General features: G+C 51.6%; 3 protein-coding genes across 12 annotated transcripts; 1 reads left to right on the top strand and 2 right to left on the bottom strand.

The window, feature by feature from the left end:
• Positions 1 to 2,088: 2,088 nt before the first annotated feature.
• On the bottom strand, positions 2,089 to 36,983 carry WARS1 (tryptophanyl-tRNA synthetase 1). Of its 2 annotated transcripts, none has more exons than XM_082853001.1 (11): positions 36,931 to 36,983; positions 31,025 to 31,203; positions 25,042 to 25,255; positions 23,955 to 24,063; positions 15,812 to 15,931; positions 14,924 to 15,106; positions 9,905 to 10,005; positions 7,882 to 7,994; positions 7,496 to 7,669; positions 4,626 to 4,766; positions 2,089 to 3,457 (listed from the first exon to the last, which is right to left on the bottom strand). In XM_082853001.1, the coding sequence occupies exons 2-11, from the start codon at positions 31,136 to 31,138 to the stop codon at positions 3,296 to 3,298; spliced, it is 1,431 nt and encodes a 476-aa protein (XP_082709127.1). In that variant the 5' UTR covers positions 31,139 to 31,203; positions 36,931 to 36,983; the 3' UTR covers positions 2,089 to 3,295. The 2 variants fall into 2 exon arrangements, with proteins under 2 accessions (XP_082709127.1, XP_082709128.1); XM_082853002.1 differs by lacking the exon at positions 36,931 to 36,983 and adding an exon at positions 35,904 to 36,154.
• WDR25 (WD repeat domain 25) lies at positions 23,325 to 179,200 on the top strand. The gene is made up of 7 exons (XM_082852987.1): positions 23,325 to 23,407; positions 40,153 to 40,999; positions 119,709 to 119,856; positions 132,752 to 132,882; positions 175,448 to 175,618; positions 178,045 to 178,185; positions 178,776 to 179,200. The coding sequence occupies exons 2-7, from the start codon at positions 40,193 to 40,195 to the stop codon at positions 178,995 to 178,997; spliced, it is 1,620 nt and encodes a 539-aa protein (XP_082709113.1). The 5' UTR covers positions 23,325 to 23,407; positions 40,153 to 40,192; the 3' UTR covers positions 178,998 to 179,200.
• Positions 179,201 to 185,277: 6,077 nt separating this feature from the next.
• On the bottom strand, positions 185,278 to 228,556 carry BEGAIN (brain enriched guanylate kinase associated; the record flags this gene model as incomplete). Of its 9 annotated transcripts, none has more annotated exons than XM_082843045.1 (8): positions 185,278 to 186,639; positions 187,588 to 187,671; positions 190,059 to 190,166; positions 190,622 to 190,688; positions 191,915 to 192,076; positions 196,210 to 196,299; positions 211,747 to 211,775; positions 228,515 to 228,556. In XM_082843045.1, 8 exons carry the CDS (start codon positions 228,554 to 228,556, stop codon positions 185,278 to 185,280), a joined length of 1,944 nt encoding a protein of 647 aa, XP_082699171.1. The 9 variants fall into 9 exon arrangements, with proteins under 9 accessions (XP_082699171.1, XP_082699170.1, XP_082699172.1 ...); XM_082843044.1 differs by lacking the exon at positions 228,515 to 228,556 and adding an exon at positions 213,018 to 213,077; XM_082843046.1 differs by lacking the exon at positions 228,515 to 228,556 and adding an exon at positions 212,770 to 212,793.
• Between the last annotated feature and the right edge of the window lie 14,762 nt (positions 228,557 to 243,318).

The following is a 243,318-nucleotide window of genomic DNA, read 5'->3' as shown; positions in this document are numbered from 1 at the left end:
TGGACTGAAGTCCAGTGTTCACTGGTCCACCTCCAGTGTTCTGGCCGAACACAACTCGTTCCTGTTCCCAGAACACGTGGGTGGACCCTCTCCTCTGGCCTCTGCTGTCGTACGGACCCAAGCATTTGCTTACACCCTGCGCTCCCTGCCAGGGACGCCCTTCCCTCCGCTCTGCCTGGCTAACTCCACGCATCACTAATCCCTGACATCACTTCCCCCAGGAAGCTCAGCTGCTTTGAGGTGTCTCCTGCTCTGCTCCGTGGGGCCTGGTTTGTGGTCTGGTCACTTACCCACCTCCTGCCCCACCCCCCGCCCCCGCCGCCCCGAGACGATAAGCCACACACGGGCTGCACATGCCTGATGTCAGGGCCCGGCACGCAGCAGGTGCTCAGGGAGTGTGGAGTGCATGAATGCATGAGTGAGCGAACGAAGGCCCGCAGTGGATTCCTGGAAGTTCATCAGGCTGCGGTTAAAGATGCTGGGATGCTTTGGCCAGGTGCTGGGAAAAGGGCGTCTCCTAACAAAAGGTTTCAATATTCGTCAAGCCCTGTGTCCACTTTTGGCAAGAAGACGACTAGTGTGTCCTCCTGCTTTGGCCCTGGAAGGAGAGTTACTCCTTCCTCATGGGGAGGGTGGGGACCGTCGGTCACGGAGCACCAGCTCTGCTGTGCTGGGGAAGCGGCTCTGCAGGAAGGCCCGGGCCTTGCTCCGGCTGCATCCTCTGGGAAGCAGGGCCCTTCGGAGGGCGGATGTGAAGGGACAGGGAAGAGAAGGGCTGGGCCCAGTGTCAGCGGGCCAGAGCTGGGCTCTCCTACTGAACGGGGCCACCCTAACCACGTCCGGGCTGCACCTGAAGTTTCAAATGGGAGATAAAGGGTGGTCACCCAAGGGCTCCCAGAGCCTGTGCTGACTGGGGGTCATGGGGCCTCCGAGCCGCATCTGCCGCAGTCCGCGCAGGGCCTGGCCCAGCTCTCCACTGCCGTCAGCGGGCTCCTCAGTGCCCCTCAGATGCAGCTCCACTGGGCTCCCCCAGACTGGGGGCAGAGGCGGAGCAAGGTCTGAGGGGGACATTAACAGTCACGGGGGCTGGGGACCGACCTCCCACTTCAGCCCCCAGACACCGCCGGGCCGCACACCTGCCCATCCTCATCCAGGGCATCTCTCGGGGAACTTTAAGAATCTACTGGTTTGCAGCAAAATGTGGCGGGTGGGAGGGTCTGTGGCCCTTACCAGCAGTGACCTTGGGCAAGTCACCTGACCTCTGGCCCAGGGCCCGGCTGACCCAAACATGAGGTGTCAGTGCTCTTGTTTTACGGGGAACGGGGGGTCCCGCCCAAAGTCACTGGCCTGTGTGGGGCCTCAGCCCTGCCCTTCTGTGGCCCCAGGATGACACCCACTCCTTCTGGAGGCTCTGGCTGGTGAAGGGGCGGCTCTGCCACCCCGGGGACTCTGTTGTGGTCCCTCCTGTGACGTGGACACAATGGAGCAGAGAGAGGTTGTCTCAGCTGCCCAGGCCACACAGCCTCGCCATCTTCTGGGCTCACCTCCACGGGCCACATCCGGTCCAGCGGGAGCTGAGGTCGGGAGAGGAGACGGGATGAGCTCGTGCCGCACACGGCACCCAGCCACCCAGGTGGAAACCTCAGGGCCCTCACGTGTAGAACAGCCTGTGCGAGGAGACGGCACACGAGACAGGATGGGCACGTTTGGTCACAACTCACTGTGTGGCCTCGGACAAGTCACATTCCTCTCCTGAGCCTCAGTTTGCCCACATGCAGTACAGGGTGGGCGGGCAGAGCGAGCCCAGGGCTCCATTCCGGCTGGGCCCCTGGCCTGGGCCCTGTCACTACATGGCGCTGCTCTGACGCCCCCGTGCTGTCCGCGAAACAAGGACATCTGCTTGCATTCTCCAGCAGCTGCTGGGAACCTCCAGGAGGGTGGAAACCAGCACGGGGAGACCGCTGAGCGCCAGGAAGGCGCCGCTTCCAGCCTATTCCCGAAGCCTGCACCTCCACACTGTGGGGCTCCTGGGACCACGCTTCCATCCCACACCATCCCGGTATGACCCGTGCAGGAGCTAGGGCATCCACGGAGGGTCAGGCGCAGCACGGCCCTGGGCTGGAGCGAGGCCTCTGCTCACCCCTCAAACCCCAGACAGAGCACAGTGACACAGGTGGGACCAAAGGAAGTTTATCTGTCACGAGTGAGACCAGAGCGGGGCACCCAGGAGTGGACCCTGCACCTCCAGCCAGGGCAGGCTCTCGGACCCAGGGCTTCCCCGAGACAGGCCATTGCTTTTCCGAAACTACACAGGGCGCTTGGTTAAACAGGCCTCCCATAGACACACAGCCGAGGGCCTCGAGGGCTGCTGCACGCTGCCTAGCTGTGCCCACCCGTCTGGGGCACAGGCAGGGCACTGCTCTGTGCAGACAGACTTCCACGCCAGTCAAGTGTCAAAACAAAAGCACCTGCAAAGGCAACAGACTCCCCCCAGCGTCTGGCACCATCAGAGTAAAGCAGCCATCAGTTCTCAGGATGGAGTGTCTAGGATTACTTGGTGCAAACAAAGTATTAGTACGTTCGGGGAAAACAGCATGATTTCTGGAGTACAGTACATGCACGGTCTGGAGTCTGGCACGCAAACTGGGAAGTTTCACCCACAGAAGACTCAATTTAGTAAAAACCGGCCCACTCTGGCCAATATTCAGAAACGTTCAAGGCCGCTTCCAAGCCGAGAGGTCTCTTGGTCAAATGCTTAGCAAAGCTCTTGGCCAGCACTTCTTTTTTGATTTTGGGGGCATTGCTGAAATGCCTCTTGTGCCCATTAAGCTTCCCCACAACAATTTTTCGAAGCACTTCTTTTTGGTTTTATGATAATAACATCTTGATTCCAGGTATGCATACACAGACTACATATTCTTTGATAGAGCACGTTTAAGAGTATGTTTGGATGTAGGATGCTTTCCAACAGGAGCTGTCCTGTGGACCAGAACAGGCTGGCCAGTGGACATCCAGCCCAAGGCTGCACATCCTTGGGGCTGCTTTGTGGGAGAGACTCCAGCTGGACTTGTCTGTGTGACCACTCAGTGTTACCCGGCACCCAATCACCCCACAGGGTTATGCTCACAGGAGACAGGGAATGACATTCAGCAGAAGAAACAGCATTGATACACACAGAGGGCTTATAGACACCAGGCCAGTAATTACCGTGTGACACAGCCTAAGGGAAGTGGTGATTCGACTGGGCTGGGATTCTTGGTAAATTACATCTCAGTAAATGTAAAGAAAGTGAGCGTTACTCAAAGTCGTAGGACAGCTTCCGGGGAGTCATGAACTCTTTCACTATCTCGTCTGTGACCTCCTTGCGCCGGGCCTGGTGCTCGGCGATCAACGGCTGCAGAACTTCTATGAGCTCCTTCTTGAGCTCGCCGGTGAGCATGGCCCCGCTGGTATAATCCTGCCCGGGAGGAGACAGGCCATGTGAGAAACGGCTGCGCACGCCCTGGGTACCTCCCTTGCCCGGGCACCACCCATGCAGAGCCTGGCACACGGGCGGCATAGAAAAACGAGAACCTTAAACCATGCCTTTCATAAAGTGACTCTGGGCCCTGGTGAGCAGCCGCGACTCAGGCTGGCACAGCGAGGGCAACAACGGGGTCCGCCCCCCCACCTCGCCCACCCTCCTGCGGGGTCGGGGGACTCCACGCCCTGAGCCCGTGGCTGCCCCCTTCAGCCTTACTGGCTTCTCTAAAATCTCTGCCGAATCTTTTTTCATTTGCTGATCGTGATGGTAACATGTACTTACTGAACAAACTTAACAAGGTACCGGAACCACAAAGCAGCAGCAAAGTAAAGAAAAAACCCCCTGCGAAGCCAGTGCCCAGAGGCTAAGGGCCACTGCTACTATCCTGGCACGTCTCCTTTTAGACTTTTTCTGGTGCGTTGTATTTAAACATAGTGGATCTCACTGCACGTCCAATTTGGGGTCCTTTTATCACTATCACTGGCGTACTCTCCCATGTGATCATAAACCTCACACCTGCGTGATAATCCCTCCTGACGATTCTCAGTTAAGGTTTCCTCTGTTGTACAGAGTCTCTCCTGAACTTTTTGCTACTATCATTTTTACCGTCTTTGCATAGAGAGCTCTTTCTTATTCAGGATTAGTTTCTTGGAAAAGATGCCAAGAATTGGAAAACCTGAAGCAGGAGCTATGACCATTCTTCGGGCTCTCTGGCTCGCTGAGAGGCACGCAGGGAACGCTCGACTCACCCGGGTGAGCCCCAAAGCGTCTGGATTACAATCAGTGCAAATACGGCACAAACCCGCTAAATTGGTAGTGGAATTGTTTCAACATTGAAGGCGTCCTGATTTCACTTCTATTTCTCGATGACTCGTGGGATTAAACCTCTCTGTGTGGCTACTCACTAGCGGCTTGTATTTTCTCTTTTGGGAACTATCTGTTCATGAGGTTTCTGGGCACGTGGTCAGAACACGACCGACCTACTCAACTCTACTCTGGTCTCAGCTGAGTGCCTGCCCCTCAGGCACCAGGGACACTGGCTGCCCCCAGCGTGGCTGCCAGGCCTTCCAGGTCCCGTGTGGGCACTGGGCCCCCGCCTCACCTTCCTGATCTGCTCCAGCCTGTCGTCATCCTCCAGGAAGAAGGTCAGGTACATGAAGGACACGTCCACGTCGCAGTTGCCCCCAAACTGCCGGTGCTCCTCCGTGGTGTCTCTGCCTCCGGAGAACGCATGCTTGTTGACCTGCGCCAACGAGAGGACACACATGCTCGTCGGGCCGCCGCCCTGCGCATGCAAGCTGGCCCGAGCAGTGGGGGGAGGCCTCGGGCTGCTCCTTCCCACCGAGCCCGGGACGGGCCACCGCGGGGCTCGCTGCGGAGAAGGGGGGACCGGAGGGGGGATGAGCTCTGACCCCCCCACTCCCCAGAGACACAGAATAGAATCGGGAAAGCCAAAGCACCACCTGTGCTGAAATTTGGGGAAAATGTCCTAAAGTGTCCTCGGATTCAGTAAGAGGACAGATACGAGCCATCTTCAGAGCAAAAGGGACGAGCAGGGAAGGGCGGCTGCTGCCTGCGAGGGCGCGCTCTTGGCGGAGGACAGGAGAGCAGAGCACCCCCCCCAGCCCCCCACCGTGGACGGGAGGACGCGAGGCACAGGACCCGTGAGGAGCGCCAAGGTGGTCAGGGCCCACAGGCGGTGCCCACCTAAAGACAGGCACTTCGAGAAGCTGAAGAAAGAAAGACTCAGAAACTAACAAAATGGTTTGTAGGATTGAAGATAATCTTAGAGAAATCAGGGTCAAGAGGTAAGAGAAGAAAAGCCAAAAAGGGGAGACAAAGTTCCTTCAGTGTTCTTTCAACGACTATTTGAGAAACCTATCACGTACAAACGTCACCCTCATTTTCTTCCGGAAAAGGGTGTGTCAGCAGTCTCAGTGGAGACGTTTGGTAAGCCTCCCAGCAGGACTCCAGAGCAGATTCCTAACCGGATCATCCAGAATCGCAGACTAACGTCGGGGGGCAGAAGCTGGCGGCCGCGAGTGAGGCCAGAGAAAGCTGGACTTTCTGGTGGGAGTGCCAGCGGCTCTGAGGGACAGCAGAAGCTCCGACCTGTCCCTGGGCGTGATGTCCCAGGGAGGCGGGAGGCACGTTTTGGCCCGCATGACAAAGGAGCGGTCCAACGATCCACATTTGAACTGAAATCTTAAATTTGGGTGGTACTCTACAGTTTGCAACCACTTTATATGTGATCTCATGGAAGCCTTGCCCCTAGTCTGCAGTTTTGTACAGCTGCTCCCACTTGACAGTGACACCTGGACAGCCATGGTCACCCACCAATGGCAGGTAAGTGGCGGGGCCCAGACAACCCAGGGCTCCTGCCTCCAGGCCACCCGAGGGCCCAAGCCGTGCGGGACCCGGGTTATGGCCCTGCCCCACTGCTTCCCAGCTGTGTGAAAGTAGGGAAGCTGCCGGACCCCTCTGAGCCCTACGTCCTTGCTTCTGAAATGGACGCAGCCCCCAGGGTGGCTGTCAGGACTCAGTGAGCTCGCACAGGTGAGCACATGGCAGGTGATCACGCAGCCAAGCTGCCGTGTCCCCAGCACTCTACTGTTGTTATTCGTGGGAGGGGCCTGGAGCAGATGCCCCCTCTCCTGGCTGGCGTGGAGATTCTGCTTCTGGAGTTGAAGGTGGGCTTGGGGATTGGGAACAAGGGCCTGGCCTGACCCTGTCCTGCCCCACAGGGTGCTCGTGACCCTGGCAGCCTGGGTGGCTCCCGACCCTCCAGTCACTGCTCACCCAGCCCTCGGGTCTTTGCTCGTCCTGAGTGAATGAAAAATGTCCCAGAGCCAAAATGACTTCTTTAAAACAACTTCCAAAAACAAAACAAAATGACTTCTCTGCTAGAGGGAACAGGAGCTTCCCGTCCCCTCTAATGCACTCCGTGCTCTGGAATTTTCAGCCAGAAGTGAAAGAGAAAGGAAAGCCCTGCCGAGGCTGGGAAAGCTGGTGGCTACCACTTCCTGGAAGACAGTTCTGATACTAAGGTTCCCCATTGTCAACCAGAATCTGGGACTTTCCAGAAGGCGTAGGGGCCCGGTGGTCACTCAGATGGGTGCACTACATGCCTCAAATCCAGTTTCTGTCACTCCTGTTGTGATCGTCCAACCCGCAAACGTGCACGTGGTTCCAAATGAAATGTCAACAGCTTTGTGGAACAGAGAGGGGACTGAACACATACTGGCAGTTCAGAACTGAGCAACAGAAGTGCGGCCCTGAAAAGTAAGGAAGTTCAAACTAATTCTGATTTCCAGTTTCTCTGGTGACCCGGAAAATATTTACTGAGCTCCTGCTGCATGCCGGGCCAGGCATAGCACTCCCAGGCGGGACCCGACTGTGGAAGGAGGCTTATCAGTCCTGAGTCTCAGTGAGAATGCTCTGGAGAAAACCAGCCCCTACCAGCTTGGTAACGGCAGCTCGTGGGCCGTGGGCCAGGAGGGCATCTCCTGGTTTCCGGTGGAAACCTGGTCAAGCTGGTCATCCTCTCTGGGCCTCATCCTTCTTGTCTTTAAAGGGAACACACCACTATCTCCCAGTGAGAATTAAAACCTAGAAACATAAAGAAAGCACCTGGCCCAGCTCCTGGAATACGGCTGATGCCCAGAAATACACTACCTTTTTTCTATTGTTTAACTGTAACTAAAGAAAATTGCCGTGATTTTGCTTCCTGCACAGTGTTGGTGAGGAAATCAGAGAAGAAAAAAAAAGAAAAAAATTCCAAAGCCTTGCCCACATGAAAAGACACAAATAAGAAAATCCCCCTGTTATCTGGGAACGGGGACAGGCTGCCTGGACCCTGGAATTCAGGGCCCCCGTGGCAGCGGAGGCCGAAGGACAGAGCAGCACCACGCGTGCGTGTCTCCCCGTGGTGTGGCCCTGCGCAGAGGCCGCCCGCCCCCCGGTGCCGCTCACCTTGGTCTTGATCTGCTTGGCCGTGTCTGTGAGGAAGATGGAGGAGTTCGGGTCGCTGGCGCTCATCTTGGTCTGGGCCCCCTGCAGGGCGGGGAAGAAGGTCGAGTGCAGCAGGGCTGGCTTAGGGTAGCCGATCCTGGGGGCCACGTCTCTGGTCATCCTGAAGTATGGGTCCTGTGGGGAGGGAGGGGACGGTGGGAGAAGTGGGCCAGCTGCTAGCCCGTGAGCAACCCCTGAGCGGGCCTCACAGCAACCCCCAAGCTTCCGGTGAGTTCAAAGAATCAGCTCCGCCCCGCAACACCTTTTAGACCCTCCTTTCCCACCGAAGAGGGCAAAGAGCCTCCTGCAACACCCAGGATGACACAACCCTGGCCCTGCCTCCTGACCTGGTCAATGGCACACGGGATGAGGCACTGGACATCTGTCCGGTCTCGGAAGATCTGGGGGAACGAGTTGCTGAAGGAGGGAGCGGCCTGGATGGCAGGAAAACTGATCTTCCCTGGAAAGGAGGACAAAACATCTTTATACACGAGACCGCTTCCTGCTGGAACTGTAAAAGGGGTGAACAAAAATCGGCTTTCTCCCCACTGGAAAAGTAACAGTCATTAAAGAAAACCTGAAAACTACAGAAGAGCAGAAGGAAGAAAAAAACCCCTATAGTCCCAGTTTGTGTCTCTTTTCACCCATTTCCTCTCCCTTTCACACTCTGCCTTTCAGTTGTGGTTCTCCTCTGGCCTGTTCTTTACAGGTTCCACTTTGTACCCACACGCTATCCCATCCACGTGCCCTGGAGAGGCAGCGGTTCTCCACCCCCTGGGCGTCTGGGTTGTTCCTCGGCTTTAATTATGATACATTATGACCTCCTGGTGCATAAAACGTTCTCAATATTTTGGATGCTGCTGTTGTTAACACTGCTACTGCTATTTGCTTAGACCTGCAGAAGTGGAACTCTGGGGTCAAAGGGCATGGATCTCGGTGTGACCCTTGATAAGTGGAGCTGGGCCAGTCTACCCCTCTGCGCTGCTCAGGCATTTCCCAGGTAGCCCACGTGGCTCCAGCCCTGAAACGCTGTCTCTGTGGTGCTCTTTCCCGGCAGCTGTTCTCTCCCCTCTGCAGAAAGACACGCCTCATTTCTGGGCTCCTTTCTGCCTCTGGGTGTCCACGTGGCAGCTGCCACTGGCACCAGCACCCCCTTTACAGCACTGAGCAGCCCCGGCTCTGGCTCAGGGCCTTCCCTGGGCTCGTCTACGCCCCACGACTCTATGGAGAAGGTGTCACTGTCGTCCCCATTTTATGCACGTGGACACCAGGCTCAGACTGCCTCTGTGGTTTCCCGGGACTAGTGTGCAGTCAGTGAGTGGCTGAGCCAGGGTTCGAGCCCAGGTCCCCTGGCAGCAAAGTGTGTGCAGCTCCTCATCGCGCCTGCTGTCTCCCTACTCACTTGGGCAGCCTTCAGGGAGACACCTCTCCACTCCATGCCGGGATTCCCAGGGTTAAAAAACCCTTTCAAAAGCACCGGGTTTATGCCCCAGTTGTCAGGAATGATCTGACCGAAACATCGAAGGGTTCTGCTTATGTGAAAAGCCTCCCAATAAGGCCTCTGCGCATTTCTCTCTGCACTCTTCCTTACAGGGCCCTCACGGTGGGCCCTGGAATGTGCTCCGTCCCAGCAGGCACACCCGGCACAGAGCGCCTGCAGGCACATCCTGGGAGCTGCCTGGGGCCGTGCACCCAAAATAAAGGGGAGAGGGTCCAGAGACCCAGCCGCTAGTCTCAGGATTGATTCTCTGCCCAAGGAGCTAAGGGTCTCAAAGGAGAGAAAGCCAATGCATCTGAAGGGGCCGTGGAGGGAGACACAGGGAGAGGGGCGTAAACGTGGGCAAAGGGGCCTATCTGCTGCGGAAAAGCCTGGAAGGAGAGCGAGGGAGGGCAGGCAGGGTGGGCTTCCCTGGGCCTCCAGTCAGGACCCTCCTTTTGCAGGTGGGGAAGCTGAGGTCCAGGGAGACAAAGACGGCAGGTTCCGGCCATAGAGCAGGCCCTCCTGCAGCCCCTGGGCCCCCACCAAGGCCTCCCACACGGACTGGCGTCCCAGAAGCAGGCGGAGGACAGAAGTCATCCGTACCCTTCTCTTCCTTCTAAACCTTAAAACGAACGGATAACTAAGGAGAGGGACAGAGGGTGTCCAGAGGGATAGCTCCATATGGCCCAGAAAAGGGGCCAAAGGCATCACACCAGCTCTTGATGTTCCAGGGAAAACCCACCTATTTAAAGAGACAAACTGCAAATGCTACCACCTCAGAGAGAGCTCAGCCCCGGGCAGGCACCAAGCGCGTCAACCTGCCTCCTGCTGAGCTCGGCTCCTGTCTGAGGGCAGCTGGGCGGGGACCGCGGGCAGCAGCGGCTCCTTACCGATGCAGTCACTGTCAGTGAAGCCGAAAATGCCTTTCACCTGGTTGAAGGTGACGTGCTTCTGTATCTTCACCACGTTCTTGTAGAAGCCTGGGCTCATCCTGCAAAGACAGTCAGAATCAAACCCCGGACCCAGAGGGTGGCGTCCACTGAGGGCAAAGCAGCAGATGGTACAACATGGCAGGCCAGACACAGGCCGGAACACACTGGGGAGGAAGGCGCTGTGACGCCCCCTGTACGCAAAGATGCCTGCGGCAGGCGAGGCGAACACACCTGTACCTGTGGAAGGAAATCAACATGAAGCTGATAAGCAACTAAGGCAAGAACACACCGGACTCAGTGGTTGACTCAGCGGCTAACATGAGATATTGAGATTCTGCCAGGGTCACTGCTGAGCATATGGGGCTGTAAGTTTGGGGGCCCCAGTGCAGCTTTTCTGTTGAGACGGACTGCGTGCTTTCTCGTGGGAGATTACCGTTGACCCTGGAACAACGCGGGTCCACTTACACGTGGTACTTTTCAATAGTTAACACTGCAGTGCTACATGGTCCTGGCTTGTTGAATCCACGGAGGTGGGGAACTTAGGCTGTGGGGGGCCGACTGTGAGTTATACGTGGATTAACCTCCTCATTGTTCAAGGGTATTTGCAACCTGTTGCTGGATGTAGTGTCCGGATAGCAACTGACGGGCCCAGGAAGGAGGGTCTGTCTCAGTGCAGCTGGTTCTCCCTGCATCCGGCCACCACTGTCCCCTCCACCGTGGGGCAGCCAGGCTGTCTGGACAGGGCGAACTCTCCTGGGTGGTGAGGGGTGTGAATACAAGGCCTGGATCTGTGGCAGCCATTCTGCTATTAGAAGGAACTAGGCTGAAGGGGCAAAACCCAGAGGGGCTTCTTACACTGCATCTTTTGACTGACATATTCAGTAGCTTTTCCTCCAGGCCCTATTATGTGTCAGGCACCATAAAGATAAAAAGGGAAAAGGCGGGAAAGCTGCCGTTTACTATCAGGGGCAGGAGCTGTGCTGAGTGCGGGAGATACACTGCCACTGCCCCGCTCCCCTGTGAGGCGGCAGCTTTGCCTCCACTTTCACAGAGGCTCAGAGAGGTTATGGTCATGGACCTAGTGAATCTAGGACCTGGGATCCAAACCTAGGCTCGTCTGGCCCCAAGGCCTGTGCTTTTCTCACCACATCTCACGGCGTTTGAAGAGTTTAAGGCTTCTGGCCTGACAGAGGGCCACCAAATGCCTCTGGGCAGGCACGGGGTGCGCGTCAGAAGCGCAGGGATGCCGGCTGCCTGGGTTAGGGCAGCCACAAGGCAGGGAGGCCGGTAAAGGCCAAGGCCACCGCGGCAGGGTCTGCTTGAGCTGAGCAGAGTCCCACTCAGACAGGGAGCAAGGGCAGGGGAGGGATGGTGGCTTCCACTCAGCCCTGGGGGCACCGGCCAGGGTGGGAACAGTGCTGCGAGGACGCGCCAGGAGCAATGGCAGCAAAGCGCTCCCAGCACAGGTCACCCCCCCGCCCCGACACCCCCCGACGTACAGTGAACACCCAGAGAGCAGAGCGGGATAGCCACCTGCAGAGATGCCCGCTCGTTCATCCTGCCGGAACAGGAGCGACCTCCGTGCCAGGGGCCTCCTGGGGGGAAGCAGCAGGCCTCGTGCTGCCTACGCCTGGCGAGGACCAGCGCTGTCCGCCACCAGGGGGGGATGGGCAAGAACTCCGTGCATCCTGGGGTTGAGGCGACCGTCAATGCTAGTCCCCTGGGCAGATCAGCCGGTAGGCCCATCCTCTTGTGTCTGGGGTCGTGCTGCATAAGATGGCCTCCAAGCACCACAAGGAGGGAAAGTCTACAGCAGCCCTAGTATCAGAAGCAGTGCTTCTGAAGAAGACCACCTTGACCGTTCTTGGAGGCCGGGTCGCTCTCTGGCTGCACCGAGAGCATGGTCACCCCCCGCCACCCCCCCAGGGATGTCTGTCCCCCGGGCTCGCCCCTGTGCCGATGCAGCGTGACGTACCCCGAAGCTTCGCCTTGGGGACCAGGAACAGACCCAGCTGCATCCTGTAAATGAGGGCTGGGTACCAGTTTGTCCCCCGAGAACACCTGCCCCTCACACTCACACAGCTTGGAGAACATGGCCTGGATTTCCTCACACAGGCAGGCAAATGAGTGACAGGGTTCTAAGTTGGAAGAGATTTTCAAGAGTGACACTGGGCACTCACCAGGGCCAGGCTCTGCTGGAAGCGCTCCACATGCAGCAGTTCAGTGGTCAGTCCTCATGAAGCTGCAGCGTAGGTGCTCCCGTCCACTGAGCTAACCACCCTGTCCTTTCTGTTCTTCCTTTGTCCTCACAACACTCATTCTCACCTGGTTTACTACCTGTTAACTCCCGTTAGAGAGAACCTGACGGAGTGGCTGGATAACTGTCTTGGCTGCTGACCCCCAGCATCAGTCTGACATGTAGCAGATGCTCAATAAACACCTGTCCAACACTCACTGCCCGAGTCACACAGGAGGTGGCGGTCAGGATGCGAGCCCAGGCGGGCACTCTGAACCCCTCGGCTAGACCACCTCTAACTAGTAGTAACCCCCCACTGCATAGGAAAACGGGAGCTCAGAGAACTGAAGGACTTGCCCACAGGATCCAAACCAAGCCCGGCACAGAGCTGGGTCTGGACCACTAGCTTTCAGCGTCCCGGAGCAGTGTGCTTCCACCCCTCGGGGGTCCTGTCAGGAAGGCCCCTCTGGGCCCAAACGTGTGGGGGGACAGGGTGGCGGGAAGCCTCAGCCCCAGCACCGACTCCTTCCCCCATGGAGCCCCCCGAGGGGGTGGAGGAGGCTTTGTTGTGTTTCTTGTTCGTAAGGAAGACTGGCTTGGGAAGGAGCTTTATGAAGTCAGAGGTTTAGATTTTGAGTTAAACTTCAAGAAAAAAAGTAAAATGCTTGAGTGTTTAGAAGAAACTCTTAAAGGGAAAAAGACACTTGAAAACAGACTTTAACATTTAAATGTCCCTCCTAACTTTAGGTTCAACATAAAATACCTAAGAAGAGCTAGGACAGGCCCTTTGTCTGGGCTTTCATCTTTACCCCACGTTCATAAAGAAAAAGGGAGTTCTTAGGGAGCAAAGGTGGCAGAATTGAAGCTGCAGGTACCAAAAGACAGGGTGGAAACCAGTCGCCACAGACGCCACATTCTCTCAGAACGAGCTGAAAGCACGGCGGGCCGTGGTGGTCTTCTCACGCGGACTGTTCAGAAGTTCACGCCCCCGCCCCGACATTCTCACAGACTCGTCAGAGGCGTTTGTTTCTGTCCCATCAACATCTCAGCACCACAACAGGGGACTTTGTTTTGCTCAGTGCTGTGTTCTCGGGGCCTCGGGGGGCACCTGCCACAGCGAGCACCCCGTGACGGCTGCTTTACTGGTCTAGTGTGAGAGGACAACCCCTCACACTGCACCAGAGGGGGGGCCCGGGGCGCAGGGGGACCAGAGAGGGGCACCTAAATCTGGCTGCAGGAGGGACAGCTCCCAGGAGAAGGCGGTGCTTGACCACGTGTTTGGAAGGCAGCATAGGAATCCGCGGAGCTGGGAGTCCTGGGGTCAGGGCAGAGAAGAGCAGGGACAAAGGTGAGGGTGTGGAACAGCTAATTGTTCTGTATAGCTGCAGGAGGCGGTGATCAGAGAGGAACACAGGTCAAATCACAAGGGGCTGGTGTGCAAAGGAGAAAGCGAGAACTTTATCCTGATGATGATGGAGAACCAGGAAAGCTGTGAGCAGGGGACTGAGCCACACCTGCCTTTTAGAAAGATCGCTGGCTGGTGGGGGACCAGAGGCTGAGAGGGGCCACGGTGGGTGGGAAGAGGCTGCACAAAAGGATGCCAGTGACTGTGTGATGCCAGCACTGCCTTGTCCTAAAAAGAGCAGCAGAACCCATGGTGTGTCTATGGGTTCAAGCAGTTGAATCAGGTCCTTTTAAGGAATAGGGCGAGAGAAATAAAACTAAGTGTCATGAAAATGATAATAACGGTGACAGCTAAGGTCTCATCTAACCCTGTTTCATGGACCAGACTTGCTGACTCACAGACCCTGAACAGAGGAGACCTGGGACTTGAACCCAGGTCTGTTTTCCTCCCTTGGAAGGTCATGTTTCTTCATGGACCCCACAATGCCTCTGTGCCCACAAGAGAGTGGTTAAAAAAAATGTAATAGGTAATATTAGAAAATTCATTCATTTACTGGCTGCTAGAAAGGTCAGATTTCATACCAAGGCGTGTATTCCTCTCAACGGCTATAAAGCTTCCCCTCAGATTTCAGTAGTTACAGAAGGGACCCTTCCGGGGCAGTGTTAACCAGCAAGCTCCTCTGCACCTACTGCTCACGCAGCCTTTGGTGTTTCCGCTACACCCTGTCTGGGCCTCTAACGAATCTCCTAACAGGGGCCACACTCCACCAGCAAGGTGGGCCCTCAAGCACTGTCCCCCACGGGCGGCCAGACCCGTGCAGGGAGCGCCATATCTTAGGGGCTCATGCAATACTTGGTGACCTGAAGAGCATTCTTCTTGGGACGGTGGACAGAGTCTTACTTTTCTAACACACTTCTTGGTAGTCGTCTGGAATGAAGTTCAAAACCGCAGAAGTTACAGTTTGAGGACTTCCAGAAGGAAATCTTTTGGACTATTAAGTGTCTGGTTTAACTAGACTGTGAGGGAACTGTGTTACCAGTGAGTCTTTTCTCTGTAGGGAAAAAGGTACACTGAGAAAGAGCAAGACACCCAAATTGGCACAACTGACCATCCGTGGAGAGAAACTACGACACAGATGCACATCTGTCACAAGCTGAGGATGGAAATCGTATTTGTCAATAAACCAATAAACCAGACCATAACATTTAATAAGGGAAGAAAAACATCTTCCAGACCTCGAGATGCTTCAGGTGTTTCAGCTGCAGCCGTGGCCACGATGACTTGTCTACAATCTGCATCTACTTATTTAAAAGGCAGGCAGGCGTTCTCTCCTTACCCCATGTAGTCAAGGTCAGAGAAGATGAAAGTCTTCTTGATGTCAAAGCCGCAGGCGATGATGTCCTTGGCGTTCTCCACAGCGTAGCCATAGGCCTGGTCCAGGGTCAGGTCCTTCCACAGGTACTTCTCGTCATCGGTCATCTGGATGACCAAGGGCACATTGAACACATCCTGCAGCCACCTAAGAGAGGGGGGGAAGAAGGCCGTCATCTCATTTCCCTGCAGAAAAACGCCACTGTGCCTCTGAAAACACGGTTCCTGCTAACAATGTATGTCAAAACGTCCCTGCCCACAAAATCACACGCTCTGATCACACTGTGAATTTGACTCCCGTTAATAAGGGCTACAACTGTTTATTATCATGTCAGCTCTGTGCTGGTTTCCCTGCACACTTTATTTTGAAGCCTTACGAGAACTGTAGGTGGTAGGTATTATTACTCCCTCTGGCAGATGTGGAAACTAAGGCCCAGAGAAGTAACTCTTCTATGGTCACATGGACAGGGGAAGAGGAGGACGCAGGTCCACTGACTCCAAAGCAGTGCTCTCTCTACCACCCACATCCCGCTAAAGCGACACCAGGAACAGGGTGAAGAGAAGCCACAAAGGCAGCAACTCCCCAAGACCTTGGTTGTTCAAGCAGATGTGAACTAGTACTGTCTTGTCAGTTCTAGACAAGGTTTGTGACTAACATTTCTTTTTTTTTTTTTGGCAAAATAATACATATATTATCTATGATTGGCAGATATACTGCTGATTTAGTCTCTCCATGGTTCAAAAGAATTTCAAAATAACAAAATAATTTTATACACCATACTCGATCAGTAATGTGACTAACATTTCTGATTCACTAATACAAGCGAGAACAGTCATACGACGCAATACTTACTTTGTGAAGATAAACGGGATGAGATGACCTACGTGCATTGCTTCAGAAGAGGGGCCCCTGCCCGTATACAGGTAAAATGGTTTCTTATTTTCATAGGCATCAAGAATTTGATGCATGTCTCTAAAGGAAAAAGGAGAAAAGAAAATAGTGTGATGTTCTGAGAAAAAAATCGCGGTGTGAATGCTCATTTGGAAATGATAAACAGACAAAACAACCCGGATAATCACTAGAGCTTGTTATCCTTGGCGCTTATGCTGTAAAAACAACAGGAAACTTCTTCTGAACTGGTTCTCCTGTGATTGTTTTAAAAGTGGAAGACATGCAGATTGGGAATAATATATTTAAATGTTGGTCAGACACTGGATCTCTCTTGGAATTTCTCCAAGTATCGATGTTGACATACTGCCTGCTTCACACACTTTCCTGGGAGTGACACCAGGCCAACACCACCCAGTCCTTGTTGAGAACAACACAGAGCCGACACTCTGCTGGCCCAGACGGGGGAAATCACAGGGCTCCCACAGTCCTGACTTAGGGAGGGAAGTGAGGGATGCCCCCAGGTGGAGATCTGCTTTGGGCTCCCTCAGCTACACTGGGACCAGGTGTCTTCATCTGGGACTTATTCTGGAATCATCCACCCTGCCCAAGGACTGGGGTCCACTAACAGCGCACACGAAGAGGCCTTCTCCCTGGCGGTGCATCAGAATCACCTGGCCAGCTGTTTCCACACCACATCTGCCTGAGCTGTGCCTCCACAGACTCTGGTCCAGTGGGTCTGGGGTGACGCCTGGGAATCTGTATTTTTAAAACCCCTGCCGGTTCAGAATGGCCATCATCAAAAAATCTACAAACAATAAATGCTGGAGAGGGTGTGGAGAAAAGGGAACCCTCTTGCACTGTTGGTGGGAATATAAATTGATACAGCCACTATGGAGAACAGTATGGAGGTTCCTCAAAAAACTAAAAACAGAACTACCATGTGACCCAGCAATCCCACTACTGGGCATATACCCTGAGAAAACCATAATTCAAAAAGGGTCATGTACCACAATGTTCACTGCAGCTCTGTTTACAATAGCCAGGACATGGAAGCAACCTAAGTGTCCATCAACAGGTGAATGGATAAAGAAGATGTGGCACATATGTACAATGGAATATTACTCAGCCATAAAAAAAAACGAAATTGAGTTATTTGTAGTGAGGTGGATGGACCTAGAGACTGTCATACAGAGTGAAGTAAGTCAGAGAAAAACAAATACCGCATGCTAACACATATATATGGAATCTGAAATGAAAAAAAAAATGGTTCTGAAGAACCCAGGGGTAGGACAGGAATAAAGACGCAGATGTAGAGAATGGACTTGAGGACACGGGGAGGGGGAAGGGTAAGCTGGGACGAAGTGAGAGAGTGGCATGGACATGTATACACTACCAAATGTAAAACAGATAGCTAGTGGGAAGCAGCCACATGGCACAGGGAGATCAGCTCAGTGCTTGGTGACCACCTAGAGGGGTGGGATAGGGAGGGTGGGAGGGAGACGCAAGAGGGAGGGGATATGGGGATATATGTATATATGTAGCTGATTCACTTTGTTATACAGCAGAAACTAACACACCATTGTAAAGCAATTATACTCCAATCAAGATGTTAAAAAAAACCCCACAAAACAAAACAAAACAAAACAAACCCTGCCAGTGACTGCAACGTTTGGCAGGGTATGAAACCACCCTTCCAGGGTGTGAATGTTCTTTGTTTCTGGGCAAAGTATGCCCAAATAAAAGAGGAATAGCTGCCCTTTCCAGAGGTCTGGGTAGGAGAACCCAGACAAGAGTATTCTGCAAGTGACTTCTCCTTTTGCCCCAGACCAGGGGCTGACAGTGCTTATCTCTGGGCTGATAGGATTAGGGGGATTCTGGTTTTCCTGCATAGTTTTGATTTTTCCCCAAGGAATGATCACCCAGTGCTTCTGAGATAAGGAAAGAATGAAACACTTGATTTTGGAAGAAAAAGAGTCCTTCTTTGGTTCTCACGAGTAACCAAATCAAACTTTTATCGGCTTATAGAAAAGAAAAAGAGCACAGCCGTCCCATGAGCTGCTCTTTTTATTTTTTGCCGCACCGTGTGGCATGTGGGATCTTAGCTCCCTGACCAGGGACTGAACCTGTGCCACCTGCAGTGGGAGCACGGAGACCAGGTCCCGCCTGCGCTGCTCCAGATGGCTTTGCAGGAAGTCTCTGAGCACTCAGGACGTGCTGTCCCGAGGGGTGCTGTCCCGAGGGCAGGGCGCCGACGAGGCTCCCGTGCTGGGCTCAGCTTTGTGAGGATGGCTTCCCGCAGGGCCCCCTGGGCTGCAGAGGGAGACAGCGCGTGGCAGATCTCATCAAATGCCTACTTCACAGATCTGAGAGGCGTTCTTAAATCTGAGCATGGCCAAAGCTTCAAGTCCTATGCCTCCCTAAACCAAGAGCCTACAGCATTATTATACTGAAGTAAATACGTCACAGGGCAGTGAGAACTGTAAAATGCTAAGATAAAAAATTTGATTTAAGATCAACAAAATTGATAAAGCTTGAGCTAAAAAAACAAAAGACTCAAATTACCAAAATCAACAGTACTAAACACTTTATAGGAGTAAAAAGGATTATAAGGGAATAATACTAGGAACAGCTGTATGCCAGCAAGTTAGACAACCTTGATGTAATAGACAAATTTACCAAAACTGACTCAAGAAGAAATAGAAAATCTGAACAGATCTATAGCAAGCAAAGAAATTGAACTAGGAATAAAAAAAAGTCACACAAAGAAAAGCCTCGGGCCAGATGGCTTCACTAGTGAATTCTCTCAAATTTTCAAAAGAGAATTAACAACAATCCTTCACAAACTTCCAGAAAAATGGAAGAGGGAATACGTCTCAACTCATGCTATGAAGCCAGTATTATTCTGATACCCAAAGCAAAGACATCAAAAGAAAACTACAGACCAATGTCCCTCATGAATACAGATGAAAAAATCTTCAGCAACTCACAAACCAAATCCAGCAACATATAAAAAGGATTACACACCATAATCAACTGGAATTTGTTCCAGGAATGCAAACTTGGTTCAACATACAAAAATCCATCAATGTGATACACGGTATTAATAGAAAACATGACAAAAGCCACATGATCATCTCAACAGAGGAAGAAAAAGGATTTGATAAAACACAACATTCTTTCATGATAAAAATACTCAACAAACTCAGAATAGAAGGGAACTTCCTTAAAATGAAGGGCATTTATGGAAAACTCACAGCTACTCATGGTGAAAGACTGAAAGATTTCCCCCTAAGATCAGGAATCAGACAAGGATACTCACTTTCACAAGGACTGTACTAGAATTTCTAGCCAGAGCAATTAGGCAAGAAAAAGAAATCCAAATTGGAAAGGAAGAAGTAAAATTATCCTTACTCGCAGGTGAAATAATGCTATATAACAAAAATGCTCCAGAATCCACAAAAAAAGAAAAAAAAAAAAAGAGAATGTTAAAAAGAAAACCACAGGCCCAAAATGGTATCATGTTAAAGCCCATGATACTAAACCTAGACTTAATATCTGATTTAACTGCACTTTCCACCTTCCCCAGAAATGTAATCTTAATCAACCAGTCTGGAATTTTCTGCTCAGCACCTATGAGGTAAACTGTCTCCTGCCCTACACCTTCGATCCCTCGAGAATCAATCTGCGTGGCAAAACCCTTGCCATTCCCTTCCACGAAAAGATGTCCTGGCCCAAAAATAATCCTGTTTTCCTTTTGCTAACTCCTCCCTTGCCCCACCCTTCTCCCTGTAAAAAGCTTCCATTTTGTAAAACCCCTTGGAGCGCCTTTCTAGTTGCTAGATGGGATGCTGCCTGATTTATGAATCACTGAATAAAGATAATTAGATCTTCAAATGTATGTGGCTGAATTTTGTTTTTTTTAGTAAGAACTAATAAATGAACTCAGCAAAGTTGCAGCACGTAAGATCAACAAACGAAAATCAGTTGTGGTATTTCTATACAGTAGTGCAATATTGTGATTGATTATAAGAAATGTACATTTGGTCTTCGTTCTATCCTGTTTCAAGCACAGAGCTCCTTTAACCATTGTGGGAATTTCCTAAGTGAAAAGAATGATAAAGATAGGAGTGTTATTCATATAATAACCACACCAAACCACACCAAAATTTATGTTACTTAAGTGACTTTTGGAAAGCCCGTAGATAACCTAAGGAGGCGGGCTGGTTCCCAGGGGAGCTAACTCTGATTAGAGGATTGGAACTTTCAGTCCCCCCTGCCTTCGCCCCACTTTCTGGGGAGGGCGGAGGGGCTGGATATTGAGTTTAATTACCAGTGGCCAGTGATTTAAATAATCACGTCTATGTAGTGAAGGCTCTATAAAAACCCAAATGACAGCTTCAGAGAGCTTCCGGGTTGGTGAACACATGGAGAAGTGGGGAGAGAGGTGCCCAGGGAGACCACGGAAGCGCTGTGCTCCCACACACCCTGCCTTGTGCACCTCTTCCATCTGGCTGTTCTTGAATTATACCCTTTTATAATAAACTGGTAATCTAGTAAGTAAAATGTTTTCCTGACTTATGTGAGATGCTCTGGCAAATTCACTCCACGAAGCAGTCATGGGACCCTCTGATTTATGGCACGGGTAACAGTCCAGACCCGTGATTCCTGTCTGAAGTAGGGAGGTGGGGGGCAGTCTTCTGGGACTGAGCCCTTAACCTGTGGGATCAGACGCTATCTCCAGGTAGACAGTGTCAGAATTGGGTTAAATTGTAAGACATCAACTTGTGCTGCAGAACCTCCTGATGTGTGGAAACCCCACACATCCGGTATCAGAAGTGAAGCAGAGCTGCAGTGAGCACTGAGCTAGAGGAAACACACAGGAGTGTGCTTTCCCTTCAGAAACAGCAATGAACAATCCAAAAACGAAATGAAGAAAACGTTATCTTCAACAGCATCAAAACAAACAAAACCTTAGGAATAAATCTAACAAAAGAAGTGCAAGGCTTGGGGCTTCCCTGGTGGCACAGTGGTTAAGAATCTGCCTGCCAATGTCGGGGACACGGGTTTGAGCCCTGGTCTGGGAAGGTCCCACATGCCACGGAGCAACTAAGCCCGTGCGCCACAACTACTGAGGCTGCGCTCTAGAGCCCACGTGGCACAACTACTGAAGCCCACGCACCTAGAGCCCATGCTCCACAACAAGAGAAGCCACCGCAGTGAGAAGCCCGCGCGCAGCAACAAAGACCCAATGCAGCCAAAAATAAATACATAAATAAATAAATTTATTAAAAAAAAGGAAGTGCAAGACTTGTACACTGAAAACTATAAAACACTGCTGGAAGAAACTAAAGACCTGGTGAATGGAAAGACGTCTATGTGCATGGATAGGAAGACTTGATATTTTAAGATGGCAACACTCCCCAAATTGATCTATAGATTCAGTGCAAAATCTCTACCAAAATCCTAGCTGCCTTTTTTTACAGAAATTAGCAAGTTGATCCTAAAATTCACTTGGAAATGCAAGGGACCCAGAACAGCCAAAATAATCTTGAGAAGAACAACGTTGGAGGACTCACACTTTCCAGTGTCAAAACTTACTACAAAGCTACAGTAATCAAGACTATGTAGTATATTTAATAAACCCTTAAATATATGGTCAATTGATTTTCAACAAGAGTGTCAAGAAAATTCAACAACAGTCTTCAAAAATTGGCGCTGGGACAACTGGATATTCACATGCAAAAGAATGAAGTTGAATCCTCCCTCACATATATACAAAAATTAACTCAAAATGGATCAGAGACCTAAATGTAAGGGCTAAAAGAATAAAACTCTTAGAAGAAAAAACAGGTGTAAATATTCATGACCTTGAATTAGGCAATGGTTTCTTAGATATGACACCAAGCAACGAAAAACAAACAGAAGAAAACTGGATTTCATCAAAATTAAAAACTTGTGCTTCTAAGGACACTGTAAATTAAGAGCTAATATTTGAAAATCAAGTATTTGATAAGAAACTAGCATCCAGAATATATAAAGAACTATTATAACTCAATAATGAAAAGATAAATAACCCAATTAAAAAGTTGGCAAAGGATCAGAGGAGACAGTTCTCTAAAGAATACATAAAAACAGTCAATAAGCGTATGAAAAGGTGCTCAACATCATTAGTCATTATGGAAATACAAATCAAAATCACAGTGAAATACCACCTCACACTTACTAGTATGGTTATGGAAAAACACAAAATGGAAAATAATAAATGTTGGCGAGGATGTGGAGAAACTGGGACCTTTGTTTGCACTTTGCTGGTGGGAATGCAAAATGATGCAGTCACTGTGGAAAACAGTTTGGAAGTTCCTCAAAAAGTTAAATGGTTAACTTATGACCCAGCAGTTCCACTCCCACGTACACACTCAAGAGAACTTAAAATATATGTCCACATAAAAGCCTGTATACAGGACGTCCCTGGTGGCGCAGTGGTTAAGAATCCTCCTGCCAATGCAGGGGACACGGGTTCGAGCCCTGGTCTGGGAAGATCCCACATGCCGTGGAGCAACTAAGCCCGTGCACCACAACTACTGAGCCCGCGCGCCACAACTACTGAAGCCCGAGCGCCTAGAGCCTGTGCTCCGCAACAAGAGAAGCCACTGCAGTGAGAAGTCCGCCCACCGCAACGAAGAGAAGCCCCCACTTGCCGCAACTAGAGAAAGCCCACAGACAGCAATGAAGACCCAACACAGCCAAAAATAAATAAATAAAATAAATAAATTTATTTTTTTAAAAAAAAGCCTGTATGCAAGTGTTCAGAGCAGCATTATTGATAACCCAAAAGTGAAAATACCCCAAATGTCCATCAACTGTTGAATTGGGGGGGGGGGTATGTCCGTTCAATAAAATATTTTTCAGGTATGAAAAGGAATGAAGTGCTGACATATGATACATCATGGAGGAACTTTGAAAACATGATGCTAAGTGAATGAAGCCAGACACAAAAGGCCACATGTGGTATGATTCTATTTATATGAAATGTTCAGAACAGGCAAATCCACGGACACAGGAAGTAGGTTAGTGGTTGCCAGTGGTGCTGGTGGGGAGGGAGGAATGGGGAGTGACTGCTAATGGGTAGAGGGTTATTTTTTGGGGTGAGGAAAATGTTCTGGAATTAGACAGTGGTGATGGTTGCACAACCTTGTGAATACACCAAAAAAACCACTGAATTATGTACTTTCAGAAGGTGAATTTTATGTCATGTGAATTAAACCTCAATTAAGGAAAAAGCTTTGATTGCATTCTGCCCAGAAAGAGGGCTGAGCGGGGCTTGGAGTTCTCTGCCTGTAGAATTTAAAGTGTTCGGCAGACTGCCGAGTTCTGTCCTGCACGTGCTCTCCGTAACCCTGATGTGCGGGCAGAACAGAACAACCCTACCTTGGACTATAAACTCCACGAACATGGCCTTGAACCCAACCCGAGGCGATGTGTGGGGTGGGAGAGGCAAGACCTCACTCAGAAGCTGCCTGTTCTCTGATGTTATCTGCATGGAATTTATGATCTCAGGTAGGGATATTCTGTGCATGTTCGCTCTATTAGTTTCTCTCTCTTCTTTTAAATTTTTTTTAACTTTTAATTTTGCATTGGTGTATAGCTGATGAACAATGCTGTGATAGTTTCAGGTGCACAGCAAAGCGACTCTTTGGCTATTATTCATGAGTAGGCCAGAACAATAGGAGGAAGAAGTATGTAATTTCAGGAAGCCTCCTGCTTATCTCATGGGAAATGCTGCACTTGGACACGTTAATCTCCTTTGTTTTGTGACATTTTATAGTTTATAGCACGTAACCTGGCATGAATCTCATCTGCTGTGTACTTGACCTTCACCTTGTGAGGTGGGCAGTTTACAGGTGAATAAACTAAGGGCCAGAGGTGAAGGGACGGGCACCATCCCACGGCCAGTCACTGCCAGCACAGGAGGTGGAACCGGCCTTCTGCCAACTGGCAACCACTCGCCGCAAGGGCCTGGAGGTCTGAGGGAACAGCACCCTGATAGTTTTCTTCATTAGAAGAAGAGGAGGGGTGGGAGGCCCTGCAGTGAGAAGACCCTGACCTGTGTGAGAAGAAGATTCCCCTGCGCAGGAAGCGGTGCGGCCTCTGACCCGTGGCTCTCTCTATTCGGTTTATCAGCTCCTTGTCAATTTTACTGCTTCCGAACCGAACTGGAAAAAAAAAGAAGAGATGCCGATCTCAGGTGGTGGGAGGTTTGGTGATATTGCTGAAACAAGAGGGAAAGCCTTGTAATCCACGCACAGTCTCAACAGACCCAGGCCTCTTCAGGCCTGAGGCTCTGGTCCCTTCCACCAGCCCAGAGTGGAGGTCACAGCCAGCAGAACAGAAAATAAATTACAGAACAAAATGCTCTTTTGTCTGGGATGGGATTCTGACAGGAAACAGATCCAGAATGCAGTTTAGCTAGCAACTCCAGGCAACCACACACACACACACACACGCCCCCGCTGCTTACTGCTCATTAAGCTATCATTTATATTCACTCACAACCATAAATTTAAATAGTCTTTAACGGAATTAACGGCTGTCTTCAAGAGAATTTTCCCTCATTGATAGTCTATACATAAATCATGGAAAATGGCTTAGACTTAGGTAAGAACATTCTAGTTCTGTTTCTTTTTTGACAGCCATCAATGTTCTCAGAGTAAGGGTTTTCCTGAGCAGGAAGCCCTCCAGTGAAGGGCTTGGCAGTGAGGACCTGCCCCCTGTGAGGAGTCATCTTTCTTAAGCTGACTTCCAGCTGTTTAGCTCCACACTCAGTATCACACTGGAGGAGAAACCTTAAGTAATCTATGACTGACTTGTACCCACTAAGTTAGAGACAACTTAAGTGACTGTAAAGATGCCCAGTTCCATGGACCTTCCCCAAGTTCTGAATTGCTCGAAAAAAGGAAAAAGCTTCTACTAAGCTATCTACTATAAATCATTATTTTGAGATTTATTTTATATTGTTATGTTAATCAACAATAATCCTCTGGGAATATAATGCACCACAAAAGATTTTAGGATCTATTTTCTCCTTGGCATTGAAGCTTGACTGGATGTATGATTAATTCAGATTAGAAAACATCAGTGGAATCAACTCAATGGAATCACTCCTAAAAGCTGGGGCTTTTCCCATAACCTACCGATGAGCTTGTCATAGTCAATGCCTTTCGCACTGCTTGTCTGTACTGTCCATGGGTCCACAAAATCCTCGCCTGCTTCTGTGGCATCCAGGCCACTATCACTCCCAGGTGCCGCGTCCCTTGGAGGGTAGTCAGCCTTGTAATCCTCCCCCGTGGCAGCTTTGTAGCTCATTTTCAAGGATAACAACATCTCCACTGCGGAATCAATTTCACTCTGCACAAAGGAGCAAGGGTGAAGGCTGAGTGTATTAACAACGACTAACATTTGCCGAATGTTACTGCTGTGTGGCAGGTGTTGTGCTAACTGCTTTCACACACATTACCTTCTTTAGCCTTACAATGACCCTACGAGGAAGGCATCATTGTCACTGTCCTTTTCCAGTTGAAGAACGTGAGACTCAGAGAGGTGAAGGAGCTTGCCCATGGACACACAGCAAGTCATGGGCCTGAACTTATTTTAATTTATGATTTAAAAAAAATCTATTTATTTAATTTATTTATTTGTGGCTGCGTTGGGTCTTCGTTGCTGCACGTGGGCTCTCTCTAGTTGCGGAGCACGGGCTGCTCATTGCGGTGGCTTCTCTTGTTGCGGAGCACAGGCTCTAGGCGTGCGAGTCTCAGTAGTTGTGGCTCATGGGCTCTAGAGCGCAGGCTCAGTAGTTGTGGTGCACAGGCTTAGTTGCTCCACGGCATATGGGATATTCCCGGACCAGGGCTCGAACCCGTGTCCCCTGCAATGGCAGGCGGATTCTTAACCACTGCACCACCAGGGAAGCCCCTTTGTTTTTTTTATCTGTTGGTCTAGTGCTACGGATTACTACCACAAACACTATAGGATACGTGTAGCGACACAATTTACACCATTGTTTATGACAGAGTTAATGTGCTAAATGTTACTTAAACACCACCAATGCCAGCGAACATATGGGACAAGCTCCACTAATCAATTACACTGAGCTCTGCACTGGAACTTGTTTTTACAATCCACACAGGTTGAGATGAATATTTATGGAAACTTAAACAACGATGCCACCAAGGACAGCAACAGCAACTCAAGTAGACATTGTGAAAACAGATAAAGGCAAGGAAAAAATACAGACTTTCAGGTCATAAATTAAGGAGGGATTCACTGGGAAACAGTTATACTACAGCATTTTGGAGTCTTATCAAGCTGTCCAAAGTGTTTGCACATTTAGTGTTTTAAAATAAGCATAAGAAAAACAAATGTAAAATATATCCTTGGGTAAGCTGGAAACCTATTAAAGACCTCCTCTCTTCCAGGAGCCCACACAAGCCACCCCTGGAAGCCTGGCATTTAAAAAAGCAAACCTAATTAAGCAGATCAGTCATGCTATGCCCTAAAGCTCTACTCCCACAATTGGCCTTGCTGGATTAGATCACAAAGAATATACACAGTCCAATTTGCTTGCCAAGGGAAATACAAACACTTCCATTTAGAGTATATACATAATGTGCTATAAACTGGGCTTCCCAGTGGAGAAACATCACAGCACCAAACTCCATTCAGAGAGAGCTCCTCTGTCAGGTACGGCACCTGGCCCACAGAGGACTGTTACTGTAGGGTGATTTCGCAAGCACAGATTTGTGTTTCAAACTCCGAAACCATCTGGAATTCATTGTTTAAACGAGCCAGAGTTGTGGCATCAATAGCCCCATGGATAGACCTCATGCAAGAGACAGGATGTTGGCCTACCTTAGACAGGCAAGCATGTTTTCCTCACCTCATTACGGTAGTGCCTAGGCTGTACTTGCAGCAGAATAAAGGCTTAGCAAGCATGATCTATCAAGTTATCTATGCGAGAATTACCTTGCTTTGAAGTGCCCTGAAGTCACTACCCTTTAATCACCAGCTGTGTGACATTCATACTCTATGTGGCCTAACTCAGCTTCCAACCAGGTGGCTCTTTGAAAGTCAAACATCTAACCAGGGTCCCAGTTCAAGGACCACCTGTTAACTGGAATGGGACCGAAACAGACAAGCAGGCTCGTCTTGTCCGTTTTCTTGTTCTCAATCTAACATGGACCAGGACATTGAAACAGATTTTAAAAGCTGATGTTCTGAAAAAAGCCAGACATGAAAGACTCTATATACACTACCTGATTAAATAAAGTTCCAACACAGAAGGAACTATCCACGGTGGGGGAGGCAGGGTGGAGGCCTCTCTTGGGAGAGTAGAGGCAGGGCCTGAAGCGGCCCGAGGGTGGCTTCTGTGCCATTTCTCCAACTGGATGCTGGTTACACAGGTTTGGTCATTTTGTGAAAATTCAGTGAGCTGCCTGTTTGTAATCTCCATATTTTTCTGAACGAATGATGTGTTTCAATTTAAAAAGTTTACTTAAACTAAAAGAAGAAGAAAAAAGGCTCTGTTCTCTACCTTAACCCCTACGATCCAGTGTCATTTCTTGAATCCCGCTCTAACTGTCTCCCGTTACAGCCCCCAGATTCCGACCTACCCGCCAGGAGAAGCTTTGTGAGCTACTGTTTCTGAAAGCAGTGGGTGTTATTCTCTTGGTACACGAAGGAGAAAGAACGCCGAGGGCCGTGACCTGGACAGACGGCAGAGAGAGTGGAGGAAGAGCCTGCGGCACCCTCACTGGACCAGAGATCCCCGAGTGGCTCAGCTATTTCACTTAAAGTGAATTTCCAAAACATCAGGTGCTTCTAGTATGATACATTTCAGGGTCAGATACAAACTTACTCCATTTAACTCTGGTTTCATCATGTAACCTCTGATCTCTCTTGTTGTGTCAGCTGACTATGCATTAGTCAAAGACCACCCTCGAAAGAGTTATTCTAAACTGTGTTAACAATGTTCATTGCAGCACTACTTACAATAGCCAGGACATGGAAGCAACCTAAGTGTCCACTGACAGATGAATGGATAAAGAAGATGTGGTGCATACACACAAGGGAATATTACTCAGACACAAAAAGGAACGAAACTGAGTTATTTGTGATGAGGTGGATGGACCTAGAGACTGTCATACAGAGTGAAGTAAGTCAGAAAGAGAAAAACAAATACCGTATGCTAAAGCACATGTATGGAATCTAAAGAAATGGTACTGATGAACCTAGTGGCAGGGCAGGAATAAAGATGCAGATGTAGAGAATGGACTTGAGGACACGGGGAGGGGGCAGGGTAAGCTGGGACGAAGTGAAAGAGAGGCATGGACTTATATATACTACCAAATGTAAAACAGCTAGCTAGTGGGAAGCAGCAGCATAGCACAGGGAGATCAGCTCGGTGCTTCGTGACCACCTAGAGGGGTGGGATAGGGAGGGTGGGAGGGAGATGCAAGAGGGAGGAGATATGGGGATATATGTATATGTATAGCTGATTCACTTTGTTATACAGCAGAAACTAACACCATTGTAAAGCAATTATACTCCAATCAAGATGTTAAAAAAAAAAACATGTTAAGTATTGTTTGCTAAAATGCTGAACATAACTGGAGTCACTAAGAGTTACTAACTAAAAGCATTTATTAACATTATTCGAATTTAACGTTAAATGACAAAAATATCACCGTCAGGTTCCTAAAATGGGTTTATAGAGTAAATGATCAACATTTCGGTCCTTTATTTATTTTAGGTTTTCAGATTTTTTTTTTTTAAAACAACTTAGCCTCATCTATTGAGCCCTGCCTGGTGTTGTAAACCCCTTTCTGTGAATAATCAACTCCTTTTTTTGGATATCACTGTTTTTTTCTTTTAAAATGTAATGGATTATTTAGGGTCCAAATAGTCAAAGTAAACTACTGGAGTGACTGTGATATGGTTGATACCATCTGGTGAGAACCTAGGAAGAGATTTTTGAAAAGACGACGACAGGGATTGGAAGTGACAGACGAGGAAGTCATGGACATGAAGAAGCTGGGTGACCGAGAGTGAAAGAAAGTGCTTAGGTGATGGTTACAGACGCAGACTGAATAGGTTACACTTCTAAAACCCACTGCAGCAACAGCAAAGAGATCTTTAAAAAAGGCATAACCCACGAGGACCAAGGGAACAGGAAGAGGATGACAGCAACAAGGTTCAGAAGCTGGAAAGTGGAGGGATGAGTGGTACCTGACCGAACACGGGAGAAGAACAAATGCTAAGACAACACGGGGAACCTGGGCAGCGACTGGACTTACATTGCTGTGGAATCCCTGAGAGGTCTGGGCATTGGCGGCCCTAGATACTCAAAGAAGTGAGGGTGAAAGTGGGCTATAAAACTAGGAGCACTTTGAAAGTCTGTCTAAGAAGCAGTTATTGAGATCTCCCCCCTACCCGGTACATTCCCCCTCCCCCATCCAGAGGTTTAGTGTCTCATCAAGGAGAGTAAAAAGTGTCCAGACTGGAGGCGCTTTGCCCAGCGGGGGCGGGGGCAGCGCACAGAGAACGGGGGCTTCAGCGAGCGCTCACACAGCCCAGCTCCTCTGCCCCACTCAGCTCACAAGGCTGGCGGCCGGACCCGTACCCTCTGGACAGCAGACTGGAGGAGTCCTCTCTGGGGACTCTACAAGCCTCAAAGAAGAGCTCTAAAGACCCTGACACTGAAGCCTTCCCAAGGCCAGAGAGCAGCGTGGCTGCGTCCAGGGAAGGGAAAGCCACAGGACAAGCCCCTCCCAGCCCTGAGCGCTCCCGCTAAAGTGCCGCTACACGGCTGAGTGTCACCAAACACCAGACGACGGCATCTAATACAAAAGGCAGAAGGAACAAAAAGCTAACTTGGAAGAAACCGAGTTTATAGAGTGGGTAGAGAACACTGGAAAAACTATCACCAAGATCTCAGAGACAGAAGGACAGTGCACCCGTGAAATAAGAGCAGAGAGCTATGAGGAAAGGCACGTTCAGAGGTCAAACGGCTCTTGGAAGTCAAAAATGACAGAATAAGTGAAAAACCATAGGAGGGTTAGAAGTTGACGAAACATACCTAAAAGAAGAACAAAAAGAAAAATACATGAGGAGAATAAGTCAAAAAATAAAAAATTCAGAGGACCAGTCTTTGAATTAAAAAAATACACAAAGAAACAGAAACCAAAACAAAAAACCCAGGATAAATCAAAGAAATAATATAATTTCTGAGAATTAAAGGTCATGAATTTCTAGTTTGAAAGGAACAAACTAAAAGATCCTGTACGCTGCAACTAGATCCCACGTGCTGTGACTAAGAGCTGGCGGGCGCAGCCGAATTAAAAAGGAAAAGAAAAGCCAAGCAGGGGAGTTCCCAAGCGGCCTCGTGTTTAGGATTCTGGGCTTTCGCTGCCGCGGCCTGGGTTCAGTCCCTGGTTGGGGAACTGAGATCCTGCAGGCCGCAAGGTGCGGCCAAAAACCCCCAAAATGAAACAAAGACAAGCCAAGCAAAAAGCAATTAAGACAACTATCAACTCTGGAGAAAACAAAAGTTGGGCAGGAAAGGAGAAGCACTTATGCTATACCCAGTGGGTCAGCAGCGTTTACATGGAGACTGGGGGGATGGGAAGTGCTTATGAAAGTGCTAATTCCTTGTCGTCCACAGCGAAAGCCCCAAACCCGAACATCTATCAGAAGCAATATAATGTGTGTTTTTTTTTTTTTTTTTTTAATGTGTGGTTTTGAGAGACGTAGGGGTTACATAGCCAAAGAATCAGCTAAAAGAATTGAAAATCGTTGTTTCTGGGAGCAGGAAACAGAGAGAGGCGGGGTGGACGGCTGCTGTGTTTCCCAGCGGCTTCCCTTTAGACTACACGCATCGACGCTGATAAAGGAGAAAATACATTTAAATTGAGAGCCAAAACACCTCAGGTGGTGAGGGAACGGAATCCTGGTAACATGACCCTACAGACGTGGCGTGTGTGTGTGTGTGTGTGTGTGTGTGTGTGTGTGTGTGTGTGTGTGTGTGTGTGTGTGTGTGTGTGTGTGTGTGTGTGTGTGTGTGTGTGTGTGTGTGTGTGTGTGTGTGTGTGTGTGTGTGTAGGACCCAGCTAAATGACATACCTTCGCCGCGTTTCTGGCTTTGAGGGCCCTCACGAGCTCCCCTTGAGCAGCAATGTTCTTGAACAGCTCCAGTGGAGACCCACAGCCCTGCTCACCGTTGGGCACATCTGCCATTTTCCAGGACCTGCGTTCACAGCCGGCTAGGGTGTTGGCAGATTTGCTCAGTGGTCCAGACAAGACTGTGGGGGGAGGAGAGAGATTAACAAACCATCGCAGCTGTTTTTCCTTTACCGTAGCTAGTTCTTCTTTCCAAAAAGGTTGGAGATGAGTTATAATAAAGGGCAGAGATAATATAACATTAATACAAATATAAGCAGAAATTTGGAGCCATGAAACAGGGGAAAAGAGGAAGAACAAATGCTAATGATGAGGTCGAAAGGAATCGCTGTGATATACAGACTCAGGGCAAAGAAAGACCGCTCCTAACCGAGGGCAAGTGTGCATCTGCTGAGGTGCCCCTGTGCCTCGGCCAGTGCCCAGGACACAGGAAGGACTCGTGTCTGCTCAGGCAGCAAACACCAAAGTGCTTTAGTAACCCTAAGTTCACCACAGCTAGAAACATTTGGCAAATGGCTATTTACTCTTTATCTTAATTGCTTTCGGGATGAATTCCCAGGCCTTTGCAGTCATAACCAACGTACTGCTGAACAAATGGCTTCCTTTGCTGGCCAGCTGTTCCGTTCTCAGACGAAGGGAAGTCTGGGTAGAGGCAGGACCTTATCCCTTTCGGGTTCCAAATGAGGTAAGAATCATATACAGCCTGTCCACTCCACATGCTGCCTTATTTAACCGCAAACCTCTGAAGAAGGTGTCCCTGCACCTCCTATTGGTCATTGTTTACTATTAACCTTAAAAAAGGTGGGGCACACGGCAGGCTACCTGAGGCCGCCTTGGGGCCCCTTTTGGGTTGGTCACTTCCCTTTTCTGAGTGTCAGCTTCCTCAGCTATAAAGCAGCAGCATCGGGAACTCTGTCACCTACCCCAAGGGCTGTTATGAGAAGAAGTGAGAAAAAACGACATGGCGGCATTTTACAAAATGTAAAGCAAGGCACAAACCCATTGCAAGTATTATTTGTTAGGGCTCCAGAGCTTGGCTGAGCTCCAGCTCCATCTGTAACTTGCTGTTACACCTTGGACGAGGAGGATGACCGTGACAGTGCGGCTACACCAGAGCAGCTAACCTCCAGCTCTTAAGTGCCTGGTATTCTTTTAAGCACCTTATACACAGTAATTCACTTAAACCTACAGCAATCCTATGGGACAGATTTGTTATCTCTGTTTCGTAGATGAGCAAACTGAGAGGCTATAACACTTGCCCAAGATAACGCAGTTCGTGAGTGGTCGAGATGAGATACAAACTCAAACAGTTTGACCCCAGAACCTATGCTCTCAAACATTATCCTATGGGCTACTTAACTGTCATACGCCTCAGTTTCTCAACTGTAAAATGGGAATAACAATAACAACACTAACTTGCAGGACTGGTCACGGAATAAGTGTGATAATGTGGGTAAGTAAATAGTCTAGCACGGCATCAGCCACAGAGGAGAGGTTTAACGAATGACTATTTTGTGTCTTTAATCATTAAAATTTTTTTTTCTAGCAGCTCTATGAACAAAACACAAATTTGAGGGGGTAATTTATTTTTATTCATCCATTTGTTAAATATCTGTTTAAAAAATACGTAAAATTTAAACCAATCTTTATATAAGTCAATGAAACCGTAATACTGAAACCAGGATGGGACAGCAGCCAGTTTCTTTCCCCTCCTTGCTGAGAATTGCCTCAATTCCTGGAAAGGGAGGCCCGTAAAAAAGAGAAGGAATGTGGAAGAAGCTTCTGACTAGCGCTGGAGAGGAGAAACACTCAGGCCCATATCGAATAACCACCAAAGTGATGAAAATTACTTCTAGCCACAAATGCTCAAACATCACGCCCAGATGCTTTACACATGATCCCCAATTCTCCCAACTTTCAAAGCTGGGTGGTACAGTATCTGCTCTGCATTAGCGACCAGAGGCTGACGGCTCAGGGAAGTTAGAACCGTCCTCTGAGGTTCCATGCCAGAGTAGCCGAACCGGGATCCGATGCCAAAGCCCCCCTCGAGCATGTGCTCTCTCAAATTCCAGCTGCTCCCCCTGCCCGGAATGTCTCATACCCTCCTCTGCCCGCTGTCTTACTAATTCAAACCTCGGCTCCTCTTTGCGGCCTTTCCTGACCCCTGCACCCACGGGGCCAAGTTGGTTGCTCTGTCCTTGGTGATCCCTGAGCACTCGTGAGTGAGGTTATTAGAGCACTCACACTGCATGTAGTTATTTATGAAAATCCGTCACACAGAGAATGCAAGTACTGGGTTTTATTCTTTCATGTGCTTCTAGCACCTGGTGCAGAGTAGCTCATCAACAGACGTTTACTGAATGAATGAGTCTCACAAATCATCTAGTTTAATTTTCCCCTTCTGGCTTATATCCTCTTATAATACCTCTGCAGTATTCCAGTTTAAGGTAGATTTCTCCTACCTGGACTTTAGAAGTCCTCTTAGAACGTCCTGACACTGCACTGAGCCTTCCGAGACTTGGGAAGAGCCAGGTTAATCCCACGTACCCAGTCTTGTTTCCTCACCCATTGCGAACATCTGCCCACTATCCTGGTCACTCTTTTTGGTATTCCCTTTGGTTTACCCTTGTCCTTCCAAAAATGTGGTGTCCTGCACGGAAGGCAACAAGTGGCTTTTGAAGTCTGCGAGTAGGACCCAAATCAAGCACAGATTAAAATTACCCTTAAAAATTCCTAGGGAGGGGCTTCCCTGGTGGCGCAGCGGTTAAGAATCCGCCTGCCAAGGCAGGGGACACGGGTTCGAGCCCTGGTCTGGGAAGATCCCACATGCCGCGGAGCAACTAAGCCCATGAGCCACAACTACTGAGCCTGTGCGTTGCAACTACTGAAGCCCGCACGCCTAGAGCTCATGCTCCGCAACAAGAGAAGCCACCGCAACGAGAAGCCCGCGCACCGCAGCGAAGAGCAGCCCCCGCTCGCCGCAACTAGAGAAAGCCCGTGCGCAGCAATGGAGACCCAACGCAGCCAAAAATAAATAAATAAAATAAATTTATAAAAAAAAAAAAATTCCTAGGGAAAGCGCCAGGTAGAATGACTCGGTGAGCCCCAGACGGCGAATCTACCCCTGCGAAGGAGCAGATAACTGCAGAGGATCAGCTAGATGAACTGAGCCTGCATTTAGGGTCCCTGTTGTAGGGAAAAACATGTATCTTTAACTATCAGAATCCCATTTAAGGAAGAAGAGGCACACGGGAATGAAACTTGACTGAGGAAACAGCAGGTGAGGTCTCCCTGCTCTGAGGATCATGAGGCATGTACTCACTGTGTGGGAATCACCCACACTGTAATCTCGTGTGTGTGCGCATGATGCAACTTCCTGAGTGATTACAGTGCTTCGGCAGTGATCAGAGACAAAGAGAACAGAACTATCACTTCCCTCATTTCAGGCATCCTTTCATTAGCCCATTTATGGGCACATATTCTCCTTTTGTCCTCCTATCTAGTCAACGTTCTCCTTTATTTCTCTGTTAACTAACTTTTAGAATTTAATTTAGCTTCAGAGGTTTTTAACCCAGAGTTCAGAACCTCTGAAATGACATCAACGGTTTGCCCGCACGTTTGCGGTTCTAAGCAGAGCATCCAGGTTTTACTGCTTTCTCAAAGTGGTCCGAGATGCCAAGAGACTAAGGACCACTGCCTTCAGTGTTTACTGTGTAAACTGCAAATAGGGCTTTGAATTTTTGTCAAGGAAAACTGCTTTATCTATTTCACAAATACTACAATCTAAAACAAAGAAATGAAGCTGTATCTGTGAAGTAATGTATCATCTCCTCTAAAAAAGGACTGGGAGTGAAAAGAGCAAAACTGCAGAGTCCACAGCAGGTCAGCACACAGCTAAGGAGGAAACTACAAGACTCTTCAAAATGAACTCTCCGTCCCTCTTTTTAAGGAACTTGAAACTTGTGCTCATTTTGAAAGGTTCCACTGTTCCCAAGGAGCATAACAGGCACCTGAAGAAACTGGGCACAGTTTTGGGATGAGGAATGGAAAGAGGAATTACAGAACTGTTTAACAGAACGGCAGGACAATCTCTCGGGCCACAATGAAACCATCTCACAGATAAGATCAGAATACACTGATTCTGCAATTTGGGCGAAGGGTGGCATTATGCACTACAGCCAATTCTGGAGCAGCTGAGCAGGGTACCCAGAAGTTCCTGGATGCCTGGAATACTACCAGGAGGTGGGAGACCATCTTCCACATCCTGACCCCTGAGTGTGGATGACAATGGTCTTGGACTGTCAAGTTTCCAGAGTACAAGAAAATGATGTCTTACCAGCTAGGAGTCCTTTAACGCTTCAAACCTTGGAACAGATTGAGGTCACTTTTTCTTTTTTAAACACTGAGAGGAGAGCTTACTTTCCCCTCCAAATAATAAAATGAACATCATCTTAAAAGGCAAAGAGGACATTAATTTATATGAAGCCAGGCATAAGCTACTTATGAGTATCACAATGAGATACCGTGGATGGATATCGACTATTTAAGGAGGTCTCATCAGTGAAAAATAGGATAGCCAACATCAAAGTGCTGAAAGTCAAGCTACGAATCCAAATAGGCAGCTACTCTTCCAGTATCTCCATTCCCTACAGAAGCTGTGAGCCACCTGAACTTTGGGACAATGAGATGAAATAAAATGCACAACACCCTGGTCCTAAGAGATGCTACTCCTCATGCCCTAAGCCAAGGTTTCCAGTACTTTGGGAAAAGGCTGGTAGAAATACTAATAAACTCTAAGCCTAGCAAAGACGGCAATACATACCCAGGTTGCAGGAGGTGCTGCAGAGGTGGCCACTGGTCACGCTGGGCAGTTGAGAAGCTGAGACTGCCCAGTGCAGCTCGAGCTCGTCTTTAATAGTCTTTCCCTTTTTCTTTCAGTTTCCTTTCTAGAAAAGACTCTTCTCTCTCTTTTTTTTTCCTGTTTACCCCACCCTTTACTACTTGCATGTAGGAGCTTCTCGTAAATCACCCAATTTCTCAGAAACACTTGAGCCTCTCGACCAACCTCTTCGATGAGACTGTCCAATCAGGGGTGGGCGGGGCGGGGGGGGATGCGGGTGGGGACCAGGGAAACTCTCTTGGGAAGCAAGACATTAGCTGGTCATTGCATCAGCCACCCCGTATCCCAGGTTGGCCTCCATATAACCTCCCCACCCTCTTCCCGTTCCCTATTCTCAGGATCAGTATGAATAACTGTGTTTGTGTATAGTCTTGGGGCGGGGAGGGAGGGGGTTGGGGGGGAAGGCGGATGGTAAATTCCTCGCCGCTGCTGTTCACGGAGGCGGCACAGGGCAGTGGAGAGATCATGAGTTCTGGGGTCAGACCCGGATTTCAAACCCAGTTTGGGAGTCTTCTTGTTACAAGACCTTGCGCAAGTCACATTCCCTCTCCGCTTCATCCTGCGTTTCCTCATTTGTGAAATGGGCATAAAGAAGCCTCGTAACTTTATCGTGGAGGGGACTAAGTGCGATACTACCGGCAAAGCCCCTGTCACATGGCAGGCACTCGTTAAAAGTGAGGGCCTCTCCCCTCGGCGAACGAGAAGAGGAGGGAGACGATGAAAGGTCGGTGCCGGTGGCAGTGGGCGACAGGCCAGGTCGGCGGCGCTGGGAGGACGGGGGCGATGGGCGCCGTGGCAGCCTCCGCGCACCCCGTGGTGCCAGAACCCGGCGAGCAGCGAGCCGGGCTCTGAGGAGGATACTCCGGGCCTTGGCGTGCAGGCGGCTCCGGGAGGGCCAGGTCATCTGGCGCCGCCCCGGCCTCCCTCCCTCTTTCATCCCCTCACTTACCCGCCCAGCCGGGGCCGTCAGCGCTGCCGGCTCAGCCACGGGTGGCCTCCTGGGCGTCCGTGGAAACGCCTTCCGGCCGGAACAACTTCCGGCCTGGCTGCGCCATCATTGGCTGTTCGCGTCGCGGGGCCGGACGGAGGCCGCCGCTGATTGGCTGGCGGCCCCGGCGCCGGCAGAACGCGACTGGGTTGCGGGGTACAGGCAGGACAGCCTCCGGGAGGACCGAGAGCTTCCGGTGCGTGTGGTGAGCGGAGGGCCGGGGGCGGTAGGGGACTGGGATCTGGCGGTGGGCCGAGCGCTCCACGCCACTCCGCGCGGGCAGTTCACTGCCGCTCGCCTGTCCTGTGTCTCCGGTTACTTCCGAACGCGCAGTGCTCTGGACGATCCTCACCTCTCACTCTTGACAGCCCGGCTAACTCCTTTGCATTCTTCAAAACCCATCTCTGGTCGTATCTTGTTTGTTGCCTTCATCAGTCTGTGGCCTCCGGCGCAGGATCCGTGTTTTGTGCTTAATCTCTGTCCATAAGACCTAACACAAGGCTTGGCACAGAGTAGGTAATCAGGAAATATTTGTTGAATGAGAATATCCTATTCCTTTTACTTTCTCTGTGCCCCCCTACCCCCCAGGTTGCACTTCACAAATATTTCTAGATGCTGGCGATCAAACAGCGAACAGAACACAAAAAGTCCTGCCCTGGTGGAGCAGACATGCTGATGACTGCCGATGCCACTCCCCCCTTTTGTAGCCTTATTTCTCCAAAGATGACTTTTTCTTCTGGCTGTTCTTCTTCTTGGTTTAATCGCTCCCTCTTTCCATGAAAAAGTTTCCTTTTCTTCCCCCTTTGCCTTAGAAACATAAAAGGCAGCAAACACTTTCCCCCTAAAGTTTACATTGTCCCCAGTGGCTCACAATCTTCTCCGTTTTTGCCTGTTTTTCTTGAGTCATCCTTGCCTCCTTCTCTCTCACCCCATTTGATCAGTTTTGTTGGTCCGGTCTTCAGTGTTTTTTTTATCACCTCTGCTCCCTCACCTGCAGAGCATCACCTTCTGCCTTAGGCCTGCCTCGGCCTCCCAATGTTAAACTGCATCCCAGGCCCACTACCACGCCTCCTTTTCTTTTCTGTTTTACTTTTCTCCTTAGGATTTCTCACCTCCGGACATGCTCTGTTTCGCTTGGTTCTGGTCTGTCTCTCCCCACTGGCATGTGAGCATGGCGAGCACAGGGCATCGTCGACCGTCTCATTTGCCCTGGTGTTCCTGGTGCCTCGTGTGGGGCTTGGCTAGTAGCCCATGTTCCGTCAGTGTTTGTTGAATGACTGAATGAAATGTACATGAAGCAGATAGGGAGCCCGTCAGTGTTTGTTGAATGACTGAATGAAATGTACATGAAGCAGATGGGGAGCCCTATCATCCACCTGCCTGCATTCATTCAGTCCTTGCTGCCTTGCCTTGTAGGAAGTGGGGCTCATGGGCCCCAAGCCCACTACTCTCTGATCTTTTGCTGTAGACTTCATCTTTAGTTCTGGTCATTGGCGTCTCCTGTGATTCGACAACTGTGGACAACTGGGTGGGTAGGAATCCATCCCAGTGGCTGCAGACAGGAGCCTTTGTGGTGGGAACCTGGTGGGTTCCCTCTGGCAGGACGGAATGCTGTGGTGGGCGGTCCTGTGCATAGGAATTGAGACAGATGAAGTGTCTGATCAGGATGCAGGACCAGACTAAGTAGTGAGAGAAAAGAAATGCCAAATCCTTCACAGTGCACGCTTCCCTTTGTTTATAATTCGTCCATTATATTATATTAGTTCCATCTGAGATGGGCTGGCTTGTTGTGGAAGTTTTATTTAGATAACGGCTCTGTGTGTGGAAGGTGTTACCTGCCTGGATTGGGCTACAGGTGGGGGTGGGATTTTTGGAGGAGGCAGGCAACAGACATTTTTTGAATGATGACATAACTTGTTTGGTACCCTTTATGGGAAAGGCATGGAAGGGGTGGGATGGTTGATTCCAGGGGACATGAAACCCACTGCCCAGGGGAAGACGTGGGTGATAGACAGGCTGTCTGGAATGGCGTAACCGAGGACCCCCAGAGAGTCTTCAGGCCTCACCTGACCCCACGTGTGGGAAGAGGAGCTCAGGATGGTTGATTAGGTAGGGGATGCAGGCTTTCCCGGAAGTGGCCTGTTGCCTGAGCTTTCAGGGCTGCTCCACCACGCCCTCTGCTGTCCTGGATGTGTGCAGCAGCGTTGTTTTCCTCTTGATTACTTGCTTCATGTTAACTGCACAGAATTGAATTCCAGGAGGAAGTACTTCTTTTAGAAACTAGTTGGCTACAACTGATTCTGTAGGATGTTTCAGAATTCCAGGAAGAGTTTTTTAGAAAGGAGAAGTTGTTGTGTGAGCCTGTGTTTGGAGTGAAACTGGTAGATTTGGATCACACCCTTGGAATGGGGTGGACCCATGCCTCAGGCACCTCTCCGCCCCGTGTTGCCGGTCTATCTCTCCGACTGGCTTGTAGTTGAGATGGGATATCTGGGGAAGAGCGTTCTAGGCAGAGAGAATAAAAGGAAGGACTGGAGCACAAAGGGAGGACAAAGGTGAGGGCAGCGTTAGCACACGGTGGGTCCTGGTCATCTTTGCATTCAGTATTTTCAGAACTAACCTCAGTTGCGTTGATGAGTGTGTGCTCTTCTTGTTTGTTGCTTGTAAACAGCGCTGCAGGCTCTCTGTACACCTATCTGCAAACACGTGCTAGTATTTGTGTAGGACAGAGTTCCAAAGTGGGTTGTGGCAGTAAAAGCTATGTGTGTTTAAATTTACAATAGGTCCTGCCCAAAGCGCCCTTCCAAAAAGCCTCTTTAAAACCGTGAGTCTTTCTGTCCAGGCACCCTGTCTCCATTTAGTCAGGTCCTCTTTTATATCTTTCAGTACATTTTTAGTTTTCTTTGTGTAGGTCTTACTATTTTCTTGTTGTTAAATTTTTTTTGTTTGTTTTTGGCCGTGCGGCACAGCATGTGGGGGGATCCCCGACCAGGGATCGAACCCGCGCGTGGAAGCACAGAGTCTTAACCACTGGACCCCCAGGGAAGTCCCAAGGCCTCATTTTTAATGTGTTTATTCTTATGGGTTTTTCACTCTTGGATTTGCTCTGTGGCACGTTTGCTTTCGGCACGTGGTAGGAAACATTCTGCCATGCACATCTTCTGACACTTTGTTTGGCCTTAGGTAGTTTGCCCTTGACGGACAAGGAGAAACTGTGTCTTCAATGGCTTCGCTGGTGGCTTATGACGACTCGGACTCAGAGGCTGAGACTGAGCCTGCGGGCAGTTTTAATCCTGCCGGCCAGAGGAAAGACGCTTCAGATGCCGTCAGACCTCCTGGGCGGGACTTTGCCTCGGAAGTCCTGGATGCGAAGGACGGGGGCGCACTGCCCACAAAGCATGGTTCTTGTGAAGATGCAGCCAGCTGTCATCTCCCTCTGGCTCGGCTCTGGAGCAGTGACTCAGGATCTTGCCCCAACCAGAGGCTGCAGTGGCCCAGGACAGAGCCTGAGGTCACCTTGCCCACCAGCCAGCCTGCTCGTCCTTCCCTGTGGACCAGCCATGCTCCAGCTGGCCACGTGCCCCTGGCAGCTGCCCGCTTAAAGCAGGTGAAACTCTCCTGGGGAACTTCTGGCTCCCCTGAGCCATCTTTCTGTGCCCGAACTGGATCTGAAACCCCAGGCAAAAATGGCAGCTCTCTTCAGAGGCAGTGGTGTGAGGACTGTGTTGTACCCTATACCCCGAAAAGACTAAGACAGGTGCAAGCATTAAGCACGGAAACAGGCAAGAGTAAAGACATGGAGCCCCAGGGTCCCTGTGCAGGGCGTGCCCCAGCCCCTCTCTGTGTGGCGCCCCAAGTGTCCGAGTTTATTCAGCCGTATTTGGACAGTCAGTATAAGGAAACCAAGATTCCCAGGAAGGTACTCTTCCATCTGAGAGGCCACCGGGGCCCAGTCAACAACATTCAGTGGTGTCCAGTCTCTTCCAAGAGCCACATGCTTCTCTCAACTTCTATGGATAAAACCTTCAAGGTAAGACTTGAGTGAAATTGCTCTTTTCAGCTGCTCTTAGGAATAAACTGCTGGGCTGTTTTGTTCTTCAAAACGGTGAGGTGGGGCCTGGTTCCAGGTTTCTTTTTGGGCATTTCTGGAGTTCTCTTTGTTGCCTTTGGGAGAGGGTTTTCAATGGCCCACCTGGATGGCTGGTGCGTCCTGCCCATCGCCGCCCCCCTCCCCCGAGGCGGCCTTGCCCAGGCCACCAGAGGATGCTAGCCCTGCCCCTTGCTGGGGGCGCCAGGGACGCCCAGACACACTCACGCCCCCGGAGGATGAGGTCGCTGAGTGAGAGGGAGCAGAGGGGGAAGAAAGGCCCAGGCCAGGCCCCAGGACCTTGGGGACATCCACTGCGACCCCCACTGAGTGCCGAACAACAGTTAGCTCTGTACCAGGTGCTGTGCCGGATGGAGGGGGTGTAAAGGTCGCTGAGCTGACCCTGGCTTCCAGGCCGGCACAGTGGACTAGGGGCCACGGACTAGCGGAGAGGCACTCACAAGCCTGCGTCGGGGCCGTGAGGATGAGGCCCCAGGGGTTTCCACGGGGGCTGAGGGCACCCGGGGGAGGGCAGCAGCTCAGCTGGAAAGGGCTTGGTGAAGGCTTCCAGGAGGGAAGTTTCGCTTGGTGAAGGGGGTGGGCTTGGCTCTAAGCATGGGCGGCTATGAGGCCCATGATGGGGTGAGGGGCCCGAGGCTGGGGAAGAGGGCAGGGTCAGAGCAGGGAGGGCTCTGGATGCCCTGCTGGGGACTTCCGGTTTACGCAGAAACTCTTTTTTGGTTGTTATTTATTTATTTTAAAAGCTCCCGAGGTAAGGCAGACTTGCAGTAAGCAGTGCCCATGTGGACAGGTAGGTAGTGTGACAGGTGTGTCACACCTGCCTGGAACCTGCCCTCCAGGTCCCTCGCCTGCCCCCCCCCGCCCCAGACTGTCCTCTGTCCCCCTCCTCACTTTCCTCGGCCCCTAGCAAAGCCCAGTACATAGTTGGTGGCAAATACACGTGAGCCAAGCAAAAGCTTCCTGGAAAGAAAGTAGCTTTGGAGTTGCAGGGACGTGGCTTCGGGTGCAGCTTTGCTGTGAGTGGCTGGCCAGCTGCCCAAGCCGCCCCCTCTGAGTCTGGAGGCTCATCTGTGAAGGGCCTGGTTGTACCTGGGTCATGGGACTGTGTGACGAAAACGCTTCCAAAGCCTCTGGCGCAGAGGCAGGAGCCCCATAGGTGCTCAATAGATGTCAGCTTCCCCGCCTGTTTTCCTCACGGTTCTGGATCCTGCCTGCCGAGGACAGTGTATTTGCACGTTTCATTTTGAGCTTTTTTTCCCAGGAGGCATTTTTGGAAGCTAAGAAAGGAAGCCCAAGTACAGTGAAGTCTTGGAAACGACCTCTGTCGATGAGTGTCATTTTAGGTGGCACGTTTGAGTCCTGGAATGACGTGTCTGTGCTCTTGTCTGCGAGGCTGATGGAGTTCTGTGGGGACAGTGTCGTGTCCCGTCTGCAGCCTGGAGCCCCAGGGTTTACATGCATATCTTTGTTGCTTTTTCTGCGAGTTCGGGGCCCTGTGGTCCGCTCAGGAGGCTCCTCACGTCCCTGGTGTGCGTTGTCACGTGCTTGGACCCATCCCCCAGTCCTGGGGCTTCTTGGCCCTTCCTCCCGCGAGCCTGCACCTGTCCCTCTGGTCAGGAGCCTGTCTGGAGGGTTCCTGGTGGGCAGTGTCTGGCTGGCCCCAGGAGTTAGAATGATCTGGGCTCAAGGGCTGGCTCCATCCCCAAAGCTTCGTGATCTTGGGCAAGGCACTTGACCTCTCTGAGCCTCTTGCCTCTCGATGAGACAAGCTTGTGAGACCTACGGCTGGGGCTTCTCAGGTGGGACACACGCCCAGGTGCTGTGTCGAAAGCCCCCAGTCTGATGCCGGGCCCGTGGTGTGGTGGAGTTCTGTGGAGAGTGGCATGGTTACAGGTGGGCCACCTGAAGGGCGTGGGCAGCCCCTTCCTAGGACCCCAGGGGGCAGGGCCCGTCTGCCAGACATGGGCAGCCCAGGCTTTTGTGTGTGTGTGTGTGTGTGTATGTGTGTATGTGTGTATAGTATGTGGCGTGATGTGTGTGTGTGCACGAACATGCAGGTATTTAAATTTTTTCCTTTTTTCTTCCTATTTTTTAAATTTTTTTATTTTTTTTTTTATACAGCAGGTTCTTATTAGTCATCCATTTTATACACATCCGTGTGTACATGTCAATCCCAATTTCCCAATTCATCACCCCACCCCTACCCCGCTGCTTTCCCCCCTTGGTGTCCATACGTTTGTTCTCTGCATCTGTGTCTCCATTTCTGCCCTGCAGGCCGGTTCACCTGTACCATTTTTCTAGGCTCCACATACATGCGTTAATATATGACATTTGTTGAGGAGGCGGCAAGCTTGCCGGGGGCCTCAGAGGACAGGCTGGGTCGCTGTGGGCAGAGCTGGGTGGAGGGATGTGTCTGCTGCCCACCCGCCCTCGGGGCTGTGTCTCCTGGTGGGGAAGGGCAGGCCTGGAGCCCTGTGGGGACCGGTCTGCACCCGGCCTCAGTGAGGTGCTCTGCGGGCCCTGCTCCGGTCACTTTTGCCCAGAAAGTTTAGATTTCCTGAGCAGGGGCATCCCATGATAGTTTTGGAACAGAGAGCGTCTGAGTGACGCCGCTGACTCGGGGCGTGCTGTTTGTTCGGCCGTGTAGCGGGTGTTCGCGCAGAGATGAGCCTGCGGGCTGTGCGCTGGGGCGGCGGGGAGGCCCCGCGGAGGGGACCTGGGAGCAGCCAACCCGCTGTGACAGCTCATGACCAGAAGAGGGCGCAGTTGGTCCACCTTGGGACGGCTGCTCAGGCAGAGGGACTATCTGTTACAGGAAAGCAAGCCCTGCTTGGGGCAATTCCCTGAGGCCTCCCCTGGCCGTGGGGCTGCCCTGGGCGGGGCCTGGCACGGCTGCGTCGCCCATCTGTCCCGAGGACGGTGGTGTGTGCTGCAGGCAATGACGCGGGCACTGGCTCCTTGCTTGGCCTGGCACCCTCCAGGGAGCCCTGCCCCCGGCGCTGTCCGTCTCTCATGGTGGGGCTGCAGAGTGGCGTTGGGGGTGGCCCCAGGGGCAGAGTGTGGCTGCCGTCATGGCTGCTGCGGTCCGCATCTCCTGACCATCTTCTTACTGTGGGTGTCTCAAAAATCAGGGCCTTTACAAGCCATAGATGCAAATAGTCTGGCCAGGGTCCTCTCTGCTTTATGATGTTTGACAGTTTTCAGTGACAGAATTATTTGGCAAATCGACCTTAAGCAACTTTTCAGTGTGAAGACCTTGAGGCAGGGCTGGAGGAGCCAGGATGGGAAGATGGATGGAGAGCAGCTGGGGGCGGGGGGCTGGAAGCCGGGGAGGGAAGTCCCAGCTGGGGCCTTGGAAGTGCTGGGCCCTCAGGGTTGTGTGTGTACCGGTGGGCAGCTGGCAGCTTTTCCCTCCCCGGTGTCGGAAGGTGGGCCGCGTGGGGGTCCTTGTGGTCGGGTAGGAGCTGGAGGGGTGCTTGGGGGGCACTGCGTGGATGCTTCATCTGAGGTGGGGACAGGATCGTGGGCGCAGGCAGGAGTCCTGGCTTGCTGCAGCCCAGTGCTGGGCGGAGAGCAGATGCTGGGTGAGTAGGGAATGAGCTAGAAGAGGTGGGTGCGACAGGGCACGCCCCCCTCCCCCCTTTGCCCCTCTGCGCTCCCTTTGGAGGGTGCCTTCCCCTTGTCTTTCAGTTAAAGTCTACCAGAGTGCCTTCTTACCGGCCCCCCGCCTTGGTCAGGAAGGAGGGGAGAGCTTGGGGGCTGGGGTCCTAGGACTTCAATTTGAATCCTCCCTCTGCTGCTGACTGGCTGTGTGATATCAGGCAAGTCACTTCACTTCTCTGAGCCTCAACCTGTGTTATGTAAAGTAGAGGTAGTTATGCATAGCTTGCTGGGTTTTCATGAAAAATAAATGCTATTAGTTATGAATTACCTGGTGTGGCTCCTGGCACATAGGAGGCACTTACTGCGTGCTCCCTCTCTTGCTTTCCCTGGGAATTTTCACCCTTCCTTCACCATGGGGTGGTATCTCTTTCTACCTGCATTGCCATGGTACCGTGTCTGCTTGCAGATTTTAAACTTCTTGAGCATGGGAACTGTACCAACTCCACTTTTATATTCCCCAGAGCACCTGGCACAAAGTTTTGTACATGTTAAGTGATCAGTAAAGATTAAAAAATTATTTTGGATTTTACTTCCAGCCTTTGGGAAAGGATTCTCTTTGACGTGCATAAATGCTCTTTGCCACTAGGGGGCACAGTAAGACAGTATAAGCTGCTCACCCAAGCTTCTAGAACGTGGAAGAATCCTTGATTCAAGGTAACATTTACAGAAATACGATTTCTTTTCTGATCAGGAGAAAAACAGCAGAATCCATGTGATTGATCTAAAGAACGTGGCGCGCCAGTTCCTTCATTGCCTTAAAATGCAGCTTTGGAATTCATAAAGTTCAACTGGGCACATTACAGCAGAAAGATACTTATTTTAATATGTTCTAAATGTTCTGTGAGCGGTAAATTATGGTTATATTAGTTTTGAAAAATTTACAGCTGGAGAAATTAAGTAAAACAAAACAATGACTCATAATTCCTCATCGATGCTCTGTTTTCTTTCCTGCCCGTCCCTCCCTGGCCCTGTCGGTACTGTGCATCTGTTCCCGTAGTTGTAATCCCAGCACGAATACCCTGCTGTACACTTTTCATTTCCCCCCTGTCTTCACTTGGCTCAACATGCTTGAATACCCATTCCACGTAAAGGTAGAATTCAGACTTTGAGGCCCTTTTTGAAGGAAAAAGCACAAACGGAATGTATCCTGCTTGGGCCAAACACGGGCAGCCCTGATTGTCAGCCCCGTGTGCAGAGCCCTCTGCCAGGCATCGAGAAGACTCCCAGAGGCATACGGCATGTTTCTTGCTGCCAGGGACCGACTTTGAAAATGCAGAAAACTCGAAGAATGAAGGAGAAAACAGAAATCACTGACAATCCTCACCCAAGCCAGCAGCTCATTAACACAGGGAGCTCCCCTGGTCAGGACAGCGCATCCCTCTGCGTTTACAGAATCGGTCTGGCGCTGCAGAGCGTGTGTGGTTTTGACTGTGCGCTTCCCCACCCGCATCTTTTTTTTTTTTTTTTTTTGCGGTACACGGGCCTCTCACTGTTGTGGCCTCTCCCGTTGCGGAGCACAGGCTCCGGACGCGCAGGCTCAGCGGCCATGGCTCACGGGCCTACCCGCTCCGCAGCATGTGGGATCTTCCCGGACCGGGGCACGAACCCATGTCCCCTGCATTGGCAGGCGGACTCTCAACCACTGCGCCACCAGGGAAGCCCCCCACCTGCATCTTTTGTACTGTTTGTAAGGGGCATTTTCTACCTCATTCAAAACTTTCCCCAAACATATTTTTCTCACTCTCTCAGATTCCAAACTTTGCTTGGTCATTTCCATGTTGTGTCCTATTGTTTCCTGCTTTTGTTTTTCAAATAGTCAGTACGGCAGTGAACATGGCTATACATAAATGTCTTTTTGCTGCTTTAATGCAGTTAAGGAGGGCTTTGATTTGAACGCAAGCTTTAGCTGAAACCTTTGTGTGTGGTGAGTAGAACCTGATTAGATTGGCCAACCTCCATCAGTGCCATTGTTATTCGAGACTCCTGGGTTGCCATTTCGTATCTGCTGCTTGGTAGCTTTGTGACTTTGGGAAAATCACCTAGCCTCTCTGATCCCACATTTTTCTTACAGGTAAAATGGGGATAATGGCTACCTGTTAGGGTTGTTGCTGTGGAAAAGAAATGAGAAGATGCAGCCCAGTGCCTAGCAGTGGGAGGGGCTGAAGAAACAGGTTCCCGACTCCCCTGCATCTGGATCTATTAATTAAAAACAACTGGATGAGAGACAAGTCACCCAGAATCCTCCGACTTCATGTAACTCTTGTTCTTGTGAATCTCTTCATAATCTGTCTATAGCTATATAGTTTTCAAGAGTTTCAATATTACTTCCTGAGATGGCTACTTTTAAAATTTAGAAAGTTTTTGAGATTGTCTGTAGCAAGCCATTTACCCGCTCCGTTTTCATGCACCGTGCGCTTGGAAGTTTATATTGGAGGGCTGGGTCCACGTCTCCAAACTGATCGCGTTCAAGTGTGATGGAGGAGCATGGACCCAGCAACATTTGCCAGTTTGCAGAGTGTTTCTGTGTCTGGGCCTCTGGCACTGCTGGGGGCAGTGATTTCCCACCCGAAGAGACCCAGGAGAGTGAGTGCCCGGTAGGGTAGGTGTGCCACCAGGTGGGCCTCGGGTCCCCTTCTTATGTACGTTGTCCTGGAGGCTGCGACCTCTGCCTGTGATACAGATGAGAGGATGGGGAGAGCCAACCATCCTGGAGCGCCCACCACCTGCTAGGCACACCCCTAAAACACCCCATCTCGTCTTCATAACAGGCGTACAAGGCAAGCGCTGTTATTATTCCCATTTTACAGGTGAGGAAGTCGAGGCACAGAGGGTTAAGGGATTTGTCCACGGTGACACAGCTGGTAAACGGTAGAGGCAACTGGCTGTCAGGCTCCAGAGCCTGAGCAACAAAAGCTAGAAGACCCATTCTGCTCCTCTGCCTCTGAGAATAAAGGATGGAAAAGCGTATCCCCTCGCCTCGGGGGTGCCCAAGCACCGCCCAGCTTCAAAGCCTTGTGGTTCTTGTCAGGGGCATCAGGAGACGAGGTGATTTCCGTGGGGGTTTGGATTTGCATTTTTATGTATTACAGGATCCCGTTGACTTGTCATTGTTAGCGTATCAGATTATGTTAGGGTATCTTAGATGTGCTTTGTAGAAAGTAGTATATCTCAGATTCAAAGACAAGGAATTTATGGATTCAAGTGCCAGAGTGAGGGTTTATTTCAGTTTTGAAAGCATTATTCTTGACGGATTTTACAAAATGAGATTGAGAAAGGACGTGGTGTGTACAGTGAGGAGTCGTGGAACATTATGCAGATGACCGGCAATGTATTCCAAGCACGAGGCAGATCTATTGGAAATGAGAGCCACACAGCTGGGGAGGAGGGCTGGGTTGTGGTGGTGGGCGTTTGGTATTTGGGGAGTGAATGATTAACAGTGCATCGAGGGTAATTAGGTGAAGGCGAGGAGAGAATGGGTGGTGTGTGCGCGCGCGTGTGTGTGCACGCAGAGATCATCTGGTTCCATCTGCATTTGACAGAAGCCCAGAGAGGGGAAGACACTTGCCCGAGGGCACGCAGGGAGGTCAGGTGTAGGAAGTGTTCGGCTGCTTCCCTCTCTGTACCCTATGTTTGCTCCTCTCTGTTCCCATCCTTTAAGGGTTTTCCTTCCGGGGAAAGTTCACGACCATCTGAATTGTAACAGACCGGGGAGTGAGGGCTTTAGGCTGGTCGACAGCAGGGCTGCCGAGCCTCCGGGAGGAGCTGTGAGATCCTGGGTTGGAACCTTCTCCTCGTGGGAAGTGAAGTTTTGACACTCCTCTCCCCCATATGAAAGCTGCGACGTTTCTGAGGCCAACAAATGAGATGTTTCCCACTTCTCCCTCGCCTGCCAGAAGGGCCTTGTAAGCTTGTGACTTGCAGGAAAAACCCTGGGTTGAAAGAGGGATAAGAGAGGAAAGTGTGGCAGAACCCAAGCTGTGTTTTCTTTATGTCTTTTGAAAACTTCATTCGGTTTAACTTAAACAGTTCAGTGTCCCCAGTGCCAGAGGCTGATGGGGAGAAAACAGTGCCGTGTGAAGGTGCAGACTCTGTTCTCCGGGAACCGGCCTCATCCAGTCTCATCCTGTGTCATTAAGGGAAGAATAGAGCAATTTGGGAAAATGCTTTTAATGTAATTGAAAAATGCTGATTGCAAAATTGGCACACTTAGGAGTTGAGACAATCTAGCAAATTATTTCTTGCTGCTTTTAAAACTTGGACACCGAAGACTCTTAAAGGCCCCTATCTAGTGCCCAGTGATGGCTTTGTCCTTCTCCTTTTTTTAAAAAAAAAAAGGCAGAAAATTAAAGATGTAACCGTAGACCCTCCACTCAAACATATGGACTATGAACATTGGGCAGGGAGTATTTCCCTCCAGTCTTTTTCCCCATGTGCATCAGCTGATTTTAATCATAGCCTAGGTACTTTATTTGTGTAACCAGCATTAAAAACTGTCATGGTGGTCATTTCCTCTCCCAACTGCTAGGATTTTTATCCCTTAAAAGAAGGAGTGGGTGAGTCTCTCCAACTTCTCAGCCTTTTCTCCCGGCTTCCGCAGTTTGTAGTTTCGCGTCTCTCCCAGATGGACACGGCTCTAGCAAAGACCCCACGAACTGGGGGAGTAGAGCGGGTTGCAGGGGCCAGAGCCCTTGAGTGAGGCCGCGCTGTCAGCCCAGCATCCCTGGAAGCCTGCCTTCACATAGCTTCCCTTTGGCAAGCTTCCTGAAGTTTCTTTACTCGACAAGAAAAAAGAGAGCATGCTTCAGCCCCCCTCACAAGATACTGTGACCCAGCATGAAACGGAGGAGGGGCAGGAGGGCTTGGAAACCTAGCACCGGGGAGGGTGTAGCTCTGCTTTGCCAGGGGTCTTGGAGCTGGTCCAGGGCTGTCTTTCCTCACGAGGAGTGAGGTGTGGGGACCTCAGGCCCTCGCAGGGAAGGGGGGCCACGGGGAGATGGGCGACACCCCCCGTCTATTGCCGGTCAAGGGCGTTGACTCTGGGACTCTGATTAGTTAGATGATCTGCGTGTCCCTGGATTGAGCTTCTAATTTTTCTTATCTAGTTCTCTGTTGCTTTGCCTTTCTGTTTTATTTTTCTGGGGAATTTCCTCCTTTATCTTTCAATCCTTTTTTTCCTGGGATTTTGTTATTTCTGATATCCTATGCTTAAACTTTTCTACTGAAGTATAACATATATTCAGAGAAGTATTTGGTTCTATCATATTTTTACATTCCAAGAGCTGTTTATTTTCTGAATGTTCCTTTTAAAAGATATTTATAGGGTATTATTTTTTATTGCATGTTTACAAGGTCTTTTCTTAGCTCTCTGAGTTCTTTGAAAGTTTTCCCATGTTTTCTGAAATGTTTCTGTCTTTTTTCAGCTCCTTTTGTCTTTTTTTTTTTTTTTTTTTTTGCGGTACGCGGGCCTCTCACTGCTGTGGCCTCTCCCGTTGCGGAGCACAGGCTCTGGACGCGCAGGCTCAGCGGCCATGGCTCACGGGCCCAGCCGCTCCGCGGCATGTGGGATCTTCCCAGACCGGGGCACGAACCCGTGTTCCCTGCATCGGCAGGCGGACCCCCAACCACTGCACCACCAGGGAAGCCCTGTCTTTTTGTTTTGGTGTCTGTGTTTCACATTAGAGATTTTCTGCTGCTCATTCTGATTCAGGAGGGAGACCCAAAAAAGCTGATGTGACCATAGGCTCTGTGTGTGCGTGTGTGTGTGTGTGTGTGTGTGTGTGTGTGGCTTGTCCACAGTGACGTTGTTACAGAGTGATGAGGTAAGCTGGACCCCCAAATGTGAACATCTCGATGATTTTCTCTCAGCCTAGTCAGTTTCCCAGAGAGGAACCTTCCACTCCCTGGGGTGCGCTCAGCCCTGCTACCTGCCTTCTGGCATCTGAGTGGGAAAGAGGACTGGGGTCTTTGTTTAGCATGCAAACTTCACTCTCTGTGCTGTCCTCCAGCTGGATTTTTCACTCACGTGTGGTGCACATCTTTCCCTCTCAGTGCCCAGATCTACTTCCTTCTTTCTTTTTTTTTTTCTTTTAAGTGGCGTATAGTTGCTTTACAATATTGTATTAGTTTCTGCTGCACAATGAAGTGAATCAGCTATATGTATACATATATCCCCTCCCTCTTGGACCTCCCTCCCCCCGCCCCCAATCCCACCCATCTAGGTGCCCGCAGAGCTGAGCTCCCTGCGCTATGCAGCAGGTTCCCACTAGCTATCTGTTTTACGCATGGTAGCGTATATATGTCATTCCCAATCTCCCAATTCTGTTTATGGCACACAGCATCATTTACGAATGTGATCATGTCTCCTCATCCGCGACAGCGCTAGAATTATTACATTTTTAAACGCTTGCTAATCTAGTGGTATCTTGTTTGAGAACCAAATGAGTTCATTTATGTGCAGCTCCTTTAGAACTGAGCCTGGCACCTCGTTAAGGCTGAAGGAGTGTTTGTGGTGGTGGTTCTTGCCCATTAATCTCCTGTAGTCTTGGTGTTTCTCTTACCAGAGCAATTTACATACTAATGCTATTGACCTGTCAAAATAATCGCCCCTCCCCACCCCCTGCCATGTGGTGTTTGACTTTGGTATTTCATCGTTTTATTTTATTTTTTGCAGAGAAAACCTAACATTTTTTGTGGTCAAGTCTGTGGACCTTCCCCTTTGTAACTGTCCTCTGGCTTTAGAGCATGTCCTCTCCCATCCGGGTGCTGATAAATAGTCACCTATATTTGACCTTCATCTAGAAGTGATTGGCTGGGGCCCGCTTCAATTCTCGTCATCTCTCCCCGGCTCTCCGTGGGTCTGGACAGGCCGTGTGTGCTGTGATGGATGTGGTCCGGGTACCAGCGATCGATGGGTATACCAGGAGCAGCCGCGCTTGGTGACGCTCCCCACACGGATGCTGGCTACCAATGATTTAAAATGACCTTCTTCCCATCGGCTGCTTCCATACGGCACGGATACACCGCGGCTACCCAAGCCATTCCTCCAAAAAGAAATGTTGTTTTGACCATAAAAGAAATACACATACACTATGGAAAAAACAGGAAGGCATAAAGAAAGAAATTGCCCAGCGTCCTTCCACCCAGAGGCAATGACTGCAGACTTTTTAGTGTATTTCCATCCACTCTTCAAAAAAATTCCACGTTGTTGAGTTCCAGCTATACATATAATTTTAGATCGCCCCTCCCCATTACAGCAGCAGTTTTTAATGCTATAGTTTATTGCAGTGGTTTTCAGTGTGTCTGCAAACCCCTAGGGGTCCTCGAGACCCTCTCATGGGGGTCTGTGGGGTGAAAATTATTTTCATAATAACACCTAGAAGTTCCTTGCCTTTTCACTCTCATTCTCTCATGAGTGTACGTGGAGTTTTCCAGAGGCTATGGGATGTGTGCTGTTGCCATTGATTAAATGCAGAAGCAGCTATGAGAACGCAGCTGTCTTGTATTAAGCCAGCCATTAAAGAGATGGCAAAAATGTAAACAGTGCTGTCTCTTTTTTTTTTGCCTTGGAAAACAGTTATTTTCATAAGAGATACGTTATTTATGTTAACGTGTAATGAGTTTATTATTGTTACTTTTACATAAATTAGTAAATATTTTAAAATGTCCTCGGTTTTAATTTTTAATATGCTAAATGTGGAGGGATTAAAACTCACATAAACAGCAGCTCTTTGGAGTCCTCCCTCGCTTTAGAGAGTGTCAAAGGGACCCAAGGGTTTGAGAACTGCGGTTTTATCCTCATCTGTAATTCCATCTGGGGGCATGTTTGTAGTGTTCACAGCGGTGTCACATTCCCGCTCCGGCGCGTGTGTGCAGGTCAGCCCCAGCTCTGCCACTGCCGCCTCCTGTTTGGTTGGATTTCCAAACTGTGTGACCGAAACACGATCCTGCAGGGTCCAAGCCTCCCTCGGTCCCCCTGCCTCTCCTCCCTGCCCTCCATTTTGCCCTTTACGAAGATGATTTAACAGCATTACAAAATGATGGGGGAAGATTGCCCAATTCCAACGTACACTAAAATTATGATTATCCTTTTAACACCCTCCCATCAATTTCTGGTCCATATGGGCTTGTGTTTCTCACAGGGTGCACGCACAATTTTGCAGCCTGCTTTTCCCACTTAACATTCTCTCCCAGCCTCTCCTGCCACAGCGCTACCGGCTGCCTCTGAGTCGTTGGAGGGCCGTCAATTTCCACTGGTTCCATGATACTCTATCGAGTTGATTAACTGTAATTTACTTAGCTGTCCTTGGACACTTAGGTGGTTGCTAATTTTTGCTATTATAGATAATGCTGAAGTGGTTATCTTCATGCATGAAACCTTTTCTGTTGGATTATTTCTTTCAGATTGATTCCCAGAAGTGGGACTGCTGGGTCAAAGGGTTGTACATTTTCATGGGTCCAGATACATCTCCTGTCAGATTGCTTTCCAAAAGGATTATACCAATTTGCACTGCCACCACAAAGCCTGAGTAATAACCAACTATTTTGCTTAACTATCATGCCTAGAATTTTCCCTTGGAGCCCCGAGGGGGCAAAGGCTCTTATCTAAGTGAATGTGACCTATAATTATTTAGACTAACACCCAAATTGCTTTCAGAACATTTTTAACCTGCTGAGTTTAGGATTCTAATTCACATACGTGCCAGCATTAAAAGTTTCACAAGTAGCAATTTCTCTCTCTCCGCTCACAGTGTGTTTACACAAGCCCTGGCAACTGGAGGAAAACTCAAGGGCTTTTATAAACAGAAGTGGTTTCTTTCTAAACTAGCTGAAGTGTTATTTTGAAAGGTACAAAAACACAAATTAAAACTCATTTTCATTGTAACCTTTGGTTAGAGAAGTTGTTTGTTCTCATCCTGGTTTCTTTTCATGTTCTTTTGCTCTCACCCAAGTGTGTTCTGAAATGTCCTGGCTCCTCAGGGTCTCGTTGTGATGCTCTTAGCCAGGTGGTGGGGGGGACGAGTGGGGAGCACGTGGCTGTCCCCAGGTGCTGGCAGGGCCTTGGTGGGGAAGAGGAACGAGACGCACTCTGATTTGCTCCTAGGGCAGGAGCAGGACTAAAGGTGGAAATTGCAGGGGGCAGAGTCAGCACAGGGGAGGGAGAACCTTCCAGCACTCAAGAACTGGTCACCATGGCGAGCGGATTCCTCTCAAAAGGGCTGAGGATGGAAGGGTTCAGGGCAGGCTGGAGCCCACGTTGCCAGTGGGCAGGGAGGTGGGTGCGGGTGTGTGTCGAGGCTCCAAGGCCCCTTCTGGAACAGTGGCTCTGCTGCCCACGGCCAGCCACAAGCTTGGTCTTGACACGCGGCAGCCCTGGCCTGCACGTGTTCAGAATAAGGTCGCGAGTCCTCCCCTGATTTGTCTGGGCTTCCGTGTTCTCATCTGTGAAATAATTACCTCGCAGGGCTGTAAGGATCAGATGAGGTTAGATGTGTGAAACCACTTTGTAAACTCTAAACCCTTACAAATGGAAGGTGTTATCAAGAAACTTCAAGCCAGGGTTTCTTCTGTAATTGCCTACTAAGCCTCGTTCCTAAGCACACGGGGCTGGCGGTCCAGTTTGCCTCCAGTTGCCTCGATTTGTTGAACGAATAACCTGGCGGGCGCCCACTGACGCCAGCCGCCTCTCCAGGCACCTGGGCTGCGCTGCCTATTTTCCGGCTCAGCAGCATGACGTCGGCCGCTGGTCATTGGGGTGTAGGCTTGGGACGTGCAAGCCAGGCCTTCTGGACTCTCTGTTGTACGGCCAGTGAGTTGCTTGGACCTTGTTTTAGGCTCTGTCTGTGGTGTGAGCGGCGAGGGCCCCAGAGGGGCACCAGGTGCCAGAGTGCATGAGTTGCCCCTCCGAGTCTGTATCAGGAGACCTGCTTCCCCTAGCACTTCCTTTGATTGAGCATCCGTTGGTCCAGCCATTGATTAAATGCTGGCTCTGGACAGGCTCGGAGGGGATCAGACACCCTTGCTGGCACGAAAGCTAATGGGGGACAGGCATCAAAACAGACTGACAGTGTGACAGGCCCTCCAGGGGCCCCCTGTGCTGGGGACGGGAAGACAAGGGCAGTGGGGTGGCTCTCTTGGGGACAGGGGCTGAGGACCAGCCAGACTTCAGGGAAGGGGAAGGTTGAGCCGGGCCTTAGAGGACGAGGCGGTGGGCAGCTGGCTGGGTGACAGGGATGGCCCTGCGCTGTGCTGACTGCCACGCTGTAGGGGGGCCAGGGAGGGTGGGCCTAGGCAGTGCTGGGGCCCACCGAGGGGAGCCAGGTGGGGGTTCTTGTGGGCTCTAGGCCTGGACAGTCGGTGGCATGAGGCCAGCGGCTGTTTCCTGTGTTGGGTCAGCCTCCATACGGGCTTTTGCATCTCATTTACCCCCAGCTGCGGCACAGGGCAGTCAGCAGAGCTGGAGTCTCACTGTGGTGGGTGAGGGTGTGTGCTCAACCCTGGCCCCCGCACTTTCTAACTGTGTAGCTTTGAGTAAGTTACATAACTCTTGGGACCTCAGCTTCTCCATCAGTACAGCAGGGGTAATCACAGCATCCATCTCAGTCATCTGACAATTAAGCAAGAAAACTCGTGGAAAACTCTTTGGCGAGCGTACAGCAGGCGCTCCCTAATGTAAGCTGGCACCGCCATTAGCAGCATCCTTATGTCCATTTTACAGATGAGGAAACTGAGGAGCAGAGAGGGGCAAGCACAGAGCTGGTATGTGATCTCCCCTCTCTCTGCTCTTGCCTTCTGGGGTTGTTCCCTGTGCCCTTCCTGCTTGGGAACTCCAGAAGGCAGTCACGTGTGTGTTGGCAGGGCCCTTAATCTTCGTGAGTCTTAACTAGTTCATCTGTGAAATGAGAAGAACTCTAATAACAATTCCATGATGGCAGGGAGTTTATTTTCTTCCTTTGTTGTATCTCCCCTTCTGGGAGGTGAGCTGAGCACATAGTAGGTGCTGAAGAAACATTTGGGAATGAATGAATAACACCTACTCGGTCTGCCGCACTTTTGTGGGCCTCCTTGGACCTCAGGGGCATGGAGGCTCTTGGGGCTGGTCTTGTCCACACACCTTGATGCCGTCCCCCACCTCCAATCCGTGCAGGAAGCATCCCTGCAGAGGTGGCTGGGCTTTGGAAAGGGCTTCGAAGATCATAGCTGGACACTAAATCAAAGCAATGATTGTTCCCCATCTGTTGAAATGTTTGCCTGTACACTCTCAGGTAATGGGCTTGGGCCGACGCTTGCAGCTTGCATGTTTATTTATTATTTATTTATAAATCATAAATCGAGAAAAGGTTTGAGGAGGCTTACTATAAAAGACACGAATACAGTAAAGCTATTAAAACAAAACACAGCCTGAAAAGCCACCCTGAACGGAGAAGGAGGCACCTAAATCAGGGCTGAGCACCGCCGTAGGGCTGGCATGGCTCTGCGTGTCCTCGCGGCCCCAGGGCAGGGGTGCAGGCATGCGCAGTCTTGCTGCCCGAGCGTAGCCACAGCAAGTGGTCCCGAGCGGGGACGTGGGCTGGCAGGACGGTGGGGCTTGGGGACAGGCATTTTATTCCAGGGCCTTGGCTGCCCTGCGATGAGATCTGAGGGTCAGAGCGGAGGCTTGGGGCAGTTGTGTAGAGACAGCCTGAGGAGTTCGTGTGCTCTCCCCGGGGCCCTGGGCCGAGTGGCCTGGGATGCCCCTCACTTTTCTGCACCTCAGTTTCTCTCCTGTCAAATGGTGCTGAGAATACGTACCCGGCTCGGCGGACCGTTGTGAGGATTAAACGTGGCCCGAGACCTGGCACTTGGCAAGCGCAGTTGTTGCGAATCTGACCTGTGTGGGCTGATTCCCCTGATGAATGTGGTCCTGGGCAGGTCCTCACCCGGGCCCCCGGGTTCAGAGGGGGCCCCGCTGGAGGCGGTGGCAGGATGGGGTGCCCCCGCATGTCCTCGGCTTGTCCGTACTGACGCCGTGCACACTGAGCCTGGCCTGTTCGTTATTGCTTATAAACACTTAAGGAGTTCGAAGCAAAGAGAACATACTTTTTAATTATTTCCCTGCTTGTCTCCAGCAATGCTGTTGTCAAGGAAACCAAAACCTTTGAAAAGCTTTTCAGCTCTCTGGTCAGAAGAGGATACTTGTGCGGGACTCGTGTTATCTGTGGAAACGGACCCGTCATTCTGTAACAAAAATCTGTTTCTCTTAAAAGGGCTTGCTTTCTTCACTTCTGACAAATAGGACCTTTTTTTTTTTTTTTTTAAATAGGACCTTTTGACCCTTTAACGGAAGATGGAAGGTTGTATACTGGTATTTTCTCTTTTAAAAGAGTTGCCCATATTCTTGACTCTGAGGCTTTCATTCATTGAGTATCTGTCCCAAGACTTGGGTGCTGGGGATGGGAGTGGGATGCAGAGATGAATACAGCGTCTCACCCTTCCTTGAAAGACTCCTGGCCTCTTTGGGAGAAAGAAACAGGTGGACGTATACTTCTAGTCCATCATAGCTGCTCTAGTGGGTGGAGGATAAGATGCCATGGGGCACAAAGGATAGCCCTGGGGGCGCAGTTTCAGCCAGAGTCACAGGGGGTCTTAGAGGATGGTAGAAGTTGTTCAGCAGGAAAGAGATGGAAGAACGTTTGGGCAGAGGGAGTGGACTGTGTGAAGGCTGCGACGCGTGGAGGAGCCTGCAGATTAGGCAGGGCTGGTCGTTGGACCCATGGACCGAGGGGAGCGAGGTTCTCTGGAGAAGGCTCAGGAGGCAGGGAATCCAGAGCATGCAGTGCGAGGAGGCTGTAAAGGCAGGCTCTTCAAAGCTGTTCTAGTTCTGTCAGACAGAAACCTCGCTCCTTGATGCGCGGGGACACGCCACTCCTTATATCCCAGGTGCAAAGCGCAGGGACACTGCTAACATGTTCCGAGTTCAATAATTCACTTTTCCTGCAGGAGTACAGCTTTCGCTGTAACGTTTCAGTCAGCCTTCCAGTAAAGCTTTAGGATAGTTAAACCCTATCAAGGGCGTTGGTTTTCTATGAAAAAACTAAATCAGTGGGAGAAAAACAGGAGTCTCGTTTTTAAACAGACCTCGTTGTTTTTCTTTGAAAACTTTAAAAAATAATTTTAGATTTATAGAAGAGTTGTAATCCAGAGAGTTCCTGTATACCCGTCCCCAGCTTACCGTGGGGCGTTTGTCAAAACCAAGATGATAACATCTGTATAATTCCATTAACTAAACTATAGACTTTCCTGGGGTTTCACCAGTTTTTCCCCTCATGTCCTTTTCTCTTTCAGGATCCAAGCCAGGATCCCATGTTGCATTTAGAGCGCTTGTTATTTTTATTTGTTAATTATCCGCTCTTGGGGGGGGAGCTGGGGGGACAGGAAGTGGACTGAATCTTGTCCTGGCCACTTATTCTGAGCTCCTTGCACTGAGGCCCCCCACCCCCTGTCCCCCAGTCCCTGGCTGCTATCCCCTGTCAGAGCCCTACAGCCAAACTCAGGCTGGACACTTTTTGGTTTTCAGGACCTCTTTCCTTGTGGAATCTCGAGCAGGACCCGCAGGTTGGCCCGTTAATGAGGCTCAGCGAGCACGCTCACTCATCAGGCACCAGTGGGTCCCTGTCCTAATGGCTGTAGGTCAGTGATAACAGGTCTCCGGGGCCTTTTCTTTTTTCTTTCTTTTTTCCTTCTGGATTTAAGCCAGCCAGACCTTTGGGCTGATGTTGACATTAGTGAGGGTTTGGAGTTAGACCTCTCACCGCACTGACGTTTTTACACAGCTTTCCTGGGGTTTATCAGATAATTGAGCGTGTCTCGGGGCACTGACTGAGAGTTGAAATGTGTTCCATTTAATGACTGAAACTAGAACATTCTTTGCGGACAGATAGAAGCACATCTGTAGGTGATTTGGCCTGACTGAAGTCTCAGCTTCTGATGTTTCCTCCCCTCCCTTCCCTTCCTTCTCTCACACCCCTCCCCACATTCCCCCATCCTTTCTTTCGCTGTCTTTTTCTGTACTTCCCCCGCCCCCCGCCCCCCCCCCCCGCCTTCCACCACGTCCTGTCCCCGTTTGCCCTCTTCTTAGCTTTTCCTCCTTTCCACACCCCCCTTGCCTCTTTTCCCTCTCCCCCTCCAGTTTCCTCCTTCCATTCCTTTCTGTGACAGGCCAGTGAAGCTGTTACCACAGAAACAGAAGCCCAGCAGCAGCTCTGCTCTGCTTTCCGGATGCTTCTAACGATGATGACGCAGATAATGTTGAGCTCTAGAATCAGCTGAGCCCCGGCCTGTGGCCTTCAGAGTCCCTTCATTTGTCAAAGGCCAAACCACGGCTCATAAACCTGTTCAGGAGACGGTCCCCTTTGATTTGGCTGCCTCAAAATTTTGAGCCATCCACTCTCCCGTGGCCCCAGAAGACTGGTTGCAACCGTGTGAAAAATACTCGGTGGAGTTTACTTATATTAACGGAGGGAAAACACCAGGGGAACGGCAGTGGGGCTGCCAGGTTCAGAGAGTAATTTACATTCCACCTGGGAGGTGGGTGCTGCACGGTGGTCGCGTTCTTGGGGTGGGTGACTGATTGCTTTTAAAGGAGGTTGGGGGAGAGAGAAATATAGTTGGGGCCTTAAAAAAATCTTCAGATACTTAGTTTCACTCAACAAATGTTCAGTGAGGACTTGCCAGTTCCAAGACAGGCGCTGCTCCTCTGGAGAAGCCCGTACTTGAGTAACAGAGCTGGGGTACGTGTGTGCGCGCACGTGTACGCAAGAGTGCACGCGCGAGCACACACACGCACACACACACACACTTTACTGCAGAGTCACATTCCTTGATATTTGTCATAGTAATCCAGTGAGTCCAGCTGTTGTCAGTTCTGCGGAACAGCCCGCATGCCTGCACATTAAGTAGGCTTTGTGGTCCCCTCAGAGGGCTATTGGCTTCTGCGTCTTCGTGGAGCTGGTTCATAGTGGTGGTGGCGTTGCTCCTTTCTGTTTGTTCAGGGTCTGACTTAGGCCCAGCTTGTTGGCATTAGCTCAGATTTGGAGTTTTGCCATTCAGCCAATACCAGCTAATAACCCAGCAGGGAAGAGTTAGTTCATGGATTATATTTAAGTTAGTACTTATTCCCAAAGGTAACTTTACTTAATGAAAACCTTAAGCCTTTATTACTGTGCTTGTGGGTATCTTAGCTCCAGGGTGTAAAAATAAGACTTGTAAAATCCAAGCATTATTTGTGGAAATGCAAAAACATTTTCATTAATAGAGGGTGTGATAGAAAGCAAAAGGTGCTTCTCGTTGATGCCTAAGTGGTCTTTCCGCACTCGGGTCTTTTTATTTTCATAGTCAATTCGAGCTTATTTAAATATCGTCCTTTCAGCGGTGAATTTTAAAGGAAGGAAGCTTTGGTGTGTGAATAACTTTATCACAGCCCACAGTATTTCCAGCCAGTTGCTGTGACTTAAGTTGATAATGGGCCCCACACAGCAGTCACTAATGGCTGATAATCTGGAGTGTTTTTGTTATTGTGGTTTTTATTTTAGAAGAAAGGATTGAAATTAGCATAGTAAATCTCTGTGGGATCTTTGCAAATAAAAGAATATTCACGTTAAAAACAACTTTCAGGAAAGATGTATGGTAATGAATAAAACATCAGTGAGTGAAAATAAGCGTGTTTAATTATTCAAGTAGAAGTAGTAATTTAAACTAATTATTGCTTGCGGATTTCATAATTCAGTTTTTGTCTTGCAATAATATTTCCTCTGGGCCTCTGGGGCGCATCGGCGGCTGCTCCCATTCCCGGGGCGGGCCCCCCTCCCTCCCTCCCACAGCCCCTTCTCTGAGCATCTGCACGGCCTCCTGGCTGGCCTCGGGCCCGCGTGGATCCCCCCTTGCACTGCTTAATTAAGCATTTCCTTGCTTATGGCTTTCTCTGGCTGCTTCAGGGAGTCTCAGACCAGTCCTGCCCACGAGTCCTAGGTGTTGTGGGGGCAAGACACCTCTCCCCGCCGCAGTGTCTTAGACTTCTCTCCCCTACCCTGGCAGAAGTGACCCCAGGGCCCACGTCCCTGCATCCCCAGTTCTTCACGAGGCAGGTCCTTGCCTTCCTGGGCTGCCGCGAGTTCCCTCTCTGCTGGATGGCATCCTCACCCCCTGCTGGAATTGATCATTTCTTTCTCCTCGTAGCTTTGGACCAGTAGGCTCTTAGGACCAGTGGTCTGTTCAAAAATTTTTTTGTTTGTTTACAGTTTTTTATTTCTTTTGGCTTTTCACTTTGTTTCTGATTCTAAAAGAAAAACATGTTCGTGTGGAGGAATTGAAAAGTCCTGGAGAGGACAAGAAACTGCGGGTGATGAATTGCCCGTAACTCGCGCCCGGGCCTCTCTCCTCCTTCCCCAGCTGCCCTCTGCCCTCGTAGTTCAGCTCGTCCTCTGCGTGCTGGTGCTTGCCATCTTCTCCCTGGATTTTGGGGGGGTCATCTTATTTATTTATTTTTGGCCGCACCGTGCGGCTTGTGGGATCTTAGTTCCCCAACCAGGGATCAAATTCGGGTCCACGGCAGTGAAAGTGGACCGGGACCACCAGGGAATTCCCTCGGGGTGTCATTTTAGCACGACTCCTGGGAGGGGCTCTAGCTCACTCTCCTTGGTGCACCTTTCTGGGGTCTGACTGGCATTAGTAGGTGCTGGGGAAGGAGTAGTAAGTGCTGGAAAGGACTCGTGCTCAATCGTGTGGGGCTTTTAAAACCCAGTGATTACTGCTGCTGCCATGAATGCCTGCGATGGTGCGGGAGCTCTGGAACCTTCCTTTATTACACATATGCCACCCTGAACAAGTCTTGACAATTCAGGTGAATTATTATCCTACCCCTCAGAAAGTAAAGGGAAAGCTTTCTCTTTGTAACTTCTTCTTCCCAAGTGCCCTCTGTCAAAAGGTAGTGACATCTGCTCTCCTGACATGTGACAGCCATTATTACCTTGGTATAATCACACACCATTCCATCTCATGCCCAAAAGCTTTCCATCCATCATGTCAGGAAGGACAGGCTTTATTTAAGACACCCCCCCCCCCCCGCCTCTGTTATTACTTTTTCCTAAAAAAACAACCTTCTGATTTTACAGGCATGATCTGGGTGAGCAAGTGACTCATTTCTTTGTGCCGCTATTACTGTGGACGGGGGCAAGACAGGAGAGCCATGGGGGTGGGGAGAGCCGTGGGCTGGCTGTCGGGGCCGGAGTCCACGTGCGGATCTGCGTCTACCAGCTGAGACCCTGAGAAGTCAGGCCAGCTCTGGCTTTGGTCTCTTATTGGGAAAACAGGAAGGTTCGACGGATCTCCAGGGCCCTTTTAAGTGGTTTTGTGATCTGCAAACTAACTTTAGCTAAATGAGGTAATGAGAGGATTACAGGTGTCACCCCAGCTCTTCCTGCAGAGTCACTGAAATGAGCTTTCCGGATGCTGAATCGGAAGCCGTTAAGCAAGCAGGGAAGTTACTAACACCTTGTGACCACCGTGAAAGAAAATGCCACGGGGATGAAACCGAGGCAGCAGCACCGTGCAGGTCCTTCCCTCTCGGAGGAACTGACAGCTGAGTTTCACTGCCTTTGTGACCTGTCTAGCCGAGCTCAGGGCCTCCATAACACAAGAGCCCAATAAATGGCTGTTGGGGTGAATGAAATTTTTCCTGTAGATCAAATCTCATCTCCCCTATTTGACTGTAAGCTTCCTCAGGAGGAAGAAACCATTTTTACTTATGTCATTAAAAAACTTATTTTTAAGAGTAGAAATACATGAATTTGGTACAAAATTCAAAAGAAATGGGTGAACTGTTTTTAATTTTTTTAGTTTAAATAACTTGGGAAAAAAATAGGCAATTAAAAGAAATCAAAGGAGACAAAGGATGTACAGAGAAAAATGGGTCTCCTCCTCTCTGCCCTCGTGTCCCCCGGTCCCCTGTCCTGAGTCTGGAAGAGCCACTCCTCACTCATCTCTGAACCTTGGGGAGCAGTCCGCCCAACCGCAAACTGACTTGGGCTCAGTCGAATCAGAAGGACCTAGCTGCCTTTCCAACCAAAGCACTTATGGCCACATATTGAGAGAGTGAACTGGAGGCAAAAAGCCTTCGGAATTATTGGGATCAGTGGGACTCCTGGAAGAAGCTAGCGGACTTGTCCTTTAGCGGCCGGTCTACCTGGGGCCTAGGGAAGGCCCTTGGCCTCTCTCTCCTGTGTCTTGTGAGGTGAGGCTAGTGCCACTCCGCCTGCAGGGCTGCTTTGCACAGTCAGCAAGATGGCAGCCCTGAGTGACACCCGGAGCTTCGCGCAGCCATGGTAACTCCTGGTTCCTTCCAGGTGCTTAAAATTCAAGATGGAGAATGAATATGCATCGTTTTGAAATGATAATGTAAAATCATTGTGGAGGTGTGATTCCATTAATAGATTGCTGATTAACTCAACTTTTTAGGAGCCCATTTGTTGCCCAGGGTGAAGCTGGCTGGAATGAAGTGGAATTAGAATGGCCAGCCTACTCTTCTAATTGAAACATACATAAAGTGCTTGGCCCTCAGACTTCCATCGAGCTGATTGCGGCGATCAATATTCCAGTTTGTTTGGCTGGCGGCTTGCAGGGAATAGAATGGATGACGGACCTAGGGAAGCACTGCCAAACGGAGCATTAAGTTAATTCTCGTTGGCCTGGTTTCTGCCTTGCCTGATGAAGTGTCTCGAGGAGAAGGGGCCCACGCTGGTGCAGACTTTACCATGGGCCGCCTCTCGTATCACCAGAACTCAAGGTGAGATGGAATTTTGGTGGGATGATAAGTCCCGTTGGCTGAGATGAATTTTGGTGGGATGATAAGTCCCACTGGCTGAGATCCCACCATGTTCCCAGCTCAGTGCTGGCATCACACACATGATCAGTCCTCCCCGAACCTCTGAGATGTTGATGGTCTGCCCATCCTACAGTCAAGGAGCCCAGGGCTCAGGCCCATCCTACAGTCAAGGAGCCCAGAGGGCCTAGGAGCTTGCCGCTAGCAGGTGGCGGAGTTGGGACTGGAGTCCGCGACTGTTTACTTCCAAAGCCAGTGTTCTTCCCACCCTCGCGTGCTGAGTAAGTCACGTATTTGGATTCTCCCAAGGCTTTGAGGCTCCAGCTCAATCAAGACATGTGGGCCCCGAGTTCAAAGCAAAGGACGGAGAAGGGAAGTCTGAAGTCCTCGTGCTCACATGGATAGACGTGTGCCAGCACTGAGACCTGGAATGACTGGCTTTGGAGGCTGGTTGGGCTGCTGAGTACTGATGGAGTGGGCTCGCTGCAGGAGCACAGGGCAAGCGTGTGTCCTGGTCGTCATACACCCAGGAGGGGGTGTGGGACGATTCAGTGACATAATTCAGCAGCAGCTGTTGACTGTTCACCGTGCGCGTGGACCTTCATGTGGATAGCCCCCACTTCTTCAGGAGCCACTTTTAGGTGTTCTGTCTTCATTCTGCAGTTGAAGAAATTGTGACTTAAGCTGGCGGTGTCTGTATTTAGTGTGAGGAGCTGGGAGTTGAGTGGGAAATGCATGTGTGGCAGCAGGTACCAGGTCCCTCCTGGGCGGCTTGCCCAAGGTCAGGCTGCTACCGGTGGTAGAGCAGGAATCCGTGCCACCCAGCTTCATTAATCCCCACCCCGCCCCATGCACCTCCAGAATTTGTGCCTGTCGTATGTGCGCAGCCTGGGTCCCCCGATCGTCTTCATGTCCTTTTGGACTGGGTTCTTTAAGGTCGGGGCCGCGTCTGCACTTCCCGGGCTCTCTGCCTTGCACGGAGTGGGTGCCGGCTAGGCATTGGTGCCGTGAGTGAATGAATGGCACACCATGGGGACAGAGAAAGGAGGGGCAGGCTCAGGGTAGTTGGGCAGATGTGAAACATGATTTAAAGACTCGGCAGTAGATCTGTAGTTGGGTCCCCTCCTTTCTCCATTCCCTTCTTTTTTCCTCATTGTGACTCAGAATTGCTGTCTGGGCAGGGGGCCACAGAGCAGGACCAAAGGTGGGGACCTGTGATGAGCCCAACTTGTTAGGGAAGCCCCAAGGCGTGCGTTGCGTGGATTCAGCATGATGGTGGCTGCAGTTTGAGAGTGGAGTGAGTTAAGCGCAGAAGACAAAGTTTGCTGAAGTCCTTTCAGGGGAAGAAGCTCGATGCCGGGCTGAGTCTGCAGTTAACGTCGTGATAGTAACCAAAGAGTTTCTCAGAGATTAGGTGTATATATATATATATATATATATATATATATATATACACTGATGTATATGCAGTGCTCAGACATTTAATTTGCATTGTGTCCTATATTCCTGAAAAGTTGCTTTCAGGTTCTTATTGATGTGCTCCCATTCTGGGGGGTACTTGTTCTCCTTTGACATGAATAACTCCCCTGTTTACTCTCAGGCCCACGTACCTCTCACAGTCCGGGGGCAGTGAGGAAAAGCTTTTAGTTCTAAGCGCTATTCACCTTCCCAGCTCAGGTGAGATGGGGATTGGAAAGTCAACTTGGCTTCGATCAGCGAGGCTGGCTCCTGGCTGGCTGCTGTGGGCTCCCTCGATTCCTTCTTCAGGGTGCCCTCGTTGGAAGCTGGTGCATTCCCAGGGCAGCTGCTACTGGTGGCTGCTTATTACATGCAAATCAGAGAAACCTGCCAGGCCACCTGTACTCTGGGAGCTCTGGCTATGTCCTTTCTGGAGGCTTTGGAGGCAGCTGTCCCCTGAAGCATAAATGTATTAAGAGCGGGGACCACAGTTTCACACTTTGGTGCCCAAACAGGCTCCGATGCCCAGTATTGCTAGGTTGAGTCTGGGTGCCAGAGATTGGAGCGGGGACAGAGATGTGGCCAGGCCCTCCCCTGAGCGCTCATGGTGTCTGGTGAATGTCCAGACAATTATAATAACGTGGGCTGTAGGAAGGACCCTTGGCTGGCGTAAACCGGGTGTCGGGGAGCAACGAGGAAGAGAGCCAGTCCTGATGGGGGCGGGAGGGGACAGGTGAGCTGGGCCTGGGGGTTGGGAGGTGGTTGGGGTGGGAGAGAGACTGCAGGCCGAAGGCCCTTGGGTGCAGAGTACAGATGCCTGCACATCAGAAGGGGAGGAGGGGTCTGGGGTGGGGAGCCGTGGTCATGGTAGTGGCCTGTAGTGGGGGGTTGGGGCTTTGTGGGGCATGTGGCTGGATCTCAAGTGTTTCGTATAAGAAGTGGGAGCCGTGGCGAGTTTGTGTACTGGTGTGTATGCAGTTGGAGGGAAACCCCCCTGGGGAGACCTCTTCTGAGGCTCCTGTGATAATGTAGACCCCAGGATAGAGCAGACAGGGAACGGGTGTAGCAAGCCCGACTTCAGCTAGCTTTGCCCACTCCTTTATTGTAGACTCCCGAGATTTAGGTATAAATGTAATCAAAATTTAGGGGCTTAAAAATGCCTGCATTTACTGAAAATCCACTTGTACGTATATTGAGCTCCAGTATTGCCTGGCCCTGTGTGGCGGATGTTAGGGGTGAAGAAACCCGAGGTGTGGGATGGCCAAGATCTTTCTGGAAGCTTCCACAGAGCCCCTACCCTCTTAGTGCCGGCTCTTTTCCTTCCGGTGCCCCCCCTCCCGCCCCCAGTCTCTAAAGCTGAAGGCGGCTGGGGTTATGAGTGTTTACGCAGGCCTGCAGAGGACTCGGTGACGCAGCAGAGAGCCGCAGAGTGCTGGGTGACTCATCAGACCTTTCCAGACACCGTGGTATTTTGCTGCTCTGAAGGGACGAAAGCAATTAGCTGTTAACGCTGGCAGATGACGCTGGAAGAGTACAAAAACCTTCCCGGCTGGTCTCTTCTGTGCCTCGGGTGTTTTTGTTTTGTTTTTTTTAAAGCCATGTGAATTATTTTCTTTTTAATAATGTTTGTTTTCTTCCGGTTATTAAAATAATGTATGCTTATTGTATAAAATACATAAATGCATTAAATAGGAAATAAAATGCATGAATTATTTTTCCATTACAGTCCTATTAAGAGCGTTTTGCTTGTGCAAAGGAAACTCGGAGCACTAGACTTATTTTATTGGAGGGTCCTGTCGAGATAACTCAGATGGTTGGTTTGCAAACTGTGCTTTGGGGGCTCTGAGGGCTTCATGGAAATTTTCGGGGGCTGCCGCCAAGGAGGGTGAGCTGGGGGGCTCGAGCACCCTCCCCCCTCGCCCCGCATAGTTCTGCATTATCTGTCTCAGGTGGGCTTCCTCACATGGCTGCCTTGGAGCAAATGGCTCCGTGGCTTATATCAGGATGGGGACTCAGTGATCCAGGCCCAGCCTGTCATCTCACAAGTGAGGAGTCTGAGGCCGTGGGGAGATGTGTCTGGCCTAAGGTGACATGGCGGCTTGGGGCTGGTCTCTGTGCTTTCTGACTCTGCATTGCCTTTTAGAATATGCATCAGAAATATTGGCAGACTTGAATGTCGTTATCCCAAGCTATGCCACCATGCAGAGATCCCCCGCAGGGTGAGCACGGGTCTCTAAAGGGCGTGCTTTGGAGGGAAGGGGAGACCTCAGAGCAGCTGGCCCTCGAAAAGATGAAAAGTAAAAGCTTCCATCATGACTGTTAGGCACACAGAGGACGAGAAATTGCTCTGGGTGATCCCTGGTTGTATGAATAATGAGAAGAAATTAAGTAAAGGGCGTGTTTCCTGACACTGATGTATTAGGACACAGAGTAGCTTTCTACAGGAAATTGGAACAGGGATCCCTTTAAATTGAATTTGAAGCTGTGAATAGCAAGCCTACATTGGCCCTGCTTGTCCTAAAGCAAGTTAAGTAAGCAGTTTCCTGCGTAGGAGTTAAGTATTTAGGGATGCAGGTTAATGTTGAGGCCAGCATGGCACAAGTTAATAAATTACCTCTCCCGTGCACTGTCTGTGAAGACGCAGAAGAGTAATGTGCTGCCCGCAGAGCCGCGCCAGATTTCTCCTACTTGTTTTATTAGATTTTTGGCCCAATACATTTGTTCCCTCTCGTTGGTTTCGTTGATAATAATTACCCACCCTCCTTCCATCTCCCCATGGATCACTTTCGATTTTAATTGTTTGCAGTAGCTGAAAAAGTTTACCATTCTAGAAAACAAGTGTTTTAAAATAAGAACAGTCGGGGCCAGAGCCCTTCTGAGTTTCCAGAGGGAGATAGTTAAAGCTCTGTTTTAAAAGGGATTCTGAGGCTGACAGCCACTGAGATCAGGAAAACGAGCAGCCCCCATCACCCGTGTGAGGCCAATCCCTGGCCTCAGGGAGCTGCTTCCTGGCGTTTGGAGCTGCTCGAGGGCCTCGCAGGGGAGGATGGAGGCCGGAGCGCACGGCCTCCACTATGCTGCTCAGGTGTGGCTCTTGACCGTGCGGGCCCAGGGGAAGACAGCCGTTGGTAGTGGCGGCCATACTCACTGAGGGCCTCCGGGGTGCCAGACACCATGTGGGGCCGCTGTGCCTAGCTCACAGTCTAATAACTTAACTCATTTACAAGGTAATTATAAATAGCAAAGTGCTCTTTACTGGGAAATAGAGGAAAATGGCCAGTAGGTAGGGGAGAACCCATGGAAAGACAACACGCAGGCTGAGCTTGGAAGTGTGAGGGAAGGAACGAGAATGGAGGGGGCAGGGCAGGCGGTGGGGCACGGAGGCTGGGGCTGGGGGTTGGTGTGGCAAGAAGGGAGACGGATGCAAGACCCGGCTCGTCCTCAGGTTCTCCTCAGACGAGGCATTTCCTGTATAGTTGAGTCTGTTGAAGTTTCTCAAATTATAGGACACTCTCTTAATTTTGGGCCACAAAGTTTAAGCAGATCTTTTGATATTTTGTCTATCACTTAGTTTGTTCCAGCCCATCTCTCTCTCTCTCTCTCTCTCTCTCTCTCTCTCTCTCTCTCTCTCTCTCACACACACACACACACACACACACACACACTCATACACACAGTCTTGATAAAGCATTTAGCAGTAAATGCATCTGTGAAGGCCATGTTGCTTTGTGCTGGGTTTGGACCCCAACTTCTTAGCTCTGTGATTTTGGGTGAGCAGTCGCTTGATGCCTCAGTTTCCCCATCTGTAAAATAGAGACAGTGGTGCAGAGGGTCTCAGTTTACAACGCTCTTAGTGTCACAGTAACGTCTCCCACCTTTCTCCAGGTCAAAGGAAGCCCCTTAGTGGTCCTGTTTACTAAGGAGTTCGGGCCAAACAGCATAAGTATTTGTGTCCTAACAGCTCGGCACCTGTTGGACACGCACAAGTTCTCCAGTGTCAGGGGCGGGCCGGGCACTGCCACCCACATGTCCTGTTCCACCTTGATTTTCATGTGATACTTGCTTTTTATCACAGAACCTCTGATGAAAACCCAGCTTTGCATAGATATGACCATGGAATATAGAAACGCAGAATGATCTAACGTTGAAACGGTTAACGACCTCAGCCAGCAGTCTGCATGGTGTCAACAGATAGTACTGCGTTTCCTTTAAAAAGTTAAAATATCTCTTGACACTCACCCTGGTGAGTTTGCTGGTGTGCCTTGGGGTGCCCTGGTACAGAGTTTGGGAACTGCAGTGATGTTTACCTCTTGTGGTTTTGTGAAGGTTTAAATGAAGTGTTCATTGCAAATGCTCAAGGCAGTGCCCTGTACGAGGTGCTTAGTAACCTCTGGGTTCCCTTTTGGACACGCGTAGAGTCGTCTCCTTGGAGTGGTGAATACACTGATCTTGAGGAGGCCTAGGGATGGCAGTGGAAGGAGACAGTATTTCTGCACTTGTCATAATAGGTGATTCTAAATATGCATGTGTATAAGTTAATAAATTAAATATAAATATAGGCATTTGATTATTTCCTCAGTATCTCTACAAGTATATATGTTCAAGATGGCCTCTATCCTTTTTGTTTTGTTTTTAATCTTCTTATTGGGAAAATGAGGGAGTTCCCTACAGTGTGCCTTAGGTTTGGGATATTAGCAAAGGGGAGAGTGGTGTGAGTTGAGGTTGGTGACTTAGGCAGGGACCAGATTGCGAGAGGCCTCGAAGGACATGACCGGGCCTTAGGATTTTGTTTTAGTTTTTAATTTTTTTGCTAGGCACTGATTTATTTATTTATTTTTTCCTTTTTTTTTTTTCTTTAACTTTTTATTTTATATTGGAGTATAGTTGATTAACAGTGTTGTGATAGTTTTAGGTGTACAGCAAAGTGATTCAGTTGTACATATACACGTATCTATTCTTTTTCGATTCTTTTCCCATTTAGGTCGTTACATAATATTGAGCAGGGTTCCCTGTGCGGTACAGTAGGTGGGATTTTATTCATAATGAAGTAGAGAGGTTTTACATTTTTAAAAAAGTGAATTAACTTTATTAAGGTCCAATTACATGTAACGAAAGGCACCCATTTTAAGTGTGCTGTTGGATGAGTTTTGACAGATCTGTACACTTGTGCAGTCATCCACCCCTTCTGTATCATCAAGATACGGAACATTTCCGCGACCCAGAAAGTTCCTGGCGTCCTTTATCAGTTACCCTCTTCCTCCTAACCCCAGCCCCAGGCAACCATTGATCTGCCTTGTTATTATAGATTAGTTCTGCCTGTTCTAGAATGTCACGTAAATGGAATTATGCAGCGTGTAATCTCTGTGTCTGGCTTCTCGCACTCGCTGTAATGTCTTGGAGGCTGGTCCACATCGCCGTGTGCATCAGTAGTGCGTTCCTTTTTATTGCTGAGTAGTACCCATGGCATGAAAATGCCACCATTTGTTTATCTGTTCTTCTGCTGACGGGCATTTGGTTTGTTTCCAATTTGGGGCTATTAGAGTTAGGACTTTTATGAACATCTGTGTGTGGACATTTGTTTTCGTGCCTCAAGTAAATATCTAGGAGTGGAACTCCTGGGTTGTATGGTCATTGTACGTTCAACTTTGCAGGCAACCACCTATCTTGAGCAGGGGTGCGACCTATTACCTGTGGGCGTCTGCTGTGCCGGGCCTGTGCCGACACCAGCTGAGGGAGGAGTGCTTTATAGCAGGACACTTAACACATGCTGGGGGCTTCGAGTTCCTCAGTCTCCCATCACCCAGCGAGTCCCTGGGGAGGCAGAGGACCTCAGGCCTGCAGAGCTAGAGTTGGAGCCATGTTTGGGGCCAGGCTCTTTCCCACAACCTGGGTGACTTGCCCCGAAAGGGCCTGAGCCTCCAGGCTGTGGATCCAGCCGCCCTGGCCCTGGCCCTGGCCCTGCCCCGATGCTGCTGTGAGCATCTCCCTCCCACAGGAAGGAGAGCTGTGAGCATTACCTCGTCCTGCGGATAGGGGTGCTAGAGACCGAGCCTTGTGCCGGCTGCGTCTGCCTGCGAGGTGGGAGAGCGAGCCTTTACCTCGACGCTGCCTGGTCTGTCTGTGCGACAGACACAGAGCCGCCATCGCATTTTCCGCCCGACTTCTCTGGGGCCGCAGTGACCCTGAGCTGTTCCTGGCCGCTGCCATCTACCTTCCACGGTCTCTGTGATGGTGACCTTCTCCCCGCGCTGGGCCCCGACACTTAAACTCCGTGCGTGTACTTTTAGGTTGGCACGAAGGTCATTACTGAATTCCTCACATCCTGCTTCACTGCCCGTGGTTTTGTACATTAGGCACACAATGACGGCCCTGCATTCACTTCCCTGCATCTATTAAAAGTGACGACTTTGAGCAAAATGGTGCCGTAGTCCCAGCCACGTGCATAAAAGGCAGGATGTGTGACTGGGACACACACCTGGGACAGGCCTAGGGGTCACCGCAGGCCGTACTGAGTGGAAGTCTCCCCCCTGCCAGCATCACCCACGATGGCAGAGCGGGCCGGGGAGTGGTCTCCACGCCGCAACTCACGCGAATCCCGTCCCCTCTCCTCTGTTTTCTCACGTGGGACCCCGGCCCTGAAATGCCGCGCTCCGGGGAAGCGCTGTTCCCCTCTCCGTGGGGGCTCCCTCTCTCTGGCTTCCTGGTGCCTCTCACGGCCTGCCGCTCACTGCCTGCCCTGTAATGTGATCTCCTTCTCAGGGAGTCTTCAAATGAACAGTTTTTAGAATTGTCAAAAGCTCTGTTGGAAAACAGAAAAGGCTATTTCATGGGAAGATGATGCCCTTTTTAACTATAATTAGGCAATTCACAGAGGTTTCCAGTACAGTCCAGCATCTTGCCTGGTTGAAATTCGGGGAAAATTCTATGGTAATGTCTTTGGGGATGTAATAGTCTTTAACACATTAACAGTTTAATTTCTTCTTGAAGGTTTGGCAGCCTGGTGTTTTCATTTAGCAAGCCGAGGTAGAGTTTTACAGTCAGCCACATTAATATAATGATTATAATTGTGAGCAAGTCATTTCAGACACTGACATCAGGAGCTGTTTTTATAGCGGGAGGAGATCTCAGGTAAGAAGGTGGAGCCTCACGTCTAATCTCCCACGAGAAGCATGATACGGCAAACACAGGCGGTTCACGTCTCTGGACTAGACTTCGTATTTTGGGCCGGGGATGTAAATGCTCAGAAATTCTTTCTGCACTCAGTCCTCAGAGAGCACGCGTATTTGAAGTTAATGGGAAACTTTCTTTCCTGAAGAGTTTCAAGTACATAAGCCCATGCTCTGAAATTCCTTCTGGACTCTTTGTATCAGGTTGCCCCGTGCCCTGGGGTTGTGTGAGGATGCCCCTGGGAGGGGGCAGCACCCACCGAGTCCCACGAGAGCTTCCCTCACCAGGCTGTGTTGCCCAGACCTCTGAGGGCCCCTGGCAGCCTGGAGCTGCCATCTTCCGGGCAAGGAGGCTGTTACTCCCCGCCCCCCGGCCCCCTGCACCCCTCCCCTCCGCACGCATCAGGCCCTGGCCGCTCCCTTTCCTCTCAGCTCCTTTTGCTGGCTCGGCCGTCCCTGCCCACAGCGAATAACCTGGGTTTTGTGTATCACCTTTCCCTTGTGAACAGATTTTTTACAGTTCTGTAGGTATTATTCATATATCATTTTGGATCCTGTTTCTGAAGCTTAATGTCTCTCCCTCTTTTTATAGCCTTCCAAGTAGACGTCTTCTTTCATGTGGTTGCACCACAACTTACTAAATCATGTCCCTATTGCTGAACATTGAGGTTTGTTCCAGCAGGTTTTTTATTGTTGTTTTATAGGCAAGGCTGCGGTGATCATCTTTATGTACATAATGTTTAGCTTCTGTGTAGTTATTTTCTTGGGCTTGGTTCCTAGGGCTGGAATTACTAGCCAAGACTCGGATCAACTTAAAGAAAAACATAAAAATTTTCTTATCATGGTAACAGCATTTGGAAAATAGGAAAAGGGAGAAAAGGGAGAATAAAGATGGCCAGTTGTCCCCTCACTTGGAGTTTGCACCCTGTCGACGAGGAGTGCCCTAGGCTGCACATAACAGGAAACGCCCCCCCTGCCCCCCCAGGGCAGCTCAACCAGGTGGAGGCGCGTGGCTCAGGGGACAGGATGCTCGAGGGGGCCCGTGGCTGGCTCCTGGGTACCGCTGAGCCGTTAGAGGTGCTGCCTGTTCTCTTCCACCCCCCGTCCTCAGTGGCTTGGCCGTGGTCCACAGCCCGCTTCCTCGTCCTCTGCTCAGCCTTCCCCATGCAGCAGCTTCCTCCTTGCCTGGCTGCAGCCTTCCCCATCCCTTCCTCTGGATGAGTCTTTTGATTTCTGTCCGCTTCTGCTCCTGAGACAGACCGTCTCCGTCTCCTGCATTTGGGCTGTTATTATAATGAGATATTTGCTGCTATTTTCTGTACCTTCTGCATTTGCAGCTGCCTGTGTTTGTGACATACCGTTTGGCCAAAGCTGCAATCTTAACAGTGTCCAGGCAGAGAAGGGGGAGCCGTGCGCCTCAGGCCGAGGAAGGGGCTCGTCTTTCTCTTTAGTGGAGCTGTCTTTCATCCTGCGTTTTGAGGCCTGCCGAGTCCCTTGGGTTAATTAGCGCATCTCCTTTGCTCTCTGCTTGGCTCCCATGCACCAGGGGAGGGAATGCACTCTTCCTGCGGCCTGTTGGTTTCTCTGGTCGACCTGGCAAAGGGAAGTCCGTCAAGCACCCACCGCGTGCAGTGGCGATCTCGAGCACAGTCCTTGCCTCAGGGAACTCCCAGGAGAGTGGAGGAATCAGCCAGAAATGCCATCACCAGCCTATCATCGTATAAGCCAAGCTGAGCGGCACAGAAATGAGCAGTTAGTGACCTGCTCTAATCCTACAGAAAATAAAAGATAATAAAAGGCTCCCATGGACCCCCACCGGATTTAACTGTTACTAACGTTTTGCCATGTTTGTGTTGGGTCCCTCTTTTTTTGTAAGGAGTAGAATATTACTGATATAGCCAAAGCCCTGCCTCCCTCCCTGGCAATGGCCGCTCTCCTGAGTTTGGTGGATCTGCTTTTGAACTTTACTACATGTGCTTATCCATAAACAGCATGTAATATCGGCTTTGTACTTTAAAGATTTATGGAAATATTGCCATGCGCTATATCCTTTTGTAATTCGTAAAACATTAAACATTATGTTTTTGCAGCTTTTCCATACACACAAACACACACTCGCATCTGTCTGTTTTTCTGGATTATTCATTTTTAACTGCTGTGTACTATTCCATAGGATGGACTAAACTATAGTTTGTTTATTCATTCTGCTACTCATGGAAGGTTGTTTTTTGCTTTTTAGCTCTTGCAAACAATATTTCAGTGAACGTGTTCCAGTCATCCACTGCTGTATAATAAAGCACCTCCAAATTTAGTAACTTAAAACAGTAATGTTTCTTTTGCTTGTGAATCTGCAATTTGGGCCGGGCTTCGTGGGGAGAGCTCATCTCTGCTCTGCTTGGCGTCACGTGGGGTGGAGTCATCTGAAGGCTGTGCGCTCACATGGCTGAGGGTGACTCTGGCTGCTAGCCAGGTCCTTGACTATGCTGTTGCCTGGAGTGCTGTGGCCTGGGCTTCCTCACAACATGGCGTCTGGTTCTGTGCGCGAAAGAGCCAGGCCGTAACGGGACTGCTTTTATGATCTTGGCTCAGAAGTCAGGAAGCGTCCTGTTTGCTGCATTCTGTTCACTGGAAGCCAGTCACCAAGGCTGACTCCCATTAAGGCTGAGGGGGATCCGGCTCCATCTTAACGGGACAAATGTCACAGCTTTTAGAGCTGCTTTAAAACCGACAGCCTTAGCTCTGCTTCCTGTACACACCTGGGAGAGGCTCTTGGACCCCTCTGGGTGGGCTGACAGGCCTTGGCGTGTTGCCGCTTTGGCCCACCCTGATGTTGCCAGATTGCTGTCCTGGGTGTTTGTTCTCCTGATGCCACTATAGCACTCGAGAGTTCCATTACTTCACACCCTCTCCAGCCCTTGCTGTTAGGGATTTTGAGTTTTGCCCCTCTGGTGGGTGTGAAACAGGATCTCGTTGTTTTAATTTGTCTGTCCACCAGTGAGGCCAAGCGCCACACTGCCTCCTGCGATGGTGTTGTGTTCCCTTTCCCAGCTGGTTGCCCTAAAGAAGACAGAAACGTCAAAGGGCTATTTTTTTGGCTTATGATGTCAATTTTTCAAAAGAGAAATGGTGAGTATCCCACAGAGTTTATTGAAAACTATTATAAAGACCTTGGAGTTATTATTGGTGTGAGTCACTTATGAAAAAAATATGATCTCAGTAACTGCAGGCTGAATTTGTAATGTGATAGATTTTCATTTAATCTCTCACCTCTCTATAATTTGCCCAATTTAAAAATGCCCTGAAGCTTGCTTTCTCCTTGTCTGGGAGTCCTGTTCTTGCTGTGTGTTATCACAATAATAGTAATAAGAAATGATGCCGATATGAGTCTGTCTTCGAGCCTTGCTGCCTCCTTGGTCATTTAATTACTTCTGGTACCGATTCCCCCACCCTGGTCTCCTGCTAGAACAGCGTGTACGTGAAGCTTCTGGGCAGAAGGCCATCCAGGACTGGTAGCCATCGGGGTTGGCAGGCCCCAGGTTGGGAGGCTCACCGTGACCCCCAGGCTGGGTTGGGGTCCTCCCTGGGCCGCCTGGCAACCCACTACTCAAACACACCTTGCTTAATGACGCTGTGAGGTCCAGAGGGCAGTCTATCGCCTTCAGAAAGCCTGGCACCTGGGAGCGTTCAGGAAATGCTCACTGAACCAAATAATTCAAAACGCTCGATTATTGTAATGATCAGTCTGACCTACTGGCTTCTCTCCCAAACATCTGGAAAATAGCCACATCTGATCACGAGTTTTAAAATGAATCCCTAGGCCTTCCTTGAAAAGCGAACTTTGGGCTACTTTTAAATTTAATCAGGTTCCGTCTGAACACTCTCTCCGCGGCTTGCTGGAGAACATTATCTTCTCCGTCGCCCTCCTAAGGGGCGCTCGGCTTCTTATCTGTGCTTAGAGCCGGAGCCTCTGTGCCGGAAATGAGGCCTCGTCTGTGTGCTGAGAGCTGGCTCAGATCCTCTGCAGACGCTCTGGAAGCAGCCTCTGCCTCCAAACCAGGGCCCCCGGTGAACCGTGCATGCCACTGCCTGAAGCTTCTAGGTCGGGTGCCTGCAGTGTCCTCATGCCATCGCTGCTGCCTTGCTGTCCAGACCTTGCAGCGGGGGCCCAGGTCACTGCAGGAAGCTCAGGGGAGCTTCTGTCCTGGCCAGGCTCCATGCTGGTCCTGGGGAGCTGGTGATGGGTGTTGCTTCACAGAACAGGGCGGCCAGCCAGGGCTGTCAATGCTGGTCTCACGGGGCTTGCCCTGTACCAACCAGAGTGGGTATAAATGAAGAGTTCATTATCTGTATTTTTCAGGGGAGGAAGGCTTTGTGGTGGTTCGTTCGCTCCTACGTGGAGCCGCTGGGTCCTATTTGGGTTCTACTTGGGCAAGGCCTCCTAGGCTCGGGGGGTGGGTGCCCGCAGCTCAGGCACTCCCAAGACCATCCCACTTCCGGGGAGCCAAGTTTCAGAGCCTGTGGAGTTTTCACACCACATTCCAGGGGCCAGCAAAAGTCTAACAAGGGCAGGGCATTAGCTCCATTTTTGTGACAAGTTTGTTTACGGCCTAACAGTTTGTATCCCGTGTAAGCAAATACAATACCTGCTGTCTTAATTAAACGCAGACCTCATTTGCATAAGGAGAGTGAGCAGGACATATCCTTTGCTGTTGGGGACCTACCCACTGACCCCAGGGCTTCCTTATCTGATGACCCAGGTGTGACCTGACTATGCTTTGCCAAGGGGCCCCAACCTCCTGTGGGTCTTGAAGGCGAGGACCCTCGCCGTTGCTTGGCATTTGGGCCGGAGCATCCTGGGCCCAGGGGTCTGGGGCCTGTGTTCTGGGACAGCCCTTCCCAGCTCGGGTCTTGGTTTCCTAGTCCGTGAGATTCGTGGGTTGGGCTGATTTGGGGCTCCACCCAACAGCAGCTGATGCTGTCATCACCTAGAGGGCACCCGCGATGGACCAGCCTCTGCCAGGTACCTTGCAGTCACGCAGGGCAAGAGTTTAATCATTCATCGCCCTGGTAGGGATACGTAGGTCCAACAAGGTGATACCTTGCCCGGCACACCCGCCCCTCCTGCCTGCCCCTCACAGCGAATGATCCCACCTCCTGCTTGGTTGTTGGGTGAAGATACAGATGTTGCCGTGGGGTGCACAGCTAATAATTAGGGAGACCAGGATTTGGACCCGCATCTGTTAGAGTCCAAAACTTCGAGGTGTGATGGGGAATGATACCCAGGCCAAAGCCCGCCTTGTGTATTTCGAAGGAAGCGTCCCTGGCAGCCTGACTCACCTCTGTGTGAAACCCATTAGGCAGTGCCGTCCCATGCTGACGATGGTGGGATCCGTCCCGTGTTGACGCGCACTCGGCAGGCTGTTATGAAGGCCTTGGCAAGTTTTTGTTTTAAAAGAGTTCTCGAAAATGACAAGCGTCATTTCGGGGGTCTTTGTTAATCTAACAGTGTTTCCTGGCTGAAATGTGTGGACTGTTTACCAAAGTTCTTGCATGTAATGAGCTCGGGGCAGAATTAAAACAATTCTGGGGCTTCCCTGGTGGCGCAGTGGTTGGGAGTCCGCCTGCCGATGCGGGGGACACGGGTTCGTGCCCCGGTCTGGGAAGATCCCACATGCCGCGGAGCAGCTGGGCCCGTGAGCCATGGCCGCTGAGCCTGCGCGTCCGGAGCCTGTGCTCCACAACGGGAGAGGCCACGACAGTGAGAGGCCCGCGTACTGCAAAAATAAATAAATAAAAATTTAAAAAAACAAACAAAAAAAACAATTCTGGCTTGTTTCAGGCCCGGTGTGCAGCCGGAGAAGCCATCTGGGGGAAGGAGCCCTCAACACGAGCCCAGGGCTATCCAGGTGGTGCCAGGGTTAGACCCTGAGGCTGCCGAAGGCCCCGTGCTAACATTTTCACCCCCAAGTGGATTTGCATCAGCACAAAGCAGTGCCCGGTTATTCTCCGCACGGTGTCACTGCACATATGCGTTCCACGGCTTCGCATGGCGTAGTTTAAAAAATTAATAGACGAGCCTTTATTTCTCTCTCTGTGAGCCAATGCTTAGAATTAATTTTTTCTGGCCCACTAACTCCTGTGGTTAAAAGTACAAATTAAGCTTTCTGGGAGAATCCATCACAAAATTATTGAAAAGTCAGTGTGGAGAAGATAATGGGCCCTGTATTGGGTTATGTCTATAGGGTTATTGTTTTCTGCAATTACACTTTTCTTTGTTTTTCTTCTTTTGTGCTTTGGGAAATCAACCCGAGAATGGTCTTCCAACTCGGAAGAGTTATGGGCTATTTTTCCCGAATGGGATTGCCCTTCCCGAGAACAGTGGGCATCTACTTGACAACAGGTTATAAATTTGTGCTCCAAGTTCTCTGAAGAAAGCATGAATCTTAGACAATGGTGCTGTGGCGCGATATTTCAGGCGGGTGTGTAGAGGTGTCAGAAGTCAATAAAGTCCTCAGGCTCCAGCGTGTACCCAGGCAGCATCTGTCAAGCATTCTGGGTGGACTTTGCGCGGGATTAGAAGGTGGATTACAGCGAGTTCTCCAGCGTTTCTTGCCCTGCAACTTCCCTGTGCCCCAAAGCCCATCCTAGAGCGTGATCCGCTCGAGCCCCAGCCCTCTGGGGGAGTGTGCCGATCCACGCCATCTGTCGGCCACGCTCACAGCATCTTTCCAGTTACTAGACCCTGCTGGGTGCCAGGCGTGGGGCCGGGCAGTGGAGCACACAGAACGCAGGTGTGCCCTGCCCCGGAGAGCCGCTCCCCTGCCAGGTGGGCCCTGTGCCTGTTTCCCGCTCGTTTCTCTAGTGGCAGCTACTGAAGTTGCAGGCAGAGGGGCTCAGAGGTCCTTGATCACTCCGAGTCTTGCTTCAAACCACCCAGAGGTGCCCCTCCATCTCCGGAAGAGAGTCCCGATTCCCCCGTGCGCCTCTGAGGCCTTCTGGGGCCTTCCTCTTCCCTTCTGCGGTTTCATCCGAGTAATTCCAGCTGGACCTTTTCCCAGGGTCCACCCCCCCCCCCCACTGGGTTGGGTGCCCCTCCCAGCGTGTCCCCACTGCCCCTAATCTCTCCCCTCACCACACTTGTCTGTCACCTCTTGGAATGTGTCCCTTTGGTTAACATGGGGGCAGGGCCGCGGGGTCTTTCTCATGGCTGTGTCCCCAGCATGACCATGGTGCTTTGTCAGTGTTTGTGGAGTGACACACGGTGCCCTGCGGGATGGCGCTGGCTCCGTGGGCTGAGCGTGACGGCCCAGCAGCCGCCAGCATGTTAGCGGAGGTCTCAGGGAAGGAGCTGGAGGTGGCGTGTAGGTGAAGGATGTGTGCTGGGGTCCCAGTCATCACTTTCTTTATTAAACTGGGCCTATCACTTGACATCCTTCGCCACTGAGGGAAAAATAGCCTGTTTCAAAGTACAAGTTCAGGGGTGTCTGGGCTGCTGCCGCTGGGAGAAAAATGACTCCTGGCGAGAGTGCTGGGGTGGGCGGGGCTGCCGTTAGGCTGCATTGACGGGCTTCCTTCCTGCTGCCCGCTCCGCTGTACCCACAAGGACACTGGGGCCAGAGGGCAGGGGGAGGAGCTGGGGCCCTGGCTGCCTGACTCCGGGTGCAGGGCTCCTTCCTGCTGTTTTTCCAGGCAGCGGAAGGGCCGAGCAGGCAAGAAGGCAGGCCTGTGCGCTGGAGTGGGCGTCTTTGCCCCAACGGCCAGGTGGGTGCTTCTGGTGACTCTGCTGATGCCCCGCCTGGGGTGGGAGGCTCCTCCTTCACCGTTCCCAGCCTGGTTCCCCTGGGGAGCGCCCACCAAGGCCACTTTTCCCTCCCGGGGAAACACCTGTTGTGTGCTCCCATCGCGAGATTTGAGGCTGTGCTGTGGGTTCCCAGATGCCGGCTAGAGGCAGGCGGCGTCCCCTCTGCCCCTGGACGGTGAGGGTGGCCTGGGGCCCACGGGCAGAGGGCCGGGACGACTGGGCTCCGGTGTGGGTGGGCTGGTCAGCGTGGAGTGCGCGCTGGTGGGTGTGCGGAGCCACTGTCCCGGCCCCTCTGGGCTCCGTCCCCTCGTCTGCGGAGGGCTGGCCCCTGAGCTCTGTGCCTGTCGAGGGGAGCAGACCCCTCCGTGTGGTTCCTCCCGGTGCCGTGCCCTGCCTGCAGCTGCCCCTGAGCGGAGCCCTCTCACTTCTCTTTAATCAAGTGGATGCACGTGTATTTTGTTTTTTTAATCTATAATACGTTTTTCAAAAGTACCGCACCTTAGTTTTTATTCTACTTTGAATGTAAGTTTAATTTCAATGCACATTTATATTTAAAACCTCATATGTATTAATTTCATGATACTGGTTTGCTTTTCTTCTCACCTTCACGAAGCAGTATTATTGAGCGTCCTCCTGCCTCTCTGGCACCCGCGTCATCACGATCCCCCAGGCCACTCTGAGACATCTGATAGAGTTTTCCAGAACGTGGCAGCTTCACTTCCACCTAAGGCATTTCAGATCCTGCACTTCCTGAATCAGTGAACAGTGCTGTCACTGGAAGCTTTTCACTGGGCTGCAGGTGCTCATTTGTAAAACTTTTGGACATTTTGTTTTTCTATTTGGCACTTTGTGGACGTGGTCCACCCACCTTCTAGAACTCTGACCTTCAGCTTGTCACCACTCCCCTCTCCTTGGGGACCAGGGAGGTATGGGGGCAGGGTAGCACAGCAGAGGGAAAGGGGGCCTTGCATACTCCCACCGCTTGGGGAGTATGCTAGTAGGGAGACCTACCTACTAGCAGGTAGGTGAGCAGGGCCCAGAGTGAAAGGAAAGAGATGGAGCCATCCCCTCAGGGTTCAGGGGCTCGAGTGGTACAGGATACAAGCCTGTCCTCTTGTAGGACAATCCACTGTTTATCTGCAAGATGCCTTTTTTTTTTTTTTGAGGTACGCGGGCCTCTCACTGCTGTGGCCTCTCCCGTTGCGGAGCACAGGCTCCGGATGCGCAGGCTCAGCGGTCATGGCTCACGGGCCCAGCTGCCCCGCGGCATGTGGGATCTTCCCGGACCGGGGCACGAACCCGCGTCCCCTGCATCGGCAGGCGGACTCTCAACCACTGCGCCACCAGGGAAGCCCTGCAAGATGCCTTTTATAAACAAGGTCCCAGTGGCTTGTGGGGAGGCCTAGGCAGTCCTACACATACAGCTTCTAAGAGCCTCAGAAAATCAAAGATTCAACCCAGTGATGTATGTGAAATGCCATGTCTTAGTCTGCCCGGGCTGCCATGACAAAATACCACAGACTGGGTGGCTTACACAACAGAAATTTATTTTCTCACAGTTCTGGAGACTAGAAATCCAAGATCAAGGTGCAAAGGGTTGGTATCTGGGGAGGGCTCTCCTCTTAGGCTGCAGACGGCCACCTGCTTGCTGTATGCTCACGTGGCCTTTTCTCCTGCATGGAGAGAGAGTGAGCAAACTCTTTGGTGTCTCTTACGAGGACACTAATGCTGTCAGATCGGAGCCCCACTCTTATGACCCCATTTTATCTTACTTACTTCCTTAGAGGCCCCGTCTCCAAATACAGCCACGCTGGGGGTTTTAGGCTTCAACTTGTGAATTTTGGGGGGACACAATTCAGTCTGTAATATGTTTAACACATTGCCTGACACATGGTGGGTGCCGCTCAGTGAACATTTGTTGCACTTGAATCTGAAACATCTTAGGTGAGATGGAATTTGCCCCAAAGGCTCTAGCCAAATCCTGAAGATCAAGAGGCCCTGGGGAGTGGTGTGTCTTCCTAGGAAGGCACATCCTGAACCTGTGCCCTTTAATCTGAGCCATCTCCACATGCCTTGGTCTCTGACTTCCTGACCCTCCTGGGGAAGTGGAAGAGTTGCAAGGTTTGACCAAGGTGAGGGGATGATACTAATGGGGCCATATACTGTGAAGCCCAAATTCTTAGTCTGTTTGTTAATCATAATACCTTATTTCTGAGGAATTAGCTCCGGGAAAGCCAGGAGTTTGACTGTTTCATGACCAGCATGTTAAACGGTGCCCCGCAAAAAGTAGGTGCTCCCTGAATGGACGTTGAATGGGTGTTGACTTAATCGGAAGAGTTGCAGGGTCCTTGTGGACCGCTTAATGCTTCCTGCACTGGCAACTTCTGCCGAGGCTGGCGGGGCTGCTGTCCCCGCTGGTAGGTGAGGACACAGGGGCGCAGAGGGGACCGGGGACCGTGTAGGTGATCCAGTAAGGAAGCCTGGGCCTGCTGGACTCAAGGGGGCGACGTGGGGCAGGTCCCAGGAGGACCGGGCTGGGCAGGCCTGCACAGAAGGGGCTTGCTCTTCGCGTCCCCCACCTGGCGGCCTGTGCCTTTCTGGCAGGTGGGGAGGGCCCCGGGAGGTGCCCACTCTGAGGTGCTCCAGTCCTCAGCCTGCAGGGACAAACCGCTGGAGAAAGCCTGGAGAAAGCCTCCCTTCTGGCCTGCCTCGGGTCTCCATGGCCAGCCCGAGGCAGGGGTTTCCTGAGTGAGTGAGTGAGTCAATGCAAGGACACGTTAACCACCCTCGCAGGTTTACGTGGAGGTCATTTCTGCTCAGCTGGTTAACCTGTCACTCTCTTTGGCCCCTGACATTCATTCTGAGGTGCATTCTTCTTTTATTGGTGTGGCTAATTAATGCATGACATTAAAATATTGACATGGATTGATTCGGGTATCTGAACCCTTGGAGCCTCAGTTAATAAAACAACTTCTGATAAGACTAGTGGTTTTAAAACGTTTAGACTTAATTATATTTTCTAAAGGATTTTTCTAGACTCATATGACTGCCTGGCAAGGTACTTCAATTCCCTAGTTAACTGGAAGAAATTGGTTTTTCATTTGGTTTTGCTTAATACAAATTAAAGTCATATACATTTGATGCAAGTAGTTAAAGCATTATTTATTAACGTCTCCCTCTTTATGTATCGGGGGAAAAATCCGTCAGAACTGAATTAACTTTGAGCATGATGCGAGGAGAATCTGACAGCTGGAGAGCTGTTTGGCCTGGCGAAAGCTCATTTCTGTCTAGAACTCCCTTTTCGATTCTTCCTCCGGGATGACTGCATTTCTTCTTTGAGTTTCTTCTGTGCGGTAGATGTGTTAGCCCACGTGCATCTCACTTTCAGGGTCAGCAAGTTGTGAATTAAGACAGTGCTTGAAACGGGAGAGCTGAGGAGAATTCAGGTGTTTTATTCTCATCTCACTCAGGTTAGGAAGCCTGCCAGAGGTAGCAATTTCAAAAGAAAGAAAGAAAGAGGAAATGAAAAGGAAAGTATCTTCAGAAACACTAACTGTAAGAGGATATAATAAGTCAATGGATATTACCCCACTTGTAAGAGTCAACTCCTCTCATTAATTATTTTCAGAAAGCTCGCTGTCACAATGCCAAAATCTCCCAAAAGCATAGCCTAACAAAAGACCTTGCAAATAACTCCATCAAATTTACCAGCCTTCAAAAGAAATCTTTTCTCCTTTCTTCTTCTCTTTTAAGGTTTTGACATAATTTCAGCCTTACAGAAAAGTTTTGAGAGTAGTGCAAAGAATTTCCAGACACCCTTTACCCAGATTCCACTAATGTTAATACCATTTTATCCTCTCTCTCTCTCTCTCTCTCGATATATAGAGGTACGTGTATATACATTCGTACATACATACTTAGGTACATTTTTTTTTCTGAACCACTTAAGAGTAAGTTGCAGACTGATGGCCCTTTACCTCTAAATACTTCAATGTGTATTTCTTAAAAACAACAAATTCTCTTTCATAACCACAGTGCATTTATCAAAATCAGGAAAATAACATTGAAACAACATTATTATCTAATCTCCTGTGTATACCTTACTGAGATTTTTTTTCAACGATGTCCTAATAATGTCCTTTATAGTGAAAGAAAACTCAAGATCATGTGTTACCTTCATTGTCATGTCTCTTTAGTCTCCTTTAGTTTACAGCCATTCCTGTATTTCATGACATTCACATATTTGGAGGGTACAAGCCAGCTATTTTGTAGACTATACTTCATTTTGGGTTTGTCTGGTGCTTCCTCATGGTTAGATTCAGGTTGTAGACTTTTTGGCAGGAATGTCCTGGGGTGATGCTGTGTCCTTCTTGGTGCCTTGTGTCAGGAGGCACATGCTGTCAGTTAGTCCTATGGTTGGAGTTACTGGCTTTGGTTAGTGTGATGTCTGCCAGGTGATGTCTTTCCAGTATAGTTACTGTTTTGCCTTTTTTTTTTTTTTTTTTTTTTTTTTGCGGAACGCGGGCCTCTCACTGCTGTGCCCTCTCCCGTTGCGGAGCACAGGCTCCGGACACGCAGGCTCAGCGGCCATGGCTCACGGGCCCAGCCGCCCCGCGGCATGTGGGATCTTCCCGGACTGGGGCACGAACCCGTGTCCCCTGCATCGGCAGGCGGACTCTCAACCACTGCGCCACCAGGGAAGCCCTGTTTTGCCTTTTGTAACTCAAAAGTATCATGTAGGGAGAACTTTGAGACTAAATAGCCTGTTATCCCTCAAACTTTATCCACTAGTTTTAGCATACACTGATGATTCTTGCTGTATCAATTCCTATGATGATGGTTGGAAAATGGTGATTTCTGACTCTATCATTTCTTCCTACTATAAAGAGACCCCCCGCTCCCCATAAGTTTATTTATTTTATAAGAGTGTGGGTTCATGGACTCTTCGTCTAATAAATTCTAATCTTTTTTTTTTTAATAGAATTGCTGGGATTCTCTCTCCTGTGGGGTTTTTTTTTTTTAATTATTTATTTTTGGCTGTGTTGGGTCTTCATTGCTGTGCGCAGGCTTTCTCTAGTGGCGGCGAGCGGAGGCTACTCTTCGTTGCGGTGCGCAGGCTTCTCATTGCGGTGGCTTCTCTTGTTGCGGAGCACGGGCTCTAGGTGTGCGGGCTTCAGTATTTGTGGCACATGGGCTCAGTAGTTGTAGCGCGCGTGCTTAGTTGCTCCGCGACATGTGGGATCTTCCCGGACCAGGGCTCGAACCCGTGTCCTCTGCATTGGCAGGCGGATTCTTAACCACTGCGCCACCAGGGAAGCCCTCTAATCTGTTTTTATCATTGGACCAGTGGAAGCTCCTTCAAGCTGGCTCCTGTGTCCATTTGTCTCCATCATTCCGTGAACACCCACTTACTATTTGGCACGGCAAAATAATCCGGGCTCATCTTGTTCTATCCCTGTCCCATCTCCAAGGAGCTATCTCCAAGGAGCTCTAAGGAGCTCTGCCTTCTTTTAGTGGAGAAAGGCATTTAGAAACCAAGATTTGGGTTTTAAGTGTGCTCACCACTGCTGGGGTGTCAGTGCATCTCAGAAGACAGATCAGTAGATGTACACGTGCACATACCCATACATACCTCTATCTAGTTCTTTCCATTAAACCCACGAGTTCATGTGGGTTTCTCTGAGTCCTGCTCGGTATTGTGGGGTTCATTTTGCCCTTCTCCATTTCCATATCTGTGGCTTCCTTCTCTAGTAATGTGGGACTTAGCTCCCATTTTCACAACATATTTATATACTTGCTCAATTCCAGAATGTCAAAAAGCCATTTCAGCATTGTTAACCTCTGTAAAGACGCCTACTAATTAGAATTCATTATTAGAGTTCTTTTATGCCTTTAGCCTGAGGGTATATAGTCCAAATGTATTCAGATGTTCCTTGCGCTAAGTTCTTTTTCTCCTTCCCTTTCAGTGTGATTTTGTTGTTTGTCTGAAATACCATTTGGTGCGTTTGTTTTTCTTTGTGTTCTATTTTTTCCTTTTCCCTCCCTTCCTTCCTGCCTCCCTCCCTTCCCCCTTTCCTCCCTCCCTTCCATCTTCCATGTGAACCACTCACATATACATGCAAGTCAAATCTATAAAAAAAGTCCTACTTAGCGAGGCATCCCCCCCCCCATCTCCTCTGCCCCGTCTGCCCACCCCCAGCCCTGCCCTGCAGGTAACCAATCTCATTAGTCTTTGGCTTTTCCTTCTATGTTTCCTTTTGCTCAAATGGGTAGTTTCTTTTTTCTTTTTCTTCTTTTTTTTTTTTTTTTTTTGATGTGGACCATTTTTAAAGTCTTTATTGAATTTGTTGCAGTATTGTTTCTGTTTTGGTTTTCTGGCCCCAAGGCATGTGGGATCTTAGCTCCCCAACCACGGATCGAACCCGCGCCCCCTGCACTGGAAGGTGAAGTCTTAACCGCTGGACCACCAGGGAAGTGTCTTCTCCTTCTTTTTTTTTCTGTGACTGTGCCATGAGGCTTGTGGGATCTTAGCTCCCCGACCAGGGACTAAACCCCGAGCCCCCGGCAGTGAGAGTATGGAGTCCCAACCTCTGAACCGGCAGGGAAGTCCCTCTCCTTCTTTCTTCATGAAAACATATTAGCATATTATAGATCCTCTTTCACATTTTGCTTTTTTTTTTTTTCCCTTCCCACTTAACAATGTGTCCAATCAGGCCACACCAGTCCCTAGAGCTCCCCTGGTAGCTTTGTCACAGCTGCAGAGTATTCCATTGCATTCTCCTTCCTTTTGGCTATCATTTGGGTACATGAGAATGAACTATACTGCGTGTATCTAGGTGCTGGTAATAGTACAGTCCTTCCTGGATGTCACCTCGTTTCCACCTGATGGTGGAAGAGTGGCAGTGTGCTTGGAGGAGGAAACTGAGGCTAAGAGTAGTAGCATTGACCCCATGTTATGCACACTGAGCTGGATCCTGGGGTTTGAGGTCCGTCCGTGTGGTGCTGGAGATTGGGCTCATGCACGACGGCTACATTACATGCCCTCGTTGCCCGTCCTCTGTCAGGAGACGGGGATCAAACAGAGGGTGCTCCTAAAAGCAAGGCTCACATCCCTGGGTGCCATGATCCTGGGGGAGGGAGGGTAACCCAGTAGAAATTGTTGTGCATTCCATTTAGAGCTACTTTTCATATCATCATTCTGAAATTTCTGTTTGTGTGTGTACGTGTTTTATTTTTTATTTTTTATTTTTTTTCGGTACGCGGGCCTCTCACTGCCGTGGCCTCTCCCGTTGCGGAGCACAGGCTCCGGACGTGCAGGCTCAGCGGCCATGGCTCACGGGCCCAGCCGCTCCGCGGCACGTGGGATCTTCCCGAAGCGGGGCACGAACCCGTGTCCCCTGCATCGGCAGGCGGACTCTCAACCATCGCGCCACCAGGGAAGCCCTGTACATGTTTTATAATGTATCTAATGTGTCGGTAGAATAGTATTTATGTACTCGAGGTTGTGTGCTCAAAAAAAAAGTTTTTTTTTTAATGCTAGTGATAAGTGATCAAAAAAGTTTGGAGGCTACTGAAAGAGTTGTTCTCTAAGCTGTCCTGGAGTGGAAAGAGCCTGGCTGGGCCTTTGGTCCAGAGGTGACTCTTGTGAGCCGACCTGTCCCTGCCAAGCGGGGTGAGGAGCTGGGCACTCATTGGTTCATTTACTCAGCTCTGCTGGGTGGTGGGTTAATGCGGTGAGCAGTGCATTGCCCAGACCTCATCTAGTGGCTCCCAATACAGATGGGAACTCCCAGGCCTCTCAGGGAAGAACACGGTGCTGCGGCTCACCTAGGAGAGGCGCCTAAGCGAGATTTGGTGGTTGGACACGTCTTCCAGGGAGAAACGAGTGACAGCGCAGGAGACACCTGCGAGCCTTCAGCTGAAGAGGGGCCTGGAGGAGGGAGAGCGCAGCTGCGGGTGCACAGATCTTTAATCTCCCCGGGCCCTCAGTTGACTGCTGTGCACCACCAGCCCAAGGGCGAGTCTTCTCAGATGAGTGTAGATGCTTCCAGCCCAGACTCAGGCGTCACCCTTCCAGACTCTTCCTTCTACTGACCAGCCACGTGAGCTTGAGATGTGTAGTGTCTGAGCACGTAACTTTCTCCCTCTCCACTCATCTCATTTAACCCTCCCATCAACATAGCATTTTTTGCATACGGGATCTTGAGGCTCAGGGAGGTGAAATGCTTATGGAGGGTCACACAGCTAGTTGGGGACTGAGGCCAGGCGGGAACGCAGGGCTGATTGCCAAGTCTGGGCTCAGCTTTTCACCACAGACCGCGTGCTTTTTACTTAGAATTCTCTTGAGCTTGAGAAAGGGGTTCTGTTTGCTTTAACGTTACTTTAATGTTTCTTGGAATCTATTTCCTTTGTTTATTTTACAGCAGTATAATTTGCAATAGAATAGTTTTGCATCCAGCTTACATGTTCTAATGGTGTTTTAATGGCCTCTTAATGGTGTCTCCATGGATTTGTCGTCAGATACTTTTGTTATCCTGACTTCCTCGCGGCCTGAGCGCCCCTCCAGGCCTGTTGGACGGCTCTGCGATGGGTGCTGCGTGTCTCAGGGCGAAGAGGCCTCTGTGCACTGGGGAGAGGAGAAGGGGACGTAGGTTGCCCGTGCACCTGGGTTTCACTTTGCCACGTCATTGGGTCGCTCCTGGGGTTGATTTCCACCTAACAGCACCTGACCGGGCATCATCTACATAGAAGAGAAAGTCCGAGTCTCTGTCCCCGAGTCCTTGGGGATGTGGAGGGCGTGCACCCACCCTGGAAGCCAGGACGCTGACCCCACAGGGCCTCGGTTTGCTAGGGTGCCCTGCTTGCAGTTGTCCCTGTGCCACACCATAGGCTGAACCATCTGCTCTGCCTTTCTGTTTTGGAAAACGTGACACAACAGTTAGGGTCTTGCCTGGTGGCGCACAGAAGGCCCTTTAGGTCTGCGGCTGGGCCTCAGCCTTCGGGTCCCCCCAGTGCTCGGCATGGAGCAGGGGCTCAGTGCTTTGCTCATTGAGGGAAGGAAGGAAGGAAGGCTTGGATGCTGAAGACGGTGACGAGAAACCAGGAGGTGAAACCCAGCCCCGGGGACTTCTGTTCAGGACGAGCCCACTTGCTGGCCTTGCTCCTGGGACAGTGTCCAGCTACAGAGAGCGGGTCCCTCCATCTCCACCGCCATCCAGCCTCAGCCCTACTTTCTTCTTGGCTTCAGCAAGACCCACCTCCAAGGTACCAGCCGGTGCTCGTCGAGGGCCGAACCTTGCTGTTGTGGTGGTGTCGGCACCCAGTACGTGGTGCTCGGTGCGCTAGGGAAAGCTACCCGAAGCTGGGCTCGTACTCCCGCTCTGGCGCTCACTAGCTGTGCGGCCTTGGACCAGGTGGGTGCCGAGCTCCGGCACCTCAGTGCCCTTATCTCGAAGTGGGGACAGTGTGTCCCCGTTTGCAGAGAGTGGCTGTGGGGACTTGGAATGCTGTGTGTCCTGCCCAGCACCCAGACACGCGGACATTAGTTGCTGCTGTCATCATTGTCATTACTGTTGCGGTGCCACCCCAATGCGATTATCTGCTGTCCCCCACGAGCACACTCCCCCCACTGCGTGTTCACCCACAGCCCTGGCGCGTTAACTCTCCCTCAGTGAGACGAGAGACGCTGGCGTCAGTGTGTACGTCTGCTAAGCTGCTCAGAGGCCCCAGCGGATGACTGGGGGTCGAGGACCGGAGGGGCTGGAAGGGAGCGGCTGCCCTCCCTTTTCCTCGCCTTCTCTCTCTCTCCTCTCCTGACGCACCACACTCTTCTCAAAAGAAAAAAAGACATGGTTTGAGTCAGGGAGAGAAATCCCCAGGGCCCTGTTTCACACAATTGTCCCATTTCTAAACTTGAGTTAATAAGAATAAACAAAGTAGTAGGAGGGTTTGCACAGAAGAATATTATTCTGACGATTATGTAAATATTTATGTGTTCTGGCTTTCTCATTTTGTTACTCGTGTCTAATTTCTGAGTCTCATAATGAAGTGTAATTTGGAGAAGATTTGCAAAGACAGGCGCAGCCGTGAAATAATTTGATTTGTTCAGTAAACTTGGTTTCAGCTATTCCTTTTCATCAGTTGTTTTAGAACCGCTTCAAGTTCTTTGTGATTTGACAACCGCTTTTAGCCTGATGAAGATATGACTCTTAAACATTGCCAGGAATTCAGAAGAGGTGTATAATATTGTTGCTTAATAGGAAAATGCATTCATCGGCAGGATATAAAATTTATGGGCTTCAAATGGATTTGAGTTTGTAGTTTTAGCCTTCTGTGCTCCTGCCATTCTTGAGGCTACGAGTGGAGTTTTTTCATTAAGTTAAATTGAATTGAATGAGCTTTTACTGAGCGCCCACTCCCTGCTAGACACAGTCTCCTTAACCCGTGCACTGCCCGTACGGTGGCAACGGGGGGCGAGCTAGCGGAGGCCCAGCGAGGTTCTGCCCCGCGCTCACGCACATCCGGCTGGCGAATCTGGGAGGTGGGATCTGAAGTTAGGGCTGAGGCGTCTGCTCTTTCATCCCCCGCTGATTCCAGGCAGAGCTGATTAGAGAGAAGAGACAGGTTGAGTGGCTTTGCATATGTTACCTGGTTTAATCTTCTCAACCACCCTGTGAAGTTCAAGTTTGTTACATTTCCTTTACTTTACATCTGAGGAAACTAAGGCTGCAAATGGTGTGGTGACACGCCAGGTCACAGAGCTGGTGAGAGACGGAGCTGGGATTTGAACTCAGAAGCCTCTGGCTCCAAAGCCTGCATTCCTTTAGAACTCCTGGGGGGAGGTGGGGGGAGGAGTGTCTGCATTTCCTCCAGCACGTGGCTGACCGCCTGCTGTGAAAGTGGCCTAGCACTAGTGACTGGGGCACCTTCCTGTAAACCGAGGCAAGGGGAGGTATGGAGGCGGGGCTGGCCTTCAGTTTCCTGGGCACTTTCTAACTCTCTGCCCCAGCCAGGGCCATCTGTCCTCTCTGACCCTCACTTTTCCCACCGGTGCATGAATGGCCATGATGACACATCCTGGGTTGTTGGTAGGATTACAGAGAGTATGTGTGAGGCACCTGGCCTGGCGGTGTGTCTGGCGCGTGGCGGGCCCCGCAGTGAGGAGCCCTGCCCTTTAGAGACCTGCTCGCTGCCGCGGCTGAGAAGCTGCCATTGCTTCAGCCCCCGGACTCCTGTGCGTCATGGAGCTGATTGCCAGTGGAGACGGGCGATTCATTCGACGGCCTTTTGTGTGGCATTGTGCAGTGCAGCCTGGCACAGCACACCACGTCCACAGCAGGTATTCAAGAGCCATTAGTGTTTATGAAGGTGATAAAATTGCTGAGATGCAGGGAAGCCGTCAAAGTAAGAGCCTCTGCCTGTCTTGTGAAAGTTAACTCGCAAACCTAATGACTGTTGCGCTGTCGAAAAAGTGTCATCTGGGTTTCTCACTGGAGATGGAACCCTCTGGAAGGGTAGTCGGGCAGCCCCTGATGGCTGCGCGGGGGCGGTGCTTTTTCTATGACAGTGAGTTGGAGAAATTAACAGTGGTCTCTGAGGAGCCGCGCTCAGCTTAACCCTTTGAATGGCAAAAGCTTTAAAATGGATCCTGGAAATAGCTGTATATTCTTCATACCCTGCCATGTTTTCTCTGAAAATGAAAGCGACTTTGAATGTTTGAGGTTTTGGTGACAAAGATCCCTCTCCTTCGTAAAGCATGTTGCAGTGGTTGGGAACGAAACCAGCACAGCGTGTTCTGTGCTGTAGGGGAGGCTGAGAGATTCATCCAAGCCCCACTTCTATTCGGGGGGGGGGGGGAAACAAGGACCCCGACTTTTGGTCCGTGTCCAGATCTATGTCAAGGAGAGGATTCATTCTTTAGAAACAAATGTGAGTAACAGCCCCTGAATAGTCATTTTCAAGTCATTCTCTGATAAAGATAGAATGCTTAATTGAGGCACATTTAATGGTTTCAGGGCATTTGGAGTCGTCCCCGGGTGGAACGTTTCTCCCTGACTTCATTCCGCCGTGTGGATTAAGGGTCGTTATACCAGGGGAGCGTTTTCCTCTTGGCTGCGTTTGTACCTGGCAAGTTGCACAGGAATTCCTTAATTGCAAAGTAGCTGCTCTCAGAATGCAGCCAGGCAGCCGCGCTCAGTAGCCTCTTGGCCACGGGCAGCGGGCTGGTGCCAGACACCTGGGCTTGAGTCCTGTCGCGCATGCTGCTTAGCTGTTCTCAGCTGCCATTTGCTCGCTTGTAAAATGGGGCTAGGATGGGACCCCTCGGAAGGTTCTGGGGGGCACGGAGGCCGGCTAGTGTGATGCGGTGCGTTAGCTCTGCGGGGGCCGCGCTGGGCGCTGAGGGACAGTGGGACAGAAAGACAGGCCCCGGTCCACTGAGGTGGAGGAAGCTCGTGTGTCCGGGGCCGCGCGACACCCACCTTTCCCGGCGACCGCTACCTTCTGGGGTATTGAGAGGCTCGTTCCTTGCTTTTGTTCCCTTTTCGTATGTAGGGAGAGTCGGAGCAGCAATTCTCAGGTCAGATTATTTGGAAGATCCATATTACCACTGATTATTTACGAAGGGACAGGCCAGGGGGAGGTAACCAACTCGATTAATTTGTCAGCGAGGCAGCTGGAAGGATGTGTGACAAACAGACCAAGCTGTCATTTGGCCGGAGATCGTCAGCGCTGGGGTTGTTCCCCCAGGAGAGCCATGATGGCAAATGTAATTGACATTTTTTATTAACCCTGAAATGATTAAAGACGCCACTGCTGAATTTGTGTCAAGGTGCCCAGTGCCTGGCATTTTGAAAGAGCAAGGGTTCTATGTTGGGGCCAGTAAGCAGCCTTGTGTTTACTTCCCGCTCATCGCTTTAATCAAACAAGGCATGCAGAGATCTGCCTGATTTGGTCTTGAAACCAAGCCAGGGAGCCAAGGCTCTGCTTCCTGGCTTAGGTTCTCAGAACATTCTGGTACGAGCGTCATGATGGACACTTAGAAGGCACTCTGTTCATTGACCCACTTAGGCATCAAGCGTTAGCTGAGCTCCTACCGTGTGCTGGGTACCGAGGTGTACAGAGGTGCGGGTTGGGGGCCCTCCTCTCGAGGGAGGTGTCACTACAGAGCGGGGATGGATAAATGTGCGTCACTAATTGCGTGACCCAAGCTGTTGGGACCGCGACCGGGGCTGCCCTCATTGCCGGGGGAGTGGGGGAAGTGACACAGGGGTGATGTGGGTCTCAAAGGGAGAGCGTCTCCTCACCATGCAGGACTCACCTCAGGGGCTCTCCAGGCAGGGGTGGAAGCAGCCGCGCCTGGGGCGAGCGGGCACGTGGAGGGGCGTGAGGGGGGAGGGTGAAGGGCACTTAGGGCCGCTGGCAAGAGCGTCCCTGCACGTGGGCTGGGGGCTCCGTGGAGGGCAGCGTGGGCCTGCTGCTTCCTCTCCTGCCGCCGAAGTTACGGAAGCTCTGTGTGCTCAGTTTCCTCATCTGTGAAGTAGAAGCAGTCGTAATCTCCCATCTGTCAGGGCTGCTCTGAGGAGGGAATGACCCTGGGGGTAAAGCTCCCGACCAACCAGCCCGAGCCTGGCAGAGGGCCTGCAGGCACGCTGACGGAGGAGGAGGGAGGTTTGCGGCCGTGCAGAGTCCTCACTCTGACTCTCTGTTAGGTATTTTTATTCCCATTTTATAGCGGAGAAGCCTCCTCGTAAGAGGGTCAAGCAGCTGCCCAAGGTCGTACGCGGCAGTGCAGGGGCCGGGAGGGTGCAGGGGGGCTCCTGGAAGAGGAGCGGGCCTGTGTAGCAAGGGGGTTAGGACGTGGCCCATCACGGCCAGAGTCGGTTTGTCGCACCGCCCCTGAGTGGAGCAATGACTCGTATGTTTCCTGAGCACCTGCTTTGTGGCCAGCTCTCAGATGGGCGGTACACACGTTCACTCAGTCACTGAGCAGTATTTAGTAGGCACCGACTGCATCCCAGGTATTCTACCAGATCCAGAGTACCCTAGTGGGTACCTGGCGGGGAAAGAAGGAAAGAAAATAAAGCTATGACATGTCCAGCAATGTGGATAATTGCTGTTTCAGCCTTGAAATAGTGGGTGCGTGTCATTAAAATTTTATATACTAGCTCCCCTACAGCCCCAGCTAAAGCCCCCTCTGTCGCCCTCCTCCCCTCCCCCCCCACAGTACAGACTTAGAACGAGATTTATCACTTGTGACTTAGACCTGTTGCTTGGGAGCCTTTCCCATCAGTTTAATCTCTTCTCCCTTTTAATCCTGCGGCTGGCAGGATGTTGCAGGGGCAGTAATTTAATAAAAGTATGCAGTTTGTAAAGCAGCTGCTATTCTGTGTACTAAGCACATTTGCCAACCTTTTCAGGGAAACCTCCAAGCTGTTCTAGGAACTTGGCGATATTGCAGGAAGAAAAAAGTTATATTTAATTTCATCCTTTGGGTTCTGCAGCTAATAGAAGCGTAAATGCGAGCCATGTCTGAAAGCCATTTCTTTATGTGATTCAGAGAATCAGGACGCTGCAATTACCCCGTGTATGAGATTTATGAAAACATTAATGCCTAACGAGAAGAAAACATCTCGGTAAGTTATTTAATTTGAGGTTGCAGGCCTGGCTGCTGGTTCCTAATTCAGACCTCGTGCGCTGCCGCCAGCCCACAGGCACTCACTGCCCTCTGGCTCGCCCAGGAGCAGGGGTGGGGCAGGGCAAGGCGGAGCTGGGTTTGAATCCCTTCCGTCTGATTCCGAGCGCACCCCTCGCTCCCCACCCCTGCACGGGCAACCTCTTTAGGTTTGTCACGTGTGGCAGCTGCATGATCTGCTGGTTAAGAGACACACATTTAAAAAAATTTACGTGCCGCATGCTTTTCCTTTCTTTATTTCGCTTTCCCCTGAACTGACATAAAGAGGGGCGTCACACACAAGCAGATGTCAGAATGACTGCCGTGCTTTGCCTCATCAACTGGAAAAGCCACCGACTGAATTACTCGCGACACCATTTCTGTTTACGGCAGATGCAGAGCGGGAGCTCGGGCTGGGGGCCGTATGTTTTCCTGTTTTTGGCGATGGCTGAAGCCTTAATTCAAAAACAAATTAAGTCCTTCAGCTGTCACTTGATTGTTCCCTCCGATCTTTGGGGATAAATATCATCGCTCCTACCTCGTATCTCTTCTCTCTCCTTTTCCCCAAAGGTTTTTCCCCCTTAATTTTTTTCTCTTTGCCCAGAACTCAACATTTTTTTTTGACAAAAGCATGCATTATTTAGAGCCTGTCGCTTCCTGAAGTTCTTTAATTACAGAATTAAACCAAAGTAATGACAGTTTAATTTGTTCTTTCATTAATTGGGAGCGCTCCGGGCCGATGTGAAATGAATGCGTTTGGAAAGCATGAGGAATGTGCGTTGAGTGATTGGAGCATGGTAATAATAATCGCTGTCGTTTAACGCCTGGCACTAGGCAAGGTGCTCTTAAAGCAGATTCTCAGTTTATCCTCCTAGCCACCTTGAGGAGGGGGCCACGCTTCTCTGCCCTGCAGATTAGATCTGGAGGCCAAGAGAGGAATGACAGGGCGAAGTCCTCCCGGGTGCCCGGAGGGAGAGTCAGGCCCGCACACCAGGTCGGGCCGCCGAGCCCCTGCCCTGTCCACAGCACCACTCGGTCCTCAGGCCCGAGCAGTGGTCTCAGTGCTACAAGGAGCTGCCCACAGGAAGACAGGCACAGCCTGGTGGGGTGCGCCTGAGAAGCACGCACCCGTGCCGGGCTGAATGCTGAGGTTGAACCCGTGGAAATGAAAGGAAAGCTGGGCAGGAGGGGGCTGATGCTTCACCGAGGCTGCTGGTGGTTTTTCTACTTTGAAAGTAGCCATGGGGACGCAGAGAGGCGCGCTTGCAAGCACGGCCCGTTCCGTTTCGTTGTGGGTCCGGAGAGCTGCCCCAGAGAACCACAGGACCTATGTCTCTCTGAAGCCTGTGGTTCAAGGTGGAGCCCAGGTGTGTGGGGCTCTGTCAGGCCTGCACTCCTGGGCTCCACTCTGTCCAGGGCCCGGTCCAGGTCTGCTCCGGCTTAGGACGGGTCTCATCTCCAGCTGAGGCCAAGGCCAGGGCAGCTGCTGAAGCCAAGGTGGCACTCATCAGGGCAGCTGCCTTTCCACGGACACACGTGGCCCGGGCATCGTCCTCCTCACACTGGCCTCAGGGTCCGCCAGACCTTTGGACCCTTCTGTGCAGACTTCGGATGTCCCCGTCATGTCTGCATTGGCCCTGGGCTGGGGCTCTGGTACTGGGCTTCTGGGACCGAACTGAGGGTGGACACTTGGTACCTTCACTTGTGCAGCTGAGCCACCTGGCCCGGCCAGCATCCCGAAGGGAGGCGCTCAAGAAGGGCCTTACTTTGTAGGGTCTCGAGTCCCGTTTGCTCCAACAGAGGGTCATTTCGGCAGCAGGTGGTAAAAGACAGGAAAGAGAACAGACGGCTAGTGGCGCCTTCCTTTGTACCTTCTACTTTACCGTAATGCCCTCTGAGCCTCCCTGCAGCTCTGGGAAGCGGTAGGCCTGGCCCCATTTTCTAGCTGTGGACATGGCAGCTCAGAGACGTGGTCGTCTGCTCAGGCCACGTCAATAGAAGGGGCACAGCGGGGTTAGGATTCGGGGTGTCTGAAGTGCCCTGTGGAATCGGACCTTGATGTCCTTGTTGCTTTCATCCGGTGTCCCCCAGGCCGCCTGCTTGCTCTCACGGTTCCCAACCCCCGGGACTCTCAGAGCCCCGCGCTACAGTTCCCCTGTGAACTTGGGATTTTATTATTAATGCGTTCTCTGCAGCGACGTCTAGATGAGTTTAGGATTAGAGGATTCAGTTACACTTTATTATTGTTTGCCATTAAAAATCATGCAAGTAAGACACAGAATAAAGCAACTTGTATTGTTTTGGACAGCAGATTTACATGTTTACTGCAAGAAAAATGACACCAAACGCCTGCAAGGTGGTAATAAGATTGTACCTCAGAGCTTTCGCTTTGTTGGTCTTTATTCATAATTTATGCCACGACAACTTCCAAAAGAGGTTTTAGACTAGTTTATCATAAAAACTTACAGCACAGCAAGAGGATTTTAAAGCTTACTGTCGTAGAGATGAAAAGAATGCCTGGAAGCCATGTAGCTCGGGGGAGGGGGTGGAGGCGGCAACACATGCTGTAGCCGGCTGACCTGGGCCCCGAAACTGCCGGAAGCTTCCTGGTCGCTAGAGCTGAAAGGAGGCCTGCTGGGTGGCAGGCTTCTCAGTTTTGGATTAACAGGAAGCTTTCTTCCACCTTCGTTCTCAAGCCCTTGGGTTGCCTTGTTGGGCTTCTGACTTCTCTCTGGGAAGAAGCGGGCACGGAGGCTGTCTGGGAGCATCTGGGCGGAGAAGGGCTGGTGTAGAAAGACACTCTGTTCCATCCTAACCCGAGTGTCGGAGGTGGTGCTGGGGAGCTGTTACCACGCCTTGGAGTTTAGAACCCTGGGCTTCTGACTTGGTGATGGGGCTGCCTGGGCGATGCCAGCCTTAGGGGCAAGGACTTTAGGTCGGCCAAGGAAAAGGAGGCTCAGTCCACGGTGACCCCAAGCCTTCAGTTAACTGCTACGTCTGGTGCTTCCCCAGCACTGTGACCACCTGGTGTTTCAGCCCTGGGCCCACCTTCCGGCTGGCAGGGTGGGAAGGATCGACCGAGGCCCAATCAGAGTCCAGAGCAGAAGCGGGCTGGCCTTGTGCGCCTGCTCCTGGGGTCCCCAGGGGTCTTCACAGATGACGTGGAGCCACAACAGGTACACTGCCGACGTTGATGGTCAGCATCAGTAAAAATATATAAATCACAGCACACGGTACACGCAGCGCAGTACTGGTAATAATTAACTCAACAAAGGACAGCTCGAAAGCTAAGCAGCAGCTGTCCTGCTTTTCCTCTTCCAAAAAAAAAGTTGGAAGCCGCGTGCCGTGTCTGAAAGCTTGTGATCAAGAGTGTAGGAGAGACAGATTGACTGATGGCCAGATGAGCCTTCTGTAATCACTACAGGTATTGCTGACCTCACCTGGCTCTTGGGGGAACTGCTGTTCTCTGATGTGTGAATCCTTGTTGCTGTCAGCACAGGTTCAGGTAAAGGGATTTCTGGCCGTTAAAACTCACAGCCAAGCAGCTTCTGTAAATTACAGGCTGTGTGACCACAAAAATCATTGACCTAAGTGCTATAGACTTATTATCCTATTATATAACTTTTCTTAATCCTTTAGAATCACTTGTTAGACTTTTGTAGGTAACATAATTTTGTGCTCATTGAAGTAATGTAATTATACAGACTAATTCAAGACTATTAGAAATTTTGGGGACACCATTTATAATACCACCGAATGCATTCCAGGCACAGTTTGTTAGGGAATAATGAATATTCAACCCCCAAGAACCCAAGGCCTGGGCGTGAGCTTGGGCGCTGAGGAGGTTTGAGTTGACCGAAAGCTACTGGAAACTGGTTAGTTAGTCCTTAGCTGGCCCCTTCAGAAGCCATTAGACTTAGGGGTTGTTTCTGAGAAATGGACTTGAGACGCATAAATGTACTATGATTTTATTTTTGGGCACCAGCCTGGAGATATCACAAAGATAATTTCTGGGGAGTTAACAGCAGTGCCGGCCGCAGAGCAGGAACTTCTGCTGCCGGTGGGCATGGTGGGCATGCGAGCTTTCCGGGGGGAGATGGGACTTGTTCCTTGTCAAGTGTCAGCAGCTCTTTTACTGTCTGTGAATTGAGCAGATCAGAACCATCTCCTTGACTTTCAGGAGGGATTTGGGGGTGGTCTGGGCCGAGGGGCTCAGCCTGCTGCCACCCCAGGCGCGAGTGCCCTGAGTTTGTCTACACCTAGTGCAGCGCCGTGGGGCGCCACTGGGCGGCTCGGGGAGGCGGCAGAGGCCGGGCCTGCAGAGTGGCATTTCTGTGGCCTGATGATTTTCAGAGACCATTTGTGAGATTGAGGTAATGTATTTCCCAGGCACAAGCAATTGACTCCTTCCCACCGTGCTGAACCAGGCTGTTAAATCCTCTTGCTGTGTGCATATAGCTGTCGGCACCAGGGGGAAATGGTCAAGTTCAAGGCCCCTGCCATAGCCTTGCTTGGCTTTTCTGGAATTGATGAGTAACTGCTCTTTTGAAAAGGAAGTTTTTAAGAACACTGGAAAGTGTTAAGTGAGGAAAGCAGGAGGCCAAATTGTATATTCAGTGAGATCCCAGGAAAAACCAAGCATGCAGAGAAAAATACTGGGCGGACGCTGCCGGCAGGGTCACAGTGGCTCCTTCGTCTGAGCACAAGGATTAGATTCAGTGTCCCCTTCTGTACTTTTTCAGTCCCTTACCCACTTCCCACTGCCTAGAGTGGCAACACCTGGCACCCAGGCGAGGAGCACCCCAGGGAGAAGCACACAGATTTGGACACTGGCCATGAATCCTGGGCCCGTTACTTGCACATTGTATAACCTTGGGCAACTCTCTTCATACCTCAGTCTCTTCACCTATCAAATGGCCCAGTTACATCTACCTCAGAGGGGTGCTGTGAAGATTCCATCACTCGGCTCAGCACCTGGCAGTGTGGGGCAGGTGGGGGTCTAAAGAAGTGATAGCCCCGGGCTTCCCTGGTGGCGCAGTGGTTAAGAATCCGCCTGCCAATGCAGGGGACACGGGTTCGAGCCCTGGTCCGGGAAGATCCCACACACCGCAGAGCAACTAAGCCCGTGCGCCACAACTACCGAGCCCACGTGCCACAACTACTGAAGCCCGCATGGCTAGAGCCTGTGCTCCGCAACAAGAGAAGCCACCGCAATGAGAAGCCCGCGCACCGCAACGCAGAGTAGCCCCCGCTCACTGCGACTAGAGAAGAGCCTGCACTCAGCATCAAAGACCCAACGCAGCCAAAAATAAAAAAGAAATAAAATAAGTTAAAAAAAGAAACGATAGCCCTTGTGGGGGTTATTATATAAGTGCATGTGTTTCTTTCATAATCTTAAAAACATTATAAATAAATAATGGGAGAAAGGAGTAATGACTGAAAATGGAAGAACAAAGCAGTCCCTCTAGCTGCACAGTGCCACCGACCACTCTGTCCCGACCACAATGACCACTCTTTATTTGTCTTCAGGAAAGAGGTCAGATAGCAACCACTGCCACATGGTGCATCCAGCCCTCCAGGAGGGAAAGCATGGAGCGCGATGGGAACATCCACTGGGATTATATCCCAGATAGTCAGGAGGGCTTCCTGGAGGAAGGAACATCTCAGCTGAGACTGGAGGGAAGAGTAGGGGCCAATGTGGTGGAGAGGGAGGAATTTGCTTCGGGTACAGGGAAGGGCATGTGTAAAGCCACAGGTCGCAAAGAGCAAGGTGAGTTTGGGAAGCCTAGCTAGAGGGCGATGCGCAGGTGAGGTGGTGGTGAGAGGTGAGGCTGGGCAGGTGAGTGGGTGGCTCTCAGGTCAACTGGAGGCTTTCCCACTAGACTGGGTCCATTTGCAACCCGTATGGAGTCCCTGAGCGTGGCCAGCAGAAGCCCACAGCCAGATAAGGCCTTAAGGCCAGAAGGCTCTGAGCGTACCTCCTTGCTGGGTGTCTGCATGCGTTTTAGGGTGAGGGGCCTGCGTTTTTTGTTTCGTTTTGTTTTTTAATGCATAGTGAGAAATCATAATGAGAATGACCACCCCCATCCAAACCCCCTCACGGAGGGCTGGTGAGAACCGTGGCTTTGGTGGGCAGTGTGGGCCTGACGGAGCCTGCCCTCAGGGCTGCCCTGGAAGGCCTCTTTGGGGAGCAGAGACAGCCTGGCGCTGGCCTGTGGCGGTTGCCGTGGCAGCAGGACCTGAGTGGCCTCACTTTCTGAGAGTGGTCACCCCGTTGGGGGGTCCTGCCCTGGCTGGCGTCAGGTGGGGTGGGGGACTTAGCTGGGTCTCTGGAAAAGCTGTCAGGAGGTGCTCCCCGGGGACGAGGCTGTGTGTGACAGCCAGGACACCAGAGCCCCCCAGCCTGGGCCTGCACAAGGATTAAGTTGGAGACCACTGGAAATAAGTCAGGCCATGCTCTCAGGGGCCCCCACTCAGTGACTGCTGCACGCAGCCCCTCCCTGCCCGTGGGTGAAGCAGACACGCTGATCACGAACCGGCTCCTCCCGCGGCTCAGGTGGCGGGTGTCCCACCTCCCTGCCACTACTGTCCCTTGTCCCCGTCTGTCTTCCCTGCCACTCCTCCAGTGGTGCCCCCTCTGCCTGCAGCACCCCACCTTCTCAGCTTCTCTCCTGCCACCTCACTGCCAGTCAGATCCACCCCCAGGTCCTGGTCCAGTGTGTCCTTAGCCCCGGCCTGCTCCCTCCCCTCTGGTCGTCCTCTTCACTGGTCTCCCCACAGGATTCTGGCCTCCTGTGCAGCAGCCAGACTGTTCTTTCAAAAGGAAAGCTGACTCCTGCTTTTCTCTCCTATGTTTAACCCTTCAACAGCTCCCCATCTTTTGTGGAGGGAGACACTTCCAAAGTTCTCTGATCTGTTTTGCCCGCCCCTGCTGCGCTCCCATCCACATGGGGCCCCTGGCCTCTCTGCAGGCTGGCTCTCCCCGCCCTCCCACCTCCCACCTTCCTCAGCAGTCCGCCCACCTCCCCAGTCAGAGTTAAGCTTCACCTGCTATTATCATCTCTTGGAGGCCAGCTCTTTGCTCTTAGCTCTGTCCCCAGCTGTAATACCCGTTTGCACATTTGCTTAATATCTTTTTCTCTCATTAGACTCTTGTGAGCTGTTTTGTTCCCCGGAGATTCTAGCAGTGAGCAGTGTTCTTGGCACATAGTGGACCCTGAATAAATAAGTATCTGTGGAATAAACCCAGTGAATGAATGAGAGTTGCCCAATTTTCAAAGCCTCTGTTTGCACATCTGTAAAATGGAGGTAACTTCCGTGCTGACCGCATGGGTCTATGTGAGGATCACATGGTTCCGTAATTTGGAAAAGTACTGTGGAAAGTGATGCACAGAAGTTAAAGTATGATATTATGACTCCTTCTAACCAGGTCACACCCTGCTCTTTTCCCGGGCATTTTTTGAGAACGAGTACTTCTTAGCATAAAAGAGTAGGGATCAGTACGAAGCCCCTTTTGGTGATCTGGCTTTAGGGTAGGCGCGCCACGGAGGAGAGAGGCCTGCGGCTCAAGGGCAGATGTGACATTCAGCCTGGAAAAGTCCCTAACTGCCCTTCCTGTTCCCCCTGAGGTGGGCTGGTCTGGAAGAGCACCTGGCAGTGTTTAAGTGAGCTCCAGCGCTGAGACCTAGAGCATTCTACCTTATGTTGATGGGCTGCGGTAGTGCTTAGAAACTGTGGAGAAGGGGGGAAATTTGAGGAGACTAGATGGGCTTTCCAAGAGAGAGAGAGAAAAGGTGGTGTTAGAAGCTAACTATCAATAAAACTCACATTGACCTCTGGAAAAATTCTACAATGGATTTGTGTTAGAACTCTTGGTTCCAAGTGATAGAACACTCAATTCCTAGTAGCTTAAAGCAAAAAAGTGAATCTGTTGGTTCAAGGGTGACAATGCTGAGGGCTGTTTAGCTTCAGGCGTGGCTGCACTCAGGGGTCAGATGTCCTCATGTCTTTGTCTCACCTTCTCTGTCTCTAGGTGTGCCCTGGTCCCAGGGACACACCACTCCTGTGGTGGCTCCCTTTCAGCCTCAGGGCTACTGCTTCGCAGCCCCAATAGAGAGGAAATGCCTCTTCCCCTCTACTGCCTGCTGCAGCCCTGGGCTTGTACCCCAGTGCCGCGGGTTGTCCAGGACTGGGTTCCGTGTTCTTTGTAGAAGCTTTGAGCCAGTGCCTCGTGCAACACACTAACCGAGTGGGGCATGCGTGGTTCTCCAAGGAAGGTGGGCGCATGGACACCAGGCAAGCAGTAGAATCCATGGCACTGCAGGACTAAAAGACAGGTGTGCTGCTGGGAGCCAGCATTCAGTCACCAAAACCATTCATTCTTTTTTGAGTTCTTAGACTCATAGGATCTGTGTATATTGAGGCCGGAGACCAAGTGTATCTTAATTTGGAAAGGCACCTGACACTCATGGGGCCCAGGTCTTTAGCATCTTGACGATTCTATCTCATCCTTATTTTGCAGAAGAGCTGGAACCCCAGGTCCTCCTGGTGCCAGAGAATCTCAGGCTGTTCTTGCGAACATGGCAGGGTGGTGGTGGTGGTGTCTACCATGCGATAGTGTCCAACTAGATGGCCGTGGCTTGTTCAAAAATAGCACCCAACCTAAAGAATTAACGATTTACTTCTAGGGTGGTAGAGGTTTCTCATGACCAAAGGGCACGATACTTAGCATTCTTCTGTTCCACAGCTTAATAATAAACAAATTGGGTAGCATTTCAGAAGGGAGGTCTGCTTGTCCAAGCTATAGAGGACTCAAAACTAGGATAGCCATCCTTTGGTTCCTCTGTACATTTGTCCATACATCTGTTCATCTGTCCATTTGTCTATTCATCCGTCCCTAAAGGGCTGTCAGTGGGAAGAGGGCTCAGTCTGACTTTGTGTTGTATTAGTCCAGAGAACTGGCTTAGGAGCCGTGTATGGGACCGCAGAGCACATTGCAGGTGGGAGGTGGGTGAGCGTTGATGGTTAAGCCTGAAGGCTTTCCAGCCAGTCTGCCCCCGTCTGATTCTCTGCTCCACCTCTCACCATGTGACCTGGGGCAGATAACCTCTCTGTGCTTCAGTTATCTCAACTGTCAAATGATGTTTATAATAATACCCACCTCCTACTGTGCGGTAAGGATTGAGTTAATTCTCGTGAGGTGCTTAAAACACGGCTTCTGTGTAGTACGGTTGAGTGCGCGGTTACTGTTACCTGGAGGTGTGAGGTGAGGTGGTGTTTTGTCTCAGAATAATGTCCAAGGTTGCAGTGCTCTCAGAAGGGGCTCCAGCTCCTCCTGGAGTCGGGCAATCCCCACCGCTGGACAGGCTGCACCACCTGCTGGGGACCCTGCAGGCCGCCCGAGGGCTCCTCCCCACTCCACGAGGAGGGTGGAGTGATGACCTCTAGAACCCCCGCCTCCACTCTCCACGCATTCTTCAGCAACCTCTGCAGACATCTTGCTCTTAATCCTTTTTACGCAAAGAAAACTCTTTTTTGCTCCTTTACATCTTCTACTGGCATTTAAAACTCCTTCCCTTTGTTCTGACCTTATTGAACGAGAGAATAATTTCTTGGAATTCTCTGTCTAATGAAAATGCTCATGTACTTACAGATTCTGATCAAGTTTCTCCTCAACCTTTACCTTGAGGGAACTTGCATCATTTGGTATAGAAAACTTTTTTTTTTTTTTTTTTTTTTTTTTTTTTGCGGTACACGGGTCTCTCACTGCTGTGGCCTCTCCCGTTGCAGAGCACAGGCTCTGGACGCGAAGGCTCAGCGGCCATGGCTCACGGGCCCAGCCGCTCCGCGGCATGTGGGATCTTCCCGGACCGGGGAACGAACCCGTGTCCCCCGCATCGTCAGGCGGACTCTCAACCACTGTGCCACCAGGGAAGCCCCTGGAATGGCATCTTTAAAGTGCTGATAGAGAAATAAAAATTCTCAACTCATGATTCTGTATCCTTTAAGAATGAAGGTGAAATAAAGACATTTTCAGATGAATGAGAAGTAAGTGAGAATTCATTGGAAGCAGATGTGCACTACAGAAATGTTAAAGGACGTTCTTTAGGATGGAGGAATATGATACCAGATAGGAACTCATATCTTTAGGAAGGATTGAAGTGGCTGTCAATGGCAAATATGTGGGAAGATATAAAAGACTATTTTTTCCTCTTAAATTAAAAGAATACATATGACTATTTAAAGCAAACATTTTCACATTGCATTGTGGGGTTTATAACATATATGGGTGGAATACATATGACAACTATAGTGTAAAGAATGGGGGTTGGAGAAGACATTTATGGTTGCAAGCTTCTTATATTTTATGTAAACTGGTACAATTTACTATAAGAAGACTTTAAAATATTAAGCATGACATATATACAATGGAATGTTACTCAGCCGTAGAAAGAATGAAATTGAGTTATTTGTAGTGAGGTGGATGGACCTAGAGTCTATCATACAGAGTGAAGTAAGTCAGAAAGAGAAAAACAAATACTGTATGCTAACGCACATATATGAAATCTAAAAGAATTGTACTGAAGAGCCTAGTCGCAGGGTAGGAATAAAGACTCAGACGTAGAGAATGGACTTGAGGACACGGGCGGCACAGGAAGCTGGGATGAAGTGAAAGAGTAGCATTGACATATATACACTACCAAATGTAAAATAGGTAGTGGGAAGCAGCCGCATAGCACAGGGAGGTCAGCTTGGTGCTTTGTGATGACCTAGAGTGGTGGGATAGGGAGGGTGGGAGGGAGGCTCAAGAGGGAGGGGATATGGGGATATATGTATACATATAGCTGATTCACTTTGTTATACAGCAGAAACTAACACAACATTGTAAAGCAATTATACTCCAATAAAGATGAAAAAAATAAAATATTAAGCATGTATATTATAATCCCTAGAGCAACCACTTGAAAAAGGTTAAGAGGCATAGCTAAGAAGCCAATAGATAAAATGGAATTCTAAAAATAGGTATTTCAAAAGAAGGCAGTAAAGGGGGAAAGGAGGAATAAAACAGAGGTAAAACAGAAAACTAATAGCAAAATGGTAGATGTAAATCTGCTCATATCAACAATTACATTAAATGTACATGGACTAAACACTACAATCAAAAGAGATTGTCAGGGCTTCCCTGGTGGCGCAGTGGTTGAGAGTCCGCCTGCCGATGCAGGGGACACGGGTTCGTGCCCTGGTCCGGGAAGATCCCACATGCCGCGGAGCGACTGGGCCCGTGAGCCATGGCCGCTAAGTCTGCGCGTCTGGAGCCTGTGCTCTGCAACGGGAGAGGCCACACACACACACACACAAAAAAAAAAAAAAGAGATTGTCAGAATGGATACAAAAGCAAAACTAAATTATATGCTGTTGACAAGAGGTGCACTTCAAGGAAAAAAGAAACAAATAAGCTAAAAGTAAATAGGTGGAATAAAGGGATATCATCCAAATAGTAAGCGTAAGGAGACTGGAAGTATTATAATACTAACCAATAAAATAGACTTCAAGACAAAGGGTATTACCAGAGATAAGAGGGACTTTTCATAGTGATAAAATGATTAATTCATCAGGAAGATGTAACAATCTGTGTACCTAAAAACAGAGCTTCAAAATACATGAAAAAGTTTTCATAGAATTAAAGGGAGAATAAACAAATCCATAGTCATAATTGGAGATATTAACACTCTTCTCTAAGTAGTTGATAGAACAGCTGTACACATCAATAAAGATGGAAGATCTGTATAACATTATCAACTACCTTAACTAAACAGACATTTTTGGAACACTATACATAACAATGCTGGGTACAGATGCTTTTCAAATTCAAATAGTACTTCTCTAAGGTAGGCCATGTGCTAGGACATAAAGCAAATATCAATACATTTAAAAAAGCTTAGAGACTTCCCTGGTGGTCCAGTGGGTAAGAATCCATGCTCCAAATGCAGGGGACCCGGGTTCAATCCCTGGTCGGGGAACTAGATCCCACATGCATGCTGCAACTAAGAGTCTGCATGCTGCAACTAAAACATGCTGCAGTGAAAATCCTGTGTGCCACAACTAAGACCCGGCACAGCCTAAATAAATGTAAATAAATGAATATTAAAAGAGGGTTTAAACAATAGAAAGCCTAGTCTTTGATCACAGTGGAATTAAATTAATAATAAATAATAATAAGATACTGAAAAATAAGAAAAACTCCATAAACATTTGACGGTTAAATCACATACTTCTAAATAACTTATGGGGATTTATGCTTTCAGCTAAGATGGAGTAATAGGGACCAGATTCATGCTTCAATCTTAAATAATTAAAAGAAACAGGTAAAATATAAGGAACAGCAGTTTTCAGGCACTGAACACCAGGTAGTGTAGACAGTGATCCCTGAGAGAGGGGAAACAAAATGGGATGAGCCCTGAGATTGTTGCAGCTTACAGCCCGATGAGAGTTTCTGGACTATAGCACAGGGAGAAGAAACCCAGATGGGTCCCAGTGATCTTCCTGGAATCCAGGAAGGGCAAGGCAGCTAGAGTTCTCAGAGTTCTCTCTAGAGTTCTGGTTCTCAGAATAGAGAACCAGAGACTAGAGAGCTGCCCAGAGAGAGAGAGAGAGCTCCAGAGCCTACAGGAGGTTCCCTCAAAGTCTTCAGTGAAATACTGATCAGCACACGTGTAGGAGGAAACTCCCCAAGGTGGGGAAAGAGCCACTTGAAAGGAACAGGATGAACAATCCCCAGAGCTCACAGGACCAAGAATACGTCATATTCCCATAAGCCAGAGTGGGAAATCCTTGTAATTCACAAGGGTATTGCCTCAGGAATGGAGTAAAACAGCCCTAGATAAATGCTGCTCTTTTTCCTCCTATCAAAGCTTAGAGACTATCCTGGCAAGAAGTGAACTGTTTCCAAGTAATTTAATTGTGTCCCAGAGCAAACCTCAAGACTATTATAGGAATACAAAAATTTTAAAAAAATCTACTAAAGTAAAATTCACTGTGTCTTGCTTCCAAACAAAGATTACAAAGGCATGTGAAAGAAGAAGAAAAATCTGAACCATGATGAGAAGAAAAATCAATAAATAGAAACATACCTAGAAATGGCAAGATGATACAATTAGTAAATAACGTTATACCAGCTGTTATAAATATGCCTTATATATGCAAAGAGGTGGAGAAAAGTATGAACACAATAAGGAGAGACATGGAAGACAGAAGAAAGGTCCAAATCGAACTCTAGAGGTAAAAAAAAATGTTTTGGATGAAAACTACACTAGATGGAATTAATTGCGGATCATAAACTGTAAAAGAAAGGGTTAGCAAATTTTTTTTTTTTTTTTTTTTTCGGTACGCGGGCCTCTCACTGCTGTGGCCTCTCCCATTGTGGAGCACAGGCTCCGGACGCGCAGGCTCCGAGGCCATGGCTCACGGTCCTAGCTGCTCTGTGGCATGTGGGATCTTCCCGGACCGGGGCACGAACCCGTGTCCCCTGCATCGGCAGGCGGACTCTCAACCACTGCGCCACCAGGGAAGCCCCAAGGTTAGCAAATTTGAAGACATAGTTATAGAAACTATCTAAAATGCAGCACAGAGAGTAAAAAGCTTGGGAAAAAAAATAAACAGAGCATCAGTGAACTGTGAGATAACTTCAAGCTTACCCAATATACATGAAATTGGAGTCTTCAGAGGAAGAGAGAACAGAAAAAATTATTTAAAGAAATAAAGGCTGAGGGCTTCCCTGGTAGCGCAGTGGTTAAGAATCCAACTGCCAATGCAGGGGACACGGGTTCAAGCCCTGTTCCAGGAAGATCCCACATGCCATGGAGCAACTAAGCCTGTGCACCACAACTACTGAGCCTGCGCTCTAGAGCCCACAAGCCACAACTACTGAGCCCGCACGCCGAGAGTCCGTGCTCCACAACAAGAGAAGCCGCTGCAATGAGAAGCCCACATACCGCAACAAAGAGTAGCCTCTGCTCACAGCAACTAGAGAAAGCCTGCATGCAGCAACGAAGACCCATCACAGACAAAAATTAAAAATAAATAAATAAATAGAAAGAAAAAAATTTTAAATAAAAGAAAGAATGGCTGAAAGTTTTCCAAATTTGATGAAAATTAGAAACCCATATATCCAAGAACCTCAATGAACCCCAAGCACAAGAAACATGAGGAAAAAGTTTACCAAGGTACATCATAATGGAATTTCTTATAATCAATGATAAAGATAAAAATCTTAAATGCAGCCAGAGAGGGAGAAAAAGACAAGTTACATACAGAGGAACAAAGATAAGAATGGCAACAGACCTCTTATTGGAAATGATGCCAGTGGAATAGCATACTTAAAGTACCAAGAGAAAACAAACAGACCACTGTTAACCCAAAATTCAAAACCCAGCAAAACATCTTTTTAAAACAAAGGTGGGCTTCCCTGGTGGCGCAGTGGTTAAGAGTCCGCCTGCCAACGTGGAGGACATGGGTTCGAGCCTTGGTCCGGGAGGATCCCGCATGCCGCGGAGCGACTAAGCCCGTGCGCCACAACTACTGAGCCTGAGCTCTAGAGCCCGCGAGCCACAACTACTGAGGCCCGCGCGCCTGGAGCTCGTGCTCCGCAACAAAGAGCAGCCCCCGCTCAACGCAACTAGAGAAAGCCCGCGCGCAGCAACGAAGAGCCAACGCGGCCAAAACTAAATAAGTAAATAAATTTATAAAACAAAGGCAAAATACTGTTTCAGACATTTAAAAGTTGAAGCAATTCATTTTCAGCAGACCTGCACTAAAGGAAACGTTAAAGTTCTTGAAACAGAAATAAAGTGATGCCAGATAGAAATTACATCTTCACAGAGGAATGATGAGCACCAGAAATGGTGAATATGTGGGTAAATGTAAATATTTTTCTTTTTATTAAAAAATCACTTTAAATGATGATTTATGTTTAAAGTAAAAATAATAACAATGTTTTGTGCAGTTTATAACATATGTAGGTGTAAAATATATGATAACATGCATAAAAGCTGAGATAGGAGGAATGGTGTATATTGTTCTTATGATTCTTATGATTCTTAAGGCAAGTGCTAATATTACTTGAAGGTAGACTGTGATAAATTACAAATGTATGCTGTAAGTCTTAAAGCAAATAGTAATAAAACAAAACCAGGATTTATGGTTAGTAATCTAACAATGGGAGATAAAATGAAGTAACAAAAGATACTCAATCCAAAAGAAGGCCAAAAAAAAATTAGGAAAGAGGGAACAATCGAGATAAATGGAAAACAAATAGCAAATTTAAGCCCAAACCATATCAGTAGTGGATAAAATGGCCTAAATACCCATTTAAAAGACAAAGTTTGGGGACTTCCCTGGTGGTGCAGTGGTTAAGAATCCACCTGCCAATGCAGGGGACATGGGTTTGATCGCTGGTCTGGGAAGCCTGTGCCACAACTACTGAACCTGCTCTCTAAAGCCCGCGAGCCACAACTACTGAAGCCTGCACACCACAACTACTGAAGCCCACGTGCCTAGAGCCCATGCTCCGCAACAAGAGAAGCCACCGCAACGAGAAGCCTGTGCACTGCAAAGAAGAGTAGCCCCTCCTCGCCACAACTAGAGAAAAGCCTGTGTGCAGCAACGAAGACCCAACACAGCCAAAATAAATAAATTAAAAAAAAAAAGACAAAGTTTGTTAGGTTGGATAAAAAGGCAAGACCCAATTATACAATACCCACAAGAAACCTTAAATGAAAAGACACCAAAGGTTAAATGTAAAAGGATGGAAGAAGATATACCATACTAATAGTAATTAAAAAAAAGAGTGGCCATATTAATATTAGACAAAGTAGATTTCAGAGCAAAGAATATTAGCAGGGATAAAGAGAGACATCTTATAATGAGAAAGGGGTCAATTCATCAAAGGACATAACACTAGATACTTAACTTTGGGCACATAAACATTAAGGGCATAAATATGTATACATCTAATAAGAGAGCTTTAAAATACATGAGGCAAAGCTGATAGACCTGCATGGAGAAGTAATCATATATACAATTATAGTTGGAGCTTTCAACACCATTTTTTCAATAATCAATAGATCAAGTAGACAGAAAATCAGTAAAGGTATAGAAGACTTGAACAACACTATCACCAACTTGGCCTAATTGGCATTGATAGAACACTCCATGTAACAACAGCAGAACACACATTCTTTTCAAGTGTACATGGAATGTTTACCAAGATAGACCATATTCTAGGCCATAAAACAAGGCTCAGTAAATTTAAAAGGATTGAAATTATTCAAAGTATATTCTCTAATGGTGATAAGATTAAATTAAAAATCAATAACACATATCCCAAATATTTGGAAACTAGACAGCACACTTGTAATTAACCTCTGGGTTCAGGGAGAAACTGATAGGGATATTTGAAAGTATTTTGAACCAAATGCAAATGAAAACACAACATATAAAATTTTGTGGAATGTAGCTAGAGTAGTTCTCAGATGGTAATTTATAGCATTAATGCCTATATTAAAGAAGAAAATTTCAGATCAATGATCTTAGCGTCCACTTTACATACAAAAGAAAGAAAAGCAAATACAACCCAAAGTAAGCAAAAGAGAGGAGATAAAGAAAAAGCAGAAATAATTGAAAGAGAAAACAGATAAACAGTAGAGAAAAGTCAGTGGTGCCAAAAGCTGGTTCTTTGAGATCAGTGAAAGCGATAAACCTTTAGCCACTCATCAGGAATAAAGAGAAAACATACAAGTTACCAATATTAGGAATAAGAGAAGTGACTTAATTACAAATTCTAAAGATATTAAGAGAGTACTAAGGTAATATTATGATCAACTTTCTGTCAATGAATTCTACAACTCAGATGACCTGGATAAATCCCTTGAGAGACTCAAGCAATAAAAGCTCACTGACAAAATTAGATAACTCCAAAGCCTTGTCTCTATTAAAGAAATTGATTCATAGTTAAAAGCCTTCCCATAAAGAAAACTCCATGCCCCAAAACTTCACTAGTGAATTTTACCGAACATTTAAGTAAGAAATAGGACCAATTTGTTATGGGTTCAATTGTGTCTCTCTCAAAATTTGTATTTCTAAGTCCTAACCCCCAGTGCCTCCGAATATGTCTTTATTTGGAGATGGGATCTTTTTTTTTTTTTTTTTTTGCGGTACGCGGGCCTCTCACCTCTGCGGCCTCTCCCGCTGCAGAGCACAGGCTCCAGATGCACAGGCTCAGCGGCCATGGCTCACAGGCCCAGCTGCTCTGCGGCACGTGGGATCTTCCCGGACCGGGGCACGAACCCATGTCCCCTGCATCAGCAGGCGGACTCTCAACCACTGTGCCACTAGGGAAGCCCTGGAGATGGGATCTTTATAGAGATATTCAAGTTAAAATGAAGTCTTTAGGATGGACCCTAATCCAGTATGACTTTCATTTTCTTTTGTTTTTTAAAAATTTATTTATTTATTTATTTATTTTTGGCTGCGTTGGGTCTTCGTTGCTGTGTGTGGGTTTTCTCTAGTTGTGGTGAGCAGGTGAGCAGAAGACTGCTCACCACTCTTCGTTGTGGTGAGTAGGCTTCTCATTGCAGTGGCTTCTCCTCTTGCAGAGCACAAGCTCCAGGTATGCGGGCTTCAGTAGTTGTGGCTCTTGGGCTCTATAATGCATGCTCAGCAGTTGTGACGCATGGGCTTAGCTGCTCTCTGGCATGCGGGATCTTCCCGGACCAGGGCTTGAACCCGTTTCCCCTGCATTGACAGGTGGATTCTTAACCACTGCACCACCAGGGAAGTCCCTATGTTTTCATAAAAAGGGGATATATGAAGACAGACAGGCATAGAAGGAGAACACCATGTGAGCGTGAAGACAGCCATCTACAAGTCAAGAAGAGAGGTCTGGAACAGATCCTTCCCTCACAGCCCTCAGAAGGAACCAATCCTGCCTTGATTTCTGACTTTTGACTTCCAGAACCACGAGACAATACATATCTAGTGTTTAAACCAGCCAGTTTGTGGTATTTTGTTATGGCAGCCCTAGAAAATTAATACACAATTCTTTTCAAACTCCTCCAGAAAATCAAAGAGGAGGAAGCACTTCCCAACTTGTTCTGTGAGGCCACCATTACTGTGGTACCAAACCAAGAGAAGAAATAAGATTTAGCAAATCAATCCAACATTTATTTATTTATTTATTTATTTATTTATATGTCATGACTAAGTAGGATCTGTCCCAGGAATTCAAGTTTAGCTTAATATTTGAAAATCAATTAATATAATACAGCCTATTGATGAACTATAAAAGAAGAACCATATGATGATCATCTCAAGAGATATAGAAAGAGCTTTTGACAATATCCAGCTTTCATTCCTGATAAAAACTTTCAGCAAACTGGAAATAGAAGACAATTTTCTCAAACTGTTAAGGAGCATTTATGAAAACATAACCTCTAGCATCTTACTTAACTGTGTAAAAGACTGACTGCTTTCCCCATGAGGTCAGGAACAAGGCAGGGGTGTTCACTCACACTGTGTCTATTCAGCATTGTTCTGGGGATTATAGCCTGTACAATAAGGCAAGAAAAAGAAATAAAAGGTATCTGGATTGGAAAGGAGGAAGTGAACTTGTTTTTGTTCACATATGTGATTGTCTATGTAGAAAACTCTTCTGAATCTACAAAAAAAAAAACCCTTTAGAACTAATAGTTTAGCAAGTTTGCCGAATTCAAGGTCAATATAGAAAATTAATTGTATTTCTACATTAGAAAAGAACCTGAAATTAAAAATTTTTAAATACTATTTACAATATCATCACAACATGAAAAAAATAGGGATACATTTGACAAAAGTTGTGCAAGATTTTTTCATCAAAAAACTATAAACCATTGCTTAGAGAAATTAAAGACCTAAATATTGATAAAAAGAGAGATATATCCTGTTCATGCATCAGAAAACTCAATATTGTTAGGACATCTCCCCAAATTGGTCTGTGGATTCAACGCAATTCCAGCCCTTGAATACACACACACCCTGAAGGATTCCCAAAACTTTTGCAGGTAAATGGCCTGATGAAGGCTTGGGCACTGGCTGCACCGGCTTGTGCTAAGCTGTGCAAGCCTGACAGCGGTCTCTAGAATGATATCCTGGGACAGCAGAGACTGTCGAGGATAAACAGGAGTCCATGATCTGGGACTGAACTAGGAGGGTCTGTGAGGCAGGAGCTGGCAGGACAGGGCCAAACGGGAGGCAAAGATTCACCCAGAAGTCTGACAGCTATTATCTCCAGGTAGTGGGATGATAGCCGCCTCTTATTTTCTTCTTTGTGTTTTTCTGTTTTTTTTTGTTTGTTTGTTTTGAAAAATTTTTTGCAGAACACTTATTTACAGTGTAATCAGAGAAACAGCCATCCTGTTGTTGATTCCTATGGGGTTTTACTTTTTGCACTTTTGTATAATTTGAGTATTTTTTACAGAGATTGTATTTGTTTTATAGTATTGGGTTGGCCAAAAAGTGCCTTCGGTTTTTAAGAAAAAATAAAAGACACATTTTTCATTTTCACCAAGGACTTTATTGAGCAACATATTCACCCTTTTGTTCCACTACCTTCTGCCATTTTTTAGGCAACTTCATAATTCCATCTTCCCAAAACTTTTTATCTTTTTGAGCAAAGAACTGTTCCAGGTGCCTTTTACAGTCTTCTAGGGAATTGACATTTTTTCCCTTAAGAGAATTTTGTAAAGACTGAAATAAATGGAAATCCAAAGGTGCAATATCTGGTGAGTACGGCGGATGAATCAGAACTTCCCAGCCAAGCGGTAACAGTTTTTGCCTGGTCATCAAAAAACATGTGGTCTTGCGTTATCCTGATGGAAGATTATGCGTTTTCTGTTGACTAATTCTGGATGCTTTTCGTCAAGTGCTGCTTTCAGTTGGTCTAACTGGGAGCAGCACTTGTTGGAATTAATCGTTTGGTTTTCTGGAAGGAGCTCGTAATAGAGGGCTCCCTTCTAACCCCACCATATACACAACATCGCCTTCTTTGGATGAAGACTGGCCTTTGGTGTGGTTGGTGGTGGTTCATTTCACTTGCCCCACCATCTCTTCTGTTCCACATCATTGTACAGTATCCACTTTTCATCGCCCATCACAATTTGTTTTAAAAACGGAACATTTTCGTTATGTTTAAGTAGAGACTCACATGTGGAAATGCAGTCAAGAAGGTTTTTTTCACTTAACTTAGGTGGAACCCAAACGTTAAAGTGATGAACGTAACCAAGCTGGTACGAATGATTGTCAACGCATGAGTTGGATATTTTGAGTATGTCAGCTATCTCCTGCGTGGTTCTCAATTAATGTGTCGATTTGATTGGTATCAACTGGTCTACCTGACCATGGAGCATCGTCCTGCGAGAAATCTCCAGCATGAAACTTTGCAAACCACTTTTGACACGTTCGATCAGTCAGAGCATCATCTCCATACACCGCAAAAATCTTTTTTAGTGTTTCAGTTGCATTTTTACCTTTCTTAAAATAATAAAGCATAGTATGCCGAAAATGTTGCTTTCTTTCTTCTATCTTCAGTATTAAAATGGCAACACACAAATTCACCAGTTTTGATGTATTTATTTATTTTTATTGGGGTATAGCTGTTTTACAATGTTGTGTTAGTTTCTACCGTACAGCGAAGTGAAGTAGAGTTCCCTGTGCTATACAGCAGGTTCTCATCAGTTATCTGTTGTATACATATTAGTGTATATATGTCAATCCCAATCTCCCAGTTCATCCCACCCCCCCTTTCCCTCCTTGGTGTCCATACATTTGTTCTCTATGTCTGTGTCTCTGTTTCTGCCTTGCAGACCGGTTCATCTGTACCGTTTTTCTAGATTCCACATATATGTGTTAATAGACAATATTTGTTTTTCTCTTTCTGACTTACTTCACTCTGTATGACAGTCTCTAGGTCCATCCACGTCTCTACAAATGTCCCAATTTCATTCCTTTTTATGGCTGAATAATATTCCATTGTACCACATCTTCTTTATCCATTCGTCTGTCAATGGGCATTTAGGTTGCTTCATGACCTGGCTATTGTAAATAGTGCTGCAGTGAACATTGGGGTGCATGTGTCGGTAAGTCTTTTTTTTAAATGCATGCTGATATGACAGCTGTCACATACAATCTAACAAAATCGTTTTGAATGAAGTTAAAAACAACTAAGTGCTACTACAGCCATCTTATGGAAAAAACTGAACAAACCTTTTGGCCAACCCAATAAAAAACAAAAGTCAGGCAGGTAGGCAGAGAGAAGGTGACCCGTGGCTAAAGCTATAGGTCTTGAGAGACTGTTAGGAACTCCTGGTGGGGCCATGTCTCAGTAAGCAGAACACGGAAACTGCGGTGAACGTGCACCTGCACCACATTTCACTTGTCATGTTCTTTCTAAACCTGACTTTTCGTTGGACACGTAGAATGTCTCCAGTTAATACAGCAAGTCATCTTAGCACATGTGACAGAAGACTTAACTCCTTAATTCCATGAAGGCAGATTGGGCTCTCTAATTACTTAATTGAAAAAAGGTACACACTTCAGGCTGCGCAGTGTTTGGGAATTAATCTTTAAAACCTGACAGCAAACATTAAATTCAATTAGGGAGAGCGATTAGCAAAGATTCTTCTCTTCCTCACCATGGGTACTTTGAGAAGTAGCTGACTGGGGTGCATTGATTCTGATGCTATCGTTGTGTATATATCAACCAGGAGAGCCAAGTATGCATTTTTCATTTCAGAGGGGAGTTACTGGATAATTTACGGATTGATGGATTTCCTTAAACATGTCTCCGCGGCTGATTTAGGAGGCCGTGGCCAGGAACTCAGACCTCTCTGGCTGCTGCTTTCGGCCTTGGTGCCACCGGGTTTAAGGTCTCTTTTTTCCTCCGTCTTTGATTAGGGTTATGAGCCACCCCCTCCTCGTCCCCCACCACCTCCTTCTCCTCCTTTCCCAACACCTAGCTGATAGCAGGTACCCAGGAAGTGTTTGCTGAATGAATGATTAAATGAATGAGTTTAATAGATGGGGACATTTGGGCATATTTGCTTTGGAGCACATTCATTTTCTCACGCTCTCTCTTTTTTTTTTTTTTTTTTCTGTACGCGGGCCTCTCACTGCTGTGGCCTCTCCCGTTGCGGAGCACAGGCTCCGGACGTGCAGGCTCAGCGGCCATGGCTCACGGGCCCAGCCGCTCCGCGGCATGTGGGATCTTCCCGGACCGGGGCACGAACCCGTGTCCCTTGCATCGGCAGGCGGACTCCCAACCACTGTGCCACCAGGGAAGCCCTCTCACGCTCTCTTTGCCTCTCTTTAGGGGAAATACAGTGTAGTGTTCACAGCTCCCATCCCCCAACCCTGCCCCCTCTCCCTCTCCCCTCTCCAAGCATATTTTTTATAGTCTGACTACAAGTACACAAAGAAACATGATAGAGTTTTGCTTCATGTGTGTTTTTAAAATTGTGGTGAAATACACATAAGGTTTACCAGCGTAGCCATTTTTAAGTGTAGGTTCAGCGGCATTAAGTACATTCATTCACATTGTTGTGCAGCCGTCATCACCATCCATCTGCAGAACTCTTCATCTTGCAAAACTGAAACTCTGTCCCCATTAAAAAGTCTCCATTTCCCCCTCCCCGCAGCCCTTGGTAACCGCCGTTCTACTTTCTACGTCTATGATTTTGACTACTCTAGGGACCCCACATATGTGGAATTATACTTTCTGTCTTTTTGTGAGTGACTTATTTCACTTAGCGTGTTGTCTTCAAGGTTTATCCATGTGGTGGGTTGTGTCAGAATTTCATTTCTTCTTAAGACAGTAATATTCCATTGTGTGTATATATATATATGTATATATATATCACATTTTGTTTATCCATCTGTCCATCAGTGGACACTTGGGTTGCTTCCACATTTTCACTGTTGTGACTAATGCAGCTTGAACATTGGGATACAGATATCTCTTTGAGACCCTGGTTTTAATTTTTTGAGCGCATACACACAAGTGGAATTGCTGGGTCGTGCTGTGAGTCTATGCTTAATGTTTTGAGGTTCTGCTCTGCTGTTTTCTCCAGTGGCTGGACCATTTTGCCTCCCCACTAACAATGTACGAAGGTTCTGATTTTCCACCTCCTCGCCAACACATATCTTCTTCTGTTTTTTTTTTTTTTTTTTGATAGAAGCCATTCTGCTGGGTGTGAGGTGGTGTTCCATGTGTTTTTAAAACTTAGATGGCATCATACTGCATATATGCAGTTGTCTTATGTATTCAATATTATCTTTTCACTGTTTAGCCAAGTTAACCCTGTAGATCTAGTTCACTCATTTCACTTTATTTTTTCCTTTCAAGTCATACTTGCACGTAGTTTTGAGAAAACAGCAGTTCCCTGTGCTCTGCGTTTCTGCCATGAATTCTCACTTCACTTTGAAGCCTTCTGGCTCTTTCCTCTGTTATCTCTGTTCGTATTTCTAAATGTAAATGTTGCTACTTTTTGCTTTTCAGTCTGAAACCCCAGCTGTTGACCCCTAATTAGGAAGAAAGGAACTGAGCTGTCTTACCATTCTTTCAAGGCTACCCTTGACCTCTTGTTTTCTTAATCTTAGACATTTCCGTATGCCCGGGAACTACGCTTTCAGAGCTCTCATCCTATGCATTTTGAGAACCTTCAGGATGTGGCGGGGTGAATTTTCTCATCTTGAAAGGGGAGGTTATCTCTCACATCCAGTTTGTGGATCTGTGTGGGCACGCTTTGGGTTTACTCTTATTAAGGAGATAAGAGAGGGTCAGGGAATCCTGCTGTTAAGAACCGCATGCACTACCTGCCTCAAGAAGCACAGGCTCCGGCGCCGTGGCTCCTGCTGTGCTCCAGCTACGGTGCGGTGTGCCCAGCCCTCGCTCATTCCTCGCCACTGCCCTTGGGACGGGGCTCTTCTTATGCCCATTATATGGACGAGGAGACTGAGGCCTGAAGAGGCCCAGCTTCAGCCAAGTCACAAGGCTGGCAAGCCGGAGCATCACACAGGAGGCCCTGTAGGTGCCTTCCTGCTTCTGTGTTCAGTCCTCTGGCCCACCTTGGATGGCAGGTGAGAGCATCCCTTTCTTCCTGCAGTGACACCAAGGGAGGACAGTAGCACTGCTGAGCACCTCCGTGTGCCAGGCCCTGGGCCAGCCTGGTTGGGCTCCTCGCCTGCCGGCCTTTCCCTGGGGTGTGTGGTGGTCGGCAGAGTTTCCTGGGAGAGCCGGTGGGAAGCCGAACGCAGCCCTTTCATGCACAAGTGGTCCTGGCCCTTGGAATGTACAGTTCTATACTTGAGGGCCTAAAAACACATTTCAGAGGTCATTAAGTGTACATAGGGCTTTCTGCCACAAGCCTCGCTCCCCAGGGAAAGCAGGGGGGAGTGAGGGGCAGTACTTCCTCTCCCAGAAAAAAGGCCAGCTTGCCCCTCGGGCAGAGATCTGCTCTGCCTGGTTGCAAACACAGGTGTGGCAGACTCTATTTTGGATCTTAGTCTTAAAGCGGGACCCGTGCAGGTAGCCTGGCCTGGTGCGGCATCCACTACAGGTCTCAGAAAGTCCTGTCTCGGAGGACACATGTCAGAGGTGCAGGTGAGGCTGGGCTGGAACTTTTTGGTGGTGAGCAGGTGTGAATCAGGTGTGAAGGGCTGGGCAGGTGAGCGGCAGAACACAGGACATGCTGTTTCCTTGTGAGCTCCCTTAACCCCCAGAAAAAATTTTGTGAAAGTCTCCCCCTCGACTTGCCAGTCCCAAGGCCTTATTACATTTCCACGAAGAGAAGTTTAACATCTAGATGTTGCTTTGATGGTAAAATATTGGGAATCCAGTTCCACTGTGAGAGCCTTTTCCCCGTGCACAGGGGCTGAGCTGAGCCCCCAGGATCAGGCCCCCGCTTGTGACATCTGGCGCTGTGTTTGCCTCGTAGGTGTGGAACGCCGTGGACTCGGGAAGCTGCTTGCAGACCTACTCCCTGCACAGTGAGGCAGTGCGGGACGCCCGGTGGTCCCCCTGTGGCCAGCGCATCCTCAGTGGTGGCTTCGACTCCGCCCTGCACCTAACAGACCTCGAAACAGGTGTGTTTCTCTGTTTCATTACCCCGAGGCGCCCCCTCCTCCGAGTTGGCAGCCGAGTCAGCTTTCTCACTGGGGAGGTTTCTGGGAGGGGGATTCTGCAGCCGCCAGCTGCAGACGGTTTCAGGGCAGGGGCAGACGGGACGAGGGGAGACTCACACTCGGCAAGCGTGTCTCCAGGCTGCTTGCCTGAAACCGAGACTGGCCCGTAGGCTTCACAGTGGACCTCTGCCAACCTGCCCGGAGGACAGAGTCCCAAGGTTGTCCCAGCCCCAACCTGTGGAGCTGGATAGAGGTGGCTTTTTAATCAACTTCTGACATGCAATTTGTACTGAGATAGAGTTAGCTTTATCACAGCGTCCTTTGGTTGGAATCAGTTTAGAATTCCTGTCAATTCACTGTCGCTGAAAGGCTGTAAGGAATGATTCCAGCTCATACGGAAAGCCAGCAAATGAGCTCTGCTTTCATGCCCACACTGAAAAGGCATTTGGGCGAGATGGATTCGCGCTGGCTAAATCCTAAGGGGGCCCTTGACAAGCAGCGCGAGGAGGAGAGAGGAGTCAGTGGGAGGAACTTTCCATTCCCCGGCATTCCGATGCAGCCGGCGCGTCGAGCACGAATCCCGCCACAGCCCCGGAGCGGGGGCCTGTCTGTGCTTCGGGCGAGGACAGAGCCAGCGAGCGCAGACCTGGGTTCCAGCCTTGCCCCTGACCCCCGGGCCGGCTGCCCTCAGCGCCCACGTTGCCTTTTCCTCCCTGGGTTCCTCCTGGGTCACTTTTCTGCTGGGCATCGCTGCCAGCACCAGGAGGGGAGGCCTGGGTTCACACCAGTGCCTGGGGCGTCCCTCGAGCCCTCAGGCAGCCCCTGCCTGCCTGGCCCAGCTGCGGTGGTCCTGGGGTCCGTGCCTCTCCCAGAGCCTGGCAAACAGGGGATGATCACCCCGGGGTCCAGCCACCCAGCTCCGCCCCGCAGCTTGGATGCAGCGGGTTGGTTGCTCACCTGGAGTGTCCTCCTCTCTTGCTGGGTCACTGAGGGACGACCCTTTTGAGGCCATGCAGCTCCTTTGGCTGGGCCCCGTGTGCCGTCAGTGGGGTGTTGACCAGGCTGTTGGCTGTGTCGGCGGCTGGTACTGTGCCACAGGCTTTGCACACATTTCAATCCTGCCAGCCATTGTTATCCCCATTCACAGGCGACTAGACTGAGGCTCCAATGGGCGAATGACTGGCTCTGGGCCTCCCAGTGGTGCTGGGCAGGTGGGGGTTTGGAGCCACGTCCGTGCAGCTGCAAACCCTGTGCCCTCTACACAGTGCTGAGTGTACGGTGTTCTTTTTGGCAACAAAGACCACGATCTTCCTGTGAGCCCCTCTGAGAGGGAGTCGAGGCTTAGGGGGTTTGGTGCCACTGGGTGACGGTGACAGTTGGGTCGCTGGTGCCAGCAATAGGTACTGTCACTGAGCACCGACTGTGTGCAAGGCCTTCCTCTGCAGCTTAACATGTGGGGTGAGGGCCCATTCACCCTTTGAGACTGGCACCACCGGAATCCCCTCGTCACACACAGGCACGGGGCACAACCAGGAAGCGGCTGAACCAGGATGCACACAGGTCTGCCAGGCTCCGAAGCCGGCTGCCTGACTGTTATACTTTGTTACCTGTGTGTCCAATAAGCCGTGCTCGGTATTATAGACACAGAGGTGAATAAGTCCCAGAATCCACCCTGGAGGAGCTCACATCCGCTGGGGGAGACAGAATTGCAGAGAGTCCCAGGGTACAGTGATGGAGAGAGATATAGGAACCGCAAGGACATCTAGCCTGGGAGATCAAGGAAGGCTTCCTGGAGGAAGTGGGACCCAAGCTGAGGCAGGAACTGGGGGACAGAGAATCAGGATGGAGTGGGGCTGGGGAGGGGGAGGGAAGTGGGTTCTCAGCAGATGGAATGAGGACGGAGGTCAGGAACATGAACCACGTGGTGTGTGTGGAAGTGTGGGGTGCAGGGAGCTGGGGGACGTGAGTTTGGGGGTGCAGGAAGGGGAGCTCGGGCTCCATGCGCTTCCTGGCCTGTGGGGTGTGTATTCCCCAGATGCCGCTCCCCAGTCCAGTGTCACTGAGCACCCATGGGTACCTGCGCTGCCTGCCCAAGAGTGGAGAAGGGATGCTTCTCATGTGCTGGTGATGCTGTCGTGTTAATCAAATACAAGTTCATTTGATAACATTAATGGATTCCTAGCGGCCCTTTGTCATGATCTATCTTCTCAATCAACAGATGTTAAGCAGACATTGCCATTGTGTGTGTGTGTATGTGTGTGTGTATGTGTGTGTGTGTGTGTGTGTGTGTGTGTGTGTGAGTGAGTGGGGGGGGCTCTGACATTTTCAGACGTTCGAAGAGAGTCCTCTCACCTGGCCAGTTAGGCACTGCCGCAGCAGGTGGCAGTAGGGGGCCATTGCTGAGTTTGGAGCAGGAGAGAATCATGGCTCCATGTGCACCCTGGGCAGGCCTCCCTGGTGGCTGTAGCGGGCTGGGGGTGACCCGAGGCTGGGTGGGGAGCTTCAGGAGGGGATGTGGCAGCCCTGCCCAGCTGGTGGTAGAACTCGCCGGAGGGAACATTGTCTGGCCCGGTCCCAGCTGCTCCTCTAGCTGTGGTGTGTTGGGTGGGACAGGGAAAGCATGGCCCTGCCCTGGGCTTTGCCGTCCCCCCGGGGAGGTGAGGGGGCACTTTTGCCCTCCACCCCTCTGCTGGGAATGGGCTCACCACCCGGTTTGCCTATGGAAGGCCCCCTCTCATTCCTTCAGCAGCTACTTGTACAGGACCTGGGCTGGGGCTACCGTGGTCAGCGTGCTGGATGTCCTTTGTTGCTTGGTGGGTAGGGTCCAGGGGTCTGGCCTTGCCCTTGGGGAAGGCCTCCAGCCCCTGGGTGGGGCCTCTGCCACTGAGAGGTTGTTGGTTTCTGTGTCCATCTCCATGGCTAGTGTGGGAGCTCCTTGAGGATGGGCCCATCCAGGTGGTCTTTGTGTCTCTGTCACGTGGCCAGGCCTGGCTCGGAGCAGCTGCTCAGCGTGCGTGCACATGAGGCAGAGCTGAGGAGGCCCTTGCCAGGCGGGGGTGGGTTCATCAGGGGCCGCCGGAGTGGGGTCTGCACGCACGCCCACGCCGCATTCCGGCACCCCACCTGGCCCAGGGCGTGCGGGGGCTGTATACAGCCCCCCTGGCTCTCGGCCTCGTTTGACTTCTGTCCTTTCTTGTCACCGAGTCCGATCTTCCTTTTCACTTGCTTTGCCTCTTTCCGCCCTTGGTGATTTGGCTGTTCCATTTCAATCTAATTAGAACTCCCCGCCAGGAGAAAGCAGCGCAGGGCGTTCTCACCGCAGCGCTCTGGGAATTAGTCACTCGGTGCCCATTGTCGTTAATGGGAATTTGGCGCCAAGGCCATTTATCCTGGTGTCCTCAGTCAATACAGTTAAAAATCTGTGGATTCTAAAACGTCAATACCTGGCCTGAAATATGGAGGGCCAGCAACATTTTATCTCGTTAATTTATAGTTCTGATGGGCTGTTGGCTTAGAGAACAACCATGAATCAACACTTAAATAAAATCTGCTCACAGGTTAATTATTTCTGGTGCTATCATTTCAGTCTGTAATCTTCCTAAGGAAACGGCTCTGGTGCGTTAGGCTGAGGCGGCCTCGGGGAGCGCTGGTCTTCGACTCCACCAGGGCCCCGAGTGCCGCCGGCTTTATGAGTCAGCTGTCCGGCACGCCACATCAGCCCGTCTCCTCAAAAGCCCCCGAAGAGCTTGAGCTCGTTCAGTTCTAAGTGGTACTGGTTCTTGCAGATTCCACCCCTTAGACCATCGCCCCCAGCCTGGCTGTTAAGGCCTCGGAGGCATGCAAGGCCTCGAACTTTGCATTTGTTGGCTGCAAAGGAGATGGTCCTTTCCCTGGAGCCTCCAGGGCCCTGGATGGGCAGGGCACCCTGTCCTCCTTCCTGTGCCCAGTCAGCTCTCCTGACGTGTGTCCAGCCCATCCGGGGCATCCAGGCCGTGCCACCCGGTCCCAGCTCCCGGATGCTGGAGGCAGCCCAGTGTGGTAGGAGGAACTTGGATGGGGTGCAGACACAGCTCTTCCACCTACCCAAGCCGGGCGTCCTTGGGGAAGCTTCCTTTGCTTCCGTCTCCGCATCTGTGAGATGGGTAGCAGTGCCCAGCAGCTGGGGTCATGGAAGGGAACAGCTGGGATAACGTATCCAGAGTGCCTGCTGCACGGCAAGCACTCAGCAAAGGCTGCCCTTCCCTTCCCCGCCCCTGCCCCACAAGGCCCTTCAGAAGGTAGGAGATCATAGCCGTGTTCCTCTGAGCATCCAGAGAGCCGCAGTGGCTGGACCATGTCCCCAAATGGGGCAGCTTTGGTGGCTCAGTTCCAAAAGCCCCCAGGGGCCCCCCCGAGCCAGCTTCCTGGCGTGGCTCTTGATCCCACGTGTGGGTCTGGGGGCAGAGCAGCAGGAAGACCGCCTTCAGGGTCTCCCAGCCTCTCCTGCGTCTTCCGCTGCTCCGTGACAGAATGGCCTGAGCGGGGTAGCAGCTTCCTCCTCGCGATGGGTCGGCACGTGCCTTTCACTTGAGCGGGCGTCCTCTTCACTCAGACCCCGCTTCCCGCGCCCTGCTGCCCCGCCCCTGCCTGGCTCCTTCTGCTCTGGGGTCCCTGTGTCTTTCTGTGGGGGTCATGGTGCGTGGGCCCGAGTGGCTGACTGGGACTGGACCCATAAATGATCATGACTTTTCTTTTCCAAGAAGTGTCTTCTGGTGTCTCCCTTGTTTTTGCATCGTGACTGGGGCCTCCATCACAGAAATGCTCCAAGGAAAAGGGGGACAAATCGGCTGGGTGCTCCCTGTGGGCCAGGCTGTGAGCCGTGTAGCCCTGGTTCCTGGCACCCTGCCTGGCCTGGATCAAGCCAGAATGAATCAGTGGATGTTAGGCTCTCTGCTTATTACATAGTTAGTCTTCACGCTAACCTGTGAGGGAAGTGTTTTTATCCCCATTTCATGGGCTCAGAAACTGAGGCTTGGAGCGTTGGATGACTTGCAGTGACAGAGCTGGGGTTCAGCTCCGGCCCGTGTGACTGGCAGAGGCTTTGGCTGTTCAAGGACAAGAGTGGGTACCCTCAGGCACGTGTGTTTCTGGGCTGTGACCGAACAGTTTGCTTAAGCCGACTCCGGGGGAGCCCGCTCTCACCCGGGCAGCTGGCTCACCACCTGCCGAGGATAACTCGGGGCCTCTGGGAAGAAAGCGCGTCCAGACTGATCCCTCTGATGAAGTGACTGGCTGAAGGGTGCTTCTCCGGCTATCGACAGCCGCCGTCCCAGCAGGAGAAATGTTTGCCCTGACGATTTTAAAACACTTGTCAGAGGAAGGGTGAGAAGCGTCCATATTAAAAGCCCGGAGAAGAGTGTCAGGGGCTCACTCGGCTTTGGAGAAGTGGCGGCAGGGGGGCTCCTTGTTGGGCTAAAGCCTTCAGAGTGGTGCCGCCCCCTGACCCTGGGCCTCCTGGGAGGCGCTGGTGAGAGGGGCCTGGGCTTTTCCAGCCTTTAGGCTTTCCAGCACCATGACTGTTCTCTGGAACATCTCAGAGGAACCCGGTTAGGTGTCCTTCACGCGCCCGCGGACAGCAGCGGGCGTGGACATGGAGCTCCCGAGGGTGTGGGCACGTCTCGTGTCATTGCTCCTTTGGTCCTCGGGGTTTTACTACTAGATCCAGATATGGAGGCTGTGCAGAGCTCTGTGCCCCAGTGAGGTCTGAGCTGACGGCGGTCCCTGGCTGCCGCCCCTCCAGTGCCCTCTTGCCCTGGGAGCAGCCGCCTGCCCTCCTGTCCTCCGTCCCACAGATACAGGCGGGACCCCGCAGGCTCCTCTACACAGTGGAGTCCCACTTCCTCCTAAGCTCGCTCCTTCACCGGCATCCCTTTCCCAGCCCTCCTTTAAACTAGTCTGTTCTCAAGGCTGTGCCCTTTTGACCCCGGGCACCCGTGCCCATTCCCACCCACGCTCTTCTCCTCCGCTGAGGAGTATTTCTCTCCAGTCCCAACCTCGATTTCTCCCCCTCTTTCCGTACAGCTTTGGAGTAAGAAGCTGCCCTAGTTGTGGATATTAAATCAGATGTTACCAAGCTTGAGTAAAGCCCCTGCCAGCCCCGTATCTCACACTTTAGAACCTGCCTTCGAGGTCCTTCCACGCCTCCACAAACCTCTGACTAGTCATCTGCCTCTAGTTAAGCTCGTGCCAGCCCTCTGGATAAATCAAAGGCGGTTTTTAATCAACGGCACTATTTCATTCATTACCATTATTGCACAGACGTGACGTTTTTATCTGTGTGTGTGTTTCATTGTGATTGCACTGCGGTTTGGCTCCCTTCGTAGGTAGGACGACCTCTGTTGACTGACCCCAGAGGCTAAACACAGTCACGGCTTGTTCGTTGTCCTGGTGGTGACTTCTGAGTCCCAGAAAACCAACATAAGTTGTACCTTTGGGACCTGTTTGCAAGTTGAGAACTTTTTTTTTTTTTAATTTTGGAAAATTCAGTCTTGTCCGGTTAATGAAATGCAGTGGCCAAACTTGATATGAAAGAAATTTCTACAACAGCTACTGCTGTTTCTGCTGTGACTACTGCTGCTGCTGCAGCCGCTGTCTGTCGGGCCTGTCGTTTGTCTGGGGCTTATGTGCATTATTTCTAATTCTCACAACAAGCCCTGAAGGTAAGATTTATTCTCCTGAGTTCACGTATTAGGGGCCCACGGATCTGAGAGGCTTGCCGGCGGATCCGGGGCTGCTAGCTTACCTACAGGGAGCATGCAGACGCGGGCCCGTCTGACTCCGGCCTGGACCCTCCCCGGGACTCTGCCCGGCGTGCCAAGATGGTGCTCGTTTCTGATTCACAGAGTTTGATTTGAAAGTTAGTAAGCTCCTTTCTTCGTTAACTTTGAGTCAGGAGGGTTAAATTTACGGCTGGCTGAATACTTCCCAGAGGATGAGTGTAACGATATTGATTTTCACAGGATGAGTCATACACCGCCTGCCTGGGAACACGAGCTCAATCACCACCAGCCGACAGCACCAGCCAATCCCTCGTCAACATCTCCCCTACCGGCTCCCGAGCCTGTGATGTGCACGCAGAGCTCAGAGGAAGGAAAGGTCACGGATCGCTCGCGGGCGGGCTCCGGGGTCACAGGGGTCCAGCCTCTGTCCCAGCGTGGCCGACTCGCAAGGCCCTGGACGAGGCCTCACCTCTCTGGGCTTCCATCCCTCATTCCCCCAACGCTGAGAAATGGGGTAATTACACCTCCCACGCAGGGTTGTGGCATGAAACATGCAAGCCCCAGGCAGGCCTGGAGGCGATAGGCGCCATCTCTCTGGAGAGGAGGACATGAGCTTCCCTGCTCTTTCTTGGGGACCCGTACTTGGGTTTCACCTGACCTGTGTCAAGTGCTTCTTACGTGCCAGGAACTGGGCCGGGGGCCAGACGTGCTGGGACAGAGGAGGCCCCTCAGGGCCCTGGAGCCCTCGTGACCATAGGGTCCCACAGGGTAGGCGTTAGGGTTGACAGGCAGTGTTGCCTGGCCACACAGGTGGTCACCCTGGGAAGCTCAGTGTCTCCACCGGAGAAAGAGGGGGGCTCCCCGAGCAGGAGCGCGGCCAGTGTTACAGCTGCCTTATCACAGCAATATTGGTGACGGTGCATTGCCAGCGCTAGTCGTGTCAAGAGACCCAGTTGAGTTTCTGCGTTCTGTCTTAAACAGGCTTTTGTTTTAATGGCGATGTATAGTTTATCTGTATCATTATGGATTCAAGGAGGAAAAGAAGTGGTTTTTCCTAACTCCAAGAGAGTCTGAACAGTTCTTTTATACTGGTTGAGATCATTAGAACAAGATCAATAAAGTCAGTGTCAGTGGACTAAATATTTTAAAACTCAGTTTCTTATAAGCAGCATGCAGTGAATAAATGGAATTTTCCATAACAAACATGTAAACAAGCCAGATAAGTCTCACGGTTAAAGGTTATACACAACTAACCATTGTGCTCAAAGTAGCATTGCCCAGGAGGGGGTGCGATAAACAAGCTACTCCCGGCTTCCCTGGTGGTGCAGTGGTTAAGAATCCGCCTGCCAATGCAGGGGACATGGGTTCGAGCCCTGGTCCAGGAAGATCCCACATGCTGCGGAGCAACTAAGCCTGTGTGCCACAACTACTGAGCCTGCGCTCTAGAGCCCGCGAGCCACAGCCACTGAAGCCCGCGCGTCTAGGGCCTGTGCTCCGCAACAGGAGAAGACACCGCAGTGAGAAGCCTGTGCGCTGCAAGGAAGAGCAGCCTCCGCTCACCACAACTAGGGAAAGCCCGCGCACAGCAACGAAGACCTAACACAGCCAAAAATAAAAATAAAAAAAATAAAGAAAATAAATAAAGAAAAATTTAAAAAAACAACAAACAAAAAAAGCTACTCCATTTATGAAAAGCTGCAGAGTAGGAACACATCTGACAGCAAAGGACCTTCACCTCCAGCGTGGCTATCACCTTCAAGACAGTTTCTGATAAATATTTACCAGCCTTTATTTGTATCTCTTTAACTAAATGTAAAGGCAGCCCAAGGCGTTGTATTCTCATAGCCTCAGAACAAAAACGCAACGTCAGTAATCTCTCAAGTTCCCTGCTCTTAAAAACTCATATCCCTTGGTTTCAGCTTTCAGTTTAACTAAGGGTGAATTCAATAATTTGAGGTTTCGTTTTTTTCAACCTGTAAGAGTTCTCCCCTTTGTTGTTTGCTGTCTGCCAGGCCCTCTAGAATGCTTTCTGTACAGCCCTCCCGACAGACGTGTGTTTATGAGGGCGTGTGACACAGCAGGGAAGGGCCCTGCCCAAGGTCGCTCCACTGGAAGTGACAGAGCTGGGGTGGGACCCGGGTGTGTGTGACTCCCCACCCCTCTGCTGTATCACCTCCCACTTTGAACAGGTTGCTGGGTGACAATGGCTGGGGTCCTGATTTCTGCGCCACAGTCTCGCCCCAGACCTCCTTACCTCGTGTTTCCCAATAGGTATCTGTAATTATTATTCAAAACTGGAAAAATTTCATTTTGGTCCCTTTTAACAAAGAAGTACAGTGAAGGCCTAGTTATTACAAGTAAAAGTAGGAAAAAATAGAAATTACAGCTTGTCTTCTAACTGGAAAATTTTAGTACTTAAAAGACATAGATTCTCTCTCAGTCCCTTTGGGGGATTGAGGATGAATAACGTAGTCAGAAATACATTTTTTCAGCAAAAAAGTCCAGTCATTATCTTTTAGCAACTCGACTTTCACTTTTCCTCTCATCTTTTTCCCCCATTATTGGCAAGACTGTCACGGCACTTTTTGAAAAAAACATGGCTAATTCACTGCTTTTCCTGAAATAAGCATATGGTATATGCTATGGTCCAAGAAACAGGGAGAATTTTTTCTCCAGGCATATAGAGTTTGTTTTTCCTTTTGGACTTAAGGGTTGGCAGTGAGTTCCAAATGAGCAAAGAGTCGGCATTAGGCGCGGCTGTATCTGTCTGGAGAGAAGACTTCTGGCCTACAGGGGCCTTCTTGCGCCGGTGTGAGGGTCGCAGCGACATCTGTGCTCCTTTTCCATGGAGGGGATGTAATGATAGTCCCTCGCCCTTAGCCCCCACGTGGCTCCCCCAGCCCCCTGGCTGGAGCGAAGCTCCCGCAGCCAGCGCTGCAGGCACGAAGCCCATCCCCAGGGCACGCGGTACCGCACGGGCGGGCGGCCCCCTGCTCCATCCTCCCTGGGCGGGGGGCTTGCTAACCGGGCATGTCACGCTTGCTTTCTGACCCCGAAGTGTAGCAGAAAAGGCGAGGAAGAGTTTGGGTCCCAGACAAGTTTCAGGAAAGGAAAAGAAGAATAAGAACTGGGAATACCAGGTTTCCAATTAGACCAATTCCTCAGGAAGTGATTTTTTTGGTCTACTTGAGAGTGTTGCTTGTCTCTTGACCTAATGAGAGGGACACAGCACACAGAATACGACAAGTCTGCTCATCTTCCTCATGCTTTTATAGAAGAGTTCTTTACTTATTAGAAAAACAGTATTATGACAGCAATATTAGTATAATTTAAGAAGTTACCTTACTACCCCTAGAACAGCTCATTTCCTGTTGGTGAATCACGTCTTCCCTATCTTTGTTCACGTCAGTCCTTCTTTAATACTCCTGTAATTTAAGAACGGGTATCGAGCTTTGTCCCTCTTGCCACAGAATGCTATTTATCATTCCAGTTGGAAATGGCTTTTCAACATCCCACCAGGCAGAGAACCACATCTGCCTTAACTGCCCTCTCAGCTCGGACAGCTAGGCTGCTGTCTATAGTCCCGTCACCGTGGTCAGTGCAACGACCCAAACTGGCCAGGTCTTGACAGCATTGTGATGACATAGGATGACCGTGGAAGTCTTTGTGAGTTGCATTTTGTAGCAAAATAGTTAAGGGGCTTGTTGAGCCTAAAGAGGTATAGAGTCTTCCTTTACAAAAAGCCAAGTGTTTCCAGAGTTTTCTCTGATGACAACTGACTGCCAATTGTAGGCCCTTAGAAGATACTAGAAAAAAATCAACACAGTTCGTCATCCATCAAGGTAAAGGTGATGCTTGAACAAAGAACAAGGGAGCAGCCTCTTTCCAAGAAATCTGCGCTTTGGAGAGAACACTTTGAAAACAGATGTTTTTAATTGTTTATACCACTCTGTAATTTTTGTTGCCAAAAACTATGTGAACGTGTCACCTATTAAAAACTTCAGTGTCAGCACTGTTAACCTGGGAACAGTGTTTTTCTAATCCTGCTTTAAAATCCTGTAAATGAAAATTTCAGTGGATTTTGAATTAGGTTGTTAGAAATAGGAGAATATACAGTAATAGCCGCTGATTAGTGGCAGGAGCCATTATTTGACATTAGGGGAACTGGAGCTTTATTGGCAAATTGTTCACAAAATCCTTTGCATCCGTGGTAGATGGAAGCGGAAGATGTCTCCCCTGTTGCTAGTGGTAAACGTCTCTTCCATTCTGGGTCCTCACATCTCTGGAAGGAGGCTTTGGGGCTCTGACAGTGTTCAGTGTGTAAACTTAAGCTGTAACCGGGCTACTGTCAAATCACTGAGTCACAAAAAGGTCCCTACGTTTTAAAAAAGTGTAAGCATATTCAGTCCTGTTGCTCTTACTAAAATTATTATAACTCATTTGATTTAATAATTTCCAAGAGGTTTGTTGATACTCTTAGTAAATGGCATATTAAAATATATTTTAAAATGTTGTTTATTTTATCCTTGTCTCATCTTTCAAAATGTTCTTATTTTGGTAGTTGCTTTTAGACTCATAATATACTGGTACAGTAGCACATAAATAAATATACACGTGTTGGCGGTATGTGCCTAAGGGTTTCTCATGGCTGGGATGTACTGTCAGACAAGTTTGGAGACCAAGGATCTAGGCAAATTGGATTTGTCAAGGCTTCTGCTGTAACTCTCGAGAGGACCAATTGATGCCTTTCATTTCCTTACCTGGTGAGCCGGTGGAGCATTTAACTACAGTGTGGTCCTAAACACAGAGCAGGGCAGCCTTCCGGAAGTGCTCTCTGAATTGAAGGATCAAGTGTACTTCCTGGGTTCCCGTAAGAGGAGGTGATGCTTGAGATCTTGGCGTTGCATTGGTATCCAGCTTCTTATGTCCAGGGGAAGGATTTCAAGCTAATTGAGTACCAGGTGGCCAGAGAGTGAGGGCAAATGCCGTTGCTGTTGTGTTTCCAGAAAGTCTCCATTGGCCGCCTCAGGCCCAGGGGAAGGGTTTCAAGGTTGTCCCTCCTGGGCTGTGGCACCGTGTAGAGGAAAGCATGCTGGTTTTCGAGACCTGGGCTCAGCACAAAAGATCTGTTCCCCGAGTCTGACCTGTTCTAAATGATCGACATTTCTGGCGTTTTTATGGCTTACCTCTAAGAGAGCTCAGTGACAGGAAGACAGTTTCCACGGCAGAGGTGTGTGTGTGCACGCAGACGTTTGCACAGCATCCAGGAGCAGTTGACAGCATTTCATGGCAGATAGAAAAGGTGGTCCATGCACCCCCTCCAACCTGTGGCCTGAGCCACTGTGACGTCACACTCGCATTTATTGCCCAGACGCTGATGCCACCCCACTGGCCACGCTCTATGGAAAACCATCGATGGGTTATCGTGAGGGTGTGACTGTAAGATGCTGATCCTAAAAAGAATCATTTTGGAGCATTCTGCTTTTTTTTTTTTTTTTTTTTGCGGTACGCGGGCCTCTCCCTGCTGTGGCCTCTCCCGTTGCGGAGCACAGGCTCCGGACGCGCAGGCTCAGCGGCCATGGCTCACGGGCCCAGCCGCTCCGCGGCATGTGGGATCTTCCCGGACCGGGGCACGAACCCACGTCCCCTGCATCAGCAGGCGGACTCTCAACCACTGCGTCACCAGGGAAGCCCCTGCTTTTGGTTTTTAGACTCCCAGTAAATAATGTAACAAAATTAATTGTGTAGCTCTGGAAATGTTATTCAGTCTCCCTGAGTCTTGGTTTTTTCAACTGCAAACTGGATTATGTGCTTGAAATGAGTTGATGTGCATAATGTTTACAGAGCACCTAAAGGTGGATTCAGACATCTCGTTTATCCCTGGGGGTGGGTGGATTCAGCTAATTGAGTACCAGGTGGCCAGAGAGTGAGGGCAAATGCCGCTGCTGTTGTGTTTCCAGAAAGTCTCCGTTGGCCGCCTCAGGCCCAGGGGGGCTTGTGCTTTCCCGTGGCTCCGTATCAGATGGCATCTTGGTGTCAAGGTATTTCGTTTGTGATCTGAGTACTTTCTAACCCTCTCTTCTCTTTTCGTGTTGTAGGAACCCAGCTCTTCAGTGGTCAAAGTGACTTTAGAATCACTACCTTGAAATTTCATCCAAGAGACCACAACGTTTTCGTATGTGGCGGCTTCAGCTCTGAAATGAAAGCTTGGGATGTAAGGACCAGCAAGGTAACACCCCTCTTCCTCACATGGCCTTTCCAGCAGAGCTTGCCTGGGCATTTTGAATGATTGGGGGTGGGTCAGCATCTATATATAGGACCCTTGAAATGGAATAATTACCACTTAATATTGAATCAGTGGGAAGCATAATTTTTCGATGTTTTGAAAGAACATTCTTGAGTTGTTAGATTATTAAGGTACCATAGGTGCATCTATACAGCATATTACTAAACATATTTGTTGAGCACCTACTGTGTGCAAATGCTTCCCGATGTTATAAGATGAATCAACCTCAGATTACTCAGGGGAATAATATGTAGATACAAATAAGTGGGGTGGAGAAGTGCTCTGTGTGTGTGTGTGAGTGAGAGGAGGGGTGGTGGGGAGGGAGGGGCTGGCATTCAGAGCGGGTGAGCTTTCAGTTCAGCTCAGTGTAAGGAAGGCTTCTCGGAGGAGACAGTGTTCCCGTTGGGGCTTAAAGGCTGGTCACCGTCAGTCCCATAGAGAAGTGATGTCCACTCCCGTCCCTCACCACAGCCTGCCACTCCTGTTGCTTCCCTAACTTAGGAAATGGCAAGTCCGGGACTTCCCTGGCGGTCCAGTGGTTAAGACTCCACGTTCTCAATGCAGGGGGCATGGGTTCGATCCCTGGCCAGGGAACTAAGATCCCGCATGCCACACAGTGTGGCCAAAAAAAAAAAAAGCGGCAACTCCATCTTTCTGGTTGTTCAGGCCCAAACCATCAGAACTATCCCTCTCTCCACTCTTCCTGTCATCCCCCCAACACCCAAACCATCAGCAAACCCAGTCGTAACTCGGGTTTAAGCTGCCGTTGTCTCTTGCTCAGATAATTGCAGTAGTTTCCTCTCTGGTATCTGTCTTCCCCCACCACACCCCCCACCTCCCCCGACCCCTTACGGTTTGTTCTCAACACAGTAGCCGGCGTGGCCTGTGACAGTGGAAGTCAGATGTGTCACTCTTCTGGTCAGAGCCCTCCAGGCTCAGGTTTCACTCACAGGAAAAGCTGTGTCCCTAGGGCGGCCCACAAGGCCTCATGATCTCCGCTCAGCCTCAGCCCCACCCGCCTCCTTGCCTTTCCTAGAACACACCAGCGCAGTCCTGCCTCAGGGCCTTTGCACTTTCTGCCTAGAATGCTCTCCTCCCAGCTTTCTATGGAGAGGCTCCCTCCCTCCTACAGGGTTCTGCTCAAATGCCACCTCTGCAGTGAGGCCTTCCCAGACCACCATGCCAGCCACCCCTGGCATTCACTAGTCCCCCTGCCACCTCTTTTCTCCCCATAGCACTTATGATCACCCGGCACACTATGGATTTTCCTTGTCTATTTGCCTTGTCTCCATCCCCTCGAATGTAAGCTCTTCCAGGGCAGGGATTTTTGTCTGTTTTGTTTGCTGCTGACTTCTAGCTCCTAGAACAGTGCCTGGCACGTAGTAGGCACTCATCAGACCGTGGGTGACCGAATGAGTGGACGGAGGCAGAGGGCAGTCACACGGGATGGGGGATACAACGTGTGTGCAGGGCCAGTGACCTGCTCGACGTGGGGGATACAAGATGTGTACAGGGCCAGTGGCCTGCTCGACTTGGGGGATACAAGGTGTGTGCAGGGCCAGTGGCCTGCTCGACTTGGCCAGGCGTGGGCCCCAGGCAGTGGGACAGGCCGGGCAGAGAGGTTTTTAATGCCATGAGTCTGGGTTTGGATCAGCAGCGGGGAGCCATGGGAGGTTTGTGAGCAGGGGTCTGGGATCAGGGGTGCAGAGGGGCTCAGGGAGGGGCAGTGGGGAAGAGCCTGACTGCCTCCTGCCTCTGGGGGGCTCAGTGATTTCAGGATGGCTGTTTCAAGCTCTGAGAAGCACCGCCCTGGTCTGAAGGAGGCACACAGCCACTAGAATGCTACAGGGTAGTTCATGATGATACCGGCATTGATCTTGACCTTGAAAGAAGAGGGTGTGGAACGTCAGAGAGTGTCCTCCTCCATTAGGGATTCAGGGGAGTCAGTGGTCCCACGCCAAAGGGCTCTAGCCTGCTGCATCTGCAGCGCCAAAGCCTCTACCTAAAGGCATCCCCCTCCAGGGCCGCCTCCTGCCCCATCCTGGGCAGGTGCAGCCCCCCCATCAGGTCTTCACTGAGCAGAGGCCGTTCTGCGTGGCCAGGATGGAAGGAGGTGGGACAAGACCTCCAGTGCCGGATTCGAAAGGCGAGTTGGTGCGTCAGACCGGCTGCTGCAGAAAGGCACTTTCCCCCCAGGCTGTGGGAAGGGGCTGCTGGTGTTTGCAGGAGAACCTAAAACCAGAGACAGTTTCCTTAAAGAGAACAGGATGTTCTATCCGTAGGTATTTTGCCTAAAGTACTTCACAAGTGGGAGAATTAGAGCATAGAGAGATGTACTCTTTTGAAAAAAAACACACATTTTTCTTTTACAAGAGACTTTTTAAAAACAAGAACATTTGGAAAAGAGAGAAAAGTTACCCATAAAGAAGGGGATGTGTGGACTTTTAAAAGCACTTGAACACTTGTATATGGGATATAAATACATGATGAACGAAAGAAGACATTGGAAAGTGCTGCTGGAGTTAGAAACTCTTAGTCATGCTGTTTGAAGCGGGGCCTCCTGATCAACCAGCCCCTGGTGACAGCCACGTCCCTTAGAGGTGTGCTGTTTTTAGCCTCAAAGAGCAAACACGTAAGAAATTACTCATCAAGGACGCCATCTGATTTAAGACTTTGTTAAAAATATCGGATTTTCTCCTAGGGCAGACGCCAGCTGACGTGTTCTGAGAATGCTGGGGGAGAAGCAATTAGGAGCAGATGTTGCTGTGACTGGTATCGGCATGTTTGCCAGTCTCTCCCCAGCTAATAATGTGGGTAAAGGGATCTGTGCAATATTTGTTTCTACTTCCTTTTTACCAACAATCTGACTGCCTGTCCTCCCTTGCTGGGTCACAAGGACTGTTTCCATGTGCATCAGCCAGACTCAGGGGACCAGTCTCTTTCCTGCTTCAGTTCTGTTTCCTCTGATAGGTGTGGCCCAAGTGCCTTGTACGGACCCAGCAGGAGGGCCAGAGAGGAAAGGTGTGGACAGCCACCTGGGGTGGCTCTCTGCCCTCCTGCTGGGCTCCTGTGGGGCCTGGGGCTCTGTCCCAGGTGCTGAACTTTCCAGCCCTCCCTGGTGAGCATAGGAATACCTAGGGCTGAGCGGCTTGTCTTCTGACTGCCTTCAGGGGCAGCTGTGGAAACTGCAGGAGGGACACAGACCTTAGCTTAAAATCAAGACAGGTTTCCTCTTTTAAAAACAACGGAAGGACTGTTATTATTATAAAAGTAATATGCGATTATATGAAAAAACAAATAGAAACAGAGAGAAGGGGTAGTCGAGCCAGCCAAAGGTAAACATTAGTAACATTTAAATATTTTTATTTCATTGTTCTTTTCCACTGTGTGTGTATGTGTGTGTTTTTTTTTTTTTTTTTTTTTTTGCGGTACGCTGGCCTCTCACTGTTGTGACCTCTCCCGTTGTGGAGCGCAGGCTCTGGACGCGCAGGCTCAGCGGCCATGACTCACGGGCCCAGCCGCTCCGCGGCATGTGGGATCTTCCCGGACCAGGGCATGAACCCACGTCCCCTGCATCAGCAGGCGGACTCTCAACCACTGCGCCACCAGGGAAGCCCCACATTTAAATATTTTTATTTCATTGTTCTTTTCCACTGTGTGTTTTTCAAAACATCGTTTGGTCTTATTTTGCTTTTCACACAGCATTGTAAGGTTTTCCTTGCAGTGGAATGAACTCTTGTAGGTGTTTAATGCGTCCCTGTGACGCAGCTGCTTGGCTAATTCGCTCCATGCTTTAGCCGCAGCACTCAGGGCCGCGTCTGACACAGCAGGCACTCGATAAATACGGATCGAATGAGTCAATTTCAGATGGTTGAGCTTATTAAGCCATTTCCTGAGGTTGGATTTTAGGACATTTCCTTTTGTTTGGTTTGGTTTGCCATTTAAAGTTAATAGAGGTGAAGGTGGAGATCAGGGATCGGCAAGTGCAGCCTGGGGCTAAATCTGACTTGCTGCCTGTTTTTGTAAATAAAGTTTTATCGGAATGCAGTTCCTGCCATTCATTTGTGTAACGGCTACAGCTGCTTTCACACCACAGTGGTAGAGTTGAGTAATTGCACCGGAGACCACATGGCCCGCGAAGCCAAAAATACTTAGGATCTGGCCCATCCCTGCTAAGACGTATCTGGCTGTGGTGTGTGTCACGCTGTGGCTTGTGGGGACTGATCCTTCTGACCTGGCTGACAAGATGGGTGCCCCTGTGCCTCACCCTATTATGGGCACCCTGTGGAAGCCGTGTGCTCAGAGAATGTCTTTTCCAGAGAACCGCGCCTCAGTCAGGGGTATATGGGTCGTTTCCCCCTCTTGTTATAACCTCCAGACAAACCATCGCAGTCTACTTTGTGATATATTCCACTGTGGGGCACGTTTGTGCATCGAGTGTTTTCCACACTTGCAGTTTATTTCCTGCAGCTTGCGCCCCAGAACTCAAACTGCTGGGTTAAAAGTGAGTCAGCATTTTGAAGGTAAGGGGTAGGTTTCTGACGATGGAGCTGAGCCCACCACTGGAGCAGGACAGTGCGGCCAGACAGCCTCTCGCCGGGTCTGAGGAGTAGTTGGAACAGATAACTTTAAAGCTACTTTCCAGTCATAGACTTTTATTCCTTAAGCTTAGCCACACGATGAATGTTGGGATTCTGGACTTCTCTGGTCCAGCCCAGTGCATTACAGCAAATGGGCTCTTTGGTTCCCCTGTCTTTTCTTGGTCCATCTCTCTCTGCTCTGGTTTGATGAGTGGATCACATCCCTTGTCGCCGCAGAGCGCCTGGCTTCATTTCCGGCAGGTCGGCAGGATGTGTTCTGCATGAACCCTCCGAGCCTGCTTACTCGTGCCGGCCCCGTGCTGCCAGTACAGGGTCTTCTGACTCTTCTGTCTCCCGACGGTCTGCTCGAACGTGGGTCTGGTCTGGAACCCAGGATGTCTGTGGTCTGACCTTCATGTTACCACGGGCGTCCAAGCCCCTCCGGGCCACCAGGGCTTATTGGCCTGAGATCCAGCAGCCCTGGGTTCCCATCCTCCCTCTCCTACTTGCTTAGCTGGCTGATTTTAGGCAAATCTCTAAACTCAAGCCTCTCCCAGTCAAGGGTTTCCCCCGTGGTATAGTAAAGGGGCAGGATGAGGTCATCCTTCAAGCAGGGCCTCTGGACTCTCCTGTGCGTAGGAGAGCGCCTGGGACTCTTGTTAGGATGCAGACTCTGTTTCAGCAAGATGATGTCTTAGTCAGCTCAGACTGCTGTAATGAAATACCACAGCCTGGGGGGCTTAAACAGCAAACATTTATTTCTCATTGTTCTGGAGGCTGGAAGTCCGAGATCAGGGTGCCAGGGTGGTCGGTTCTGGTGAGGGGGCTCCTCCTGGTTTGTAGATAGCTGCCTCTTGCTGTGTCCTCACATGATGGAGCGCAAGCAAGCTCTGGCCTCTTCATCCCTTTCTAAGGCGACCACTCCCATCATGGGACCTCCACCCTCATGACCTTATCCAAACCTAATTACCTCACAAAGGCCCCACCTCCAGATATCATCACATTGGGAATTAGAGCTTCAAAATATAGATTTTGGGGGGGACACAAACATTCAGTCCTTTGCAGGTGAGATCCTGCATTTCAGCAAGCTCCCAGGAGATGCAGAGACAGACGGCCCATGGACCACACTTTGAGAAGCCAGGTCTCAAAGGGCCTCTGAACACAGAGGTCCCATGCTTCTCTCACGTGAGCACCCTTGGTCTTCGTCCGCGATTGACCTGCACCACCTGTGACCTATCTCAGTGATAAATAGGTTGTGAGCACCTTCACCTGACAGCTATTCATTTACAACTGCCTGTGAGGGGGGCTCAGTCCAGTCATGTCTGTGCCTTGGCATCTTCCACAGGACCTGGAACCGGAGCAGGTGCTCAGGGGGTAACTTGGAGTGAGCTGCTGGGGTCAGCCGCCCCTCCCATCACGATGGAGCCCTGCAGGAGCATCCACCTTCCCACATTTCGGGGGGCAGTGGCCTCCCTGGGATTTCTGCAGAGGGAGGGGGTCCTCCAACAAATGGGAAATAAAGGCTAGCTGCAATTCAGCTGTAACTGGTCATTCCAGAAGTGTAGACAGAGGCCGAGGACTTGGGAGATCCTGGGCCAGATGAGGGCTGGTGCAGTGGTTCTAACACTGCAGCTGTCAGCCAAGTCTGAGCTCTCATGTGCCCCAGTGTCTCGTAGATGACGGGGTGTCCAGGCTCGCAGGGCCCTGGCTCTTTGCCCGGCCGGGAATGGGAGCTGGAGAGTTCCAGGTCTGCAGGGCCCACCAGCACTGTGGGAAAGGCTCCAAGGTAGTTACTTTTGGGTTTGCTTTAAGATGACTATGTAGTTTGAGCCACAAGTTAGGATAGTAATAAAATTTCTCCCTTGTATCATGCATTAAAGTTGTAGAAAAACTCCTACAGAGGCTTAAAAATCATATTGCATATTTTGTGAATCACCCTTTTTGCGAGACGAAATTCTGGAACCCCAACCTCAGCAAATTACCCCTCGGCCGAGCAAAACTGAGCACTGCAAATTGGAGCAGCCCTGGAAAATCTGGGACATGTGGCTCCCGACACTGGGAGCCTGGCCTCTGCTCCAGTTCTCTTCCCTTCCGTGGGCAGGGCCGACACTGGGCAGGCTAGGGCCGAGCACGACTTCCGATGCATAGGTCTACTCTGCTCCCGAGAAGGAGAGTCTCAGGTGCCCTCAGGTCCCCACTGGGCCTCGAAAACACCGACCCCCACCCGCTCAGGTAGTTCTCAGGATGAGATCTACTCTGACAGACCAGCTCACTTTTTTTGCTCTAGTGTTGGTTTGACCCGAATCATCAATAGTCCATGCTTGTTCTACATCTTGCTTTCCTTTTAAGTTTGTAAAGGGCCGTCTTGACTTCCAGATCTTGAGTTCATTCCTTGACCTCCTTTGGGAGCTTTGTCCCAAACCCACTGCAGGTGTGTGTCCTATCATGCAGGTGACAGTGGGCGAGGCCTCTGGCTCGTCCTTCCCACCTGCTTGGGTTCTCATCTCTGCCTGTTGTTGTCACAGCCCCTCACTCTGCTGCAGTTTCCCCACAGAATGTAAGCTCCCTGAGGGCAGGGATTTGCTCCTTTCCTGCTGTTTTCCCTGAGCCTAGCGAAGTGCTGGCTGGATGGGATGGGACTGTTGCAGGAATGACTAACGGCCTTAATGCAGGCCAATTAAAAAAAAATCCCAAGTGATAAGCCCACCCAGGTGAAGTGGAAGCTGAGTCAGCATCTGTTAACACGCTCTTCTCTGGCACCGACCAACCTTGGCCGTCCTGCCCCGAGGGGGAATGAACCAGCTGGTCACGCAGCCAGTGGTTGCCGGTCTGGACTGGCTGCCCTGGTGCCATGGTCAGAGCACCCGGAGCCTTAGAGGATACCCACCCGCCCCTGCAGGTGGCCTCGGCCTCCAGCGTTGTGAAAACTCTCCAGGTGGTTCTAATGAAGAGCCCGAGTGGCGAACCACAGCCCTGGGGGCCAGGGTTTGGGAGCATCAGTGCGAGTCCCGAAGGGTGTTTTGCAGGGTCTCTGCTGGTGTAGGTGAGGGTGTCCTGAAATGTCCGTTCCTGCCGTGGCAGCTGTCTGGAAGACTCAGCACCTTCACCTCCTGGTTCCTGGGCGCCATCAGTCTTCGTGGCGTTGTCGGCCGGTTGCTTATTTGCCCTAATGAGGTTCTGATTACTCTCCATTTGTCTTTTTCATCAGCTTTATACTAAAAAGCCTTTTGTTTGGACTCTCCGTACTTCTGCAGTTCTGGCTAAGTTTTGCCTTCAGCCAAACTTCTTGTGAGATGAGAGCGGGAGCCTAAGGGAGGTGGGGACGGGGAAGGGCGTGAACAGCCTGGGGCTGAGGGAAGCGTGGTCGCCGCTCCGTGTGACTCGCCATGGGTCCTTGTCTCTTCCGGGCTCCCATTGCCCCATCTGTCAGGCGGCGGTGGGGTGCTCTCGGGTGGCATGGACTGGGCGGCCACCACCTGCCAGGCTCTGTACTGGACCCTCCCTGTGTGTCATCTACCGCGACACAGCAGTCCTGGGAGGTGTACCAGGTGCTGCTGTCACCCCATCCCCCTGGCGGGGTGCCCGAGGTTCAGAAAAGTTCCAGCAGCCAGCACACGGCTGGTTGGTAGGGGGGTAAGACCTTGACCCGGTGCCTCGATTCCCGCGCCCTTGCAGGCCCTCCTGTTCACAGGTCGAAGGAAGCGTTGGTCTTGGGTGTAGATAAAGCTTTGGCAGTGAGAGCCGTGTGCTTTCTTCTTGGAGAAGCCTGCAGGGGGCAGCCCTTGAGTTCAGACGCCTGCTCGGTCCCGCCGCTTGCAGCTCGATGCCCGGTGTCAGGGACCCCCCTGTGAACTTGACAGTGGTGGGCCCTGCGGCCTCAGGCCTGAAGTCACAACCCCGGCGCCTCTGTGAGGGCAGCCCTTCGGCCTCCACAGGTGGATGTGGAAACCAGTCCTGAAAGGCTCAGCTTTCAGCGCAGGGGTGGATGGCCACTGTGGGGCTTGGACCTGATCTGTCGGCCTCACCGGCTGCCTTCACAAGGGGCCAGGGGGTCCCCATGTGTCTCCCGGGTCATCCAAAATCTTGGGCAAAGCTGGGGAAGGGGTCCCTGGAATCCAGAACCTCAGACCCCTGCCCCCAGCCCAGTCCTTCCCTTCACCTTCACTCGGCAGCGCTTGTCTTGGGGTGTCAAGCAGACTCCAGTTAAAAACCTGAAATGTGAGTTGCCACCTGGAGCTCAGTGGGTGACAACGGGAGAGCACGGCACTCAGGAGGGCCACGTCCCTGTGTGATCACTTGGGCTCTTAAAGATGCAGTAGGATGTATCAGAAAATATAAAGCAGACGCTGGACCCGTAATGATTATATAAATAAAATATTTATGTAATGCTAATGTATATGACCTTTGTAATTTGTTTTGCCACTAAAATAAGCTGTGTTACATACACTGAACATCTCTCGTTGAGATTTTTTATCTCCTTGAGATTTTTAAAAATTTAATATCTTTATGAAATAGATTCACAGTTTTTGTTTTACCTAAAAACTTATTTTAGTTTGCCATAACTAATAGTATCCAAAAATAATCATGGGTTTGATGCCCTAGTTATTTTTTGTCTTAATATACTTTAAATACTTATTACGTTTTTTTGGTAGCAGCTTTTTTTCTTTTAATTAATTAATTTTTTTGAGGTACGCGGGCCTCTCACTGTTGTGGCCTCTCCCGTTGCAGAGCACAGGCTCCGGACGCGCAGGCTCAGCGGCCATGGCTCACGGGCCCAGCCGCTCTGCAGCATGTGGGATCTTCCCGGACCGGGGCACGAACCCGTGTCCCCTGCATCGGCAGGCGGACCCTCAACCACTGCGCCACCAGGGAAGCCCTAATTTACTTATTTACTTGCCTGCTCCAGGTCTTAGTTGCGGCATGCAAGATCTGGGTTGCGGCGTGTGGGATCGTTAGTTGCGGCATGCAGGCTCTTTTAGTTGCAGCATGAGGGCTCTTAGTTGCGGCATGCAGGATCAAGTTCCCTGAGCAGAGATCGAACCCGGGCCCCCTGCACTGGGAGCGCAGAGTTTTAACCGCTGGACCACCAGGGAAGTCCCAGTAGCAGCTTTGTTGAGTTGTAATTCATATACCATACAATGCGCTCATTTAAAGTATACAACGCGTTCGTTGTTAGTATATTTACAGAGTTATACAACCATCATCACTGTCAGTTTAGAACATTTTCATCACCTCAGAAAGAAACCCTCTACCCTTTTTAGCAGTCACCCCAACTCCCCTGCCTCTATCCCCTACCCCCAGCCCCTGGCAACCACTGATCTACCTTCTGTCTCTATAGATTCGCCTATTCTGTACATTTTATAGAAACAGAATCATACAGTATGTCACTTAGCATAATGTTTTCAAGGTTCACCTATGTTGTAGCGTGTGTCAGTACTTCATTCCTTTTTACGGTCAAATAATATTCCATTGTACGGATAGACTGCATTTCGTTTATTCATCAGTTGATAGGCATTTGTGATCTTTCCATTTTTTGGCTCTTATGAATAATACTGTTATAAATATTCATTTACAAGTTTTTGTGTGGACATGTGTTTTCATTCCTCTCGGACTCCACCTGGGAGTGAAATTGCTGAGTCCTGGTCCCTCTATGGGTGACCTTTTGAGAAACTGCCAGACTGTCTTCCAGAGTGGTTGCACCCTTTTGCAATGTATGAAGGGTCCGATTTCCCCCTGTCCTCACCTTACTTGTTATTGGTCTTTTTGCTTTTCCCCATCCCAGTGGGTGTGAGGTGGTGTCTCCTTGTGGTCTCCTTAAGGTTTGATATAGGACTGTGCAGACTGTATATTTCTTCATGAATGAGCTTTGGTAGTTTGTGTCTCTCAAAGAATTTGTTCATTACATCTAAGTTATCAAATTTATAAACATAAACTTGTTCATAATATTCCTTTATTATCCCTTTTGATGTCTTTAGGTTCTATCTTCTCCTTCATTCCTGATATTGGTAGTTATGTCTTCTTTTTTTTCCTTAGTCAGTGTGACTAGAGATTTATTTTCTTCTACTTGCTTTGGGTGTAATTAGCTCTTCTTTTTCTCATTTCTTAAGGTAGCAATTTAGATCATTGATTCAAAATCCTTTTTAATGTAAGCATTTTAATGCTATACATTTCCCTCTAAGAATGCATCCCACAAATCTTGATATGCAGTATTTACATTTTCATTCAATTAAAACATATTTTCTAATTTGATTTTTACCTCCTCTTTGAACTATGGGATATTTAGAACTTATTAGTCAGCTTCCAAATTTGTGGGGATTTCCCTGATACCTTTCTGTTGTTAATTTCCTTGTTATTAATTCTGTTATGCTCAGAAAACATACTTTATATGATTCAAATACTTCTACGGCCCAGAATATGGTCTGTTTCGCTGAATGTTTCATGCGCTCTTGGCAAGAATGTGTATTTCACTGTTGTTGGGTGGAGTGTTCTATAAACGACAGTTTGGTCAAGTTAGATGATGGTATTGTTCAGTTAGTTCTTCTAGATCCTTGCCGATTTTTTGTCCACTTGTTCTTTCAGTCATTGAGAGAGGAGTGTTGAGGTCGCCAGCTATAATTGTGGATTTATGTATTTCTCTCTTCAGTTCTGTCTTTTCTCCCTTATGTATTTTGAAGCTGCTACCACAGCTCCACTGGGGGCCTGCTTGCTGGTCAAAGCTGTTAGACAAAAGAAGAAGAAGAAGAAGAAGAAGAAGAAGAAAAAAGACCAAGGAAAGAAAATAGCAGCTCGTCCCCGTGCTGCGCACTCCTCCAGTTTTGCTCTCTCTCCGGGGTCTGTCTGCTTGTGTTCACTTTCAGTGTTCTCAAACGCCAGAGCCTGCTGTAATCAGTGGGCAGAGAGGCTCTGGTGGGCTTACTGGATCCCACGTGGCCCCAGGTGGACTTTGAACATATTTTTTTCCTGGCCTTGAGTTTCCCCTCTTCTGTTGGCTGGATGCCACCTGCCCGTGGGCCTCCACTGCTGTCTCCTCTCCAGGGGCTTTTCCCAAGCCCCCCTGGGTCGGGTGCCCCCCTCCTTCTCTCAGTCTGGGTTGTAGCTGCTTGGCAAGTGTCACCCCCGCACTGGAATGTGAGCCGCATGAGGGCTGGGGGACACGACGGCCTTGTCCTACCTGGCATTGTGTCCCCAGACTCTGTATTGCTGGCATGGGGTCAGCGGCTCAATCAGTGTTTCTCGAATAAATGGTCACAGCAACCTCCGTGAATCTGCAGCCTAACTCTGCAAAGATTCTGTGACTTTAGGAAAGTTTGTGCAATCCAAATTCGTGCCCCAACCAAGAGCCCCCCAGTTAGAGGGCGGTGTGGACAGCTGTGCTGTTTCCAGTGCATGGATGTTCTGTGTACCCTGCCAGTGGGCAGACTCTCCCAGTGGCCACAGCCTTCCCTACCTACCCTGAGGGAAGACTGCCTGGTGCCTTTCACAGATGTAGTGCGCAAGCTGAGAAGGATGAGGGGACGTGTGAGAGGAAACCTCGTGGTGCATCCTGTAATTAGGCTGTGCCGAGCTGTCCATTCATCACGCTGGATTCAGAGAGGAGATGAAGGGTGGACATCTCTCCTCACCCGCTGTGTGCCCTTTTTATATCAAGTGAATTTCTCAGGTTTTAATTCTAGTATTTCACTTAAAAAATTTTTTAAAAAAGATGTGGTTACCTGGTTTGCCTCATTCATTTATTCATTGAACATTTGCTGAGCACCTGCCACGTGTAGGACATCTTCCTAGTTTCCAAGACTCAAAGGAGCTACAGGAAACGCCTCACGCCTGCTGTTGGCACCGTTATCCACCAAGTTGCTAGACCATGTGGGAAACCTCCCTGGCAGCTTTAGGATTGCCCTCCCCATACCACCCCCATACCCTGTGCTTCCCTCTTCTGGGGTCGTGCAGGCTGTCCACTGCGCACAGGTACCTGGCCAAGGGGGTGGCTGGGTGCTGGAATCCAGCCTATGCCCCGCTGCCCAAGCGATGCCCCTAGCGTGGGGTGATCTCCATCTGAAGGAGGGTCTTTTCCCGATATGCACCAAGGGGCCAGGTGGGCCAGCCGTGGCCCCATCCCTTCCCCTCTGTCTGCTCCATCCACTCCCTCTCCATCCCCGCAGCCTCACCAGGTCTGCCCCTCGCCCTCTCCCCCCGGGATGCCAGTGCTGCCCACTGCCCACCGCCTTACGTCTTCCACACCACGGCAAGTATCATCATTTGGAACGCAAATCCGAACACATTGCCCTTGGGCTCAGGACTCTTCCCGGCCCAGCACCCTGCAGTGCCCGTGAGAGCAGGTCCAGGCCTTCCTTCCTGGTGAGGACAGCTCCACACCTCCCTCACCAGGCTTGGCTCTGAGAGCCCAGCCTGCCCCAAGCCACCACCTCACAGGACTGGGGGACTTCACACCTTTCCAGACTGTTTGACTTGTCTGCCACGAGTGGGATTTACTCTTCAGAATAAAAGAGTAGATACATTATTTTCCAAAGAAGATAGAGGAAGGGGAGCTTGCAAAGGAGCAGCCAGAGACCTGGGAGGAGAGCTGGGTCCAGGGCTGCGAGCTGATGGGGATTGGGGGAGGGACTGTGGACTCGGGGTTCCAGCAACATGCAGAGGTAGAGGTGTGAAAGGATGTCAGGGACCTGGAGACGTGGTGTGCCCGTGACATGAGAGCAGAAAGGGAGGCTGTTCTCTAGACGTTCAGATTACAGAAGTAATCTGTGCTTTTTGCAGGCTACTTGCAAAATGGAAAACTGTAATGAGGACGATAACGCATTCAATTTCAACACAGCCAGAACCACCGTTGACAGTTGGGGTCCTTCCTTCCAGTTTTTCAATGCATATATTTACATTTTTAAGTAATTTCCCCCCAACTGAATACATCCTTAGTGTTTCTGTATTGTTAAACAGTTTTTGGGTGGTGTAATTTTTAATAGTTGCCCAATATACTGTCATGTACTTAACCAGCCCTCTATGATCGGGTATTTATCATATTCCCAGTGTTCCCTTTATTACAGCACTAAGGCGAACATCCCTGTGTGTAAATTCCCAGATGCAGACTTGATCAAAGGGTACGTGTGCTTTCAGGTTCTGGATCGCACTGAATCCAGAAGCCACTCCTTCCAGAAGGGATTACCAGTTCACCCTGGGAACGGGCTTGGTGGGCTAGCTCGCTTGTTTGGGGCATAGGCGAGGCGCATGCAGGCTCACCACCGTCCGGGGAAGAGCTGGTTCACGGGGAGGGGCTGAAGGTTGGGGTGGGCGGGGCGACCGGAGGTGGAAGGAAGTGGGGCGGGGGGCCAGGACAGCCAGGCCAGGGGGGGCCTGCTTCCTTCCAGGGCCCCTGTCTCGGCCGTGGACTAGGTCCCTTGTGCTCTGGTTTCCTTCTCTCCGGCCCAGGCAGGACAGCCCCACACTCTCCATCTGTCCTGTCCAGAGTAGGCCTGAGCCTCTGTGCGTTGCCCCGTGTTGCTTCTTGAGGGTCCGAGACGCCTGGAAGAGATGGGTGCATACCGTGCACGGCGCAGGCGCCCAGACTCCGCCGAGCTGCGCTGCCCTTGGAGGTGGCTGCATTGTTAGAACCCTATTTTAATTCATGCCTCCATTGTAAAGTGAGGAAAACCAATTTTTCACTTGAGAGGTTCAGCAATGTGGATACATGTGTAATTGTCTATTTCTGCCTTTCTTCCTTTCTCTCGTGTTCTGTAGCCGTAATTTAAAATTTCACGGTCTACAACCTGATGGCTTCTCTGTGGGCATGTTCAGATCCGCCTCAGGTTCAGCAGGCACTAATTGAGCAGCTACTCTCTGCCTCTGGCTGGGCAGCCTGTGGGGTGCGGTGGGGGGTGGGACGGGCTCCGGTGTCGGCCGCAGACCGCATGTCGCGCCGGCTCTGCCTCTACTCAGCTGTGTGGTCACCGGCAGGCCCTTCCCGTTTCTGAGCCTGGGTGTCCTCGTCTGCACAGTGGGGCTGGTAATCTCCACCCCGCAAGGTGGTCATGAGGATTAAGTGAGGTCACACTTGAAGCCCCTAGCAAGGCGCATGGCACACAGTAGGTGTTCAGTTAATGCACCCTGCCGTCTCCGATGATCACCACAGGGTCGTGCTTTCCATGAGCTTGGGATAATTGGCAGTCAGGAGCTGCCTTCAGCTTTGCTAAAAGCTGAGTGGGGAATCATACCTTTCCCCCAGCCAGGCAGCGCGCCTGACCGAAGTGTCAAGTGCCTGCTTCCGGCTGAAGACGTTCTAACCGGTTGTGATAACACGGGTCCTCTCAAGCTGATCAGAGGCTCAGATATGCATTCCCCCGCGTCTCTGATTAATTTTTAAAAGAGAGAAATGAATTAATTATTGCCCCGTGAGCATGGATGCTCAGAGTACAGGGGAAGAGCAGACTGCGGGACCGCAGGAGATGCCTCGTCGGGAAGCTAGCTCCAGGCGCCCAGGAGTTGTCCCAGGTCCGGTGAGTCCCAGAAAACTGGCCAGTGCAGAGACAGAGGAAGGTGGCGACTCAGGCCCTATCCAGGGGTGACTGTGTGGGTGTGGGTTTCCTGGATTCCCTGGGGCTCCTGGAGAGTGAGATGCCGTTGGCTGCTTCTCTCCAGGTGTCCCCTCATGTCCCCCTCCCCCAGGCCCGAGGCCCACGACCTGCCCTGCTACTCCCTGGCCAACTCCTCGGGCTACATTGTGGAGGGTCACACCTAGCAAGGCGGTCCTTGGGGGGCATATCCTGCTCCTGCTTGGCCGTGGTGGAGGAGCCTGAGGCAGTTTCTGGAGGTGCCGTGTGGGGAGAGGTGCGGTGCCCTGGGCCTCCCACCCAGCTGCAGACAGCTGGTGGCTTCTTTCTCCACGTGGTCTGAGGGACAATTGTCCCCGCCACTCCTCCACCCCCACCCCCTTGGGGAAAAGGCCCGTCCTCTGGGCCGTAGTCCTCCCATCTGTCGGGAAGGGGCTGGACTCTGTGATGGGGTCTGCACCGAGCAGAGCCCCCTCCGCACAGGGTGTATCTGGGAAGGGCTCAGCTGAGGCTTCATGCTGCAAGCAGTCAGCCTTCTGTCCCGCGCTCAGGGGAACTGGAGGCCCAGACGGGGCTGCTCCCCACCCGCTGACTCCCCAGGGTCCTGGAGTGCTTGGTCTAGATCCATTCATCAGGGGCTCCTTCAGACGCTCACCAGATACCCGCCGGGTGGCATGTGGCCACAGGATGGAGGGAAACGAGGCTCATCCCTGCTCCGAGCCCTGAGCTCACAGTCAAGGGGAAGAGACAGAATCAGGCAGAGTGTAGTGTGATGGTAGCTGCCGTGGAGGGGATGACGAGAGGCCCACAGAGGAAGGAACTGATGAGTCTGCCTGGCACTTTGGGAGGCTTGGTTGGCAGAGGGTTTTAAAGGATGCATAGGAGTGTTCTAGGCATCAAGTCTGGGTAAGGAATTCTGGGCATAAGGAATGTACAAAGGCACAGAGGCGTGAAAGGGCTTGACAGGTGAGGGAATGGTGAGGGGTCTGTGTGGCTGGAGTGCGCACAGGGTGTGTGTGTAAGTCGATGTGGGTATGTTTGTGTGTGTGTGTACAGGAGGGTTAGGAATCAAGGTGGCTGTCTGTGCAGGGCCTCCACCCCAGCCATGTTTAGGTTGTGGCCCAGGGCTGAACACCTCGAGGGAGGCTTTAGAGACAGGGAGCCCTCAGACACCCCCGGTGCCCTCAAACAGGCACGCAGGCACCCCCAGTGCTCACGACATTGCCTTTAGGGAAGGCTCAGAGCAGAGGCTGGTCCTCTGGGAGCCCGAGCCAGCTCATCAGTTATCCCTAAATGTAAAAGGGAAAGGTGTCCTCCCCCAGCATATGGTTATTAAAGCTCGCCATCTTTAAACCTCATTAAGGAGTGTTAAATGCTAATGAATTTACAGAAGGGCATCTTGGGGCCTCTGTTTCCTAGGAAACATTTGAGAGCAGGTGCTTTATAATGAGCTGTACCTATTTTAAAAGTGAGCCACGAGGCCCACTTTGATAGGCTGGATCTCAGATGCTGATGGGTAAGTGTGAACAAAGCCGGTGGAGGCCAGTGGAGATGCTCTGAGCTCTCTGAAATATCATTCTCTGGTGGTTTCTATAGAAACCACTGGCACCTAGGTAGGAGAATTGCCGAGCTCCGGAGTCTCATTTACGCAACACAGCGTTGCCTGCAGCCTCAGCAACTCGGCCCCAGCCTCTGAAGACCACTGGAGTCCTGTTGGCAGGTTGGGACTGGGTTCTGGACAAAACAGGACAGATGTGTGTTGCCGCAGCTGTAATTTTGCTTTAATTATGTCCGTTCTATACCTGCTGCTTGATTTCCGCTGGTCCCCACTCTGCTTGTTATTTCAGGCCCACTGACAATAAGAAGAATTAACATTTGTGGAGCTCATTCCTCCCCACAGAGCACTTTAAAGAAACTTTTTATTATTGAAGCAGTTAAATATATACCAAAGTAGAGAAACTGATGAACCTCCAGCACCCTGTTTAAACAATTATAAACATATGGCCAAGCTTCTTTTAGCTATAATCCTACCCATTTTCCCAACAGTCTCTCCCTCCGTGCCCCCGCTGCTGAATTATTCTGAAGCAAATCCCAGAAACATGCTAGTATTTCATTTGTACACACTCTTGTTTCTTTAAAAGATAAGGACTGAAAAAGATGATTATCATACTGTTGTCCCTTCTAACAGTTTAGCAATAATTCCTTTATATCATCAGATATTCAGTACATATTTCAGTTTCCCTGATTGCCTCATAATTTTAAACATTTTAAGACAGTTGCCTTGTTCAAATGGGAATCTGAACATTTGGTTGATAAATCTCCCAAGCCTTGTTTAGTCTCTGGGTTTCTCTCCTTCTTTGTTTTCCTTGTAACTTATTTACTGGGGAAGAAATTGGTTGTTTGTCCTTCATCTTCCTCACTGCATCCCCTGTGGTGTGGTTTAGCACATTCCTCTGTTCCCTGTATGTCTTACAAGCCGGCAGCTAAGGCTAGACAGGGCTTCTCACGCTGTGGTGTGCATGCAGATCACCTGCGGAGCTTGTTACTCCAATTCTAATTGACTCTGTGGCTCCAGAGAAGATACATTTCTAATAAGCTCCCAGGTAATACCTATGATGGAGGCTTGATAAGATGCAGGGACTTATTTTCTCTTTCCTTTTTTAAAAAAAAATTTTTATTATAAATTTATTTATTTATTTATTTAATCTTTGGCTGCGTTGGGTGTTCGTTGCTGCGCGTGGGCTTTCTCTAGTGGCAGCGAGCGGGGGCTACTCTGTTGTGGTGCGGGGCCTTCTCATTGCTGTGGCTTCTCTTGTTGCAGAGCACAGGCTCTAGGTGCGTGGGCTTCAGTAGTTGTGGCGTGCGGGCTCAGTAGCTGTGGCTCATGGGCTCTAGAGCACAGGCTCAGTGGTTGTGGCGCACAGGCTTAGTTGCTCCGTGGCATGTGGGATCTTCCCGGACCAGGGCTCGAACCCGTGTCCCCTGCATTGACAGGTGGATTCTTAACCACTGCGCCGCCAGGGAAACGCTCTTTTCTTTTTTTCAAGAATATTTGATCAGATTCAGGCTCAGTTTTTTGAAGAAGGGGTCATAGGTGGTGGTACATACTTCCATCGGGAGGCACCTAATGTCTGCTTGAACCATTTTTGATGATGATGTGATTGATCAGGGAGTTCAGGGGTTGTCTGCCTGGTACCTCATTTATAAAATCCTCATCAGCTTTGCACCTAATGGTCTCAGTAGTTACTAATGATCATTGTCTAGATCTATGAATTCATTAGAAGTTGGAAAATACTGGACTACTTCTATAGAGAAAGATTTGCTTTCAAACTTAGCTACCCTGAGGTCAGGAAAGCCAAGAGAAAGGCTTGAGTCTTTTCCTTTATTCACAAGTTTTCAGAATAATGGGTTGCTTCCCTAGCATCTCCAAAGGTACCTAATTGGGTTTTCATGGGTGTTCTTTTTTTTTTTTTTAGTGTCATTATGAACTTTTGGCTTTATAAAATATTTGATATGTCTCAATCAGTTGCGGACCTTATTACCGCAGTGGTCAAATTGCCCTGTATTTCGTGAGTGAGCCTGTTTAAATATGCTTCTGAATCTTTTTTTTAAACTCAGCTTTACTGAAGTATAACTTAATACAGTTAACTGCCACCCATTAGAGCGCACAAATCAGTGAGTTTTGACAGATGTATACATTTGTGGAGCCACCGCTACAATCAAGATACAGAACATTTCCATCACCCCAAAATTCCCTCGTGCCCCTTTGCGATAAATCCATTCCTCTATTTCAGCCCCTTGGTAACTACTGATCTACTTTCTGTCACTAAAGAGAAGTTTGCATTTTTCTGGACTTTTCTATAAATGGAATCATACAGTAGGTAATCTTCTGTATCTGGTTTCTTTTAGCATCATTATTTTTGGGTTCATCCATATTGTTGTTTGTATCAGTATTCCTTCTTATTGCTGAGTAGTATTCCATTGTATGAATATGTCACACATTGTTTATCCGTTTACCTGCTGATGGACATTTTGGGTTGTCTCCAGTTTGGGGCTGTTATAAATGAAGCTGCTGTGACTGTTCATGAGCAGGTCTTTGCGTGGATATGTACTGATATTTTCATTTCTCTGGGGTATGTAACTGGGAGTGTAGGTGTTAAGTGGTATAGTATGTGTAAGTTTAAATTTATAATAAACTGCTAAGCTGTTTCCTAAGTGGCTGCACCATTTTGCATTCCCATCAACAGTACAGGAGAGTTTCGGTTCCCCCCACGCTCTGACCAACACTTCGCGTTGTCAACCTTTTCCATTTTAGCCATTGTAGTGGGTGTGTAGTGGTATCTGATTGTGGCTTTCATTTCATTTTCCTGATGACTAATGATGCTGCTCATCTTTTCATGGGTTTGTAAACCAACCATTTGAATATCTTCTCCTGTGAAGGTCTGTTCAAATCTTTTGCCTATTTAAGATGATGATGATGATGACGATGAAGAAGTTCTACGAATTCTTTGTATATTTTCTTCTCCCATTCCATGGCTTTTTGTGTCCTAGCTAAGAAATCTTTGTCCACTGTAAGGCTGCAAAGATTTTCTCCTGTTTTCTTATACAAGTTTTATAGTTTCTCCTTGGTTTTTTTTTTGTTTTTTGTTTTTGGCTGCATTGGGTCTTCGTTGCTGCATGCGGGCTTTCTCTAGTTGCGGCGAGCGGGGGCTCCTCTTCGTTGTGGTGCGCGGGCTTCTCACTGTGGTGGCTTCTCCTGTTGCGGAACACGGGCCCTAGGCTCACGGGCTTCAGTAGTTGTGGCGTGCAGGCTTCAGTAGTTGCGGCACATGGGCTCAGTAGTTGCGGTGGGCTCAGTAGTTGTGGCTTGCAGGCTCTCGAGCGCAGGCTCAGTAGTTGTTGCTTGTATTTTTAAGTCTATGATCCATTTTGAGTTAATTTTTGTGTATGGTATGAGGTAAGGTTTTTATTTTTGTCACGTAGGATACTCAGTTGCTTTAGCACCATTTGTTGAAAAGACATTCCCTTCCCCATTAGATTGTTTTAGGACCTCTGTTTGAAAATCAATTGGCCATGTAAGCATGGTCTCTTTCTGGGTTCTCAGTTCTGTTCATTGATTGATATAGCTATCCTTTTACCAATACCATTCTCTCTTGGTTACTGTAGCTTTACAGTAGTTCTTGAAATTGGATAGTACAAGCCCTCCAACTTTGTTTTTCTTTTTCAACATTTTTCTGGCTATTTTAGGTTCTTTATCATCCCATTTCAGTTTTATAATCACCTTGTCAATGTCTACAATAAAGTACCTCCTGATATTTTGATTAGGATTATGTTTAATTTATAGACTGATTTCAGGAGAACTGACATCTTAACAATATTGAGTCTTCTGACTCATGAGCATTATATCTTTCTGTTTGTTTAGATCTTCTTTAATTTCTCTCAGCAGTGTTTTGTAGTTTCCAGTGTTCAGATGTTTCACATATTGTATGACATTTATTCCTTGGTATAAACTATATTTCATGGTTTTGGATACTATTGTGAATGAATTCTTTTAAAATTTCATTTTCCAATGTTTGTTGCTTGTATATAGAAATACTATTTACTTTCTCATTTGACCTTGTATCCTGTGACCTTACTAAATTAACTTCTTAGTCCTAGTAGTTTTTTCATAGATTACTTAGGAATTTTCATGTACATGATCATGTTGTCTGCAAATAATACAGTTTCATAGCTTCCTTTCCAATGTATATGCATTTCTATCTTTTTCTCACTATATTGCAATGGCTAGCACCTCCAGTACAGTGTTGGATAAAAGTGGTGAGAGTGAACATCCTTGTCTTGTTCCTGATCTTATGGGGTTTTACCATTAAGAATGATGTTATATGTGGGGGTTTCTAGATATCTTAAATTGGTTTAAGGGACTTACCTTCTAGTCTTAATTTTCTGAAAGTTTTTATCATATATTGGTGTTGAATTTTGTCAAATCTTTTTTTCCTAGATTCAGTTAATATGGTGGATTCCATTGATTTTTAAAAAAATGTTAAATCAATATTTATGCATTTCTGGGATAAACCCTACTTGGTTGTGATATATTATCCTTTTTATATACAGTTTAATTCTAGTTGCTAATAATTTGTTAAGGATTTTATATCTATGTTCATGATGATTATTGGCTTATACTTTTTTCTTATGTTGTCTTTGTCTGGTTTTGATGTGAGGTTAATATTTTCCCCACAAAAATGAATTGAGAAAGGTTCTCTCCTTGTATACTTTCTGAATGTTTGTGTAGGATTGGTGTTATTTCTTTCTTAATGTTTGATAGAATTCACCAGGGAAGATACCTGAACCCAGGGTTTTCTTTGTTGGAAGGCTTTTACTTATAAAATAATTTTTTTTTGAGTATAAATAAGGAAACCATAAACAAAATGAAAAGACAGCCCACAGAATGGGAGAAAATATTTGCAAATGAAGCCACTGATGAGGGATTATCTCCAAAATATACAAACAGCTCATGCAGCTCAATATCGAAAAAAAAAACACCCAATCAAAAAATGGGCTGAAGATCTAAATAGACCTTTCTCTAAAGAAGACATACAGATGGAATAGACACATGAAAAGATGCTCAACATGGCTAATTATTAGAGAAATGCAGATCTAAACTACAGTGAGGTATTACCTCACACCGGTCACAATGGCCATCATCAAAAAGTCTACAAAAAATAAATGCGGAGAGGGTGTAAAGAAAAGGGAACCCTCCTACACCATTGGTGGGAATGTAAATTGGTACAACTACTATGGGGAACAAACAGTATGGAGGTTCCTTTAAAAACTAAAAGTAGAAGTACCATAGAATCCAGCAGTCCCACTCTTGGCCATATATCCAGAGAAAACCATAATTCAAAAAGACACATGCACCCCAGTGTTCATTGCAACACTATTTACAATAGCCAAGACATGGAAGCAACCTAAATGTCCATCAACAGATGAATGGATAAAGAAGATGTGGTACCTATATACAATGGAATATTACTCAGCTGTAAAAAAAGAATGAAACAGTGCCATTTGCAGCAATATGGATAGCCTAGAGATTATCATACTAAGTGGAGTAAGTCAGAAAGAGAAAGACAAATATCATATGATATCACTTATATGTGGAATCTAAAAATAATGATACAGGTGAACTTATTTACAAAATAGACTCACAGACTTCAAAAATAAACTTATGGTTACCAGAGGGGAAAGGTGGGGGTGGGGGGCTTCCCTGGTGGCGCAGTGGTTAGGAACCCACCTGCCAACGCAGGCGACATGGGTTCGAGCCCTGGTCCAGGAAGATCCCACATGCCGCGGAGCAACTAAGCCCATGAACCACAACTACTGAGCCCGTGTGCCACAACTACTGAAGCCCATGCACCTAGAGCCCATGCTTGGCAACAAGACGAGCCACCACAATGAGAAGGCCATGCACCGCAACGAAGAGTAGCCCCCTCTCACTGCAACTAGAGAAAGATCATGCACAACAGCAGAGACCCAACTCAGCCAAAAATAAATGAATAAATTAATTAATTAAAATTGTTTTCTTAAAAAAAAGAATCTGAAAAAGAATGGATATGTGTATATGGATAACTGAATCACTTTGCTGTACACCTGAAACTAACACAACATTGTAAATCAACTATACCCCGATATAATATAAAAAGTAAATTAAAAAAAAAGTATATATAGGGCTATTCAGGTATTCTATTTCTTCCTCATTTTTGTAACTTTTTTCTTTCAAGGAATTTGTCCATTTCATCTAAGTTGTCAGATTTGTTGGCCTAAAATTGCTCTTATCATTATTTCTTTCAATTTATTTTTTAATTGGCTGTAAGGTCTTCATTTCTTCCTGTTGATCTGAGTACCAATCTGCTGTCATTACCCTTCAGCCTGAAGAACTTCCTTTAACGTTTCTTGTAGTACAGGTTTGCAGGTTGTGAATTCTCTCAGTTTTTGTTTATCAAAAAAGTCTTTATTTTGCCTTCATTTTTTCCATGTCAGTCCTTTAAAAAACACCTTTATAGAAGTATAAATGACATATAATAAACAGCACATATCTGAAGTATACAGTTTGATAAGTGTCGACATGCACATACGTCCATGAAACCATCGCCACAACCAAGGTTAAGTATTGATACATCCATAACCTTCAGCTGTTTCTGTGCCCCTTCATAATGCTTTCCTCCTACCCCTCCACTGATCTGTTTCCTGTCATTGTAAGTTAGTGTCCATTTTCTAGAATTTTTGTGTAAATATGGTCATATGGCAGGTGATTTTTGATTTTGCGTGATTTTTTTTCCCATTCAGCATAATTATTTTGAGATTGATCCATGTTGTTGTGTATCAGTAATAGTTCATTCCTTCATATTGCTAAGTATTCAATAGTATTCCATTGTAAGGATATACCACAGTGTATCTTTTTACATATTGATGGACATTGGGTTGTTTCCAGTGTTTAGTTATTACAAACAAAGTTACAATGACCATTCATGTACATGCCTTTGTGTGGACACATGTTTTCATTTCTTTAGGTGTTATGGGCCGAATTGTGTCCCCACCCCCCGGCCCCCTTCCCCCAAACTAAACTGGTATGTTGAAGACCTAACCCCGAATGTAACTATATTTTGAAAGCAGGACTTTAAAGACATAATTAAGGTTAAATGAGGTCATAAGAGTGAGGCCCTAAACCAGTAGGACTGGTGTTCTTAGAAGAAGAGGAAGAATCACCAGAGCTTTCTCTGTGCACCGCCTAGAGAAAAGGCCACGTGGGAACACAGCAGGAAGGCAGCATCGCCAAGCCAAGGAGCAAGGCCTCACCAGAAACCAGCCCTGTTGGCACCTTGATCTTAAGACTTCCAGCCTCCAGAACTGTGGGGAAATAAACGTCTGTTGTGTTAAGCCCCCAAGTCTATGGAACTTTGTTATGGCAGCCTGAGCTGCCTGAGACATCGGATAAATACCTAGGACTGGAATGTCTGGGTCATATGCTGGGGTACGTGTAACTTTTTTAGAGAAACTGCCAGTTTTCCAAATGATTGCACTATTTTACATTCCCGCCAACATTGTGTGAGGATTCCATTGCTCTCTGTCTTAGCCAACATTTGGTATGGTCAATCTTTCTAAGTTTAGACATTCGAAAATGTACTGATATATAGTGTGGTATCTCACTGTGGTTTTGATTTGCATTTCCCTAATGACTAACAATGTTGAGGATGTTTTCATGAACTTATTTGCCATCTGTTGATTTTTTTGATGAAGTGTTTGTTCAGATTTTTGGCTCATTTAAAAAATCGGACTGTTTGTTTTTGTAATACTGAGTTTTGAGTGTTCTTTATATTTAGAATATAAGATGTTTATCACATATGTGATATGCAGATACTTCCTCACAGTCTATAGGTTGTATTTTCATTCTCATAACAGTTATTTTTTTAAAGAGCAAATTAAAAAATTTTTGGTAAAGTCTGATTTATCAACATATCTTATTGGTGTACAAGCTAAGTAAACTTTGCCTAACCTAAGGCCACAAAGATTTGCTCCAGTTTACTTCCAGAAGTTGTATAGTTTTGGGCTTTATATTAGTCTGTGGTCCATTTTGTATTAATTTTTATTTTTGGTGCAAGGTATGGATGGAAGTTAATGGTTTTGCATATAGATATTCAATATTCCTGTAACATTTGTTGAAAACAATATCTGTGCCTTTATGCCTCTGTGGAAAATCAGATGACTAAATATGTGTAGGTCTTTTTTGAACTCTCTCTTCAATTCCATTGTTTTCTTTGTCTATCTTTACCCCATTGTTTCCATTATTGTAATCTTATAACGGGTCTTGTAATCAGGTAGTGTAAGTCTTCCAATTTTTTTCTTTCGCAAAATTGTTTTGACTATTCTAGGTTCTTCGCATTTACATTTCAATTTTACAATCACTTTGTCAGTTTCTACAAGAAAAGCCTGCTTAAACGTTGAATGATATTGCATTTATTTAATCTACAGATCAATTTGGAGGAGGACTGAATTCTTTTTTTTTTTTATATTGACTTACAGTTTTGTTTCAGTGTTGTTATGTGAGCTTATGTGAGCTTTATGAGGGAGGACTCTACCCTAGTTTTATTTATATCTTAATTACCATTCCTCCAAAAACCAACCAACCAACCAGCACTCCTTATTGCTATCTAAAGGGACGTTATATATATATGTATATATATATATATATAATTTTTAATTTTTGAATTTTATTTTATTTATTTTTTTATACAGCAGGTTCTTATTAGTCATCAGTTTTATACACATCAGTGTATACATGTCAATCCCAATCGCCCAATTCATCACACCACCATCCCCACCCCACTGCGGCTTTCCTCCTTGGTGTCCATAGGTTTGTTCTCTACATCTGTGTCTCAACTTCTGCCCTGCAAACTGGTTCATCTGTACCATTTTTCTAGGTTCCACATACATGCGTTAATATCCGATATTTGTTTTTCTCTTTCTGACTTACTTCACTCTGTATGACAGTCTCTAGATCCATCCATGTCTCAACAAGTGACCCAATTCCATTCCTCTTTATGGCTGAGTAATATTCCATTGTATATATGTACCACAACTTCTTTACCCATTCGTCTGTTGATGGGCATTTAGGTTGCTTCCATGACCTGGCTATTGTAAATAGTGCTGCAATGAACATTGGGGTACATGTGTCTTTTTGAATTATGGTTTTCTCTGGGTATATGCCCAGTAGTGGGATTGCTGGATCATATGGTAATTCTATTTTTAGTTTTTTAAGGACCCTCCGTACTGTTCTCCATAGTGGCTGTATCAATTTACACTGCCACCAACAGTGCAAGAGGGTTCCCTTTTCTCCACACCCTCTCCAGCATTTGTTGTTTGTAGATTTCCTGATGATGGCCATTCTAACTGGTGTGAGGTGATACCTCATTGTAGTTTTGATTTGCATTTCTCTAATAATTAGTGATGTTGAGCAGCTTTTCATGTGCTTCTTGGCCATCTTTATGTCTTCTTTGGAGAAATGTCTGTTTAGGTCTTCTGCCCATTTTTGGATTGGGTTGTTTGTTTCTTTAATATTGAGCTGCATGAGTTGTTTATATATTTTGGAGATTAATCCTTTGTCCGTTGGTTCATTTGCAAATATTTTCTCCTGTTCTGAGGGTTGTCTTTTCATCTTGTTTATGGTTTCCTTTGCTGTGAAAAGCTTTGCAGTTTCATTAGGTCCCATTTGTTTATGTTTGGTTTTATTTCCATTACTCTAGGAGATGGATCAAAAAAGATCTTGCTGTGATTTATGTCAAAGAGTGTTCTTCCTATGTTTTCCTCTAAGAGTTTTATAGTGTTTGGTCTTACATTTAGGTCTCGAATCCATTTTGAGTTTATTTTTGTGTATGGTGTTAGGGAGTGTTCTAATTTCATTCTTTTTCATGTAGCTGTCCAGTTTTCCCAGCACCACTTATTGAAGAGACTGTCTTTTCTCCATTGTATATCCTTGCCTCCTTTGTCATAGATTAGTTGACCATAGGTACATGGGTTTATCTCTGGGCTTTCTGTCTTATTCCATTGATCTATGTTTCTGTTTTTGTGCCAGTACCATATTGTCTTGATTACTGTAGCTTTGTAGTATATTCTGAAGTCAGGGAGTCTGATTCCTCCAGCTCCGTTTTTTTCCCTCAAGACTGCTTTGGCTATTGGGGGTCTTTTGTGTCTCCATACAAATTTTAAGACTTTTTGTTCTAGTTCTGTAAAAACTGCCATTGGTAATTTGATAGGGATTGCATTGAATCTGTAGATTGCTTTGGGTGGTATAGTCATTTTCACAATATTGATTCTTCCAATCCAAGAACATGATATATCTCTCCATCTGTTGGTGTCATCTTTAATTTCTTTCATCAGTGTCTTATAGTTTTCTGCATACAGGTCTTTTGTCTCCCTAGGTAGGTTTATTCCTAGGTATTTTATTCTTTTTGTTGCAATGGTAAATGGGAGTGTTTCCTTAATTTCTCTTTCAGATTTTTCATCATTAGTGTATAGGAGTGCAAGAGATTTCTGTGCATTAATTTTGTATCCTGCAACTTTACCAAATTCATTGATTAGCTCTAGTAGTTTTCTGGTGGCATTTTTAGGATTCTCTATGTATAGTATCATATCATCTGCAAACAGTGACAGTTTTACTTCTTCTTTTCCAATTTGTATTCCTTTTATTTCTTTTTCTTCTCTGAAAAAGAGAAGTCCTTGCCATGGCTAGGACTTCCAAAACTATGTTGAATAACAGTGTTGAGAGTGGACATTCTTGTCTTGTTCCTGATCTTAGAGGAAATGCTTTCAGTTTTTCACCACTGAGAATGATGTTTGCTGTGGGTTTGTCGTATATGGCCTTTATTATGTTTAGGTAGGTTCCCTCTATGCACACTTTCTGGAGAGTTTTTATCATAAATGGGTGTTGACTTTTGTCAAAAGCTTTTTCTGCATCTATTGAGATGATCGTATGGTTTTTATTCTTCAGTTTGTTAGTATGGTGTATCACATTGATTGATTTGCGAATATTGAAGAATCCTTGCATCCCTGGGATAAATCCCACTTGATCATGGTGTATGATCCTTTTAATGTGTTCTTGGATTCTGTTTGCTAGTATTTTGTTCAGGATTTTTGCATCTATATTCATCAGTGATATTGGTCTGTAGTTTTCTTTTTTTGTAGTACCTTTGTCTGGTTTTGGTATCAGGGTGATGGTGGCCTCATAGAATGAGTTTGGGAGTGTTCCTTCCTCTGCAATTGTTTGGAAGAGTTTGAGAAGGATGGGTGTTAGCTCTTCTCTAAATATTTGATAGAATTCACCTATGAAGCCATCTGGTCCAGGACTTTTGTTTGTTGGAAGATTTTTAATCACAATTTCAATTTCAGTGCTTGTGATTGGTCTGTTCATATTTTCTATTTCTTCCTGGTTCAGTCTTGGAAGGTTATACCTTTCTAAGAATTTGTCCATTTCTTCCAGGTTGTCCATTTTTTTGGCATAGAGTTGCTTGTAGTAGTCTCTTAGGATGCTTTGTATTTCTGCGGTGTCTGTTGTAACTTCTCCTTTTTCATTTCTAATTTTATTGATTTGAGTCCTCTCCCTCTTGATGAGTCTGGCTAATGGTTTATCAATTTTGTTTATTTTCTCAAAGAACCAGCTTTTAGTATTATTGATCTTTGCTATTGTTTTCTTTGTTTCTATTTCAATTATTTCTGCTCTGATTGTTATGATTTCTTTCCTTCTGCTAACTTTGGGTTTTGTGTGTTCTTCTTTCTCTAGTTCCTTTCGGTGTAAGGTTAGATTGTTTATTTGAGATTTTTCTCGTTTCTTGAGGTAGGCTTGTATAGCTATAAACTTCCCTCTTAGAACTGATTTTGCTGCATCCCATAGTTTTTGGATCGTCACATTTTCATTGTCATTTGTCTCTAGGTATTTTTTTATTTCCTCTTTGATTTCTTCAGTGATCTCTTGGTTATTTAGTAACGTATTATTTAGCCTCCATGTGTTTGTGTTTTTTAGGTTTTTTTCCCTGTGATTCATTTCTAATCTCATAGTGTTATGGTCAGAAAAGATGCTTGATATGATTTCAATTTTCTTAAATTCACTGTGGCTTGATTTGTGACCCAAGATGTGATCTATCCTGGAGAATGTTCCGTGCGCACTTGAGAAGAAAGTGTAATCTGCTGTTTTTGGATGGAATGTCCTATAAATATCAATTAAATCTATCTGATCTATTGTGTCATTTAAAGCTTCTGTTTCCTTATTTATTTTCATTTTGGATGATCTGTCCATTGGTGTAAGTGAGGTGTTAAAGTCCCCCACTAATATTGTGTTACTGTCGATTTCCTCTTTTATAGCTGTGAGCAGTTGCCTTATGTATTGAGGTGCTCCTATGTTGGGTGCATATATATTCATAATTGTTATATCTTCTTCTTGGATTGATCCCTTGATCATTAGGTAGTGTCCTTCCTTGTCTCTTGTAACATTCTTTATTTTAAAGTCTATTTTATCTGATATGAGTATTGCTACTCCAGCTTTCTTTTGATTTCCATTGGCATGGAATATCTTTTTCCATCCCCTCACTTTCAGTCTGTATGTGTCCCTAGGTCTGAAGTGGGTCTCTTGTAGACAGCATATATATGCGTCTTGTTTTTGTATCCATTCAGCAAGGCTGTGTCTTTTGGCTGGAGCATTTAATCCGTTCATGTTTAAGGTAATTATCGATATGTATGTTCCTATGACCATTTTCTTAATTGTTTTGGGTTTGTTTTTGTAGGTCCTTTTCTTCTCTTGTGTTTCCCACTTAGAGAAGTTCCTTTAGCATTTGTTGTAGAGCTGGTTTGGTGGTGCTGAATTCTCTTAGCTTTTGCTTGTCTGTAAAGCTTTTGATTTCTCCATCGAATCTGAATGAGATCCTTGCCCGGTAGAGTAATCTTGGTTGTAGGTTCTTCCCTTTCATCACTTGAAGTATATCATGCCACTCCCTTCTGGCTTGTAGAGTTTCTGCTGAGAAATCAGCTGTTAACCTTATGGGAGTTCCCTTGTATGTTATTTGTCGTTTTTCCCTTGCTGCTTTCAATAATTTTTCTGTGTCTTTAATTTTTGCCAATTTGATTACTATGTGTCTTGGCGTGTTTCTCCCTGGGTTTATCCTGTATGGGACTCACTGCACTTCCTGGACTTGGGTGGCTATTTCCTTTCCCATGTTAGGGAAGTTTTCGACTGTAATCTCTTCAAATATTTTCTCTGGTCCTTTCTCTGTCTCTTCTCCTTCTGCTACCCCTACAATGCGAATGTTGTTGTGTTTAATGTTGTCCCAGAGGTCTCTTAGGCTGTCTTCATTTCTTTTCATTCTTTTTTCTTTATTCTGTTCTGCAGCAGTGAATTCCACCATTCTGTCTTCCAGGCCACTTATCCGTTCTTCTGCCTCAGTTATTCTGCTATTGATCCTTTCTAGTGTAGTTTTTCATTTCAGTTATTGTATTGTTCATCTCTGTTTGTTTGTTCTTTAATTCTTCTAGGTCTTTGTTAAACATTTCTTGCATCTTCTCGATCTTTGCCTCCATTCTTTTGACAAGGTCCTGGATCATCTTCACTATCATTATTCTGAATTCTTTTTCTGGAAGGTTGCCTATCTCCACTTCATTTAGTTGTTTTTCTGGGGTTTTATCTTGTTTCTTCATCTGGTACATAGCCCTCTGCCTTTTCATCTTGTCTGTCTTTCTGTGAATGTCAGCACTGAATTCTTAACTTCAAGTCTTCCAATCCATAATCATAGTGTATTTCTCCATATATTTAAACCTTTATTTTTTCTCACCAATGTTTGGTAGTTTTTATTGTACAACTCCATCACATTGTTTTTGTTTAGATTTATCCCTAAGTATTTATATATTTTTATGCTATTGTAAATAGTATTTTTCAATTTCAATTTCTGGTTATACATTGTTAGAATATAGAAATATAGTGGATATTTGTATATTTACCTTGAATTCTGCAACTGTGGTAAGCTCATTTATTAGTTCTAGTTGCTTCTTTGTAGGTTCCATTTCTGCAAAGATGATCATGTCATCTGTGAATAAAGGCAGCTTTAATTCTTCTTTTCTAATTTGGATGTAATTTCTTCTTTCCTTCTTCCTCCTGTTACCTTATTGCACTGGCTCAAACCTCTAGAACAATGTTGACTTAGAAGTGGTGAGAATGGACATACTTGCCTTTCCAATCTTAGAAAAAAAAATTTCATTCTTTTTCATAGTTACATATGATGTTAACTGTAGTTTTTTTCGGTAGATGCCCCTAGCAGTTTGAGGACATCCCCTTTTATTCCTAGTTTGTTGAGATTTTTTATCATGAATAAACGTTGGATTTTGTCAAATGCCTTTCTCACATCTATTGAAGGGATAGTGTGGTTTTTCTCTTTTATTTTGTTAATATGGTGGAATTTCCTGATAGATTTTCAAATATTAAAACAACATTGTATTACTGGGATAAATCTCACTTTATTATGATACATTATCTTCTTTATATCTTTATGGGGTTCTATTAGGTAAAATGTGTTAAGAATTTTTAATGTATGTTCATCAGGGGTATTGATCTATATTTTTCTTATAATATCTTTGTCTGGTTTTGGTATCAGAGTAATTCTGGCCTCATAAGTAATTTGGGAAGTTTTCCTTTCTCTTCAGTTTTCTGGAAGAGTTCGTGTATAATTGATATTATTTATTCCATAAATATTTGCTAGAATTGACTAGTGATGAGACTGGCTTGGCCTGAAATTTTCTTTGCGGGAAGATTTGAAACCTCAAATAAATTTATTTAGTAAATATAAGGTTATTCCAATTTTCTGTTTCTCTTTGAGTGACCTTTAGTAGTTTGTATCCTTTAAGAAATTTATCCATTTCATCAAAGTTAACTCTTTGACATAAAGTTTTTCATACTATTTTAATTATTTAAAAAATATCTGTATAATCTGTAGTGATGTCACCTCATTTCTCTCATTCCTGATATTGGTAATTTGAGTCTTTTCTCTTTTTCCTCTGATCAGTCTGGATAGAGATTTATCAATTTTGTTGATCTTTTTTATGTATACATTTTTGTATCATTGATTTTTCTCTATTTCTTGTTTTTAATAAATTTATTTATTTATTTTTGGCTGTGTTGGGTCTTTGTTGCTGCACGTGGGCTTTCTCTAGTTGAGGGGAGAGGGGGCTACTCTTCATTGTGGTTTGTGGGCTTGTCATTGGGTGGCTTCTCTTGTTGCGGAGCATGGGCTCTAGGAGCCCGGACTTCAGGAGTTGTGGCTCACGGGCTCTAGAGCACAGGCTCAGTAGTTGTGGCGCATGGGCTTTGTTGCTCTGCGGCATGTGGGATCTTCCCGGACCAGGAATCGAACCCATGTCCTCTGCATTAGCAGGCATATTCTTAACCACTGGGTCACCAGGGATGCCCTGATTTTTCTCTATTTCTTTTATTTAAAAAAGTGATCAATTTTGCTTTTAAACATTTTTTTTTCTGCTTAAAACTTAGGTTTATCATTTTTTTCCATCATAAAGTGGAAGTTGAGGTCATTATTTTGGGATTTTTATTCTTTTCTATTATAGATGTTCAGCACTTTTAATTTTCCTCTAGGTTTTGCAGCTGCATTACACAACTGTTGATATATTGTTTTTCATTTTCATTCAGTTAAAAATACTTTCTAATTACGTTTTGTATTTCTTTTTGATTCATGGATTATTTAAGAGTGTTTAGATTACAAATACTTGGGAAATTTCTACATACCTGTTAGTGATTTCTAATTTAACTCCATTGTGGTCACAAAACATACATTGTATGTTTGAATCCTTTTAAATTTATTGAAATTTTGTTTGATGTCCTATAACATGGTCTATTTTGGTAAATGCTCTGTGTGCATTTGGAAATAATGTATATTCTACTGTGTTGTGTGCAATGTTCTATAAATGTCAATTATCTCAAGTTGGTTAATAGTGTTATTCAAGTATTCTGTATCCTTTCTGATATTTCTATTTGTTCTGTTAGTTATGAGCACCTAGTTGAAATTTGTGACTATAAGCGTAAATTTGTCTAATTTACTTTTTAAGTTCTGTTAGTTTCCCGTCACTTATTTTGAAGCCCTGTTATCAGGTGCATAAACATTTAGGATTGTTGTGTTATCCTGATGAATTGATTCTTTTATCATTGTGAAGGACCCTTTTCATCCCTGAAAATATTTTTTACTGTGAAATCTACTTTGTCTGTTACTAACAGGCATTCTTAGTTTATTTTAATTACTGTTAGCATGGTATATCTTTTTCATCTTTTTACTTTAACCTATTTGTGTCTTTATTTTTAAAACATGTTTCTTATAGACAGCATTTAGTTGGGTATTGCTCTTTCATTTTAATTCTATATAACAATCTTTTCCTTTGACTTGTGTATTTACCCTATTTTAATTTAATGTAATTTTTGATATGGCTGGGTTTAAATCTAGCATCTTGCTATTGTTTTTTGTTTGTTCCATCTATTCCTTTTTCTCCTTTTTTTGTTTTTATGGTTTCCTTATAGATTAATTTAGCTTTTATTTTGTGATTTCTTTCTTATCTCCTTTGTTGCTTTATTATCTGTGGATTTGTGTTGTGGTTTATTTTTAGTGGTTGCTTTAGAGTTTATAATATATATTTTTATCTCATCAGTCTACCTTCAAGTCTTAACTCTTTTTGTATTGTATGAGGACCTTAGAACAATATACAGATTTTCAATTTCACCCCTCAGGGTCTTTGTGCTATTTTTGGCATAAATTTTACTTGTACGTATATTACAATCCCCTACAATACATTGTTATTATTTTTGCTAGAAACAGCAAGTTATCTTAAAAATATTTTAATAATAGAAAAGCATTTTTTATTTCCCTTCATATTTACCATTTTTTGCTGCTTTTCATCCTCTTGTGTAGATTCAAGTCTGGTATAGTTTTCTTTCTGCCTTAAGGACTTAGAATTTTTGTTTTCAACAGTCATGCATATTTTAAAGAAGTTAACTGGAGAAAAATGACCTTTTATATTTGCCCAATCGTATGCCATTTCTGTTGTTCTTCCTTCATTCCCGAAGTTCCAAGTTTTCCTCTGCTATTATTTCTCTTCAACTTGAAGAACTTCCTTTAGCGCTTGTTTTAAATAGAGCAGGTCTCCTGATGACAAATTCTCTTAGTTTTTCTTCATCTGTCATGGTCTTTATTTCACCTTCATTCCTGAAGGATATTTTTACTGTCTATAAAATTCTGGGTTGACACTCCTTTCTTTCACCATTTTCAGTATGTCCCACTGCCTTTTAACCTCCATAGTTTCTGATGAGAAATCCACAGCATTTAAATTGTCGTTCATATAATGGTTCATTTTTTCCCCAGGTGCTTTCAAGATTTTTTTCTTTTGAGGTTTTCAGCAGTTGGATTGTGATGTGTCAGGGCTTGGATTTCTTTGATTTTTACCCTCTTTGTGGCTTGCTGACAAGCAATTTATGACTCTAAATTTATGCCTTTGACTCTAAATTTATGCCTTTCACCAAATTTGGGCATGTTCAGTCAGTATTTCTTTTCTGCACTGCTGCTCTCTTTTCCCTCTCCTTCAGGAACTCCATTGACAAAAATATTTAAGCTTCTGATATTATCTCACAGGTTCCTAAGTCTTTGCTTATTTTTTCTTTAGACTGAATTATTTCTATTGATCCTTTTTCAAGTTCACTAAGTCTTTCTTTTGTCACTTCCATTTTGTTATTGTGCTTATCCCATGATTAAAAAATTTTTTTTCGTTCTAAAATTTCTACTTAAAAGTATATATATAATTTCTGTTTCTCTGTTGAAATCATCTCTCCATTTATTTCAAGGGTGTTTATCTCATTGATGATTATTATTTAATAGCTGTTTAAATGTGTCTGATAATATGGGTCAAACATCTGGGTCACTTCAGGGTTGACATCTATGGTTTCTCTTTTCTCAAGGGTACTGTTTACATTTTCCTGGGTTTTGTGTGTCAAGTAATTTCAGAATATATCCTGAATATCTTGAACATTATGTTGTAAGATCCTGGGTCCTATTAAAATCCTGTAGAGAGTAGTGATTTGTTTGTCTTAACAGGCAACCAAACCTGCTAGATTCGTATTGCAAGTTCCTTATCTCCTGTGGTCAGTGGCTCCATTTTCAGTTCTGTATTAAAAACCTTTGTTATGCGGAGCCACTAAAGGGTTAGTTTCGGACTGAGGCAGCAGTTATATGGTACTCCACTTCTCAAAGCTTTAGCTGTGCCCCTTTGGCCATGTTCCGTGCACATGTAGCTTAGGGATTGTCCTGGGATGTGTGTCAGTTCATATACAGAAGTAGAGGATTCCCTTCTCAGCTATCTCCTCTTTGGAATTTCACCCACACTGCCTGGCTCCCTGGGCCTCCTTTCCTGGTTCTTCTGCCCAGAGCAACGGAGTTCTTTCAGAATGTTAGCCTTCTCCCTTGTCACACAGTGTCCATAACCGGGATCCCTTTCAAAGCAAATGGGCCAGAGAAGATAGAGGAAAAAATAACATGAATTTCCGTCCCTTTTCCCAGTTCTTCTCTTCAGGATTTTTTCCCTTCTGGTTTTTAGGTATTTGTGCTGCACTGCCAGAGCTGTTGGGATTGGCATCAGGGCAGGGCTAGGAGAGCAAGGAGATGTTTTAAAAGTTTCACCCGATACTCTCTGGCTTGCAAGGACCCATTTTCTTGTTCCTCTGGCCAGGATGATGGATTTATTTCAGAAGCTTTGCTGTCCATGTCTACTATGTAATTCCTTGATTCAGTCTGTCTGTGGGTCAACAACAGGAGTTAAAAGACAAAAAAACTCCCCCAAACCCCCAAAGTAAAAACTAAAACAAAAAACTAGAACCTTACCTGTCATATGGGTCTTTCTTCAAATTTTGACTTCCCTCTTCAACCTATCAGCTGTTATTTACTTTTCAAAATCTTCGGGTAGTTGCTTCTTGAATTTCATCCAGAGTTTTTAGTTGTAACTTATGAAAGAGAGTGAGAGACCATAGTGGGTTTGCTCCATTTTGGTTTAAAACTAGATTTTGTTCATTTAAAAAATTCAGTCTTTTTTCTCTCCAGTATGTTTTGAAATTTTCCATTGCTATGTCCTCTAGTTTCAGTAATGTTCTCTTTTGCAATGTCTCATCTGATGTTAATCCCATCTAATATAGCTTTTCCTCAAACATTGTGCATTTCATCTTTAGAAATTCAGTGAGGGGCTCATACATCCTCCATGTCTCTACTAACCTTGCTCAGTCTTCCTTCTACCTTCTTAAACATATGTTATGTATAGCTGTGATGACCATTGTAATGCCTTGCTCTGTCGTCTGTGTCCCTTGTGGGTTTAGAGACCAGAATCTGAGTGTTGTGGTTGGTCATTGTTTCTAGACTTCTTCTGTGGACAGAGCTAAGAAATGTTTTTCTTGTTAAGAAAAAATATATATCATTGTTTATGCTGACTTGTCCCATTTAAATTTAGCATTACAGAATTTTTCTTTAGCTTCTTTGTTTTTATATGTTTTTGATCTCTTTTAAACTGAAAAATTTTATTTCTGTCTTCCTTACCACAATTTTTTGGGGGTATGTGGACACTAGCAATGTAATGACTGAAAACAATTGAAGATTTCTCACAGTTCTTTTTGTCCATAAGGTATATCCAATTAGGGTTTACCATCAGATTACTGGTTTTCTGTTCATAATGTATATTCAGCTGAGGATCTGCCTTAAACTACTATGCTTTAATGTCTCTTAAAATAAACCCCATTTGTGTGATTAAGCTACCAACTCAATACATGTTTAGTTTCATTTGCTTAATTTTGCTTTCACATTTTAGAGCCTGCTTCTTAAGTTAATTTTGTTGTATAATTTTATAAAATACGTACATGGTTCTGGAGAAGGAATTGGAAAACTACAGCCCATGGGCCCAGTCTGGCCTACGGCCTGTTTTTGTATGGTCCTTGAGTTAAGAATGATTTTTACATTTTTAAATGGCTGTAACACACACACACACACACACACACACACACACACACACACACACACAGAAGAGAATGCAACAGTGACTAAATGTAGCTTCCAAATCCTAAAATATTTACTGTCTGCCCCTCTACAGAAAGCCTCTACTTTCTGCCTCCAGCCCTGTCTCCCCCATTCTGTCCTCTCCCCTCTAGAGGCAGTCTGACTGATTTATTTATTTAGTTTCTGGTTTATCTTTCTACTGTTTTTATGGAAGCAGACACAAACCTCTCGTGTTTGCCGTGCGCCCTTTTGCCCTCCACCTTGCTTTTGTGCTGAGCAGTACCTCCTGGAAGCCAGCCCGCAGCAGGCGGGGAGATGGCCCTCACTCTTTTTTACAGCAGCACACATGGTATTCCAGAGTGTGTCTGGACTGATGTCTGTGTAACTGGTCCCTTCTTGTACATTTGGGTTATTTCTGCTTTTTAATTTTACAGGTAGTGCTGCTTTCAGCGGCCTTGTGCTTGTGTTTCTGGTGTTTGCTGCTGTAACTTCGGGGTCAGTTCCTACGAGTTGGTTTGCTGAGTTATGTATATTGCCGAGTAACAAGGCACCTGCTGCTTTGCTTGGTGTCACCCGAATTCTCTCCATAGGGACCGTACCATTTTGCATTTCTGTCAGCAGTGTGCAAAGTAAGTAATGCCCAACAGCCACCTAATGGAGTGTGTTGTCAAACTTCTGGCTTTTCTAATCTGACAAGTAAGAAATTATATCTCCATGTAATTTAAAATTTCATTTCTTATGAGCAAGATTGAAGGACCAGTTACATTCCCTCGCATATGAACTCTCTGTTCACTTCTCTTGCCCATTTTTCTGTAGAGCTCTTGGTCTTTTTCATCGATTTTTAGACCCTGTCTGTGTACTAGGGACAGTGACCTTTGCCTCTAATATAAGTTGCAAATATCTCTCCCATTTGTCTTTTTTATTTTTCTTAATTATTTACCTGTTTTTTATGCTGTGCAATAATGTTTATTATTATTATTACTACTACTATTATTTTCATGTAGCCAGATTTACGCATCTTTTCTTTTATTGCTCTGGCCTTGGAGTGATGACCAGGAAAGTTTCCCCTACTCTCAGATTGTAGAAAAATTCAGTCATACTCTCTTTTCATACTTGTATAGTTTCTTTTGTTTTAATATAAATTTCTGGTTTTTTAGAAAAAATTATCCACAGAACACTTTTTTTTTTTTTTTTTTTGGTGGTACGCGGGCCTCTCGCTGTTGTGGCCTCTCCCGTTGCGGAGCACAGGCTCCGGACGCGCAGGCTCAGCGGCCATGGCTCACGGGCCCAGCCGCTCCGCGGCATGTGGGATCTTCCCAGACCGGGGCATGAACCCGCGTCCCCTGCATTGGCAGGCAGACTCTCAACCACCGCGCCACCAGGGAAGCCCCACAGAGCACTTTCGGTGTACACTATCCCGTGTGATTGGCTACTTTTACTTGTGTGATTTTAAACCGTAGAAAGGGGCTCTTTACTCACCTCTCCAGTTTGCCATTGCGCAGAGACTCCTCGCATCTTAGAATTTGAAGAGACCAATATATTCAAGGGGAAGGAATTGAAATCTGGGGAGAAGGGACTTGCCCAAGGACCCCCATCCCCAACCCAGGGACTAGCTCTGGCCGGCCTGGGAAGAGGTTTATGAGCATCTGCTGTGTGTTGGCCTCTTGGCCAGGCCTGTCACCGTCCTTCACGCCCAAGCTCTAGGTCCTGCTATTAGCCCCACCTTATAGGTGTGGAGACTGAAGCGCTGAGAGGTGAGCTGCCTGCCCAGCGGCGCGCAGCCAGTGATAGGCCATCAGGCTCAGATACCCGGGTGTCTGCCTGAGAACTTGGCCCTCCTGCCTCCGGACGTCTGGTGGTGGCATGCATGCACTGAGCCCTTCCCTCCCCTCCCCCGTCCACGGTCTTGGAGGTCCTTGGCGAATGAGGTGTCCTTGTCTCCACGCCGAGGGCCATGGAGGGCCCCGTGAATGAACATCATCTCCCAGGGCGCCTGCTGGAGCCAGTGGCAGCAGGTCCACATTCATTGCCTCAGCCCCAAGGGCCCGCCTGTTACTGGCAGCCAGAGGCCTTTCAAGTTGTCCTTTCGTTCGTCCGTCCATTTGGTTATCTGCTCATTCACTTATCCAGCCCTTAATTCAGCACAACTTACTGATGCCTGCAGTGTGCAGACCCAGTCCTGGCCAAGGGTGTCCCAGAAATGTGACAGGCGTCTGTCCCCAGGAACTCACAGTCCTGTAGGGCGGGCAGGTGGCCTCGGCCATCCTGGGGGGCCCAGAGCAGTGTCTCCCTCACTTTCCCTCCAGGCTTGGGTGCAGAGGACTGGCCGGGGTGGAGGGGATGGGGGAGCTGGGCCCCCAGCCTCCCTCTTTCTGGGGTCCAGCAGCGCATAGACGCGAGAGGCTGGCTTGCTGTCCAGTCCAGGCCCCTGGTGGTGATGACTCAAAACCAGCCGCGGAGCGGGCAGGGATGCCCCAGGCACACAGTGAGTCAGCAGCAGGCCAGGACCGGAGCCTGCCCCCCAACCCCGCGCACCTCGGAAGTGGCACGGCCCGGGGAAGGGAAAGGTGAGCCTTCGGAAGTCTGTTTGGTGGGCCAAGCAGACAAGATTTTAAGGATATTAGGTGATTTTCATCACACCTGAATGTGTCTTGATCACGTCTTCCATTTTTCCCAAAGCTGTAGACTTTTGGCCAAGTGTCTGCAACTGTCTGCCGACAGAGGCCCTGGTTGCCAGAAGGGTCTGAGTGAGGTTCCCTCCGGCTCCAGCTAGCTAGGCCCTGTAGCGCTGTCCCACGCCCCTGGGATGGGACGCACCAGCTGTCGGTGTAATTAAGGTTGCCATAAAACCCAGCAGCTAGACACACAAATGGCTCCTCTGCTCTTTCCCGGGGCAGCAGCAGTTGTGAAGGCAAGTAAATCATGTTCAGCGGCAATCACTTCAAAGGTCAGCCTTCCACTTACAGCAGCACTGTTGGCAGGGATCGCCCGTAACACGGCTTGTTTCCCGGCCATTCGATTTTACAACGCCCTAATGAATTGGGCCATTTCCATCCATTCTCAGGAAGTGTACAGAACGAGGGTTTTCGTTCTCCTGGAAAAGGCAGGTGGGTGTCGGTGGGCACGTGGGTGGTTCTGCCGGGGACAGGCCGAGGACCCCGGCACGTTGCTCCTCTGGGCCTTCGCACCGCCCTCTGGGAGCAGCCTCCCCCTGCTGCCATCAGGAGATGATTTCTGTGAAACCCCCGGCCTGTGGCTGGAACTCAACGGGCCCTCCTCTTCCTCCAGGCTTTCCTGGGTCAGTGTGTTTTCCGAGTGCGTGTGGGGATCCAGGTGCCGCCGCTGGAGAGGGGCTCAGGTGCCCACGGATGTCACGGTCCTGCCCATCGGCAGCCACTCCCTATGGTCTCTTGGGGCTGTGTCCCCGCCGCCCGGGAGGAGACGCGCCTCAGTGCACAGGCCACATCTAGGGACGTGAGTTGGGCCGGACTTATCCCTCTCCCTTGATTCCCTGCTCCTCGCCTGGACTGTGGTGATGGGGAGGGCGTCGGGAAAGGCGGCAGGAAGGCCTTCAGGCCCCACGTGGCCTTGGCAGATGGAGGCCTGGGGCTGCTGGTGGAGAGGGTGGTTTAAGTCAGAGGTGACCGTGGCGCTGGGGATGGGAGGTGGGGATGGATCTGGAGCCATGACGACGGGCCTTGCTCCCTCCCCTCCCTTCTCTTCCCACCAGAGCAGATTCCAAACCCTGCCCTGGGACGGCGCTGTTCTTTGAGTCGGGATGTTGTGCACTTCTCAGAGCACGTGTTGGGGACTCTGGTGGTCCACGTCCCCTCCCAGGCCCTAGACCGCTGCCCCAGCTCCAGGCTGGGCAGGCCAGAGCATCTGCCAGCAGCACGGCTCCTATGCCCCTCCTGGCGGGGGCTCTGGAACTTTCCTTCCAGTCCACACTCCAGGAGACTCATGGCTACCTGGGAGGGCAAAGCGGGCATGTGGGATCCTGGTGCACAGAGTGGGAGAGGAAGGGAGGGAGGAAGGTGGGCAGTTCCACGCTGCCTGGGGCGCAGCTACACAGGCTGGCCAGTGTTCAGAGGCCTGCAGGACTGCCCTCACTTTTCTACCCCTGGACTACTCCTCAGGCTCCAGGGGGCCCACCCTGACCTCGCCCTAGCTGAGGGCTGCTTCTGAAAAGGCTCAGAGAAGGTAATCGTTTGTTCCCCACCCGCCACCAGGAATTTGCCCCAGCGTTTACTGAGGCAGGACTTGGCCAGCAGGAGACGGGGATGTGGGCCCCAGAGAAGCACCACACCCTGGCCCTGCGCCCTGGAGAAAATCCCTGCATCTCTCTGAGCCTCAGTGTTCCTCATCTGGAGAATGGGTCTCAAAATACCCCTCTGTCTAAATTGGATTTATGGAGTGCTGCATTTAATGTGAATTTGACTTATATATATTTGAAAGAGGATGATAGAAGATCTATGTCTGAAACATTTTGAAAGTTTGTAAACTCCAGTTTTTATTTTATTTATTTTTTTAGATATTTACTATTTAAAATTATGTTTATTTATTTATCTTTGGCTGCTTTGGGTCTTCGTTGCTGCGCGTGGGCTTTCTCTAGTTGTGGTGAGCGGGGGCTACTCTTCCTTGGTGTGCGCGGGCTTCTCACTGCGGTGGCTTCTCTTGCTGCAGAGCATGGGCTCTAGGTGCCGCAGGCTTCAGTAGCTGTGGCGTATGGGCTGAGTTGCCCTGCGGCATGTGGGATCTTCAGGGACTAGGGCTCAAACCCATGTACCCTGTCTTCTCAGGCAGATTCTTAACCACTGCGCCACCAGGGAATCCCTAAACTCCAGTTTTTAAGTAAGTGTGAAGACAGCTCGTTTCACGACCGGCTGCCAAGGTGCCGGAGAGCTGTGTTTATGCTGTGGCCACATGGTGGCGCCCTGGGAGCTGGTAAACAGGCCGCCAGACCCTGTGCCCGCGGCCTGTTGCTCACTATTGCAATTTAAAGTCGTGTTGCCCAGGAGTTTACTGCATGGAGGTACGTGTTAGTCCGGGCGATGGGACCTCCACCCTGCCCCTGCCCAGCCCAGTTGCTGTAGGCTGGAAGGTTCAGGTGAGAAAATGCCCTGAAGGAAGCGGAACAGCAGCTGGCCGCTTGATTGTGTTAGTTTAGACACAGGAGGCTGTGGAGTGTTGGTGATGACGTAAGAAAGAAAGAGTGTCTTTAAAGCTAACTTACATGCTGCGGTTCTGGCTCCGTGGGCTGGAGAACACTGGCTCCCACGATGCACTTATCACTCCAGGGACGTTAGGCTGGGGCTTTGAAAGCTGTGAATTACGTGACCTCTTCAGAAGCCAGACCCTCGCACAGAGTATGGCCCTGGTATCGATGGGCATCACTGGTGCCTTCAGGTGCCCTGGGCTAGGCGTGGGCCCTTCCCTAAGCTCTCCTTCGCTGGACCCCCGCTGCTCTCCAGGGGACCAGTCTGACTGGGGAGATCTTCATGCCTCCCTGCACCCATGCGCCAGTGGGTGTGGGGAGGGGACGCGGAGGACTGCCCACTGTGGAGGTATCACGGGGCAGGGCCTGAGGTCACCCCGCAGCAGCCCCACCTCCACGCTTGGGCTCCTCAGCCTGGGGGCGCATTTTCCAGCACCAGCCTCTCCAAACTCTCCAGCCCTCGGGGCACTCAGCGGCCCTCCTTGTCCCTGTCTGTGGCACCCGCCCTGTACCCCTGGGGCCCACCGGCATGACGGGTGCCCACTCTTGCAGGTGGTGAGAAGCTACAAGGCCACCATCCAGCAGACCCTGGACATCCTCTTCCTCCGGGAAGGCTCCGAGTTTCTGAGCAGCACAGATGCCTCGAGCCGGGACTCTGCCGACCGCACCATTATTGCCTGGGATTTCCGGAGCTCCGCCAAAATCTCCAACCAGATTTTCCACGTGAGAAACCCTGTTTGGCATTGCTTCCAGTTTCAGGGTGCATCCGTGTAGTCCCAGGCTGTCCGGGGCCCCAGGTCACTTCTGCGGAGATGGTTCAGCAGACAGGACCTTTGGAGACAGATGGGCTGCCTGAAATCTGTAGGGTCGGGGAGGGCAAAATGCAGGGCCAGGCCTGCCCAGAGAACCTTCCACTGGCTCCCAGATCGGGGTGACTCCCTAACGGTCCTCTCACTCATCCTCTGTCCAGCACAGCCTGGCTCCGGGGTAAGCGTGTGGAGGGGCGGCCTGGTCCAGATCCACGGGAACGCGGATGCACCCCCGAGACACCCCTACCCTCCCTCCGCCACCCCAGCCAGCCTGCAGGGTTCCACCTTGCCCTGGCTCAGTGGTTTTGGCAGGGGCTGTGACTCAAGGGTTCAAGCAGGGACCCCGAAGGTAGACCACCTGCATTAAGATCCTGCATTCACCACTTATAGGCAGAGGGCCTGGGCCCATCATTTACCCTCTTTGATTCTCATTTTTCTCTTCATAAACTGAGGGTGAGAATGTTTCTTGCCTCATAGAGTGGCTTTGAGAATTAAAAGACATAAGTACTTATAAAGAATCCAGCACAGTGCCAGGCGCAGGGAGTTCTCCATAAAATGCACCGCCTGTCACCACCCCACCTCTATTACCATCACCACTGTCATCACCGTCACTACTGTCATCACCGTCACCTTTAGTACCATCACCATCTCCAACACCATCACCATCTCCAACACCATCACCACGCATCACCGCCATCACCGACATCACTATCACCACCCACCATCATCTTTTAAGGTTTCAAATTAGCTATGGCTAATCTCTTTGGTGCTGCCACCCTGAATTTAAAAATACATGTCACGTGTATATATACACCATCTTCCTCTCCCTGCTTTTTCCCTTGTTCTTAGAGGATTCTAAGTGACCCCGAGCCAACCTGCCTCTAGACCTTCACTTCAGGGTTCTAGTGCAACCCACCGGGAACAATAAGCCCTGGGAGGGCCCGGAGGGTCACGTCTAGCCATTGGGGCATCCTGCCTCTGACGGCCCTGCAGAGACCAGGGAAGCAAGTGAGGTAGAGAAAGTGCTGCGTGCCTGAGCCACCAGCCCTCCTAGGGTCACACCTCCTCACCTTCTGTGCAGGCAAGCAGGCACTCTGCCCGGCAGCATCACACCAGGAGCTCATTATCAGGTTCCCATGTGCCTCTGACAGCACATCAGTCTGCAGCCATGGTTCCAACTGCTCCTGACGTCACCCTCTGAATTTGGGCTCATTTAGAGGCTGTGGCTTCAGGACATCACCTAGAACATGGAACACGTACAATGGAGAAGGGAGCTTTTAGGGGTGTTTCTGTGTGACCGAGCCTGTTAAAACAGTGAGATTTTCCCTCCTGTTTGGAACCCCTTGTGCAGGCGTTTACCTCCCCGCTTGGCCAGTCACCTTCTCACTTACTATGTGTTCTGGCTGCCCGGGACCCTGGGCTGGGCCGGGGACCCTCGACGGCTCACTGTGGAGGTGGGGAGATGGGCGTGTGGATGCGTTTTCTATCGCTGTGTGACAAATTACAAATTACCATAAACCTGGTGGCTTAAATCAACAGAAACGTATTCTTTCAGTGACGGAGGCCAGAAATTTGTAAAAAGTATCACGGGGCTGAAATCAAGATGTCGTCAGGGCCCGCTCCCCTTGGAGGCTCAGGGGAGCGCCTGTCCCTTGCTTCTTCCAGCTTCTGGTGATACTGGCTTGTGGCTGCATCACTCCAGTCTCCGTGCCAGCATCTTCAGGTCTCTCTCTGCTCCGTCTTCACATCGCCTCCTCTGTGTGTCTGATCTCCTCTGCTTCCCTTTTATAAGGGTGCATGTGATTGCATTTAGGGCAGTAATACACGATAATCTCATCTCAAGATCCTTAAGTTAATTATACCTGCAAGCTCCCACCGCCTTTTTTTTTTTTTTTTTTTTTGACATATAAGGTGACATTCACAGGTCCCAGGAATTAGGACATGGAAGTATTTGGTGGGACATTTTTCAGTCTACTCCAAAGGCCATGAGCCGAGGAGTGCAGGGGGCCCCTAGAAGCCAGAAAAGACAAGGGAACAGATTCCCCCCTGAAGACTCCAGAAGGAACAAAGCCCTGCTGGTATCTTGAGTTCAGTTAGCCCAGAGAGACCGTTTCGGACTTCTGAGCCCCAGAACTGGAAGATAATAAATGTGTTGCTTTAAGCCACGACATTGGAGGCATTTTGTTACAGCAGCAGCAGGAAACTCACACAGACCCCTAAGCCAGGTCTGGGCAGAGGGCCCGGGGCCCCGCGGGCAGAGTCTAGGGGGGCAAGTCCGTCAGAGGCAGAAGCCCAGTTGGGAGCCTCCTCCGCCCTCTCTGTGGCCCTGCTGTTTCTCAGGAGAGGTACACCTGCCCCAGCCTCACCTTGCACCCGAGGGAGCCTGTGTTCCTGGCGCAGACCAACGGCAACTACCTGGCCCTCTTCTCTGCCGTGTGGCCCTACCGGATGAGCAGAAGGCGGCGCTACGAAGGCCACAAGGTACCTCGTCCCTGTCCCCCAGGTGGAAAATTGTCCCACTGACAATGCCAGCAAGGGGCTTGCGGCCCCCGAGGGCAGGGACCCTCTGTCCAGGCAATTCGTGTTTCCTCTTTCCTGGGTGACCCCATGCCACGTGGCCTGGTGTCCACTCGAGGCCCTGGGCCACATCTGGGCAGGGACAGTTTCATTGATCTGTCAGCTCACGTGGACAGGTCACGGGGCTTGGGGAGGGGCGCAGGACGGAACGGGAGTGGGGCTGTTTCTCCATCTGCCCCCTTTCCCTGCTGAGGGCTGCCTCATGGGGCAGAGCCAGTGGGGACCCAGCGCCTGGCGCGGAGGCCAGACGCCATCAGCTGTGCTGGAGCTGGGCTGTCTGGGTTACACTAAACCAGCCTTGTGACACAGGCCGATGCCAGGGCCCTGGCCTCAGGGCAGGAGCTCGGCCGCTGGGTGTGAGGCCCAGCCGTGCTCCTGGCCGGCTCTGGGCCCCAGCCCGCTCCCCTGTGGGAGGGGCGGGCGAGGCCATGCGCCCTGTGCCGCGCGGCCTGCTCACCCCGGGTCGCCCTCTGACCCCGGGTCGCCCTCTGCAGGTGGAAGGCTACTCGGTGGGCTGCGAGTGCTCTCCAGATGGTGACCTGCTGCTGACGGGCAGTGCCGACGGCCGGGTCCTCGTGTACAGCTTCCGCACCGCCAGCCGCGCCCGCACGCTGCACGGGCACACGCAGGCCTGTGTGGGCACCACCTTCCACCCCGTGCTGCCCTCCGTCCTCGCCACCTGCTCCTGGGAGGGCGACGTTAAGATCTGGCACTGAGCCTCCCAGCACGGAACCTTCCAGACACCGGCCGGGGTGGGCGGGTGTGTGTGATGAGGAGGCTCTGAGGTTGACTTCGGGGTCAGGCTCGGGTGGCCGCTGCCTTCTCCACCCTCTGAGCCTCAGCGTCCTCATCTGTAAAATGGGGACAAAACCCGTGTGCCTCGGGGTTCTGAGGACTGCGTGAGCGAAAGCGCCTGGCGCGGTGCTGGTGACGCTCAATAAACGTGAGTGTTTTGCTCTTTCTTAGGTTATTTCAGCGACGAATATGTATCGGCTCCCCACTCGCAGGCCTGCTGGAGCTTGGAGACAAAGCCTGGGGTGGGAGCTGGAGGGGGGGCAGCCCCTGGGGCGCTGGGTCCGGGTCTGCCCACCCCCGGTCTCACAGGGCCTGCTCAGGCGCGGGCCGCCCTCTCCCCCCGCGAAGTGTGGCCAGCGGGGTCCCCGGGTTTGTCCGAGCCCTGGGCCATCTGCGCTCCTCCTCGCCCACTGCCTGTCAGGTGTGCGCGCTGCCCACGGGAGTGCGTCTGCCCCGGGGGAGGGAGCAACGTGGAGAAGCAAAGGTCCCTTGAGGAGCCTCGAGGAGCCCTAAGCCCCAGGAGCCCAAGGTCCACCGATGGGTGGGGGTGGGGACCAAAGGTGCGCACGTCTCAGGACGGGCATCCCCGAAGCCTTGGAAGCCTCCCTGGAGGGGGCAGACCATGAGCCTGTGAGGAGGGTGTCCCCGGCAGGGGGTCAGTGAGGAAACACAGGGGACCTGAGGAGGAAGCCACAGGAGCAGGGGGTGCCCAGCCTGGCCTCTCCAGAGCCTGGGCTCCAGGCCCGGCTCTGCTGTCAGTGTAGCCGAGACCAAGTCATATTTCCTCTGGGAGCCTCAGTTCCCCCCTCTGTAAAGTGGTGTCAGGATCCCCAGCCTGCAGGCTTGCTGTGAGGGTACAAGAAGGTCAAGTGTGTGTGGGGTGTCAGCGACCTGGGAGCCCCAGTCTGGGGAGGGGCACTGGGCAGATTGGGGGGGCTCTGGGGCTTGCTGGGGCTGGTGGTAAACATTTATTTCAGTGTGTCTAACTCACCCCCGGGCCCTCGGGAATCTTGGGGTCCACAAACAGGGCATCCCAAGCAGAGGGAAGGGCAGTGCAAAGGCCCTGAGGCGGGACTCATCCTGAGGGCCGACCCCTTTTCTGTCCTTCGTCCTCTTCCCCTGCAGTCAGCACGAAGCCTGGCCTGCAGTGGGTGTTGAGCGGATGCTGTGTCCCCGAGCTGGGCTGGAGAGGCCAGGGCCAAGCACGTGGGTGGGTGGCGAGCACAGGATCCCGGGTGTCCCTCACACCAGGGAGGTGAAGAATGGCTCAAGAATGGCTCAAGGCTCAAGAATGGCTTCTTTGGTGGAGGGAAAGATAACCGCACCCCACGCTCAGCCCTGGCAGAAGTGGAGGCCCGCACGGGGGGCTGCCCCCCGTGGAGCCCCGCACGTGGGGGCTGCAGAGGAGAGGCTGAGTGTGCATCCACTCACTGGGCAGGCGGTGGACACTCCTGCCTCGCCCCTCACGCCCCCAGGTGGCTTCGCCTGCTCTGAGTGGGGAGCTCTGTGACCTGTGAAGCCCGCCCTGGGGTCACTTCCTCTGTGAAGCCTTCCCAGGTTACAGCTGCCTCCCGCCACCCCCTGTGCTGGGCCCCTCTTCCCCCCGCACCCCGCACCCCGCTCCTTCAGGGCTCCGAGTGTCACAGCGCCCTGAGCCCCGTCCCCTCCTGACGCTGCCTCCCAGCGTGCGTGCTCAGTGCAGTGCAAACTTCCCGGGCTCGCAGGGCCCTGCTCCTGGCTGCATCCCTGGCCCCTGCGTGCAGGAGGCATTCTGTGAATAACTGCAGGTAAGACCTGCCCACAGGATGTGGGCTTTGGGATCAGACGGCCGTGGACTTCAACCCCGTCACCCCCTTTCGCTATTGTGCGGTCACAGCCAGTGCTGAGCTGCCCCGTGCCTCCATGTCCCCTGCTGTAAACGAGAACTCTCGGTACCCAGCTTGTGGGGATTCGTGAGGTTGGGTGCGATGGCTCTCGGCAGGACGTGTATGCAGCGGGCGCTCAGGAGCCAGCAGTGGGAGTATCAGTATTAGCGATAGTATTAGCATCAGTGTCAGCCCAGCCACTGGTGCAGGCGTTGAGCCAGTTCAGGCCAGAGGCGCGGTTGGGTTCATCCTCAGACCTGGTCTGGCGAGGCCCCCTCTGGCCAGCTCTGGCTCACTCTCACGGCAGAAGCCCCCAGTGAGCTCCTCCCACTTGACAAGTCTCAGGGTAGGCCTCTGACTGGCTGGCTTGTGTCACGTGCCCGCCCCAGACCAGGGGTCCCTGGCCAGGCATAGCTGCCGCTATGCAGCTGGAGGGGAGAGTGACGGGACCCCCGCAGTATTGTCATGAGGGTGTGTCCCCCCAGGTCCAGCCCGAACAGCCCCTTGGCTGGCACTTGTCGGATGGATTGACCACGTGTGCATGAGCCCAGACACAGGCCGGGAGGGGAGGCTGTGCTCGTCTGGGGCGTAGCGGGGCCTGGCCTTCCCAGGTGCCTCTCGCCCGCCTCTCCTGCCCCCACCTTGCATCCAGCCCCAGATCCTGGGGTCCAGACATCCTGCTTTCTAGCCCAGCCCCAAGCGGGCGTTTTTCTGCCTTCCTTGATGTGGAGTGCGTACTGAGTGAGAATTTCATCGCGTGGTTTGCTGACTGCTTTCCCCACTGTGATATGTCAATATGGCCACTCCTTTGTTTAACGAGCATTGGTTACACACGTACTCGACTGGCTTTGGCGTGGCTGCTGGGCTGTGGCCAGGGGATGACCTCCCTGTCCACCGAGCTGCCCGGCCCCTCCCCTGTGCTGAGCCCACACTCCGGCTACCTGCAGCCCTGTGGGACACCATGGGTCCCAGACCCGTCACCTGCTTGCATGGGGCCTTTGTGGGCTGGGACCCTTTCGACTTCTCTCGGGGCAAACACCAGCCAAATCTCTGTCCTTGGAGGCCGTTTCTTTACCACACTGGTCACCTGGAGCCAGCCGAAGCTCTGACCCTCCTGGGACAGGGATATCCAGGGATCCCCAGATACCACTGCAGCTGCTTCTTAGCACCCCTCCCCTGTGGATTTGATTTCTTAACTACGTGCCCTGCAAGCCCTACCCCTTCTTAGGTTATTTTACTGGGAAGAATGGCAGGTGCTCTCCGTACCCTGATCCTCTGCAAGGCGTCTAGGAGTTCACCATTTGCAATTTTAAAATAAGAGAGCTAAATTTAGAAAGTATGGAGCAGGAAGGAAAAAGGAGTGTGGGCTGCCCCTCCACCCACCTTCCTGGGGCTGAGTGCCTGCCTTCGCCTCACCCATGAATCCGAAGCCGTCGTGGGAGAAGAACGCTTTCATGTTGAGATGCCAGCGTGGCTGTGTCTGTTGCTGAGCGAGGCTGATGCTCGCAGCCCCCGTGAGGTGGCTGTGAGCCCCACCGTCCCGGCGGGCAGAGGGACAGGCCCGGGAAGCCTGCGCTCCTCCCCTCCCTCGGGACCCATCTCTGGCCCGGCCTGGGGCTCTCCATGCAGTGGGACAGCCACCAGTCTCGAGGGCCCCTGGGAATCACACGAGTCAGAGTCCTCAGGCTCCAGAAGGGGAAACTGGCCCAGAGGGCCCAGGACTTGCCCAAGGTCACCCAGCCCTGCACTGCCTGCTGCGGGTTGAGAAGAAACATGGACAGAAGGGTCGGTGGACGGTGGGTGCACAGCCAGGGTCCTGCTGGGAGTGAGGCAGGACCGGAGTGGAGCGAGGGGTGCTTGGTGAGGGAGGGAAGGAGGGAAGGAGGGAAGGAGGGAAGGAGGGAAGGAGGGAAGGAGGGAAGGAGGGAAGCCCATCCCGGCCGTGGCTGGCTTCAGAGGCCATGGCAGGACAGCTCTGTGAGGCCTGTTGGCCACCTGCAGAGACGAGCAGTCAGACTCTGAAGTGACCACGTAGGGGCCCGCCCTTCTGGGCCCAGACTGCAAAGTCCTCGGGGTTCCCAGCCCTGCTGTCCAGTCTCACAGCCCAGGTGGTGCTGACGAGGCTCAGGGCCCCTCTGGGAGCGTCTCTGAGCGAGAGTCTGCTGGGTGCCAGGGGCCATGTGTTTTCCCCTCCACCCACTCATTTGCCCCCCAGTTCCGTGAGCGTTGCTTCCCCACCTGCCCACAGGGAAACCGGGCCCCACACAGGGGAGCTGACTCCGGAGCCGCTCCACAGCCCCTCCCCCGCCAGCAGGCTGCTTCCTGGGGCGCATCTGCTCCTGGGGGTGGGCAGCCGGGCCTGCAGTGGCAGGTCAGGTGCAGGCACCCTGGAGCTACACAAAGCTGGGCGGGCCGGAGAACTTCAGGTGTGCACCTGGGCCGAGGTGGTCCCCTCCCAGTGGGAAGAAGCAGACATAAAGCCCCCTGGAGGAGGGGCCCTCCATCCCAGGCCTTGCAGAACGTTCACTTTCTCAAGGGCATCAATGAGCATGCTCAAAGATAACCAGGCAGACAAAGAAACAAGGCGACATGGGCAGGAGCCAAGATAAACAGTCTACACAGGCCCCACCTGATGGACATGTCAGGCCCAGACCGTGAGCCAGCTGTGCCCGCTCTGTTTAAGGACACAAAAGACAAGCCTGGAAATCTCTCCAGGGAATAGGAGACTATTAGAGAGTGGCATAGTGGGTTTGTAGAATGACCAGACAGAACTTCTAGAAATGGAAAACATTAATAACCAAAACTAAAAACGTGGTGGCTGTGTTGGGCAGCTGAATGGACGCAGCAGAAGAGAATTTGTGACCTGGAAGAATGCAGGTTGAGCACGGTGACACCAAGGTGTGGGTCTTAAGGAGGCAGGGACACGGAGGTAGAGGACACAGAGGTAGAGGCAGTCCCAGGAGGAGGGACGGGTGGAGAAATAGTTTAAGAAGAGCTGAGGGTTTTCCTCAACTACTGAGACACACCAGTCCACAGATGCAAGACTCCCTGTGAATTCCCAACAAGGAGGAATCCACAGCGAGGCACACCTCAGGGAAACTGCAGGAAACCAAAGGGAAGATCTTCCACAGCTGCAGAGAAGAAGACAGATTAGCACCAAAGGAACAACGCCTGGTAAGGGGGGGGACTGATGGCGAGTCCCACCCCAGCAGGAAGCCAGGGGACATCTCTGTGCACTGAGGGTAAGAGACCCCCGCTGACATTCTCCCCAGTGAGAATATCCTTCAGAAATGGGGCAAAGACATCTTCAGAGCAAAAAAAAAAAAAAAAACCCAGAAGAGTTTGTCACCAGCAGAGGCCGAACTAAAGGACATCCTAAGGAAGCTTGAGGCAGAAGCAAAGTCTATAAGGAACATTGTATGAAACGGCAATAACAACGTTTAGTGGGTTGAGACGATGGAAGAATTCAAACACAGGATGACACGGTGCCAGGGCGGGGGAGGAGTGTTATCATCAGGCTGCCCTGGCCTCAGAGAGGGGAGGATGGGGGGAGACACCCAAGGCCACACGTCCCGAGATCAAAAGGCGGGGGAGAGAAGAAACTACCCAAACCCAATTCTTTCCACCGACGTCTTTTATTAATGAATGCAAAATACAGTACTGAGACAGGGCATGCATCACAGACGACAGGAAAGCAAGCTACAGAAACCGGGGTCGGAGGGCCTCATTACATCTGAGGTAGAGCGAGGTGGCACCGGGGAGCGGGACACTGCGGGGACGAGCACCGGCCCCACTTGGGACTACGGACCACGGGGGAGCTGGGGGGTGGTCGGTCGTCGGCCACACGGCAAGAACAGCTGAAAACGTTACACATCCCTCCACCCGTTCCAGTCCCCTCTTTGTGGACAGAGCGTCAGGGTTCCCTTGTCACTGGCTGGCGGGGGGTCTCCGCAGGACACCGTCCTTCCCTCTGAGGGGCAGGCCCCACTCACCCTCACCCGAAAATCAAGGAGCGTCGCGTCGAAAACGCCTAGGCCACCATCCAGGGAGCTGGAGGCTGAGTGCGTTAAGAAAGACCCTTTTGCTCTATAAAAATAGTTGCACTTTATAAAAGGGGGGATGCTCATCTCCGGTGGGGAAGGAGGCTGCTGTGTGAGAAACGGTCCACCGTGGCGGTGCGGGGGCGGACGAGACACGTGGGTGGGGTGCCCCCCCTCCCCCGGCTCAACGGGGTCCTCGTTTGCGGGGCCGGGAGGACGGGTATCAGGGAGGCGAGGCAGCACCCCTCGGGACCCGGTGTGCGGGGCGGCCACGGCCGAGGCTTGCACGTGGGTGCTCAGTTGAGCAGGGTTCCGTAGAGCTGGGCTTTTGTGAGACTGTCCTTGCGGCTGAGCCCCGAGCCGCCAGTCCGAGGGAAGGCGGGCTGGGGGCTGAGGCGGGCGCCGGGGTGCATCTCCGGGGAGGCCTCCATGGAGCTGGGCTCCAGGGAATCCCTGGAGCTCCGAGGGCTGTGCTCGGGCTCGGGGCTGCCCCCCGCCCCACAGAGCTGCACCCCGAGCCTCTCCCGCTCCCCCTCGCTGGCCGCGTAGCTGGGCAGGGGCTCAGCCGAGCGGCCGGGGCTGAGGCTCAGGTCACCGGCCGCCCGGAGGTAGCGGGGCTCGGCCAGGTGGCCCTGGGAGAGGTCATCGCCCTCCGAGAAGCTGTCAGCCTTGTAGCTGGCATAGAGGGGGCTGGCGCGGCCCTCGGCCTTCTCGCCCGGGCCGCCTCCGGCCCCGAAGTAGCGGTCGTTGAAGCCGCCGGGCGAGGCGCGGCCGGGGGCGGCGGCGGCGGCCGCAGCGGCGGCCGGGAAGGGGTAGGCGCCGATGTCCTCCACGCTCAGCGGCCGCCACTGGCCGCGCACGTCCTCTGCGGCCAGCCGGGCCGACCCCGGCTTGGCCCGCAGGTTCCACAGGTTGGGGGGCATCAGGGCGGGCTGGGGGCCGGGGGAGACCGGGAAGCGGTAGGGCTCGGCGGGGTACGGCGACACAGTCCTCGCGAACCCCGGGGCCGCCTCGGCCTCGAGCGGGGCGGCCACCGCAGCCGCGGCCGAGGCATAGCGCGGGCTGCTCCCGTAGGCCGCAGGCGGCGTGCGGCCGAAGAGCTCGTCGCGGCTGTTCAGGTAGATGGCCTGCTGCGAGGCGGTGAGCGTGCTGGCCTGGGCGTGCTCCTTCTCCTCCGACGCGGCGCTGAAGCTCGAGTAGGAGCTGGACGTGGGCAGCGAGGCCGCGTAGCCCCCGAAGGCCCCGTGCCGGTAGCCCGCGGGGTAGGCCGCCGCCTCGGGCTCCTCCTCCTCGGCCGCGCTGTCAGTGGAATTCTGGGCCCGCAGGAAGCCCACGTCGGTCACGGGCCCGTCCGCACTGGGCCGCCGGTCACGGCGCCGCTCCTCGGGGCAGTAGAGGGCCGTGTCGCTGCAGTAGATGTCCCCCTTGTAGGGGGGCCGGGGGCCCGGCTTTTCCAGCCTGTCGCGGAAGGCCAGGTCACGGGCTGAGGCATCCGACAGATGGGAGGACAGGCTGCCGGGGTCTGGCTTCTCCAGCACCTTGGCGAGGACGCAGGGGGGGACACTGTCAGCGTAGGCCGGGCGGCAGAGCGGGGAGGGCAGGCTGCAGCCTTGCTTCTCCATGTGCAGGCTCACGTGCTCCTGGAACTCTGAGGGCAGCTAGAATGGGATGCCGCGAGGAAGAGGAGGGGATGAGGGTCACGGTCAGCCCCGGACTGGCAGCCGAGGCTGACCCACCGGGGACCTGCCCAGGGCCTCTCTAATCCCACCAGCTGGAGCCGACGCCCAGGATGCTGTATTTCGCAAGCTCCCGGGATGTGCCTGTGAACCCCTGGTCACTGCCACCCACCCCGGCCCACTCCAGTGGGGCACTGCAGAGCCTGGAGGCTGGAACCCGGCTCTGACTCAGGCCTCTCTCGGGCCTTCCCCTGAGGCGCTGACTTGCTCTCCCAGCCCCAGGGTCTCTAGGAAGGCACCCCCGGCCCACGCACGTGACCTGGGTGCTCCCAAACCAGACAGACTCAGAAACAGATGCGACAAAGATTGAGGGCCAGGCGCCCAGCGGTTTCCGCAGGAGCGCCTGGTGCCCTGTGGGGGGCGTCCCGCTACTGTTTGATCTATTTTGTGAGCGTCTTAGGTGTGGCCCAGGCTCGGGGAGGCGGCAGGTGGAAAGGCCTGGGTGAGGGGAAGGGCAGCCTGGCTGGGGTGGGAGCCCTGGGTCCGAGGCTGGGCCCTGTGGCCTTGGCCCAGTGACTCCCGTGTGAAGCCAGTTTCTTATCTCTGAAATGAGCACTGTTAGGAATTGCACCCAAACCAAACCACAGGGTTTCGGGGGGGCTCACACAGCGGGTGGGGACTGGGGGCTGTGCCCGGAGGAAACGGGGGGGGGGGGCGGTGCACCGGCTGTCCGGGCTTGGCGGCGAGGTGTCTATGCGGTGGTCCCTCCACCACATACCCAGAGAGGCCAGGGCACGGCAGGATCGAGTAGGGCCAGGGGGCCTCGGGCGCAGCCAGCCCCTTCGCTCTCGAGGGTGGGACCTGCGAGGAAGGGGCCCCAAGGGGTGGCAGGGGCAGCGGTGGGCCTGGCCGGGGCGGGGCTCACGTTACCTCGGACACCTTATGGCCCCTGCCGTACGTCTGGCTGCACTGCAGCAGCTGGGCCGCTAGATTGCAGTCCTTCCTATAGAGCTCCTAAAAGACAAGAGAAGCTGTTCTGCGCAGGCTCGCCCCTCGCCAAGGTCGCTGCCACCCTGACCGGTGCCCAGTGGCCAATGCGGAAACCGGCGGGCAGAGCCAGCTGTGCAGTGGGCAGCACGAGGACCCTCTCTGGGCCTCACACTCTCGCCTGCAGAACGGGGGCCCCTGCTCTGACCTGGAGCCGCTGGTGCATGGAGGGCGCCCTCCCAGGCAGTCCCACCACTGACCCGGGTGGGAAGTTCCCACAGGGTGGGGGGCAGTGGGAGAAGAAGGGCCCGCAACGTGCCCTAAAGTCCCAGAGGCCCCAGGCATGGACACCAGGCCCGGTCTCCCTGCCTGCGGCCTCTGAGTCCCTCCCAAGGGAACGCAGTGGAGAGCGCCGGCAACGGCGAGGGACGAGGAACGGGCCTGCCGCTCCCACGTCTCAGAGTGAGGCCTGGACTCGGGCGTGGCTGCAGGGCCGGGCAAGGGTCAGGGCGAGTGGGGGGCAGAGGGCCTGTGTGACCCCAGGTCCGGGCGGGGACCAGCTCAGCCTCCTGAGCTGAAAACAGATGCAAACAGTAGGCCTCGAGGGGTTTTGGTTTCATCTTTGGAAAATCTCTGTTGCACGTGCCTGCCGCTGGGCCTTGGTTCCCACTGCCGGCCAGGGACCCTCTGCAGCCAGGGCTCTGACGGGGGTGGGGGGTCTGGGGTCCACCGATGGGCCCTGAGGTCCACCTGCTCCCATAGTCTCAAGTCAACCAGGCCCAGGCATCCTGCAGCTCAAGTGAGCTGCTGAGGGCGTGGGCGCCCCTGCCATCCCCTGACCCTGGTCCTGGTGGCTGCCGCCCCTCCACCTTCCATACTGAGGCTGGTGCCCCGGCTTGGCCTGCACAGTGGAGGGAACCCGGGTCTCCCACTCCTTCATGCATCCCTGAAAGGGTATAGTTGGTTGAGAGCTGGGAACTGGGCTCCTGTGAGGCCCCAGACTGGCTGCCGCTGGCGTCAGAGGGCTGCAGGCACCATCTGGCCAGCCCAGACCTGCCACCAAGTTGCTAACGGTCTTCTGAGAGCCGCCCCTCGTCTCTGTGCACTTTTCCGCCATCTCCTACCTGTGGCATCTCCACCTGGCTGTGCAGGGCCCGGCTCCAGCCCCACGCCTGCCACCCCTCCCACGTCTCCCTCAGAAGGTCCCAGCCCAGGAGACGGCAGGTGGCTCCCTTCCAGCAGACTCTGACCCCTGCAGTCGGGCTGGACCCATTTTTTCGTCTCATAACCCACATCCCAAATCGGTCAATCACTTTGGTTCCAGCTTCAAAATATAACCAGAATCCAAGCCCCCCGCTTCCCACCTCCCTGGCCGCCATCCTGGCCAAGCCACCATCGTCTTTCTCCCAGATTGCTGTCTCATTGACATTCCCACTCATGGCTTTGTCCTCTACGGTCTGTCCTCAGCAGAGCAACCACTGGAGCCCAGTAAGAGTAAGTTCAGTCAGGCTACTCCTCTGTTCAAGAACCTTCAGTGGCTCCCTACTTCACTCAAAAAAAACCCCCAGATTCCTATCGAAGCCTATGCAATGCGGCCTCCTGTTTTCCTTCTGATCTCAGACCCTCGGCCTCTCCTCCCCACAAGAGCCCCTTCTGGTCTCTTTGCTGGTCTTCAAGTTACTCAGACCCACCTTTGCCGCTGTGGCTCTTTCTGCCTGGGAAGCGCCCTTCCCCGCTGTCCCATGGCTAGTGGCTCCCTCATCGCTTTCAGGTCTCGGCTCCAGCAGCCTCTTCCAGAAGCACCCGACTGAGATTCCCTAACCCTGCACCTGGCAACTCCCAGCGCCATCCCCTGCTTTATTTTTCTCTGCAGCATTTAGCACTTCTAAGTCACTACACAGTTGACATATCTATCCTGTTTACTGTCCGCCCTCCCCACTCCCCTGCTCAGATGTAAACTCCACATGGGCAGGGCGCTTGCCTGTGTTGTTCACACGTATTCTCAGAGCCTCGTAGGGTCTGGCCCGGCGAGGAGCGGAGGCTAATCAGTGAGTGTGTGCTCAGCTGACGGGTCTGTGGCGGGCAGCGGGGGCCTTCTCGCGGGACCCTGGAAGTCAGGACCCACGGGTAGCCACAGGACTCTGATGTCCACTGCGAGTGGCCGAAGGCAGGAGTCCTGAGTGGCCACGCCCCAACCCTGGGGTCAGGAAGCCCTGCCTTGACTGGGACAGCGTGGCCCCATGCTCCCTATCTCAAGTCCCATCTCCTTCCAGCAGAGGGTCTCGCGGGATGCAGTTTGTGAGGCAGCCCCCGTCCTTCCCCCACTGCCCAGGTACTCCGTGAGGTCCTGACCATCCCGTCCGTCCACCCGGCCCTGCGCCAGCCCCTCAGGGTCAGAATGGCCCGGCACTCACGTTGTCCTCCGATAGCTTGTCGATGGTCACCTTGGCCTCCAGCAGGTGGCTGTTGAGGGCGACGATCTCGTGGCTAAGCGCTCGTTTCTCTTCCTCATAGTGCTGGCCCTGGAGGTGGGGGACAGGCAGAAGAGGGAGGCGCTCAGCAGCCAGCCAAGGCCTGGGGCCTCCTGGGTCCCCTCTCGCAGCCGATAACAAGGAGGAGTTTGGAGGCCAAGGCACGCAAGGGTCAGAGCACAGAGCAGCCCATGTTCCAGTCCCGCTCTGCCAGGGAGGAGCCAGACGGCCTTGGGCAAGTCACTGCCTCTCTGAGCCTCAGTCTCTCCTCTGCACCATGGGGACAGTGATAGGTGAGTGCTGGAGAGCACCCAATCAGGGCAGAGACAGGTGGGACTGGCCCAACCCCGGGGAGCAGGGAGCGGGCAGCGTGGAAACGAGGCCTTTGGCCCAGCTCCTCATGGGCAAGGGCATGACCACCAGGCCCGAGGTCCTCACCATGGTTCCAGAGCTGGGGGCCCAGGGCTGGGAGTGCTGGGGTGTGGGGGTGTGTGGCGTGCCCTCACCATGCGGTACAGCTTGTCCTCCAGCTCCTGGTTGATCCTCTGCAGCGCCATGTAGTTGCTCTGAATCCTGGAACGGAGACCTTGACGTCACTGCTGTGCCAGGCCTGACCCTCCCACGGCCCCTGTAGCCATACAGCCCGCTGAGGGCTGAACACAGGCCCCACCCTGCTCTAACTGCTCCTGTGCTAGAAAGCATCTGATTGAAGCTAACTTGTTGCAACATTTCCTGGGCCAGGGACGAGGACCCCTGTAGATGAGAAGGGAAGGCCTGTTATTCACAAGGGACTCTGTCGGGTCCTCACTCAGAGCCGGTTAACTCACAGTTTACACACAGTCCTTACAAGGCTGGCGAAAGGGTTCACAGTTCAATAGCAGGTTAGCAGGGGTCTAACCTGAAGACTGTGTGATGTGCCCTGGGGTGAGTGCTGGGGACACACAGTGAATAGGATACGGTTCCCCCTGGAAGAGGCTGAGACGGAGGCAGGTGTTGGGTGGGAAGCCGTTGCCGCCATGTGGTGTGACGGTGGAAGGGGCAGTGTCCATCCTCTCGACAACCTATGTGTAGTGTTATTGCCCCTGTCTTGCGAGTGGGGAAACTGAGGCTGGAGGTGCTTAAGTAGTAAGGGACAAACAGCCTCCCTGCAAATCCAATGCTCTATAAACATTTATAACAAACCAAGCCAACAGCAAAGTTTGCGTTTGCTTTACATTCTTCCTAAAAGAAGCCTGGAAAGCGGGTAATAGTTTTTAGAAGAATACCCATCTTACACGTGCAGCACGATGTTTACAGAAGTTTTGTTTTTAAGGGAGCCATTGCTCAGGGTCCCGCACCCTAGCCTGCTGTCACTGGCTGCTGTGCTGCTCAAGGGAACCGTCTCTAAATGCTGGTTCACCTCCAAGGCTGGACATCGTTTCCGGGCCGGAGACCCAGGCGCCAGTGGCTGGGGTCTGGGTGTGGGGATGGCTGCTCCTGTGTCATGCTGCCGCCCCACCACATAGAAACAGAGAAGGAATGAGCAGGGGCCGCAGAGGTGCCTGGGAAGAGCCTGTACCCGGCGGTAGCCAGCGCCAGTTCAGATCCTGGTGTGGCAGCTCTTGGCACAAAGCGCGACTCTTGTCAGAGCCGCCTGCCCTCGCTGAGCCTTGGACTCCCCGTGTACGAATGGGGTCACCAGCTCGGGTGGGAGGCACGGCTCTGCTAGCGGCAGGTCGCCGGCCCCGCGCCCCCCAGGCCCCGCCCTCCCAGGCCCGGCACCGCCCAGGCCCCGCCCCTCCCTGGCCCCGCCCCCTTACCTGCGCAGCTTCTCCGTGACCTTCTCCAGCTCCTCCTGCGCTCGGCGCAGCTCGATCTCCAGGTAGTGGCGGGTGGAGTCGAACTCGGTCTCGAGCTTCTCGAGCTTGTGCGTGGTGTAGGACAGCCGCTTGCGCAGCTCGCCCTTCTGCTCCTGCAGCGCGCTGCAACGACACGCGGCGGCGGGCCGGGCCGCGGCGCTGAGCTCGAGGCGCCGGTGGGTGCGCACGGGGTGCGCCAGGCCGCACCAACGCACGCGCACACGCACCACAGGCACGCACACCGCCCAGCCCCCGCCCCGGGGGTCAGGGTCTCTGACCCTGAGCCAGTCTGGCACTGGGGGGGGGGGGGGCAAGTGATTGGGGCGGCTTAAAGGACCCTGGTTTAAAGAGCACCCATCGGCACCCAGTCTCTCGGTCTGCGAGCCGACTTCCAGATGGCATCGCTTACAGGGTCCCCCACTTTTGCTCCTCCACAGCGCTGGCTGGGGACGCTGAAGCCCAGAGGCACTAGTGCCACACCCTAGACCAGGACTGTCTTCCCCAAATCGACTGTGTGGTCCCAGCAGGCTGTGTGACCTCTGGGCCAGGGAGAGGATGAGCCTGGATGCCCCACGTCCAGGTAGCATCTGCCACAGTGGCCAGCTAGCTGCACAGAGCATCAGACACTCAGAAAACCACTGGCCTGCTCATGTCTCCCTTCCTCCAGGAAGCCTTCCAGGGCCAGGCTTGGCTCTTGAGGCACTATTTTCCCCACAGACTGAGGGCTCCTCTGGGACCCCGGGCCGCCGAGTTCCCATGCTCAGGAAAGAGAAACGGGATGATTCACCCTCCGAGCCATATGCCATCAATTCACATCAGCTACCGTTGGGCACAAGGCAGGAGGGACAGGTGTGGTGGCCACACCCAGGGGACTGGCCGCGAACTCCACCAGGGCAGGGGCCACACCCTCCTGTTGGCAGCCACCCAGGTCCCAGAGAGCACCTAACCACGGGCCGACCTGAGGCACCTTTCCCCTGACTGGCTGAGCACGCAGAAGGGGCCAAGGGGGAAGGACTCACCTTTAATAGCCGGGAGGGCTGATTTCTGCAGGGAAGGGAGAGCGGCCCGGTGGGTGAGGGGCGCCAGGGGAGTTCTGCTGGCTGTTAGCCACGAGTGAGGCTAAGGTTCAAGCTGCCGTTCAGTGCCCTGGGCGTGCGCTTTGCTCTGTCACTCCCTGCACTTTGCCCCCGTCACCCCCTACATTACAGTCACAACGAAGCCCAGAATGGTGCAGCCTGAAAGTGAACTCCATGGTGTCACGGGGTGGGTGGGGTCCCTGCCATCACACAGACCTGGCTGCTGGTCCCCGCCACGCACCCCCCCAGTCCACCTGCGACTGTCCCCATCTTGCCCTGGGGACACAAAGCCCTGGCTTCAGAGAGGTGTCCGGGTCGGAGTAGGGGCCCAACTGGGCTAACTGTTTGCTGGAGGAAGCCCAACCCTCCTCAGGGGACCATTTGGAGCTAAGACCCTTTGGATGGTAACTTCTGGTGGGTTTGCTGTGGGCAAGCAGGAGGCTTCCTCCAGAGCCCAGGGTAGAGTGCGCTTCAGTCTCGGGCCCTGCCTGTAAACCACGCGTTACCATAGGCGCACACCCAGAGAGCCCCGATTAAGTCTTCCTGGATTCCTGCCCAGGTCTACATTCTTAAAAATAAATAAAAATAGGGCTTCCCTGGTGGCGCAGTGGTTGAGGGTCCGCCTGCCGATGCAGGGGACATGGGTTCGTGCCCCGGTCCGGGAAGATCCCACATGCCGCGGAGCGGCTGGGCCCGTGAGCCATGGCCGCTGAGCCTGCACGTCCGGAGCCTGTGCTCCGCAACGGGAGAGGCCACAACAGTGAGAGGCCCGCGTACCCCCCCCAAAATAAATAAATAAATAAATAAAAATAAAGAGTTGCCTACGTTTTGAGAACCTCAGAGAAGGGCGGGATGGGTCCTCCCAAGAGTTGGTCCCCAAGGAAGATGCAGAGTGACAAGCAAGGAGGGAGACCAGTGGCAGAGTGCCCACCCATGGCTGCCAAGCAGGCCCTGCCGCTTCCTCCAGGCAGCACGCCTGACTGATTCACTCCAAGCCCCCTGCAGCTACAGGTCCCAGACTGCCCCTGGCCCAGGCCTTTCTCCCCAGGGGGCTGGCGAGCTTCCTGGGGGCTCTCCCATGTCACCCAGGGCCCCCTGCACACATGGGGTCAGGCGTGGGAGTGGGGCGGCGGCCCCTGAAGTCAGTCATCCTGCAGGGGCTGCAGGTCACCCACAGCCCTCGGTCACAGGGTACAGGCGGGGTCCGCACCCTCTGGAAGAGGTGAGAGCACCCGTGGGGCCACCTGAGCCCCCGCCCTCCCCCACCTTGGTCACTCGCCTGCAGCCACAGCTCGGACCCTGCCGTCAAGACTGTCCACCCCTGACGTGACCCAGCCGTATCCCCCTACGATGCATCCACCCGTCACCCTCCTTCCTTCCTTTCCTGCCCTGTCCCACCATTCCCTGCGCCTCACAGCACGAATGAGACAAACGTGGTCCCGCCCCGCGGAGCTTATAGTCTCGAGGGGAGACAAACAGTGAACAAGGGGGCAGGTTCACCAACAAGGCACGTGTAGGAGGAAAGTATGACAGGGCTGTAAGGTGGGCTCCGAGCAGAGCCGGGACCCGCAGACGGGCATCTGAGCCGCGACGGCCCCTCGCGAGGCAGCCAGCTTCATCGAGCCGGCCCACCCCAGCCTCAGTTTACCCTTGGCCTCCGGATGGCCTTCCAGACATACTGGGCGGCTCTGTCCCACCACCCTTCAAGTACTGCTCTCACCTCCGGAGCCCCTCACACCCACCCACCCACCCCTCGGCCGCAGCGGGTCCGGCTCTGGGCTGGCACGGCCCCCAGCCCGCTTGCTGGAGGTACCTGGGCCCTGGCCCTGGACACGCCCCCCTGGCCCCTCAGTCACAGCAGCGCCAACCCCGGTGCCCCACCACGCCTCCCCACCTCTGCCACTCCATCTCCGTCGCCCAGGCTGATCCTCAGGGCCCCGGTTTACCCCTCGCCCCCTCCCCGCACATCTCAGGCCTAAGGTCCTCTGTGCCCAGCCACACATGAACCCCTCCCCAGCCTCCATCTGCAGCCCCGACCTCTCTCTAGGGCTCTACTGCCCTCCACGTCCAGCCGCCCACCGGCCTCTCCTCCCAGAAGGCCTACAGGCACCTCACAGCCAGTGCGTCCAGTGCTGACTCTTCTCTGCCCCCTGTGCTCCCCAGCCCCGGGAAGGTCACAGCTACCAGCGGTCCCCAGTCAGACCCTGAGAAGCCGCGGTGACCCCTCTCACTGCCTGTGGCCACCCTTCACAGTCCGTCACCAAGTCCTGGCCATCAACTACTCCAGAGCTTTGGACATGTCCCCTCCCCTGCCTGGTCCAGGGAGGGCCCTGGGCTGGGCACCCTGAGGTCTTCAGTCACCTGTTTGGTACCACCATCCTTTCCTGCCTTTCCCTCCCAGGGAATTTGCCCGAGCCCTGCCTGACCTCAGCCTCAGTCTCCACATCTGTAAAACGGGGATGTGTGCACCCACACGCTGAAGCACCCACCCTCAGGGAGCAGGGCTGTCACCGTGGTCCCTGCACTCCCCGGATCATCAGAACCGCCAAGAGACGATGCCGGGGGCAGGCACCATGGGGGGAATGCTCAGTGCCTCTGCCTCCCCCCTGGTGTGGAGTTGGCTCAGGGGGGCCCTCAACAGATGCACAGGGAGGGCCTGGAAACCCCTCATGCCCCACCCTCCGGATCCGGGTCACCCTCCCGGCTGGGGGGCTCGGGAAGCCCTGCTCACACTGCTGCCCGGGGGGGTCACCTCGCTTTGACCTGGGTCCTGGTGAATTGACCAGTATCTGGCCTAACCCGGCAGGGTGTGTGCTGGTGGGTGCGTGCTTCGTGGTTCCCTCCTTGCCCGTGGGAAGCCCCTGGAAGGCTTCCCCACCTCACAGGGGAGAAAGATGAGCTCCCTCGGCGCAGAGTGGGACCCCGCCTGCCTCCCACCAGGAGCCCCTCTGGCTGCTCAGCAGAGGCCTGAGCCCGATGACCGAGCCCGGGGCTGGTCTGTGGGGACACCGGGGCCTCGCCTCCAAGACCAGATGGCCGGAAGCAATGGCGAGGGTGTGCTGGCAGCCGACACCCTCCCCCTCTCTGGGCCTCGTCGGAGGAGTTGATGCAGATGTGGGATGGACGTCTGGGGACAGGCGCAGAGACACTGAGGAGCCGGGGAGACAACAGGTGTATTACCTGTCCCAGAGCGAGGGTGAGGACCTGGCCAGTCGGCCCTGCAGGACGCGGGGTTGCCCGAGGCACGAGGGCACCCAGGGGCTGCGCAGCCTGTGGGTGAAGAGGACAGAGCTGCTCAGAACGGGGACCGGGGGCCACGCCGGGCCCGCCGTGGGCACGCAGTCACAGAGACGTGGGGGACCGTCCCCCACCAGCTGGAGAGCTCCTTGTCATCAGCAGGGTGGCAGGGTAGGAGCGTAGGAGCTGGGGGGTAGGCACCTGCCAGCCCCGGCTGCCCAAGTGCATTGCTGTCACCGAGTCCCACCCCAGGCCTGCATCCCCATCTCAGCCTCAGAGGGGAGCCATGGGGGGCAGGCTCCCCCAGCTCCAGGTTTCTGTCCGGCTACTGCTCCTTTCTTGCAGGACCCGTTGGTCAGAGAGCCTGGGAGGCAAGAAGGATGGAGGGCGTGTGACCCCCGACCTCTGCTGACGGACACCAGTGGGGTATTCTGGAGGTTGTGGGACCTACTGGATGTTAGGGGTCCAGGGCAGGACCCACTTCACCCCTCCTGGCACCCCTTCTCACTCACCCTGCCTGTGGCCTGTCTGGGCTGGGCGGGGGGTGGGACAGAGGCGGGTGGATGACCCACCCCAGCCCCACGGTGCCACCCTGCTTGGGGGCAACGGGACGTACATCACAGCTTTAGGTGCAAGTCGGCTTGGTCGCCCCCTTCCTGTAGTCTCTCCAGGGAGGGCTCCCGGTGGCCTGGCTGGCCCCAGAGCCAGAGCAGAAATCTGACGGGAGGATGCTGCCCCGGACATCAGGCGTCAAGACAAGGCTTAGAGACACGGGCGAGTGTATGTGTTAAGAGAAAGGGCAGCACAACCCCATTTACAAAATAACTGCGTACAGACGCCACACAAGATAACAGAAGGGAAGGAATGTTAATGTTGTCTTGGGTGGGTGGTGGGATTCTGGGCAATGAAAAAATTTTCTTTTATACTTTTCTGGATTTGTCATATTTCCTACAGCGAGGATGAAAAATCCTCACTGGCGGTCCAGTGGTTAAGACTCCGTGATTCCACTGCAGGGGGCGCGGTTTTGTTCCCCGGTCAGGGAACTAAGATCCCACATGCTGTGGGGTGCAGCAAAGAAAAAATTTACTAAGGATCAAATTTTGCCCCTCCCCCCAGAAAAGGTTCAAAGTGTTGATCTGATAGGCTGGGGGCTGAGGGGACGGGTAGGGAAGCTCTCAGCCCTGGGACGCGAGCTGCACGTCGCTCACCACTTCCGTAAGCCCCCATCTGCTCATCTGTGAAATGGGCTGCCCCTGGCCCTGGCCTCCTGGGCTGATCTGCAGGCTGGGCTGGGGGAGAGGTGGGGGGGAGAGGCGGCCGCTCGATCTCCATTTGAACTGGACTTTGGAAGTCCAGGCCCAGGGTTCACTCTTGGCCCATGACCCCAACGCTGCTGAGTGAACGGAGAGGAGGGGCAGGACTGGCCCGTTCCCGTGGGAGCAGCCAGAGACCCAGTCTCCCCTTTGGCGGCTCGGCTGGGTCCAGCAACCCCTGGGGGAGTCCCCGTCCCAGCCCTCGCCAGCCAGTCCCCACCCCAGAAGGCCCTTCCGCTGGGGACTCCTGGCAGGTGAGTTCTCGGAAGAGTAGAAGGGAGGCTGGGACCCTGGGAAACTGAGGCCCAGGGAAGGGGCGGGGCTTGCCTGGAAGCACAGAGAATGGGGGGCATGGCTGTGACTTGACCCAGACTCTGCCGCTGGTCACACACAAGGCATTTATCCCTGACAACCGCTCTTGTTCTGACGCAAATTCTCATTTCAGGCCTATGGCATGGGGAGCGCCTCTTCCTAGAGATGAGAAAACTGGGGCCCAGAGAGGTTAAGCAAGATCACACAGCAAGTCTGGGACGCGGCTGAAATCCCCCGATGCCTGTGGTGCTGTGCTGGGCACGGGGTGGAAGGACATGTGAGCTCTGGGGCCCGGGGGCCATCCTTCCCTCCTCCGCGGTGTGAACAAGGTTCCTGGGGGCAGAGGTGCTCCCTGGTGGGCTGTGGCGATGGGGCGGGTGGGACTGAAGGAGTGTCCGCCCTCTGGCTCCCAGGTACCAGGAGCCGGTCCCCGTGGCACCCCCGTGGCACTGCCTGTCTCCACACGCACTGTCCGCGCTCAGGCTCTGGCCCCCAGTCATGCTCCAGTGACACCAAATTGCTTGTCATTCTCCACACGCTGCAGGCAGCTTCTCATCCTGGTGACTTTGTCGCTGTGTCCCCTCTGCCAGGACGGCACTCACTCCTTCCCGCTCAGGTTAACTCCTCCCCACCCAGGGCTCACTGGTGGGACCCTGACACCCATCCCGCCCCAGCCTGCCCGCCAGGGAGCGTCACTGGGGTTAAGCCTCTGTCCCGGGGCCCGGTCTCCTGCCCCGTGCCGGCCCCGAGTCCGGTCTCCGCCCTCCGCCAGATGGCAGGTCACGAAACCCAGCCAGACCACTCCCGCCTCTGGGTAAAGTTCCCCAAGATTCCTCCCCGAAGCCCCCGTCCCCTCAGACCCCCCACGGCCCCCACCTCGCCCTGCGCTGGCCCCCTTCCCGTGCGCTGGCTCCAGGCTGTGCCCGAGTTACCCTGAGCCCCTTCCTCTCCACCTCAGGGCCTTTGTCCTCGCCGTCCTCTCGGCCAGGTACCGCCCCCCCCCCCCCACCTCAGGCCCCTGCAGCCAGGGACAGCATTCCCTCCTCCACCCTCTCTCATTCCTGCGGGGACAAGGACCTGGGGACCTACCTGCCTGCCCTCCCCTGGGACCACCTCCCTCCTTCACCGACTCGTCCCGGTGCCCCGTGCTGTGTCCACGTGGAGCCAGAGACCAGCAGCATGTGTTGCGTGAACGGCTGCAGAAACATCTGCAGAAACATCTGCAGGAGAGGAGCCGATCTTGTCTCCGGGGCTGCAAGGTCCGGTGCATTTTTATATCCCCGGGGCCTACTCTGGGGTTGGATAAATGGGGGGGTAAGCCCCCTCAAGTCCTCCTTGCTCCCCTGAGGTGCTGGTGAGAGCACCCGGCCCCTCCCCGACTGGCCTCTCCCCTTCCCGCAGGGGCCGACACCCTGGAACTCACGGCACAGGGACTCGTGCCAGCTCCCAGTGTCAAGGGCAATGCCCAGCAGAGGCAGACACCATGGAACCACCCTCAGAGCTACCACTGACGGGCCACCTTGGCCAAGGTAAGCCCAGCCCTGGGAGAAGGTCTTTGCCCCCAGAGCTGCTCAGACCCAGCTGGTCCTCTCCCAGCTGGGCCTCCAGTGGGCACCTTGGGACCACCGCATCAGACTCTTGGGATGCCCTGAGTGGGCCCGGGGGCGGGTCCCTGCAGAATAGCCTCTGGCCCTGTCCCATGCTGGCATCATCTCTGAGTCTCCCTGTAGAAGGTCTGGTACCACCATCCTTCCACAAAAGGAGCCAGAGGCAACCCCTGCAGGGCCTCAGAGCCCCCTCGCCCCTGCCGCGGCCCCCCGTGCCCTGGCCTGTGCCCCCGTGCTTGGTGGCCACCACTTTTCTGTGTCTCAGAACAAACAGTCTTTCTCTATTCCCCTTGAACTTGTTCACTGCCGCACTGATTCCATCCTGTGTCCCCAGTGGGAACCTACTTAGGACCCTTCTCGAGGGGCAGGTGGGCATGAGTGGTTCACCAACGCCCCAGCACCTGCCGAGGGCCTGCCCTGCCCCAGGTGCCCACACATACCTACTCATCTAGTCTCAGGCCACCCTGTGAGGGAGGCGCGCACCACACCCATATGACAGATGAGTAAACTGAGGTTCATGGCAATGACGTCACACAGCCCTCCTGGGGTTCAACACTGGGCAGCTGTTCTTCCCCTCACGTTGAGATGCCAGATTTTAGCGCAAACCGCAGCCCTTTACTCTTCCTTGAACAGCCTCCCGCACATCAGAATCACAAGGCACAGCCACGGGCTCCCTGTGAGGGTCGACCGCAGCCAGCTTGATGGGGCAGAGGCTGGAGTCTAAGAGGTGAGCCACCCGGCGGGGTCAAGGGCAGGGGCCTGGAGTCCCACAGGACAGCTCATCCCGCTTCCTGGTGGGCCGTGAGCTTCTCCTTGGAGGGAAGCAGTCCTGGGCCTCCGGCTGGCACTGGCCTGCGGCTCAGACACGCCTGCGCAGCCCCTGGGCTGACTCTGTAGCAATTTCACCAGCACCGCCACGTGCACGGAGAAGGGGACTCTGGACACGCCAGGCCACTGTGCAACAGCGTGTGCGTGTGTACTGGGGGAGGGGACTGTCACAGGGCTGGCCTGGGGGCCCACAGCCAGGAGGGGTCACCCACTCAAGCCAGACAGGGGGTGACCTCAAACTCTACGCCTGCTCAGGCCCTGCTCTCTCCTGGTTTGCTGACCGAGGTCATCCAGTGGAACCAGTCCCTCTTCCCTCCTCGCGGCCCGGTGACACGGACGCTCCACTGCTCTCCTGCCCAGAGACAGGAGACGGGAGACGCTGCAGGGAACATTTCGTCTCGCTTCCGCCTCATCTTATCAGGCGGCTGCAGCCCTGCTCCCGCCACCCCCTCCCCCCACGCCCATCAAGGCAGAACCACGTGCTGGGAGCTGGCAGCTCTGCAGCCTGGGAGCCCTCAGTGGGCGGGTGGACCCAGGGGTGCTCAGGGCCAGGACAAAGAAGAGCAACCTGGGCAAGTGGGCGGAGCAGCTGCAGAGTCACCGCTGGGCCTTTGCACATGCTGCCGCTCCTGCTGAGAACACCCCTCCCCTGTTCTTTAGTTCATTCTATCTACCTCCTCCAAGAAGCCCTCCCGGACCTCCCAAACCCCACTCTGGTTAGGGTCAGCTCTCCATAGACTCGGCGCCTGCACCTGTACAGATGGCAGGAAGTCACACGGCCGAGCTGACAGGCCTCCCTTTCTGCTCATCCGGCAGACTGACCCGGGAACCTTACCACATCCCCTGTTCCGTTCCTTCACTTTCTCCTGTCTGCTCAACCTCCCAGCGCCTCCTCCCGCACCGCCACTCACAGCTGATGACCTCGCTTCCTTTTCCACGGGAAAAAAGAAGGCACCCCTAGGGAACTTTCGCAGATGCCACCGCCAGGTCTCCCCACCTACCAGCATCTGCCCGCCTGTTACTATAGACAGCCCGCCAGGCAGCCCCTCCGCCCACTCCAGGCACGGCTCCAGCTACCCGCCCCTCACTCCCAGACCACCAATTTTCCCCTCTTTACTGCATCATTGTCTCCAGCACAAGAACATGCAGGTACGCTTGCCATATTGAGAACAACCCTCTGCTGACCCTCCTGGACCTGTCCTTATTCTCTGCTCCAAGAAACGTTGCCTGTCCTTGCACCCAGCCTGCCAGGACCAATACCCAACCTGGCTCGCATCCCCTCCACGCGACCGAACCAGCTCTTGCCGGTCCCTGAGCTCAGTGCCCAGGCGACCTGAGCCCTCAGCGGCCAACGGCACGGTCGACGCCTCCCTCCTCCTGCAAACACCATCCTCACCTGGCCGTCCTTCTCAGCCCCCTCTGCGGGTGGCCCTCCTCTCCCTGGCCTCCTAACCAGCATGACCCAGGAATAGTGCCTCCAATCTCTCTCCTGCCCTGGGTACACTCACCCCATGGTGGCCCCAGCCACAAATACCATCGCTCCACTGAGGGCCCCCAAATTTGTGTCTCCCCGACTCCAGGTGTGCATACCCTCTGCTGCCTCTGACTCTGCTTGGATATCTCGCAGGCGGCACAGACCTGCGGGGCCCACTGTATCCCACTCCGCTCGCCCTCCCCAAATCCACAGCCTTCCCTCCCCAATCCCTGCCCCGACCCAGCAGGGCCAGCACTCCTCCCCGAGCCTGGAGGCACCCTTGACTCCTTTTCTCTTTCCAGCGCCGCCCACCACGCTGAGTCCAACTTTTCTTGTGCGGCATTGCTGCACAGCCTCCTAACTGGCTCCTGCCCTCACCTGCTCTCAGCCAGAGGGGTCCTGTTGAAGGCTAAGTCCAATCCACCCTCCATCTCCAAAGCTCCTACATCGCCAGGGTCAGGCCCAACGTGTTCACACGGATCACCTGATGGCAGGTAGCCTTCCCATTGCCCCCTGGACCTCACCTTCCAGCCGCATTCAGCACGGCCTTGCCTCAGGGCCTTTGCACGTGCTGTTCTTCTGCCTGGATCTGTCTCCCAGATACCCCACGGCTGCCCCTCTCCTCCTTCACTCAACATTCAAACGCAACTTTCTTGGCGAGGCCTTTCCTACACTCCGCAGGCATCCTCTCTCCCCGTTTCCCTGCCGGGCCTGTGTGTCCTTGGCCTCACCCCCTGGAGTGGCAGCTCCCCAGGACAGGGATTTCTGTCTGCCTCGTTCCCTGCTGGGTCCTCAGACCCTGCAGCAGAGGCTGGCAACCAGGAGGGCCCAATAAACATTCGCTGAATGAATGAAAAACACAGAGTGAATGCATTTTACAGATGAGCAAACTGGGGCTTAGAGGGAGAAAGCGCGCCCTGCCCCAGGTCAACAGGCTGCAGGCCTCCTGGCAATCAACCCGAATTCCCCTCCGCAGCTTCCAGTGCTTTGGGCTTTTCCTTGCCTCTGAGGTCAGCGGCTTTAGGGGGCTGGCTTTGTTTGTCTGGCTCTGCCAGAAGAAGTTGCTTTCTGATTTCCATAAGGGCTGAGCCCCCTGAAATGATCATGAGAGGGTGAAATGTGAATTTCAGGTCAATAATGAGTGTTCAGTGTAAGTATGTGCGAAACACGGCATGGAAGTACTTACACTAAGTAAGCATCCAGCTGTTTATTGAGAGCGGGGAGCCCGACAAAGTAGAGGATGCCCAGTGAAATTTATTTAAACTGGCTTAAATTTCACTGGCCATTCTGTACTTTATCTGGCAGCCCGAGCACGGAGACAGAGGTGACCCCATGGAGGAGGGCCTCCAGCACCGGCAGGAGAGGTCATCCCGTGCCCGTCATGAAGAAGGCCAGCCATCTGCGCGGGAAACACAGCTTGGGCAAAGGCCGGGAGATGAGTGTGGCCAGAGCCCCGGCCTGGGGCAGCTGGCAGGAGGCCGAGAGCGCCTGGCCCTGAGTGTGGGCCAAGTGTCCGGTCCCCTTGCTCGGGGCGCCGGGAGCCCCAGGGGAGCTCCACAGCGGAAAAGACTGGCGACAGGCTCCGGCCTGGGGCTGTCCCTCTGGTGGGTGAGTCGGGACAGGGAGTCCCAAGGAGGCTGCCTCAGGAGAGGTAGGGCCAGCCACACAGCGGGCCCCAGGAAGCCCCCAAGGCCCCCCTTTCTGGCCGTGTTGGGGCTCTTTGGGCACCCCCGCCTGGCCTCGTCTTTCCCAGCACCCAGCCCAGCACCGCTGCTCATCTACTCTCTTTCCTCACCCCCTAGACTGAGGGGGCCTGGAGGGTGGGACTGTGCACACGCTGGCCCTGGACCCCTCCCCTGCCCCAAGGCCACACCTGCTCTCTGCCCAGAATCCGTGTTCAGGGGGCGTCCGCTGGGAGGACAGGTGGGTGGTGTGGTGCTACCGCGGGTGAGGCTCCCAGATGAAGCTCCCGGCGCCCGCCACGCTGCCCTGGAGCCCAGGTGAGAAGAGGCTGCCGTGCAACACTCTGATGATCAGGTTCTGCCCACCATGGAGCCCACGCTGGCTTCACTCATGTGACCACCCCACCACAGACACGGGCACGCATTAACTGGACCGGCGGTGGGGCCCGCCTTCCAGAATTCTGGGGATCGTAAAGGTAATCAGGGCTGTGGGAGGCTTGTTGATGACCCTGTAGCGCGGGGCATAGGGTGGCCTGCCCCATCCCGGCACTCTCTACGTGCCCCTGGGCCCCTCCGGGATGCCCTTGGTCCCTGGTCCCTCTGCCCTCACCGCCCCACCTACCCCGCACCTCTCCATACCCACAGGAGACAGTCCTGGGGGCCAAACTGAGTCTGGAAGAAAAGAACACTGGCGTTATGATCATAGATTTTAGCAGCAGCTGGTGGTTGCAAGGCACTGGGGCCGAGGAAGGAGGCTGCTTTTCTGGGCCTCAGTTTCCCCATCAGTAACCAAAGCCCAAAGGACACCTGTGACCATCACCTCCTCCGGAAGCTTCCCCCGAGATCACCCCCATTCAATCACTCAATCACCCAGTGAGACCTACTGCACGCCCTTGACAGTCCCCTCACTGAATCCTCACCCGAGGCCTGGCAGGGAGTGGGGAAGCTACCCATTGTACAGATGAAAGAATTGTGGCCTGGAGGGCCAGGGCCTTTCTCAAGGGCACCCAGCTAGTGAGCATGGGAGCCAGGATAGAACCCTCCCCATGGCAGCCCCTCTGGCCAGGACACAGGACACAGAGGCGCAACCCCCTGCCCTGGCAGGGCACCCCCCCATGCTGTCTGCCACGAGGGCTGAGGATCCCAGGATACCTGCTCCCGAGCACCCATCCCACAGACATCTCGTGCATCCCCGCCTGCCCCAGCTCCATCCTCCCCATGTCAGGTAGCAGCAGCTCCATCGCTCAAGAAAGACACCCAGGCCTTGTCCCCGACACCGGCGCCCTGATGGGCAACGCCTCCAGAGCCTCGGTGGGCCTGTCGAGGGATGCAGGCAATGTGGCAGCTCTCAGGCTGTCATGAAGGTAGGGTGAGAGCGTGCAGGAGGGGGCCAGAGATCTCAAACAGTCAGGGCTGGCTTTCTGCCCGTGGTCAATGGGGGTGAGGCAGAACGCTGAGAAACAGGTACACGGCACGTCCTTGCTCTGAAATACTCAGCCACCACCAGGACTGGTGATGTGCCCTCTCTGGGAAAGATGCAGTCTGGGGGCACAGCAGAGCCGGCCCGCTGCCCCCGACCCTGAAATGCTCTCGCAGTCCTAACACAGTCTAGGTCTGCAGGTCACAGCCCAACACCCCCCCTCGCCAGGTGGTCCTCTCCTTCACGATGGGAATAATGCCATCTGCCCAGTGGTTGGGGAAACAGGGTCTGGGGACAATGAGACCATGTGAGAGGCGGGCAGGAGGCTAACAGGGTGAAGCGGCCCACACAGTGCCAGCCACGTGCCCAGCTCCACGTTCACGAGTTCATTCGCAAAACAACCTTCCAAGTTAGGTGCTATTATTATGATCTGCATTTTAGAGATGCAGAAACTGAGAATCAGAGAGGTTCAGAAACTTGCCCAGGTCCACACAGCCAGTAAGTGGCAGGTCTGGGATTCAAATCCAGGTAAGTCCACCTTCTTAACCACGTACTTCATCAGGGAGCCTTTGCAGAGGAGTGGGACTCAGATGGGCTGTGAGGACAGGAGACTTTGAAGGGCAGGGCAGAAGAAGGTAAGAAAGAACAGTCCATGTGGATGGTCCCTTTATAATGCACTGACTCCCAAAGGGAGAAATCAAAGTGAGGCAGTCATTCACAGCTTAGTAAGAATTAGCACATAAGACTTCCTCTGCTAGAATCATGTTTAGAAGTGAGGCAGAGCTGGGAGGAGCAGCTGGGTCCAGGGCTCAGGTGGCCACACAGAGGGGCGCTGGGTGCCACACAAGAGCTTTGGGTTTTCTGCAGGGTCAGTGGGGGCCCGGAGGCCTCGGAGGTGCATCCTCACTCTGGGCTTCGGGAAGGGTGCGGGTGTGGCCCTCAGGAGGGAAGCGGCGAGTGGGCTGCAAATTTTGGCCCAGACACAGAGAGGCCTCCTCCCACTGGGCAGTGTCCAGCTGCTCTGGGAGGCTGTGGCTGTCCTGACCCCGGAGACCTAGACAAGCCCCTTTCCGCCTCTGGCCTCTGTTTCCCCAAACCCCTTCGGCTCTGTGATCCCTCCTGGCTGGCAGGGGCGGGAGGCCGAGAGCCCGAGAACGGCAGAGCTCAGCTGCCAGGTGAGGAAGAGCATCCCCCCTGCCCGCGGGCCTTTGCCCACGTCGGACCCCCTGCCGGGAATGCCCTCCCCCCACTCCTCCTTATCTCCGTCCAAGCACCTCCCTCTCAGGAAGGCTCCCCTACATGCTGCTGAGGCCAGATCCCTCCGGTGGAGGCTCTCACACCTCTGAGGGCCTCTCACGGGGTGATTTTTTTTAAAAACCACTACTCCCTGAGGGGGTGGGGGGCAAAAGTGTCCCCAACACTCCCCTTCCTGGGGGGCAGAGTGGAGGCCCCCCTCTCGGGCATCATGAAGCGTGGGGAATCGCTGTTCCCCATCCTCCTTCCTCACTGTGCACCACACTTTGGTCTCATTCCAGAGCATTTATTGAGCATCTACTACGTGACAGCTCTAAGTGCTGGGGGTCAGCAGTCAGTTGCTGTTCTTGGCGGGGAGACGGATGTAAATAAGATAAATAAATAAGACAAACTGAGAGTCAGGTGGGGATGAGGGAGACGGAAAATCAAGGCAGGGAGGAGGAGGAGGCTGGGGGAGGGGCTATAATTGTACATGGAATGAGTGGTCAGGAGCACCACCCTGACCAGGGATGACATTTGAGAAAGATGTGAAAGGAGGGGAGGCAGGGAGTCACGTGGATATCTGGGGATGAACATTCCACGCAGAAGGAAAGGCACCTGCAAAGGCCCTGGGGCAGGAGCCTAAAAAAAAAAAAAACCCAAAACAAGGAAAACCAAAAATATTTAAAAAACAAAAAACGAAAAAATTAAAAACACAACAAAAACACAAAACAACCCCCCAAACAAAAAAAAGCCAAAAAACAAAAAAAACCCAAACTCCCACAAAACCCCACAAAACACAAACCCAAAAAAACACAACAAAAAAACCCAAACAGAACAACGAAAAAATTAAAAAACACAAAACCCAAAACACAAAAAAACTCCAAAAGCCAAAAAAATTTAAAAACAGAAAACCCAGAAAACCAGAAAACAAAAAAAGCCAAAAAACCGAAAAAAATTTTTTAACCCCAAAAACAAAAAAATCCCCAAAACCAATTAAAAAAAAAACCCAAAGTCAAAACCCACAAAACCCCAAAAATCAAACACATACACACAAAACGAAAAACCAAAACCAAACCAACCAACCAAACAACAGCAGCAACAAAAACCCACAAAGAACGACGACCAAGAGGAGCCTGACCTCAAAACCATACGCGAAAATCACTTTCAATAGCTTCATGACGTCAGAAGGGTTTCTTAAACAAGACACAAAAAGCTTTCATCAGAAAGTGAAAGCCTGAAAGATTCAAGAGAAATTCAACGGAATTAAAATTAAGAACTTCTGTTCATCAGAGGACCATTGAAAGCCGGAGAAGCGAGCAAACCAGCGGGAGGTGCATTTGCCACACGTGTGGCTGACAAGGGCTCTCTGAAGAGCTCCAAATCAATAGGACAAGCGATGGAAAACACACGGAAGTCACAAACGAGGAAGCCCAAACGGGCAGTAATCCAGGGCCGTGCAATTAACGCTACAGCTACCGGAGGAGCAGCGCCCCGCCTGTGGCCTGAGGGAGCCCAGTGAGGGGAGGCTGCGGAGACACAGGAAGTCCCAGCGCCGCGGGGAGGGCGTGGCCTCATCTCCTAAAGCTGGCGGTGGGCGTGCCCTGTGCCCCAGCAGTGCCGCCCCGAGGTACCCCAGGAAGGCTGCACGAGCTCCCCAGCACCTGGACAGGCACAGTCACAGCAGTTTCATTCAACAATGGTCCAGGCTGGAAGCCGCCCGTCCGGATGGCCATCAGTGAAGAAAGAGGTATAACTTCACTCACAAATGCCGTTCCCCAAGACAGCCAGCAATGGGCAGCTCCACGCACTCTAAGGACACCTCTCGAAAACATGATGCTTTAGTGGAAAAAAAAAAAAAGCCAACCTGAAAGCACAGGCTAATAGACACCATGTATGTGAAGTTCCAGACCGGGCAAAACAAAACGATCTCTGTTAGGGATGCTCTCAGACGGCCAAATGGGGAAGAAAATAAGCAACCACTTTATCACAAAAGCCAGGATCCTGAAGACTTCCGGGGGGGGGGGGGGAGTGTGACTGGGGAAGGGTCTCGATGGGGGCTGATCCCTGGGAGCTTGGCAGCATTCAACGTGTTGACCTGGGTGGCGGTCGTCCTAAAGTTAACCTCTAAACAGCACAGATGTTTATTACTTTTTCTAGATGCCTATCACAGCTCACAACTTTGAACAATTATATTGTGGGGGGAGGGATGGACTTGGAACAGGAATAGCTCTGGGTTTCCTAGGCACCTTCTGTGTCCCAGGTGCCATGTGAGGCGACTGACCCACTTTGCTCTATGACAGAGGAGAGAACTGAGGCTCCCACAGAGGAAATGGCTTGCCAAAAGGCATGCAGCAAAGCGGCCACGGCGGTTGTTAAAACAGGCGGAGCCGGGGCAGACAAGGCAGAGGAGGGGATTAACTTGGGATTAGCGGTGCAGCGGCTCCGCGTGCTGACAGCCAGCCGGGACTCGCTAATATCTGCAAATATTTGAGTGTCACAGGAAGAGTTTTTCAAGCAGTCAGAGGCAGGAGAGCTGGGTGAGCGAGGGGCAGAGGGCATGCATCAGGCCAGAGCAGAGGCGGCCAGATCTGGGGCTGGAGAAATGGACCCCATGCTCTGCTCGCAGGGGCTTCCTTATGGGGCGGAGAGGACAGAGGACACCCCACCGACCTCCACTCCCCACCCCTCACCGGTCTCCCTGAACACAGCCTTGTTTCCTCAGGCCCCCAGGACTCTGCACCTCTAGGAAGGCTCGTCCTATCTGTCCTCCTTGCAAACTCCTATTCATTCGTTAAGCCTTGGCTCAAGTGTCCCTGCTTCCAGGAAGCCCTCTCTGATTCCCCAGGCTAGTGTCTCCAACCTGGGATCCCCGGGGGCCTGTGTTTTGGGCCTGGGTCCCTGTTCTGGAGGGCTGACCTGTCTCAGCACGAGCGCAGGACCTGGTACACACAGGGGGAATGAGCCCATCTGGGGGTGAGGGATAGGAGAGTCACAAAAGCCTCAGAGAAAAGTGACAAGGAGGATAACTAGTCTGTCATGTGGACGAGAAGGTGGGTGGAAGGGCATTCTGAGCAGAGACAACAGCATGGGAGGCCTGAAAGGCAGAGAGGCATGAAGGTGACAGCTAGTTCGGGACTCAAAAGTGGGGCTGCCCCGTGGGGTGGGTGGTGAGGAGAGAGGCTCGGGAAGAGGGAGCCCCAGCTGGGTACCTGCTCACAAAGGGAGCCACTGAGGGTCACAGGACACAGTCCTTGTGGTTCGGGCACTGCGGGTGTGTGTGTGTGTTGTGTGACAAGTGTTGGACGGGGCAAAGGGCCTGCCCTCTCGGAGCTCAGTTCAGATTCCTAGGCCCAGCCTGCGATGCGGGCCCCAGGACAGGAGGAAGGACCCCGGCACAGAGCCATCCTGCTGGACAGCCAAGACCCCTTCACTTGGACCACAGATGAATCTTCTCCCGCCTGAGAACCCAGAGTTGTGCAGGTCGGATGCCCCACAGTGAACCTCTACCTGCTGTGGGCCAGGTCCCAGGTGAGGCCCGTCAGACCCCAGTGTCTCAGGTCGTCCTCCCAACAGCCCTGCAAGGTGGGGGTGCTCAGGATACCCACTTTACAGATGAGGAAACTGAGCCCCAGAGAGGGTCAGGACCTTGCCAGAAGACCCTGTGACCTACACCATGGGAGGCCATGCTGACCAGCTTCCCCTACATCCCTTGGGGCCTCTTGGTCCTGGACCCCCGACACTAAATGCAGGGTAGAACCCTACAGGGGCAGCCCCAGTACTGGCCGGGAAGAAATAGTCTGGAAAGGCCCTCGAGGTCGCTCTGAAACTACTAATAGGGTGAGAGGGAGAGGAGAGCAGGATGCTCCCCAATTCTGGGAGGCTATGCTGTGTCCTGGCCACACGGGACCCCCAATCCCACCAGCTCCTGAGCTCTGCTTCCGATGCCTCAGTGAAGCCAAGAAGCCTGGGCCCTGGCCACTGCGACCAACCTTCAGGATTCCGCTCAGGGAAGCCCTCAGCCCACCCAACAAAGAGATGCTCGTGCCCTCAGCAGCTGGGACAGTGGATCTGCCCACCCAGCTCACTTGTCCACCTGTGTTCCAGCCAGGCTGGGCCATGTCTCTGTCCCTACTGCTCACAAGCTCCAGGCTGGGCATGGAGAGAGAGGGAAAGAGAACCAGAGAGGGGCCCCCCACCAGGCTGGCCTCAAGGTGCCCCATGAATGCTACCTTCTTTTCAAGTCCCAGCTACGTAGTGATGCCTCCTCCACAGACAGCCCCATCCAGTAGGGGTACTGGTGAGATGATAGCCGATGGGGGTATAGAGGAGGGTCCTGGCATGAGGTCAGAGGCCTGAGCTCATCTATGTGGCCAGAGGCAGAGCTGCCGCTGTCTGGGCCTCATCAGCCCCACCTGGACCTTGACCATGATAAGGTGGGCCTGGCTGATGGACGTTTGGTTTTGTGTCTGAGCTCCTACGACCTAAGAGACTGGACTCCTCCTCCCAGCCCAAGACAGATGGGTTCTGGTCCTGTGGGACCCACAAGGGAGGGCTGCACTCCAGCTCAGCGGCCAGAAGAAGGCCCTGCTCTCATGTCCAGTCTGGGGCCTCCGTGTGGGCCCACCTGTCCCCAGGGTCCCCCTGGGCATTCCCGAGTGACTCATCCACAGCACATGAGGGTCACTTGGGAAGGCCCCAGGGCCTTCTCCCCTAGCCCGTGGGACCTGCCCTGGAACAAGCTGGGCTCTGCTGGGTCCCTGCCCCCTGGGGAATGGGTGCACCCGCTACCGAGCTGCCTCCCCAGGGATGCTGATCCTGGCCTTGGGAGGGGGAAGAGGGGGGAGGAGGAGGCCAAGAGACCCTCCAGGCCCCGCGGATCTTCCTGAAACCCAGCAGCCAGAGCTGGGCCTCGGTTCAGCTTCCGGAAGGAAGACACAGGAGGGGTGATCCCAAAGTGGGGGTCAGGGTGCCCAAGGGAAGTTGTGAATATTCAAATCGACTGATCCCGGGCCAGCCGAGAAGGGCGCCCAGTGGAGTTCTTAAGGCTCAAAGTTTAGCACCTGGAGGGAGGACGAGGGAGACTCTCCCCAGACGCCCTCTCGGGATTCCCCTAAAATGGCTCCAAGACGCGACTGCCTGGCCCGCCGGGAGGACCCCATCCCCCGCCCCTGCCCCCCACAAGGTGGAAACTTAAAAACTCAGAACAGGCAACTGTCAGCTGGGGGATGGGAGACCGGCCGGCGCGGGGGACTGATGCGTAACGGCAGGAGCAGGGTCCCGGGGGACAATCCAGAGTCCAGGGCAGGCCCGGGGTACCGCGTAAACCCGCGCGCGCGCCGACCCGGCCCTGGGTGGCGCACTCCCACCCGCAGCCGCATCGGCCCCGGCCCGGCCGGGGACCCCCCGCGCGGCGCTCCCCGCGGTCTAGCCGAGCGCGCGCGCGCACACACACACGCACCACACACACGCATACCGGCCCGGGCCAGCCCCGCCGGGCGGCCGCGGGCCGTAGATGCGCTCGGGCAAAGCCCTCTCCCGTCGCCCCCCCTAGCGCCCCCATCCCCGACCCCGGTCCCGGGAGCCGCGGCACGGAAGACGCTCCACTCACCTGAGTTTCTCCATGTCTGCGGCAGAGGCCTGCGAGAAACCAAACGAGAGGGTCAGCAGGCAGGAGGCGTGCGCTCCGCGGCCGCGCCGGGCGGAGCTGGGCACCGCGGGCACAGGCGGGCGCGGCGGCGGGTCACCCCCGCGCGGCTCGGTTGTTGGAAAGTCCGGCCCGCGCGCCCCCAGCCCACACTCACTGGCCGCAGTCCCTGGGACTCAGTGGGTGCGCGGGGCCTCGGCCGAGTAACAGGTGAGCCCGCCCGGGCCGCCGCGCACCGAGTTACGCCCCCCGGGGAGAGGAAGGGGCTGGCCCGGGGACTCGGGACCGCGCTGACCGGGGCGATCCCAGTCTCGCCTGCCTGAAAAAGAGGGTACCCGGACTGGTTGCGTTAACTCTCCGGCGGCCGCGGTCCCCGCTGCACCCCCCCCCCCGCCCCACCCCGCCCGTTAACCCTTCCAGCCCCGCGCTCCCTCCCGGAGGAAGCCAAGCCCTGAATTGCAGAATCTCCGAGTGGGAGAATGTTCAAATCGGGCAATTGGGGGCCATATGGAAGTGCAGAACCTGACACGCACACGATCCGAGGGTGCTAGCAGTCGGGACCTCAGACTCCTCAATCAGGGACCCTGCTGCCCTCAGCTCCTGGGGTCCGGGCCTGGCTCGCCCCTCCGGGCCCAAGGGATTAACCCTTGCGCGCCCTGTTCGCCAGCGGGGCTCCCTGCCGGGCTTGCGCAGACCCGCCCGCGCGCGGCTTGGAGACCCTCCCCGCCCAGCCCGGCGCAGCCGGGAAGCCCCTCCGAGGGCCGGACGGGGGGCCCACCGGCTGCCGTTAACCCTGCGGGCGCCGGCGAACAACCCGGACCGCTAGCGGCCCGGGCGGGATCGCACTTCCTGCGCGAAGCGGGGGGCGCGGGGAGGGCTCTCCATCGCCCGGGAGAGGCCGCTCCCGGGGGCTTTTCCCCGTCCTTCCGTACCATGGCCGGCATTAAAGGGGGACGGGGGGCTGAGCCCAGGGACCACGCGACACACCTGGGAAGACTGATGGCTGCCCATCCCGGCCCCTCGCGCCAGGAGCCGCCGCCGCGTCCGCCGGGAGCGCGCTCCGCTCCGGTCGGGGCCCCACGCCGCCTCCCCACCGCCCCGCCGGGCGAGGGCGCAGCCCGGCAGCCAGCGCCGAGCTGGAAGGCCCGACCGGGGGCCCTCCGCCAGGCTCGGCCACCAATTCCCCGGGTGCTGGTCAGGCCCTCCCGAGGCTCCCCTGGCCTCAGTTTCCTCACCTGCGAGCTGGACTTGGGGGCAGGGGGAGCAAGACAAGGCGCTCTGCTGCCCTTCTGCATCGCGGGCTGCGGAGGGGCTGGGGTACGGGAAGGAATTCCAGAGGAAAGGATCCCCGAGGCGTCTGGACTGGCGGCCAGACACAATCCCCGACGCTCTAAAAGTTGTCGGAGACCACGAGCCCAGACCCCTCTATATACCCTCCTCCCCCAAGACAAAGAGCTGGCCGATTGGCCAGCATCTCCCCGACGCCCCCTATGTACCCAGGCCCACCTTTCCCAGGTTCCCATCACCGCGCTCAGCACACTAGATCCCAGCATACAGCAGGCGCTCAATAAACACGGATAATGCATGCTTGAATCCTACACCTCTCTGGCGTGTCTTTCCTGCCTCTTCCCTTCTGGCTGTGAGTTGCAGGCAGGAGCCCTGTCCCTTCACCAGGGCACCCCCAGCACCCAGCAGGCCCGGCCTCCACCCCGCCAACGCAGGGTGGGAGGAGCCCCGCGTTGCGAGGGTCAGCCCCAAGCCCCAAAGTCCAAGTGTTCCATCATCCACCCACGGTGTCTCGCTCATTCATTAGCTCTGGGCTTGGTTCTTGCGGTTCGGAGGCGGCAGCAAATGAGGCGAGCCCTGCCCTCAGGGGCTAATGGTTGAGAAATGAAACCGCGGCTCGCCTCCCGGGAGTGTCCACTCACAGCAGAACGGCAGAGATAATAAGGACACCACCGCCCAGCAGCCCTGCGTTCACCGCACTGTCCGGCTCTTCCTCAGGGAAGCAGTCACTCGCATTTTACGCATAAGGAGAGCGAAGCTCAGAGACAGAGCCCAGCCGGGCCTGGACCCCATTCCTCAGAGACCTTTCCCACCCAAAGCCTGGGGACACCCCTCAGATGTCTCCAGTTGCCTCAGTCACTCACAGTGAATGACCTGCCAGGGAGTTTGTCTAAAATTAATAAGAATGTATTAAAATTTAATTATAAAAATCTCACATTTATTATTTATATTGAATGTTTCAGCTCTTCTAAAAGGCCTGTCTGGGAATTTCTTCCCCAAGAAGGGACTCTAGGAGAGGCTGCTGAGTCGCCCTGGTGGCAGGGGGTGGGGTGGGAGGGAGGGAGGGGGGTGGGAGGGGCAAAAGGCTGACAGGGAATGGGAGGGGGGGTCCAGCCCCAGCACCTCAGCAGCCCCTGCCTTCACTCTGCTAATCCAGACCCTGAAGCCTGGCTCTGATCCTACCACGCAGTCTCCCCAGACCCAGTGCCTGTGTGGTCACCACCGCCCTCACCCTTAAAGGCCACTTCCTCCAGTCAGCCCTCCATGATGGAGGCCCAGCGGAGTAGTTGGGTTTGGCCTCCACACCAGTTCTGTACGCCCTGGGGCAGGGCCTGTGTCTTGCCCAGCTGTGTCCCGGGGCTAGCCCAGCACCTCACCCAGGGGGTGGGAGCTGTGCGTGAAGCTCTGGGTGTATGTGCGAAGAGCAGTCACAGCTGTGTGTGGCTGGCCCTGTGCGGAGGGGCTATGCCTTTGGCAATGGTCTTGGTATTGGGGCCAGAGAACCACGTTTGAGTCTTGACTCTGCAAATCATAATCACAAGATCTGGGGATATTCCTGACATGCCCCTCTTTTGGATGAGGAGACCTGGGCCGGAGCACGAAGTGGCTTGCCCTGAGTCGCCTGAGGTTAGCTGAGGCTGCCTGTTGGGCTGGGTGGAGGAGAATGGGTCTGCGAGGGTCTCAGACCAGAGGTGGTGCCTCCATTATGGGAGGGGGGCCGGGGCTGGTGGAGACCATGACTATGAGGGACCTTGAGATGTCTAAGGTCCCCAGTGTGAAATGATGGGGCAGGAAATACCCTCAAGGTCCCATCTGGCCCCTCCAGGGACCACAGGCAAGTGGGGTCCCAGTGCTCTCCTGATACAGGTAGGAACACAGGCTGGCACTCTGGGTGCCCTCAGAGGGAGAGTTCATCCCTGCCCTGGGCGCTGTCCCTCTGGTTCACCCCATACTCACAGCCCCACGCCTATTCCTGCGACACACCTGTGACATTGTCACTGTCTGTCCTAGACTCTCCTCTTGTCTCTTCTAGGTGGTCCAGCCCAGTGGCCATCTTTACTTCACACAAGCCTCACACAAGCCCCACTTGTTGGCTAAACCGGACCACACCATGCATCCCCGCCTCAGCCCACCTGCTACGTCTTCCTCCATGCCTTTGCTGGTGCTGGCCCCTGCCACCCCGAATGCTCGCCCTCCTTCACCCCGAGCCATATTCTGAGCTCCCTGCCGACCACCACAGCCCCACCACCTCCCTCCTTTCCCTATTCCCTGAGAGACTCTGAGCTTCCCGAGGGCCAGAGACAGGCCCCTCCACCCTTAGTTGCCTGCTGTACAGCCAGCGCAGCCTTTGGCCCTGTTAAGGAAATCAATCCTGTTTAATCCCCATCGTGACTTGCGAGGCGGGTCTTACAACCCCCATTTTACAGATGCAAAAACAGAGGCTCCAAGAGGCAAACCCCTGCAGGTTGGGTGCAGAAGCGTGGAGGGCTGGGGCCAGCTTCCCGAGCTGCCATCCTCCCGGTGGCACCTGGGCACGTGACTGATGCACACAGTAGGTGCTCCCAAGGGCAATGGAGGGAGGCGACTCTGCGTCACAAGTCAAGCCTCAACGAGGGGTCGGTAAATACTGACTGGGCCCGGCCTAACCCTCTGACCACACCCCCACCACCTGCCCTTCACTTGGCACACATTGGCCACACTGGCCACTTTGCTGGTCCCAAGCTCACCCAGCTCACTCCTGCCTCAGGGCCTTTGCACTTCCTTCCCTCTGCCTGGATCTTTCCTTCTCTGACTACCCACCTAAAGTAGCTCCTCTCTCCCACCAAATGATTTCTCAGCATGCCCTGTCCCTTTGGACGCATCCTCCGTGTCCGTTTGCCTGCCCCCGCCCCTGCACCTGCACTACAAGAGACACCCCCGAGAGCAGGGCCCCTCTGCTTCAGCCACGGTGTCTCCATCACTAGGGCCTGTTGCAGCGGCCTCTGATGAGCAGTTGGTGACGCCTGAATGAATGCGATCGCTCTTAATCCCCAGCCAGTGGCATCTGCTCTCCACCTCGAGCAGCCTCTGGTCTGCTCTCACGGTCCCTGTCACTCACCCGTCGTCCCATACCCTCCCCCAAGCCCACCCCCACGTTGGAGGCACCTGAGCCCGCTTGGTACCCAGCACACACACACCTGCACAGAGCCCTGCCCAGGGAACCCCTCTGCTGATGGGGGTCCGTCCCACACTGGCCCCCACGAGCAGATGTGTGAACCCTCTACGGGACCATCTGGCCCGGGTGTGTTGCTGCCCTTTCCCACCCAAATCTTGTGATGCCTGGAAACTGTCGCGAGAAGGAAAGCGGGTCCAGGTCAGGGAGGGGTCTGCTGGGTGCTGAGGCCTCCCCTCTGCCTCCGACTCACCCTGTGACCCTGGGCGAGTCCCTGCCCTCCCTCAGGGCCTGTGATGGGTCCCCTGGGCCCTCCTTAGATCTACTCTGAGCTCCAGCTTCCTTGGTTTCTTCCTGACCCTGTTCCCTCACCCTCTTCTCAAGGGGAGGAAACGAGCCGAAGAGTACAGAGGGCAGAGATGGGGGGGGACCAAATCCCAGATGTGGCCCAGGCAGCGGCCACCCACCTCCCACTGACGGAGACTTGGGCTTCCTATGCAGCTACGTGAACTCGGGCAAAACCCTCAACCTCTCCGAGCTCAATCCCTCATCTAGGGAGGATGGAAAATCTTCAAAGGACGTTGTGAGTGACACGGTGGCCACGCATGCGTATGGGCCTGTCTTGGGGATAGGGCTGGTGAAGGGCTGCAGCCACTCCCGAGCCAGACTTCAGACATCATCACTCAGGGTGGACCCTCTTCTCAGAGGTTTACATCACTCCTTGCCTTCTTGCATTCATTCAACAAACATGTGCCCTGTTCTAGGGGACTCAGCAGTGAACAGACTAAACTAGAGGACCTTCTCTGCTCTCACGGTGCTGAGATTCCCACAGCGGGGAGGCAGATTAGCCGGGACATCCGTGCAGTGCCCGTCCTGCCCTGAGTTCAGGAAGCGTCCGGTCACCAGTGGCGAGCAGAGGTTGAGTTGGGGGCCCCTCGGGCTGCTGTGCGGAGGACGCACTGAGGGGTGAGGGCAGGGCCCGAGGAGTCCAGCTGCAGGCACCTATACAAATCCAGTGGGGACCAGGGTGGAGGCGGGAGAGGCACTCAGATGCCCTGACAGACTAGAGAAGGGGGTGGAAGGGAGAATCGCCAAAGATGAGGCCATGGGTTTTGGCCTGAGCAGCTTGAAGGGGGCTGGGGAGAAGCTCTCGGGATTCGGGTCCAGACATCCCAGTGGGGATACGGACAAGAGGGTGGGGACTTGGGTTTGGAGTTCAGAGGAGGGTCCAGGAGATGTGAATCTGGGAGTGGCCAGCATGGAGACAGCAATTAGGCTCGGAAACTGGATGAGGTCGCCAAGGGAGTGAGCGTAGATGGGGAAGAGGAGGGGCTCTGCCAGGCGAGGGTTCAGAGAGGGGGCGGGGCCAGCCCAGGGCACCGAGGAGGGGCAGGCGGGGAGGTAGGAGGGGAGTGTCATGGGTGAGAAGCCAGCCTCGGGTCCCTCAGCATCCCCCGCAGGGCTCGCTGCACTGGGCACCCAGTGGGTCATCCCGCTACCTTAGTCAGAATACCAAAGCGAGCACAGGTGGACGGGAAAGGGGCGAGCGCTGGCCCAAGGTCACTCAGCAAGTTGGGGCCTTGAACCTGTACCTTGGCTTGGGGCTGTCCCCAGATGGGGCCAAGAATGTCCTTCCCCTGGGGATTCTGGAGTACCTCGCTGCGGGCTGAGAGGTGCCCCGTCCCATCCCCCCGGCCGGGCCCCAAGCTTCTCTGCGTGGCCTGGGCAGGGCCTCGGCTTCCCAGCCGTGCGCCGGTACAGACGGCCTAGGCCCGCGGCAGCAAACTGGCCCGCTGAGCTAAATCGGGCCCGCCGGCATGTTGTATTTGGCCTGCGAGAGGGTTTTAATTTTTTTTTTTTAAACGTTTGAGCCAACATTTAAAAATTGGGAGAGTTTACATTTTAAAATCCGTATTTTTGGCTTCTACTGAAATTTTGGAAGATCTGGCAACTCCGGCCCACATTCCCACATGGCAACAGTTGGGGAGCAGGGAAGCAGCTGCCCCCTCCAGAAGCACCTTGGGGGTCCCCCACCGGGGAGAGGCGCTATCACACCTTACGCCGGCCCTACAGACGGGGAGCCTGAGGCCCAGAGGGCGGAGGGGGCTCGCTCCTAAGGTCTCACGTGGGAAAGCCCCTCAGGCCGGATCCGAACGCAGCCCTGGGGAGTCCCAGGCCTGGCGCCTGGGGTCTTGTCACAACATCACTAAGGCCACTTCAGAGCCGCCAGCCCGCCTCTCCTCCCTTGACCCCGGCCTGTGCCTTCTGCTCTCTTCTGCCCGTTTTGCTCTCAGGAAACGCCTGGCTTGAGTCACTCACACTGTAGTACGAGTGAGCCTGGTACCAGGTCTGTGACAGTGACGGCTGCAGGTCCCGGAGACCTTCCACAGTGGCTTCTTGTTTGCTGGACAGTGAAGGGGCGGACCAGAGTCCCCCACGACCGTGCCGCCAGGCGGGGCAGAGGCCTTCCCCCACCCTTGCCTGCTCTGCCACTTCCTCCCTGAAGGGGCTGACGGCGCGGCTCCAGGCACTGTCCTCCGGAAAGGGCTTTCAGACTGCTGCCTGGAAGCCCGGGGTCTCCCTACCTTCCCGGAGCCCCACCTTCACCCTGGGAACTGTTCCGAGGACACAAGCCTGTCCAGGCTAGGTAGAGGGGCCGTCGTCATCACCTTCACGGCCACCATCGTCCCAGGGACGGGATTCCTGTCGTGCGCCAGGCACCTCCACTGGCCACACACACGAAGACACTGGGGGATGCGGCTTGTCCGGGTTCCCTGAGCCGGGGCACAGCCCAGCCAGGACCCTGCCGGGCCCTGCTCGCTGAGCCTCAGTTCCTGGTCTGAGAAATGGGCCAGATCCTAGTATCTCTCTCACTGGCCTGTTTGGAGTATTCGACGCGAGGCTGGAGCTGACCACATATGACGCTGGGCTGGGCTGGGCTGGGCTGGGGGCTGAGGCCCACCTCCCGCTTCAAGGAGCCAACACCAGCTCCTTGGGAAGGACATTCTGGCCGGGACCCAGGACAGAGCCCTGCCCCCCAGCACCTGCTGCAGGACCCCGACAGGTCCCCGAGGCCCTGTGCTGCCTTCAGACAGAATCTTCCAGAGGCCTGAGCATCACGGGGCTCCCCCGGACCCAGTGGTCCCTGGAGTGAGGTCTGCATGGTGTGCAGAGCCTAGAGCGGAGGGTGGGGAGGTCCCGGATGGCCAGGCCCGCGTGGAGGAGGCCGGGGACGCGATCCTTACTGGGTGCCTGCTGGATGCTTTCCCCGTGACAAGGCGAAAGAAAACTCGTGACCATGACCGCTTTTCCACGGCCGGGGAAACCGAGGCCCCGAGTGGGTGGGCAACCTGCCCAGGTCCTTGAGCTGGGTCCCCCTGAGCTGAGAACTCCCCGGCTGCACTTGGCCCAGCAGACCCCAGAGGAAGGGCTGGTGGTCTTCAAATACCCAGCGCTCCCCTCCAGCCACGCTGCTCCCTGGCTCTCCCTGGAGAAAGGCAGGTCAGGTCATTGGAGGCAAGTGACACGGAGAAGCGTAGGTGCAGAGGGGGAGGTGAGACGGCCTGTGTCCAGCCCCGGCTCCTCCCGTGACCTCCCCTCGCCTGTCGCCTCCCAGTGCGCAGTAGTTCCGCAGCACAAGGATGACACCGACCCGCTGGGGGTGCACAGGGATGGAGAGTTAGAACAACTCTGGTAAGCACTCGGCAAGCATCAGCTCTCTGCTACCGCCCAGGATTTTATTTTTAAAAGAACCCCTCCGTGCAGGGCGGCCATTCCGGGAGGGGCCGGGACGAGACCTCCACCACCTGGCCCTGCAGCCCCACCTCGAGCCTGTGGCCAGGACAAGGCCCTCAGCAGCCCATAAGGACCCGCCCTGGTCCCTGGGGACACAGGTGGTTTGGGAGACGAAGGCTAGCGGCGAGGTGGGGTGCCGTCATCCTGACACCCTGCACGACCGATCCCCCAGGACGGCCGAGCAGGTCTCACCGAATCCTTCTTCCCGTCTGTCTGAGGATGAAGTGTGTGTGTGTGGAGGGGGTGATGATGTGCTACTTAGATTCGAAGACCTCAGTCCAAGCCCAGACTCCCCAGGGGGCCCCGGGGCAACTCAGAGCCTCAGTTTTCCAACTCCATAAAATGGGCAGCTAGGAAGGACGTGGACCCACCCGTCTGCCTGACAGGACTGTGACATCCGACCTCACGTGGACGTGTCTGAGGTTCAAAACTTCAAAAGAATCATCATATAAAATCCCGCGGTGAAACACCAAGGTCTCTGCCACTGGGGGTGTGATATTATTGTTATCGTTGTTTACTCGTGCGTACTCCAGAAATAGCCTGCCTGCCCCAAAGCCAGGAATTTCATCCTAGAGCTGCATTCTTCGGGTGCTTAAGGTCTTTCCCGTGACAGTGATTATGAAAGGGGGGTGATGAGGGAACTCGGAGGGGGTCAGCCAGAACTTGTGAGGAAATGGCCCATCAAGGAGAAGGGGAGGGGCCCCAGCAGACCTCTGTCCAGCTGCCCCCTGGGGGATGGGCGGGGGCTGAGACTCACCGGGCTTGGAGGCCTCTGGGGGGAAGCAGCTGGGCCTCCATGCTTGCCGCCGCCCACGCGAGTCTCCGTGGCCCGGCCCGGCCCCCCTCTGCTTGCAGCCTCCGGGGCCACCTCCGAGGACAGCTGGGGGCTCAGGGCCAGGGTCTTCTCTGGGGCTGCAGATCCTGCGAGGGGCTCCCGGGCCAGGCCTGGGTCTTGCTCGCCTGGGGAGGGCTCCGGGCTGCGGCCTCTGGGGCCCCGGAAGGCCTCCAGGGTCCCGGGGTCCAGAACCCGCACGGCGACCTCATCCAGGAATCTGGAGAAGGGCAGCCTGGCCTCCTGTCGGCGGCTCAGCCGGGCGAGAGGGCCAGTGGCAGCCCTGCTGCCAGTGCCCAGGGGCTCCGGGATGGACAGCAGGCCAGGTGATGCCTTTGTCTCCTCCTGGCCAGGCTGTTTCAGCCAGCTGGGGTGAGATGGTGGGCCCTTGGGGTTCTGACCTGAGCTGGGGCTCAGTCTGCAGCTTTGAAGGTCCTCTCTGCAGACCTCCTTCCTGGGGGCTTCGGCCCTAGGCTCCACAAGGGAGCCGTGGCCATCCTGTCTGCGGCTGCCGGGGTCAGAGCCCCGTGCCTGGAAGCCGGCCCCTGAGAGCATCCTCCCTGGGCAGTCCAAGGCCAAGCCTCTCCAAGTACCTCACTGACACCCACTTCTCTCCTCCCACGTGGCTGGGACCCCTTTGCCCTCTGTGGGGGGCGGTGGCAGGGCCACCCGTCCCTCACTGGCCAGAGTGATCAGCTGAACGCCCGCCCCCATCGATCCAGAGAGCACGTGGCAGGGGGCCTCCCGCCCCCTAAATTGATTCTCAGTAAATAGGAGCTGGACTCCAGGGCTTAGAAAGTGCTAGAGAAGGGAAGGTCATGTCCTGGGCTCTTCATCTGCCTGAGGAGGCAGCCTGCACTGAATGACCACCTGCTGTGTGCCGGGGGGCGGGGGGGGAAGCCCTGGGCTGGGCCTCACACCCTGCACTCCCCACGTCTCCTCATCTCTGCCAGGTGTGGGGTTGGGTGCAAGGACATGGGTGAATCTGGGGCCTGAAGGAGGGGAAATTAGAACCGCAACCATCTGGCAGAATGGGAGGGTGTGGTGGAGACTGCTGGCTGCCCACTGTCCTCCCACTCTTCCTTAGTGAAGAACCCTCCTTTTATTCTGGGAGGCAAGATACCCAACTAAAAGACTGCATTTCCCAGGCTCCTCTGCAGCCGGGGGTAGCCAATGAGATATAAACAGAAATTACTGGGTGTGGCTGCTCCTTAAAAGGGATCAGAAAGCCTGGCTGTGCCCTCTTTGCTCCCACTCCCAAACCCTCCTGCTTCTTATCTAGAACATGGAAGTGATGGTTGGAGCTACTGCAGCTGTTTCGCACTGCGAGGCAAACTTGAGGCAGAAGCCATATATAAAGGCTGGAGGAACAGAAAGACAAAAAAGAACCTGGGTTCCTGATGACCACTGAGTCATCACACTAGCCCTGGACCACCTGCCTCTGGCACTGCCTTAACTTGACAGAAATAACCCCCTGTCTTATTTAAGCCATGGTTATTTCCAGTCCCTGTTACTAGCAGCTGTGTGCAATTCCTCACTGATACACAGGGGATAAGGTTAGGAACCATGGTTGACAGCGCTATGAGGCAAGAGCCTTTGGCACATGGGGGCCCAGGGTGCAGTTAGATGGGGAGTGGGGTGGGGAAGAATACCCCAGAGAAGGGCCAGAGCCCTTGCTCCTTTGCGTGAAGGGAGACACACAGATCCCTGGCATCTCAGGAAGCCAGGGGTCCACGCAGAACTCCTGGGATGCAGCTGCGTGAGTCAAAGGAAGGCTCGCTAGGGCGTGGCAGCCCCAGGCTCTTGGCCATGATCCCCAGCCCTGGCTTCTGGTGCTGCTTGGAGGATGGCCTAGGCGCTCTTTGGCACTGCCCGCTCACGGCTGTGTACCTGGGGCCTCTGCCCATCTGGCAGTGCCGAGGTGCCTCACATCAAGTGCTGGGGACCCTTCTTTTCTGAGCTCGGCTGGACACCTCTCTGGATGCCTCACAGCACCTGTGACTAAATGTCTGAAAAGCTTCATGAGCTCACCTGCCCAAGACAGGGGTGGAAGCTGCCTGGACCTGCCCTCTCCCTCTCCCTCTCCCCCTTTCCCCCACTGTACCCCTAGCCGTCAGGCCCTGACTATTCAGCCTTTCTCACGCCTGGCCACCTCCCTCCATCCTCAGCATCACCTTGCTGGTCCCAGGTGCCACCATGTTTCATCCGAACACCTATAATCACCCCTCCCTGGGGTCCCTGACCCCAGCTTGGTCCACCCCACAAACGAGCCAGTGTGAACTTTTAAAATCACAGACCAGATAACCAGACAACATCACACATTCATACGCCCGGCAAGGCCCCAGTGTCTTTTCTACCCTCCCCCACAGACCACTCCAGGAACTTCCGTCTAGTTCCTGGATGTGCCAAGCTCTCTCTGGCCTCAGGGCCTTTGCACTTGCTGTTCCCTCTCATCATCTAACTCCCAGCTAACTTTCAGGGCCCCAGTTCAATAGCCTGTCCCCTTCCTGGCCCCAGTTCAATAGCCTGTCCCCAGGCTATTGAACTGGGGCCCTGAAAGTACGTGATGCTAGCATGTACCCGTTCACACCTGATCTGATCAGGACTGTAGCCCCAGATCAGATCAGGTACCCCTGCAGCAGTCTCTTATAACCCCTGCTCTTCTTAACATGAACCCTACCTGTAATCGACATTGCAATTATTTGTTTATTATCTGTATCCCCCTAGAATGTAAGCTCTACTCTACCCCAGCTCCCCGCACAGGGCCAGGCACATAGGGGGCGCTCAACAAGTAGTTCTCGAATGAATGAGTAAGTGAAGGCACCCCAGGTCCGACTCTCTCTTCACAAGCATTCCCAGCCTGGTGTGGGCCTCCTCTGGGCTGGGCACTGGGCAGGAGAACGCGGGGAGTCAGGGGTCTCAGGCTCTTTGGAAGGCCACAGTGCTCCCAGCCACTGCTGCAGGCCCTGGAAGGCCACCCCTTTACGCATGGACACCCCCCTCGCCAGCAGCAGTCATCCAGCCCTGCTCCATTACTAGTGGGAACTGAACTTGAAGGCCGGCAGATCCAAGGTCAAATCTACCTCCAACACCCCAACTGCTCCTGGGCAAGTCACGTCCCCTCCTCATTGCCACGTGGGGACACAGCAGTACCCCGCCCCGGGCAGTGATGTAGTGAGAGTGCAGAGAGCGCGCTGGGTGTCTTCAGCACAGAGCCTGGCATCTCGTGGGACCTCAGAACCCATCAGCCCAGGGCTCTAAGTTGGCCATTCCCCTACTATGTGCGGTCACAGGAATGTGCTGGGGGCCCTGGCCAGCCGGTCCTCTGAGCCTCTCCCAGAGTTGCTGGCTGTATCAGACAAGTTCCTGTTGTCATAACAACCCCCTGGCTGTCCGCCGCCTGGGCCCGAGGCCCCGGAGGATGCTGTCGGCTGCCACGGCTCGCAGCCTGGGCGGGCTCACCTCTTAGCAGCCCGGGCTGCCTCTCCTGAAAGGGCTTCCGGCTCCCCTGCCTCTTGACTCATCTGCTCCAGCCCCGCTTCCTGAGCCCTACTGTGTGCCAAGCTCCACACCATCGCCCAGATCCTCACCCAGTCCTGTGAGGGGGGACAGCCGTGAACTGTCTTATGCTTAAAGGAGCAGCCTCTCACGGGGGCCAAGCGGCTTGTCTGAGGTCACGTGGCTTGGAGGCGCAGACCCAGGATGGGACCCCCCAGAGGTCAGGCACTCATGCCCTGTTTCACTCCTGGACCCCCTCAGTCCCTCCTCTACCACCCAGACCCACCCTGCTCCCAAGGATGGGAAGCTGGTGTCTGTGAGCTCCGAGGGAGGAGGGACCCAGCTCCTGGTTGCCTCCTGGGGCTGGAACAGGAAAACCCGGCCACAGGGCACTGGTGGGACCCTGCAGCGGGGGCTGGGGGGTGGGGAGGGCAGGCTGAGCATTCGCTAAGAGCTCCAAACATCACCTCACTTATTCTCACGGCAACCCCCCAAACTGGGCCGTGCTACCCTATTTCATGGAGGAGGACACGGGCTTCGGGGGCTGAATGGTAAACAGCCATGGCCTGCCACAGGCCAGGGACTGTAGCCAACACCCACAGAGCGCAGTCACCTTCCAAGCCTCCCTCAAGCCAGCGCAGAAGTTCCTATTACCATCCCCCTCTTTCATAGATGAGGACTTTCCGGGTCTGAGGATCTCACACTTTCATCACCCTGCCTCTGCTTCTGGCTATTTCTGTGCTGGCCTCAGAACCCTCGAGGGCGGCCACAGGCCCAGCATTCATGCTCTGTGCCGTCATTCCTGCACTCTGAATTTGGCCCCAGCCTTTGTTCCTCAGAAGGGGGGTGCACTTGAGCCATCCAGACCTTCCAGAAAGTCTCCCGGGACAAGGAGCTCCATGCAGGAGTCCCCGCTGGTCACCTGTCTTTACAGAAGGCTATACTGCGGCTTCATCGTTCCCTGAGCACGTCTTCCAGCATAACTGGAGAGGCCTCATGGCCCCCTGCCCTCTCCCCAGCTCTGCAGCCTCTCTGCTATGGGATCACGGAACGGGAGGGACGGGGGGTTACATGAAAAGAGGCTCCACCCATCCATCCCCGTAACCATTCATCCGCTAGCATGTACCCATTCACGCCTCAGGGCATCCTTCCGTGCCTGTACCCGCCATCCACCTCCCATTCACCCATGTATCCATCCTTGTCATTTGTATCTTGTATCCACACATCCATCTGTCCATCCACGGCTGCATACAGCCACTGACGTGTGTCTACTTGTGCACTGATCACCCTCAAGCACTTCTCCATCCACTCTTCCTGTATCCATCCATTCACCCATCCGTTCTTACATCCATCCCCTTATTGACATTATTCAAGTCCCCATCCATCCAACCCAGCATCCACGTGTTGCTGCAGTGGCAGCCTCCAGGCGCATGGCCTTTGGGGGCTGGAGCCACTGCTGCGTCCCCTTCCTGGCTGGGGGCGGGGGGACAGTGAAGGCCCCCGTCACTCTCCTAACACCTGCCACACTAGTCAAGGTCCATGTCTCCTGGCGGTAGACTGAGATCTTGAAAGGTGAGGTCTGTGTCAGAGTCACCTAAGTGGTCCCAATGAAAGGGGCAGAGGGGTACCTGGGGAGAGTGCGCTAGGGGGATGGAGAATCCCTTCATTTATTTGCTCACTCAGACATTCATTCCTGTAATGTTGAACCAACAGAGACAGCTCTGGTCAGCTCTTCCCGCCACCAGCTACCATCGAGGGCCTGCTCCCGGGCCACGGAAGCCACTCCTCTGACCGAGAGAGGTGTTGTGCCTCAGACAGTGAGCCCCAGAGGGGGCAGGGCCTTGCTCAAGGTCACACAGCAGAGGAGGAACTGGAACCCGCGACTCCAGACTCCTACCCAGGCCTCTCCTCCAGGCTAGTGACCTGCTCTGCGGCAGGAGGGGGAACCAGGAGGGGACCCTGGGGGGGATTCTAGGCCAACACAGTGAGCCTGGGGCCACCCTTGGATTCGTCTCCAGAGATCTTTACCTGCTATGGGGGAGGAGACACACACACACCCCGACCCATGGCCATGCCCTTGACCTCCACACTCCAGCTGGACTGACCCTCCTCTGATCCTCGCACGCCCCCCTCTCACCCCCAGGCCTTGACTCAGGCTGTGCTTCTCAGGCTCCTCCACCCCTCCCCTGTTCAACTCCTACTCACTCCTGGGCTTCACGAGCCTCCTGGGATTTGGGAAATTGTGAACTATCTCCAACCAAGCCCTGGATCCACGGACTGCCCTCCTCCCCTCTCATTCATTCATTCTTAACCATCCTTAAGTGCCTACAGGAGTAGGGGTGCTACTTCAGTGTTGCCGGGGAGACGATGCGTGAAGATGTTTATACCGGGCCTGGCACGTAGTAGGTGCTCAATAAGTGGCAGCTACCTGGGGCCAGACCCTGTACCCAAGGGTCTTTGAGAGAGGATGGGGTATCGATCACCTTCCAGACTGCTCTGACTCACTTCCGCTCCCTGACCCGGAAACGACCCACTCCCCACGCCCGGCGCATGGAAAGCCAGACCCACACCACTGAGGCTCTAGGCACCCCTAGCCCTGCCCACTCAGCATCCCAGGTGCGAACAGCTCCAGGTTCTGAGGATAAGAGGAACTCGGAGCGCAGGAATCTATAAATATGCGACAATAGCTCGGGAGGGTCCCTCTGCAGCAGCGCAGCCTCCCCTCGCCCGGCGCCAGCGCTCAGCAGCCGGGAAGAAGCCGCATCTGCCACTGTGCCTGCTTTTCTGTGCCGGCCTGATTATAGTGAGACTTGGGGAAATTAAGGGTTTTCGGGGACGCTGCCAGGGCCCAGGCTGCTGCCTTCCCGCCCTGTGCGTCACAGATGCCAGCGGAGCCGCCTCCATGGGCCACCTGCCCCAGCCGGCAGGGCCGCGCCCGGCATGGCTGGGACGGCACACCACAGTGTAGAAGGGGCTTTCTTCCACAGTCCTCCCTGGCCCTGGGAGTGCAGAGGGCTCTGCTGCAGGCAGCGGGCAGGGGAACTGGGGCCCAGTGAAGGGCAAGGACCTGTCCCCGGCCCCAAAGATCTAGGGCACTGGGGCCTCCATAGGAGCCAGGCCCATGGAGACCCTGTCCTGCTGGCCTGGGGCCCCAAGGCCTTGACCCCTGGTCAGCTTTCGGTCTGCACAGCCCAGGTCTGTGGCTGACCTTGGCCATCCAGGGCTCCTCCTTTGTAGGCACAGCTCATTCTGCCACCCCCGCTCACTCCTGGGTGCCTACTCTGCTCCCATCCTGCTGGTCCAGGAGGCTCCAGGATGTCGCCCACGCTGTTCCTGCCCCAAAGGAACCACACTGGGGATGGGGTGGGGCCCAGACAAGGAAGGAAACACCTCTAAACCAGGCAGGAAGCGGAAACGCTAGGGCAGCAATTCCCATCCAACAGGGCTGGGGTTCAGGGAGGGAGGAAGCTCCAGTGGAGCGGCCCTGGGCGAGCCCTCCCCTCCCTGAGCCTCAGCGGCTTCGCTTCTTACTGAGGAGAAGGGGAACACCTGCCCGGCAGGTGCCGAATGAGACCACCGAGGGGGTCTGGGGCCGGCGCAAGCCCACGCGCTGCAAACGCTCAGTGAACCAGCCCCTGGTCCAGCCTCCTTCCGGCTCCTCGACCTCTCCCAGGCGGTCGGCCTCACCGAGCCCTGACCCCGGGCAGGAGGGGGCCTGCCTGCACCGCGGCCACCCGCCGGGCACAGCGGAGGGTCCCAGATCCCTAGGCCCCGCCCTGCCCCCTCCCCCGTCCCACCCTCCCTTTCGCCGCAGGGACGCACGTGTTGGGGGGCGAAGACCCGGCAACTCGGGCCCAGGTGCTGAGGCCGGCCGCGTGGGGGGCAGGGCAGCGCGCTGAGGCCGAGTCCCCGCCCCGCCCCGCCCCGCGAGCGCGCCCCGCGAGTGCTCCCCGCGGCCGGGCAAGCGTTCCTGTTGGGGCCCCGGCGCACCGGCACCGGAGGGAGCGCCACGGGCGGGGGAGACGACGCTGGACCGTCGCCCCCCTAGCGGGAGGGGGCACGCGGGCCGCCTCCGGCGCCGCGCGGAGACCGCCCTGCCGCGTGGGTGGTGCCCGCCCCGCCTCCGCGCCCGTGCCCGCGCCCTGCCCTCCCGGCTCGCAGGTACTCACCGCCCGGCGGAGCCGGCCCGGCCGCCGGCCACCCGTCCACATGGCCCCGGGGCAGCCACGCCGCTCGCCGCCGCGCTCGGGTCCCGCCGCTGCCGCCGCCCCCGGCCCGCGCCCTCCCCGCCGAGGCCGAGCGCGCCCGGAGCCGGCGCGGCCGGGGCTCCCCCACCCCGCCCGGCTTCCCGCAGGGAGCGCCCGCCCCCCGCCCCCAGCCCGGCTCCTCGCCAGCCCCGGCCCCGCGCAGCCGCGGCTGATTCAGCGGCTCCCCCCGCAGCGCCCTGGTGGGGCGCACTCGGGGGCCGCGGGGCCGGACTGGGGGCGCGGGGCGCCACGTGCGCACGGGAACCGGGGAGGGAATGGCGGCGGGGCAGGGAATGAATGAACCTGCGTGAGCATGAATGGCAGAGCGCGTGAATGAATGAGTGCGGAGCGTGCGGGAGGAACGAATGAATGAGGAATGAATGCACAGGCCGAGCTTTGAGGGAGTGAATGAGCCCTTGAAGGCGGGAACCCTCAGTACTCACCTGTCTAACCCATTCACACATTCACTCAATCCATCCCTCAACACTTATTGAACACCTCCTGTATACCAGCCCTGCTCTAGGCCCTGGGGATACTCCTCCGCCTCCTGGAGCTCACGCTTCCCAGATTTAGAAAATTCAGGGCGAAGGGCGCGACCCGCTGACTTCCCCCTGTCCCTTGCTCTGCCCCACTTCCCACTCCGTGGCCCACTCCAGCACTGCAGATGTCTGCCCCACTTTCCCTCTCTGCCTGACCCGGCACATGTGTGCCAAGGTAGCCAAGTGATGGGGGAGGGGCACTCCCTTCCCCCACCCCGCCAGCAATCAGGAAGGGGAGGTGGCCTCTGGATGGGTCAGTGTTGCTCCGGGAACCTCTAGCTGGAGCACCCCTATCCCTGCCCCCAGCGGAGCCCAAGGCTGGCCCTTTCCTAGCCCTGAGGAAGGGTGCAAGGTGAACCTCAGCTCTTCCTCCCTGAGGCATTGGGCAAGGTGACCTTGCTGGTCCAAGCCAGGCTGAGGCCTCCTCAAGAAGCAGCCTCAGTTCTGAGGGCATCAGAACTCCCTGGGGGCAGCTGGACAAGTCTGCCAGCCCACCCAGCCCAGCAGCAGCCAGTACTCGAACCCTGGAAAAAAACACAAGGGGGCCAGGAAGGATCCTGGCCGGTGCGAAGAGAGGTCACAATGCACAGGCACTTGACTCGTGTCCTCCCTCAGGACCTACGGGCCCATCGTTCACACGTGTTTATATAATTCCCAAGCACATGCTACCAATGAATATATTTTTTGACTTTTTTTCATCATATGGTAAAACATATACACAGAATGTACCGTCTTAACCATTTTGCAGCGCACGGTTCAGTGGCCTTAAGTACGTTCACCTTGTTGTGCAGCCATCACCACCGTCCAGCTTATATTTCATGTGTTGTGTACTTTGCAGTTCCTATTCACTCATTTAATTAGGGGAGTAGGTTGCGACATTCAGGCATAGGACAGTGCTGTGAAAAGGCATTGAAAGCAAGGGAAGTGAGAAAAACAATAAAAGGAGACAGGAAAAAGGAGCCAGCAGCTGACTGGAGGCATGAGTGTTGAGGCAGAGTCCTCTCTCTCCTCCCCCTCAGGCCCGGGGGACATTGTTGAGTAACATGGAGAAAGGGAGGTGCAGGGCGGGGTGAGTGCCAGAGGACAAGCTTCTGTCTCCAGGCGGGCACGCAGGGTCTACGATCCGACAAGAGGAGAGGTGGCGGCTCTGTGACCTTCACTCCTGCCCTTTAGGGTTCTGACACCGTTCAGGCCACAGGCAGGGGTGGGAGTGGCCCACAAGAGGCAGTGGGAGCCCAACCCCCCACCCGCCAGCCCTAAGGTCCCTGCCCTCCCAGGTCCCAGGGGGACAACAGTAAGGGTGGAATGTGGATGAAGTGTGCACACAGGGCTCTGCCCACATTTCCTGCCCAGACACTGGTCCTGCTCAGATGGTGCCAGAACATTCGCCAGCAGCCCTGGCTCTGCTGCTGCCAACGCTGCAGATGGCTGGGGAGGCGGGGGAGGGGCGGGGGCGCCCATGCCCAGCTCCGGCAGCTTGCACACTTGAGCTTGGGGCCGGCTTGGGGAGGCCCCAGGAGAGCCCTTCCCCCACGCTGCACACCTATTCCCCACCCAGCAAGCCCTCTCTTCTCCCCTCCCCCAGCTCACTGATGATGGGAAGGAGGGGAGAATGCCAGCACTGGCTGGTGGGGGGAGGGCTCTCAGTTAACCCCCATGGGACCTTGTGAGGGAGGTGGCACTAGCCCTCTTGGGCTGATGGGAAAACTGAGGCTCAGAGAGGCAAAGTCCCTTGCCTAAGGCACTCAGCAAATAGGGACTAAGCTGGGATTTAGTACCTTGGTCATTCTGGTCAGATGTTCACCCCCATTCAACTCTCACCTTATGACCCACCTCTAGGCATCTCTGAGGAGAAGGTCCAGTTGATGCAACCTGAAGATCCTTGCAAGATGGGCTGGTCTGGAAAGGCCTCTGAAGCCAGTGTAGCAGGAGCCTGGAGCATCAGTGGCATCCAGGCAGGCTTCCTGGAGGAGGTGGGGTTTCAGGTGAAGGTGGGAAGAAGAGATAAAAGTGGCAGGGCTTGGAGACCATGCCCTGGGGCGGGGTAGGTCCCTTGTCCCCTGGCCTCCTGCCCTCATTTGGGCGTCTGTGGACCACCCTGGCCACAATCCCTGCCCTCCATCTCTCAATCCCGTTCCCTGGTTTTATTTTCTTCATGGCTCTTGCTAATCTCTGCGGTTACCTGATTTACTTGTTTCTGTGTGTTTACTTGATCTCCCCAGCCGGAGTGTGTGCTTTGAGATGAGAGGAGGGGAGCTGGGGAGGAGAATGAACAAATGAGTGGAGGATTGATGGAGGGAGGGGAGGAGAAGGAAGGAGGGTTGGAGGAGGCCTCTGGTTGCGGTGGCCGAGTGGAAGAGGGAGGACAGCAGATCAGGGGTCATTGAGAGTGAGGTTCCTGTAGACACCCGGGTGTAGGAGTCCAGCCCGTCCCTGCCTCGGGCTCCAGAGTTGACCGGTCTGGCCAGATGCGAGCCTTCTGTGTTTCCTGCTGCCTCTCAGGCTGGGATGGAGAAGTTTCTTGGAATGTGAGCTCTGGACCTTGCGGCAGCTGAGACGTTTGTTCACTCCATGCCCCTACGGATGCTGTGGCTTAGCCTCCAGGCTGCCCTGCAGGGTCTGGTGGAGCTGCCCTCTGCAGGGCCAACGCCCCCAAACCACTGCTGCCCCATCCTGTTGCCCTCACCGTCCCTCACTCATTTCTCCTGGGAACACTTTCTTAAAAGTCAAGGATTCAGGGAATTCCCTGGCAGTCCAGTGGTTAGGGCTCTGTGCTTCCACTGCAGGGGGCATGGCTTCCATCGCTGGTCGGGGTACCAAGATCCTGCCTGCCGCACGGTACGGCCAAAAAAAAGTCAAGGATTCAGTGTCTGCTTCTGGGGGTAACCAGACTTCCAGGCAACCAAAGAACAAAATTGTACCCAATTGACTCAAAAAAATAGGGGAGTCAACACCATGTAGCAAAGGCTCCAAGCAGAGTCCTGCCCTCTCCCGCCTCCCGTGGTCCTGGGCCCGCCTCACGGGATTGCATCCCACGCACAGGTCCCAGGGCCCAGCTTCTGGCCCAGGGCTGTCTTTGGGTTCCTCATCCTCCCTGCTGTGTCCCCACCCTGGGCCATCCCTGTGGGAAGCGGCAGCAGCCTCTCCAGGACTCTGCCCCGTGCTGGGCTGTTCTACCAGGTGAGGATGGACTGGGCGCTGTGACTTGGGCTCAGAAACTATAAGGAGGGGAAACATTTCTACCAAATATTTATCAAAACAATACATGTGAATATACTTACTTATAACGCAGAAATAGACAAGCCAGGTCAGGCAGAGAAAAATGAGGGCAGCCCTCCTGGAAGGAGGGGCTTCCAGGCACCACAGGACATGGATCATTTCATCCCACCGGGGACAGCTCTGGTCAGTGCCTTGTTCTCCCTCTGGACCACCTGTAGCCCCTGGGGAAGGGCAGCGTCCAGATTCCTGCTGGGAAGGGGCGCAGGCCTGGCAAGGGAGCCTCTCTCTGGGCCTGGACGTGGTGAGAGACACGGAGCACGGGATGGTACCAAGGTGGCCTCACTGGGGCGAAATTGCCACTAAGTGTATACCTGCCGCCAGTGGGCAGGTGTTAAGTAAGGCCACACCTGGGGACCCAGGCTTCTTCAGCAGCCCACCTGCTTGGTCCTGGTCCAGGCCTTGGCTCCTGGGGTGGGTGGGCTCCCGCCCTCCTGCCAGGCTGAGGGCCCTTCCGCAGCTGGCCTCAGCTCCAGCCCCATTGTCAACGTCCACACGCTCCCGTTTCTGGGCCTTTGCACCTGGTGTCCTCTCACCGTGGGACGCCTTTCCATGGAGTGTCCTCCTGAAAAACTCCTCATCTCAGCTCCCAAAGTTGCCTTCTCTCAGGAGGTGTGACCCCAATCGGTGTGTGTGGCTTCCAAACGGCAGCAGCCTGGGGGTCACCAAGCAGGTCGTAGGAGGGGGACCCTGCAGGGGCCTGGGCACTGGGGCAGGGAAATGGAGGCCAGCCCTCTGAGAGGCTCAGGAGGCAGGAACAGACCAAGAGGCAGAGCCTGAGGTCAGGGATGGCCACAAGCCAGGTTGCCTGGAGGCAGAGCGCCAACTCCTGGTGTGCTCGTCTGGCACTGTGCTGAATGGCATGGCTGACGGCGGGGGGCAAGGCAGTGCCGAGCGGGTGGGCTGGTCCAACAGGGTGGAAGCTGAGGGTGCCTGGATCTGGGCAGGTCGCCACACCCACTATTCCCAGCCCAGAAGCTCCCATCTCCAGGGAGCCCCCCCAGGTTCCCTGGCACTCCCTCTCTCTGAAACCTGCCTTATGTCTATTCTGGGTCCTGGACAGTGTCCCCAGTACCTTTCTCACCCTGTCCCTCTATTGTTCAGGAACCTGCAATGGCTCCCCACTGCCTGACACATCCCATCCGGCACTCAAGGCCTTCCGTGGGCTTCCATGAGTCTCCGGGAACCTACAAAGGCTCCCCACTGCCCGACATGTCCCATCCGGCACTCAGGGCCTTCCACGGGCCTCCCTGAGTCTCCGGGAACCTGCAATGTCTCCCCACTGTCTGACACGTCCCATCCGGCACTCAGGACCTTCCACGGGCCTCCCTGAGTCTCTGGTGTGACTTAAACTCTTGACAGAGGTGGAGGCTCTTCTGCTTCCTCATGTCCCTTCCAGACTGCCCGCTGCCCCCCTCCACCCCCAGGAATGCCCACTCAGCTACTTTTCCTCTTGTCCCAGCTCAGAACAGGAGACAACACTCCAATAAAATAAAGGCATGGGCTTCAGAGCCCCTGGAATGGTGAGGGTGGGCCCCGGGTATGGGGCGGGGTCCGCATGGTGCCACCTCTGTCCAGATGTCCCCCCTTCCAGGCCCCCAGCACACACCGTTTCACCACTTCATTCTTCAATAGCTGTAAACCCTCTTCTCCAACCAGAGGGTGACCCCTTCTGTGATCCCTTCTTGGTGGCTCCCACCCAGGACGATGACAAGGTATGGGTGACCTGTAAGTCCCCTAGATGTCCAAACGGCCACTGGTTAGGCCTCTGGCCTGGGCCCCAGGAGACCGCGGTTCCAGTCCTGTCTGCCTGGGATTCCCCGGCAAGACATTCTCCCCTCTGATCTGTTTCCTCACCTGGGGGATGGGAACCAAGCCTATGAGCCCAGGGACAGAGGAGTTTGCAGCCTCGGTCTGGGGGTCAAAGACCCCGGACGCCCCGTCGCTGGGACGCAGAGCCACGCAGACGGCGAGGTGGGCGTGCAGGCCGGGGCCGCTGGAACTGGGCGGGCTGTGCTTGGTGAAACTGGGCTGCAGAGGTGGATGCCAATTTTCTCCACTCCACTGGGCAGGAAAATTATTTCTTCGGATTCTTCTGTGTTCCCGCCGGTTCCGTGCCTGCAAGAGATCTAGAGGCTGGTCGGAACAGTGGCTGCGGCGAGCCTCAAAGTCACGCAGCGGCAGGGACACCCGCTCCGGCCGCGATTGGAGGCCGAGGCAGCCTGCCCGCAGTGGCCGGAGCTCTTCGGGGCCCTGGAGCATCTCCAGCTCCTCTTTCTGTGGGCTCTGCTCTGACGGCCCCCACGCCAGGGCAGTGGATTCGCTCTGGGCTTCTTACGTCCAAAACGAGGGGCCCAAAAGAAAAGCGCGTGGGACCGCCCCGCACGTCCTCTGCCCATTATTGCTGATCCCATGACAGCCTTGCCAGGAAGAGTCTCAGCCCCACCTTAGAGGGGAAACCGAGGCACAGAGGATGAGGTGAAAGTTCCCAGCGGGAGTGAAGAGGCTGCGATTTGTCTGCCACAACATCCGAGCTCTTCCCCGTAGCCAGTGGCCTCGCTTGTCCACAGATGGGGCCAGCCAGGCGGAGGGAAGCCGCAGCAGGTAAAGCAGTGGAGATGGTCCCCGTACCGAAGCGCCCAGGACAGAGAAGTCACGTCCGGGCGGTCAGACGCAGGGAGAACACAGCCAAAGCCTCGCGTCTGAGGATGCGGGCCGGGGGTGGGGTCACAGCTGAGGTCTGGGAGCCCAGCGTGCTGCTCTGGGGCTGGGGGGCGGGGGCGCCAGGGACCGGGGTAGCCTGGAACACAGCTAAGGTGACTGACCCAGTTGGCACAGGACTGAGTGGGTTCCCGGGACCTGGGGCTTTCGGCTCTCAAATGGGACAGTCCTGGGCAAACCAGGATCAGTTGGTCAATCCTAGGCAGATAAAGAACTTGCAAGGGTTCAAGTCCAAAACGGTAGACTGGGAGGTAGTGGAAGCTGCAGGGCTAGAAGGAATCAAGTGGAGGGGGGGAGGGCTTTGCCTCTGGAAGCATTTCTGGCTGGGAGGGAGGTCAGGGCGGCGTGTTCCAAGGGTCTGCCAGGAGCTGAGCACAGTCCTGAGGGACCTGTGGGCTTTTCCTGGTGGAGCTGCCCCTCCGGGACCCGGTGTTGGACCCCACCCCTCCTCAGGGCAGCCACCCCCGGATGCTGGGTCCGGCCTCCGGGCCATCTGGATAGCCATCCATTCATTGCTAGCGTCTCTCTGGCCAAACGAGCAAACCAGGAGGCAGAGAGAGCACAGTCAGGGCTTCGCTCAGTTCTCAGCTTGGCCTCCTCCTTTCCCTGGGAGAGGCCATTGCAGCTCGCGCCTTTGTTCCTGCATCTGCAAGACTGCATACTGACTCTTCTCTGCAAGGATGCTGTGAAGCTGGAAGACTTGAAATAAGGTCTGTGGAGGCCCTGGCGTGGACCCCGGCGCACCGAGGGAGTGTAGCTTCCCCTGGGCATTGGGCCCAGGACCAAGGAGCTTGGAAACGAATGGAACAAGTTTGAATTGCTGAGCAGGAAGACAGGGGCTGGATAGGGGCTCCCAGACCCCAGTCAGCCCCGGGGGCCCATCCACAGCCCCCAGGGGTGCCAACCCAGAGACTGCACTTGTGGCCAGTGTCTCCCACCCACATGGCTCCCTCCCTCCCTCCTGAAGAGAACCTTGTTCTGGGGGCGGAGGCCCAGGCCCAGCCGAAGGACGACATTTTCCAGCCATCCTCACAGCCAGAACGGCCAGGTGAATCGTGTGGGGAATCGTGTGGAAGAAGGTGTTAAAAGGGATTTTTTGTCGTCGTCGTTTTCTTACAGCATTATTAAGGCACAATTGACTTACAATAATCTGCTCACACGTAAACTGCACAAGTTGATAAGTTTCGACATGTATGTCAGGAAACCATCACAATCAAGATAGCAAACATTTCCGCCAACTGCAAACACGTCCTCCTGCCTCTTTGCAAGCCGTGCATCACTTCCCCCGTCCCCAGGCAACCCCTGACCTGCCTTCTACCATTACAGATTACCTTGCACTTTCTAGAGTTTTATATAAGTGGAATCCTACAGTGTGTATTCGCTCTCCTTTTTTTATTTTTTATTTTTGGCTGGGGGAGTTCTGGCTCTTTCCACTCAGCATCATGATTTTAAGATTCATCCATGCTGTTGGGTGTATCAGTAGTTCATTCCTCTGTATTGTTGAGTCATATTCCACTGTATGAATAAGCTATCATTTGTTTATCCATTTCCCTATTAATGGACACTTGGGTTTTTCCACTCTTTGGCTATGATAAGCAAAGCTACTTTTGGGTCCAAGTTTGTGTGTGGACGTATTGCTTTAACTTCTCTTGGGAAAATACCTCCGAGTGAAATGGCTTGATCATATAGTAGGTGTATCTCTCACTTGTTAAAACATTGCCAAACTGTTTTCAAAGTGGCTGCACCATTTTACATTCCCAACAGCCGAGTATGAAAGATCCAGCCGTTCCACATCCCTGCCAGCACTGGATATGGTGAGTCTTTTAAATTTTAGCCATTCATAATGGGTGTGGGCTGATACCTCGCTGTGCTTTTAATTCTCATTTTTTGAATGACTGATGACGTTAAGAATCAATTTTAGTGAAGCGTCTGTTCAAATCATTTGCTTATTTCCTAGTTGGATTGTTTGGGTTATTATTATTCAGTTATAACTGCTCTCTCTCTATTCCAGACATGAGTTCATTGTCAGAGACCTGTTTTACAAATACTCTCGGGCTTCACTGGTGACACAGTGGTTAAGAACCCGCCTGCCAATGCAGGGGACACAGGTTCGAGCCCTGGTCCGGGAAGATCCCACATGCCGTGGAGCAACTAAGCCCGTGCGCCACAACTACTGAAACCCGCGCGCCTAGAGCCCGTGCTCCGCAACAAGAGAAGCCACCGCAGTGAGAAGCCCGCACACCACAACGAAGAGTAGCTCCCGATTGCTGCAACTAGAGAAAGCCCACGTGCAGCAAAAAGACCCAAGGCAGCCAAAATTAAATAAGTAAATTAAAAAAAAACAAACCAGACAAATACTCTTTACCAGGCTTTTTTTTTTTTTTTTTTTTCTTTTTTTTGCTGTACACGGGCCTCTTACTGCTGTGGCCTCTCCTGTTGCGGAGCACAGGCTCCGGACGCATAGGCTCAGCGGCCATGGCTCATGGGCCCAGCCGCTCCGTGGCATGTGGGATCCTCCCGGACTGCGGCACGAATCCATGTCCCCTGCATCGACAGGCGGACTCTCAACCACTGCGCCACCAGGGAAGCCCCTCTTTACCAGGCTTTTGCTTGCCTTTTAACTTTCTTAAAACTCTTTTTATTTTTTTTATTTTTGGCTGTGTTGGGTCTTCGTTTCTGTGCACAGGCTTTCTTAGTTGCAGCAAGTAGGGGCTACTCTTCGTTGCGGTGCGTGGGCTTCTCATTGCAGTGGCTTCTCTTCTTGTGGAGCACAGGCTCTAGGCACGCAGGCTTCAGTAGTTGTGGCTCATAGGCTTAGTTGCTCCGTGGCATGTGGGATCTTCCCAGACCAGGGCTTAGACCCGTGTCCCTGCATTGGCAGGCGGATTCTTAACCACTGCGCCACCAGGGAAGTCCCAAAACTGTCTTTTGAAGAGTAATGTTTTGATAAAGTCCACATTATCAATTTTTAAAAATAATTTGTATTTATTGTGTTAAGAAATCCTACCTAGCCAATCGTTTGTTGCTAGTATGTAGAAATACAATTGGCTTTGTATCTGGCAATTTTGCTAATCTCACAGATTAGTTTTAATAGCTTTTTTGGTAAATTCCTTAGAAATTTTTACATAGGTGACCATGACATCTGTGTGTAAATTGTAGCTTTACTTCTTTCTTTACACCAGTATGATTCTCACTTTGTTTTGTTTTCTTGCCTTATTGCACTAGCTAGGAACTCCATTACAGTGTTGGATAGAAGTGGTAAGAGTGGACACACTTACCTTGTTCTCTGTGTTGGGGGCAAGCATTGAATTCTTCACTATTAAGTGTAACTTAGTATTAAGCTGTTAGGTTTTTCTTAGATGCCTTTTTCAGATTAAGAAAATTCCTTTCTGGGACTCCCCTGGCAGTCCAGTGGTTAAGACTCCACACTTCCACTGCAGGGGGCATGGATTTGATCTCTGGTTGGGGAACTAAGATCACACGGTGTGGAAAAAAAAAAAAAATCCTTTCTGTTCCTAGTTTACTGAGTCTTTTTTAAAATAAATAATTAATTAATTATTGGCTGCGTTGGGTCTTTGTTGCTGTGTGCAGGCTTTCTCTAGTTGCGGCGAGTGGGGGCCACTCTTCATTGTGGTGCGTGGGCTTCTCATTGTCGTGGCTTCTCTTGTTGCGGAGCACGGGCTTCAGGCACACAGGCTTCAGTAGTTGTGGCTCGTGGGCTCTAGAGCTCAGGCTCAGTAGTTGTGGTGCATGGGCTTAGTTGCTCCGCAGCATGTGGGATCTTCCTGGACCAGGGTTCAAACCCGTGTCCCCTGCATTGGCAGGCGGGCTCTTAACCACTGCACCACCAGGGAAGCCCTACTGAATCTTTATTAGGAATGAAAGTTGAAATATGTCAAAAATTTTTTTGCGTGTGTTGAGATGATCATATATATATATATGATCATATATATACACATATATATTTTAGTTTGTCAATATGCTGAATCACAATGATTGATTTTCAAATGTTAAACCAATCTTATATTGCTGGGATAAACCCTACTTTGACATGTTGTCATTCTTTTTATACTTTGTTGAATTCCACTTGCAAATATTTTGTTAAGAACTTTTGTGTCTATGTTTATGAGGAATATCGGTCTGTAGATTTCTTCTCCTGTAATGTTGTTGTCTAGTTTTGGTATCAGGGTAATGCTGGCCTCAAAAGATAAGTTGGAAAGTTTTCTCGTCTTCTACCTTTTGGGAGAGTTTCTTTAGAATGGGTATTATCTCTTCCATAAGTGTTTGGTAGAATTTGCCAGAAAAGCCATCTGGGTCTGGAATTTTCTTTGTGGAAGATTTTTAACTACAAATATAATTTATTTAATAGATATGGGGTTATTCAGATATCAATTTATTCTTCAGAGAGCTTCGGTAGTTCAGATCCTTCAAAGAATTTGTTCAGTTCACTTAAGTTGTCAACTTTTTTGGCATAAAGTTGTTCAAAATATTCACTTGTTATCCTTTTAAGTTCTGTAGGATCCATTGTCCCCTTTCTTATCCCTGAGATTGGTAACGTATGTTTTCTCTCCTTTTTTCTCTGATTGGTCTGGTCAGAGATTTGTCAAGTTTATTGACTTCTTCAAGACCTAGCTTTTGGTTTCATTGATTTTTAAAATTGTTTTAGTGTTTTCTATTTCACTGATTTCTGCTCTTTATAATTTCCTTTCTTCTGTTTACTTTGGTTTTTTCTCTTCTTTTCTCTGGTTTCTTAAGGTGAATACTGATATCACTAATTTGAGACTTTTCTTCTTTTATATATAAGCATTTAGTGCTATGACTTTCCCTCCAACCATTGCTTTAGCTTCATCCTACACATTTTTATATGCTGTGTTTTCACTGTATTCAGCTTAAAATATTTCCCAATTTCCATTGTAATTTCTTCTTTGACCCATGGCTTGTTTAGGAGTGTGTTGTTTAGTGTCCAAATGTTTGGTGATTTCTAGGCATCTCTCTGTTATTGATTTCTAATTTAATTCCATTGTGATAGGAGAACATACTTTGTAGGATTTCAATTCTTTAAACTTCACTGAGATTTGTTGATCGCCCAAAATATGTTTTATCTTGGTAAATGTTTTGTGTGCACTTAAGAAGAATGGGTATTCTGCTTTTGTTGAGTAGTGTTCTATAAATGTCAAGTTCATTGATATTATTGTTCAGATCTTCTATATCTGTATTGATTTTCTGTCTCTTCTATCAATTATTGAGAGAATAGTGTCAAAATCTCCCATTGTAATTGTGGATTTGTTTATTTTTCTTTGCCATCAGCTCTTGCATCATGCATTTTGAAGTGTTGTTACTAGGTACACAAACATTAAGATTGTTAAGATTGTCCTCAAGCTGAACTCTTGAGGAATTAAAATCTTTATCATTATGAAACTACCCTCTTTATTCCTGGTAATATTCTTTACTCTTAAATCTATTTTGTATGTTCCTAGGATAGCCACTTCAGCTTTCTTTTGACAAGTGTTAATACAGTATATTTTTCTCTATATATTTTACTGTTAATTTATCCATGCCTTTATACTTAGAGTGGGTTTCTTGTACATACTGTATAATTGAGTCTTGCTTGTTCATCTTATCTGAAAATCTCTGCTTTTTAATTGGTGAGTTTAGACAATTTGTATTTAGTATGATGATTATTATGGTTAGGTTTAAATTGATTATCTTAATACTTATTTTACTATTCTTAATTCCCTTTTCCTATTTTCCTGCCTTCTTTTCTGATTAATAGAGTAATATTTATTATTCCATTTTACCCTTTTTTAGCTTAACAGCTGTGCTTCCTTGGTTGTGTATGTGATGTTGTGGTTTAGTGGTTTAGATCTTACATCTTTAATTTATCACAGTCTACCTTCAAATAACATTGTATTATTACTTCATGGTTAATATAAGAACCTTACCACGATACACTTCCATTTCCCCCCATTCTAGACTTCAGGTTATTTTGTTGTACATTTTACTTCTGCATATACTATAAGCTCCACAATTTGTTTTCCCCCCCTTTAAACAGTAAATCAGTTTGTAAAGAGATTTTTAAAAATAAGAAAAAAAAAGCCATTTATCTTTACCTACATAATAGCCATTTCTGGTGCTCTTCATTCCTTTTTGTAGATCCAGATTCCTTCTGTTATCATTTTCCTTCTGCTTGAAGGACTCCCTTTAACATTTTGAGCTGTTCTGCTGGTGATGGGTTCCTTCCAATTATGATGGTCTGAAAAAGTCTTTATTTTACCTCCAAGTTTGAAAGGAATTTTCACTGGGCATTAAATTTAAGGTGGTCAGCTTTTATTCTTACGATAAAGCTGTTGCTCCATTTCCTTTTAGCTTGGATTATTTCCAACAAGAAATCTACTCTTACTCTTATCTTTTTTTTCACTGTACATAATTTTTCTTTTTATTCTACTTTTATGGGTTTTCAGCAATTTGATTATAATATGGCCTGGTGTAGTTTTCTTTACCTGCTTGAGGTTCAGTGAGATTCTTTGCTTTGTTTTTTTCCCTGCTTGGGGTTCATTGAACTTTTTGGATCTGTAGATTTATACTTTTCATCAAATTTAGAAAAATTTTGGTCATTATTTCTTCAATTATTTTTTCTGTCCCCTCTCCTTTTTTCTCCCTGTGACCCCAGTTACACGTGTGTTGGGCCACTTGATGTTGTCCCACAGGTCAGTGATCTTCTGTTCATTTTTTAACCCAGTCATTTTCTTCTCTATGTTTAATTTTGGGTAGTTTTTATTGCTGTGGCTTCCAGTTCACCAGTCTTTCGTTTTGAAGTGTTTAATGTGCTGTTAAATCCCACCTAGTGTATTTTTCCATCTTGCACTTTGTATTTTTTTTGGTTTGAGAACACCTTTTTTTTTTTTTTTAAATATTCTCTTCCATTACGGTTTATCACAGGATATTGAATATAGTTCCCTGTGCTATACATTAGGGCCTTGTTGTCTATCCATTCTATATGTAATAGTTTGCATCTACTAACCCCAAACTCCCAGTCCATCCCTCTCCCTCCCCTTCTCTCCCTTGGCAACCACAAGTCTGTTCTCTACATCTATGAGTCTGTTTCTGTTTTGTAGATAGGTTCATTTGTGCCATATTTAGATTCCACATATAAGTGATATCATATGGTACTTGTCTTTCTCTTTCTGACTTACTTCACTTAGTATGATAATCTCTAGTTGCATCCATGTTGCTGCAAATGGCATTATTTCGTTCTTTTTTTATGGCTGAGTAGTATTCTGCTATATATATGTACCATATCTTCTTTATCCATTCACCTGTTGATGGACATTTAGGTTGTTTCCATGTTTTGGCTATTGTGAATAGTGCTGCTATGAATATAGGGTGCATGTACCTTTTTTGTTTTTTGTTTTTTTTGGCTGAGTTGGGTCTTCATTGCTGTGTGCAGACATTCTCTAGTTGCAGTGAGCGGGGGCTACTCTTCGTTGTGTTGCGTGGGCTTCTCATTATCGTGGCTTCTCTTGTTGCGGAGCACAGGGTCTACGCGTGCAGGCTTCAGTAGATGTGGCACATGGGCTCAGTAGTTGTGGCTTGTGGGCTCTAGAACTCAGGCTCAGTAGTTGTGGCGCATGGGCTTAGTTGCTCCGTGGCATGTAGGATCTTCCTGGGCCAGGGCTCAAACCCATGTCCCTTGCATTGGCAGGCAGATTCTTAACCACTACATCACCAGGGAAGCCCTCATGTATGTTTTTGAATTATAGTTTTGTCTGGGTATATTCCCAGGAGCGGGATTGCTGGATCATATGGTAATTCTATTTTTAGTTTTCTGAGAACCTCTGTACTGTTTTCCATAATGGCTGTACCAACTTACATTCCCACCAGCAGTGTAGGAGGTTCCTTTTTCTCCACACCCTCTCCAGCACTTGTTATTTGTAGACATTTTTGATGATGGCCATTGTGACCAATATGAGGTGGTACCTCATTGTGGTTTTGATTTGCATTTCTCTAATGATTAGTGATGCTGAGCATCTTTTCATGTTGCACATTGTATATTTTAACTCTAAAAGCTCAATTTGGGCCTTTTAAAATATACTCTATTTCTTTCATTTTCATGCTCATGGTTTCTTCTACCTTCTTGCACGTATACCTATTTTATCATCCTTTTTCCTCATTCTATCATCAGGTCATTTA

This window comes from Leucopleurus acutus (genome assembly GCF_964270905.1).
Source record: "Leucopleurus acutus genome assembly, chromosome: 1".
NCBI classification, from domain to species: domain Eukaryota; kingdom Metazoa; phylum Chordata; class Mammalia; order Artiodactyla; family Delphinidae; genus Leucopleurus; species Leucopleurus acutus.
Note: the sequence above shows the minus strand (reverse complement) of the source record. Positions and strands in the feature narration are given on the sequence as shown.

Excerpts from the sequence above, each read along its gene's own strand:
- WARS1 (XM_082853001.1), bottom strand. The coding sequence starts at position 31,138 with ATGGCAGATGTGCCCAACGGTGAGCAGGGCTGTGGGTCTCCACTGGAG. Across the intron at positions 24,064-25,041 it reads TGACTATGACAAGCTCATCG|TTCGGTTCGGAAGCAGTAAA; the intron begins GTAGGTTATGGG and ends TTTTTTTTCCAG. Across the intron at positions 7,995-9,904 it reads CACTGACAGTGACTGCATCG|GGAAGATCAGTTTTCCTGCC; the intron begins GTAAGGAGCCGC and ends CCTCCTTTCCAG.
- WDR25 (XM_082852987.1), top strand. The coding sequence starts at position 40,193 with ATGGCTTCGCTGGTGGCTTATGACGACTCGGACTCAGAGGCTGAGACT. Across the intron at positions 41,000-119,708 it reads CTATGGATAAAACCTTCAAG|GTGTGGAACGCCGTGGACTC; the intron begins GTAAGACTTGAG and ends TTTGCCTCGTAG. Across the intron at positions 178,186-178,775 it reads GGCGCTACGAAGGCCACAAG|GTGGAAGGCTACTCGGTGGG; the intron begins GTACCTCGTCCC and ends CGCCCTCTGCAG.